The sequence below is a fragment of the Ranitomeya variabilis genome, chromosome 3 (assembly GCF_051348905.1).
Source record: "Ranitomeya variabilis isolate aRanVar5 chromosome 3, aRanVar5.hap1, whole genome shotgun sequence".
In the NCBI taxonomy this organism is placed as follows: domain Eukaryota; kingdom Metazoa; phylum Chordata; class Amphibia; order Anura; family Dendrobatidae; genus Ranitomeya; species Ranitomeya variabilis.
The window spans coordinates 444,598,098-444,886,455 of record NC_135234.1 but is presented as its reverse complement, the minus strand read 5'-3'; the positions used below and the strand labels follow the sequence as shown (position 1 = coordinate 444,886,455).

Sequence of the window (288,358 nt, the reverse complement as noted above, 5' to 3'; positions counted from 1 at the left end):
TAGCAAGTGAGTAAATCTACTATATAGAGGCGATCTGATCATCGCCTCCATGTAGAAGAGCCGATCGGGTTGTGGCAGCTTCTAGTCTCCCATGGAGACTATTGAAGCATGCCAAAAGTAAAAAAAATGTTTTTAAAAATATAAAAAAATATATAAAAGTTCAAATCACCCCCCCTTTCACCCCATTCAAAATAAAACAATAAAAATAAAATCAAACATACACATATTTGGTATCGTCATGTTCAGAATCGCCCGATCTATCAATGAAAAAAAAGGATTAACCTGATCGCTAAAAGGTGTGGCACAAAAAAAAGTCCAAACACAAGAATTACGTTTTTATGGTCGCCATGACATTGCATTAACATGCAATAATGGGTGATCAAAAGATCGTATCTGCACCAAAATGGTATAATTAAAAACGTCAGCTCGGCATGCAAAAAATAAGCACTCACCCAACCCAAAATCATGAAAATGGAGACCCTACAGGTATCGTAAAATTGCACATTTTTTAACAAACGTTGGAATTTTTTTTCACCACTTAGATAAAATAGAACCTAGACGTGTTTGGTGTCTATGTACTCATAATGACCTGGAGAATCATAATGGCAGGTCAGTTTTAGCATTTAGTGAACCTAGTAAAATAGTCAAACAAAAAACTTTGCAGATTGCAATTTTTTTTGCAATTTTACCACACTTGTAATTTTTTTCCTGTTTTCTAGCACACAACATGGTAAAACCAATAGTGTTATTCAAAAGTACAACTCACATTGCCATATTGACAAAAAAATAAAAAAGTTATGGCTCTGAGAAGAAGGTGAGCGAAAAACGCATAGCTGAAAAAAGTTCTGAGGTCTAAGGGGTTAAGGAATGTACTGTATCTATATGCGTGGTGAGAGCACCTTGAACCCCCAGGTACTCCACAGAAGTTTATAATATAGAGCTGTGAAAATAAAAAAAAATCACATTTTACCCACAAAAATTTACTTTAAGCCCCAACTGTTTTATTTTTCACAAGGGTAACAGGAGAAAATGGTCTCCAAAAATTGCTGTGCAGTTTCTCCTGGGAACGATGATACGCCATATATGCGGGAATACTACTATTTGGAGGCACGGCAGGTCTCGAAAGGGATGGCACACCAATTGATTTTTTGAACGCTAAAATGGCTGAGATTGAGAGCAGACACTATGTCGCATTTGGAGACCCCGTGATGTGCCTAAACAGTAGAATCCCCCCACAAGTGACCCCATTTTGGAAACGAGACCCCTTAAGGAATGTATGTAGATGTTTGATGAGCACCTTGAACCCCCAGATGCTTCATAAAAGTTTATAACGTAGAACGCATACTTTGATTAAATTGTCTGCGGGTGTCATGTTGTGTTTGGAGAGCCCCTGATGTGTCTAAACAGTGAACAAAAACACAAGTTACCCCATGTTGGAAACTAAACCTCTCAAGGATTTTATCCAGTGATATAGTGAGCATTTTGAACTCACAGGTACTACATAGAAGAATTTGATAACATTAGGTCATCCTATTGAAAATTTTCAGTTTTTTCACAAAAATGTTGTTTTCGCCCCAAATTTGTAATTTTCACAATAGATAATAGGAGAAAATGGACCTCATAATTTACTGTACAATTTGTCCCAAATGCGACAATATCCCATATGTGGTCAAAAACCTCTGGATGGGCACATGGCAAGACTAAGAAAGGAAAGAGCGCTATTTGCCTGGGATAGATTGTGAATGCCATTAGCATTTAAAGAACCCCTGACATGTGAAAACAGCAGAAACTTTTTTTTTTTAAACTGGACCCTTCAAGAAAATTATCTCGGAGTTTAGTGAGTATTTTGAACCCTTATGTGCCTCACAGAATTTTATAACATTGAGAAATGGAAATATGACATTTTAGTGGTAAAAATGTAATTTTTGTGTTAACTGCAAACTTTTCTTGTACACAAGGGTTAATAGTGGAAACTAGACCCCACAATTTGTTGCGCAATTTCTCCTGAATGTGATGTTGAGCCATATGTTGTCAGAAATTGCTGTTAGGCCACACATCAGGGCTGACAAGGAAGGAGTGCTATTTGGCTTTTGGAGCACAGATTTTGCTAGAATAGTTTGTGGGTGACATTTGCAGAGTCCTGAAGGTGCCACTACAGCAGAAAACCCCCAAAAGTGACCCCATTCTAGAAATTGCAACTCTCAATGAATTTATCTATGGCTGCAGTGACTATTTTGTAACATTCATGCCCGGCTTTTTTTCTGGAGAATTGCAAATCTGCCAGTCTACAGTACAGTGTAGTGCCCCATGTGTTGTAGCACCCCCATACATTGTACCCAGTTTGTGCTTCTGTCGATACCCGGAAAATAAATGCCTTTTCTGTGTTACAATATTGCCAAACATGTGGCTGCTTACTGTGGTTTAGGCGCAGTGGGGCTCATAAGAGTATTTGGATTTGGGAGGGCAGAACTTACTGGATTGTATTTATGGAGTGGGAGCCATGTCGCTTTTCCAGAGTCTTTGTTCTACCCATAATTTGGGAACCCCTTATAGTTCCAGTGACATATGAAGGAGATGAGGTCTAGCTTTGTGTCGGAAAAATTAGGGTTTTTATTGGTAACATTTTGGGGAACATAATATTTTTCTATTGCTTTCAGTATAAGGCTGGATCTTGTGTTCTACACTGAGCACTTACATCAGGGTTTCTGTATAAATCCCACAAAAATGTGATTCAGACAAATCCCCAACAGGACCACCCACCATAAGGCAGATGTTGACACTTTGGAGTCCGTTTGGCGTCTGCTCCGGTCGTATCCATCTTTTCAGGCATGCACAGATCTGTGCATTAAAAAGACACAGAAAATGCTGGGACACTACTGGAACACAGACCTGTCCAAAGTGACTCCATCTGCCTCATAAGTGAATGGTTCCATACGGGGTTTTGTATGAATCGTGGTTTTGGGGAATTTACAAAGACACCCAGATGTAAGCGCTCAGCGGAGAGCGCAGGATAAATGTGAGCAGAGCCTTATTCTGATTTTTGGGAGGTAGAATGAACAAATAGACAGCAGTACAAGAATAGTTCTTAGTTTTATTTTTGCATGGTTAACCATGCAGTATAAGTGGTAAGGCTAATTTATTATTCGGTGTAAATACAACGATACTAGATTTATATAGGTTTTTTTTGTTTTGTTGCTTTCACACAGTAAAAATGCTTTTTTTTATAAAAAAAAATAGTTTTTTTTGTTGCCATATTCTGAGAGCTGTAACATTTTAATTTTTTGGCAAACAGAGCTGTGTGAGGGCTTATTTTTTGTAGAACGAGTTGCAGATTTTTTTTGGTTCCATTTTGGGATACATAATATTTTTTGATCGCCTTTTATTCAGATTTTTCAGACACAAAATGAACAAAACCCAGCAATTCAGTTGTTTTTATTTTATTATTTTTTTGCGCCGTTCGCTGTGCGGTAAAAGTGATAAAACCGATTTGTTCGTCAGGTCAGTACAATTACAGCAATACCAGATTTGTATTTCTTTTTTATGTTTGGCTGCACAGACTAAAAAACGCCTTTTTTTTCTTTTTTTTTGGTTGCAAGCATTGCCATATTTTGAGAGCTATAAGTACCAGAGCAATACAAATATTCATTTTTATAAAATAAGCTATACATAACAGTAGTGAAGTTATGGGGATTAAAATGCTGCTTGACCTATTTGATTGACAGAAGAGTATAAAAGATTGCCAATTGGACATCTAAACATTCAGGTCTACTAATTCTAAGGGAACCTTTACTTATTTTGATAATAGTATGATTTGCTAACTTCTCACTCACAACCAGTGGCGTACCCCTAATGGTTTCAGGCCACGTGGCTACTATTGACCTCGTGGGACAGAGGGACCCGATGTAAGCGCCAGCACCTGGCCCCCCTCTGCCCATCATTGCAAGTTCAACTGTATCGGCATCCTGGATGACGATACAGTTGAAAGCAATTATGGCGGAGGGAAGCGCAGTGGTTACAATGACATCGCTACATGGCCCCGCTGTGGTAAGAGCTCTCTGTAAAGACAAGAGCAGCGGGGAATGAGGACAAGTGATTATTGGATTTCTTTTAAATCAATGAGTAAATTTTGGTGGCCATAATATTGTATAGAAACAAAAAAAGGAACAGCACAGTATAAATACTTATCTTTGGGTGCAAGGCCCCTAGACAATCTGTCCAATGATTATCCAAACTTCATAGAATTCCAAGAAAGAGGCAGCACTCCATTGTTTCAGAGGAAAAATGTGCAGGATTTTAATCAACCCACATGTCTGGGCGACGTTTTGGCTACAAATGAGCCTTTCTCAAGGCTTGAGAAAGGTTCATTTGTAGCCGAAACGTTGCCCAGACATGTGGGTTGATTAATATCCTGCACATTTTTCCACTGAAACAATGGAGTGCTGCCTCTTTCTTGGAATTCCATAATATTGTATAGATATCATATGTGCTGATGAGAACAATTATTTTTGTTCCGGTATAAACAATCCAATCACTCAATGAATATGCATTTTGCTTGTTTAGTATAATACACACCATAGTCCTCCATATTGTATAATGTACACCCCATAATCCTCCATATAGTATAATTTGCCCCACAGTCTGTTGTGATTCGGTTCGTGGGCTCCCCCGGTGGTCTCTTGTGGTACTGGTGTCCTGCAAGCTTTGCCTTTTCAGTTCACCTGTTCCTATCAGGATGTGGGAGTATCCTATTTAACCTTGCTCCTCAGTCATTCTAATGCTGGCCATCAATGTATCCAGAGTGATTCTGTTGCATGTTCCTGCTCCCAGTTTTCTGCTCAGCTAAGTTGGACACTTTAGTCCTTAAGTCTATTTTTGTATGTTTTGTCCAGTTTGCACTTATGTGAATCTCTGCAGCTGGAAGCTCTTGTTGGGCTGAAATTACCACTCCAGTGGCATGAGTTGTCACATGAGTTAAGGTAATTTCAGGAGTTTTGAAGGGTTTTGCAGCTGACCGCGAAGTCTTCTGTTGTATCTTTCTGCTATTTAGTTAGCGGGCCTCTCTGTGCTAAATCTGCTTTCATACTACGTGTGTCTTTTCATCTGCTCTCACCGTTATTATATGTGGGGGGCTGCTATCTCCTGTGGGGACATTCTCTGGAGGCAAGCCAGGACTGTGTTTTCTTCTACCAGGGGTAGTTAGTTCTCCGGCTGGCGCGCGGCATCTAGAGACAACGCAGGAATGCCCCCTGGCTACTTCTAGTGTGGTGTGTAGGTTTAGCATCGCGGTCAGCTCTAGTTTCCATCACCCGAGAGCTTGTCCGTTTATTCTATGCTTCTGATGTTTCCTTGCCATTGGAAACCATAACAGTATGGCCAGCCAAAATGTTTAATCTATAGGCTGAAGCAGGAGAGAAAAGGAACTGTGTGAAACTTTTTTTTTTTTTCCTTCCTCTGAAGTTGCACTCCAGCTCTAATTGCAGTCTCCTGTTTTCCTCTCCTCTTAACCCCTGAATGGCTCAGACTTTATCTGTTGAAATATGGATCCCCAGAGTCTGGCTACCAATTTGAATTATCTTGCCTCTAAAGTTCAGAATATACAAGATTTTTTGTTACATGCTCCTCGGTCTGAACCTAAAATTCCTATACCGGAGTTTTTTTCTGGAGATCGATCTTGTTTTCTAAATTTTAAATACAATTGTAAATTGTTTCTTTCGCTGAGATCTCATTCTGCTGGAGATCCTGCCCAGCAAGTAAAAATTGTTATTTCTTTACTGCGGGGTGACCCCCAAAATTGGGCATTTTCATTGGCACCAGGGGATCCTGCGTTGCTCAATGTGGATGCGTTTTTTCTGGCTTTGGGGTTGCTTTATGAGGAACCAAATTTGGAGATTCAGGCTGAGAAAGCCTTAATAGCCCTCTCTCAGGGGCAAGATGAAGCCGAAATATATTGCCAAAAATTTCGAAAATGGTCGGTGCTTACTCAGTGGAATGAGTGCGCTCTGGCGGCAATTTTCAGAGAAGGTCTCTCTGATGCTGTAAAAGACGTCATGGTGGGGTTTCCTGCGCCTACGGGTCTGAATGAGTCCATGACAATGGCAATTCAGATTGATCGGCGTTTACGGGAACGCAAGCCTGTGCACCAGTTGGCGGTGTCTTCTGAAGAGGCACCACAGAGTATGCAATGTGATAGCTTTCTGTCCAGAAGCGAACGACAGATTTATAGGCGCAAAAATCATTTGTGCTTCTATTGTGGAAATTCTACTCATGTTATATCAGCATGCTCTAAACGAACAAAGAAAGTTGATAAATCCTCTGCTATTGGCACTTTGCAGTCCAAGTTTATTTTGTCTGTAACTCTAATTTGTTCGTTATCTTCTATTGTTGCGGATGCGTATGTGGATTCTGGCGCCGCTTTGAGTCTGATGGATTGGTCCTTTGCCAGGCGCTGTGGGTTTGATCTAGAGCCTCTGGAAGTTCCTATACCTTTAAAGGGTATTGATTCTACACCATTGGCTAGTAATAAACCACAATACTGGACACAAGTGACTATGCGTATGACTCCAGACCATCAAGAGGTGATTCGCTTCCTTGTACTGTATAATCTACATGATGTGTTGGTGCTGGGGTTGCCATGGTTGCAAACTCATAACCCAGTCCTTGACTGGAAAACAATGTCTGTACTAAGCTGGGGATGTCAGGGAAATCATGGGGACACATCTTTGGTCTCCATTGCTTCATCTATTCCCTCTGAAATTCCTGAGTTTTTGTCTGATTATCGTGAGGTTTTTGAGGAATCTACTCTTAATTCTCTTCCTCCTCACAGAGATTGCGATTGCGCCATAGATTTGATCCCTGGCAGTAAATTTCCTAAGGGTCGTCTATTCAATCTGTCTGTACCTGAACATGCTGCCATGCGAGAGTATATTAGGGAGTCCTTGGAAAAGGGACATATTCGTCCTTCTTCGTCTCCTCTTGGAGCGGGGTTCTTTTTCGTAGCTAAAAGCGATGGTTCTTTGAGACCTTGTATTGATTATAGACTCTTGAATAAGATCACAGTCAAGTATCAGTATCCTTTGCCATTGCTGACAGATTTATTTGCTCGCATTGAGGGGGCGAAGTGGTTCTCTAAGATTGATCTTCGCGGTGCGTATAATTTGGTGCGAATTAAGCAGGGGGATGAGTGGAAAACCGCATTTAATACGCCCGAGGGCCATTTTGAGTATTTGGTGATGCCTTTTGGTCTGTCAAATGCCCCTTCGGTCTTTCAGTCTTTTATGCACAATATTTTCCGTGAATATCTGGATAAATTTATGATTGTGTATTTGGACGATATCTTGATTTTTTCGGATGACTGGGAATCTCATGTTCAACAAGTTAGGAGGGTTTTTCAGCTTTTGCGGACCAATTCTCTGTTTGTTAAAGGTTCAAAGTGTGTTTTGGGGGTTCAGAAGATTTCTTTTTTGGGGTACATTTTTTCCCCCTCTTCTATTGAGATGGATCCTGTGAAGGTTCGGGCTATTTGTGACTGGACGCAACCGACTTCTCTTAAGGGCCTTCAGAAATTTTTGGGCTTTGCTAACTTTTATCGTCGATTCATAACTGGTTTTTCTAGCGTTGTCAGGCCTTTGACTGATTTGACTAAAAAGGGTGCTGATGTTGCAGATTGGTCTCCTGCTGCTGTGGAGGCCTTTCGGGAGCTTAAGCGCCGTTTTTCTTCTGCTCCGGTGTTGTGCCAGCCTGATGTTTCTCTTCCTTTTCAGGTGGAAGTTGATGCTTCCGAGATCGGAGCGGGGGCGGTTTTGTCGCAGAAAAGTTCAGATTGTTCAGTGATGAGACCTTGTGCGTTCTTTTCTCGAAAATTTTCGCCCGCCGAGCGAAATTATGACGTTGGTAATCGGGAGCTTTTGGCGATGAAGTGGGCATTCGAGGAGTGGCGTCATTGGCTTGAGGGTGCTAAACATCAGGTGGTGGTCTTGACTGATCACAAAAATTTGATTTATCTTGAGTCGGCCAGACGTCTGAATCCTAGACAGGCGCGCTGGTCGTTGTTTTTCTCCCGGTTTAATTTTGTGGTTTCGTATCTGCCGGGTACTAAGAATGTGAAGGCGGATGCCCTTTCTAGGAGTTTTGAACCTGATTCCCCTGGTGATTCTAAACCTACGGGTATACTTAAGGATGGGGTGATATTGTCTGCTGTCTTCCCAGACCTGCGACGTGCTTTACAAGAGTTTCAGGCGGATCGGCCTGATCGTTGTCCGCCTGGTAGATTGTTTGTGCCGGATGAGTGGACCAATAGAGTCATCTCGGAAGTTCATTCTTCTGCGTTGGCAGGTCATCCGGGAATTTTTGGTACCAGAGATTTGGTGGCTAGGTCCTTCTGGTGGCCTTCCCTGTCTCGGGACGTGCGTACTTTTGTGCAGTCTTGCGATGTTTGTGCTCGGGCCAAGCCTTGTTGTTCTCGGGCTAGTGGGTTGTTGTTGCCCTTGCCTGTTCCTAAGAGGCCTTGGACACACATCTCTATGGATTTTATTTCTGATCTCCCTGTTTCTCAGAAGATGTCCGTCATTTGGGTGGTGTGTGACCGCTTTTCTAAGATGGTTCATTTGGTGCCCTTGCCCAAGCTGCCTTCCTCATCTGAGTTGGTGCCCCTGTTTTTTCAGAATGTGGTTCGGCTGCATGGTATTCCGGAGAATATCATTTCCGACAGGGGATCCCAGTTTGTGTCCAGATTTTGGCGGGCGTTTTGTGCCAGGATGGGCATTGATTTGTCTTTTTCGTCTGCATTTCATCCCCAGACAAATGGCCAGACGGAACGTACTAATCAGACCTTGGAGACTTATTTGAGGTGTTTCGTGTCTGCTGATCAGGATGACTGGGTCTCCTTTTTGCCGTTGGCTGAGTTTGCCCTTAATAATCGGGCCAGTTCTGCCACTTTGGTCTCCCCTTTCTTTTGCAATTCAGGGTTCCATCCTCGTTTTTCATCTGGTCAGGTGGAGTCTTCGGATTGTCCTGGAGTGGATACCATGGTGGATAGGTTGCATCGTATTTGGGGGCAGGTGGTGGACAATTTGGAGTTGTCCCAGGAGAAGACTCAACGTTTTGCTAATCGCCATCGTCGTGTTGGTCCTCGTCTTCGTGTTGGGGACTTGGTGTGGTTGTCCTCCCGTTTTGTCCCTATGAGGGTCTCTTCTCCTAAGTTTAAGCCTCGGTTCATCGGTCCTTATAAGATTTTGGAAATTCTTAACCCTGTGTCTTTTCGTTTGGACCTCCCAGCATCCTTTGCTATCCATAATGTCTTCCATCGGTCATTATTGCGGAGGTATGAGGTACCACTTGTGCCTTCTGTTGAGCCTCCTGCTCCTGTGCTGGTTGAGGGTGAATTGGAGTACGTGGTGGAGAAAATCTTGGACTCCCGTGTTTCCAGACGGAGACTTCAATATCTGGTGAAATGGAAGGGCTACGGTCAAGAGGATAATTCTTGGGTTACAGCTTCTGATGTTCATGCTTCTGATTTGGTCCGTGCCTTTCATAGGGCTCATCCAGATCGCCCTGGTGGTTCTTGTGAGGGTTCGGTGCCCCCTCCTTAAGGGGGGGGTACTGTTGTGATTCGGTTCGTGGGCTCCCCCGGTGGTCTCTTGTGGTACTGGTGTCCTGCAAGCTTTGCCTTTTCAGTTCACCTGTTCCTATCAGGATGTGGGAGTATCCTATTTAACCTTGCTCCTCAGTCATTCTAATGCTGGCCATCAATGTATCCAGAGTGATTCTGTTGCATGTTCCTGCTCCCAGTTTTCTGCTCAGCTAAGTTGGACACTTTAGTCCTTAAGTCTATTTTTGTATGTTTTGTCCAGTTTGCACTTATGTGAATCTCTGCAGCTGGAAGCTCTTGTTGGGCTGAAATTACCACTCCAGTGGCATGAGTTGTCACATGAGTTAAGGTAATTTCAGGATGGTGTTTTGAAGGGTTTTGCAGCTGACCGCGAAGTCCTCTGTTGTATCTTTCTGCTATCTAGTTAGCGGGCCTCTCTGTGCTAAATCTGCTTTCATACTACGTGTGTCTTTTCATCTGCTCTCACCGTTATTATATGTGGGGGGCTGCTATCTCCTGTGGGGACATTCTCTGGAGGCAAGCCAGGACTGTGTTTTCTTCTACCAGGGGTAGTTAGTTCTCCGGCTGGCGCGCGGCATCTAGAGACAACGCAGGAATGCCCCCTGGCTACTTCTAGTGTGGTGTGTAGGTTTAGCATCGCGGTCAGCTCTAGTTTCCATCACCCGAGAGCTTGTCCGTTTATTCTATGCTTCTGATGTTTCCTTGCCATTGGAAACCATAACAACAGTCTGCCATATAGCATAATGCACTCCCTATAGTCCTCCATATAGTATAATGTGCCTCACAGTCCTCCACTTAGTATAATGTGCACCATAGTCCTCCATATTGTATAATGTATATGCAGCACCCCAGGGTCCTGGTCGTTGCAGTAATGTCATTTTCCTCTATGGGAGTGATATTACGTTTGGAGGCAAAGAAGGACAACTGAATCCAGGTATCACAAACATGCAACACATTTCGCACTCCAGGCCACCAGGGGGAGCTCTGCTCCTATTTATTAGGGCACTCTTCACACTTAGGTAAAACTGGTTGCCTGGGGAGGAAGTTAGTTAGTTGCTGGCTGAGCTTCGCTCAGGTAGTTGGTCCCTGACAGGGGTGGGATCCTGTCAGAGATCGAGACAGAAGGACACGGAGCTGTGCATGCCCTGAGAGCTGCAGCTTCTAGAAAGAGACACTGAAGGAGAACTGTATTGTAGAGAGGGTGAAGAAGTCGTAACAAAGGAGTGGATACCAGGAGGGTAACAGCCCTACACAGGCTGCCCCCCCCTTTGAGGCGCAGGATCCCGGTAGCCAGAACACCGAGGGAGCAACGATCCTTTATGCCTTGCTCCAGAGACCGGCAGGACAGCTAATTTCACGTTACCTTCCGCCCCTATACCCAGGAGGCAAGGTGGCTTAGAGGCTGAGGCATGATAGAGTCCCTGTAAAACGCCTCAAGCCACCGGTCATACGGGTTTGTCCTATCCATCTGGGGGACAGAGAGAGAGACATAACAAAGTAAGGGACTACAACACTGCAGCGCTAGAGGAATTCTACTGATTTCTACCTGGACAAGGGGACTCTGGACTTGCCTCCAAACCAGCCGGACTCTGCCTGCCTTGTGATCTGGTGCTCTGGACTGTGGATGCTGAAGCCTTCATTAAAAGGTAAAGAGACTGCAACCTTGTGTCCAAGTTCTTCACTGCGCCTCTCACCATCCACCATCTACACACTGGGAAGCCCTGGTGACATACTTCACCTGTGGGAAGGTATACCATCTAGCTGCCATAACATCACCCCAGCGGACCCCTTAAAGCAGCGTCGGCCACCCTGACCGAATACCACAGGTGGCGTCACGAATAGTGTTGAGCATTCCGATGCTGCAAGTATCGGGTATCGGCCGATACTTGCTGTATCGGAATTCCGATACCGGGATTCCGATACTCTTGTGGTATCGGGTATCGGGTATCGCAACAACATTAATGTTAAAATGTGTAAAAGAGAGAATTAAAATAAAAAATATCGCTATACTCACCTGTCCGACGCAGCCGGGACTTCAGCGAGGGAACCGGCAGCGTTGTTTGTTTAAAATTCGCGCTATTACTTGGTTACGTGAATTCCCGGCTTGTGATTGGTCAGGTCGGCCACGTTGCCGGGACGCGGACCAATCACAGCAAGCCGTGACGAAATTACGTCACGGCTTGCTGTGATTGGTCCGCGTCCCGGCAATATGGCCGCCCTGACCAATCACAAGCCGTGACGTCACGGGAGGCTGGACACGCGCCCATTTTAAAATGAGCGCGTCCAGCCTCCCGGCTTGTGATTGGTTGACCGCGGCGCAACCAATCACAAGCCGTGACGTCACGGGAGGCTGGACACGCGCCCATTTTAAAATGAGCGCGTCCAGCCTCCCGGCTTGTGATTGGTTGACCGCGGCGCAACCAATCACAAGCCGTGACGTCACGGGAGGCTGGACACGCGCCCATTTTAAAATGAGCGCGTGTCCAGCCTCCCGTGACGTCACGGCTTGTGATTGGTCAGGGCGGCCATATTGCCGGGACGCGGACCAATCACAGCAAGCCGTGACGTAATTTCGTCACGGCTTGCTGTGATTGGTCCGCGTCCCGGCAACATGGCCGACCTGACCAATCACAAGCCGGGAATTCACGTAACCAAGTAATAGCGCGAATTTTAAACAAACAACGCTGCCGGTTCCCTCGCTGAAGTCCCGGCTGCGTCGGAGAGGTGAGTATAGCGATATTTTTTATTTTAATTCTTTCTTTTACACATTTATATGGTTCCCAGGGCCTGAAGGAGAGTTTCCTCTCCTTCAGACCCTGGGAACCATCAGGAATACCGTCCGATACATGAGTCCCATTGACTTGTATTGGTATCGGGTATCGGTATCGGATTGGATCCGATATTTTGCCGGTATCGGCCGATACTTTCCGATACCGATACTTTCAAGTATCGGACGGTATCGCTCAACACTAGTCACGAACATTTCCCCTTTAAAGACCTTTCCCTTTCACAACAGACCTCCCAGGGCCACAGACCAGGTCAGCCACCGTGACATCCCCCCATGAACAGCAGGAACCGGTACCGAGTACCCCACAGCCCCATGGGGAGCCCCATATACCCCTTAGTCCACCATTTAGTATAATGTGCCCCATAGTCCTCCATATAGTATAATGTGTCCCATAGCACTCCATATAGTATAATACACTCCCCTTAGTCCTCCTTATAGTAAAATACACTCCCCATAGTCCTCCATATAATATAAAACACTCCGCATAGTCCTCCACATAGTATAATACACTCCATATAGTTCTCCATACAGTGTAGCACACTCATCATAGTCCTCCATAGAGTATAATACACTCCTCATAGTCCTCTATATTGAATAATGCTCCCCCCATAGTCCTCCATGTAGTAGAATTCACTCTCCATAGTACAATGCACCCCATAGTTCTTCATATAGTATAATACATTCTCCATAGTCATCTATACAGTATGATGAAGATCCCATATAGTATAATACACTCGCTATAGTCCTTGATAGAGTATAATGCAGCCCTCATACAGCATAATGCAAACAATATAGAGTATAATGCAGGCATGCATATGCAGCGCCCCAGAGTCCTGGTCGTTGCAGTACTGTGGCTCCGCCACTATGGGGAGCCATGGTGCGTCCGATGGCACTGAAGGAGTTCATCTGATCAGGTATCACAGACACCAATACATTTCACAGCCGGGCCTCCGGGGGGAGCTAAGGGTGCTATTCATTAGGCCACTCCCCACCATAGTGGGTAAACCGGGGGTCAGGCAGGAAGTTAGATCAGAAAGCTGACTGGATTGGACGAAGCAACACCTAGTGGCAGAGGGTGTTGTGGAGGAAGAGACAGTAGGGTCTCTGTCAGGGGTGGGATCCTGGCAGAGGCTTGGCATTGGAAAGAACGTAACGGGTCCGCGCCAGCTCCGGGAAGCGGCGGGGCCCAAGAAAGGACTAGAAGCGAGATAGATTGTGCTGAGTGAGAAATGAGATCAAGCAATAGGAGAATTCCAGTAGGGGTCGTGCTGTAAGACCGGAGCAACACCCTACTGAGGCGCACTACCGGTGGCCGGAACGCCGAGGGAGTATTATAACATTCAGCTTCAAGCAATACTCTAAACAGCGGCAGGACAGTCAGTTTAAGGCGGGCTGTCTAACACATATCACCTATGAAGTCTTGGGAGGCAATTGCGGGAGAGGGGCGTCTCTAGGGTCCCGGAAGAACTCCAGGCCTACCCGACAAACGGGTGCCGTTCTAACTGTAACATCAGGAAGGGACGGACGATTAGAAGAACATCATTTAATCGAGTTGTGAGGGAACTTAAGAAACAGACACAACAGTTGTGGGGTACTTTCCGTAAGCACAGCAGGGAAGGACTACAACACATAGCGCTAAGAAGGAAGGCACCGATTTCCACCTGTGAAGTGAACTCTGGAGGTGCCATTGGACCGGCCGGACTTGCGCAGCCTGGTGAACCGTATCCTGGACTGAGGACTCAGAGATCTCCAGTAAAGAGGTAAAGAGACTGCAACCTGGTGTCCTCGTTATTTATCGCGACCTGCACCCCACAACTGCACCGTTACAACACGACTAATTGCACCGGACGTCCCCCACTGACAGACAGGGCCACGGACCGGGTCTAGCCACCGTGACAACCCCAAGACTGAGACCCAGAGGCCCGGCTCCGGGTACCCCTCGGCCCTGCGGCGGTGTGGGGGCGCTCCAAACTTGGCGTCACGAACAGGATCTACTTAAGCCTGAAGAATCAGGTCATGTGTGCCTTGGAACTGTGATTTGTTGTGCTTGGACTGTACTTTATTGCAACGACTGTGCTGCGCCATTTACCGCCAAAAGTTCCCGCCAAAATCCGCCGCCATTGCAGGGCTGAGGAGAGCGCAGGAAGGGAAGAGGGGCGTGAAGTGGGCGTAGGTGAGCTGGGGAGCGCGAACAGCAATGGCCGCCCAGTCTAAGTATTTCTTGATCCTGAGGACGTGCCCGTCAACAGCCGAGGTCCGCCTCCTGATTCTGGTTGGAGGGTGGAGACCATGGGGACGGGGCCGCCCACGGAAGAGACCGCGGGAAGAAGACGCTGGAGAAGAGACCAAGATGGCCACGCCAGAAGCCCCACGTGAGAAGGATCGGGCGCGGAGAGAGGTTGGACAGCCCAATGTAGTTCAGGGTACGCCGTCGCTGAGGGGACTGACCCTGGCAGGGCCAACGATGGGCCGACCTCCCCGGCCGCCGTCGGAAGAGAGCATGGCCGCGGCCGAGGCCCGGCAGATTGCCGCCCGCCTGGAGGCCGACGCCTGCATGATTGCTAGGCTGGGCCAGCCCACAGAGATCTGCCTGGTTCCAGTGCCCCCTGATTCTCCCAACCTGGCCGCAGCTGAAGGTGCGCCGCAGGCATCGGGCCTAAAGATCATGCCTGAGGCCGAACACCTGCGGCGCTTGATGGCTGCATGGCGAACCCGACCTCGGCCGGCCGTGCAGGTGGACCTGACCCCCACCGCGGAGGTTCCCTCATCCCACTGGGGGGTCGTGATTTCTTTTAACCCCCAATATGGACGTGGGGTTATCCAGGAAATCGGGGAGCCGCTACAAATCCACGTGGATCGGGAAGAGGTGGAGCCCTGCAGCGGAAGATTCCCCCGCGACCTGGAACCCGGTGACGCGGTGACCTACACCAGATGGAGGAGGGCTACGGGAGAGGCTGGCTGGGTAGCGCGGGGCGTGCAGCGATGTACTGCCTTCCAGGCTGCTGCCGGAACGACGGAGGAAGATGATCCCGTGGGGAAAGCAGCAGAGCCCGGCCCCGCGGAACCTCAAGAAGCCCGGTCTCGCTGTGCCCCGGAGGGACGTGTGCGTCTGCCAGTGAGAAGGGCCTCCCGGTGAGGGATTTTATCACTGCTGGGACCGGAACGGCGTCCTGGCTCACCAGTGCGATCTGTTGGCCTGGTGAGACCGGATAGGAGACCACCCCAGTAAGATTTTACTACATTTCTTTTACTGTAAATAGTTACTGTTTTATTGCTTGTATGTTGCTGCTAAACCCGTTCAGGGTAAACTCTTAAGGGGATCCTTCTATGGACCCGGGATCCCTATTGTTTGTTTTTGTTACCAAAAGTTTTGCACAAGTTTTAAAAACTGCTGAATCATGAACTGTGCATGATCCGAACTCTTTTGTATATAGTTTGCACCTTATTAAAGGTGCTCCCTACTGGTTTTACTTAAACAAGGACTCTTTGCGAAGATACCGCACTGGAACCTTTGATGAGTATGGACTGGTAGTTTGAGAAGATGTGCTACCTCATCGAGATTTGGTCCCCTCTTAAAGGGGATGTTCATTTGTTGCACGTAAATGGTGATATTGCTTTAAGACCGGTAGCAATAATGTCAATGGGAGAAAATGATGATAATATTTACATGTAAAAGTTATATGTATGCCATTAGTTAATTGTAAAGGAATGCTGATAATGTTCTCTGAAAGAAAAAGTAAAAAGAAGTAATGAGAAAGTTTAATGTTGTGGAAAGAAGATAGTTGATAATGTTGATAAGAAAAGGGGGGGGATAGAAGGTAAACCCTGCGTTCCCCATCGAAAGTTAGTAATGTGTTACTAAGGACAGAAAGTGAACCCGTAGGGGTTAGTGGGTGAGTCCTTATAGGAGCCAAGTAGAGCCGGCTCGGTGTTCTCAAACTGAAAGAAAAATTATGTTCTATACTGTGTATAGTAGTTGAAAGGCAGTAGGCCCTGGCTGAACGGGGCGGTCCTGTAACAGAAAGGAGAGGCAGTAGGTCTGGTGCCGATAGGACAGGCGGTCCTGCAGATCCAAAGTAGGAGAATGAAAAAGTTAAAATACCTTGTAATGTGATTATAGGAAGGTCTTTAGCGGATTAAGAGTGTATATCCTTAAAGGCAAAGTTAAATTATTGGTTAAAAATGTTTGCACTTAGTAGAATACCCGGTTGGGTAAGAAAAGTTAATTATAGCATGTTGCTATGATATTTTTGCCATGTTTGTAACGTTCAAGTGTCCTTACCTCCCATAAAGGGAAGCCTGTTCAAGTATACTTATTGTTATTGCACTCAACAAAATTGTATGTCTTTTTGCTAACTTGTATTGTTGTTTTCTTCCCAGTCCCGGAGTACTGTGTTTAACCAGGGGGGAGTGCAGCGCCCCAGAGTCCTGGTCGTTGCAGTACTGTGGCTCCGCCACTATGGGGAGCCATGGTGCGTCCGATAGCACTGAAGGAGTTCATCTGATCAGGTATCACAGACACCAATACATTTCACAGCCGGGCCTCCGGGGGGAGCTAAGGGTGCTATTCATTAGGCCACTCCCCACCATAGTGGGTAAACCGGGGGTCAGGCAGGAAGTTAGATCAGAAAGCTGACTGGATTGGATGAAGCAACACCTAGTGGCAGAGGGTGTTGTGGAGGAAGAGACAGTAGGGTCTCTGTCAGGGGTGGGATCCTGGCAGAGGCTTGGCATTGGAAAGAACGTAACGGGTCCGCGCCAGCTCCGGGAAGCGGCGGGGCCCAAGAAAGGACTAGAAGCGAGATAGATTGTGCTGAGTGAGAAACGAGATCAAGCAATAGGAGAATTCCAGTAGGGGTCGTGCTGTAAGACCGGAGCAACACCCTACTGAGGCGCACTACCGGTGGCCGGAACGCCGAGGGAGTATTATAACATTCAGCTTCAAGCAATACTCTAAACAGCGGCAGGACAGTCAGTTTAAGGCGGGCTGTCTAACACATATCACCTATGAAGTCTTGGGAGGCAATTGCGGGAGAGGGGCGTCTCTAGGGTCCCGGAAGAACTCCAGGCCTACCCGACAAACGGGTGCCGTTCTAACTGTAACATCAGGAAGGGACGGACGATTAGAAGAACATCATTTAATCGAGTTGTGAGGGAACTTAAGAAACAGACACAACAGTTGTGGGGTACTTTCCGTAAGCACAGCAGGGAAGGACTACAACACATAGCGCTAAGAAGGAAGGCACCGATTTCCACCTGTGAAGTGAACTCTGGAGGTGCCATTGGACCGGCCGGACTTGCGCAGCCTGGTGAACCGTATCCTGGACTGAGGACTCAGAGATCTCCAGTAAAGAGGTAAAGAGACTGCAACCTGGTGTCCTCGTTATTTATCGCGACCTGCACCCCACAACTGCACCGTTACAACACGACTAATTGCACCGGACGTCCCCCACTGACAGACAGGGCCACGGACCGGGTCTAGCCACCGTGACAACCCCAGGACTGAGACCCAGAGGCCCGGCTCCGGGTACCCCTCGGCCCTGCGGCAGTGTGGGGGCGCTCCACATATACTCTGCATGTATACTCTAAATGCATAGATAATACTCCCCCTCAGAGTATAATGCTGCCTCCTGCAGATTGTCTCAGCAGCTCCACTGTCCGGACCAGAGTGGTGTGCAATAAAGTGATATCATCACGCGTCCATTGCGTCAGAGGTGGGGGGAATGATGGGGGAGGGAGCGTCATTTGATGCGCTCTCCTCCATCATTGCTTTCAACTGTATCAGTATCTATGATGCCGATACAGTTGAATGCGGGGGGGGGGGCCCTGACTCACAGGAGCCATAGCGGCCACAAGGTGGGCCACTATTAGCGGCATGCCACTAGCTGGGGTCCCCTGGGGACCAGGGACTCTAGGCAGATGCCTAATCTGTCTGCCCCGACTGCCGGCTCTAGTTGTGGTGCTGGTCCTGGTCATACGGTACAGAGGCGAGGCACCAAAAAAAAAGAGATATCTTAGTCTTCCAGTTCTTTAGAGCTGGCATTTAGAAGTACACAGGCCCACTTGTGGTATGCTGAAGTGAAATGTGACTGTGCGATTGTGGGTTATGGCAGATATGACGGTTTATATCACAATAAAATAACTGTGTTTTGATGTACAGACTGTAGTAAAGTTCAGGCTCCAGGTTGACAATGAAGAAATGTTTGATCTGACCAGTGCTTCACTGACTACCTGACCATTAGAATGCATTGATGCACGAATTCAGTTTTGGTGAATTTAATAAAAATGTGAAGTCTACAATTGTAATCTATGGACTAAAAAAATAACAAAACAAGAGAATTCTTTATCGCCCTGAAACCTTGCCAGATCTGTGCACTAACATACATTTACAATATAGTCTATGTAAAGAATCAGATCATTTCCCCTCACAGTTGGTACCTTCTAGAGAAGAATTTCTTGTGCTTTTTAAAAAAATATTTAGAATTGAGAGTCCTCAGTGGTTGATACCTTTTAATGGCTAACTGAAAAGATGGTAACAAATTGCAAGCTTTCGAGACTACATACGTCTCTTCATCAGGCAAAGACTAAAACAAATTCTAAAGAATCACATATTTATGCACAACATAGTATAGAGAAAAAAAAAAGGGGGAAAAAAAACCATGGATAAGCCAGGTGACATGAAGCAGAATTACCATGGGTGATAAACAGTTACGTCCATAAATATTGGGCCAATTCTTAGATAAGGATTGTTTTATTGTCCTGTGATTAGGGTCTCTGTTGTGATGACCCCACATGGTCTGATGGGCATGGATATACCTGTGGCAATACATTTCTGTCTCCCAAATCATAACATTATGGACATGAAATTACTTGTACTAAAAGGTAACTTCAAATCGCAGAAAGACAGGAAAGTCTGGGAATATAAACTGATGACGACCTTTGACACTCTAACTGCAGGAATGAACGTGTCACATGGATTTATGTCTTTTTACATCAATTAAGGAACTTGCCCATCAGACCATGTGGGGTCATCACAACAGAGACCCTAATCACAGGACAATAAAACATTCCTTATCTAAGAATTGGCCCAATATTTATGGACGTAATTGTTTATCACCCATGGTAATTCTGCTTCATGTCACCTGGCTTATCCATGGTTTTTTTTCCCCTTTTTTTTTTTTTTTCTCTATACTATGTTGTGCATAAATATGTGATTCTTCAGAATTTGTTTTAGTCTTTGCCTGATGAAGAGACGCATGTAGTCTCGAAAGCTTGCAATTTGTTACCATCTTTTCAGTTAGCCATTAAAAGGTATCAACCACTGAGGACTCTCAATTCTAAATATTTTTCTATCTACTGGCTAACACGGTACCAAGATATATTTCTTTTGTGCTTTTTAAGCTTTTTAAAGAACTGAGCTGATTACTATGTACTATACTTGGAGATTTGCTGATCAAGAAAATTTTATATTGGATTTCCTTATTCTGGCTTTTTTTTAATCATCTGCAATTTTCTGTAAACAATTTATACTGCTCACATTATTGCTTTCATTTTGTATACTTTCTGTGGATATTTTATGAAGAGTATAAACTTGATTTCCTTCTCCTCTTTCCTCTTTTATACTTTATTAAGATAGCATCACTGAATGGTGCATGTTCTTTCTTACCAGATGCCATTGCTCAACTAAAACTTATACATTTTGTTATATCTGATGTAACTTATAAACGTGTTATCAACAACATGTATGTTCTTGATTATTGAGCATCAGTACCGTACTTTGGCTTCTTCTTTTAGGAATGAGATTTACACAAATAATAATTTGTCCCTAGAGTGGTGTCACCACTGCTTGGACAATGTAAAGGTTTGTAAAGACACTCCCCCAATTGGTAACACCCAGTTGACAATTTAAGTGTAAACCTCTAGGAGCATGTATAGAACAATGGCACAAAGCAGAATCCTAAGAAAATACACCTCAAAAATTGTTATATGTGGCAAATATGATTTTTCAATAAAACAGAGAAATGAAAGGTTCTCTTTAACGGAAATCTGAAAGTAAGATTTTACACTAATATGCACATGTAGCTCTTTCAAAAGAAAGTCAAGCAATACTTTAACATCACCAGTCTGTTCTTTTGTTATTGAGAAATCAGTGTTTAAATTATCATGCAAATAGTTATGGTCCATCTAAAGCCTCTGTCTGTCCAGCTCCTGCTTTACTGACAGTTTTGATAGCAGAGGTCTCAAACTTGGCCAGGCATTTGGGTCACACATACAAAAAAATTTAATTTGACAGGTCACATTCTTTGCGGTACGAGATGTCACTTTTAGTGATACTCTTTTTTATATAATTTTTTGATAATTTTTGAACATTTAGTAACACATAGTAATGTCCCAATCCTGGTCCCCACCTTGTAGCAATGTTCCCCATCCTGGTTCCGATCTTATAATAATGTTCCCCATCCTGGTCCCGATCTTATAATAATGTTCCCCATCCTGATGCCCATCTTGTATCAATGTCCCCATTCTGGTCCCCCACCTTTTAGCAATGTTCCCTATTCTGATCCCCATCTGCGTTGCTTACCATAGCGACGCAGCTGGCAAATACCATGCGCTAGCCTACCCAGATTCCTCCTTCTTAACAGCATTCAGTTCTGATGAAGCTCCCTAGCAGGACCGAAAATGTTTAACTACAATTAATGCACAATAAAAGGAACTTTATTCTCACAAAATACTACTTTCTGAGTGCCAATTTTGTTTGATATTCTGTCCTAAACTATGCTACAGGGCATACAGTGTGCAATTTCTTTGAAGAGAACTTGTCAGAAATTTGTAGCCCCACTAATCATTAATATGATTGTGTAGCCCTGTAAAAGATAAGCCAATCCATACCTCTATGACCCCAAAGCACAGCTCCAGCAGCGAGAAATCACATTTTAATGCTGTGTCTGGTAGAGCATTGTGGCATAACTATGCACTTCTAGCTTCTCAGCCTCATGCTGTATTTTCTACCTACAGTGCCTTGCGAAAGTATTCGGCCCCCTGGAACTTTTCAACCTTTTCCCACATATCATGCTTCAAACATAAAGATACCAAATGTACATTTTTGGTGAAGAATCAATAACAAGTGGAACACAATTGTGAAGTTGAACGAAAATTATTGGTTATTTTAAATATTTGTGGAAATTCAAAAACTGAAAGTGGGGAGTGCAATATTATTCGGCCCCTTTAACTTAATACTTTGTTGTGCCACCTTTTGCTGCGATTACAGCTCCAAGTCGCTTGGGGTATGTCTCTATCAGTTTTGTACATCGAGAGACTGAAATTCTGGCCCATTCTTCCTTGGCAAACAGCTCGAGCTCAGTGAGGTTTGATGGAGATTGTTTGTGAACAGCAGTTTTCAGCTATTTCCACAGATTCTCGATTGCATTGAGGTCTGGACTTTGACTTGGCCATTCTAACACCTGGATACGTTTATTTGTGAATCATTCCATTGTAGATTTTGGTTTATGTTTGGGATCATTGTCTTGTTGGAAGACAAATCTCTGTCCCAGTCTCAGGTCTTTTGCAGACTCCAACAGGTTTTCTTCAAGAATGGTCCTGTATTTGGCTCCATCCATCTTCCCATCAATTTTAACCATCTTCCCTGTCCCTGCTGAAGAAAAGCAGGCCCAAACCATGATGCTGCCACCACCATGTTTGACAGTGGGGATGGTGTGTTTAAGGTGATGAGCTGTGTTGCCTTTATGGCAAACATATCGTTTGGCATTGTTGCCAAAAAGTTCAGTTTTGGTTTCATCTGACCAGAGCACCTTCTTCCACATGTTTGGTGAGTCACCCAGGTGGCTTGTTGCAAACTTTAAATGACACTTTTTATGGATATCTTTGAGAAATCGCTTTCTTCTTGCTACTCTTCCATAAAGGCCAGATTTGTGCAGTGTACGACTGATTGTTGTCCTACGGACAGACTGTCCCACCTCAGCTGTAGATCTCTGCAGTTCATCCAGAGTGATCATGGGCCTCTTGGCTGCATCTCTGATCAGTAGTGTTGAGTAGGGTTGAGCGAAACGGGTCGATCATTTTCAAAAGTCGCCGACTTTTGGCTAAGTCGGCGTCTCATGAAACCCGATCCGACCCCTGTGCTTGTCGGCCATGCGGTACGCGACTTTCGCGCCAAAGTCGCGTTTCAATGACGCGAAAAGCGCCATTTCTCAGCCAATGAAGGTGAACGCAGAGTGTGGGCAGCGTGATGACATAGATCCTGGTCCCCACCATCTTAGAGAAGGGCATTGCAGTGATTGGCTTGCTGTCTGCGGCGTCACAGGGGCTATAAAGGGGCGTTCCCACCGACCGCCATCTTACTGCTGCTGATCTGAGCTTAGGGACAGGTTGCTGCCGCTTCGTCAGAAGCAGGGAGAGCGCTAGGCAGGGTCCACTAACCACCAAACCGCTTGTGCTGCAGCGATTTCCACTGTCCAACACCACCTTCGGTGTGCAGGGACTGTGGAAGCTATTTTTTTTTTTTTTTCCCCTCAGCGCTGTAGCTCATTGGGCTGCCCTAGAAGGCTCCGTGATAGCTGTATTGCTGTGTGTACGCCACTGTGGAAACCAACTGCTTTTTTCAAAGCACATATCCTCTTGTTCCTTCCTTTCTGCACAGCTATCTTTTTTGTTTGTCCACACTTTTTATTTAATTTGTGCATCAGTCCACTCCTATTGCTGCCTGCCATACCTGGCTTACATTACTGCAGGGAGATAGTAATTGTAGGACAGTTTTTTTTTTTGTTTTTTTTTTTTTGTGGGAGATTAAGATTGGCATTTCTGCTACAGTGCCATCCCTGTGTGTGCCATCTCTCACTGAGTGGGCCATAGAAAGCCTATTTATTTTTTCCGTGATTTGTGTTCTAAAATCTACCTCAACACAAAAACACTACATCAATCAGTGGGAGAAAAATATTGGCCTCAGTCAGGGCTTGTGTGCCACTGCTGTGTGTGCTATCTCTCATTCAGTGGGCTATAGCAAGCCTATTTTTTTTTTTTTTTTTTTTAATATTATTTGGTTTCTAAAGTCTCCCTGAAAAAAAAAAAAAAAACCTAAAAAAACAGTGGGAGAGTAATATTGCCCTTTCAGCTTGTGTGCCAGTCTTGACTCCTGGGTGTGCCACCTCTCTCCCTTTCATTCAGTGGGCCATAGAAAGCCTATTTATTTTTTCCGTGATTTGTGTTCTAAATTCTACCTCAACACAAAAACACTACATCAATCAGTGGGAGAAAAATATTGGCCTCAGTCAGGGCTTGTGTGCCACTGCTGTGTGTGCTATCTCTCATTCAGTGGGCTATAGCAAGCCTATTTTTTTTTTTTTTTTTTTTAATATTATTTGGTTTCTAAAGTCTCCCTGAAAAAAAAAAAAAAACCTAAAAAAACAGTGGGAGAGTAATATTGCCCTTTCAGCTTGTGTGCCAGTCTTGACTCCTGGGTGTGCCACCTCTCTCCCTTTCATTCAGTGGGCCATAGAAAGCCTATTTATTTATTTTTTTTAAATATTATTGGGTTTCTAAAGTCTCCCTTAAAAAACAAAAAATACATAAAAAAACAGTGGGAGAGTAATATTGCCCTTTCAGCTTGTGTGCCAGTCTTGACTCCTGGGTGTGCCACCTCTCTCCCTTTCATTCAGTGGGCCATAGAAAGCCTATTTATTTTTTCCGTGATTTGTGTTCTAAATTCTACCTCAACACAAAAACACTACATCAATCAGTGGGAGAAAAATATTGGCCTCAGTCAGGGCTTGTGTGCCACTGCTGTGTGTGCTATCTCTCATTCAGTGGGCTATAGCAAGCCTATTTTTTTTTTTTTTTTTTTTTTTTTATATTATTTGGTTTCTAAAGTCTCCCTGAAAAAAAAAAAAAAACCTAAAAAAACAGTGGGAGAGTAATATTGCCCTTTCAGCTTGTGTGCCAGTCTTGACTCCTGGGTGTGCCACCTCTCTCCCTTTCATTCAGTGGGCCATAGAAAGCCTATTTATTTATTTTTTTTAATATTATTGGGTTTCTAAAGTCTCCCTTAAAAAACAAAAAATACATAAAAAAACAGTGGGAGAGTAATATTGCCCTTTCAGCTTGTGTGCCAGTCTTGACTCCTGGGTGTGCCACCTCTCTCTCTCATTCAGTGGGCCATAGAAAGGCTATTTTTTTTTTGTTTTTTTTAATATTATTTGGTTTCTAAAGTCTCCCTGAAAAAAAAAAAAAAAACATACAAAAAACAGTGGGAGAGTAATATTGCCCTTTCAGCTTGTGTGCCAGTCTTGACTCCTGGGTGTGCCACCTCTCTCTCTCATTCAGTGGGCCATAGAAAGGCTATTTTTTGGGGGGGTTTTTTAATATTATTTGGTTTCTAAAGTCTCCCTGAAAAAAAAAAAAAAACATACAAAAAACAGTGGGAGAGTAATATTGCCCTTTCAGCTTGTGTGCCAGTCTTGACTCCTGGGTGTGCCACCTCTCTCCCTTTCATTCAGTGGGCCACAGAAAGCCTATTTATTTTTTTTTTTAAATATTATTGGGTTTCTAAAGTCTCCCTTAAAAAACAAAAAATACATAAAAAAACAGTGGGAGAGTAATATTGCCCTTTCAGCTTGTGTGCCAGTCTTGACTCCTGGGTGTGCCACCTCTCTCTCTCATTCAGTGGGCAATAGAAAGGCTATTTTTTTTTTGTTTTTTTTAATATTATTTGGTTTCTAAAGTCTCCCTGAAAAAAAAAAAAAAAAACATACAAAAAATAGTGGGAGAGTAATATTGCCCTTTCAGCTTGTGTGCCAGTCTTGACTCCTGGGTGTGCCACCTCTCTCCCTTTCATTCAGTGGGCCATAGAAAGCCTATTTATTTATTTTTTTAAATATTATTGGGTTTCTAAAGTCTCCCTGAAAAAAAAAAAAACATAAAAAAACAGTGGGAGAGTAATATTGCCCTTTCAGCTTGTGTGCCAGTCTTGACTCCTGGGTGTGCCACCTCTCTCTCTCTAATTGTGGGCCATAGAAAGCCTTTTTTTTTTTTTTTTTTTTTAATATTATTTGGTTTCTAAAGTCTCCCTGAAAAAAAAAAAAACATAAATTAGGTGGGAGATTAATATTGACATTAGTGCTTGAGTGACAGTCCTGCGTGTGTGTCATCTCTGTGATTTTGTGCCACAGAAAACAGAGTGTGTAACATTGTGCCTGATTTTCCTTGTGGTCTCACCAACCTGTTAAGGGATATTGAAATCATACTGAAGTTATAGCTCACCGTGTAAGTTGTTTGACAGCAACAAATAAAGTTACTTTGGTTAAGATTTTAAAACAATGAGGAAGTCTGGTGCAAGAGGTCGTCGTGGGCGTTCATTGTCAGCTGGTAATGATGGTAGTGGTAGTGGAGCATCAGGTGGTCGTGGGGATAAAAATATTCCACCTAAGTCTGGAGCTGTGGAGCCAGTTTCGTCGTCAGGCTACACAAGGCCTCGAACGCTCTCTTTTCTGGGAGTAGGAAAACCGCTTTTAAAGGCGGAGCAGCAACAGCAAGTTTTGGCTTACATTGCAGACTCAGCCTCTAGCTCTTTTGCCTCCTCTTCCGAAACTGGTAAATGTAAAAGCAGCGCGTCGCTTGTGGATGTTCACGGTCAGGGACAAGTCGCTTCCTTGTCCTCCTCAGCAAAAACTACAACAAGAGAGAAGGATGCAGCAGGCGACACAACGGGTCACTCCATGGAGCTCTTTACACATACCGTCCCTGGCTTAGAAAGTGAAACATTTAACAGGCCATGCCCATTACAAGTATATTCTGACATGGAGTGCACTGATGCACAGCCACAGCCAGAGTACTATGCTGCTCCTTTGACTCAGACCACCACATTGCCCTCTCAGGGTACAGATCCACAATCAGACCCTGATGAGACTATGTTGCCCCGCCACGAACGCTATACCACCGACCGACACAGTGACACAGACGAAGTTGCACACGAGCTCGAAGAGGAGGTAATAGATGACCCAGTTATTGACCCCGATTGGCAGCCATTGGGGGAACAGGGTGCAGGCGGCAGTAGTTCAGAAGCGGAGGTGGAGGAGGGGCCGCAGCAGGCATCAACATCGCAACAGGTTCCATCTGCCGGGCCCGTATCTGGCCCAAAACGCGTGTCAAAGCCAAAACCTGTTGGAGCACAGCGTTGCCATCCGGTTAAAGCTCAGTCTGCAATCCCTGAAAAGGGATCCGAGTCTAGGAAGAGTGCAGTCTGGCATTTTTTTAAACAACATCCAACTGATCAGCGCAAAGTCATCTGTCAAAAATGTTCAACTAGCTTAAGCAGAGGTCAGAATCTGAAAAGTCTAAATACTAGTTGCATGCATAGACACTTAACCACCATGCATTTTCAAGCCTGGACTAACTACCAAACGTCCCTCAAGGTTGTAGCACCCTCGGCCAATGAAGCTAGTCAGCAACGCAACATCCCTTCCGTCACTGTAAGGCCACCATTTTCCGCACCACCGGCAGTATCTGTGCAGGTTTCTTTGCCAGCCAAAAGCAGTCAGGGTCAGGGAATCACCAGTTTTGTAGGAGGAAATATTGCATCTAGGGCACCGGCGGAAACAATACCGTCTCCAACCGTCTCTCAGTCTGCCATGTACACCGGCACACCCGAAAGTTCCACGATCTCCAGCTCTCCAGTCCAGCTCACCCTACATGAGACTCTGGTTAGAAAAAGGAAGTACTTATCCTCGCATCCGCGTACACAGGGTTTTAACGCCCACATAGCTAGACTAATCTCGTTAGAGATGATGCCCTACCGGTTAGTTGAAAGCGAAGCTTTCAAAGCCCTGATGGAGTACGCTGAACCACGATACGAGCTACCCAGTCGACACTTTTTTTCCAGAAAAGCCATCCCAGCCCTGCACCAGCATGTTAAACAGCGCATCGTCCATGCACTCAGGCAATCTGTGAGTACAAAGGTGCACCTGACTACAGATGCATGGACCAGTAGGCATGGCCAGGGACGTTATGTGTCCATCACGGCACACTGGGTGAATGTGGTGGATGCAGGGTCCACAGGCGACATCAATTTAGGGACAGTTGTGCCTAGCCCACGGTCTAGGAAACAGTTGGCTGTAGGCGTTCGCACCCCCTCCTCCTCCTCCTCCTCGTCCTCCTGCAGAAGCTACAGCTCTTCCACAGAACGCAGTCTGCCAACCACTCCATCGGCAGATGACACTGTTGCACACCAGTTGTCCCATTATGGGCCAGCTACTGCCAAGCGTCAGCAGGCTGTATTGGCTATGAAGTGCTTGGGCGACAACAGACACACCGCGGAAGTTCTGTCCGAGTTCTTGCAACAAGAAACACAGTCGTGGCTGGGCACAGTAGATCTTGAGGCAGGCAAGGTAGTGAGTGATAACGGAAGGAATTTCATGGCTGCCATCTCCCTTTCCCAACTGAAACACATTCCTTGCCTGGCTCACACCTTAAACCTGGTGGTGCAGTGCTTATTGAAAACTTATCCTGGGTTCTCCGACCTGCTCCTCAAAGTGCGTGCACTTTGCTCACATATCCGACGTTCGCCTGTACACGCCAGCCGTATGCAGACCTATCAGCGGTCTTTGAACCTTCCCCAGCATCGCCTAATCATAGACGTTGCAACAAGGTGGAACTCAACACTGCACATGCTTCAGAGACTGTGCGAACAGAGGCGTGCTGTTATTTATTTGTGGGAGGATACACGGGCAGGCAGTAGGATGGCAGACATGGAGTTGTCAGGTGTGCAGTGGTCTAAGATACAAGACATGTGTCAAGTCCTTCAGTGTTTTGAGGAATGCACACGGCTGGTTAGTGCAGACAACGCCGTAATAAGCATGAGCATCCCCCTAATGCGTCTGCTGATGCAAAGTTTGACGCACATAAAGGAGCAGGCGTCTGCACCAGAGGAAGAGGAAAGCCTTGATGACAGTCAGCCATTGTCTGGTCAGGGCAGTGTACAGGACGAGGTAGCGGGCGAAGAGGAGGTGGAGGACGAGGAGGATGATGGGGATGAGTATATTTTTAATGCCGAACCTTTCCCGGGGGCACAGGAAATTGGTTGCGTGTCACGGCCGGGTTCTGGTTTTTTGAGGGACACAAGTGACGTAGATTTGCCTGCAACTGCCCCTCAACCAATCACAACCGGAGATTTGACAACTGGAACTTTGGCCCACATGGCGGATTATGCCTTACGTATCCTAAAAAGGGACACACGCATTACGAAAATGATGAACGATGACGATTACTGGTTGGCCTGCCTCCTTGATCCACGCTATAAAGGCAAATTGCAAAATATTATGCCACATGAGAACTTGGAACTAATATTAGCAACCAAACAATCAACTCTTGTTGACCGTTTGCTTCAGGCATTCCCAGCACACAGCGCACGTGATCGTTCTCACACGAGCTCCAGGGGGCAGCAGACTAGGAGTGTTAGGGGTGCACACATCAGAAGTGGCGTTGGACAGAGGGGTTTTCTGACCAGGTTGTGGAGTGATTTTGCTATGACCGCAGACAGGACAGGTACTGCTGCATCAATTGAAAGTGACAGGAGACAACATTTGTCCAGTATGGTTACTAACTATTTTTCTTCCCTTATCGATGTTCTCCCTCAACCGTCATTCCCATTTGATTACTGGGCCTCCAAATTAGACACCTGGCCAGAATTGGCAGAATATGCATTGCAGGAGCTTGCTTGCCCGGCAGCAAGTGTCCTATCAGAAAGAGTATTCAGTGCTGCAGGTTCAATATTAACCGAAAAAAGGACTCGTCTGGCTACCCAAAATGTTGACGATCTAACATTCATTAAAATGAACCACAACTGGATTTCGAAATCTTTTGCCCCACCTTGCCCGGCCGACACCTAGCTTTCCTATGAAAAGCTCTTGCCTGTGAATTACTTTTCTAATGTCTAATTTGCTGCAGCTGATTGTACAGCATACGACATGTTTACACCTCCCTAAATGGCAAAACTCCCCACACGGGGCCGTGGTATCGCGACTTGGCGCAAGCACCCGTGAGACTGCTGTTTGTCTGAAGAGGTGGGTGTGCTCGCTTTTGGTTGACGGCATTGCTACTGGGTCCCTCATAGTACAATGTAGTGTCTCTGGCGGTGGTGGTGCGCACCCAACGTCAGACACACCGTTGTAACATGAGGGGCCCTGGGGCGGTCCCGCCGGCCTCAAGAGAGTTCCCCCCTACCCCAGCTCAAAATGTGCTCTACCACGTCCAAAATTATGTCGCACAGCTCCACCAATCTTTAGTCTATTCGCTGACATCATTCAATGTCTGGCACTGACAATACAAATTTGTAGACATCTATGATGCAACTTAAAGTAGTCTGTGTCTGTGTCCTATATTGGCACCATTAAATAGTTACTGCCAAATTACTATGTCAGAAACTCAGTAGATGAGCCCACCCCTGTACCTAAGTATGCCACCTTTTTTTTTGTTTTGGTTGTTTTGCGAGACATTAACATCTATTTATATTTTGGGAGTACTGGGACAGACACTCCTTGCACTACTCCTCCACTCACCACCAAGCTGCCTGTGTATCCATGTAACCGCTGTAAAGCTGCCATGAGCCTATTGTTTGTTATTTTAGGCCTTTGATAGCCTGTCTGCGGTCCCTACTTTAAATACTCCTCCACTGACCACCAAGCTGCCTGCCCGTGTATCCATGTAACCGCTGTAAAACTGCCATAAGCCTATTGTTTGTTATTTTAGGCCTTTGATAGCCTGTCTGCGGTCCCTACTTTAAATACTCCTCCACTCACCACCAAGCTGCCTGCCCGTGTATCCATGTAACCGCTGTAAAACTGCCATGAGCCTATTGTTTGTTATTTTAGGCCTTTGATAGCCTGTCTGCGGCCCCTACTTGCAATACTCCTCCACTGACCACAATGCTGCCTGGAGTGCCTGCCTGTGTATCCATGTAACCGATGTAAAACTGCCATGACTGCCTACTGTTTGTTATTTTAGGCCTTTGGTAGCCTGTCTGCAGCCCCTACTTGCAATACTCCTCCACTGACCAGACCACTGCTGCCCGTGTACCCCTGGAACCAATTATAAAGTGCCTACAGCCAGCCCATTTTCTTATGTTAGGCCTTTGAAGCCTGTCTGCGGTCCCTACTTTAAATACTCCTCCACTGACCACCAAGCTGCCTGCCCGTGTATCCATGTAACCGCTGTAAAACTGCCATGAGCCTATTGTTTGTTATTTTAGGCCTTTGAAGCCTGTCTGCGGTCCCTCCTTCCACTAGTCCTCCACTGACCAGACCACTGCTGCCCGTGTACCCCTGGAACCAATTATAAAGTGCCTACAGCCAGCCCATTTTCTTATGTTAGGCCTTTGAAGCCTGTCTGCGGTCCCTACTTTAAATACTCCTCCACTCACCACCACCAAGCTGCCTGCCCGTGTATCCATGTAACCGCTGTAAAACTGCCATGAGCCTATTGTTTGTTATGTTAGGCCTTTGATAGCCTGTCTGCGGTCCCTACTTTAAATACTCCTCCACTCACCACCAAGCTGCCTGCCCGTGTATCCATGTAACCGCTGTAAAACTGCCATAAGCCTATTGTTTGTTATTTTAGGCCTTTGATAGCCTGTCTGCGGTCCCTACTTTAAGTACTCCTCCACTGACCAGACCACTGCTGCCCGTGTACCCCTGGAACCAATTATAAAGTGCCTACAGCCAGCCCATTTTCTTATGTTAGGCCTTTGAAGCCTGTCTGGGGTCCCTACTTTAAATACTCCTCCACTGACCACCAAGCTGCCTGCCCGTGTATCCATGTAACCGCTGTAAAACTGCCATGAGCCTATTGTTTGTTATTTTAGGCCTTTGAAGCCTGTCTGCGGTCCCTCCTTCCACTAGTCCTCCACTGACCAGACCACTGCTGCCCGTGTACCCCTGGAACCAATTATAAAGTGCCTACAGCCAGCCCATTTTCTTATGTTAGGCCTTTGAAGCCTGTCTGCGGTCCCTACTTTAAATACTCCTCCACTCACCACCAAGCTGCCTGCCCGTGTATCCATGTAACCGCTGTAAAACTGCCATGAGCCTATTGTTTGTTATTTTAGGCCTTTGAAGCCTGTCTGCGGTCCCTCCTTCCACTAGTCCTCCACTGACCAGACCACTGCTGCCCGTGTACCCCTGGAACCAATTATAAAGTGCCTACAGCCAGCCCATTTTCTTATGTTAGGCCTTTGAAGCCTGTCTGCGGTCCCTACTTTAAATACTCCTCCACTCACCACCACCAAGCTGCCTGCCCGTGTATCCATGTAACCACTGTAAAACTGCCATGAGCCTATTGTTTGTTATGTTAGGCCTTTGATAGCCTGTCTGCGGTCCCTACTTTAAATACTCCTCCACTCACCACCAAGCTGCCTGCCCGTGTATCCATGTAACCGCTGTAAAACTGCCATAAGCCTATTGTTTGTTATTTTAGGCCTTTGAAGCCTGTCTGCGGTCCCTCCTTCCACTAGTCCTCCACTGACCAGACCACTGCTGCCCGTGTACCCCTGGAACCAATTATAAAGTGCCTACAGCCAGCCCATTTTCTTATGTTAGGCCTTTGAAGCCTGTCTGCGGTCCCTACTTTAAATACTCCTCCACTCACCACCACCAAGCTGCCTGCCCGTGTATCCATGTAACCGCTGTAAAACTGCCATGAGCCTATTGTTTGTTATGTTAGGCCTTTGATAGCCTGTCTGCGGTCCCTACTTTAAATACTCCTCCACTCACCACCAAGCTGCCTGCCCGTGTATCCATGTAACCGATGTAAAACTGCCATGACTGCCTACTGTTTGTTATTTTAGGCCTTTGGTAGCCTGTCTGCAGCCCCTACTTGCAATACTCCTCCACTGACCAGACCACTGCTGCCCGTGTACCCCTGGAACCAATTATAAAGTGCCTACAGCCAGCCCATTTTCTTATGTTAGGCCTTTGAAGCCTGTCTGCGGTCCCTACTTTAAATACTCCTCCACTCACCACCAAGCTGCCTGCCCGTGTATCCATGTAACCGCTGTAAAACTGCCATGAGCCTATTGTTTGTTATTTTAGGCCTTTGAAGCCTGTCTGCGGTCCCTCCTTCCACTAGTCCTCCACTGACCAGACCACTGCTGCCCGTGTACCCCTGGAACCAATTATAAAGTGCCTACAGCCAGCCCATTTTCTTATGTTAGGCCTTTGAAGCCTGTCTGCGGTCCCTACTTTAAATACTCCTCCACTCACCACCAAGCTGCCTGCCCGTGTATCCATGTAACCGCTGTAAAACTGCCATGAGCCTATTGTTTGTTATTTTAGGCCTTTGAAGCCTGTCTGCGGTCCCTCCTTCCACTAGTCCTCCACTGACCAGACCACTGCTGCCCGTGTACCCCTGGAACCAATTATAAAGTGCCTACAGCCAGCCCATTTTCTTATGTTAGGCCTTTGAAGCCTGTCTGCGGTCCCTACTTTAAATACTCCTCCACTCACCACCACCAAGCTGCCTGCCCGTGTATCCATGTAACCGCTGTAAAACTGCCATGAGCCTATTGTTTGTTATGTTAGGCCTTTGATAGCCTGTCTGCGGTCCCTACTTTAAATACTCCTCCACTCACCACCAAGCTGCCTGCCCGTGTATCCATGTAACCGATGTAAAACTGCCATGACTGCCTACTGTTTGTTATTTTAGGCCTTTGGTAGCCTGTCTGCAGCCCCTACTTGCAATACTCCTCCACTGACCAGACCACTGCTGCCCGTGTACCCCTGGAACCAATTATAAAGTGCCTACAGCCAGCCCATTTTCTTATGTTAGGCCTTTGAAGCCTGTCTGCGGTCCCTACTTTAAATACTCCTCCACTCACCACCAAGCTGCCTGCCCGTGTATCCATGTAACCGCTGTAAAACTGCCATGAGCCTATTGTTTGTTATTTTAGGCCTTTGAAGCCTGTCTGCGGTCCCTCCTTCCACTAGTCCTCCACTGACCAGACCACTGCTGCCCGTGTACCCCTGGAACCAATTATAAAGTGCATACAGCCAGCCCATTTTCTTATGTTAGGCCTTTGAAGCCTGTCTGCGGTCCCTACTTTAAATACTCCTCCACTCACCACCAAGCTGCCTGCCCGTGTATCCATGTAACCGCTGTAAAACTGCCATGAGCCTATTGTTTGTTATTTTAGGCCTTTGAAGCCTGTCTGCGGTCCCTCCTTCCACTAGTCCTCCACTGACCAGACCACTGCTGCCCGTGTACCCCTGGAACCAATTATAAAGTGCCTACAGCCAGCCCATTTTCTTATGTTAGGCCTTTGAAGCCTGTCTGCGGTCCCTACTTTAAATACTCCTCCACTCACCACCACCAAGCTGCCTGCCCGTGTATCCATGTAACCGCTGTAAAACTGCCATGAGCCTATTGTTTGTTATGTTAGGCCTTTGATAGCCTGTCTGCGGTCCCTACTTTAAATACTCCTCCACTCACCACCAAGCTGCCTGCCCGTGTATCCATGTAACCGCTGTAAAACTGCCATAAGCCTATTGTTTGTTATTTTAGGCCTTTGAAGCCTGTCTGCGGTCCCTCCTTCCACTAGTCCTCCACTGACCAGACCACTGCTGCCCGTGTACCCCTGGAACCAATTATAAAGTGCCTACAGCCAGCCCATTTTCTTATGTTAGGCCTTTGAAGCCTGTCTGCGGTCCCTACTTTAAATACTCCTCCACTCACCACCACCAAGCTGCCTGCCCGTGTATCCATGTAACCGCTGTAAAACTGCCATGAGCCTATTGTTTGTTATGTTAGGCCTTTGATAGCCTGTCTGCGGTCCCTACTTTAAATACTCCTCCACTCACCACCAAGCTGCCTGCCCGTGTATCCATGTAACCGATGTAAAACTGCCATGACTGCCTACTGTTTGTTATTTTAGGCCTTTGGTAGCCTGTCTGCAGCCCCTACTTGCAATACTCCTCCACTGACCAGACCACTGCTGCCCGTGTACCCCTGGAACCAATTATAAAGTGCCTACAGCCAGCCCATTTTCTTATGTTAGGCCTTTGAAGCCTGTCTGCGGTCCCTACTTTAAATACTCCTCCACTCACCACCAAGCTGCCTGCCCGTGTATCCATGTAACCGCTGTAAAACTGCCATGAGCCTATTGTTTGTTATTTTAGGCCTTTGAAGCCTGTCTGCGGTCCCTCCTTCCACTAGTCCTCCACTGACCAGACCACTGCTGCCCGTGTACCCCTGGAACCAATTATAAAGTGCCTACAGCCAGCCCATTTTCTTATGTTAGGCCTTTGAAGCCTGTCTGCGGTCCCTACTTTAAATACTCCTCCACTCACCACCAAGCTGCCTGCCCGTGTATCCATGTAACCGCTGTAAAACTGCCATGAGCCTATTGTTTGTTATTTTAGGCCTTTGAAGCCTGTCTGCGGTCCCTCCTTCCACTAGTCCTCCACTGACCAGACCACTGCTGCCCGTGTACCCCTGGAACCAATTATAAAGTGCCTACAGCCAGCCCATTTTCTTATGTTAGGCCTTTGAAGCCTGTCTGCGGTCCCTACTTTAAATACTCCTCCACTCACCACCACCAAGCTGCCTGCCCGTGTATCCATGTAACCGCTGTAAAACTGCCATGAGCCTATTGTTTGTTATGTTAGGCCTTTGATAGCCTGTCTGCGGTCCCTACTTTAAATACTCCTCCACTCACCACCAAGCTGCCTGCCCGTGTATCCATGTAACCGCTGTAAAACTGCCATAAGCCTATTGTTTGTTATTTTAGGCCTTTGAAGCCTGTCTGCGGTCCCTCCTTCCACTAGTCCTCCACTGACCAGACCACTGCTGCCCGTGTACCCCTGGAACCAATTATAAAGTGCCTACAGCCAGCCCATTTTCTTATGTTAGGCCTTTGAAGCCTGTCTGCGGTCCCTACTTTAAATACTCCTCCACTCACCACCACCAAGCTGCCTGCCCGTGTATCCATGTAACCGCTGTAAAACTGCCATGAGCCTATTGTTTGTTATGTTAGGCCTTTGATAGCCTGTCTGCGGTCCCTACTTTAAATACTCCTCCACTCACCACCAAGCTGCCTGCCCGTGTATCCATGTAACCGATGTAAAACTGCCATGACTGCCTACTGTTTGTTATTTTAGGCCTTTGGTAGCCTGTCTGCAGCCCCTACTTGCAATACTCCTCCACTGACCAGACCACTGCTGCCCGTGTACCCCTGGAACCAATTATAAAGTGCCTACAGCCAGCCCATTTTCTTATGTTAGGCCTTTGAAGCCTGTCTGCGGTCCCTACTTTAAATACTCCTCCACTCACCACCAAGCTGCCTGCCCGTGTATCCATGTAACCGCTGTAAAACTGCCATGAGCCTATTGTTTGTTATTTTAGGCCTTTGAAGCCTGTCTGCGGTCCCTCCTTCCACTAGTCCTCCACTGACCAGACCACTGCTGCCCGTGTACCCCTGGAACCAATTATAAAGTGCCTACAGCCAGCCCATTTTCTTATGTTAGGCCTTTGAAGCCTGTCTGCGGTCCCTACTTTAAATACTCCTCCACTCACCACCACCAAGCTGCCTGCCCGTGTATCCATGTAACCGCTGTAAAACTGCCATGAGCCTATTGTTTGTTATGTTAGGCCTTTGATAGCCTGTCTGCGGTCCCTACTTTAAATACTCCTCCACTGACCAGACCACTGCTGCCCGTGTACCCCTGGAACCAATTATAAAGTGCCTACAGCCAGCCCATTTTCTTATGTTAGGCCTTTGAAGCCTGTCTGCGGTCCCTACTTTAAATACTCCTCCACTCACCACCACCAAGCTGCCTGCCCGTGTATCCATGTAACCGCTGTAAAACTGCCATGAGCCTATTGTTTGTTATTTTAGGCCTTTGATAGCCTGTCTGCGGCCCCTACTTGCAATACTCCTCCACTGACCACAATGCTGCCTGGAGTGCCTGCCTGTGTATCCATGTAACCGATGTAAAACTGCCATGACTGCCTACTGTTTGTTATTTTAGGCCTTTGATAGCCTGTCTGCAGCCCCTACTTGCAATACTCCTCCACTGACCACACCAATGCTGCCCGTGTACCCCTGGAACCTATTTAAAAATTCATAGAGCCTAGTTATATATTTTATTTACTATTAATAAGGCCGTGATGGACTACGCTGTACCACGCTACAAGCTAACCAGTCGACACTTCTTTTGCGCGAAAAGCCATCCCAACCCTCCACCAGCATGTAGAAGACCGCATTGTCCATGCACTCTGGCAATCTGTGAGTACAAAGGTGCACCTGACAACAGACGCATGGACATGTAGGCATGGCCACGGAAGATTACGTGTCCATTACGGCGCAATGGGTTAATGTGGTGGATGCATGGTCCACAGGGGACAGCCTACTAAGTCTGTCTGCAGTCCCTAATTCAAATTGTCCTCCACTGTCTAAATCGGAGCTTCCACCTTCTGGCTTTCGGCCTATAGTATCAGAAATTAAACTGCATTTGGCCTTCAACTTTGGTTAGGGCCTACTAACGGCTTCTGCCCCTCCCTGGTGTTGCCCTCAACTAAATAAAGCTGAGCTTCAACCTTCTGCTCCAAATTACCATTTTGAAAAATGCAATAGGCTTTTCCGGCCTACTAAAGGTGTCTGTCTGTGTGCCCCTGCCTGGTGTTGTCCTCAACTAAATAAAGCTGAGCTTCAACCTTCCGGCTCTCATTAAGTGGTTTTAAAAAAAAAAATGGTGGTTAGGGCCTACTAACGGCTTCTGCCCCTCCCTGGTGTTGTCCTCAACTAAATAAAGCTGAGCTTCAACCTTCCGGCTCTCATTAAGTGGTTTTTAAAAAAAAAATGGTGGTTAGGGCCTACTAACGGCTTCTGCCCCTCCCTGGTGTTGTCCTCAACTAAATAAAGCTGAGCTTCAACCTTCCGGCTCTCATTAAGTGGTTTTTAAAAAAAAAATGGTGGTTAGGGCCTACTAACGGCTTCTGCCCCTCCCTGGTGTTGTCCTCAACTAAATAAAGCTGAGCTTCAACCTTCCGGCTCTCATTAAGTGGTTTTTAAAAAAAAAATGGTGGTTAGGGCCTACTAACGGCTTCTGCCCCTCCCTGGTGTTGTCCTCAACTAAATAAAGCTGAGCTTCAACCTTCCGGCTCTCATTAAGTGGTTTTAAAAAAAAAAAATGGTGGTTAGGGCCTACTAACGGCTTCTGCCCCTCCCTGGTGTTGCCCTCAACTAAATAAAGCTGAGCTTCAACCTTCTGCTCCAAATTACCATTTTGAAAAATGCAATAGGCTTTTCCGGCCTACTAAAGGTGTCTGTCTGTGTGCCCCTGCCTGGTGTTGCCCTCAACTAAATAAAGCTGAGCTTCAACCTTCTGCTCCAAATTACCATTTTGAAAAATGCAATAGGCTTTTCCGGCCTACTAAAGGTGTCTGTCTGTGTGCCCCTGCCTGGTGTTGTCCTCAACTAAATAAAGCTGAGCTTCAACCTTCCGGCTCTCATTAAGTGGTTTTAAAAAAAAAATGGTGGTTAGGGCCTACTAACGGCTTCTGCCCCTCCCTGGTGTTGTCCTCAACTAAATAAAGCTGAGCTTCAACCTTCCGGCTCTCATTAAGTGGTTTTAAAAAAAAAAAATGGTGGTTAGGGCCTACTAACGGCTTCTGCCCCTCCCTGGTGTTGCCCTCAACTAAATAAAGCTGAGCTTCAACCTTCTGCTCCAAATTACCATTTTGAAAAATGCAATAGGCTTTTCTGGCCTACTAAAGGTGTCTGTCTGTGTGCCCCTGCCTGGTGTTGCCCTCAACTAAATAAAGCTGAGCTTCAACCTTCTGCTCCAAATTACCATTTTGAAAAATGCAATAGGCTTTTCCGGCCTACTAAAGGTGTCTGTCTGTGTGCCCCTGCCTGGTGTTGTCCTCAACTAAATAAAGCTGAGCTTCAACCTTCCGGCTCTCATTAAGTGGTTTTAAAAAAAAAATGGTGGTTAGGGCCTACTAACGGCTTCTGCCCCTCCCTGGTGTTGTCCTCAACTAAATAAAGCTGAGCTTCAACCTTCCGGCTCTCATTAAGTGGTTTTAAAAAAAAAAATGGTGGTTAGGGCCTACTAACGGCTTCTGCCCCTCCCTGGTGTTGTCCTCAACTAAATAAAGCTGAGCTTCAACCTTCCGGCTCTCATTAAGTGGTTTTTTAAAAAAAAATGGTGGTTAGGGCCTACTAACGGCTTCTGCCCCTCCCTGGTGTTGTCCTCAACTAAATAAAGCTGAGCTTCAACCTTCCGGCTCTCATTAAGTGGTTTTAAAAAAAAAAAATGGTGGTTAGGGCCTACTAACGGCTTCTGCCCCTCCCAGGTGTTGCCCTCAACTAAATAAAGCTGAGCTTCAACCTTCTGCTCCAAATTACCATTTTGAAAAATGCAATAGGCTTTTCCGGCCTACTAAAGGTGTCTGTCTGTGTGCCCCTGCCTGGTGTTGTCCTCAACTAAATAAAGCTGAGCTTCAACCTTCTGCTCCAAATTACCATTTTGAAAAATGCAATAGGCTTTTCCGGCCTACTAAAGGTGTCTGTCTGTGTGCCCCTGCCTGGTGTTGTCCTCAACTAAATAAAGCTGAGCTTCAACCTTCCGGCTCTCATTAAGTGGTTTTAAAAAAAAAATGGTGGTTAGGGCCTACTAACGGCTTCTGCCCCTCCCTGGTGTTGTCCTCAACTAAATAAAGCTGAGCTTCAACCTTCCGGCTCTCATTAAGTGGTTTTAAAAAAAAAAAATGGTGGTTAGGGCCTACTAACGGCTTCTGCCCCTCCCTGGTGTTGCCCTCAACTAAATAAAGCTGAGCTTCAACCTTCTGCTCCAAATTACCATTTTGAAAAATGCAATAGGCTTTTCCGGCCTACTAAAGGTGTCTGTCTGTGTGCCCCTGCCTGGTGTTGTCCTCAACTAAATAAAGCTGAGCTTCAACCTTCCGGCTCTCATTAAGTGGTTTTAAAAAAAAAATGGTGGTTAGGGCCTACTAACGGCTTCTGCCCCTCCCTGGTGTTGTCCTCAACTAAATAAAGCTGAGCTTCAACCTTCCGGCTCTCATTAAGTGGTTTTAAAAAAAAAAATGGTGGTTAGGGCCTACTAACGGCTTCTGCCCCTCCCTGGTGTTGCCCTCAACTAAATAAAGCTGAGCTTCAACCTTCTGCTCCAAATTACCATTTTGAAAAATGCAATAGGCTTTTCTGGCCTACTAAAGGTGTCTGTCTGTGTGCCCCTGCCTGGTGTTGCCCTCAACTAAATAAAGCTGAGCTTCAACCTTCTGCTCCAAATTACCATTTTGAAAAATGCAATAGGCTTTTCCGGCCTACTAAAGGTGTCTGTCTGTGTGCCCCTGCCTGGTGTTGTCCTCAACTAAATAAAGCTGAGCTTCAACCTTCCGGCTCTCATTAAGTGGTTTTAAAAAAAAAATGGTGGTTAGGGCCTACTAACGGCTTCTGCCCCTCCCTGGTGTTGTCCTCAACTAAATAAAGCTGAGCTTCAACCTTCCGGCTCTCATTAAGTGGTTTTAAAAAAAAAAATGGTGGTTAGGGCCTACTAACGGCTTCTGCCCCTCCCTGGTGTTGTCCTCAACTAAATAAAGCTGAGCTTCAACCTTCCGGCTCTCATTAAGTGGTTTTTTAAAAAAAAATGGTGGTTAGGGCCTACTAACGGCTTCTGCCCCTCCCTGGTGTTGTCCTCAACTAAATAAAGCTGAGCTTCAACCTTCCGGCTCTCATTAAGTGGTTTTAAAAAAAAAAAATGGTGGTTAGGGCCTACTAACGGCTTCTGCCCCTCCCTGGTGTTGCCCTCAACTAAATAAAGCTGAGCTTCAACCTTCTGCTCCAAATTACCATTTTGAAAAATGCAATAGGCTTTTCCGGCCTACTAAAGGTGTCTGTCTGTGTGCCCCTGCCTGGTGTTGTCCTCAACTAAATAAAGCTGAGCTTCAACCTTCTGCTCCAAATTACCATTTTGAAAAATGCAATAGGCTTTTCCGGCCTACTAAAGGTGTCTGTCTGTGTGCCCCTGCCTGGTGTTGTCCTCAACTAAATAAAGCTGAGCTTCAACCTTCCGGCTCTCATTAAGTGGTTTTAAAAAAAAAATGGTGGTTAGGGCCTACTAACGGCTTCTGCCCCTCCCTGGTGTTGTCCTCAACTAAATAAAGCTGAGCTTCAACCTTCCGGCTCTCATTAAGTGGTTTTAAAAAAAAAAAATGGTGGTTAGGGCCTACTAACGGCTTCTGCCCCTCCCTGGTGTTGCCCTCAACTAAATAAAGCTGAGCTTCAACCTTCTGCTCCAAATTACCATTTTGAAAAATGCAATAGGCTTTTCTGGCCTACTAAAGGTGTCTGTCTGTGTGCCCCTGCCTGGTGTTGCCCTCAACTAAATAAAGCTGAGCTTCAACCTTCTGCTCCAAATTACCATTTTGAAAAATGCAATAGGCTTTTCTGGCCTACTAAAGGTGTCTGTCTGTGTGCCCCTGCCTGGTGTTGTCCTCAACTAAATAAAGCTGAGCTTCAACCTTCCGGCTCTCATTAAGTGGTTTTAAAAAAAAAAATGGTGGTTAGGGCCTACTAACGGCTTCTGCCCCTCCCTGGTGTTGCCCTCAACTAAATAAAGCTGAGCTTCAACCTTCTGCTCCAAATTACCATTTTAAAAAATGCAATAGGCTTTTCCGGCCTACTAAAGGTGTCTGCCCCTCCCTGGTGTTGTCCTCAACTGAACAAAGCTGAGCTTCCACATTCTGGCTTTCGCCCTATACTATCAGATATTAAACTGCATTTGGCCTACTAGTGTGGTTAGGCCCTTGAAACAGTGTCTGCTGCTCTTGGGTTTGCTACTCCACTGAACAAAGCAATGCCGCCTGTTTAGTCCTGTTACCAATTTTGAACTGCATGTAGCCTACTTTATTCTTTGGCCCTATATCTGTTTCCTCCTCATCCTGCCCATTGCCCAGCCACTGCTAAATGAGTCTGCTGGTACATTGACCTAGACCACTACATTCCCCTTGTACTCTACACAGCCAGAATCTGTCCCTGATGAAAGTAAGGTTCCCCTTCCCGCATGTTATACCACCTTACACAGGGACAAAGAGGAAGGTGCAGATGAAAGTGCAGGTTCCTTCATCAGGTGGGGGGGCATACTCGTTGGCGACGTCACTTGCACAGGGCCCCTCAGAGTACGCAAAAGTGTCGCTGCTGGTGGGAGGCGCCCCCGCCATGCAAACACACCGCCGTACTTTGAGGGGCCCTGTGCCAGTGGCAATGCGAACGAGTGGGCCCCCCCCTGCTTGCTCAGGATCACAGCACTTGCAACTTTTAAATACTTACCTTTCCCTGCAACACCGCCGTGACGTAGTCCGCATTTCCTGGGCCCACGAAAAACTTGAGCCAGCCCTACTCCCCCCACAACTTTCCCCCAATTCCCTATGCCCAACTATTATTATACAGTTAATTAAGATTGGCAAGCTTCAGAAACAAGAATGGATGTTTTTGGCATTAAAATGGGCACTGTAGGTGTTTTCCTGGCCTCCACTCACTGCCGACTATGCTTCCCCATTGACTTGCATTGGGTTTCGTGTTTCGGTCGATCCCCGACTTTTAGCGATAATCGGCCGACTGCACTCGACTCGACTCTGGACAAAATCGGGTTTCCCAAAACCCTACTCGATCTTAAAAAAATGAAAGTCGCTCAACCCTAGTGTTGAGCGATACCTTCCGATATTTGAAAGTATCGGTATCGGATTGGATCGGCCGATATCCAAAAAATATCGGATATCGCCGATACCGATACCCGATACCAATACAAGTCAATGGGACACAAATATCGGAAGTGATCCTGGATGGTTCCCAGGGTCTGAAGGAGAGGAAACTCTCATTCAGGCCCTGGGATCCATATTCATGTAAAAAATAAAGAATAAAAATAAAAAATATGGATATACTCACCCTCGGACGGCCCCTGGCTGTCACCGCTGCAAGCGTCTGCCTCCGTTCCTAAGAATGCAGAGTGAAGGACCTTCGATGACGTCGCGGCTTGTGATTGGTCGCGTGACCGCTCATGTGACCGCTCACGCGATCAATCACAAGCCACGACGTCATCGCAGGTCCTGCACTCACTGCATTCTTAGGAACGGAGGCTGCCGGTTGCACGGCTGAGGTCCGGGTCCGTCGGAGGGGTGAGTATATCCATATTTTTTATTTTTATTCTTTATTTTTTACATGAATATGGATCCCAGGGCCTGAAGGAGAGTCTCCTCTCCTCCAGACCCTGGGAACCATACGCACCACACATGCCTGGGAACTTATAGGAACTTCCGATTCCGATTTCCGATATCACAAAAATATCGGAACTCGGTATTGGAATTCAGATACAGCGAATATCGGCCGATACCCGATATTTGCAGTATCGGAATGCTCAACACTACTGATCAGTCTTCTCCTTGTTTGAGATGAAAGTTTAGAGGGACGGCTGGGTGTTGTTAGATTTGCAGTGGTATGATACTTCTTCCATTTCAATATGACCGCTTGCACAGTGCTCTTTGCGATGTTTAAAGTTTTGGAAATCATTTTGTATCCAAATCCGGCTTTAAACTTTTTTTTTCTCTTTTCTCTGCTCTATGTAGAATCAGGAAGTATTTTGTCCCTGCATTTATCATTCCCCTCTTCAACTCATGACCAAGCTGCTCCACTCCTCCCCTATGCCATTGACATTTGCAGTGACTGATGTGTCATACATAGTGTTGAGCATTCCGATACCGCAAGTATCGGGTATCGGCCGATACTTGCGGGTATCGGAATTCCGATACCGAGATCCGATACTTTTGTGGTATCGGGTATCGGTATCGAAACAACATTAATGTGTAAAATAAAGAATTAAAATAAAAAATATTGCTATACTCACCTCTCCGACGCAGCCTGGACCTCACCGAGGGAACCGGCAGCGTTCTTTACTTAAAATGCGCGCTTTTCCTTCCTTCCGTGACGTCACGGCTTCTGATTGGTCGCGTGCTGCCCATGTGGCCGCGACGCGACCAATCACAGCAAGCAGTGACGTAATTTTCAGGTCCTTCTAGGCATTCAGTATTTTAAAATTACGTTCGGCTTTGTGATTGGTCGCGTCGCGGTCACATGGGCGACGCGACCAATCACAAGCCGTGACGTCACGGGAGGCAGGAAACGCGCGCATTTTTAAAATTACGTCACGGCTTGTGATTGGTTGCGTGCCGCCCATGTGACCGCGACGCGACCAATCACAAAGCCGGAACGTAATTTTAAAATACTGAATGCCTAGAAGGACCTGAAAATTACGTCACGGCTTGCTGTGATTGGTCACGTCGCGGCCACATGGGCGGCACGCGACCAATCACAAGCCGTGACGTCACGGAAGGAAGGAAAAGCGCGCATTTTAAGCAAAGAACGCTGCCGGTTCCCTCGGTGAGGTCCAGGCTGCGTCGGAGAGGTGAGTATAGCAATATTTTTTATTTTAATTCTTTATTTTACACATTAATATGGTTCCCAGGGCCTGAAGGAGAGTTTCCTCTCCTTCAGACCCTGGTAACCATCAGGGATACCGTCCGATACTTGAGTGCCATTGACTTGTATTGGTATTGGGTATCGGTATCGGATTAGATCCGATACTTTGCCGGTATCGGCCGATACTTTCCGATACCGATACTTTCAAGTATCGGACGGTATCGCTCAACACTAGTCATACAGGAACAATTGACCTCCTGTTTCTACATAGCACTTATAAAGATTTAACCAGCCAGTTTTTAATAATCACGTGATGTCACAGACCTAATGGAAAAGAGAAGAATTAGCTGGATAGAAGGGCAAAATGAGTAATTGTAAATATATAGTGGCACATAGTATGATGATTGCAATATATTAAGAGGATATACAGTTTGATGGGAATGCTTTTTTGAATAGGATTAGGGAGATGTCATAATTGAGCCATGCCGGGCAACTTACAAGACTATACGTGGAGCACAACAGAGGGCAGCGGACCGAGGTGAATAAGGCAAAGCTTGGGATACCCTGGACAGGTGTGTGAGAACAAAACAGGTGACATGTGTCTGGAAAGATGTGGGCTCAGCGCCGGAGTCCACATCAAAGGGAGAACATGTGCAGTACATGTACGGTTCATGTCATGAAGGGTGATTCTCATATGTGATCTACCACAGGTGAGTCAAAATGTGTTTCCATACTAATTTAATGTAAAGGGTGCCAATACCAGTGTCACAGCAAGCTTTAGGTTTTTCTATTTTTCCCTCTCCTTGTTTTTCTTTAAAATTATTGTTTATTATTTGATTTTTTGTATTTAACACGCGTGGTCTATACAAAAAAACTGTTTCACTTGATTCATTTTTTTCAGGAGATACTAATCAATGGGCTGTTAGTTGCCTCAAAATAGTGAGCCCCTGTGGGTGTGATAACATAATTTGCAAGAGCCGGCCTCATCGCCAGCTCATGCAAATCTAGCACATGCGTGCCGCTCATTGGTAGTGTCAATGCGTCCCTGAAGCCGGATGTACGCTTCCCCGCTTCAGAGGCACACTGCACATGACCAGAAGCCATCTTCTGAACTTCTGGATGCCGTGCGCATTTCTGAAACTGGGAAGCCTACACCTGGCTTCAGAGGCACATTGATGCGGCCGAAATTAGTGGAGCATGTGTGCTAGATTTGCATGGGTTGGTGATGAGGCTGGCTCGTGCAAATTATGTTATCACGCCCACAGGGACGTGATAACATGGAAAGAGGGCTGACTAGTCTGGGGCAACTAACACCCAATCGACTAGCCAAAGCCCTCATTATTATAGGAAACAGGGACAATATAAATGCTTTTTTAAAACATTATTTAACTGAATAACGTTATACAGTGCTGGTTAGGCAGGGAGGTTAGTCATACACAATGAATGCTGCTGAGCTGGAAGGAATGGGGGACCTGACAGGTTCCTTTAATTCCACTACATAACATTGATTTAACAATGCATAACATAAAGTACAAAACAAGAACAAATAAACATGGATACACTACCATTCAAAAATTTTGTGTCACTTGGAAATTTCCTTATTTTTCAAAGAAAAACAGTTTTTTCCAATGAAGCTAACATTAAATGATTCAGAAATACACTCTATACATTGTTACTGTGGTAAATGACTATTCTAGCTGCAAATGTCTGGTTTGTAATGCAATATCTTCATAGGTGTATAGGGGCCCATTTCCAACAACCATCACTCCAGTGTTCTTATGGTACCTTGTATTTGCTAACTGTGTAAGAAGGCTAATGGATGGTTAGAATACCCTTGAAAACCCTTGTGCAAGTATTTTAGCACAGCTGACAACAGTTTGGCTGATTAGAGAACCTATAAACCAGACCTTCCTTTGAGCTAGTTGAGAATCTGGAAAACTACATTTGTTGGTTCCATTAAACTCTCAAAATGGCCAGAAAAAAAAGAACTTTAATGTGAAACTCGACAGTCTATTCTTGTTCTTAGAAATAAAGGCTCTTCCATGCGAGAACGTGTGTACTACTCTCTTCAGAGGAGAGCACAAACAGGCTCTAACCAGAGTAGAAAGAGAAGTGGGAGGCCCCGCTGCACAACTGTGCAACAAGACAAGTACATCATAGTCTGTAGTTTGAGAAATCGACGCCTCATAGATCCTCAACTGGCAGCTTAATTAAATAGTACACGCAAAATGCCAGTGTCAATGTCTACAGTGAAGAGGCAACTCCGGGATGCTGGACTTCAGGGCAGAGTGGCAAATAAAAAGCCATATCTGAGACTGGCTAATAAAAGGAAAAGATTAATATGGGCAAAAGAACACAGACATTGGACAGAGGAAGATTGGAAAAAAGTGTTATGGACAGAGGAATCGAAGTTTGAGGTGTTTGGATCACACAGAAGAACATTTGTGAGATGAAGAACAACTGAAAAGATACTGGAAGAGTGTCTGACGCCATCTGTCAAGCATCGAGGAGGTAATATGATGGTCTGGGGTTGCTTTGGCGCTGGTAAAGTGGGAGATTTGTTCAAGGTGAAAGGGATATTGAATACGGAAGGCTATCATTCCATTTTGCAACGCCATGCCGAACCCTGTGGACAGCGCTTGAATGGAGCCAATTTCATCCTACAGCAGGACAATGACCCAAAGCACACCTCCAAACTGTGCAAGAACTATTTAGGGAAGAAGCAGGCAGCTGGTATTCTATCGGTAATGGAGTGGCCAGCGCAGTCACCAGATCTCAACCCCATTGAGCTGTTGTGGGAGCAGCTTGACCGTATGGTAAGCAAAAGGTGCCCATCAAGCCAAACTAACATGTGGGAGGGGCTCCTGGAAGTATGGGGTGAAATTTCTCCAGATTATCTCAGCAAAATAACTGCTAGAATGCCAAAGGTCTGCAATGCTGTAATTGCTGCAAAGGGAGCATTCTTTGACGAAAGCAAAGTTTGAAGGAGAAAATTATGATCTACGGAAAAGTGCAAAGGAAGCATGAGTTGAGGATAAACGCTGCTACTATGACATTGAGGTGGCAATAGGGTTACTTTAGGCTGTAAGTTTTTCTGATGTAATGGGTTGCATTTCAAGGTTTGAAAGTTGAGAAAAAGTCTGACCAATTAAGGGTATCGAGATTCAGGAGGCTGGCGAATCACTGGAGAAATCTTGGAGATAGTTGTGTTAGGAGCAGAAAGAAAATAACAAAGACAGCGGTCTTGTGAGAAGTGGAGATTACATGTGGAGAGGTTGTGGGTGGGAAATTAGGTAAGAGACCTAAACCTCTCCTGGCATATCCATTAGTGTAAATTCCTTGTAATGTGACAATTATCTTTCCTAATTTTATCTACATGCTTTTACTCTTAAATGTGCTGTTCCTCTCTCTTCCCACCTACAAATTTGTTGTTCATATATCTCTAAACACACTGACACTGTCCCATCAGTTCTGACAGTACTAAACTGAGTGGAGACAAACCCTTTCGATAAAAAGCAACTAGCCAGACACAACTGGTATATTATGTTATATGTTAACTCAGACCTAGCTGCACGCTAGACAGAATGCACATGAAAGAACACTTCCAAGAATTTCTGCCACTGTCGTTTACCACCACTGCCCAAAATCTGGCGGTTGAGTCCATTTAACGTGTCAAATGGCCTCTTGGTGACGGTTTAGGAGTCAGGTGGAAGTTGTGTACAAGTTAAGGTGGACTCATTTTAACTAATAGAGGAGATAAAACCCTCATGATGGTGAACAGGCTCGGCTTTGGTGGCCAGCCTCAAGGACGTTGTAATGGTATCATCAATCTGGGGCGGGCACAGTGGTTAGGCACAGAAGTGAGGATAATAGGGTCATTGGTGCCCTTAAAGTTTACTGGCTATGCTTGAATAGCAAGCCAGTGCGTGCCACCTGTAATGATCCTAGTGGCAAGGATCGCAGGTCGGACTAGCTAAGTAACTGAACAGACTACTAGCTCTGGGGAAGTGGTAACTAGATTGACCGCAACCTGATCCTATCCGCAAACAACTATAGGCAGCTGTGGAACGTTACCTAAAAAATCCTAGACGTCTCGTCACGGCCTGAGAAACTGACTATTCCTGGAGGGAAAGTAAGTCCTCACTTGCCTCAGTGGAAGACCCCAAAGATATAGAATAGCCCCCCACAAATATTAATGGTGAGTTAAGGGGAAAGCACAAATGCAGAGATGAAATCAGATTTAGCAAATGAGGCCTGCTAATACTAGATAGCAGAAAATAGGAAGGAAACTGTGCGGTCAATAAAAAACCCTATTTAAAATATCCACGCAGAGATTGCTCGAGCCCCCGCACCAACTAACGGTGCGGGAGAAGCAACTCCATACCCCAGAGCTTACCAGCAAAAAGAAATCACATGTTAGCAAGCTGGACTAGACTCATCATACACAGAAATCATATTGCAGGCAGATGAGCAAAAAATATTCAAACAGAACTTAGCTTATCCTGAAGAGGCAGAAAACGAGATAATCAGGAGTAATCAGAATAGCACTGAATACATTGACAGCCGGCAACAAGTGGAAGTGAAGCAGAGCTAAATAGGAGCCTCCCTGGTGAATAACGAGGCAGCTGATCCAGCAGACCCGCAGGATAATAAACCAAACCACCAGGGGGAGCCAAAAAACCAAAGTCACACAATACCATCTCTGACCACAAGAGGGAGCCTGAAAAAGGAGTTCACAACAGCCACCCTTTTTATGGCTGTCTGTCCTGATGCTATATGTTAGACAGCTGAGAATATCACAGTACTTGCAAATCCCTATGTATAGTACTAGCACTTCACCTGACTCCTACTGTGGTTGTTTTAATCCTGTGATTTAAATAAAGCTGTGGTCATTTTGACAGCCAAAATAATGTGTTTTGTGTATTTATTCTAGTGCCTAGGTTTACTGTAGTTATGGTTGTTTTAACCCCTTAATGGCCGTCAATACATCTTTTAACTGACCTGAGATATAAGAGAATATAATCCCCATACAGGTGACAATCCAGCAGCTGTCGGCTGTACACTATAGCTGACAACTTGCTGCATCAGCCACGGTCAGTGTTGTCACCGTCCTTATCTGTTTAACCCCTTAGATGCTTCTGTCAATTATGACTACATCATATAAATGATTAAAAGAGTGTGGGGGCTTCCTCTTTATCCCCATTGGCACCCTGAGATCATGATTGTGTGGTCCTGATGTTTGTGAAATATAGCAAAAAGAATTGCGGCCGCACTCACAGATCTTCTTTGCAGATCACTTTATTGAAAAACCATCTTCACGGCACAGGGGTGTATTTACAAGGTATTGTGAGAGCTGAACGACGGCCGTTTGGCACCGACCAGGGTTCAATGGAACCCGTTGAAGCACCTGGTCGGTGCGAAACGGCCGTCGTTCAGCTCTCACAATACCTTGTAAATACACCCCCGTGCCGTGAAGATGGTTTTTCAATAAAGTGATCTGCAAAGAAGATCAGTGAGTGCGGCCACAATTCTTTTTGCTATATTTCTATGACAGCACTGCTTTCTGGCCTTAGCACCCGAGATCTTAGGCGGACTTGCTATGACTGTTTAACCCTAGAGCTCACAATACGGGAATTTGGTGGTGCAGGTTGCTGGTCTCTTGAATTGTCCTGATGTTTGTAATGGCAATTCACGAGCAAATAGTCTGCCAGCTACACTGACCTGTTCAAAAGTCAGCGACATTTAGGTGGTAAAAATCTACTTTTTCATTCATATCATGCCACTTTGTATTAATTCCTGAAAAGCACCTGAAGGGTTAATAAACTCCCTGACAGCAGTTTTCAATATGTTGTGGGGGGCTGTTTTTAAAATAGTATCACTTTTGAGGGTTTTCCAATACATAGGATCCCTAAAGTCACTTCAAACCTGGAGAGGTCCCTAAAAAAAATAATTTTGGAAATTTCCATGAAAAATTTATTTTTAAACCTCCTAAAATGCTAACAAAATAAAACAACATATTAGAAATGGTGCTGATATAAAGCAGACATGAGGTAAATGTTGTTTATTAATGGCTTGCTATGATATGACTATGTGAATTAAAGGGATAATCATTCAAAGTTTGAAAATTGCTAATTTTTTTTACAAATAAACACAAAACATATCAACCTTAAATTACCATTATCATAAAGTATAATGTGTGACGAAAAAGCAGTCTCAAAATCACTCAAATTTGTCAAAGCGTTCCAGAGTTATTACCACATAAAGTGACACTGGTCAGATTCCAAAAATTTGGCCTCGTCACTAAGGGGTTAAGATGGTGGGGATCCGTCCCATATCCAAAAGTCATGCACATGAAAAAACTCTTCCAAGAATTTCTGCCAAGGTCGTTTACCACCACTGCCCAAAATCTAGAAGACGACTAAGATGCATACACTGTGCCTTACTATAAACGGAAGTGTGAGATTAAATATTGGATTCAAAATGTAATACAGTAAATCCGATGTCAAGCACTTAAGCCTCAACATCTGTATTTTTATATTGAACATGACAGAACTAACACCCTTTTTATATATGTTCACTTGAGTATTATCAGCAAGGGAAAACCTGAAGTGACAGTGGAAAAGATACAAATAGATTTGAAAAGTATTTCTTATGTCAAATATAGTCTCCTTATAAATTTGATCTTTTGTTAATGCATTTTTCTTCCTTCAGTTTTTCAGACTCATATTCTCATCTATGCAATTCATCTAGAAATCATTCCAGAAACTTGTACCATTTGCTTTAATTTTGATTCATCTCAAGGATCTCAGGTAATACCAAAGAGAAATCCTACAAGAATATTGTAATCATACCTTACAATGCTTCCCAGACATTTTAATGCTTTGTATTCATGAAATGTATTAGTTGAGGTCAAGCCATGAAAAAAAAACAGTGCACGTGTACTACAGAGTTTATTTTGGCAATGATTTCCTGTATTCCCCTAGTGCTCTAAGGAACACATTTCAGTCTAAATATGAAATGATCAGGTTGCACATTCAAAGTTTGTTCTGTGCATACGGCATCACTGTCTGGTGCTTGTCATGTAGCAGAAAAGATGACCTCTTCATTGCCTAATCACATCATATATTTATATAAACATACATGCGCACATATCCTCTCTGTTTTCCTCATGTGATCAAAAAAGCAAGCGGTAATCATACATATACAGTTCTAGGAAAAATTAAGCGATCACTGCAAAATTTTCAGTTTGTCTGATTTTTCTCTTTATAGGTATATTTTTGAGTAAAATGTAAATTGCTCTTTTTTATTCTATAAACTACTGACGACATGTCTTCGAATTTTCAAGCAATAAATTTTGTATTTATTTTCAGAAAAAGAGAAATGGTCAAAATAACAAAAGATGCAGTGCTTGCAGACCTCAAATAATGCTAAGAAAGCAAGTTCATAGTCATTTAGAAACAACAATCATAATGTTTTAACTCAGGAAGAGTTCAGATATCAATATTTTGTGGAATAACCATGATTTTTAATCACCGCATTCATGCGTCTTGGCATGCTTTCCACCAGTCTTTCACACTGCTTTTGGATGACCTTATGCCACTCCTGGTACAAAAATGTAAGCAGTTCTTTGTTTGATGGCTTGTTGTGAATATCCATCTTCCTCTTGATTACATTCCAGAGGTATTCAATGGGTTTCAGTTCTGGAGATTAAGCTGACCATGAGAGGGATTTGATGTGGTGGTCCTTCATCCACACATTGATTTACCTAGCTGTGTGGCATGGCACATTGGAGACCTGGAGTGGCGTACAAGTCACAGCGTCTTGCACCCACTGTGAAATTTGGTGGAGGATCAGTGATGATTTGGGATGCTTTAGCGAGGCTGGAATTGGACAGGTTAATCTTTGCGAAGGACGTATGAATTAAGCCGCATACAAGGTTATCTTGGAAAAACAGTTGATTCCTTCTGCTCAGGCAATGTTCCCCAACTCTGAGGACTGGTTTTTCCAGAAGGACAATGTGCCATGCTGGAAATACCAGTCCTCAGAGTTGGGGAACATTGCCTGAGCAGAAGAAATCAACTGTTTTCTCTTCGCCACGACAGCACCCACTTGAGAGAGGGGATCCGCCCCTAGGAACAGGAAACCCTATGGAGAGATAAAAGGGGCGGTCCCCCTCGCTCCCACAGTTGGTTTCCTGTTCTTAAGGGAACTCGTGGAGAAGAGGATACCTGGCCTGGACGCCGCTTGCGCGGTTTACCTTAGAGGACGGCAGGGGCTCCAGTGCTGGAAGCAGCGTCGGGGGTCCTGGTTCAGCTCCCCCCTCTTCTGGCAGGCACCATGAGGCCAGGTTCGGGGAGTTGCCTGCCTCATGGAGAAGGACGCTTCAGCTGGCCTGCGGAGGCTAAACGCACCCAGGTAAGCACGACGCCGCTCTCGGCGGGCGTACGTGCGAGTGTGGAGCCCGATGTCTGTTCCCCCGGAAGTGAAACAAAAGCTTCCGGGGTGAGTGAAGGAGAGAGATGGCGCCGGCAAGCAGGAAGGTTTAGGCACATCAGGGGCTCTCCAAACGTGACAGGGCGCCTGGCAATTGTTCCAGCACATTTTGCATTTAAAAAGCCAGATGCTCCTTCCCTTCCGAGCTCTGCCGTGTGGCCAAGCAGTGGTTTTCTCCATCATATGGGGTATCAGCATGCTCAGGAGAAATTGCATAATCAATTTTGGGGTTCATTTTTTCCTGTTACCCTTGTAAAAATAAAAAATTGGATCTGAAGTCAATTTTTTGTGAAACAAAGTTAAATGTTAATTTTTTTTTCAAAAAATTCTTGTGAAGCACCTAAAGGGTTAGTAAACTTCTTGAGGGGGTGCAGTTTTTAGAATGGTGTAACTTTTGGGTATTTTATATCATATAGACCCATCAAAGTGACTTCAAATGTGATGTGATCCCTAAAATCAATGGTTTTGTAAATTTTGCTGGAAAAATGAAAAATTGCTTGTCATATTTATTTTTAACCCTTATAACTTCCTATAAAAAAACAATAGGTTCCAAAATTGTGCTGATGTAAAGTAGATTTGTGAAAAATGCTATTAACTATTTTGTGTGACTTATCTGTGTGATTTAAGGGCATGAAAATTCAAATTTGGAAAACTGCAAAATTTTCACCAAATTTCCATTTTTTTCCCAAATAAATGCAAGTCATATGGAAGAAATGTTACCACTATCATGAAGTATAATATGTTAGCATTCCAGAGTTATTACCACAAAAAGTGATATTGGTCAGAATTGTAAAATTTCACATGGTCATGAAGGTGAAAACAAGCTCAGTGGTGATGGGCAGGGGCGTAACTACCGCGGTCGCAGCGGTCGCCATTGCGACCGGGCCCCGCAGGTCAGGGGCCCCGGGCCGGCAGGTCTGAGCAGGGCCAGGCTGGCCATCGGGCACTTCTGGCAAATGCCAGAAGAGCCGATGCCAGTAGTTGGCCGCTGCACTGTTCCTCCCCCGGAACCCCCCCCCAGTGCCGCCGCCGCCGCCGCCGCCGCCGCATTTAACTATACCGGCGTCTATGACACCGGTATAGTTCAATGCAATGATGGGAGGAGAGAGCGTCACCTGACGCTTCCTCTCCCATCATTCCCCGCTCTGCCTCTGACAGTACACTGCGGGTGCGCGATGACGTCATGTCATCGCGCACCTGCAGTGTCCTGGGCAGACTTCAGCCGCCAGGAGCAGCGCGGGCAAAAGGAAAGGTGAGGAGAGTTTTTTTTTTTTTTTTCTTTTTAACCGGACTGTGGGGCCATTATCGGGGGGGGGGGGGGGGGATGAGATGAGATGTGGGCTGTGCTCTATATATCCCTGTGCGGGCTCTGCTGTATATACCCCTGTGGGGACTCTGCTGTATATATCCCTGTGCGGGCTCTGCTGTATATATCCCTGTGCGGGCTCTGCTGTATATACCACTGTGCGGGCTCTGCTGTATATACCACTGTGCGGGCTCTGCTGTATATACCACTGTGCGGGCTCTGCTGTATATACCACTGTGCGGGCTGTGCTCTATATACCACTGTGCGGGCTGTGCTCTATATACCACTGTGCGGGCTGTGCTCTATATACCACTGCGGGCTGTGCTCTATATACCACTGTGCGGGCTGTGCTGTATATACCACTGTGCGGGCTCTGCTGTATATACCACTGTGCGGGCTGTGCTGTATATACCACTGTGCGGGCTGTGCTGTATATACCACTGTGCGGGCTGTGCTGTATATACCACTGTGCGGGCTGTGCTGTATACACCACTGTGCGGGCTGTGCTGTATATACCACTGTGCGGGCTGTGCTGTATATACCACTGTGCGGGCTGTGCTGTATATACCACTGTGCGGGCTCTGCTGTATATACCACTGTGCGGGCTGTGCTGTATATACCACTGTGCGGGCTGTGCTGTATATACCACTGTGCGGGCTGTGCTGTATATACCACTGTGCGGGCTGTGCTGTATATACCACTGTGCGGGCTCTGCTGTATATACCACTGTGCGGGCTGTGCTGTATATACCACTGTGCGGGCTGTGCTGTATATACCACTGTGCGGCCTGTGCTGGATATACCACTGTGCAGGCTGTGCTGTATATACCACTGTGCGGGCTCTGCTGTATATACCACTGTGCGGGCTGTGCTGGATATACCACTGTGAGGGCTGTGCTGTATATACCCCCTGTGCTGGCTGTGCTGTATATACCCCTGTGCGGGCTGTGCTGTATATACCCCTGTGCGGGCTGTGCTGTATATACCCCTGTGCGGGCTGTGCTGTATATACCACTGTGCGGGCTGTGCTGGATATACCACTGTGCGGTCTGTGCTGGATATACCACTGTGCGGTCTGTGCTGGATATACCACTGTGAGGGCTGTGCTGGATATACCACTGTGCGGTCTGTGCTGGATATACCACTGTGCGGTCTGTGCTGGATATACCACTGTGCGGTCTGTGCTGGATATACCACTGTGCGGGCTGTGCTGGATATACCACTGTGCGGGCTGTGCTGGATATACCACTGTGCGGGCTGTGCTGGATATACCACTGTGCGGGCTGTGCTGTATATACCCCTGTGCGGGCTGTGCTGTATATACCCCTGTGCGGGCTGTGCTGTATATACCACTGTGCGGGCTGTGCTGGATATACCACTGTGCGGTCTGTGCTGGATATACCACTGTGCGGTCTGTGCTGGATATACCACTGTGCGGTCTGTGCTGGATATACCACTGTGCGGGCTGTGCTGGATATGCCACTGTGCGGGCTGTGCTGGATATACCACTGTGTGGGCTGTGCTGGCACCCAACACCATGTTGCAGTGCAGGAGATTCCTGCAACAGTCCGAGGCGTATCTAGGGGAAGCGGGGCGGGGGAAGGTGGGGGGGTTGTGGGGGCGGGGGAAGGTGGGGGGGGTAGGGGGGGGTAGGGGGTGGGGTAGGGGGCGGGGGAAGGTGGGGGGGGTAGGGGGGGTAGGGGGGGTAGGGGGGGGCCCCATTTGGAAGTTCGCACCGGGGCCCATAACTTTGTAGTTACGCCACTGGTGATGGGGTTAAATAAAACAGGTTACCCCCTCATGCCTGAATGTCATCCCATTGATTGAAAACACCAGACTATAATTTCACCTTCAAATTATCTGTTAATCCTAAAGGTTCACTTACTATTGCCATTAAGGACACAGACATGTATATTGGTTACCACTCAGTACATAGTGAGCGGTAGATGTAAGCAACCATTGGCACTCTGACTGACAGCCATCTTTTCAGTGCATCGGTACAGAGCCAGCTGTCAGTTAAAGCGCCAGGGCATGCTTACTGTCTCTGCTCATTGTGTACCCAGCAATGACTAAAGATGCACCAGCATGCCTGTATGACTGAAAGCTGGTGCCCCACCTTAAGATGAATAATGTTAGGCCGGGATTACACATGCGCGAGTTACGGCCGAGTCTCGCAGCTCTGGCGCCGGCACTCCATAGCGGAGCGTGCAGCTCCATGTATTGCTGTACGGCTGCACGCTCCGCTCCGGAGTGCTGGCGCCAGAGCTGGGTTTTCACTTGCGAGACTCGGACGTATCTCGCGTATGTGTGATCCTGGTCTTAACATTCTCCCGCTAGCTTCACTTACAGTAAAGAGGTTGGGTACCTTTCTAACAATATTAAGCTGCAAATTAAGCCCATATATGTAGGTTAATAACATTATCCACCATGATAGGTTCTCTTTAATCAGTAAGGTACTGTGCAGTGCCCCAGAGTCCTGGTCGTTGCAGTACTGATGCTCCGCCGCTAAGGGGGGCTATGGTACGTCTGATGGCACTGAAGGAGTTCTTCTGACCAGGTATCACAGTCACCAATACGCTTCACAGTCTGGCCTCCAGGGGGAGCTAAGGGTGCTATGTATTAGGCCACTCCTCACAATCTGGTAAAACTGGGGGTTGTGTAGCGCCCCCACTGCCGCAGGGCCGAGGGGTACCCGGTACCGGGCCTGTGAGTCTCTGCTCTGGGGTTGTCACGGTGGCTAGGCCCGGTCCGTGACCCTGCTGAGGGGCGTACAGTAATAGATGTGGATGGTGGTGGTGGTGCGGTGCAGTAAATAACGAGGACACCAGGTTGCAGTCTCTTTACCTCTTTACTGAAGATCTCTGGGTCCTCAATCCGGAATACGGTTAACCAGGCTGCGCAAGTCCGGCCGGTCCAATGGCACCTCCAGAGTTCTCTTTGCAGGTGGAAATCTGTGCCTTCCTGCTAGCGCTATGTGTTGTGGTCCTTCCCTGCTGTGCTTACGGAAAGTCCCCACAACTGTTGTGTCTGTTTCTTAAGTTCCCTCACAACTCGATTAGATGATGTTCTGCTAATCTTCCGTCCCTCCCTGATGTTACGGTTAGGACGGCACCCGTATGACGGGTAGGCTCGGAGCTCTTCCGGGACCCTAGAGTCGCCCCTCTCCACAAGTTGCCCCCTATGTCTTCGTAGGTGATTTAGGTGAGACAGCCCGCCTATGACTGACTGTCCTGCCGTTGGTTTGAAGTATTGCTTGAAGCTAGATTTATAAATACTTCCTCGGCGTTCCGGCCGCCGGTTGTGCGCCTCAGTAGAATGTTGCCTCGGTCTCACAGCACGACTCCTACTGGTATTCTCCTTGTTGCTTTGATCTCGTTTCTCACTCAGCACAATCTATCTCGCTTCTAATCCTTCCTTGGGCACCGCCGCTATGCTGAGCAGGCACGGTCCCGTGACGTTCTCTCAAGTTGCCAGGCCTCTGTCAGGATCCCACCCCTGACAGGGGCCCTACCGAATCTTCCCCCACAACACCCTCTGCCACAGGGTGTTGCCTGGTTCCAACCCAGTCAGCTTTCTCCCTAACTTCCTGCCTGACCCCCAGTTTTACCAGTATGTGAGGAGTGGCCTAATGAATAGAACCCTTAGCTCCCCCTGGAGGCCCGGCTGTGAAATGTATTGGTGTCTGTGATACCTGGTCAGATGAACTGCTTCAGTGCCATCAGATGTACCATAGCTCCCCTTAGTGGCGGAGCCACAGTACTGCAACGACCAGGACTCTGGGGCGCTGCACTCCCCCCCGGTTAAATCCAGTACTCCTGGACTGGGAAGAAAACAACAATACAGGTTAGCAAAAAGACATACAATTTTGAAAATGCAATAACAATAAGTAAGCTTGAACAGAGCTTCCCTTTATGGGAGGTGAGGACACTTGAATGTTACAAACATGGTTAAACATTATAAATTACAGGCTATAAACAACTCCTGTTACCCAACCGGGTATTCTACTCAGTGCAAACTTTTGAATAATAAGTTAACATTGTCCTTAAGGACGTACACTTCCTATCCACTAAAGACTTTACTTATAAAACATTATGAAACTGACTTCTTCTTCAAGGGCGTACAGACTAAACCCACTAAAGAATTATTCTGAACATTATATTAATTATAGTGCTTTGGAACAAAGCACTATACTGTTATTCCACCGTGGATAACTTCTTCTTATTCTTATTCTTATTATTATTCAGTCCGCACGTAATGCGGCCCGAACCGCTTCACTCACAGACTCCAGTGAGGTGTCATTTCGAAGCCAGCGTCCCCAAGAGGTGTGCTAAGTATTTTTCGTGTCGATCGGATTTGTAGTTTTGGCGCAATTTGCGTTTGAAAATGTTTTTTCCCCTCATTGAAATGCATTTCAATAGGGAAATTTTCCCATAGGTTATAATGGCCGGGTTTCTGAGGCAATTTGAAATGTACCTGCCACCTGCCACCTGGCTGATTAGCTCATTGATATGCGCAGTCAGGCCCAGTTACTATGCCAACGCCTGCGAACTGTACATGACCACACCAGCACAGTTTTGCCAGATAATATCAGCTCTTAAAGTGATAGCACAGCACAATTTCAAAGCACTATCTGTAGTGTTATTATAATTATTGCCCCGCTCACCAAATCGGACCCAGAGTGGCGCCGCCCGCCAAATCGGACCCAGAGTGGCGCCGCCCGCCAAATCGGACCCGGAGTGGCGCCGCCCGCCAAATCGGACCCGGAGCGGCGCCGCCCGCCAAATCGGACCCAGAGTGACCTCAACCCTGAGGGGCTACAACTACCAAACCAGCGCCTGAGGGGCACCCAAGTGTGAAAGTCTTGCAGGGGCAGCCCGGGCACCATTCCAAAGCACTATCTGTAGTTCCTTCAGGAAATACCCATCTAGTTAACTCTTTCTCTTTCATTCGCCTTCGTTAAATCTGCAGGACCGCCTGTCCTAACTGCTCCAGGCCTGCTGCCTCTCCTTTCTTTACAGGACCGCCCCTTTCAGCCCGGGCCTACTGCCTTTTCAACTACTATACACAGTATAGAACATATCATTTTTCTTTTAGGTCAAGATCACTGAGCCATCTCTGTATGGCTCCTGGGAGGACTCACTAACTAACCCCTACGGGTTCACTTTCTGTCCTCATTCTTCTATCAACATTATCAAACATTTTCTATTAAATAAAGCATTACACTTCCTTCATTACTTTCTTACTGACATGTATGCAGGACGCTATGTCTACCCCTACGGGTCTGCTGCATCTTTCTTCTAGCTTTCACCTATGCAGGACTTTATGTCTACCCCTACGGGTCTACTGCACCTTTCCAATAATTACTTTATTTCAGAGCACATTATCAACATTTCTTATAATTGTCTAGCTGACTACATATAACTCACTATATCAAAACATTATCATTACTCGTTTAAGGCAACATTATGCGTTAAGTATGACAAGTCAACATTCCCTTTAAGAGGGAACCAAGTCTCTTTGAGGTAGTGCAACTTCTCAAGTTGCAAGTCCGTTTTCCACAGAAACTCTTGGACGGTTTCCAGGAGCGGTTTCTTCACAAAATGTCTTTGATAACCCAGTAGGGAGCACCTTTAAGAAGGTGCAAACTATATACAAGGAGTTTGTATCATGCATTGTTCATGATCCAGCAGTTCTTTGTAAACTTGGGTAAACAAGGAGCAAAAGGAAAATAAAAACAGAAATAAAAGCAATAGGGATCCCGGGTAAACTAAGGGATCCCTTTAAGAATAACCCAGGTCGGGTATTAGTAGCAAAAAGCAGGGAAACAAACAGTTAACTATGTACAGTTTCAGGTTTCCGAGGTTTAGTTGAACGGCTTCCAGGGCTGCACCTGGCACTTAACCCTTCTTGGCCTGGGAAAGGTGAGGTCCAGGGTTACACCCAGTGCTGGGCAAACGCCGTTAATCTGTCTTGCATGTACGGTTAAATCGGGCGCAGCGATGGAGGTCTGCGCAGCTTGAGTAGGGGCATTTGCTGCAGCAGAGGTAGCGGCTGCTGCAAGATCAGTCACTGGAACGGAGTCAGCAGCTGTGGCACTAGCAGTCACTGGAGTGATGTCGGTCGTCAGGGCAGGGTCGTCTTTCATACCTGCTTCAGATGTGGTCCCTCCGGTGCCGGTCTGCTCTGCCTCCACTGGGGTCTGGAACGCTGGCTGCAGGGCCTCGTGCTGCGACGTTGTCATCTCTGCTTGCAGCATCTTGCTTTCCGGCAGGGCCTTGCGTTCTGGCTTCGGAGCGCTGGAACTTCTTTCTTGCTCCGGACCAGACGAGGCTGCCGACAGATGTCTGGTGAGGCTCCCGATGATGGTCTTCTTCCACCCAGCCTCAGTGCTCAGCTGCGTCTGCAGGAGTTGGTGGGTCAGCTCGTCCGCTCCGATCTGCAGGAGGTCAGCGTCAGCTGCGGAGGTCTGGCTGCGGTGCCTCTCCGGGTAGCTGGGGGAGTCCTCGGCTCCGACCCCACGCTCCGGCTCCAGGCGGCTGGCCATGGTGTCCTCCAAGTCGTTGACTTCTTCTTCCTGGTCCTTTTCCCGCTCTCTCCTTCGTGGGCGGTTTCGCTTTCTTTGTCTCTGCCCACCATTGAGGATCAGGAGGCTGCTGACGGACACGTCCTCAAGGGGCCGAAATATTTAGACTGGGCGGCCATTGTCTTTCACGCTCTTCAGCTTGTTCACGCCCACTTCCACGCCCTTCTTCTTCTCCTGCGCTCCTCTTAGCGCTGTAATGGCGGCGGTTTTGGCGGGAACTTCTGGCGGCAAGTGGCAATCCACAGTCATTGCAATAAGTCACAGTCCAAATATAATAAATCACAGTTCCAAGGCACACATGACCTGATTCTTCAGGCTTAAGTAGATCCTGTTCGTGACGCCAAGTTGTAGCGCCCCCACTGCCGCAGGGCCGAGGGGTACCCAGTACTGGGCCTGTGAGTCTTTGCTCTGGGGTTGTCACGGTGGCTAGGCCCGGTCCGTGACCCTGCTGAGGGGCGTACAGTAATAGATGTGGATGGTGGTGGTGGTGCGGTGCAGTAAATAACGAGGACACCAGGTTGCAGTCTCTTTACCTCTTTACTGAAGATCTCTGGGTCCTCAATCCGGAATACGGTTAACCAGGCTGCGCAAGTCCGGCCGGTCCAATGGCACCTCCAGAGTTCTCTTTGCAGGTGGAAATCTGTGCCTTCCTACTAGCGCTATGTGTTGTGGTCCTTCCCTGCTGTGCTTACGGAAAGTCCCCACAACTGTTGTGACTGTTTCTTAAGTTCCCTCACAACTCGATTAGATGATGTTCTGCTAATCTTCCGTCCCTCCCTGATGTTACGGTTAGGACGGCACCCGTATGACGGGTAGGCTCGGAGCTCTTCCGGGACCCTAGAGTCGCCCCTCTCCACAAGTTGCCCCCTATGTCTTCGTAGGTGATTTAGGTGAGACAGCCCGCCTATGACTGACTGTCCTGCCATTGGTTTGAAGTATTGCTTGAAGCTAGATTTATAAATACTTCCTCGGCGTTCCGGCCGCCGGTTGTGCGCCTCAGTAGAATGTTGCCTCGGTCTCACAGCACGACTCCTACTGGTATTCTCCTTGTTGCTTTGATCTCGTTTCTCACTCAGCACAATCTATCTCGCTTCTAATCCTTCCTTGGGCACCGCCGCTATGCTGAGCAGGCACGGTCCTGTGACGTTCTCTCAAGTTGCCAGGCCTCTGTCAGGATCCCACCCCTGACAGGGGCCCTACCGAATCTTCCCCCACAACACCCTCTGCCACAGGGTGTTGCCTGGTTCCAACCCAGTCAGCTTTCTCCCTAACTTCCTGCCTGACCCCCAGTTTTACCAGTATGTGAGGAGTGGCCTAATGAATAGAACCCTTAGCTCCCCCTGGAGGCCCGGCTGTGAAATGTATTGGTGTCTGTGATACCTGGTCAGATGAACTGCTTCAGTGCCATCAGATGTACCATAGCTCCCCTTAGTGGCGGAGCCACAGTACTGCAACGACCAGGACTCTGGGGCGCTGCAGTTGGATAGGAAGTTAGACAGAAAGCTGACTGGGGATCGAACAGGCAGCACCCTGTGGAAGAGGGTGTTGCGGGGAGAGCCTCGGAGGGGTCCCTGTCAGGGGTGGGATCCTGACAGAGGCCTAGCGAACAGAGAGAACGTTACGGGACCGCGCCTGCACTTGATCGCGGCGGTACCCCAAGAAAGGACAAGAAGCGAGGTATATTGTGCTGAGTGAGAAACGAGATCACGCAACTAGGAGAAATACCAGTAGGAGTCGTGCTGTAAGACGAGGCAACATCCTACTGAGGCGCGTAGCCGGTGGCCGGAACGCCGAGGAAGTACTAAGCTCCAAGCAAATACTTCAAACCTACAGCAGGACAGTCAGCTATAGGCGGGCTGTCTCACACATATCACCTATGAAGACACAGGGGGCAACAATAGGAGAAGGGCATCACTAGGGTCCAGGAAGAGCTCCGAGCCTACCCGTCATACGGGTGCGTCCTAGCCATATCATCTGGGGGACGAAGAAGAACATCATCATCGAGTTGTGAGGGAACACGAGAAACAGACACAACAGTTGTGGAGACTATCCCGTAAGCACAGCAGGGGAGAACCGCAACACACAAGCGCTAGAAGGTAGGCACAGATTTCCACCTGCAAAGGGATCTCTGGAGGTGCCATCGGACCGGCCAGACTTGCGCAGCCTGGTTAACCGTATTCCGGACTGAGGACCCTGAAGCCTTCAGTAAAGAGGTAAAGAGACTGCAACCTGGTGTCCTCGTTATTTACTGCGACCGGCACTGCACCGCACTACCACCACCATCCACACCTATTATTGGGCGCCCCTCAGCAGGGTCACGGACCGGGTCTAGCCACCGTGACAATCCCAGAGCAGAGACTCAGAGGCCCGGTACCGGGTACCCCTCGGCCCTGCGGCAGTGGGGGCGCTGCAACTGTATCTGACTTCAGAAGGAGGTCTACTCCATTACTTTGTCTGCAACACAACAAAGACAAAAAAATGATAATTCGGGTATTAGAACAGGCATCAATGGAATATCCATAGTTGTAAACCAAAACTTGTCTGACATTTATGGACTATATCCTCTGCCTATAGCATAAAATGCAAGTAACTATTTTAGACTTTACTGCAAGATTTCTACTAGTCTGTTTTTGGAGTTGGGAGAAATCCATCTGACTGACAAATGTGCCAGAAAGTGTTTCTTCTTTATTTATTTTACTCATTTCTAGGGTTAGTATTCCTTTAACCCCTTCAAGACGCAGCGCTTTTACGTTTTGCGTTTTCATTTTTCGCTTCCCTCCTTCCCAGAGCCATAACTTTTTTATTTTTCCGTCAATATGGCCATGTAAGGGCTTATTTTTTGCGAGACGGGTTGTACAATTGAACGACACCATTGGTTTTACCATGTCTTGTACTAGAAAACAGGAAAACAATTCCAAGTGTGGTGAAATTGCAAAAAAAGTGCAATCCCACTGCCACTTTGATTCTCCAGGTTATTTAGAGTTCATAGACATCGAACATGTCTAGGTTATTTTTTATCTAAGTAGTGAAAAAAAATTCCAAACTTTGCTAAAAAAAAAAAAATTGCGCCATTTTCCGATACCCATAGCGTTTCCATTTTTCTGGATCTCAGGTCAGGTGAGGGCTTATTTTTTGCATGCCGAGCTGACATTTTTTAATTATACCATTTTTGTGCAGATATGTTCTTTTGATCGCCCGTTAATGCATTTAAATGCAATGTCGCGGCGACCAAAAAAACGTAATTCTGCCGTTTTGAATTTTTTTCTCGCTATGCCATTTAGCGATCAGGTAATCCTTTTTTTTATTGATAAATCGGGCCATTCTGAATGCAGCGATACCAAATATGTGTAGGTTTGATTTTTTTTTAATTGTTTTATTTTGAATGGGGCGAAAGGGGGGTGATTTAAATTTTTACATTTTTTTTATTTTTTTCATATTTTTAAAAACTTTTTTTAAAACTTTTGCCATGCTTCAATAGCCTCCATGGGAGGCTAGAAGCAGGCACAGCCTGATCGGCTCAGCTACATAGCACCGATCATCAGATCGCTGCTATGTAGCTGAATTACAGGCTTTCTGTGAGCACTGACCACAGGGTGTCGCTCACAGCAAGCCGGCATCAACAGCCATAGAGGTCTCAAGGAGACCGATTATGTGACGGGGTCGGCGATGCGAGCATATCCGTCCGCCCGGCCGGAAGCAGTAGTTAAATGCCGCTGTCAGCATTTGACAGCGGCATTTAACTAGTTAATAGCGGCAGGTGGATCGCGATTCCACCTGTCGCTATTGCGCGCACATGTCAGCTGTACAAAACAGCTGACATGTCATGACTTTGATGTAGGCTTAGCGCCGGAGCCCACATCAAAGGGGGAGACACGACATGCGCTGTACTACTACGGCTCATGTCGTGAAGGGGTTAACATCTCAGTGCTGCTTCGCACATATAACAAGTAGAAGATGGAAGGCAACTATATAAAAATGATTGACATGATAAAAATTATAGTCTACATCTGAAGACAACAGTCTATGATCTATTTTAAGATCCGCTTCCAGGAAACGTATCTGCAGAGTACTCATCATCCAGTGTAATTTCAGAGCGTAGAGAATGTTTTTTCAATATAAAAAAAATGAATACACAGTGCAGAGCTCAAATAGTTAGTGAGGCCTTCTTCACATATCCATTTTTTTTGTCCGTATGCTGTCCATTTTTTATGGACTGCATATATGGACACACGCACACCCATTGTATTCAATGGTGATGTGCACATGTCAGGCTTTTAACACAGACCGTGTGTCCATGTGAAAAATCTGCAGACATGTCCCTTTTTTCACACACCAAGGATGAAATGTGTGGCACACTCGTGCACACTGATGACACTGTCGTTGGCCATCAGTGTGATATGTAGCAAAATAAATTCCAGCGGCATGCTCCGGCGCCTGGGAAAAGCAGTACAGTTATCGCTGTTCCCAGGTGCTGAATTAAACTCATCTGCTGCCTATGACAGGTGGTAACCTAAATGATGTCACCGCCGGTCTCCTGCAGCCACATTCACACGCTCAGCTCAGTCGCATCACTGTCGCATCAGTAACGTGACAGCTCTTCAAACCATCCGGATCGCTGTGGGACATGGGCATTAATGGATTATCGGCAAAAAGGTGAGTATAATTTAGCTTTTTTATTTTTTGGGGGGGTAAATAAATGGGTAAAATAGGTTCAGGGAGTGTTTATTTCAGTTAAAGGACTTTACTTTGTGTGTTTACTTTAATTAAAGGATTTTACTCTGTGTTTTTATTAAATGTGACTATGGGTTTAGTAATGTGGGTGTCTTATGGATGCATCTCCATTACTAACCCCTGGGTTTGATGTTAGTGAATGTAAAACAGCTGACATCAACCCCACAACTGTTACCCCGTTTTCCATTATGCCAAGGCAATTGGGAAGAGCAGAGGCTAAGTGACAGATTTGGTACATCTAATGGATGCACCATTTCTGGGGAGGTTAATGTTCTTAGTGTGGGAGCAAGCCAATATTCATAGCCCTGTAATAGTATGCAGGTACTGAGTATGTCACCATGGAAGAGACAGACCAACAGTTGAGGGGCTTAATAACAGGAATCAGGTTCTCCTCGCAGAGAGGAAGCAATGGAATATGTTGTGAACTCTATTTTTAGGCTCCCTCTAGTGGTCACAAGCGGTACTGTGTAGTGTTGTTTTTCTGCAGGTTGGCTGTATCAGCTGGTTCGTTATCCTGGTTGGTTTCCTATTTAGCTCACCTGCATACTCAGTTCCTTGCCTGCTATCAATGTATTCAGTGCTCTTCAGATTCCTTGTGATTACCTTGCTCCCAGCCTCTCCAAGACAAGCTAAGTTTTTGTCCGTTCATTTTTTGATTATCAGCATTCATCATGTTTCTTGTCCAGCTTGCTAAGATGTGATCTCCTCGCTTGCTGGTTGCTCTAGGGGACTGAGTTTCTCCCCCCACACCGTTAGTTGGTGCGGGGGTTCTTGAAATCTCAGTGTGGATATTTTGTAAGGGTTTTTACTGACCGCACAGACCCCTTTACTATTTTCTGCTATCTAGTATTAGTGGGCCTCATTTGCTGAATCTGCTTTCACCCCTGTGTATGTGCCTTCCTCTTTCCTCACCGTTATTATTTGTTGGGGGCTTCTATATCTTTGGGGATTATTTCTCTGGAGGCAAGAGAGGTCTTTCTTTCTCTCTAGGGGTAGTTAGTTCCTCAGGCTGGCTCAAGACGTCTAGGATTTTTAGGCACGTTCACCGGCTACTTCTAGTGTGTTTGGATAGGTTCAGATTTGCGGTCAGTCCAGTTTGCCACCTCCCTAGAGCTTGTCCTATGTTTGTTACTTAGCTGGAGTATTCGTGATCCTCAACCACTAAGGATCATAACAGGAATATAACTAGCAATAAAACAGTGCAAAAATATAGGAGTCAAACAGTGTAACAGAAGTAAGCTGGATTTCTTGAGAAAAGAACACTTATTAGTCTGATGAGGACTTGCTTGAAGGGTCATCTTCTCCAACGTAGGCACCGAGAAACAGTGGCACTTGTCGTCCCTCTGTTGTCCGTGGGCTGAGTAGTCTCTAAGAGCCGCTGCCTGGGGTTTCAGGAGTTAATGTGATATGCACAGGCTCTGAGTCTTTAGCTTTTACAGCACAGCCTATCCCGGGAAAACGATGGTCAGTCTATTATTAAGTCTCTCACCAGGAATCAGGGGCTCTGCACTGTTAAGTCTCTCACCAGGAATCAGGAGCTCTGCACTGATACCGTGGGTACCGGGGTCACAGTCTCTGTACTGATACCGCGGGTACCAGGGGGTCGCAGTCTCTACATGGGCCAATGTCTCTACACGGGTCTCAAAGCGCCCCTCTTCAGTCACAGCAGAGTCCGCTTTCATGTACTCACAAGATGCAGTCTTTCTGGGCAATCTCTCTGTATTTGTCTTCTGACCGGGAGCTCTCTCTCCTGGAGCGCAACTGCACACTGCTCTGACCGCTGCTCACGCTGCTCATGCTGCTCTGTTCCTTGCGCGCGTGCCTTTCCCGCTCTCTGCCCGGCTTCCTTCCTGTCCCAGTCTCTAAGTCTGCCCCCTGGGGAACCTGTTGCACAGCTCAATGGTTCCAGGCATAGAGCCGAGAAGGTAACCACCCCCAGACTCTTCTTGTGCTTCACTTCCTTTCAGCCCCTTCCTAGACTATTTACCCCTTAAGCCCCTTAAGCCCCAGAGCTTTTTTCAGTTTAGCGTTTTCATTTTTCGCTCCCCTCCTTCCCAGAGCCATAACTTTTTTATTTTTCTGTCAATGTGGCCATGTTAGGGCTTATTTTTTGAGGGACAAGTTGTAATTTTGTACAACACCATTGGTTTTACAATGTCGTGTACTAGAAAACGGGAAAAAAGTTCCAAGTGAGGTGAAATTGCAAAAAAAGTGCAATCTCACCCTTGTTTTTTTATTGGATTTTTTGCTAGGTTCACTAAATGCTAAAACTGACCTGCCATTATGAATCTCCAGGTCATTATGAGTTCATAGACACCAAACATGTCTAAGTTATTTTTTATCTAAGTGGTGAAAAAAAATTCCAAACTTTGCTGAAAAAAAAAATTGCTCAATTTTCCGAGACCCGTAGCATCTCCATTTTTCTGGATCTCGATAAGCCGAGACCCCTAATTGTGCCGCAAAAAACTGGGAAAACTTAATGACTCAAGTATAAGCCTAAGGTGGAAAATGCAGCAGCTACTGGTAAATATCAAAAATAAAAATAGATACCAATAAAAGTAAAATTAATTGAGACATCAGTAGGTTAAGTGTTTCTGAATATCCATATTGAATCAGGAGCCCAATATAATGCTCCATACAGTTTATGATGGGCCCCATAAGATGCTCCATATTAAAATATGCCCCATATAATGCTGCACAAATGTTGATTATGGCCCCATAAGATGCTCCCTACAGACATTTGCCCCATACAGTGCTGCACAAATGCTGATTATGGCCCCATAAGAAGCTCCATAGAAACATTTTCCCCGTATAATGCTCCACAAATGCTGATTATGGTCCCATAAGATGCTCCATACAGATATTTGCCCCCATATAATGCTGCACATGGCCACATACAGATATTTGCCCCATATAATGCTGCACATGGCCCCATAAGATGCTCCATACAGATATTTGCCCCATATAATGCTGCACATGGCCCCATACAGATTTTGCCCCATATAATTCTGCACATGGCCCCATAAGATGCTCCATGTAGACATTTGCCCCATATAATGCTGCACATGGCCCCATAAGATGCTCCATACAGACATTTGCCCCATATGCTGTTGCTGTGATTAAAAAAAAAATGACATACTCACCTCTCAGGCCCCCGGCACTTGCTATATTCACCTGCTCCTCGTTCCACCGTCGGCGCTGCTCCGTCTTCCCCGTCCTCTGCACTGACTGTTCAGGCAGAGGGCTGCGCGCACACTAATCGTGTCACCGCGCCCTCTGACCTGAGCGTCACTGCAAAGGACGGGGAAGATAGAGCGGCGCCGACGGTGGAATGGGGAGCAGGTGAATTGTTATGATCTGGTGGCCTAAGAGCAGCATGAGACGTACTCTGGAGAAGGTGGTACCTGTACTGACCGCAGACCCTGAACTTAACACCGCAACTAGAAGTAGCCGTGGAATGTACCTATCACTCCCTAGACATCTCGACACAGCCGGAGGACTAATTACCCCTAGAGATAGAAAAGGGAAAACTATCTTGCCTCAGAGAAAATTCCCAAAGAATAGCCAGCCCCCCACAAATATTGACTGTGAGAGGAGAGGGAAAAAAACATACACAGACTGAAATCAGAATTTAGCAAAGGAGGCCACTTCTAGCTAAATAGAAAGGATAGGACAGAGTACTATGTGGTCAGTATTAAAACACTAGAAAATATCCACCACAGAAAATACAAAAATCTCCACAGCTAACTAAAGATATGGAGGGTATATCTGCATCTCCAGAGATACCAGCTTGGCTAAACAAATCCTTATTCAGACCAAGCTGGACAAGACAAAAACATGGAAAAGAACTGAACAATAAGGCCACAGCATGTGGACAGCAAAAATCAAGGCCAGAACTTATCTTTGTTGAAAGGAACAGCAAAGCAGGAGAGAGCAGGCAAGGATGTGAATCCTCCAGGAACAATGGACAACTGGCACTGACTAAAGGGTCAAGCAAGGCTAAATAGCCCAGTCAGGATTGCAAAAACTTGACACACCTGATGAATGCTGCGATCCAGAGACAGCAGCACTACCACTTATAACCACCGGAGGGAGCCCAAGAGCAGAATTCACAACAGTACCCCCCCTTGAGGAGGGGTCACCGAACCCTCACCAGAGCCCCCAGGCCGATCCGGACGAGCCAAATGAAAGGCACGAACCAAATCCTCAGCATGAACATCGGAGGCAACAACCCAAGAATTATCCTCCTGGCCATAACCCTTCCATTTGACAAGATACTGAAGCTTCCGCCTCGAAAAACGAGAATCCAAAATCTTCTCAACCACATACTCCAACTCCCCATCAATCAACACCGGGGCAGGAGGATCAACAGAGGGAACAACGGGCACCACATATTTCCGCAACAAAGATCTATGAAAAACATTATGGATGGAAAAAGAGGCTGGAAGGGCCAAATTAAAAGACACTGGATTGATAATCTCAGAAATCCTATAAGGGCCAATAAACCGAGGCTTAAACTTAGGGGAAGAAACCTTCATAGGAACATGACGGGAAGACAACCAGACCAAATCCCAACCCAAAGCCGGGAACCAACACACCGACGACGGTTAGCAAAACGCTGAGCCCCCTCCTGAGACAACACCAAATTGTCAACAACATGAGCCCAAATTTCCTGCAACCTGTCAACCACAGAGTCCACCCCAGGACAATCAGAAGGCTCAACCTGCCCCGAAGAAAAACGAGGATCAAAACCAGAGTTACAAAAGAAGGGTGAAACCAAGGTAGCAGAACTAGCCTGATTATTAAGGGCAAACTCGGCCAATGGCAAGAAAGCCACCCAATCATCCTGATCAGCAGACACAAAGCATCTCAAATAAGTTTCCAAAGTCTGATTAGTTCGCTCGGTTTGGCCATTTGTCTGAGGATGAAACGCGGAAGAAAAAGACAAATCAATGCCCAGCCTAGCACAAAAGGCCCGCCAAAACCTAGAAACAAACTGGGAACCTCTATCGGACACAATATTCTCTGGAATGCCATGCAAACAAACCACATGCTGAAAAAACAACGGAACCAAATCAGAAGAGGAAGGCAACTTAGGCAAACGTACCAAATGAACCATCTTAGAAAACCGGTCACAAACCACCCAGATAACCGACATCCTCTGGGAAACCGGAAGATCCAAAATAAAATCCATAGAAATATGCGTCCAAGGCCTCTCAGGAACCGGCAAAGGCAAAAGCAACCCACTAGCGCGGGAACAGCAAGGCTTGGCCCGCGCACAAGTCCCACAGGACGGCACAAAAGAACGCACATCCCGTGACAAAGAAGGCCACCAAAAAGACCTACCAACCAAATCTCTGGTACCAAAAATCCCAGGATGACCAGCCAACACAGAACAATGAACCTCCGAAATCACTTTACTAGTCCATCTGTCAGGAACAAACAGTTTCCCCACTGGACAGCGGTCAGGTTTATGAGCCTGAAATTCCTGAAGAACCCGTCGTAAATCAGGGGAGATGGCAGAAAGAATCACCCCTTCCTTTAGAATGCCGACCGGCTCAAGGACCCCAGGAGAATCAGGCAAAAAGCTCCTAGAGAGAGCATCAGCCTTAACATTCTTAGAACCCGGAAGATACGAGACCACAAAATCAAAACAGGAGAAAAACAGGGACCATCGGGCCTGTCTAGGATTCAGCCGTTTGGAAGACTCGAGGTAAATCAGATTCTTATGATCGGTCAAGACCACAATATGGTGCTTGGCCCCCTCAAGCCAATGTCACCACTCCTCAAATGCCCACTTCATAGCCAACAACTCACGATTGCCGACATCATAATTGTGTTCCGCAGGCGAAAACTTTCGAGAAAAGAAGGCACACGGTTTCATCAAGGAACCATCAGAATTCCTCTGAGACAAAACGGCCCCTGCCCCAATCTCAGAAGCGTCAACCTCAACCTGAAAAGGAACAGAAACATCCAGCTGACGCAACACAGGGGCAGAAGTAAATCGGCGTTTAAGCTCCTGAAAGGCAGAAACAGCCGCAGAGGGCCAATTCGTCACATCAGTGCCTTTCTTCGTCAAATCGGTCAGGGGTTTAACCACACTGGAGAAGTTGGCAATGAAACGGCGATAAAAATTAGCAAAGCCCAAAAATTTCTGAATGGCCTGAACCTTAACCGGATCCATTTCTATAGATGAGGGAGAAAAAATGAAGCCCAAAAAAGAAATCTTCTGTACTCCAAAGAGGCACTTAAACCCCTTCACAAACAAAGCATTATCATGAAGGATCTGAAATACCATCCTGACTTGTTTCACATGAGACTCCCAATTATCTGAAAAAATCAAAATATCATCCAAATATACAATCATGAATTTATCAAGATAATTCCGAAATATATCATGCATGAAGGACTGAAACACAGATGGAGCATTAGAGAGTCCGAATGGCATCACAAGGTATTCAAAATGACCTTCGGGCGTATTAAACGCAGTTTTCCATTCGTCACCCTGCTTAATACGAACAAGATTATATGCCCCTCGAAGGTCAATCTTAGTAAACCAAATAGCCCCCTTAATCCTAGCAAACAGATCAGAAAGCAAAGGCAAAGGGTATTGGAATTTGACCGTGATCTTATTCAAGAGGCGATAATCAATACAGGGTCTCAAGGAGCCATCTTTTTTGGCAACAAAAAAAAAACCTGCTTCCAATGGTGAAGAAGATGGCCGAATATGCCCCTTCTCCAAGGACTCCTTAACATAGCTCAGCATGGCGGTATGTTCTGGCACAGACAGGTTGAAAAGTCGGCCCTTAGGGACCTTACAGCCTGGAATCAAGTCAATAGCACAATCACAGTCCCTATGCGGTGGAAGGGAACTGGACTTGGGCTCATTGAATACATCCTGGAAATCTGACAAAAACTCAGGAATTTCAGAAGAGGAGGGAGGAGGCAATTGACATCAAAGGAACGTCACCATGAACCCCCTGACGACCCCAACTAGTCACAGACATAGATTTCCAATCTAACACCGGATTATGCACCTGTAACCATGGGAAACCCAGCACAATAGCATAATGCAAATTATGCAACACCAGAAAACGACAATCTTCCTGATGGGCTGGCGCCATGCACATGGTCAGCTGTGTCCAAAACTGAGGTTTATTTTTAGCCAACGGTGTAGCATCAATGCCCCTCAAAGGAATAGGACTCTGCAAAGGCTGCAAGGGGAAACCACAACGTCTGGCAAATTCTAAGTCCATTAAGTTTAGAGCGGCGCCTGAATCCACAAATGCCATGACAGAAAATGACGATAATGAGCAGATCAGGGTCACAGATAACAGAAATTTAGGTTGTACAGTACTGATGGTAACAGAACTAGCGATTCTCTTGGTATGCTTAGGGCAATCAGAAATAACATGAGCAGAATCGCCGCAGTAAAAACACAACCTATTCTGACGTCTGAATCCTTGTCGTTCAGCTCTAGACACAATCCTATCACACTGCATAGGCTCAGGACTCCGCTCGGAAGACAATGCCATAGTGTGCACAACTCTGCGCTCGCGCAAGCGCCGATCAATCTGAATGGCCAGAGACATAGAATCACTCAGACCAGCAGGCGTGGGGAACCCCACCATAACATCTTTAACGGATTCAGAAAGACCCTTTCTGAAAATTGCCGCCAAGGCATCCTCATTCCATTTAGTCAGTACAGACCATTTTCTAAATTTCTGGCAATATGATTCTGCCGCTTCTTGACCCTGACACAGGGCCAACAAGGTCTTCTCAGCATGATCCACTGAATTAGGTTCGTCATACAATAACCCAAGCACCTGAAAAAAGGTGTCTACATTAAGCAACGCCAGATTCCCAGGTTCCAGGGCAAATGCCCAATCCTGGGGGTCACCACGCAGCAGAGATATAACAATTTTAACCTGCTGGATGGGATCACCAGAGGAATGGGGTTTCAGGGCAAAAAACAGTTTACAGTTATTTTTAAAGCTCAAACATTTGGACCTGTCCCCAAGAAACAAATCAGGAGTTGGAATTCTAGGCTCTAAAACCGGAGTCTGAACGATATAATCGGAAATACCCTGTACTCTAGCAGCAAGTTGATCCACACGAGAAGCCAATCCCTGAACATCCATACCAGCGCCGAACTCCTGAGCCACCCAGAGGTAAAGAGGGAAGAGAAAAAAAAAAAAGCACAACAGACTACAGAAAAAAAAATGGCTCAGCACTTTCCTTCCCTTCTTTTGAGATGCGGTTAACTCATTGTTGGCCAGTTGTACTGTTATGATCTGGTGGCCTAAGAGCAGCATGAGACGTACTCTGGAGAAGGTGGTACCTGTACTGACCGCAGACCCTGAACCTAACACCGCAACTAGAAGTAGCCGTGGAATGTACCTAGCGCTCCCTAGACATCTCGACACAGCCGGAGGACTAATTACCCCTAGAGATAGAAAAGGGAAAACTATCTTGCCTCAGAGAAAATTCCCAAAGGATAGGCAGCCCCCCACAAATATTGACTGTGAGAGGAGAGGGAAAAAACATACACAGACTGAAATGAGAATTTAGCAAAGGAGGCCACTTCTAGCTAAATAGAAAGGATAGGACAGAGTACTATGTGGTCAGTATAAAAACACTAGAAAATATCCACCACAGAAAATACAAAAACTCCACAGCTAACTAAAGATATGGAGGGTATATCTGCATCTCCAGAGATACCAGCTTGGCTAAACAAATCCTTATACAGACCAAGCTGGACAAGACAAAACATAGAAAAAACTGAACAATAAGGCCACAGCATGTGGACAGCAAAATCAAGGCCAGAACTTATCTTTGATGAAATGAACTGCAAGCAGAAGAGACCAGGCAGGGATGTGAATCCTCCAGGAACAATGGGCAACTGGCACTGACTAAAGGGTGAAGCAAGACTAAATAGCCCAGTCAAAATTGTAAAAAGTGAACACACCTGACAAATGCTGCGATTCAGAGACAGCAGCGCTACCACTTACAACCACCGGAGGGAGCCCAAGAGCAGAATTCACAACAGGTAGTACCCTTTGTAGCGCAGGTTACCATCTCCTGTTACTCTTCTCTGCTCATTATCATTGAACCCTTGCCAAAACGACGAGATGAAGGTGGGGTAGGTAGTATCACCATGTATTCTTTCTTCCTCCATCTGCACCTGGTCCACATGCAAAGCTTCGTTTTTAATTGTGAGCAGAGAGCATTTGAGTAGACACAGAAGCGGGATGGTTACGCTGAGTATGGTGTCATCTCCGATCACCATCTTGATTGATTCTTCAAAGTTTTGGCAAACCGCAGACATCCATGCCCACTCATCGGTTCTTATGTGCAGAGGCTGACCAGAATACTGACAGGCATGTTGTATCTGGTATTCAACTAATGACCTCTTCTGCTCACAAAGCCTTGCCAACATATGTAATGTTGAGTTCCAGTGCGTGATCAGGTCGCAAACCAGTAGGTGAAGTGGCACTTGAAAGTGCTGCTGCATCACTACCAGAAAATGGGAGCACATGTGGTGTATCTTCACAAGTAGCTAAGGCAAATCTGGGTAGGTTTTCAGAAAGCACTGAACCAATGATTTGAGCATGTGGGCCAGGCATGATTTGGGTGCCAGCTTGCCAAAATTCAGAGCTGCGACCAGGTTACAGCCTTTAACACACACAATCATGCCTGGTTGTAGCCACAGATCTGTTTGATCTGTTAGACCTTTCAACAACTCTGCAGTGGTGTGCTTTTTTTGTCACCTAAACAAATTAGCTTCAGCAGAGACTGTTGCCGCTTCATCGAGGCAGTGCTGCAATGCTTCCAGCTTGTGACCGAAATGGACAATAATTCGGAGATGGCCTCAACAAAGTTCACTCAGTGTGCTGTCAGGGAAACGTAGTGTCTCTGGCCACAAGTACTTGTCCACGTCTCGGTGGTTAAGTGGACCTTCTCAGTAACTGCGTTGGCCAGGGCACAGGTGATGTTTTGGGACATGTGCTTGTGTAAGAAAGGGACAGCACAACAGGAGACATAGTGACGGCTGCGGCCCGAGTACCAAAGTAACCCACAGCGTATACAAGCCTAAACAGCAACATTTCCAGGGCAAGCAGTCTAGAAATGTGCCCGTTTAGTGTTTGAACCTGTGTGTGGGTGGCTGCATATTTCCGATTGTGTTCCAAGACCTGGGGTAGGGACAGCTGAATGCTGTGCTGGAACAAGAAAGTGGCCGTGGTTCCTGATGGTGGATGCAAATGTGCAGGGACAGGTGCAGCGTCGGAGCACAGGGGATTGGCAAGCACGTAGCACAGGGGAAGAGGCAGTGATGTCATCCACAGACATTAATCGTGGATCCAGGCGTTTGGCCCATGTGGCACCCCAGGAGTCTGGTTACCACGATGGCATTGCTTTCCTCACGGGGGGTGATGTCATGCCTGGAAGCAAGGAGGATCCCCTAATCAGGTAATACTGACATGCAACACCGTCCGGACTCCAAACCAGAAGGGGGAGCTCTAAACCCGGTTTCAGGGATGCTTCCCTATAAAAATTCTGGCCTGAGGGCGGGGTTAGGCAGTCTGTTGGTTAGACTGTGCAGGTACAGTGAGAGGAGAAGAGGCAAAGGAGAGGACCCTAGGGTCTGGAGCTGCGACTGGGCTCATCCCAGAAGAAAGCGCCAAGAGACCGGACATCGGAGTCCGTGGTGGTGTGGGAATTGCATGCCTAGCCACTGAAACCGGAGGGCGGGAGATTGCAAGTCTCCTGTCCCATCTAACACCTGCAGTAACCACAGCAAGTCAGGAGCATGGGACTGCCAGTGAGAAGACAATGCCCATGAAAGGTTCAGGCTGCCAGCCATGCAGGTTTGAAGTACAGACTGTGAGAGGACTTGTGCAGAGCTTCAGGCAGCAAGGGTCAGAGTATATAGTGCAGAAGGAAGGCCTCGGAACCCACCTGGCTAGGTGGATCCCAAGCTGTTTCCAGGCTGCCTGGACCCCAACACCACCTGCTACCTGTACCCTGGACTGTACCTGCATTTCATCAGTAAAATGTAAAGGAAACTGCTATCCCTGTGTCCTTCAATTATTTCCTGCACCCCACCGTCAATCATCCTTTTTACCAACTGTATCGGTAGCCCTGGGGACTAAGCTCTACCTCTGGGGAGCTATACCAACTCTGCTGCAACTCCATCAGCCCCAGTGGACCCCTTTAAGCAGCGCCGACCATCCCTGGCCGAATACCACAGGTGGCGTCACGAATAATCCTTTATAGACTTTATTCTTCACTTTCATTCACCCCCTTTTGCTGGATGCCCAGGGCCACGGACTGGGTCACTGCCACTGTGACCACCCCTTTAAATACCGAGGAACCCGGCCCGAGCACCCTACGGTTCTAGCGGGCGCTCAGATGCTTGGATGACATTTGCCTGATCATGCGGTTGGCGGTCAGGCTGGTAATGGTCAGGCCCCTACTGATCTTGGTACGGCACAGGTTGCAAATGACCGTTTTCTTGTCATCCGTACTTTCTGTAAAAAAAACGCAAGACTGGGGAACCCCTAACACTTGGCCTGGGTACTTGGCTCGTGTGGGTTCTCTGGGGAACAGTTACCCGCCTTCTCACTCTGGCCTCCCTACTGACTCTGCCAGCCTGTTGTGGTGCAGCGGATTCCTCCATTTCTGCTCTGCGGTGCTCACAATGCATGGCACCTTCCAAGGTTGGGTCAGTGACTTCATAGTCCACCACCTCATCTACCACTTTTGAACTCTGGTCCTCTTCCTGACTTGTTGACTTAACAACATCACCTGTTGGCAACTGTGTCTCATCCGTCGTCTTATACTAACCGTAACTCCTCATGTGCCTCATGAAAACAGCCAGAATCAATAAATGGAAAATTAAAGAGCTCCTTGGAGTGTCCAAGTGTGGGATCACTTATCTGCTGGGACTCGCCATGATGGGAGGAAGAAGGATCAGGATGAGTATTATGTGCTCCAGACTCTTGGCTAGTGAGACTGGGCCATGTGGAAGACAGGGTTGTGCTGGGAAATGTACTGGAAGCATTATGTGTCATCTAACCAACCACATATTTGCACTGTTCTGGCTTCAAGAATGGAGTCCCACGCCCCCCCTGGAAAGTGGGACAGGAAGCTAGTTTTAGTGGATAAGTATGTTTGTTGTGCTCCTGCAGCAGGCACAGTTTCACCTGGCCCACGGCCTCGGCCTTTGTGGGCACCATCAGCAGCACGTCCACTTTCTCATCCCTTACCACACACATTGCGCATATTTAATTAGGTATGCAGCTAAGAGAAGGTATTAATAAGGACTAGAATAGAATAGATGTAGCCCTGATAAGGAATTTTGGCTTTAGATTTCTGCAGCAAGAACTGTAAGATTATAAACCCTGACTATAGTCCTGTAATGCACTACTATCACTTCTCCAACTTCTGTCCCTATACTAAATAACACTAACAGCGGTATTTATATTGAATAGAACAGATGGAGCCCTGAAAAGGACTATTTGGTTATAGGTTTCAGCAGGAGGGACTGTAAGGCAATATAAACCCTATACTAAACTATTGGCTTGTAATGCAAACATTATCTTCTCCAGCAGCTATCCCTACTCTTTTTCCATGGTACAATGTGGCAAGCATTGTGTCACCGGGTCTTATATAGACCCGATAATATGATGCAGCCGGCCAGTCACAGTAATGCCAGTAGCTAAAATGGCTACAGCATTACTGTGTTTGGCAGGAAACCTCTATATGTTTAGAGGCTGAAAAACAGCTGCTAAACATGTGGGGTGGGGACTCGAGCGTGGCGCTCGAGCACCAGGGATACTCGATCGAGTGCCGAGCATGCCTGAGCATCAATAGTAAAATTTAATTCTTATTTACTAAGATCTAATCAGTTGACTTATGATACATTCATAGGAATCCATGTGCATAGCCATCCAAATTGACTGAGAAAAGAGAATATATCAATGGTCAAGATTACTAAATATGATAAATCTAGCTCATTTTACTCCAACCTCTTTCTTGGAGCCTGTAGTATATAGAGAACCTCATAGGTAGAATGCATTCTCACTCAAGCTTCATACTTCTACTCCATCACTAAAAAACACTGTGATTCTGTCACTTTTCTCTGATGTAACTAATATGGCATCTCCTTTGGCTAGGGAAGATACCCTGTCTCCTCTGCCAGCGAAATAGGAAGCTCGGGATGTGCCGTGTCTTGAGCTGTTCTCCAAGATAATGAAGCTCCTATTGTTCCACAGCATTAGAGCTCAAGTGAAAAACATCCTGGAATGTACCCAAGTTACGGAAAGAAAAATGTAATTTAACAAAAAAACGAAAACTAGAGAAAACTAAAGTATTTCATGGCACAAAACAAAGAGTGCTGGGGTGATGTTCTTCAAGCTTAGGAGTAATCCCCTTATCAGCAGGATGTCAACTGCTTGAGATACATTTGGTGCTATCATAAGGTGTTAAATTGTACTGTAATGTAAAGGAAACAAGCAAGTACAAACACAATGGGATAAAATTGTATGAATAGGCGCACACATCCCATGATGTAGAAATCTGATTGATTTATTAGAGATATCACTAGCATTCCAAGCGTAAATAAAGGCCCCGTCTCACATAGCGAGATCGCTAGCGAGATCGCTGCTGAGTCACAAGTTTTGTGACGCAACAGCGACCTCCATAGCGATCTCGCTATGTGTGACACGTACCAGCGATCAGGCCCCTGCTGCGAGATCGCTGGTCGTGTCGGAATGGCCTGGACCTTTTTTTGGTCGTTGAGGCCCCGCTGACATTGCTGAATCGGTGTGTGTGACACCGATCCAGCGATGTCTTCACTGGTAACCAGGGTAAACATCGGGTTACTAAGCGCAGGGCCGCGCTTAGTAACCCGATGTTTACCCTGGTTACCAGCGTAAATGTAAAAAAAAAAAAACAGTACATACTCGCCTTTCGGTGTCCAGGTCCCTTGCCGTCTGCTTCCTGCTCTCACTGAGATCCGGCCGTACAGTGAGAAGTGAGAGCACAGCAGTGACGTCACCGCTGCGCTCTGCTCTCAGTGTACGGCCGGCAGTCAGTGAGAGCAGGAAGCAGACGGCAAGGGACCTGGACACCGAAAGGCGAGTATGTACTGTTTGTTTTTTTTGGTAACCAGGGTAAACATCGGGTTACTAAGCGCGGCCCTGCGCTTAGTAACCCGATGTTTACCCTGGTTACCCGGGTGCTGCAGGGGGACTTCGGCATCGTTGAAGACAGTTTCAACGATGCCGAAGTCGTTCCCCTGATCGTTGGTCGCTGGGGAGAGCGGTCTGTGTGACAGCTCCCCAGCGACCACACAGCGACTTACCAACGATCACGGCCAGGTCATATCGCTGGTCGTGATCGCTGGTAAATCGCTTAGTGAGACGGGGCCTTAAATGGGGTGTGTGGTGACATTATCCTATGATGTGTCATGAAGCTTGTCTCATTCTGACTATTTAACACATCTAGGTTAGCTTGTGTATGACCACCTTCATTCATTAGTGTGTGTATATAGGCTCACCTTAATTACCTAAGGAGATGACATAAATAAAGCACACATAATAATAATTAAAATAGAAATATAAAAATAACCAACAAATGCAGTGTTACTGCAGATGTGGTGCCAGATATTTCTTATACTGAATATTACACAAATGAAACCTTAGTGAATACAAAGCATATTTTAATTATTCCTGTATTTTCTTACAGTTATTATCACTTGCATGAAAAGTTGGGTGACAGTCCTTACACCTAATATGTTATTATAAATAAATAAAAAAACAGAAAAAATATTAAATGAATTAAATCGATAAAATAACCACCATTAAAAAAAGGATACTCCAAAATGCAGCTATATACAAAAGAACACAAGGAGTACAAAAATACCCATATAAAATATATTAATATTTTATTATTTATTTGTAAATAATCAAATTAAAAAAATTGCTATAAAAATTTAAAAAATGGACCACAGTAATCGCAGTGAAGAACAAAGACAAAAGTCTGACACTAATATAAATGTATACGGACCGGGAATACAGAGACCATAATACACTCCATGATGCAATATTATACTATAGATGTATCTATATAGCAGCAGGGGCTGACTGGCCCAGGTGGCAAAGAGGCAAATGCCCCCCGGGCCGCTCCCCCAGCTGCTGTTCAGGGCCGGCTGCCTGGTGGTGGCTACAGCCACACAGCAAATTGTGCGCAGCCATGTCTGCTGTACTGTGACGCGGCTGGCAGCAGACACAACCGCATCACAGTCAGCGCACACGTCTGCGTTGGGGCCAGGAGCTATGCTTGGCTGTCACCTTGATGGCTGCGCAGCTACTGCTCCCTTCATGTTCTCTATACTTCCAGGTTAGGTGTTGGGCATGCGCGATGGCATCCTCAGGCAGGCGCCGACATGACCCGGATGCTAGAAGCAGAGAGACACTGCAGGGGAGCGACTGGTGAGGTAAGTATGAAGAACTTTTTTGTTTTCTTTATAAAATAAATTTAATGGTGGGTAACTGCAAGTTATGAAGTGGGAGGTGTAAGGAGACTGCACATGATGGAATTTGGGGGTTAAAGGAGACTGCACATGATGGAGTGAGGGGGTAAGTGGGGCTGCACATGATGAAGGTTGAGTGGGGCTGTACATGATGGAGTGGGGCTGCACATGATAGTTTAGTGGATAAAGGAGACTGCACATGTTGAAGTGGGGAGAGTGGGGCTTTATGATGGAATGGGGCTGCATATGATAATGTGGGGGTAAGGGGGATTGTGCATGATGAAGGAGGAGTGGGGCTGCACATGAAGTGGGGGGTAAGGGGGACTGCACATGATGAAGTGGGGGGTAAGGGGGACTGCACATGATGAAGTGGGGGTTAAAGGGGACTGCACATGATGAAGTGGGGGGTAATGAGGACTGCACATGAAGTGGGGGGTAATGGGGACTGCACATGATAAAGTGGAGTATAATATGGACTGCACATGAAGTGGGGGGTAAGGGTGACTGCACATGATGAAGTGGGAGAACGGGACTGCAGGACTGCACATGATGAAGGGGCACTGCAGATGAAGTGAAGGGGTGATAGGGGACTGCAAAGAATGAAGTAAGGGGACTTCAAATTAAAGTGGGGGGACTGCAAAATGATAAATTCAGTGTGAGGGACAGGGGACAGCAATTTAATTGAAGGTGGGGGTGGGGAGAGCAAATGATCAATTGAAGAGGGGGTGGGGAGATCAAATGATGATCTAGGGGAAGAACAAATAATTAATTTTAAGGGTGGGGGAGTAAATGATGTATTGAATGTGGGGTAGAGCAGTTGATAATGAATAGAGGGTGAGAGAGAAAGACATGACAATGAATTGGGGCAGGAGGGGCATGTAACTATAATGAATCGGAGTTAGGGTTAGAGTGGTAGGTACATAGTGGAGGGGGTTGAGGATGAAGTGACTGGTAATGAATTGGGGGAAAGAGTACAGGTGCTAATTAATTTATATATTAAATGGGGAAAGTGGCTATTTATAGTTAGTGGGTGCACAGTGGTGGATTATAATTTATATTTGGAATGGTCGGTTAATAATAATAATTATAATAATTTTATTTCTATAATGCCAACACTTTACATTTTAGAGGGGACTTGTACAGACAATGGACATTAAGCATAACAATAAACACATAGATCAACAGATACCAAAAGGAATGAGGGCCCTGCTCGCAAGCTTACAATCTATGAGGTTGCATAATAACCAATTATATATTGTTTGTGGGTGCACCTCTGTATTCAGATGTCTAGTGTACACCATGTTCCAAATTATTATGCAAATTGGATTTAAGTGTCATAAAGATTTAATAGTTTTGTTTTTCAAATAAACTCGTGGATGGTATTGTGTCTCAGGGCTCAATGGATCACTAAAATCAATGTTAAACACATGTGATCATTAGTTTTCCAGGTGATTCTAATTAAAGGAAAACTACTTAAAAATGATGTTCCACATTATTAAGCAGACCACAGGTTTCAAGCAATATGGGAAATAAAAAGGATCTCTCTGCTGCTGAAAAGCATTAAATAGTGCAATGCCTTGGTTAAGGTATGAAAACATTAGATATTTCACGAAAACTTAAGAGTGATCATCATACTGTGAAGAGATTTGTGACTGAAACAGAGCACAGACAGAGTTCATGCAGATAATGGCATAATGAGGAAGGTTTCTGCCAGACAAATTCATTGGATAAAGAGAGCAGCTGCCAAAATACCATTACAAAGCAGCAAACAGTTATTTGAAGCTGCTGGTGCCTCTGGAGTCCCTCGAACCTCAAGGTGTAGGATCCTTCAAAGGCTTGCTGTGGTGCATAATCCTACTATTCGGCCACCCCTAAACAGTGTTCACAAGCAGAAATGGTTGCAGTGGGCCAAGACACACATGAAGACTGATTTCCAAACAGTCTTGTTTACTGATGAGTGTCGAGCAACCCTGGGTGGTCCAGATGGATGGAGTAGTGGATGGTTGGTGGATGGCCACCATGTCCCAACAAGGCTGCAATGTCAGCAAGGAGATGGAGGAGTCATGTTTTGGGCCAGAATCATGGGGAAACAGCTGGTAGGGCCCTTTAAGGTTCCTGAAGGTGTGAAAATGACCTCGGCAAAGTATATAAGTTTCTGACTGGCAACTTTCTTCCATGGTATAAAAATCAGAATTGTGCCTTCAGGAGCAAAATCATTTTCATGCATGTCAATGCACCATCTCATGCTGCAAATAATATCTCTGAGTCATTGGCTGCTATGGGCATAAAAGGAGATAAACTCATGGTATTGCCACCATCTTCTCCTGACCTCAACCCTATACAGAACCTTTGGAGTATCATCAAGCAAAAGATCTATGAGGGTGGGAGGCAGTTCACATCAAAACAGCAGCTCTGGGAGGCTATTCCAACTTCATGCAAAGAAATACAAGCAGAAACTCTCCAAATACTCACAAGTTCAATGGAGGCGAGAATTGTGAAGGTGATAACAAAGAAGGGTTCCTATGGTAACATGTGACTTGGCCTGTTAGGATGTTTTGGCGTTAAATAGCTTTTTTGTTCAGTGAATGTGACCTCCTAATGCTGCAAATTCCACAAATGAGCATTTTCAGTTCTTTAAAACAGATCAAATGTTTACAAATTCTACTGTGCCTAATAATTTGGAACAGTGCATTTTGAGTTTTTATTCATTTTGGAGATTATACTGTTATCATTGGGAGGTTTTTTCAATAAAATTCGATGTATAATCTAACGGGTGATGACTTTTATTAGACTGACTGTCATTTGCACTGACCATTTAGGAAAATCCGAGAAAAATATAATTTGCATAATAATTTGGAACATGGTGTAGAAGAAAGGGAAAAAGTGGGGAATGTGGTCTGGAGGCCGTGCTCTAGGTAACTATGTTATTTTATGCAGAGACGAGTCCTGTCTGGAAGAAGTGACGGCAGTCTGTGCTGGATGAAAATGAAAAGCAAAGATGAAGGACTTCAGCTAGAGACGTCACTAGTGAGTCAGTGTATTACCTGTACACTGATACTATACACTGTATACTATATACAAAGCTCCTGTGTATAATATCACTGGCAGTGGTGATCACTGTATTACCTGTACACTGACACCTTATACAGATCTCCTGTGTATAATGTCACCAGTGATCACTGTAGTATCTTTACACTGACCGTAAATACAGAGTTCCTGTATACAATGGCACTTAGTATTGTGCTTTTTTAAAATTAATGATCAGTATTGTAGTATACAAGTAGTAAAAGGTGTACACTCCCTGACAGAAGTAATGTCGCTTATCCATGTTATGTAAATAAAAGCTTATAACCTGATGTTAAATTCATCCATTGGTTGTATAAATTATTCTTTTGAAAGCTGAAACCTTCCAAAATGTGGTTTAGGTTAAGAAAATAAATTGACATCAATGCAGAAATATTGATTAGTTAATGAACACAGAATGGTCAGATTTTAGCAAGACAAAAGTTTTGTCGCCTGGTCATATAATGCACCCAATCCTAGCTTACATCCTCACCTGTGCTCAGTAAATGATCGGTTATTTAGTGTATGTGTATAAAAAGAAACCCCGCTCCCGAGACCTTCAATTGAACTGCAACTTAAGCTCTGACAACATGCCAAAAATCCACCCTGCGACCAAAGCCTGGATTATCAAGAGGCTGAAGACCAGATCCACTGCAGAGGTGGCGGGCACCTTTAATGTGTCTCAGCGTCAAGTACAAAGAATTAAAAAAAAGATTTGAAGAGACTGGAGATGTGTTTGACTAGCCCAGGTCCGGCAGACCCCACAAGACAACTGCTCAGGAGGAACGTTTGTTGGTTAGAAAATCCAAAGCAAGCCCCTCTTCCACAGCAGCAGAGCTCCAACAGGTCTGGTCACCTCAAGTCCCTGTGTCAACTAGAACAGTTTCTAGGATTCTGTCTCAAAATGGCCTCATGGTCGAATCAGTGCCCAGAAGCCAGCACTAAACAAAAGGCAAATAAAAAACCGTGTGGCATCTGCAAACTCCCACAGCCTGCTAAATAGATGGACAGTGGAAAAGTGGCAGAAGGTGGATTTCTCTTCAGTAGAATTACACCACAGCTGCCACAAACACTGCAGGAGACCTACTGGAGCCCGTATGGATCCAAAATACACCCAGAAGACAGTTAAATTTGGTGGTGGAAAGATCATGGTCTGGGGTTGCATTCAGTATGGGGGTGTGCGAAACATTTGCAAGGTGGAAGGCAATATCAATAGCCTAAAATATCAAGAAGTATTAGCTACCTCTTATATTCCAAATCATAAAAGAGGTCATTCTGCAGCAAGATGGTGCTCCATCTCATACATCCATCTCTACAACAAAGTTCCTCCAGGCAAAAAAGATCAAGGTGCTCAAGGACTGGCCAGCCCAGTCACCAGACATGAACATCATTGAGCATGTTTGGGGTAGGATGAAAGAGGAAGCTTGGAAGACAAAACCAAAGAATCTAGAGGAGCACCACAACTTCATTCACCAATGTTATGCAACATATATTTGTATTTTAAGTTAATTATTTGTCTGTGGGCAACAAAAATTTTGTCTTGCCAAAATCTGACGATTCTGTGTCCATTAACTGATCAATATTTCTGCTTTAATAACAATTTATTTTCTTAACCTAAACCACATTTTGGAGGGTTTCAGCTTTCAAAAGAATAACTTATACAACCAATGGATGAATTTAACGTCAGGTTATAAGCTTTTATTTAGATAACATGAATAAGCGACATAACTTCTGTCAGGGAGTGTATGGTGGCATCATTGGTCTTTGTATAGAGTGTAGTTTCATGTAGAGGTAATGGTGATATAATATTATGTATTCTCTGTGTAGTGGTGATAGTACTAGGCATTGTGTAGCTGTATTGTTGTGTGTATGTTTGTAAGTAAGCTCCGTTATGGCACAATATCTAAGCAGTAAGCTTGGTTCTGGTACTCTATCAATGTAGTAATCTAGATTATGAATTATAAGCTGGGTGTACTTATCCAAAAATGTTTGATATATATTAGCGACTGGATAAAAATTAACCTTTATTAAATATTGTTAAAAGCCCAATATGGCACACTAAAATGGACAAGACAAAAACCAAAGTGATTGGTGCCCTATTACCTTAACAGAAAAAGGGGAAACAACACACAACAATTAACAAACAAACCAACACTAATAGTGTTGAAATGGCTTCCAATCTATATTCTATAGTCGTGGCTATTATTTCCATGAGCTAGCTGCCACCAAGCTCATAAAATACAGAAGTTACTGCAGTATGTTGGACATCTATCCGCGGGTCTTTGATATTAGTGTCCACCTGTCTACACACTATATATGCAGTACTCAACCTTCAAAATCTGTTTAAATGGCCTTTCATTCACAGTAATACATTGTATTTGGTATATTTCCATATAAGACCCACCTTATTACCATTCACAAATATATACTAGAAAAGTGCCATATATTAGATTGGAGCTTTGTCAGTTATGGATTGGCTGCATCAATACCCAACCTATAAAATTGCCAAATCCTCATAGTTACCCATCCATAAGTCTATGGGATACATGTATTTCTCACTTAAATTTCTATGAGTGTTCCCAGATGGGTTGACTTTTTTGGCAACCTAAAGGGTTAGTGTGGATGAGATGTTATATAAGCATTGCTGGGATGTATGCGTTATCCTAAATATATTATTCCCATATATATGGGTGGATCTCACCGCATCTTCATCATCTCCAGCTTTTCATCTATCACCATCCACCTCGTGTCCACCCTGGTGTATGGGTATCGTGCTCTACAAAGCGTCTCCCAAAGGGGGTGGACACGAGGTGGATGGTGATAGATGAAAAGCTGGAGATGATGAAGATGCGGTGAGATCCACCCATATATATGGGAATAATATATTTAGGATAACGCATACATCCCAGCAATGCTTATATAACATCTCATCCACACTAACCCTTTAGGTTGCCAAAAAAGTCAACCCATCTGGGAACACTCATAGAAATTTAAGTGAGAAATACATGTATCCCATAGACTTATGGATGGGTAACTATGAGGATTTGGCAATTTTATAGGTTGGGTATTGATGCAGCCAATCCATAACTGACAAAGCTCCAATCTAATATATGGCACTTTTCTAGTATATATTTGTGAATGGTAATAAGGTGGGTCTTATATGGAAATATACCAAATACAATGTATTACTGTGATTGAAAGGCCATTTAAACGGATTTGGAAGGTTGAGTACTGCATATATAGTGTGTAGACAGGTGGACACTAATATCAAAGACCCGCGGATAGATGTCCAACATACTGCAGTAACTTCTGTATTTTATGAGCTTGGTGGCAGCTAGCTCATGGAAATAATAGCCACGACTATAGAATATAGATTGGAAGCCATTTCAACACTATTAGTGTTGGTTTGTTTGTTAATTGTTGTGTGTTGTTTCCCCTTTTTCTGTTAAGGTAATAGGGCACCAATCACTTTGGTTTTTGTCTTGTCCATTTTAGTGTGCCATATTGGGCTTTTAACAATATTTAATAAAGGTTAATTTTTATCCAGTCGCTAATATATAATCTAGATTATGGTACTGTATTTATGTCGTAATCTCAGTTCTGCTCCAGTTTCTATGTAGCAGACTTGGTTCCATGTAGTAGACATATTAAGCTCGGTTCTGCTCCCTTATCTCTGTAGTAAGCTCGGTTCTGCTCCCATATCTCTGCAGTAAGCTCGGTTCTGCTCCCATATCTCTGTAGTAAGCTCGGTTCTGCTCCCTTATCTCTCTAGTAAGCTCGGTTCTGCTCCCTTAACTCTGTAGTATGCTAGGTTCTGCTCCCATATCTCTGTAGTAAGTTTGGTTCTGCTCCCATATCTCTGTAGTAAGCTTGATTCTGTTCCCATATCTCTGCAGTAAAGTCGGTTCTGCTCCCATTTCTCTGCACTAAGCTCGGTTCTGCTCCCATATCTCTGTAGTAAGCTTGGTTCTGCTCCCATATCTTTGCAGTAAGCTCGGTTCTGCTCCCATATCTCTGTAGCAAGCTCGGTTCTGTTCCCCTATCTCTGTAGTAAGCTTGGTCCTGCTCCCTTATCTCTGTAGTAAGCTCGTTTCTGCTGCCATATCTCTGTAGTAAGCCCTGTGTCATGCTCGCGCCCAGACTGGTTGGCGCGGGCGTGCGGGGGGAGTGGCCCCACTGGACCACAGACCAAACCTCCCTGGAAGGGGCGTAACTAAGTAGCTTCCTAGGTGTTCGCTGGAGCCTCTGATGGTGAGGTCAGACTTGTGCAATAGGAAGCTACCAGGTACCACTCCAGGGTGGAGTCTGGTTGTGGCTGCTGATCCCACTGGGGAACGGAACATAGACAAGCAAGCGGGCACGGCTGGCACATAGGCAGGCAGACGGGTACAACAGGAACATGGTCAGGCAGGCGGGCACGGCTGGCTCTCTGGTAGGCAGGCGGGCACGGCTGGCTCTCTGGCAGGACTGGTGGACAAGACTGGTACACTGGAAGAACCGGTAGGGACCGGTCTGCAGGCAGGTATGTAGAACGGGTAAGAACCTGTTCAGACACGAGGACCTAGGAATAAGTAGATAAAGACCGCAAGAGCGGATGCAGAGCGAAAGCACAGGAGCTAGAGCCAAGAACAGAAATGCAGGAGGCGGAACCAAGAGCTGGAGGCGGAGCCAAGTGAAAAACCGCAGGAGGCGGAGCCAAGTGCAGACAGGCAGGAGGCGGAGCCAAGAGCTGGCAGCAGAGCCAAGTGCAGGAGAAGTAGAACCGCAAAGAGCGGAGCCAGGTAGAACCGCAAGGAGCGGAGCCAGGTAGAACCGCAAGGAGCGGAGCCAGGTAGAACCGCAAGGAGCGGAGCCAGGTAGAACCGCAAGGAGCGGAGCCAGGTAGAACCGCAAGGAGCGGAGCCAGGTAGAACCGCAAGGAGCGGAGCCAGGTAGAACCGCAAGGAGCGGAGCCAGGTAGAACCGCAAGGGGCGGAGAGGAGCTGCGGGAGAGGTCTCTGCAGCAAAGCTGAGCAGAGCCACAAGGAATGTGGAGAGAAGCTGCAGCAAGGGATAACTGCAACAGCAGAAGAAAAGCTGAGTAGAAAGGAGCAGAAACGCAGAAGTGAGGAGCAGAGGTAAAGTCACAAAGGTTCAGAGCAGGCAGAGCTGCAAGAGTGCTGAGTGTAAGCAGACTGAGAATACAAGGAAAGACAACAGGGAAGGAAGCCAAAGACTAGGAGACAGAGATAAGACTAAGTGCAGACAAGGCAATGGAACAAGACACAAGGACAAAGACACTGGGACCAGGATATACTGCCTCCTGGTGGGCGGACAACAAGACCAAGGAAATAACACAGAGAATCCTCCAGAGAGGGAGTAACTCAGAGCAAGGCCAGGCAAACTCAGAAGCAAGACACTAACTGAGCTAACACATTGCACAGGCCCAGAACACTGGGTGAAGCTGCACTATATACTGGAGGCCTCTTGGTAATTGGTCAGGAACAGATTGGACAGATGCACCTGATTGCTATAAGAACCAGAGAGTTCAGGCGCCGCCCCTCTATACACAGAACCATGAAGCATGCAGAGAGCAGAGACACAGAACATGGAGCTGGCAAGAAACAGAAACCACATCATGACCTGGAGCAGTGGGTAAGATAGTGTGAGAGATGCGAGGCCATGACGTGATGCCAGCAGAGTTGTTACACCCTGTTCTGCTCCCATATCTCTGCAGTAAGCTCGATTCTGCTCCCATATCTCTGAATCTAGTAAGTTTGGTTCTGCCCCCATATCTCTATAGTAAGCTCTGTTCTGCTCCCATATCTCTGTAGTAAGCTCTGTTCTCACATATCTCTGTAGTAAGCTCCGTTCTGTTCCCATATCTCTGGAGTAAACTCGATTCTGCTCCTATATCTATGCAGCAAGCTCCATTCAGTTCCCATATCTGTGTACCAGCCTGTTTTTAAAGCCTGTTATCTCTGCTACTTTAATGCAGTGGCCAGATATAAGCAGGGAAAAGGAGGGCCACCGCAACTCGAGGGCCACTGCCTTGTGATTGCCCCCCAGGCTGAAAATTGCCAGCCAGCCCCTGTATAGCAGCACTAGCACAATACTAGGAAAATAAGATAAATATAATACTATGGGTTTAATTAGGATAAAAAACGTATTGCTATCACATCTGTGACACCATAAACACCCAAAATATATATGTTATATAAATCTAGCACTGAAAAGACGATCTCACCCAAATCAGTCCTTAGAAATAGTCAGACCAAGCAGCTAAAAAGTGTTTGCCCCTTTCATGATTTCCTATTTGTTTGCATGTTTGTCACACTTAAATGTTTCAGGTTACCAAACAAATTTAATTAGACAAAGATAGCACTAGTAATCACAAATTGCAGTTTTTAAATGAAGGTCTTTATTATTAACCCCTTTACCCCCAAGGGTGGTTTGCACATTAATGACCAGGCCAATTTTTACAATTCTGACCACTGTCCCTTTATGAGCTTATAACTCTGGAACGCTTCAACGAATCCCTGGTATTCTGACAATGTTTTCTCGAGACATATTGTACTTCATGATAGTGGTAAAATTTCTTTGATATTACCTGCGTTTATTTGTGAAAAAAATGGAAATTTGGCAAAAATTTAGAAAATTTCGCAATTTTCCAAATTTGAATGTTTATGCAATTAAATCACAGAGATATGTCACACAAAATACTTAATAAGTAACATTTGCCACATGTCTACTTTATATCAGCACAATTTTGGAAACAAATTTTTTTTTGTTAGGGAGTTATAAGGGTTAAAAGTTGACCAACAATTTCTCATTTTTACAACGCCATTTTTTTTTAGGGACCACATCTCATTTGAAGTCATTTTGAGGGGTCTATATGATAGAAAATAACCAAGTGTGACACCATTCTAAAAACTGCACCCCTCAAGGTGCTCAAAACCACATTCAAGAAGTTTATTAACCCTTCAGGTGTTTCACAGGAATTTTTTGGAATGTTTAAATAAAAATGAACATTTAACTTTTTTTCACAAAAAATTTACTTCAGCTCCAATTTGTTTTATTTTACCAAGGGTAACAGGAGAAAATGGACCCCAAAAGTTGTTGTACAATTTGTCCTGAGTACGCCGATACCAAATATGTGGGGGTAAACCACTGTTTGGGCGCATGGCAGAACTCGGAAGCGAAGGAGCGCCATTTGACTTTTCAATGCAAAATTGACTGGAATTGAGATGGGATGCCATGTTGCGTTTGGAGAGCCCCTGATGTGCCTAAACATTGAAACCCCCCCACAAGTGACACCATTTTGGAAAGTAGACCCCCCTAAGGAACTTATCTAGATGTGTGGTGAGCACTTTGACCCATTAAGTGATTCACAGAAGTTTATAATGCAGAGCCGTAAAAATAAAAAAATCATATTTTTTCACAAAAGTGATATTTTTGCCCCCAATTTTTTATTTTCCCAAGGGTAAGAGAAGAAATTGGACCCCAAAAGTTATTGTACAATTTGTCCTGAGTACGCTGATACCCCATATGTGGAAGTAAACCACTGTTTGGGCGCATGGGAGAGCTCGGAAGGGAAGGAGCGCCATTTGACTTTTCAATGCAAAATTGACAGGAATTGAGATGGGACGCCATGTTGCGTTTGGAGAGCCACTGATGTGCCTAAACATTGAAACCCCTCACAAGTGACACCATTTTGGAAAGTAGACCCCCAAGGAACTCATCTAGATGTGTTGTGAGAGCTTTGAACCCCCAAGTGTTTCACTACAGTTTATAACGCAGAGCCGTGAAAATAAAAATTCTTTTTTGTTCCACAAAAGTTATATTTTAGCCCCCAGTTTTGTATTTTTCCAAGGGTAACAGTTGAAATTGGACCCCAAAAGTTGTTGTCCAATTTGTCCTGAGTACGCTGATACCGCATATGTGGGGGGAACTGTAGCACCCCCACTGCCGCAGGGCCGAGGGGTACCCGGTACCGGGCCTCTGAGTCTCTGCTCTGGGGTTGTCACGGTGGCTAGGCCCAGTCCGTGACCCTGCCGAGGGGCGTACAGTGATAGATATGATGGATGATGGTAGTGGTGGTGGTGCGGTGCAATAAATAATGAGGACACCAGGTTGCAATCTCTTTACCTCTTTACTGAAGATCTCTGGGTCCTCAGTCCGGAATCCGGATAACCAGGCTGCGCAAGCCCGGCCGGTCCAATGGCACCTCCAGAGTTCTCTTTACAGGTGGAAATCTGTGCCTTCCTTCTAGCGCTATGTGTTGCGGTCCTTCCCTGCTGTGCTTACGGAAAGTCCCCACAACTGTTGTGTCTGTTTCTTAAGTTCCCTCACAACTCGATTAGATGATGTTCTGCTAATCCTCCGTCCCTCCCTGATGTTACGGTTGGGACGGCACCCGTTTGACGGGTAGGCTCGGAGCTCTTCCGGGACCCTAGAGTCGCCCCTCTCCACAAGTTGCCCCCCAAGACTGCATAGGTGATTTAGGTGAGACAGCCCGCCTGAGACTGACTGTCCTGCCGTAGGTTTGAAGTATTGCCTGAAGCTGTATATAGAAATACTTCCTTCGGCGTTCCGGCCACCGGTTGTTTGCGCCTCAGTAGGATGTTGCCTCGGTCTTACAGCACGACCCCTACTGGTATTCTCCTTGTTGCTTTGATCTCGTTTCTCAGCACAATCTATCTCGCTTCTAGTCCTTCCTTGGGCACCGCCGCTATACTGAGCAGGCACGGTCCCGTTACGTTCTCTCAGTTTGCCAAGCCTCTGTCAGGATCCCACCCCTAACAGAGACCCTACCGAATCTTCTCCTGCAACACCCTCTGCCACAAGGTGTTGCCTGGCTCCAACCCAGTCAGCTTTCTGTCTAACTTCCTGCCTGACCCCCAGTTTTACCAGTGTTGTGGAGAGTGGCCTAGTAAATAGAACCCTTAGCTCCCCCTGGAGGCCCGGCGGTGAAATGTATTGGTGTCTGTGATACCTGCTCAGATGAACTCCTTCAGTGCCATCAGACGTACCATAGCTCCCCTTAGTGGCGGAGCCACAGTACTGCAACGACCAGGACTCTGGGGCGCTGCAGAACCACCGTTTGAGCGCATGGCAGAGCTCGGAAGGGAAGGAGCGTCATTTGGAATGCAGACTTAGATGGATTGGTCTGCAGGCGTCACATTGCGTTTGCAAAGCCCCTAATGTACCTAAATAGTAGAAACCCCCCACAAGTGACCCCATATTGGAAACTAGACCCCCCAAGGAACTTTTCTAGATGTGTTGTGAGAACTTTGAACCCCCAAGTGTTTCACTACAGTTTATAACGCAGAGCCGTGAAAATAAAAAATCTTTTTTTTTTCCACAAAAATTATTTTTTAGCCCCCAGTTTTGTATTTTCCCAAGGGTAACAGGAGAAATTGTACCCCAAAAGTTGCTGTCCAATATGTCCTGAGTACGCTTATACCCCATATGTTGGGGTAAACCCCTGTTTGGGCGCACGGGAGAGCTCGGAAGGGAAGAAGCACTGTTTTACTTTTTCAACGCAGAATTGGCTGGAATTGAGATCAGACGCCATGTCACGTTTGGAGAGCCCCTGATGTGCCTAAACAGTGGAAACCCCCCAATTATAACTGAAACCCTAATCCAAACACATCCCTAACCCTAATCCCAACGGTAACCCTAACCACACCCCTAACCCTGACACACCCCTAACTCTAATCCCAACCCTATTCCCAATCGTAAATGTAATCCAAACCCTAACCCTAACTTTAGCCCCAACCCTAACTGTAACCTTAACCCTAGCCCCAACCCTAACCCTAGCCCTAACCCTAGCCCTAACCCTAGACCTAGCCCTAACCCTAGCCCTAACCCTAGCCCTAACCCTAACCCTAGCCCTAACCCTAGCCCTAGCCCTAGCCCTAACCCTAATCCTAATGGGAAAGTAGAAATAAATACATTTTTTTAATTTTTTTATTTTTCTCTAACTAAGGGGGTGATGAAGGGGGTTTGATTTACTTTTATAGCGGTTTTTTTAGTGGATTTTTATGATTGGCAGCCGTCACACACCGAAAGACGCTTTTTATTGCAAAAAATATTTTTTGCATTACCACATTTTGAGAGCTATAATTTTTCCATATTTTGGTCCACAGAGTCATGTGAGGTCTTGTTTTTTGCAGGATGAGTTGACATTTTTATTGGTAACATTTTCGGGCACGTGACATTTTTTGATCGCTTTTTATTCCGATTTTTGTGAGGCAGAATGACCAAAAAGCTTTTCATAAATTTCTTTTGGGGGAGGCGTTTATATCATTCCGCGTTTGGTAAAATGGATAAAGCAGTTTTATTCCTCAGGTCAGTAAGATTACAGCGATACCTCATTTATTTTTTTTTATGTTTTGGCGCTTTTATACGATAAAAACTATTTTATAGAAAAAATAATTATTTTTGCATTGCTTTATTCTGAGGACTATAACTTTTTTATTTTTTTCTTGATGATGCTGTATGGCGGCTCGTTTTTTGCGGGACAAGATGACGTTTTCAGTGGTACTATGATTATTTATATCCGTCTTTTTGATCGTGTGTTATTCCACTTTTTGTTTGGCGGTATGATAATAAAGCGTTTTTTGCCTCTTTTTTTTTTGTGGTGTTTACTGAAGGAGTTAACTAGTGGGACAGTGTTATAGGTCGGGTCGTTACGGACGCGGCGATACTAAATATGTGTACTTTTATTGTTTTGGTTTTTTATTTAGCTAAAGAAATGTATTTATAGGAACAATATATTTTTTGGGGGGGGGAATTTTTTTGGGGAATTTTTTTAAATTTTTTTACACATGTGAATATTTTTTTTACACTATAACATTGCCCCGGGGGGGCATCATGTTATAGTGTAAGATCGCTGATCTGACAGTTTGCACAGCTCCTCCAGGCTTCCCGGTGCCTTTTCTGAGTAGGCACTGTGAAGCCACCTCCCTGCAGGACCCGGATGCCGCAGCCATTTTGGATCCGGGCCTGCTGCAGGGAGGAGGAGGTAAGAGACCCTCGGAGCAACGCGATCACATCGCGTTGCTGCGGGGGTCTCAGGGAAGCCCGAAGGGAGCCCCCTCCCTGCGCGATGCTTCCCTATACCGCCGGAACACTGCGGTCATGTTTGATCACAGTGTGCCGGAGGTTAATGTGCCGGAGGCGGTCCGTGACCGCTCCTGGCACATAGTGCCGGATGTCAGCTGCGATAGTCAGCTGACACCTGGCCGCGATCGGCCGCGCTCCCCCCGTGAGCGCGGCCGATCGCATATGACGTACTATCCCGTTGGTGGTCATACAGGCCCACCCCACCTCGACGGGATAGTATGTCCAATGTCAGAAAGGGGTTAAGGGAAAAAGAAATCCAAACCTACAGAGCCCTGTGTGAAAAAGTAAATTCCCCCTCACCCCCCTTAAAACATAAATTAACTGTGGTTTCTCACAGCTGAGTTCAAATTCGCTAGCCACACCCAGGGTTCATTACTGACACACCTGCTTGCAATCATGAAATCACTTAAATAGGACCTGCCTGACAAAGTGAAGTAGACCCAACCAGTTAATAGGTTTAGGGGCAATCACTTTTTCACATGGGGCCCTGTAGGTTTGTATTTCTTTTTACCTTTATAATAAAGACCTCCATTTAAAAACTGCATTTTGTAATTTTGTTATCTTTGTCTAATATTTAAATTTGTTTGGTGATCTGAAACATTTAAGTGCAACAGAATGGAAAATCAGGAAGGGGGCAAACACTTTTTCACACAACTGTATATATACAGTGGGGGAAATAAGTATTTGATCCCTAACTGATTTTGTACGTTTTCCCACTGACAAAGACATGAACAGTCTATAATTTTAAAGGTAGGTGAATTTTAACATTGAGAGATAGAATATCAAAAATAAAATCCAGAAAATCACATTGTATAAATTATATAAGTTTATTTGCATTTTACAGTGAAAAATATGTATTTGATGCTCTACCAACCATTAAGAGTTCTGGCTCCTACAGACCAGTTAGATGCTCCTAAGCAACTTGTTACCTGCATTAAGGACAGCTGTCTTACATAGTCACCTTTGTAAAAGACTCCTGTCCACAGACTAATCAGTCAGACTCTAACCTCTACAACATGGGCAAGACCAAAGAGCTTTATAAGCATGTCAGGGACAATATTATAGTTCTGCACAAAGCTGGAATGGGCTACAAAACCATAAGTAAGAAGCTGGGTGAGGAGACAACTGTTGATGCAATAGTAAGAAAATGGAAGAAATACAAAATGACAGTCAATTGACATCGATCTGGGGCACCATGCAAATTCTCACCTCGTGGGTTATCCTTGATCATGAGAAAGATGAGATATCAGCCTAAAACTACAAGGTGTGGAACTTGTTAATGATCTCAAGGCAGCTGGGACCACAGTCACTAAGAAAACCATTAGTAACACATTACGCCGTCAAGGTTTAAAATCCTGCAGTGCCCGCAAGGTCCCCTGCTCAAGAAAGCACATGTGCAGGCCTGTCTGAAGTTTACCATTGAACACCTGGATGATTCTGTGAGTGATTGGGAGAAGGTGCTGTGGTCAGATGAGACAAAAATTGAGATCTTTGGCACAAACTCAACTCGCCGTGTTTGGAGGAAGATAAATGCTGCCTATGTCCCAAAGAATACTGTCCCCACTGTCAAGCATGGAGGTGGAAACATTATGTTTTGGGGGTGTTTCTCAGCTAAGGGCACAGGACTACTTCACCGCATCAATGGGAGAATGGATGGAGCCATGTACCGTAAAATCCTGAGTGACAACCTCCTTCCCTCAACCAGGACATTAAAAATGGCTCGTGGCTAGGTCTTCCAGCAAGACAATGACCCAAAACATACAGCCAAGGCAAAAAAGGAGTGTCTCAAAAAGAAGCACATTAAGGTCATGGAGTGGTCTAGTCTCAGACCTTAATCCCATAGAAAAATTATGGAGGGAGTTGAAGTTCCGAGTTACCAAGTGACAGCCTCAAAACCGTAATGATTTAGAGATGATCTGCAAAGAGGAGTGGACTAAAATACCTCCTGACATGTGCGCAAAACTCATCATCAGCTACAAAAAACATCTGACTGCCAGGGTTTTGCCACCAAGCATTAAGTCTTGTTTGCCAGAGGGATCAAATACTTATTTCTCACTGCAAAATGCAAATAAATTGATATAATTTATACAATGTGATTTTCTGGATTATATTTTTGATATTCTATCTCTCAATGTTAAAATTAACCTACCCTTAAAATTATAGGCTGTTCATGTCTTTGTCAGGGGACAAACTTACAAAATCAGCAAGGGATCAAATACTTATTGCCCCCACTGTGTGTGTGTGTGTGTGTGTGTATATATATATATATATATATATATATATATATATATATATATGTATGTATATATATATATATATACGGTATATATATATATATATATATATATATATATATATATATATATATATATATATATACAGAGAGAGAGATTTTTTAAAAACACTAAGTTCATATTACCCCCCTTTCTTCAGAATATAAATAAATTAAAAAAAAAAAATAAGCATACTTCATGGGCAAAACTGAACTGTAATATAATTAACTCTAATATTCTAATAAAATATTAGAATATTTATCCCATATAGTGAACAAAAAAGGAAAAAAGATGCCAGAATCACTGTTTTTTGTTGAGATCAGAAAGTGGTATGGACCCCACTAGGGGATGATTGTGATTGGAATCCATGCATATGACCCCTGGGTCAGCCACCAGTATATTTCATTCTGTAGGGAGAGGGGCAGAAGCAGCTGCCGCTCACCTGTAAGCACTTGTTTCCCGGTGGATCTATGCACCAGGCAAATGGCAATAAGGAGGAAAATAGTGAGGCTGAGTACACGGATAGTTAGCAATCTATATGCAATCTATATAGAATATTCACATTATACAGGACCCGTAATGTATATTATGACTGTGAAATGTACAGCGATGCTTGGTATGAGTAGTGGACAGAGGTGAGAACTTTCGGCAGGGATAATCGCATGCGCTTGCATAGGTAAGCACAACAGTGTGTGGACGGCTAATTACATCTGCATTAATGAAGCCCTGCACACACTTAATGAAGAGTACACAGCTTTACTTTCCAGCGCAAATGTATTTCGATTAGTTCCTTATAATTCACTTAGTAGTAGGAACAAGTCACAAGGAGTTACAGGACAAATATATATCTTTGTACTGTATTAGTCAGTAGATAGAAAAATATTACAATTTGAGAGTCCTCAGTGTCTGATACCTTTTAGGAAAAAAAACACAACATATGATTTGTATTAGCTGGACTTCAGAAATATTTAAGATATTCCGTAGGGAAAGCATTCAACTTTCTTAGCAGAATGATTTGTAAAGTGTTGGAAAGGAAATTCCTAGATTTACGTCTATAAGATACAGTGCCATGTAAAAGTTTGGGCACCCCTAGTCCATATTACTATTAATGTGAACTATTAAACAAGTTGAAGATGAAATGACCTCTAAAAGGCCTAAAGTTAAAGATGACACATTTCCGTTGTATTTTAGGCAATATATACTGTGTATATTCATATATTTTACATTTTAAAAATTACAAAAAGGAAAATGGGTTGATGCTAAAGTTTGGGCACCTTGCATGGTTAGCACCTATATCAACACGTATTCCAGTAACAATTATGAACTGGAAAAATGAAGAGATCTATCAAAATATGGAAACATCAATCTTTAGCGTTAATACTAAAATCAGTAACACGAAATAGGAAATGCCTCAATAAAAGGGAAGTGTAAAAAATCCTAGCTGATATACAATATGCACCCTTTACTATTGGGGCAAAAAATAGGTAATCAAAAAGATTACATACAAGGGATTGGTAATGCTTTAAACATGCATAATAATGCTAATGATGACATTGACCATGTATATTTGGAAGTTACCTGCTTCACAGAGGTCGTGACAGAGTATTAAGTACTAAGCGGTGTTTACTTACTGGTTACAGAGTTAGGGTAGAACAGTGACAAAAGGATTAGAGTCCCCACGTTTCGCCACTTGCTTCTTCCAGGGGCGTACAGTGCTTGAAAAAGGTTCTCAAATGAAACAAAACGTTGCAGAACCCCCATGGGCTATTAAACCACAGTTTTTCTAATTCTTCATTGGAGTGCTGCTTTCTGGGGGGGGGGGGTTTAGCTTTTCTTAGATAGATGTACAGACAGACTGGATTGATATGTGATAAGATAGATAAGATAGACAGATAGAAAGAGGGATTTCTCACAAAATTAGAATATTATCAAAAAGTTAATTTATTTCAGTTCTTCAATACAAAAAGTGATACTCATATAGAGTCATTACAAACAGAGTGATCTATTTCAAGTGTTTATTTCTGTTAATGTTGATGATTATGGCTTACAGCCAATGAAAACACAAAAGTCATTATCTCAGTAAATTAGAATAATTAACGAAAAACACCTACAAAGGCTTCCTAAGTGTTTAAAAAAAGGTCCCTTAGTCTGTGTCAGTAGCTCCACAATCATGGGGAAGACTGCTGACTTGACAGATGTCCAGAAGGCAGTCATTGACAAACTCCACAAGGAGGGTAAGCCACAAAAGGTCATTGCTAAAGCTGGCTGTTCAGAGTGCTGTATCCAAGCATGTTACTGGAAAGTTCAGTGGACGGAAAAAGTGTGGGAGAAAAAGGTGCACAAGCAACCGGGATAACTGCAGCCTTGAAAGGATTGTTAAGAAAAGGCCATTCAAAAATTTGGGGGAGATTCACAAGGAGTGGACTGCTGCTGGAGTCATTGCTTCAAGAGCCACCACACACAGACATATCCAGGACATGGGCTACAAGTGTCGCATTCCTTGTGTCAAGCCACTCATGGCCAATAGACAACACCAGAAGCATCTTACCTGGGCCAAGGAAAAAAAGACTTCCGGACCATGTATATACTTGAGAGGTGAGTTTGATCCCCAGATTAGGGCTAGTTGTACTTGTGTTGTGAATTAGACTTTTTTGGCTCCCTCTTGTGGTCACTAGTGATATGACTCTGGGATTGTCTATCCTCAGTTTGGCACCCACCTGGGTCGTTAGTCCAGGGGTGTTGCTATATGAACTTCCTGAATTCTCAGTCTGGTGCTTGGCATCGTTGTAATCAGTCCTTTCTGTTTGCTCCTGTCTGCTGGTCCGGGTTCTTGCTAAATTAAGCTAAGTCCTGCTTCCTTGTCTTTTGGTTATTTGCATTTCTCTTATTTTTTGTCCAGCTTGTACTAAATGTGATTCCTGATTTTGCTGGAAGCTCTAGGGGGCTGGTATTCTCCCCCCGGGCCGTTAGACGGTTCGGGGGTTCTTGAATATCCAGCGTGGAAATTTTGATAGGGTTTTTGCTGACCGTATAAGTCATCTTACTATATTCTGCTATTAGTCAGTGGGCCTCTCTTTGCTAAATACCTAGTTCATTCTTACGTTTGTCTTTTCTTCTTACCTCACCGTTATTATTTGTTGGGGGCTTGTATCCAACTTTTGGGGTCTTTTCTCTGGAGGCAAGAAAGGTCTATCTTTTCCCTTCTAGGGTTAGTTAGTTCTCCGGCTGGCGCGAGACGTCTAGAACCAACGTAGGCACGTTCCCCGGCTGCTGCTATTTGTGGTGCTAGGATTAGATATACGGTCAGCCCAGTTACCACTGCCCTATGAGCTGGTTTTTTGTGTTTGCAGACTTAGTATTTATTTCTGAGACCCTCTGCCATTGGGGTCATAACAACTTGTGGACCATGTATATACCTGAGAGGTGAGTTTGATCCCCAGATTAGGCTAGCTGTACTTGTGGACCATCTATATACCTGGGAGGTGATTTTGACCCCCAGATTAGGGCTAGCTGTACTTGTGGACCATGTATATACCTGCGAGGTGAGTTTTATCACCAGATTATGGCTAGCTGTACTTGTGGACCATGTATATACCAGAGAGATGAGTTTGTTCCTCAGATTAGGGCTAGCTGTACTTGTGGACCATGCATATACCTGCGAGGTGAGTTTGATCACCAGATTAGGGCTAGCTGTACTTGTGGACCATCTATATACCTGGGAGGTGATTTTGACCCCCAGATTAGGGCTAGCTGTACTTGTGGACCATGTATATACCAGAGAGATGAGTTTGTTCCCCAGATTAGGGCTAGCTGTACTTGTTGACCATGTATATACCAGAGAGATGAGTTTGATCCCCAGATTAGGGCTAGTTGTACTTGTGGACCATCTATATACCTGAGAGATGAGTTTGACCCCCAGATTATGGCTAGATGTACTTGTAGACCATGTATGTACCTGGGAGGTGAGTTTGATCTCCAGATTAGGGCTAGATGTACTTGTAGACCATGTATGTACCTGGGAGGTGAGTTTGATCACCGCAGCTGCTGATAAGAGCAATATATTAGCCAACAACTAAGGGATGCCAGATGGACCAGCAGGTGGCGCTGTGGATCACGCAGGAGAGCAGCCTACTGGACCGACGCACATTAGAATCAGGTGTCTGTCGGCTTATTTCTCTCCTCCAGGACGGTGTAAAAGGGGGCGGGGCCAGCTAGCCCAGAGTGCCCTCTCCCCCGCCCGCCCGCCCGCACCTCGCTGCAGTACAGCAGGGTAGTGGAGGGGGAGCGCGCTCCAGCCCGAGCTGTCAAGTGTCACCCACGGCAGCGCTCACCGGGGGCTGCGAGCCTGAAGCCTGCAGGGCTACTCTCACTCACCGGCGCTTTGTCTCATTCACTGCCGAGGAGCCAGGAACGGCAACGTGACGCTCTTCCATTCAGCTGCCCGGAATCACTGGCGGAGCTCCGGGCAGCAGCTCATGATGTGCCTGGAGAGTGATGGAGCGGGCACGGGGGGCAGCAGCCAGGACTGCATCCCGGGGGCAGAGGACGGGGGTGTGGAGACCCTCTCTGGGAGGATGAATCCGGTCACTAGCCCTCTGGATAGGAAATCCGCAGAGATGGAGAGCCCCGGGAGCCTGCCCGAGAAGCCCCTCAACATGAGGCGTGCCAGGGTGGCAGCAGCTGGGATCCTGAGCGTGGGCAACGTGCTCAACTACCTGGACAGGTACACTGTGGCAGGTAAGACCCGAGTAATATGCGGGGCACCCTGTAATGATAGAGGGGACGTGTGGGTACCCCGGGAGGGCACTGCCATGAGTGCCATTCACCAACCCATGTGTGCCCAGCCATGTATACACACTGTGTGTGTGTGTGTGTGTGTGTGTGTGTGTGTGTGTGTGTGTGTGTGTGTGTGTGTGTGTGTGTATATATATATATAGCATGATATCTAATTAAATGTATATGCAGTAGAGATCTAGTTGATCCCTCTAGTGGATCCACTGCCTATAATGCTCTTCCAGCAGTATACCATGCACACTGTCATCTAAGGTCACTTGCTTTGCATCTGTGGAGCAGTAAGGCATTCAACAATTGGGATGCTTCAAGGTCACATCTACCTTTTTTTTCCCAGAACATACTTCCATGTTGCATTTATCATTTTGGTTCCTGTAATGATCATTTTATGGCAGACGCTCATTGCCCTGTACAGGAAACCTCGGCTTTGGTAGTCCTATAAGCAGCAGTCACACTGTGGGCATGGAGATCGTTTCCAGTCACTGCTTCATTAGTGTCATCATCTTCTAAATGAAGATTGGATTTGCAGCATTGCAGTGCAATCTAGACATTGAGGGCCACCAAGCATGGCAGTAGGGCTACAAAGAATTATCCAATACTTCCAGGACCCAGTGCAGCATCCTGGTGCTACATGCTTTCTGGTCCTGCCTAGTATGGGCAGGATAAGGGCAGGTAAATGTTATCTGGGTGATGCACACATCAATTTTTGATCATGAATACCAATTGCAAATTAGGATGTAAAATTCCTATTTCCATTTCTCCATGCATGGAATATGATGGCCTTAGCATGTGAGGAACCACAAGAACATGAGTAGAAGACTACGTGTGTCAGATGAATTCAATTTTGGTTGGTAGGCTTATGAAGAACCTGAAGTGCTCATAAAAAATCCAACCTCATGTAAACCCTGATAAAGCCCTACCTCATCCCAAGAGGATACGGGTGTAGGTGGGAAAATAAACCACTAGGTTGTAATAGCAGATTGTGTTTTGAAGGCTTCATTTGCTCTCCAGCTATGGGATGAGCTTCCAAGTGGAGAAATGTTACATTGTACGTGCCCTAAATCGTGTTTCTTAGCCTTGGATATGTTCTCCTTTTTGTAATATCCTCATTCAAGTGGGTAGATGTGCACATTCCCAAGTCATTATCGGATTGAAAATCAAGCAATAAAACCAATGCACAGTATTGATTGCATGTTGATGTTAATTTCAAGGAAAGAGGTGGACATCTATTTTGCAAGGTGCTTGTATAAATAATGTAGGTCACACTTCTACTTAAATTGATATTGTTGCACTTATTCATACACATAAAATAGGTGACATTTATGTTTCCGTTTTGCTTTTCTGTAAATGTCTACTTTCAGATCTATTATTTTTGCAGACGCAGTAGTAATGGCTTCCACTGTTGTTTCTATTGACAGGTCATTCCATCATAATCAGTGACGTTTCCATTGTGATTGGCTTTGCTGCTGTATTGTTAGAAAAAAGATTAAAATAATGTGTGTGTATAATATATATATATTTACAGTTACATTGTAACGGCTTTGCGTTCTCATTCAGCTAAACTGACCCGATTTTTCTCTCATGTCAGCTGTACGTGGATTATTTTTCTAAAAAAAAAAGTTTTCAGGTGCCCATAGGCTTGTGACATCTAAGCTTTTACCATTTTGATAAACAGAACAGTTGAAAGAAGCTTAACTAAAATAAAGATAATAACAAATCTAAATGTTTCTATCATCCCTTGAATATGACATTTCTTGATTTTATGGTGGTCTGAACTTTAGCCTATAGTTCTAAAGAATGTCCTAAAGAATTTCCATCTTAATGTATGCAGCACATGCCAGCGAGGAATCTACTATTAAGGCAGGAGTCTGATATATTTAGGATAATTCCCTAACCATTCATTGACAAGAACTCTGCCTACGCACATTAATAGGCAGAGAGCTGCCCATCAGTGTTTGGGACGCTCTGGCACTAGTGCTTTGCTCAGGCTCTGGCACTCGCGCTTTGCTTGGGCTCTGGCACTCGCGCTTTGCTTGGGCTCTGGCACTCGCGCTTTGCTTGGGCTCTGGCACTCGCGCTTTGCTTGGGCTCTGGCACTCACGCTTTGATTGGGCTCTGGCACTCACGCTTTGCTCGGGCTCTGGCACTCACGCTTTGCTCGGGCTCTGGCACTCGCGCTTTGCTCGGGCTCTGGCACTCTCGCTTTGCTCTGGCTCTGGCACTCGCGCTTTGCTCGGGCTCAGTTGCACCGTCCTTAGTCATTTCTCACTGAAATCCGTATCCTTGGTAGCTTGATGGTGTGCCTAGAAACTGGCTACTGGCACCTATTGAGCAATAACTGGTGGATCACCATCAAACTAGTTCATTGATTAGTCCAGTTTATGGTTTCTAAGAATTATAATAATATATACAGTATATAATTGTTATGGGGAAAAAGCTTGGAGAAACACTATTCTTATAGGTATCTAGAGTAGAAAGCTTCTTCTCCACATATCATAGTTCTAGTAAGTGTAATAAATTGATTGCATTTGTTGCCCAAAACATGGGAATGAATCAAGCCTAATAAATCACTTGATATTTAGATATCACATATCAAATGTTGGGTAATGTTCTGCATGTGCTTAGCGCTCTACAAATTCCATTATAACTACCTCATATTTTATCATTGTTAAAAGATTGATATATAGATGGCTCAGAATTTGCTGATTAGAAGTAAATGTCTGAATATGTAATGTATTTTAGTAACAGATTGCCAATATTAACTGATAAACTGTAAGTGTGGCCAGACTAAACACAACAGTTTGAAGAAAGATTTATTCTTAATTTATATAAAAGTAGGATTGTTTAGGGTCCGGCTGCGGAGACTCTGAATGATCCAGAGAATGTCTACTGGCAATATGTCTCCTCTTAAGTAAGAGATACAATTCATACATTGCTCCAGTCACACAAGGGGCTTTGGGACCCCCCATTCTATGATCAGTGATACTTTTATCATACATCCTGTGGATAGCTGATTATGTTTGTGGCACACCTTTAACTCTAGAATGAGATTGTATAGAAATAGTATGTGGATTGTTCAGCTTCAACTTCACTGTCACAAATGGCCACTTGTCAAAGAGACAGCAAAGTAAGAAATGTAAAGGATAAATGATCATATAAATGCAAAGATTATTAATTGGTGATTATAAAGAATGAGCTCGTCATTAGTAGAATATCCCCAATCCACGTGACATTGTCTGATCTGTAGAAAATAGAAAAGATTCCACATTTTTTGATAGTTGTGGTCCAATAATACTTCACTGGCATTTCCTAAACCAACAATAGACCTCATCTTCTCAGCGGTATCATTACATTATGGCTTTTATTGGTTTCCACAGAAACAAAAGGCTCCTGGTTCTCTCTAAAACATTAACCTTGCCCCATTCCCTTAGGGCACCATTGACTCCATGACTTTACACCTAAAAATCCATGACTTCCTATAAATGCAGTGCAAATTCAGTAAGTGGATGAGAAGGCTGCTAATATACCTCTGATATCTAGTATCTCATCTATGTACTATTGTGTATGAATAGGTGTCTATGTGATTACTTAGCATTTTAATGAAGAAGTGTATTAGGCGATGCAGGTTCCCCGTGCAGGCTGCGAGGTATTTACCATAATCTGTCTACTGGTAATACATATGTTCTTCTCGTCACAGATGTCGTCTGTCTGGGGGATGTCCAGTGTAACCTACGCTTGTCTCCTCACTAAAGCCTACACTTAGTATGGCTGCATGTAGTGTGATTGGGGGCCCCTTTTATTAGGCTCAATATGGGGCATTGGTAAATAGAAAGTGTAGTAATTACGGTAGTTACGTTAGAACGGATCCAGCAGCAATCCGTTATAAAAAAAAAAAAATGTTTTTTTTCCATCTAATAAAAAATGCTTTCAACTGCATTTAAATCGAAGACTATGGAAAACAGATCTGTGAAATTGCCTGCCATATTTCTCTCACATGAAAGTGATCCAGTAAGCAAAAAAAAAAAGCTAATGTTCAAAAAAAAAAAAGAAAAATGGATGAATATGGGATCCGTTTAATGAATTAAAAAAAAAAAAGAAAAAAGCAAAGCCAGTTGAAATCAGTTTGTTACAACGGATCCAGCACAGTAATTCATTAACAAATGATTACTGGACATGTGAACATGGCCTTAGCTGTTTGTGGATAGAATGTCAGTAAATAAATTATAAGTATGGCTATGCTACCTACCGTCCTGTTTAAACAAAGATGTGGCCATATTGTTTTGGATGCTTTTGTTAATAAGCTTTGCAGCACAGGCTTTTGCCATCATATCCCGATTCCAAGACTTCTCCCGTGCTGCACCAATGCTCTGGAATGCTCTACCCCAAGATATTAGAACCATCCACAATTTGCATAGTTTTAGGTGCTCCCTCAAAACACATTTGTTCAGAGCGGCCTACCACGTTCCCTAATCAAACTCATTTTATGTGTGTGTGTGTGTGTGTGTAGCCCATTCGCTATCTCCATCTACCCCCCACTCCCTGAAGATGGCTGGACCATCATTGTAAATACATCATTGTAAATACACACCTGTACTTTGTATCTCCCCACCTTTACTGTAGATTGTAAGCTCTCACGAGCAGGGTCGTCGTATTTTGTTTTATTCTGCTTTATTACTGTATTGTTAACATTGTTACCTATGACTGTTGTGTTTGAAACTGTTAAACTGTAAAGCGCTGCGGAATATGTTGGCGCTATATAAATAAAGATTATTATTATTATTATATAGTTAAGACATCCCGTCAGCCATCACTCTTAAAAGGTTTGGTGGAAGACATTGCTCCAGTAGTAGAGGAAACTTCAATCTGCGCGAGAAAACATTTGACTGCGCGGGCGCGATATCTCTCAGCCATCTGTGTCATCCACGTCAAGGACTGCCTGCAGCAGCTGAGGAGAGGACAGACCCTATTAGCATACATCGCTGGAGATATATAAAAGTTTTTTTATGGGCGATACATGGGGAGTCAGGGGGTTACATAAGTATTTAGGGAATGCATAGCTGACACTGAATAAAATGATATTTTTAGCTGGTAGGATAGAAAAATGATGACAGGTTCCCTTAAGTCCTTTTTGTTCTTAAGCCACCTAATGTTTTGTGAGCTATACCACATCAATTTTTCAAAACTACTGTATTTTGACCAGTTAACAAGCACCTCACACAGTTGATGCCCCAATGTTGAGCTACCATTACATACCGTATTTTTCGGACTATAAGACGCACTTTTTTTTCCAAAAAAAACTTTTTTGGGGAAATGGTGTATCTTATAGTCGGCATATACTTACAAATAGTGTGGCGGCAGCAGGAGTCTGGCGGTCCTGGTGCCACGTTACAGGGCGACAATCATACTCCCTTACCAGGCTCGAGCGCCAAAGAGACGTGCCGCTCCAGCCTGGGATGGAATTTCCCGGAGGCCACCACATTATAACAATGGATTTGCAGGAGCCTCCGGGCTTTCACAAAATGCCGGCGGAGCCCCCCACACCACCATTTTCCTTCTGAAAATTTGGGGTGCATTTTTAATCCGAAAAATACGGTAATATATTGGTGGTATGTATTATATAAAATAAAAGTCTACACATTAGGTTTTGCAAAATGCGCTTGTAGAAACGCTATACATTTGAGCAGGTAGGAAGGGAACATGCATCACAGGAAAGGAATGTCTTCTAAGTGTGTGCGGAATGTCTCCGGAATGTTTTAATCACCTGTGACACTCCTGCATATATCTCCTATCATCCCATGTGAGCTTGTGCTAAGACCCAGACGGTTGAGGAAGTAATTATACCCGTTTTTAATAATTACAGGAGGCTGCTGGCAGATTATATTGCAATGATTTGCCTAAATATTGAGACCTAAACACCCTGCGTCAGAGGTGACTGGCGGCAGCTCACATGTATATATTCAGTAACAGGCAGGACGGCATTCCATATGGTGCGCAGGACAAGGCCAGCGGCATGGCCACCCAGCGTACTTGTCAGTGACGGTGTCAGCCAGCCAGGGAGGTGTACGCTGTAAATCTCATTAACACCCAGTAATCTGATTACACGGAGTATGAGATCAGCTGATCAATGATTTCATTCATCATGTCGGGGTCTGTAAAAGTTATGTGCAGATATAGCAGAGCTAAGCTTGTTGCGTAGGTTGGTATTTCTTTTCTCATGTATAAGAACTAATCGCTTGTGCTAAATCTCAGCTGCACATCTATATACTTCTTAAGAATGAACGTGCAAGTCATAAAATACAGTAAGAAGATGTAAACAGGATTTCTAGAGTTTAAATTCCTTATTCTTGGTAGGTTTATGGGAATTAATAAATTGGGACGACCAATTAATTAAGCCCTACTAAAAACCAGTTACTTATTGAAACCTATTTACTCTGATCCTACGCAATCAGATTGTGATCGACTTCAAACTGAAGAACTTGGCACACAAATCCGATGAACCATGCGGTATCATTTATTCAGTTTCATGCAATCAAAAACAAGTTATGGTTTGGTCATAAACTCCAACCTTCTTCAGAAATAATGGATAATAAAGAGCTGGAAAATAAACCATAAAGAAGTGTACGTATAAGTAAATGCAAAGGATAAGGTAGCGCAGTGCGATAAACATGATCTATGTAATGGAGTGCCATGCTGCCATTGTTACTGTGTGTACACAATAGAGAAAATTGAATACCGGGAAGTCAATTATACCAGAGGTAAGTGGACTGTAATGAAGTCACAACGGAAGCAAAACAGTATAATAAAGATTATGAAATAGCACTAATCCAAGTCTATTGAAAATGGTGCATTGACCGTGGGATTAAGTCAGCACCACCACGATCATGGCTAGTGTTCAATAAGATGTGGATATATAGTAGAATTACTCCTAAAATATGGGAGGGGTAGCAATTCACAGGGTCTAATGGTCTAAATACAAGTAGTTTGGAGGGGAAGTTTAGAGATGTCACATGCATAAGAGAGAAATGTGCAATGAGGGAGGTTGTGGCCAATTATACAACAGCCTTTATCAAGCTTGTTTTCCTAAGACAAAATAGACCAAATCTGATTTAACTGAATCCGAAAAGTCAAAGATTGTTAAAAGAACACAGAATAACTGTTCAAACCAAGTACCTGCCCTTGTTGCACCATGGTGTGGACAAACATTTAAGTGCACCTTCCCACTGACTTGGTCTCCATCTACCTACTCCATTTTGTGGCTCTGTGACGGGAGAGCTGGAGAGGGGGGAAAGATTGAGGGGAAAACCAAGCCACGGTGCACAAAGCACCTGTACGTTGCCAGCACAAAATGAGTGTTCAAAGTCCCTTTTAAAAAGTCTTACTGAGGGATGCACCACTCTCGAAATTGCTAATATTTTGAGGTGTGGTCAAAGAACCATCTAAAGTTTTGTTGCAAATGGACAACACGACGGGAAAAAAGCCTGTGAGAAAATAAAGGCTCATGTTAGCTGCCAAAGATTTAAGAAGAATCAAACATGAAGCGACAAAGGAATCCATATTTTTCAAAAGTTTTATGGACCAATGAGATGAGTGACTCTTGATAACTCTTGTAAACGAGAAAGACAGCACTGCGGTATGATATGCACACAAGTAGTATAATCACATAATAGAAAAAAAACGTTATTAGCACACAATATAAATGAAAACATAAGTAAAACCATGTAGGTCCGACCACTCAAGCCCATACTGTATATACAATATTTGCACATCCCCAGTGTATACTATTTGTTCAGATAAGTTGGAACCATGTTCAATTCACAGATAGTTTTCAGGACTATGAGCTCAATCATTGAATCAGTCATGCATTCATGGCTATATTAGAAATATTTTTAATGTTTCTGGACGTCCTTCTTATTAAAATTTAAGTAGTTTATGATAGAATTGTTTATTACTGCAAATCCTTGAAATATCAGTGTGTCTCTGTTTTTTGTGTTCAGCACAACCTTGTATTATAGGTGTGCAAACAGCAACAGAAAATGCAAAGAAAAAATCTGAATTTCTCCCATATTTATTTGTCTAACTATCAGTATTGAGATACAATTGGCGTGACCCTAATTTTTATGGATTTTATGTATTCAATAATCTGTCTTCGGCTAAGTCAGGTAGCTAACCTTAGGCAGTTTCCCCAGTGTTAAAGGGGTTGTCCAGCCCAAAAATCTGCATAAGTAGGCTTTAATATGAGTTTTATCAATAATATGGTTCAATTATACCAAATGCCCCGATTATCAAGTATCCACTCTGGCCCCAGGCTTTTTGTGCTTGTCGTCGTCGACCTCCTCCTTTTCCTTGTTCCAACTCCTCGTCCTCCCTTATTGTCCTCCTTTATTGTCCTCATCCTTGTTCCAACTCCACGTCCTCCCTTATTGTCCTTGTTACTCCTCTTCCTCGTCCTCCCTTATTGTCCTCGTCCTTGTTCCTCCCTTACTGTTGGCTGGCTACAACTCGCTAACATTCTGGAAGTTCTATAGACATAAGCTCTACGACAGATCCTGATGTTTTGTTCAACCTTGGTTAAAAAACTGTAGCCATTGGCTGTATGCACTGCTATCCTGTCCTAATACCGTCATTAATACCTGTGTTGATTTTAGTGCAGGCGCTCAGTAGGATTCTTGGCCTGTTATATAGAGCATGTGAATCCGCTTATGGTTCTCACACTACGTCTGGTCCTGTTTGTTGCCAGTTTGCTTTCATAAATGATGACTCTTAAACAAAATGGGATAACGTGCACTGTTAACCAGTTGAAATACTGGACTTTCTGAGTTACAAAAAAATTGCAGCAGAAATCCTTTCATCAGCATTGGGCTATTTCTCTCTACTGTAAAACAAGCCAAGTTTTACACATCTGGGGCTTGTTTCAAAAGCTGATTTTTTATTTTTTTCTCTTAAAATGAATTTCTGGCTCATTCCACAGATTGTATGAGCAAGCCATTGATATAAATTGAGTTGAGCTAAAGGGTAGTAAAACTGAATACTTGATGTAGGAAAATAGCTATTATTTTCCGCCAGTGTTTATAGTGATCAATTCCATTGATATGTCGTATGTATTGACTGCTGAGCCAAGTAACACACAGCGTGTTCCTGATTTCCCATACTTACATATGCTTTAGTTCAGGAGGGCTGAGATCAACAGCAGAAATGTGTCTTGGATCAGATTAGCTCTTTTCAAAGTTTATTTTGGGGTTCAGGCGAAAATTGAGATTCCGGAAATGAATACAGTGGTTGGGTCTACATAGAAAGACTGGTGTCTGGTACTGTTTTCTCAGCACTAATGAATACTGTGGGATGGGTAAAAACTTGACATTTTACTGGAATGTACACAAATGGAAGATAGACCCCCTGCTCTAAATGGAAACCTTATCCTATGGTCATGTTATCACCTGCAGAAACACTCATTCTTTTTCTGCATGCTTTCCGTAGGTGTCCGCAACAATAAAGACATTTGGCTGCTCTAGTTATTGCATTTTTATGCACCTTTTTTTATGAATTTTTGGTGCAGACCTTTTTTTTTTTTTCCGTGCAGAAATTCTGATTTAAGTACTTAATGATACAATTGCATTCTTACATGTTTTTCAGGCTCCCCATGGAATCCTATAGGGGGAAAAACGCACAGTTCCGCACCTTGGGTGTGAATTTTCATGAAATCATAACTTTCTTTAAATGGGTAAAATTAGCGGATTTACTGCGTTTAGAAAAAAAATCAGCATAAAAATCTCATCACTAACACTAAGAATATGTCCTATCAGTAATTGCGGTAATAGTTACAATGTCAGTAGTTTAAAAAAAAGTGACCAACATTGTCAATAAAATGCTATGGAATATGTTGTCGCTATATGAGCAATGGAAAATAAGTATAAACATACAGTATGTCCTTCATGTTTACGATACACTTAAGATTAAAGTCGGAGTGAAGGATAGGCCATGTTGAATTACAATTCTCTAGCCTTTTGAAGGCTCCAATGTCTGACCATAGTTTACTATTGAAAATACATGTATGTTGTGCATGTGTAGGGGGAAGTCAGGAGACATTGTCAGTCAAACAACCATATAATTAAAGAAGTCCTTCTGTTAAGGATTTGCTTCTTTAACTAAACAACACTTATCTTCCATAGAAAATTCTTCGTAATATTCTTGGTCCTTAAATGCGATATTGAACTGTTACAATGGCTCATGGGACAGATGATCTGTTCAATCCAAGACAAGCCTTTTCAACAGTAACCCACTTCTTAGATGGCAGATTATATAACTGTACTTGGGGAATATTTGTAATTATCCCACCTGTTCTAATAACGTAAAATGATGGTCTACATTCATAGTAACACATCTGTTTGTTTGTTTTTTGCCGGGTGGGATTCTTTTTGTTTCACGCAAGTTCCCACCATCATAATACTGATGTAGAGAATATAGTAAAAAAGGAGCCTGTCCTGGCTATAATAGATTGGTTAGGCTGCTAAGTGCTGTATGCCTCTTTAATAACATCCATGCAAGTAAAGATATTGTCCATAAACGCTGTTCGTGCCTAATGAATATACTACTACGGTCTGTAATGGTGACATTTTCTGTGATCAAAAGGCTTGATCTTCTAATTGCAGCTGTAATGCACGTTGCTAGTGGTCTTTTACTTCATAAAGTCTGCCCAGTCGGCTAATAAGATGGCTATTGTTAGCGGAAAAGATTAAACAAAATCCCAGGATTGCCGTGATAATGTAATCACAAGAATACAGTGACTGCTCTATCAGACCATCGTATAGTGAGAGCTCTGTTTTCATTCATTATGGCTCTTCACTTCAGATCAGCAAGTAGTGTATGGGAAAACAAATGGCGACATTCGTGTCTAGAATGAATGGGGGGTTTATGTCCCTTTTTTATCAGTGATATTGTATTTTATTTTATTTCCAAGCTCCAAAAATATCTCATTTCATCTGTAACACTTGCATTACTATGAATAGGAAATGTGTAACTCCAGGATTGTAGAGTAATTGACTCTTGACTGGGAACAAGGGTGGACAAATTGCTAGACTTTAGAAGCCAGTTAGACCCTCCAGGCGCCAGTTTCTTTTTTTTTTTTTTTAAATCACCCAGCATTAGGAGTGCCAATAGACATCAATAGAAAAAGACCCAATGAGTTAGCTGCAAATTTCTAGTTGCTTTATGTAATCCCGTTGGCCAAAAATAAAATGAGAAATTTAACAGGAACCTGTCACCATGTGGAATGCCATCCAATCTGCAGGTACCATGTTTTAGAGCAGGGGAAAATAAGTCGCTTTCTGTATAGTTATGTGAGAAGATTCAGTAGAACCTGTTTTATCAGTAAGGGCTCCTTCTCACTTGCGAGAAATACGTCCGAGTCTCGCATGTTAAAACCAAGCTCTGGCGCCGGCACTCAAGAGCGGAGCGTGCGGCTGCATAGCAATACATGGAGCTGCACGCTCCGCTCTGGAGTGCCGGCGCCAGAGCAGGGTTTTAACATGCGAGACTCGGACGTATTTCTCGCAAGTGAGAAGGAGCCCTTAATCTTCTGCTCTTTCTGGGCTGTGTTGTTGAGTGGGAGATCTTATCAGTGACATCTATGTCTGTGCACTTTTACGAAGAAGCTGGCAGCCAATGATTGGTCCACTAGATGGTCCTAAAATTCCAGAGAGAGCAGAGGATTAACATATTTATGACCTATGACATATAGGTACGTCATAGGTCATGTCCCTCCCTTTTGATGCGGGCTTCAGCACTGATCCCGGAATTTTTTTTTTTTTCAGGCACATGAGTTAATTTGTTCAGCTGTCATGTGCCCCTAACAGCGTAATAGAATCGCAATCGACCTGGGGCTGTTTACATGTTAAATGCTGCTGTCCATCTCTAACAGCGCCATTTAATTCCTGCTTACTGAAAGTGTCACAAAACCTGCCCATTGGCACCCTTGTCACATGATCACAGGGCGCCGATGAGTTGGCATGACAGAAGACCCCCATGCCTGTCATTGCAGATCTCCTATGGATATAATTTCTGCTACACATAGCGGGGCTAATGTTATGTGTAGCACAAACAATCAGATGAAAGCAGCTTCAAGTCTCCCAAGAACTATTGAAGCAAGAAAACGTGTAAAGGAAAAAAAAAAAGGTTTAAAAATATATAAAAGTTCAAATTGCCCCCCTTTGCCCCATTCAAAATAAAATAATTAAAAAAAAATACATGTTCAGTATCACTGCGTTCAAAAACACCCGATCTATCAAAATATAAACTAATTTAATCCAATCGGTAAATGGCTTAACAAGACAAAAAAAATCAAAATGCCAGAATTACAATTTTTTTTTTGGGGTTGCTGCAACATTGCAATAAAACTTTGGAATTTTTTTTCCCCACTTAAATGAAAAAAGAACCCATACATATTTATTTGTGAACTTGTAATGACCTGGAGAATCATAGTGGCAGGTCAGTTTTACCATTTAGTGAACATGGTAAAAAATAGCATAATTTTTTTGCAATTTCACCACACTTGGAACTTTTTTCCCATTTTCTAGTACACGATATGGTAGAACCAATGGTGGTGGTAAAAAAAACAAAAAAAAAAAAACTAGACTTTACATGGCCATTTTGATGGAAAAATAAGTTATGGCTCTGGGAAGAAGGGAAGCAAAAAACCACAACGCAAAAAAAAACCCGGAAAATTCCCAAGGTCGTGAAGGGTTCAAAACACAGGTATAGCTTACAATTTACTGTAGTCTTTGCTCACAAAACTATATACTGCTCTATAACATGGTGCCTTCAGATATTTTCAGGGTGATGCATTCCCTTTAAAGTAATTTTTCTGATAAATTAAATTGATTTGCATGGGTCATAGTTAATCGTTTTGTCACACAAGCTGCTCCAATTTCTTCAACTGCACCTTTATTGTATTGGAACTGAAAAATTACACATGGTCTTCTATTGCTGAATAGACTAAACATTCGTGGTTACAATCAAACGTCGCACTAGCTTGCACCTGTATCAGTTTGGGATCTTTTATTCTAAAATCTAATAGTCAACTAATAGTCAACTATTTTTTTTTTTTTTAATTTTAATTTTGTTTGCTCTTTTGTGTGGTGACAGTGAATTATCCAATATTCTAAAAGTCCCTTTAAAGAGAAGTAGCTTTTTAACCCCGGGTGAATGATGAGTGGTTTGCAAACTTGTACTTGATCTAATGGAAAAATCTGCTGCAAACATTGCATTCAGTACTCGGATTTTCCGTGCGTTTTTGATGCATTTCTTTCCCATTCAGTTGAATGGGTGAAAAATGCTGCAAAAACGCTCAAAGAATTGACATTCTGCAGATTTGGAACTACTTCAGTTTGGAAAAATTAAGCAATGTGTGCTTGAGATTACAGAAATCTCCTTTACTTTGCTGGTGCAATAAAATGCTGCATTTTTTTGCAGCAAAAATAGCAACAAAAACGCAATGTGTGAACATTCTTAGATCCTTATTGCGGATGGGTAGTAAACTCCACCTTTGCTATGCGAGCCTTCTAGCCACACACCAGTGAAGTGTGGTCATAAATAGCTCAGCAATAAGAAAATGTCAGTGTTTTACCTCAGTATTTGTAGCCAAAATCAGGAGTGGGACAATCAGAGGAAAAGTATAATAGAAACACGTCACCACTTCTGTATTTATCACCCAATAATAACGGACCAAATGCTGAGCGTGTGAACGTGGCCTTAGTTTAACAATATTTCTTATTTGTTTCCCCCCCATACACATTTGATTCATTTTGTAACCAAGCTTGCATTTGGTCTCCGTAGGGAGAGTCAAGTAAGCCGGTTGCCAGACACTCTTGGTTCTGGCTCCTCTTCCTTGAGGGGGAAAAAAAAATAAATAATCGGCCATTTTGAAAACTGATTCTTTTTTATTTATTTTTATAACCACCATCTGGGGAGAGTTGGAAGGACCTACTATACATTATACGGTGGGCTGGTCAATCCGAAATTCTTAGGTTCAATCAAGCTGTATCTGTTTTTGTATGGGCAGTGGCTCGGACTCTACTGCAATTCTTTATCCTGCAGTACTTGCAGACCAATCGCTCAGTTTGTGCGTTTCTCTAAGGGTATGTGCACCCGTTGCGGATTCTCTGCGGATCCGCAGCGTTTTTTGAGGTGCAGAAACGCTGCAGATCCGCAATTGATTTACAGTACAATGTAAATCAATGAGAAAAAAAAAATGCTGTGCACACTTTGCGGAAAATCCGCTGCGGGAACGCTGCGGTTTAAAAGAAGTAGCATGTCACTTCTTTTTTGTGAATCTGCAGCGTTTTTGTACCCATTCCATTATAGAAAACCGCAGGGGTAAAAAACGCAGCAAATCCGCAAGAAAACCGCAGCAAAAACGCACATAAAACGCTGCGGAATCGCACAAAAAAACGCAGGTGCGTTTTCTGCCAGGAGAGACAGAATCCGCACCAGAAATTCCTAAGCCTAATCCGCAACGTGTGCACATAGCCTAAGGGGTAAAAGTCACTGACTGTAGTTTTCTGAAATTCTTGTAATAGTCACACCACTTTTCCCAACAAAGAAAAACATTTAAGTTTGCGGAACAAAAGTTGCCATAAAACGCTAGCCATATTGGCCAGTGGTAACTGAGGATGACTTTCTTCATGCTGCATTAGTTAACAGTTTTTGGGTGTTAATATTTACCCATTGAAATGTGTAGAATTCCAACATATACACTACAGTGCTGGACTGTACAATTTCCTTTACAGCCGTTCTGCATTTTTTTTACTTGTGGTGTATCAAATATCTAGGAATATGGTTACCACATGTCCCTTTTTGGATATAAAAAACATAACAAACCTGCTGTAGGTGGCTTCTCCGCACTCCTATTTTACAGCTCATGCCTTTCATCCACATGGCGGCTTTCAGAAAAAATAAAAATAATCAAAATAAATTAATTTTAAAATGTATTCTAGTGTAATAGTAATAAGATTATTGTTCTTACAATATACAAATGCTGACATCATTACTAAATTGCTGCGGAATATGTATACGTTCAGTTGCTAGTTAGTTATCCTGATTAAACCTGGCAGTGCCACGCTTCTATGCTGTCCGCAGGTACAGTGTGTACAAGGTATCCATTTTTTAATGTTCTATAAGGATATACTGGCAATTATCTTCCTATAATGGTTTCCTATGTTTCGGACAGTATAAGTGCAGTGATGTCCCAATCTCCAGTTCATAGCTGCTTGTATGGCCCAGTGAATGGTTTCATAGTTTAGCCATCTATCCCATTAAAACACCAGCCATTCGTTGGGGATTACTGTAATAGGATTTCATACAGCTGGAGAGCAGAGAAAAGTAGCATTGTACTATGATGGGGAAGAAGTGTAAGGGGAAAAAGAAAGCCAGTTATCTTAATTAAGTTCCTTAAATGTTCTAAAATATAACATTATTAAGTGTTCTCGTTTATAAAGTCTGCATTTATATGTGGTTTTAATATTTGAGCTTCCATAATTTTAAAGAGTAGCCATCATTTTAAATATTCATGTTCTAAATCAATAGCACACTTGAAAATAAGAAACTGTAATGTATTTTATCAGAGAGATCTGGTTTGTTTTTGTTTTTCTTTCCCTCTGCTGGAACTGATCATTTATTTTCAAAATTCTCAATCCATGGGTAAAATCTGTAAAATCTGTATTCAGTGAAGACAGACTTTCCCATCACTAAAATTCTATGTAAAAGGGAGGGAAGAGGACGGAGGAACTAAAGGCAGAACTCCTCATCTCATTTCCTAACTCGGTGAAGACAGATTTTATCCAGAAATTGAAAATTTGGAAAATGAATGATCAATCTAGAAGGATTGAAAAAAGCTTATTTTGCTCATAAGTTATATTACAAAGTTTTTTATTGTCGCCTGAACTATTGCTTTACAAAATTAAATATTAAACATCAGTTTCATTTTTAAGTGTAACTTAAGGGGAAAATACCGCAGAATTAAAGAAACCTTTCCATGGAATTTTTTTATTGACTAAACTTATGGAAGTGTATATGTAGTGTTGTGTAGGTGCATTAATATACTCACCGATCCCTGATTTCCCCGGTGTAAAGCACAGCTCCGGTCGTCTTTTGGGTCACATGACTCGGAGGTTCCAACTCTCCAGATCACGCTGTGGTTTACGTGTGAGCTGGAAGTTGCATTTACAAAATCAACGAAGTTTTAAAAATATATAAATATATAAAATGCTTTTTGGGCATGACTACCAAAGCAAAAGAGTGAAAAGCCAGAGCACAAACTATAGAAGGCAATCATGGTGAATTAAAAATCAATCTTAATGGTATTGTCCAGGACTTTTATATTGATGGCTTATCTTCAGAATGGGTCATCAAATTTTTTTTTTATTGATGGTTGTGGGAAACCCAGTACTCCTGCCAATCAGTTTTTCCCTAGCGCAGCCAGCAGCTGAATGTGCTAAGTTGCGGAGCTGCAAAGTTCTGTCAAAAGAATAGTGGCCACAACTAGGTACTGGACATCTGCTCCATATTCAAATCAATAGTGGCTGGATGTGCAGTACCCAGTCGCCTCTTCTATACAGTTGACTGAGCTGTGCAACTCCACAACTCGGCTCATCTGGCCGGCACTGGGAACAACTGATTGGCGGGAGTGCTGGCTGTTGCTTCCCCACCTATCAGATACTAATGACCTATCCTAACAATAGGCCATCGATAGAAAAGTCCCAGACAATCCCTTTAAAAGAGCTTTCCATAAATGTATAGTAAATTCTGGACCTACCATTGGGACCCTGATGCGTGCCACTGTAAGTGAAGAAGTGGTCTACATGGGCATTCATTTGTATGTGAATTTCGACCACTGCTGCTAACAGTGGCACGGGTCAGCGCTTTTATTTTTTTTAAGTGCTTCCAGGTCTCATTAGTGGATATTGCAGATAAGCCATAAATGTACAAGATAGAAATACCACTTTAATTCTTGATTGAAATATGTACTATACTATATATATATATATATATATATATATATATATATATATATATATATATATATATATATATACGGTGTGTATGTATATATGTATATATATATATATATATATATATATATATATATATATATATATATATATAATTGGGATTGTACTTTGCCTTTGGACCCATGCTTACAGTATATTAAAACCTCATGCCAGACTAAAAAAATATGCAAGTTGACGTCTTCATTCACTTCTTTAATTGAAGGGAGGAGTAGTAAAAGTATTTTTAGATAGTTTAAAAAGGAACTAGGATGTGTTAAAATTGCTATGCAGCCTGACTTGTCCATCTTCTTTGCTTTTCTAGTGCAGTATAGGTAATTGCATACATATGACAAATCTAAAGGGGAAGGATTTTTTTTACACTTTATTTTTCTTTGAAATTGAGTGAAAAGCTGGAGATGCCATTAACCAAGGACTTTCTCGCTTTACAGGCTTCTAATTACTGCAAATTCTATACTGTACACAGTTACAACATATTACATAACAAAACCCAACTGCCAAATCAGACAGAATAGTTGGAAACCTCCAAATTACTTTCTTTATATCTGCAAGTATTTTAGAAACCAGAAATCTTCCCATAATGTATAAATACTTTTAACTACAATGTGGAAAATTGTAATCTGTATCTTCTGCAATATTCTGTATAATACATTGTTACATCTTGGTATATTCCGATAATTAGTGCATTATTCATGGTCGGTGCCTTGGGGCAGCACAGTTCTTTTTCGGTATTGGCTCTTGCAGTGTCCACTTTGGGGCTTGATGAATTGTGTAGTAAAATATAGGTGCAGAATTTCAGTATGTGGTATACATTTTTTAAATGCCTTTGTCATGACACAGGGTTCACTTTTTATCTTTTTGCTAACCCTTGAAAAAAATGTAACTTTATCACAGTGTCAAGTTTGCCTCACCCTAAAGCAGACCTATATTGCACTATGATATCCTTGCGTTAAGATAGTGCTAAGAATATGTAGGCCTTCCAACTGAAAACTGCAATGGCTGACTAGTATCCAGGGCCGGACTGGCCATCCGACAAATCTGGCAAATGCCAGATGGGCTGTTAACAATACTGATGTCCTCAGGACGCCAGTACTGTTAACAGCTGTGGGGTAGCATTCGGCCTCCATCTTCCTGCTCACTTTCTTCAGCATGACACACACTGCTTCTGGCATGCGGCCTGCACCATGCAGAGGACGTCGAGGTAAACTGCTGGAGTAAGGTTTCTGGCGTAGCTAATGCTACCACTCATCATGAATGTGATTAGTGGTGGTAACCACTACCCTTTTCTGCCTTAGCTTTGACAAAGTGGTCGAGGCTAAGCAAAAATGGCGCACAGCCTTGAATTGCAACAAAACTTTGGGACTTTTCAAATCTCTGTATGCCAGAATTCTGGTGTGAAAGTTTTGATTAATTGGGCCATGAATGTGTATTGGATATTTGACCAATATTTTACATTAAACATAACCTTTTAATTGAAGTTTATGGAACATTATGAATTCCAATTCACTTTTTGCAAGAATACTCATTGAATAACTTTTGATGATCCGAATTCATGTAGGTTGACCATTAATTATTTCATCATTGACTATGGTATTGTAATGATAAGTTCTGATCAGTACTATATTGGAAGTTATGAAGATTGGTGTCAAATCTGTCTATAGTTGTCCAGTCCTCTTCACAGTTGTAAGGTCCTCTTCACGCTGCCATATAGCCATCTAAGAACACTAGACAGTGACACATGAAGTTTCTACATTGTACAAATTTTTCTGCCATGTGCATAACTGTGTTGTCTACTGTCCCCTGTTGTGAATTCCGCTCTTGGGCTCCCTCCGGTGGTTGTAAGTAGCACTTTTGTGAATTCTGCTCTTGGGCTCCCTCCTGTGGTTTTGAGTGGTATAGCTGCTTCTTGGATTTAGCATCAGCAGCTGCTTCCACTGATCGTCTTTCTGGCTCGGCTATTTTAGTCTGGCCTTATCCCTCAATCAATGCCAGTTGTCAATTGTTCCTGCTTGGAGTCACTGCTCTTTTGGATTTCCCTGACACTCTGACCAGTTCTGCAAAGATAAGTCCTTGCTTGTCCTTTTGCAGTCCACTTGTGGTGGACTTTATTGTTCAGCACACTCTATGTTTTGCTTATTTGTCCAGCTTATCAGTATGGATCTATTCAGCTAAGCTGGAAGCTCTGGGCAGCAGATTTTGCCCTCCACACCTTTAGTCAGGTGTGGAGATTTTTGCATGTCTCTGCGGTGGACTTTTTCTAGTTTTTATTACTGACCGCAGTGTTCTTTCCTGTACTATCTATCTAGCTAGAAGTGGCCTCCTTTGCTAAATCTTGTTATATACTACGTATGTCATTTCCTTCTCCTCTCACAGTCATTATTTGTGGGGGGCTGTCCTATCCTTTGGGGATTTTCTCTGAGGCAAGATAGCTTTCCTGTTTCTACCTTTAGGGGTAGCTAGTTCTCCGGCTGTGACGAGGTGTCCAGGGAGTGACAGGAACATCCCACGGCTACTGCTAGTGTTGTGTTAAGATCAGGAACTGCGGTCTGTATAGTTACCACCTGCTCAGAGCTAGTCGCATGTCGCTCCTAAATCACCAGTCCATAACAGTCCCCATAATTTTATTTTGACAAAGGCTACAGTAGCTTGCAAAAGTATTCACACCCCTTGGCATTTTTTTCGGGTTTTTCTACTTCACAACCTGGATTTCACTTTTTTTTTGAGGCTTTGCATCAGTTGATGTAAAGAACATGCCTACAACTGAACATTTAGTTCTCTTTTTGTGAAGCAAACATCAAATAGGACAAAATAACTGAAAACTTCAGTGTGGGTAATTATTTGTCCCCCCTAAAGTCAGTACTTTGTAGAGCCTCCTTTTGCGGCAGTTACAGCTGCAAGTTTCTTTGGATAAGTCTCTCTGAGCTTTCCACATCTTGCCATGGGGATTTTTGCCAATTCCTCAATGCAAAACTGCTCCATCTCTTTCCAGTTTGCTGTTTGCCAGAGGAAACCATTTATCTTCAATTCTGGCCACAGATTCTCAACTGGAGTAAGGTCTGGACTTTGACAAGTCCACTCCAAAACATTTACAGGTTTTCCCTTAAACCACTCGAGTGTTGCTTTAGCAGTATGCTTTGCGTCATTGTCTTGTTGGAAGGTGACCCTCCGTCCCAGCCTCAAATCACTGACAGACTGAAACAGGATTTGCTCAAGAATATCCTGTGTTTTGCACCATCCATCTGCCTCTCGACTCAGACCATTTTGACTTTTCCTGCTGCCGAAAAACATCCTCACAGCATGATGCTGCCACCACTGTGGGCAGGGTGTTCTTGGGGTGTTGAGCTGTTAGTTTAGCGCCAGACATAGCATTTACCTTTTGTGGCCAAAAAGGTAAATTTTGGTCTCCACAGCACCTTCCCCCATACATTTTTGGAGTCTCCCATATGTGTTTTGGCAAACTCAAAATGAGCCTTACAATTTTTGAGTATAAGTAAAAGCTTTTTTTTCTGCCCATTCTTCCATAAAGGCCACCTCCTATAGAGTGTACGACTTATTAGGTCATATGGACAGATACTCCAGCCTCTACTTGGGAACCCTCCAGCTACTTCAGGGTTACATTTGGTCCCTGTGCTGCCTCTCTGATTAATGCCCTCCTTTCCCATTATGAGAGTTTTGGTGGACGGCCCTCTCTTGGCAGGCTTGTTGTGGTACTATGTTCTTTCCATTTGATAATGGATTTGAGGATTGGGGGATTATCAGAGATTGGGATTTTTTTTTATAACCCAACCCTGACTTGAACAGCTTTGTCCCTGACTTATAGGTGTATCTCACAAAATTAGAATATCCTCAAAAAGTTAATTTATTTCAGTTCTTCAATAGAAAAACTGAAACTCGTATATTATAGTCATTACAAACAGTGATCTATTTCAAGTGTTTATTTCTGTTATTGTTGATGATTATGGCTTACAGCCACTGAAAACCCAAAAGTCAATATCTCAGTAAATTAGAATACTTTATAACACTAGCTTGAAAAAGTGATTTTAACATCCGAAATGTTGGCCTACTGAAATGTATGTTCAGTAAATGCACTCAATACTTGGTCGGGGCTCCTTTTGCATCAAGTACTGCATCAATGCGGCATGGAGGCGATCAGTCTGTGGCACTGCTTAGGTGTTATGGAAGCCCAGGTTGCTTTGATAGCAGTCTTCAGCTCTTCTGCATTGTTGGGTCTGGTGTCTCTCATCTTCTTCTTGACAATACCCCATAGATTCTCTATGGGGTTAAGGTCAGATGAGTTTGCTGGCCAATCAAGCACAGTGATACTGTTGTTTTTAAACCAAGAATTGATACATTTGGCAGTGTGTACAGGTGCCAAGTCCTGCTGGAGGATGAAATGTCCATCTCCAAAAAGCTTGTCGGCAGAGGGAAGCATGAAGTGCTCTAAAATTTCCTGGTAGACGGCTGCGCTTACTTTGGTCTTGATAAAACACAGTGGACCTACACCTTCAGATGACATGGCTCCCCAAACCATCACTGATTTGTGGATACTTCACACTAGACCTTGGAAGTCAAGGTTCCAGAGTCTGGAGGAAGAGTGGAGAGGAACACAATCCAATCTGCTTGAGGTCTAGTGTGAAGTTGCTGTGCACCCAAATGCAACATTTTTGTTGCATTTCTTAGATTTAAATGCCCCTTATAAGTAATCACGAGGTATCTGTCAGTGGCTTACTCCTGTCCAATGAAAACACATGCACACTTGTGAGTATAGGGAGTCAAAAGGGTTAGTTGTCAGCCCAATAGCAGCTGAAGGTGAATGGTCACCTTAAATGTTTGTAGGAAATATCTTAAGAAACATTCTTGTTTGCTGAGGAAATATTTGTACTCTGATGGTAAACTAACAATATTGAGAGATCTTGATGTTCACACATCTTTTAATTTGTCTCTTTAAACAAATCACTTATCTAGGAAGGTGTCAGACATGGACTTTTCATCAAACACTTGAGACTGACATTCTTCCCTTGACCTCAGGCAAGTCCTTTTGTTTATCTTCGTCCCACCCTTCCCATGTTTAACATAACATTATATGTGCCTTGAGGTATTAGGAAATGATGTAGTAATACAGATGAACGCTGCTTCCAAGCTTTTGATGAAGTGTGCAAAAGTATACTCTGCAGATCCCTGGAGCGCTAATCAATGGAAATATTGTACAATCACAATATTATAGTCTGGCTGACTTTCAGCATCAGATTACTATGTGTGTGTAAAAAGAAAAAAATTAATGTAAAAAAGAAGAATTTCTTTTCTGGATATTTTAAACTACTGGGCTTTGAAGAAAAATGAAAAAAGAAGAAAGAGAAAAGCAAAGCTTTGGCAGGGATACATCTGCTGGATTTTCCTTTTATCTGTAGTGTAAACTTTCATATGAATCCCTATTAATTGGGATTTACCCCTACTTGCTCTCTATAAGGGCCTGTAAGTGGCCTGTGCATGCCTTCTGCTTGTAGCCATGCAGTTTTGTCTGTACTAAGTATCACTGCCTCAGTAAAAATTACAAGGCCTTTACAAGTCATGGGAGCCCAGTAAGCATCACTGCGCTCTCATAGCTCCTGTAGGATCCGTCATGTTCATACATCACTGTTTGTAATGCAGCCATTGTGAGCGTGCAGTACTGAAAGTATCAATGTGTGGCATTCAATACAACCTGGGTAAAGCCGAGTTCTCACCTGTCAATCTTCTGTTTCCATTAAAGTAATTCTCATATAGTGCCAACATATTCCGCAATGCTTTACAATTGAGTAAATAACATGCAGGTTGTAAAGGCTCATTCAGATTTTTTTTTTTTTCATGTAGAAGAAAAACTGTCCCAGTGATTTTGTTCAGTTTCCTCCAGTTTGGTCCAAGTTGTGTGTTTTATGTTATTTTACCGGTATTTTTTTTTTCTCTACCTTCGCCTGTCTAGTAGTTCATGAAAAATTGACAGCGCTCGGATGGTATTGTCGATTTTGATGCCACACTTGGATCAATATTGAACATGTTGCTGAGATTTTGTGCTGACCACTTGGCTCACAAAAAAAAAGTGACATGAACATACTATAGACTGTATTCAGTACAAGTGCTGCCGGTGAAAAACATGGATAGAACTTGTATGCCAAAAAAAAGGATGTCTGAATAACCCCTTAAAAATAGAGAAATGGTTGCATGCAATATCTTTTGTCCAGCCCCAAATTTATGAACCATATCCATTAGTATAGAAGACTGAGGCTAGCTTCCCATCACATTTTCGTATTCCCTTTTGAGACATATGATCCACACTTCCAAAATATTGGCCGATGTCTGCCAGTTCCATTTCTCATGTATACTATAGTATATATTTTCTTCATATATAGGTGCTTCTCACAAAATTAGAATATCATCAAAAAGTTAATTTATTTCAGTTCTTCAATACAAAAAGTGAAACTCATATATTATATAGAGTCATTACAAACAGTGATCTATTTCACGTGTTTATTTCTGTTAATGTTGATGATTATGGTTTACAACCAATGAAAACCCAAAAGTCATTATCTCTGTAAATTAGAATACTTTATAACATCAGCTTGACAAAAGATTTTAAAATGTTGACATACTGGAATGTATGTTCAGTAAACGCACTCAATACTTGGTCGTCGCTCCTTTTGCATCAATTACTCCATCAATGAGGCGTAGCATGGAGGCGATCAGCCTGTGGCACTGCTGAGGTGTTATGGAAGCCCAGGTTGCTTTGATAGCACCCTTCAACTCGTCTGCATTGTCTAGTGTCTCATTTTCCTCTTGACAATACCCCATAGATTCTCTATGGAGTTAAGGTCAGGCGCGTTTGCTGGCCAATCAAGCACAGTGATACTGTTGTTTTAAACCAGGTATTGGTATTTTCGGTAGTGGGGACAGGTGCCAAGTCCTGCTGGAGAATGAAATTGCCATCTCCAAAAAGCTTGTCAGCAGAGGGAAGCATGAAGTGCTCTAAAATTTCCTGCGCTACTCCAGCCGATGACATGGCTCCCCAAACCATCGCTGATTGTGGAAACTTCACACTAGACTTCAAGCAGATTGGATTTTCTGTCTCTGCACTCTTCCTCCAGACTCTGGGACCTTGATTTCCATGTGAAATGCAAAATTTACTTTCCTTGTGGAGTATGTCAATGACTGCCTAAGGGTATGTGTCCACATTCGGGATTGCATCAGGATTTGGTCAGGATTTTACTCAGGTAAAATCCTGACCAAATCTGCACCTGAGGTCACTGGCAGGTCACCTGCGTTGTTCATGCGTTGTTTGAGCATTGTAAGGACATGCTGCGTTCTGAAAAGACGCGCCGCATGTCCGTTTCCGCGGGTCTGACTCTTTTAATGCATAGTGGAGACGGGATTTCATGAAATCCCCTCCACTATGCTGTAACATCTGGACACTGCATGTTTGATGTTGCGGCTCTACGCAGCGTTAAACATACAGCGTTTCCTGAACGTGGAAACATACCCTTATAGACATCTGTCAAGTCAGCAGTCTTCCCCATGATTGTGGAGCCTACTGAAACAGACTAAGGTACCATTTTAAACACTTATAGAAGCCTTTGCAGGTGTTTTTTGTTAATTTTTCTAATTTACTGATGATGACTTTTGGGTTTTCATTGGCTGTAAGCCATAATCATCAGCATTAACTGAAATAAGCACTTGAAATAGATCACTCAATAATGACTCTATGTAATATATGATTTTTACTTTTTGTATTGAAGAACTGAAATAAATTAACTTTTTGATATTCTAATTTTGTGAGAAGCACCTGTAGTTGGATTGAAAACCATAGTTGATGGCACTATTTAATTCAGTCAATGGTTTACAGGCTAAATCTTATGCCGAAAATTGCTAATAAGCATGACGTGAACTTGGCATTAACAGAACTGTTCTATATTATGTCTGTATTCAGCATAAGAGGAGGAACAGCGAAACGCAGCATAAATTCTGAGTAAATGTACCCTGAACTAGGGAAATCCACATGGGTGTAACGCAATTTTGCAATATATCGGTGGAATGACTGTGATACATCAGAAGTGACTGACTATTTATAGGCTAATTACTGGGCAAGGCTTTCTAATAGATTTTTAATTATTTATTAGGAATATTTTTTATTAGCAGTAATAGCACTATGGCAATTATAGCAGAAATGCTTTCGCACCTCCACAATTCCTCTAAAGAAAAACTACAACCACCAAAATAAATGCAATGACAACTTTAAAAAGATGGCATAATTGAAGAACAGCTTCAGAATAACTTTGCGGTTTTCCTTTCTCTCTCCTGGTAATTTAGATTCCTCTGTGATTGCTGGTTTGTTTGTAGATCTGTAACACATAGTAATTTGCCCGTGGAAACGTTAGCTGTGGGACGATCTTTGTGCTTGACTTTGTTTAACTCTCTCAATGTGACCAAGATATTTAGCAGTCTTTATATTGTAAAGCATATTGCTAAGGTCAATTGCCGAAAGCAATGAAAAAATCTCTGCAAAAATTGCTTGCTATAGCGCAAAAACTACAGCGACAAACTAAATTAAGTAAGATGTTGAATTCCCCCTCCCTGAAAAGCTGTTCTTTATCATGCAGAACAGATCATATATCCTACCAAAGCAGCTTTTTCATAAAGCAGAGTATATATTCTACTGGTGAATACAATATTTTTCCACCAGCGGCATTACACACACATTTTCGGAAGCATTTGTGCTGGAATATATGCAGTGCTATTGTGGCAGGGGTAGCACACAGCTCTTCTAAATGTTATACCATAGGGATCATCATTAGGAGGGTTGTTATACTCTATTATTTTATATTTAGAGCCCCATTGATTCCATGGTGCTGTACAGGAGAAGGGATTACATACAAATATGCGGTAAATTACAGTAACAGACTGGTACAGAGGGGAGAGGGCCCTGCCCTTTTGGGCTTACTCTACATTCATTTTTTACAGTGTGAGGCTATGTTCGCACAGAGGTTTGAGACATTCCTAAACAAGTTTTTAAGGCTGAAACTGCTTCTTGAAGAGGGTTTGAAGACTTTTTTTAACAGTTGTTTCCTAAAGTCTCTTTTGCAGCCTTTTGATTGGACAGTGCATAGTTTAGAACAGATTATAACAGGGTTCTGTTATAAACTCGTCCCTGGTCCAGACTCTGCTCCCTTCACCTTGGTCCGCTGCTCACTGTTGTGCTCCACTTTGAGTTTTTTCAGGTTGCCCGACGCATCATTTCCCTAGGTTATCCTAGACTTTAGTGTGTTAGTTTCTTCCTGTGAACACTGTGTTAACCTGCTTCTGTTCCTGCTGCAATCATCTTTCTACTCCCAAGACTGCTGAGGGTGTCTCGTCCTCGTTTCCCACATCTCATCCTGCCAGCTGCACCAATTCTCTGGTCTCTTATACCCTCCTGGACGAGGGGCTTATTGGGTCCTTGTGACAGGTTGAGCCAGAACAGATCCACTTCAAAGAAGTGACAATCTTTTTTTTTTTTCCCCACCAGGCATTTTTCAAAACCTTATCAGGAAAGAGAACAATCGAAACACATTTTATGAACTGCAAAATAAATTTCTGATAGAAATGAATAGGAAGAATTTTCTTCAATCTGAACAAAGGCAAATAGCTTCTTCTTCATAGAGGAAGAAGACAGGAAATCTCGTGCTACTTATTGCAAGTAGCAATCCTAAAAGTTGACATTGACCCTTTTTTAAAGGGCCTTTCCACTTGACTTGGGATAAGAAGGTAAACCAGAAACGCCATTTGATGACTCATGTTCTGGTTTGGCTGGGTGAGAGGCCTCAGACAGTAAGGGTATGTGCACACGTTGCGGATTTGCCTGCGGATTTTTCCGCTCAGTTTTTGAGAAATCCACAGGTAAAACGCACTGCGTTTTACCTGCGGATTACCCATGGATTTGCAGCTTTTTTTGAGCGGATTTGACCTGCGTTTTAACAGCTGCAGATTCCTATTGAGGACATGCTGCGGAAAATAAACCACAGCGTTTCCGCGTGGTATTTTCCGCAGCTTGGGCACTGTGGATTTGGTTTTCCATAGGTTTATATGGTACTGTAAACCTGATGGGAAAACTGCTGAAAATCCGCAACGTGTGCACATACCCTAAGTCTAAAGGTACCTTCACACTAAACAACTTTCCAACGAGAACGACAACGATCCGTGACGTTGCAGCGTCCTGGATAGCGATCTCGCTGAGTTTGACACGCAGCAGCGATCTGGATCCCGCTGTGATATCGCTAGTCGGAGCTAGAAGTCCAGAACTTTATTTGGTCGCTAGATCGGCGTGTATCGTCATGTTTGACAGCAAAAGCAATGATGTCAGCAATGTTTTTACATGGATCGTGAACGAAAAGTGAGTCGCGTTTACGTCACAGGATCGCTCCTGCATCGTTCTGGAGCTGCTGTGTTTGACGTCTCTACAGCGACCTAACAGCGACGCTCCAGCGATCTAGTTTAGGTCGGATCGTTGTCTATATCACTGGAGCGTCGCTTAGTGTAACGGTACCTTAATGGGATAAAGTTTTTCCTTGTAGAGATTGTGGACTTATGCAATGCCCCCTTGGGAATTTAAAAATGCAAATGGACTCTTCAAAGAGAAAGAGGACAGGAACTTTAGTATCACCTATTGGAGGTAGCAATCCTAAACCTCAATATTAGCCCTTTTTAAAGGGCCTTGCCATCCGACTTTGGGTAAGAAGCAAAGCAATGGTTGATTATTGAGTTTTAAGATTGCTACTCCAATAGTTCGTACTAGACTCTGTCCTCTTCCTCTCTACAAAGGCTGTTTGGATATTTAAATTCCTAGAAAAGCATTACATGACCTGTAAGTCTCCCTATGCCAACTTTGCATTCACCCTTTTGATCAGGGGTGGGGAATCTTTTTTTTTTTTTCTGCCAAGGGCCATTTGGATATTTATACCATCCTTCGGGGGCCATACAAACTCCGCCCACATAGTACATCCTGACTCTGGCACTGGTTTCAGGACATAATCTTTCATTGCATGCCCTTCAGTATTCAGTAGTGAACACTGCATGTGTGTGCTAACAGAAAGTAATGAGCTGGTGGCAATCAAGATACACCTCCCTGCCCAAGAATGCAGTCCCTGAGAATCTGCCCGGGGGCCTGAGAAAAGGTCATCGAGGGCCGTAAATAGCCCTGGGGTCTGAGGTTCCCCAAACCTGCTTTAGATCCACCAACATAGCCTTATAGGTATATTTTTCAGGAAAATGTGAACACGCAATTTCTTTATTGATATTGTTTAACCAAAGCATGAAACTTGCTTGTATTTCAGAGAGAAGTAGTGCTCTCATACAGCATTTTCTTTAACAATTTAATGACCGCATTTGCTTTCATTGAGATGTCTGAGTATGATATATTGGTAGAGACTTGGTGTTCTTGTATGATTTCCTTTTAACATATTTTGATTAACAAAATTGGAAGACTCCTTTCTGAGTCCAGTAATAATAGTTTTTCTTCCTCGTGTCACTCGCTGACCGTGCTAACCAATAAGTTCATGTTAGGCCTCTTTTATGTCTCCGTCATAGCTTCTCCCACTCCGCTTCTCTAAGTAAGAAATGTGTGTTGTCTAGTCTGAAGATAATCGATGGAATACTTTCTTCCTTGATATGACCTATGGCCCCGTCTTGGAAGAAGTGATGTTTTATTGCAGGACACATGGAAAGAAATACATGGCGCTACATTCCTTCCCGCACCTGCACTTTTATAACTACTGGTATTTATTCAATGGCGTTAACTAGACATAATATTTTTGCTTGGTAAAGACACTTCGTCTTGTGATCCTTGTCATTAAGTTATGTCATATTTTTACGTACAGTAGAAGTTTCCGTGCCATAAAGATGAAAGGCAGCATGACACTGAGAACTGGACAAAGAGGTATTATTGCTATATGTGGCGATGCAGTCTGCAGCTGGGAATATCCACATCTCCTCTGTACATATGATCCAGCTGTATATGCCGCTGAGAGCAACGTCTGTTAATGGGGGTCACACAAGTGTCATTACTATTCCAAAACCATTCCCTATAACTTTCCACCCAAAGGTCTGCACATTAGAGCTCATTACAGTGACTAATAGACATGTAGAATACCAGGCAGTTCACAAGTATTCCTCTTTACCCATAAACTATATATTCTTATTAACTTATAAAGAAATGTGATTATTACAAATAACTTCAGAAGTGCAGACCACAGTTAGCACGGCTGTTATGGTTCTCAATGGCAAGAGAACATAGCCCAGCAAACATAAGAACTAGCTCTTGGAAGGATGGAAACTAAACTGACCATGAACTAAACCTGCCGCACAACTAACAGTAGCCGGGTAGCGTAGCCTGCGTTTTATCCCTAGACGCCCAGCGCCGGCCGGAGGACTAACTAATCCTGGCAGAGGAAAATATAGTCCTGGCTCACCTCTAGAGAAATTTCCCCGAAAGGCAGACAGAGGCCCCCCACAAATATTGGCGGTGATTTTAGATGAAATGACAAACGTAGTATGAAAATAGGTTTAGCAAAATTGAGGTCCGCTTACTGGATAGCAGGAAGACAGAAAGGGCACTTTCATGGTCAGCTGAAAACCCTATCAAAACGCCATCCTGAAATTACTTTAAGACTCTAGTATTAACTCATAACATCAGAGTGGCAATTTCAGATCACAAGAGCTTTCCAGACACAGAAACGAAACAACAGCTGTGAACTGGAACAAAATGCAAAAACAAACAAGGACTAAAGTCCAACTTAGCTGGGAGTTGTCTAGCAGCAGGAACATGCACAGAAAGGCTTCTGATTACAATGTTGACCGGCATGGAAGTGACAGAGGAGCAAGGCTAAATAGCGACTCCCACATCCTGATGGAAACAGGTGAACAGAGAGGATGATGCACACCATTTCAATTCCACCAGTGGCCACCGGGGGAGCCCAAAATCCAATTTCACAACACACGGCTCTTTAAGATCATATAACGCGTAGAAATCTGAAAGTTTAATGATTGATGGACTGCATAATTGATTAATAGGAAATTCCTGTACTCTATTATGTGCAGGCACTTGGGGACGAGGCCCCAGTGAACGAGACTTATAAGTTGTCCGGTCGCCAGCCAAAAGTGAACGTATAGTTTGTGGCTGATGCTGACTTTAAAGTGCGCTATTAGCAAAATTCTTATTAATGACCTCTGAATCAAAGATGTCATGTGTATTACATAAATGGAGGCCATTGTTTTGGAAGTTCACACAGATTTTAGGTGTCGCCATAAGCCGTTAAAGGGGTGTTCCCATCACCAATATGCATTCCAAATATATAGTTGGTGTAATAATATTGGCAAAAAAATCAAATTAGAAATTCAGTATAATTCTCCTGATAAGTGATATGACTTACCTCGTGTGCAGGGCATTGCAGTGACTTGGGTATCCATGGTTATGACCACTAACTCACTATATCGGTGGTCGTAACTAGTGATGAGCGCAAGTGCTCGTTACTCGAGTTTTCTTTGACTGCTTGGGTTGGGTATGCAGAGTATCACGAGTGCTCAAGTGACATGTTGGAGTCCCCGCAGCCACATGTTTTGCGGCCATTAGACAGCCACAAGACATGACTCCCCCTGACGAAGGCACGTTGCCGAAATGCGCGTAGGGGCTGTGGCACCATCTTCTGAGCTCTGGTAAGGCATTATGTATCCTCCCTTGATTGTGTAATACTTCCTATGTTGCTGCCTACTTAATATACTTAGTTCTGTTTAGTGGTTACTGGCGCACGCCATGGTGGCTTGATATAGTGGCTGATAATAAGATGTAATGATTGTGTGCTTGCAGTCCCACTTAGTACTATCATAGTGAAAGCAACATATTTGGTTATTTATATTGCACTCCTATTTTTCTGCCATAATACCTGCTCAGCAGTGGTGTCACTTATATTCTTTTGGCTCACAGTTTGAACATATCTGTGGCTACCAGTTTTAGATTTTTGTATGTTTCATAAGGATTATATCCTTCCTCATTTTTCTAATAAAGATTGTTATAATACTTGTTCTATGTACGCATTTCTTTTTATATGATCTCATGTATATAGCGTTGAACGTATGTTTATTACCAGTTATTTTGGACGCTGTACTTTTTCCAATAGTGTTCTGATCACAGTGTTGGTGTGTCCCTATAGCTGGGGGTAATTATTTGATTCTCAGCCACAAGACATGCAGTATGAGATATATAGTCAATGACATTATCTATAAAAAAAAGGGGACCAAAGCTGACCAATGGGCGGACACCCAAAAAGGTCCTGATAGTACCCCAAAAAAAAGGACAAATCACAGGACAAACTGCAATGAATTCATAGAAGCATAGAAAAAAGCACCCAGGCAGTATTGTAGTCCAAAATATCAAAATTGTTTATTATAATCAGTAAAATTAACAACAACAGGTAGAGGGTGAACATAAAGGAGATATGCACACAGTGTAGCACAATGTGCCCACACGGAGCAACCGACGGTACATGGGGTGAATCAAAATATAATGAAATACATGGGGAGATTCCATATCATAAAACTAACATAAAACCACAAGGCTAATATACATGTAAGAGCAAAGCCCCACTCCCGTAGTAGAGTGTATTATCCCGTTCATGTTATATATCATAAGGAAGCATAGCAGAGTGGGAGGGAACAGATCCCCAGGCTTACCGATAGTATGTACACCGCCACTGCACCGTCGACCGCTCACCCCGACGCACGTTTCGGTATGAAACCTTCCTCAGGGGGCGTGCCGTGGTTAATTGTGTACAGCTTTTTATAGCACATACCGTTGCCGGTGGACCGGAAGTGAGATATCACTAGACCGGAAGTGACGTGGTTGCTATGGTGACAAGATACTCAGGTATTTGCAGTTCAGCAAAGGAGAAGCGCCGTCTCCTAGGATACTGAACCGCTAGGCCCACTCAGCGCCTATTGGTTAGCTGACGCCGGCACACGTGGGGCCCCACGCGACCGGACGCCAGACCCACCACAGAACGCAGAGTCCAGAGGCCAGCCACGATCGCACACCAAATACAAAACCAAGCCAGCCACAACATACAAATGAGCAATAAATATAGGGCTCAGCATCAAATAGCCACATTAGATGAACACTAAATATTGCTCAATGTAACCGATGGCAGCCAAAAAAGTCCGGACCCAATCGGCAACGAATAACCACTGGACTGAATGGGGAACATGAGAATAAACGAAAAATAGACAAAAATAAGGGATAAATAAATAAACAAACACGTGCGTACCGGTGTCATGGCAACACTCGTCATTATTATTCCAACAGTATATAATATATAATGTATAATGTAATACAGTGCTATACAGCCATAACAGTATATAGATATATGAATACAGCAGTATAAATAATAATATGTACCAGATATATCAAATATACAAAGGAAAGACACATAAGTATTTCTTTAGTTATATTCAGTTCATTATTCATGTCATTTCCTTGCAGATAAACAATCCATAATGGACGAATTAATAGCTGTACAGATATAATGTCCAAACCGATGATCGGACGAGGCACTGTGTCCACTGTAGGTGATAAAGATAGTGTCATACTGAACATGACAATCCAGAAGCACATGGTATACTATAAAGAATAAAGAACATTAAAAACAATTAAAAACAGTACACTGCAGCATAATACAGGTGGCAGCAGCGGGGCGATCACAGAAATGGGGCAAAAGAAAGGTTCTCATTAAGTCCATGAGGATGGACGGTCCCAAGAGTCCAAATCCAGCGCGACTCCATCATACCCAGACGTTTGGACAACTGACCTCCCCGGATATTAATACGAAGGGCATCAATCCCACGTACTCGTAATAATGACCCGTCACAGTCATGAAAGGTCTTAAAATGACGGGGTAGCGTCTTAAGGGTGGAAGTGTCCTCCTGTGTGGATGCCGCCTGAATACCCAAGACATGCTCCCTAACACGGACCTTCAGTTGGCGTGTAGTCAAACCAACGTATATCAAGCCACATGGGCATGATGCATAGTAGACTACATATCTTGTAGTACATGTAATACGTTGTTTGATATTAAAGCTTTTTCTGCCACTTGAGTCCGTGAAGGAAGCACATCGATCAATATTAGGGCAGGCGACACACCTACCACAGGGGACACAACCACCCCTACCGGGACGGTCATCCAAGAAAGTGGATGGACGTGACCCAACATAATGGCTTTTAGTTAGGAAGTCTCTGAGATTCCTGGAACGACGGAAAGTAATAAATGGCCTAGCTGGAAGAAATTTACTAATTATGGGATCAACAGTCAGGATCGGCCAAGCTTTTTCCAGTGCAGCCCTCACTTTCTCAGCTTGTGAGCTAAACGAGGTAATGAATCTGACTTCATTACCCTGACGTCCACTTTTAGTTTTAGTCCCATAAAGCAAATTCTGGCGCGGGGTATATTTTGCCCTATGATATGCTCTTTTTATCACTCTATTGCTATATCCCCGTGACTTAAAGCGTTCCCTCAATTCCCGGGACCTCTTTTCAAAGTCCGATTCGGTCGAACAGATGCGGCGCAGCCGCAAGAACTGTCCGACCGGAATCGACCTAACCATATGGGATGGATGGCTGGAAGAGGCATGGAGGAGTGAATTAGTAGCGGTGGTTTTCCTAAAGATGTCTGTCTGTGCCATCCCTGCAGAGTCTCTAGAAATAGTGACATCCAAGAAGTCAATTGTATCTGTACTCCACACAAAAGTCAGATGGATATTACGGTCATTACTATTAAGTGTAGAAATGAATTGCGCAAGGTCAGTGGGTGTGCCCTGCCAGACGAAGAAGATGTCGTCGATGTACCGCGTCCAAAGTGGGACGCGGTCCATCAACCCCTGTTCGTCGGACAGGAAGAGAATCCAAGAATCCCAAATCCTGAAATACAATAGAGATTTTAGGGATTATCAAACGAAGCGAGTGTATCTTTGGAGGAGTAAAATTAACCAGGGTCTCCGCAGGACTTCATCTACGGTTTCCATATCATCTACCAGTGAGAAGTCGGTTATTTCCTCTGCTTCTGAAGGAGCAGTAGGTAATTTGGAAGGGACTAGATTCCGTGACCACTCGTTCCATCCTTACAAAAGATCGGCTGTGACATCATCTCATTCCAGTAACAGGGATAATAAGGTGATTAATTTAAGCAATCATCGTTTGTCGGATATTGACCTCCAGCTTCTTGGGAAGGGTCTGTCCTTTTCTCCCTCATCTAAATTTGATATTTTCACAACAGTGAAAGATTTAAATCTTTTTGCAAGGTCATTGCTATTTAAGCGACATTTCTATAATAATGATTTACAACTTTTATTCCCCACAGAGGAGGAACAAGATGCGCTAAGGATCTTGGAGGAATTGGCGGTAGAGCATTTACATGAAGGAGGTAAGGTTCCTCCCTCTATACGGCCTCGGTCAAGGAAGTTTCCCCCCCTGTCTTCATGTGCCAACATAGACCTCTTTGTTAAGGTGGCTACGGAGGAGTTTAACAAAATCCCAGGGTTTATCCCTAGGGACAATCTGTCACGGGAGGAGAGAGCTAGGCTTGGGGCTCTTCAGAGGCTACCGGACGTTATTGTTAAGCCAGCGGACAAAGGTGGTAACGTCGTTCTGTGGCCAACAGCCATGTATGAGAGGGAGGCATTTCGGCAGTTAAATAATACAACTTGTTATAAAAAACTGACCTATAACCCCCTCTCTGCATATTGTGCTCAGTTAGATACCATCATCAAACGGGCCTTACAGAGCGACGTTATCACCAAGGACCTGGCCTCCGCCATGGTGGTGTCTGAACCCACCATAGCCACGCTTTATCTCCTCCCAAAAATACATAAAAATACCACGTCGCCACCGGGGAGGCCTATAATTTCAGGGAGGGGAAACTTCCTTGAGAATATCAATAGATGGATTGATTTCCACCTCCAGTCCTTGGTCATCAACCTGCCTTCCTTTCTTAAAGATACAGGGGAGTTGTTGCGCAAGGTCGATGGGTTGTGTCTTGGGGGTGATACTCTATTGGTTTCAGCTGATGTAGAGTCCCTTTATACTAATATCAAACATTCTGATGGTATTTTTGCAGTTCGTTATTTTCTTGGCATGTCCACATTATCTGGTGGCCTAAGGGACCTACTGCTGGAGCTACTAGAGTTCACCCTCACTCACAATTTTTTTGTGTTTAAGGGGTCGTTCTACCTACAGCTCCAGGGGACGGCTATGGGGGCCTCTTTTGCGCCCTCTTATGCCTGTCTTTTCCTGGGGCTGTGGGAGAGGGACCTCTTCCTGTCCGACGAACAGGGGTTGATGGACCGCGTCCCACTTTGGACGCGGTACATCGACGACATCTTCTTCGTCTGGCAGGGCACACCCACTGACCTTGCGCAATTCATTTCTACACTTAATAGTAATGACCGTAATATCCATCTGACTTTTGTGTGGAGTACAGATACAATTGACTTCTTGGATGTCACTATTTCTAGAGACTCTGCAGGGATGGCACAGACAGACATCTTTAGGAAAACCACCGCTACTAATTCACTCCTCCATGCCTCTTCCAGCCATCCATCCCATATGGTTAGGTCGATTCCGGTCGGACAGTTCTTGCGGCTGCGCCGCATCTGTTCGACCGAATCGGACTTTGAAAAGAGGTCCCGGGAATTGAGGGAACGCTTTAAGTCACGGGGATATAGCAATAGAGTGATAAAAAGAGCATATCATAGGGCAAAATATACCCCGCGCCAGAATTTGCTTTATGTGACTAAAACTAAAAGTGGACGTCAGGGTAATGAAGTCAGATTCATTACCTCGTTTAGCTCACAAGCTGAGAAAGTGAGGGCTGCACTGGAAAAAGCTTGGCCGATCCTGACTGTTGATCCCATAATTAGTAAATTTCTTCCAGCTAGGCCATTTATTACTTTCCGTCGTTCCAGGAATCTCAGAGACTTCCTAACTAAAAGCCATTATGTTGGGTCACGTCCATCCACTTTCTTGGATGACCGTCCCGGTAGGGGTGGTTGTGTCCCCTGTGGTAGGTGTGTCGCCTGCCCTAATATTGATCGATGTGCTTCCTTCACGGACTCAAGTGGCAGAAAAAGCTTTAATATCAAACAACGTATTACATGTACTACAAGATATGTAGTCTACTATGCATCATGCCCATGTGGCTTGATATACGTTGGTTTGACTACACGCCAACTGAAGGTCCGTGTTAGGGAGCATGTCTTGGGTATTCAGGCGGCATCCACACAGGAGGACACTTCCACCCTTAAGACGCTACCCCGTCATTTTAAGACCTTTCATGACTGTGACGGGTCATTATTACGAGTACGTGGGATTGATGCCCTTCGTATTAATATCCGGGGAGGTCAGTTGTCCAAACGTCTGGGTATGATGGAGTCGCGCTGGATTTGGACTCTTGGGACCGTCCATCCTCATGGACTTAATGAGAACCTTTCTTTTGCCCCATTTCTGTGATCGCCCCGCTGCTGCCACCTGTATTATGCTGCAGTGTACTGTTTTTAATTGTTTTTAATGTTCTTTATTCTTTATAGTATACCATGTGCTTCTGGATTGTCATGTTCAGTATGACACTATCTTTATCACCTACAGTGGACACAGTGCCTCGTCCGATCATCGGTTTGGACATTATATCTGTACAGCTATTAATTCGTCCATTATGGATTGTTTATCTGCAAGGAAATGACATGAATAATGAACTGAATATAACTAAAGAAATACTTATGTGTCTTTCCTTTGTATATTTGATATATCTGGTACATATTATTATTTATACTGCTGTATTCATATATCTATATACTGTTATGGCTGTATAGCACTGTATTACATTATACATTATATATTATATACTGTTGGAATAATAATGACGAGTGTTGCCATGACACCGGTACGCACGTGTTTGTTTATTTATTTATCCCTTATTTTTGTCTATTTTTCGTTTATTCTCATGTTCCCCATTCAGTCCAGTGGTTATTCGTTGCCGATTGGGTCCGGACTTTTTTGGCTGCCATCGGTTACATTGAGCAATATTTAGTGTTCATCTAATGTGGCTATTTGATGCTGAGCCCTATATTTATTGCTCATTTGTATGTTGTGGCTGGCTTGGTTTTGTATTTGGTGTGCGATCGTGGCTGGCCTCTGGACTCTGCGTTCTGTGGTGGGTCTGGCGTCCGGTCGCGTGGGGCCCCACGTGTGCCGGCGTCAGCTAACCAATAGGCGCTGAGTGGGCCTAGCGGTTCAGTATCCTAGGAGACGGCGCTTCTCCTTTGCTGAACTGCAAATACCTGAGTATCTTGTCACCATAGCAACCACGTCACTTCCGGTCTAGTGATATCTCACTTCCGGTCCACCGGCAACGGTATGTGCTATAAAAAGCTGTACACAATTAACCACGGCACGCCCCCTGAGGAAGGTTTCATACCGAAACGTGCGTCGGGGTGAGCGGTCGACGGTGCAGTGGCGGTGTACATACTATCGGTAAGCCTGGGGATCTGTTCCCTCCCACTCTGCTATGCTTCCTTATGATATATAACATGAACGGGATAATACACTCTACTACGGGAGTGGGGCTTTGCTCTTACATGTATATTAGCCTTGTGGTTTTATGTTAGTTTTATGATATGGAATCTCCCCATGTATTTCATTATATTTTGATTCACCCCATGTACCGTCGGTTGCTCCGTGTGGGCACATTGTGCTACACTGTGTGCATATCTCCTTTATGTTCACCCTCTACCTGTTGTTGTTAATTTTACTGATTATAATAAACAATTTTGATATTTTGGACTACAATACTGCCTGGGTGCTTTTTTCTATGCTTCTATGAAGACATGCAGGAATTGCCAGACAAAGAGCTGCGACAATTGCGACTACAGAGACTCCAACATATCACTCGAGCACCCGCGATGCTCTGTGCTTACCCGAGCACCCAAGGAAAACTTGCGCTCATCACTAGTCGTAAGCATTGATACCCAAGCTCCTGCAATCCCATGCACATTGGGTAAGCAACATAACTAATAAGAACTCCTACAAAATTTCTAATTGGAGGTATTAGCTAATATTTTATTATTACACCCACTACATATTCGGATAGAACCTTGGACATGAGAATACCACTTTAATTCCCTTGTAAATCGGCTACCAGGCCCCTAGTTCTTTTACTTATGCTGTGATAAGATAATGACCCTCTACCCTGGGACTGATTAGTAGCTATATATTACACATGTATAGTCTTCCTACCTGGTGCCCTCCATGTGGCTCTCTCCTGCCTCCTGTGTTCAGATTGGTGTTACCTTCCTATTTCTCCCAAGATGGCCAACACAGTGGCACGGGGAATACAGTGGTAAGTCTAAACCACTTCTCCTCTGCCTTCCCGGTGCTGTTGGATAGGAAGGGCAGAGGAGGCGAGGTGTGGTTTAGAGGTGACGCTGCACTCCTTAGGGTACCGTCACACTCTGCAACTTTCCAACGATCACGACCAGCGATACGACCTGGCCGTGTGGTTGGAAAGTCCTTGTGTGGTCGCTGGAGAGCTGTCACACAGACAGCTCTCCAGCGACCAACGATGCCGAAGTCCCCGGGTAACCAGGGTAAACATCGGGTTACTAAGCGCAGGGCTGCGCTTAGTAACCCGATGTTTACCCTGGTTACCAGTGTAAATGTAAAAAAAAACAAACGCTACATACTTACATTGCCGTGTCTGTCGCGTCCCTCGCCTTCAGCTTCCCTGCACTGTGTAAGCGCCGGCCCTAAAGCACAGCGGTGACGTCACCGCTGTGCTTTGCTTTACGGCCGGCACTGACACATTCAGTGCAGGAAGCTCTGAGCAGCAGCGCGGACGCCGGGGGACGTGACAGACATCAGATGGTGAGTATGTAGTGTTTTTACTTTTACAATGGTAACCAGGGTAAATATTGGGTTACTAAGCGCGGCCCTGCGCTTAGTAACCTGATATTTACCCTGGTTACCACTGTAAAACATTGCTGGCATCGTTGCTTTTGCTGTCAAACACGACGATACACGCCGATCTGACGACCAAATAAAGTTCTGGACTTTAAGCTCCGACCAGCGATATCACAGCGGGATCCAGATCGCTGCTGCGTGTCAAACACAACGATATCGCTAGCCAGGACGCTGCAACGTCACGGATCGTCGTCGTTCTCGTTGCAAAGTCGTTTAGTGTGAAGGTACCTTTAGTCAATCTGTTCAGAGGGGGCAGCGGGAGGCGACCTGGGGTCACCAGGTAGGGTGACTATACATGAAAAATGTACAGTCAGTTTTAATTTTCCTGGTGGCGGGTTTACAATTCAGTGAGTGCCAAATAGCCCACTGATTTATGTAAGACGAAAGCCCATCTAGGAAAGGTTTGCCCTGTAGGAGATTCCCTGTGTACAATCTTTTTTTTTTTTTCTTTAAATCTGCTAATGTGACATTGTGTACTTTCTCCTTCACTTCCTTTTGGTGTTTGCTGAGAACATTATATATCGTGAATTACAGCCCAATAATTAGAAACCTTTTTTTTTTTTTTTTTATGGCGACCTCACATGTGGGTAATGCTGCTAGCGTCTTTGTAGTCTGGGAGAAACAGTTTAAAATATCTGTGTGTGTATATATAGCTCCTACCCTGTGCAAGCCACCCATGTATTACAACATCTTATGTCCAAAATATAGTGAAAAGCATTACATGGCTCTGGGGGTATAGCAACAAAAAAAATGTGGCTCCTTGAATTTTTGTTTTTCATAAAATGTCTAGTTGTAAAATGCAAGGATTTGATCTTACTGTGAGACTTGCAAGTGATGTTTGCGGTATTTTAACAATTACATATTTATTTCCATTTACACGAGTAAGCCCCATGAGCAAAAACCCCATTTCAATGATATTAATAATAACATGGTAAAGGCTATGTGTACATGGTCAGTATTTGAAGCTGATTAAGAAACTGATGGATCATTATTGAACAGAAAGGTGGCTGTAGTGGTCACTGATATTTATTTTGAAATGTCAAAAAAGTATTTTGTACATTGAGTTATTTGGTTATTATTCTCACTTTAACAGATGAAAATAAACAATTAAGATGGGAACATTCTACGTTATTTTTTTGATAATATTCATAATAATTCGACACCCAGTTGCACAATAATTCTGCACACACAGATATTCGTAAAAGAACAAATCCTCACTTTTACCTTGAAAAATTTTCAGGTTTATTAACCCTTTGGGTTGACCTACAGCACTGTAGTTATTTAATAATAACAAGTTTACCTTTTTTTTTTTTTTAATTCATCCATTAATACATTATATGTGTATTTTTTTTAACAGTAGGTTTATATGGTCACATTAAGGTTTAAGTATTAAGCTAGTTCTTTCATTGTGCCTTAAAAAATAACTAGGTAGCCGGTATATACATCTGTTTCCACTGTTGGTGCATATGCTCGGGATGGATGCCGAGGTATATGTCCACCATAGGGACCCATTGTATATTCTCCCCTTATATGCGTGGGTTTCCTCCGGGTTCTCTGGCTTCCTCTCACACTCCAAAAACATGCAGATAGGGAATCTAGATTGTGAACCCCAATGGGCACAGTGCCGATAATGTCTGTAAAGTGCTGTGGAATTAATGGCGCTGTATAAGAAAATAAATATAAACCATAAATTGTAAAGAAGAAAAAATTGTATATCTATGGTGTACATTTTTTATTTGCAGTTATTTGCACAGACTTATATGCTTTCCTATACAGTAAAACAAACTGTATGACGATATATGCCTGCCAGACAGAGGTCAAAAGAACACACTTTTGGCCTCTGGTGAATGGGGGACTATGTCAGTGTTAAAGTAAAAGTCAATAAATTCTGCTGTATACTGTAGGCATGTATGCTCTTGGCCACATTTTCTGAGACGTCTCTTCATTTTTCTATATGCTTATATAGCACATGGAGGGCTGCTATATACACTACTTATGTCTTGTTGTCATTGGCTGTATACCTCTACAATGTGGAAATTGCATTCTGACAATGTTACTGCGGGCAGAAAAAAAAGGCCATTCTAGATGACTGATAGTTCACATATGCTTCATCTTAAATTACCCAATTTCTGTCTGTCGGCACTTATTACTCAGCGTGAGGGGCTCTACTAGGGCAGACACCTTTTGAAATAAATCTCAAACATAACTATTATGAGGACTGGTCAATTGACAAGTGATTTTATATTCAGAATGGTAATTCTTTATAATATGTTTTTAATGGTAATGTGAGCTTAGTTAGCTTTTATATGGAATGATCAGCAGCCCAAGCATTTTAACCCTCCTTTTTAGGGTACAGTCACACTGCCGTATATTCTTTCATGTGAGAGAATCTGGCCGACTTATGCTAATGGAACTTTATTAGATTGATCCGATTCTCTCTCATGAGACAATCGTATCAAAGGCGCAGAGAAGATGGAGACCTTAATTTCTCCATCTTCTCCATTGTCTGTCCACATGCATCAGACTGCACTCAGATGTCATAATTTCCCCATTAGCACCATTTCTTCCTCTGGTCACTAAATTGTTCATGTAAATGGCAAGCGGAGTCACAAAATTGTCTGCAAGTGAATGAACAAAAGATCTGTAAGTTGGAAAATCATCTGAAAAAACTAAAATGAAAGGTTTATACCTTGTCCGATGTTTGCATTTTGCACTTCGCTTAATGTTATAACCATTATATTTTATGAAAAATGGATATGAGCCCATATAACAAGAACACATGTTTATATAGTTTCTGCAGGGGCTTTGGTTTTAGGTTTTCTTCTTTTCGGAACAGGTTGTAATGAAAGTTAACCCTCATGGATAAAGGCAAATAGAAAGGGATTACATATACGAATCTATGTCCTTTGAGAAACTGAATATATGTTTTCCTTTTTTGTATTATTTCCCTCCCAAGCCCCAGGGTATGCTGAAGTAAATCACTTCCTGACTCATGTTCCAAAGACCCTTTACATTCTTACCTCATGGTAGAAATCTAATTCCATGTCTGTTGTATGAGCGCCAGGAGAGCAGTGACTACCATTGATCAGTGGCCTGTTCTGCTATGTGTAAGTCATACTTCAAGAATGTCATGCCTTTCAGAAGACAAGTTGGTTCTTAGAATTCATTTAATAAACACGTTTTTCCATTCAGGGATGCTTCAAAAGTAATCTTCATCTGGAGTTATACTGTAGCGTGACACGGCTTGTGCCATAGACGGAGTATAAGGGCCTTCAAGCACACAGGTGTCGAGATGGTGAAACCATTGGTAATAGTAGATCTACATATCTGTATTACCTGGCTGAAAAATTTGTGACAAAGGCCCAGCGGTGTAGTGTGGGTTTTGGTGCCTTGAGTGGCAAATTATTAGGTGTAACAAAAAAACGTCAAAACGGGGAAAAAATGTAGCCGTGACATTGGTAGCCTCTGTGCACATGGAATTGCTAGCCACTGTGCTCTGGATCTCTGGGTGAGCATCAATTTAAACTGTATTAGCATAAGCATGATGCCAATACAGATCGATCTTGTGGTAGGTAGGCTTCTGATCTTCAGGACATCAGGTGACACAACACCCTCACTTCGATGCACTGCATGTGCCATCCCACTCTGTATGCTGGGGACAAGAGTGCTCAATTGCTCAGATTAGGTGAGGGTTTTGGTTTTTTTTTGAGGTGGTTGACACAACCTTGGTATTTGTATTTTTTTTAGGTGGCACTCAAGGCATTATTTGCTTTAAGGGAGCAATTAGGGGGCATTATTATTGGTTAAATTGGTTGTTTGTTCTAAAACAATAAGGCTTGTGAACCAGGGCTGTGGAGTTGGAGCCCATTTTGGTGGTCGGTGTCATGAAAATTAAGGAGTCTGAGTTGGAGGTTTGTCTTACCGACTCCACAGCACTGTTGTGAACCCTTGCATAGCGCACGCTGTTCTCCGGTGCCAGCATCGGGAACGACGGTCATGAGACCGAAATTATGCGATCTACATACTCCCAGCCAGCATTGAGCATGCTGGGAATAGTCTAATTGGATTCTGGCCAGGAGTATGCATATCGCATACTTGCTGTCACATGACCGTCACTCCTGGCAATATCCCTAGAGAATCCTAACAGTGGGCAGTGAGTGCTATGTGAGGTTTCTTAAGTCTGCAGGCACATAAGAGTGTTGTTTTAGAATGAACAGTCCCTTTAAGGGTAGCAATAATTGCTTTCCCCAGGCACTGATAACCCATGCTGCACCACTGCAAAGGATAAGACCTGTTTTTACATCTAAATTCTTGTCTATACACATGGGTCCCAATTCATTAAGGTTTGTGTACAAAATGCCAATCTTATTGAGGGGTGTGCAGGAATAAGATGCTCCGAATTCATTAAGGCCATGTGCACACGTTGCGGATTCTGCTGCGGTTTTTTCCGCTGCGGATTTGGAAAATCCGCAGTGCAAAACCGCTGCGGTTTTCACTGCGGATTTTCCTGCGGTTTCTTCTGTGGATTCCTCTGCGGGTTTTCAACAGCACTTTCCTATTGGTGCATGTTGAAAACCGCTGCGGAATCCGCAGAAAGAAGTGACATGCTCCTTTTTTTCCGCAGCAAATCCGCGCGGCTTTTTCCGCAATTTTCCGCTTCGTGGGCACAGCGGTTTTTGTTTTCCATAGGGTAACATTGTACTGTACCCTGCATGGAAAACTGCTGCGGATCCGCAGCAAAAACCGCAACGTGTGCACGTAGCCTAAGTGCACCTTAACCAAAAATATTACTCCTGTCAGAGACTGGAGTAACGTTTCTGAATTAAGAAATTCCCCAAATTTTAAAGACCTGGGCTGGCGTAGTCACACCTCTCTTGCTCCTCTGACATGAAAATGTCAAAAGTTGAAGAAAAATTATGCAACTTTGCATTGTGCAAGTGTTTTCTGATGTAAACACTTTGAAGAATCAGGGCCATAGATCTATTATTTAATAAAGAGGTTATTAATTTCGGGCAACTCCTTTGCTTTAAATATGTGCCCATATAGACTGTACAGTATACCATGTACACAGTGACTAAGTAGTAAAGGTCCCAGCTATTTCCCTTTGCAAATATGTCCTGAGCACAGTTTGTCTTTTTGATCGGGGTCACACTTGCGTGTGCAATGCGAGAAACTCGCACGAGTCTCTCGCATCAATACCCGTCCTGCCGCCGGCATTCGGGACCTTAGCGTGCGGCTGCATGTATTTCTATGTATCTGAACGCTCCGGTCCCGAGTGCCGGTGGCGGTGCTGGGTATTGATGCTAGAGACTCGTGTGTGTGTGTGTGTGTGTGTGTGTGTGTGTGTGTGTGTGTGTTAAAAACTAGATAATATAGAGAAAGTGTTTCTTTACATACTGTATATCCAGACTAAAGATGCTTTAATAGGGAATAAAGTACATGTTCTATGCAAATTGGGGACTGCTGGGTTTTGCATGATGTTCCGTAGTTCCTTTTGGCATCATCTTATCATAAAGAGGTTGAACTAGAGAACATGCAAATAATTTATTTTAGGCCACATCATTGGATAAAAAAAAATTAAACTAAATGTATCCAAATATGAGTTATACAAATTGCTTAGAATACTGTCCAGATCCATCTCTTAACAAATGCTGAACATTGGAGAATAACTACGTGTGCTGTAAAAACCGTGTATAGCACTGATCTCTTCATTCAGACATTATTGCCTAGTCATAAGCATGCAATGAAAAACAGGAGATGTTTGGAATATGCAGTAATCGGTGTAACATGTCGTAAAATATAGGCAGTCCGACAGTGAGACCGCATCGTTGTATCGGTTTCTGCACAGTAAATCACAGACTGACTCTCTCTAATTTAACAGTGATGCTTCCATAATGTCACTTGATGTATGACATGCAGCTGTGAAGATTACTTATGTGACATGTCAGTGGAGCACATACATACTGGGAAGAAATTTTACAGCTCTTGTCCCGGAAAAGTAAAAATAATTATCTGTGTTTTTATACAACTCAGTCAAGCTGCGAGACCTATATTCTGCTACTGGCAAAATGCTTTCATATTGGCTTGTCGTGCCTAATACTATCCGTGCAAAGCATGTTTAGGACGGTTCTCTAACAATACTACATGATCAACTTCATGGTCGGCTTGTTGTGATGGCCAATGATGTTGTCACAATTTGTAACCTTGTTCTCCAAGAGATTCCTCCTCCAAAAGATTTAATTATGAAGGAAACTGTAGACGACACTTGTGACATATTATACTGAGAAAACATGTAATGCTATAAAATAGGATCTTGTCACTTTAATGGAGGATTGTGCACCATGGTGTCTGGCCAACGTAGCTTTCTTGTGAATTAAACAGGTAAATAATCCACATTATAGTTTACAACAGAAGCAGACCTATCATTGGTGCAACATGTGCAGTCTCACAGGGGCCCAAGAGGTGACAGGGCCAATTTCCACGTCCAGGTGGAATTGTGCATTATGATGAGCTCTTGGACTGCAAAGGGCCCACATATTGGTGAGGCACAGAAACTCTTTTCTGTCTGTCTGCTAGTTGTTTAGAAAGGGTTAAACCATGAGGCAAAAAGTATAACTACTATTTATGACAGTTTCTTGGGACTACACAATGCATATACCTATTACGCAGGCTTGGAATGGCCCACCAGAGTACAGGAGAATCCTCTGATGGGCCCATATGCAAGACTGGGCCACCACCCTCTTATAGGAGTAGTGCTTGGTACAATATACTTGAATCACTATGTACAGACAAAGGCAGCATATTATTCATATAACAATCTACCCAGTTCATGGTTACAGTGGGGGAAATAAGTATTTGATCCCTCGCTGATTTTGTAAGTTTGCCCACTGACAGACGTGAACAGCCTATGCCACCGTCCATAGAAAGGGGCAAGGAAGAGGGAGGTGCAACTGCAGGTTCCCAAGAAGTAATGTAGTACAATAATATTCGGGAATTGACAATATATAGATAATCCTAAAACTAATATGTAAGTTCTCGTTTGTATGTTGTGATGCATATTCCTCTATATTTAAGCCGCTCCTTACATCACTCTAGGGTCGCGGAACTGAAGATCTCATTTTCAATACTAATTTTAGTTATTAATTAGGCCATTATGTGCTATTAAATTGCTCAACAGGGAAAAGCTTAAAAAAAAAAACCTTGTCCAACTTAAACACGTCCAGAAACATCACATTTTACAGAGTTTGTAGAGTCCTTGGTACCAGCTGAGATCATTTTATCAGCCTAACAGCTGGTGCTACATACCTAATGTTAACCCTCCCATGCTAATTATAATTTACGCCTATGAAGTAGGTGTCAGACACTGGATGTTGTTTTTCTTGACAGTAGTTAGATCAGTTGATATATCCCAACCCAGCATCCTAAGGAGAGGGTTGTGGCATTTGTCCCTCTTCCCTCCTTAAGATGTATGCACCATTCATGAACAATGAGTGGGAGTGATAGCTGACCAGCTTAAAGGTACCTTCACACTAAACAACTTTACAACGAGAACGACAACGATCCGTGACGTTGCAGCGTCCTGGATAGCGATCTCGTTGTGTTTGACACGCAGCAGCGATCTGGATCCCGCTGTGATATCGCTGGTCGGAGCTAGAAGTCCAGAACTTTATTTGGTCGTCAGATCGGCGTGTATCGTCGTGTTTGACAGCAAAAGCAACGATGTCAGCAATGTTAAACATGGAGCTAACGACCTGTGAGAACGATAAGTGAGTCACCGCTACGTCACAGGATCGCTCCTGCATCGTTGTGGAGCTGCTGTGTTTGACATCTCTACAGCGACCTAAACAGCGACGCTGCAGCGATTGGCTCGTTGTCTATATCGCTGCAGCGTCGCTGGGTGTGACGGTACCTTAAGACTGCAAAGTGTTGAAGACCGGGCTGTCACCTCACCAGGATTTTCAGGGCCCCATACTGGCAAAAAAAGACCCCCTCCCCCCCAGGCTCCATCAGAGCTCAGAGTCAACCCCTCGAACCTTTCATAGTCCCACCGCCCTCTCTTGGAAAAACTCCCACCATTTCTGCACCACGTACTCTCCAATCACACATTAACAGTTCCTATCTAACACCATATCATATGCATAGCAGCTTTTGTTTTGGCCAAAAAAAAATTTAAGCCGCCACCACGACAAGGTAGACTCTTTTGGCAGGGCCCTAATCTACTCTGACCTTTTAAACTTATTTGTTAAAATATCCTGCACTCTTTTTTTATTTATATTTTGATTTTATTTTTCTTTAGGGGAATGAACAATTCATTCCCTTAAAGAATGAGAATTGTTTTAATACAATTGTTTTAAAATGAACAATAATACCACACACGGGACAAATAGTGCCAGACCATGACCAGACTACATATTACCATCACATAATGACCGAATACTTCAACAATACTGATCATTCACAAAAAAAAACACAATACTAATACTACCATAAGTGCCTCCATTCACAGGAGTTCTGTACATAGTGGCAGTGCACTGGTAATGCAGTGATCACAAGTAATGCACCCAGGAGTTCTGTATATAGCATTTAGTATGCAGGTAATACAGTGTTAACCAGTGACATAATATACACTCACACTATATACAGAGCTCCTGGGTATAATCAGTGTACAAGTAATGCCGTGATCACCAGTGAAATTATACACCGGAGCTCTGTACATAGTATAGTACAAAGACATACTGATAGGGAATTTAGATTGTGAGCTCTGTCAGGGGACAGAGATGATAATGTGTGCAAACTGTAAAGCGCTGCGGAATATGATAGCGCTATATAAAAAAAATAAAGATTATTAGTGTCAGTATACAGGTAACACACTGACTCACCAGTGACATCTCTAGTTGAAGTTCTTCATCTTTGCTTTTCATCCAGCACAGACCGCCATTACTTTCAGCCAGAACTTGTCTGCAGAAAATAAGTTACCTAGAGCATATTCCCCATTTTTCCCCCAACTTCTACACTGTCAGATGAAGAAAAAAAGCGACAATGTCACCCTGCACAGTAAGAGGACCCATTCTCTCCCACTCTGAAAACAGTGTCCTCAAAAATAAAATGCATCATAGCAGTAATAATATCCCTTAAAGGGAACCTGTCACCCCCCCCCCAGGCGTTTTTAACTAAAAGAGCCACTAAAAGAGCTGCCCGTCCTCTGCGCTCATGTGCAGTCTAGCTGACTGCACCTGTGCGGTCGCCCTGCCTGTAAATCCCAGCCCCGCAGTGAAAATAAATCAGAAGACACTGCGGGGCTGGGATTCACAGGCAGGGCGGCCGCACAGGCGCAGTCAGCTAGACTGCATATGAGGACAGACGGGCAGCGCTCACTGCGCCTGCCCAAGGCAGGAGAAAAGAGCGCAGGCGCCGGCTCATTTCAAAACAGCGGCGAGGAGGCGGCGCCCGGCGCCAAGAAGATTTGAGTGACGGCTGTGCGGCGTCTGAAGCAGGGGGGAAACGCCGGCCTCCTTGACTGAAGACAAGGTTTTTAGGACAAATTACAAAACTGATTATTTCGGCAGTTACAGCAACCAGAACTAAAAGAGCCACCTTGTCAGAATGCAGCATTACTGCTGCACAAGGTGGCTCTTTTAGTTAAAAACGCCTGGGGGGGGTGACAGGTTCCCTTTAGTTAGCCTTTACAGTAATAATGTTCCACATCTTGCTCCCATATGTACTCCGTTTCTGGCTCCATGCGTGTCTCCGTTTCTGGCCCCGTGCGTGTCTCCGTTTCTGGGCCCGTGCATGTCTCCGTCTTGCCCCAATAGTGTGGCTTTCCAAAACAAAATGTTTCTCCTTACTTGGCCAAGGTTCAGCGGCGTTTTCTCCTGATTTATCTGTGGCGTGGATGTGCCAGCATATGGCAGTGATGTCATACGTCGGGGATGTGCATGCTGACGTCAGCTGCTGGCCTGTAATTTGCTGGTGGCTGTTAACTGTTGCCCTACGGGAAGCTTTCCCACAAGACAATATAGATTTTAACTGAGCGTGCATACTCGGATGCACGTTGAGTTACTGAACCAGCTGAATTTTGCCTCTGGGGCCCGGTGAGCAGAAGAGTAATGCTCTGCTATTGGAGGAGTCTGATGATCTGGTCACATGGTCCTCCACCAGCAGCCATTTTATGGACAGAAGTGCCAATCTGTTTTTGAGGAAAGCTGCAATAATGAGAGAAAATGGCCGACCCTTTTAACAGCAAGGCGGTCTGTCAGTTCAGGCCAATCATGACCGTGCTGGAAATATTACATAAATACATGTACAAAAAGTAGTAGGGAATGAGAGTAGGTAGACAGTACCCTTTTTTTTCTCATCTTCTTAAATGGTAATAATACTTTAGTTATATCCAAAATCGCATAAATTGCATGACAGGTATAAACTTTTCAAGCCAATTTAAAAAAATTAACCACTTATTTAGAAAAATATACTGTATAGGTTTTGGAAATGAGAAAAAATGTTTTGCAGGACCCTGATCCAACAACGTATGTGCTAGAATTTAATTGTGCTGGGCCTGCTAACCAGAAGAGGCGTTGGGGATGCCGGCAGGTGGGAGGAGGATCACAAGGTACTGGTCCAGCGACGTTGAGGTTGCAGATAGGATCAGGATTGCTAGGCTCTGGTTCAGCAAAGTGGAGGATGCCAGCAGGTAGGAGGAGGAGGATCGACAAGCTGTGGTCCTGAGACGTGGCATATGCTGGCAGTTGGAAGAAGGATCACCACGATCTAGTCCAGAGACTAGCAATATGACTGCGGGATCAGGGTCCTGTGAATCTTTTTGCTTATCTCTAACAGATGTCAATATCGGTAGAGTGTAATACAGGCTACAGTGAAACAAGCTTTTTCTGAACTGAATTTTATATGCCAAGAGCAATAAAATTCAACCCATCACTCTCCTATGTGTGTGAAGCCCTGTCATATTCTTGTAGTAATGCTGACCAGAGAAGCATGACTAATATTACCTATAGGCAGAAGACGAACATGTGTGTACACGGCTTTAGGCTTTTAAGTAGCAACTTACTAGATGAGAGAAAATGTTTTCTCCCTATTGTTTGTGGCCTTGTATGGTGAATTAAATCCATTACTATACACCCCCTGCATAATTAATAATCCGTGCACACTGCAGACGCATGCCCAGCGCTGAATTTCTGCACAATGTTGATTTAGCACCTATATGCTTGGCACATTTCTGCACCCGGAAGAGGCAGGATGTCGCTTGAGTACCTTGCGGACGGTGTGCGCCCCAGAATCTTGTAGATACTGAACACAGGAGATTCTCCAGGCTCAGCTGCAGTGCTGGGCTCTCCCGAGACCCTGCAATGAACCAAACGGAGCTCTCCTTAAGTGGCGTCCCCTGATTTATTCACCGGATGAATAATTCATGAAGCCTGTGTGCCACGAGTTTTCATTTTCGATCAATAGACTTGAAGAGATAAGCATACATGTTTATGGGAGGAGAAGCGCTGTGGATAATGGCACAAGATCAGGATTAGTAGATCTGAAATAACGCAGTGGTCATGGACGGCCCGCCTTTATGGGTCTTTTTCCTGCCAAAATTGTCAATCTAATGAAAGGAGATTAAAGGAAATTGTGTTAGATGTATAAAGATAAGAATGAGTGTCTTGAGTATTGATGCATTGCGGCCACCCTACTAGCTGTTAGCATTACAGATACAGTACCAAGATCATGTGTAGTAATTTTTATTACATTTACACTCATGTTTCCAATTTTTTTTGTATTACTGAAAAGGTGAATTTATGGGTAAATATGATTTTTTGTTGGAATCTGCACATAACTGTCCCAAATCTCCAGAACCGATAAATTGGCATGTAGCAGCACTCAACAGTGGCTTTGTGCACACCTTTTTAATGTGATGCTTCACAAACAAGCAATAAGTGTTCCCCCAATATAGGGATATTATTAGAATTGGTATATTTGCATCCCAAATCAATGTAATAAATTATATGGGTCCGTAGGGAATCTGAACATCTCTGAAGGTTAACAGCTAGTCATTACAGGATGGAATAGCAGCCTGCTGGAGACGCAGGTGAACCCTATAGATACCTCTAATGTAGGAGTATTTTCCTGGCTTAAATGCTAAGGATAGGGCTCTGAGGATGCAGGGTGTACTAAGCTTCAGTCATACCAGTGAATTATATGTTGATATATTTTTTTTTTCCCCCAAACCAGCAGATTGGTTCAATGCAAAAGATTTATGCCTAATTACAATTTTTTTTTAATTTCAATTCAGTCTTCTATGAATTTTCCAGAAATCACTTTACATTGATCACTTAGAGGTATGTTACTATAGTATTACACACATTTTTACATTCTCCGTTTAATACCCTGTATAAATAGTTATCGATTTCATTGGATAATGACTATGTTCCACAATTCCATTTTAGCTTCTTGTTTGTGCAGTTACCGTAGTTTGGTTTTGTCTGCGGTCACGGAGTTCATTTTGGAACAATCTTTACTAAATTCAGTTTATCAATTCCCAGCTGCATTTGAAAAAGCCTTGGGCATAAGTAGAGGAAAGCTTGTGGTGTGGTGTGGTCACAACACTAGGAAGCTGGTAGGATGAAGTCGCCATTGCGGTTACTAAAATTACATTGGAAATGTAAGGCTGCATACAGCATCTGCAGTGTTAGTGCCACCAGTGCTGAAAAAAAGACTTGTCCTCTAACCTTTCTGATTGTTACAGCACCTTCCTTTTACACCTTCTCATTCTTACTACAAGATTCATTCACTATAGTGCGGTATTATAAAAGTTGCTAAAGTTTAGATTATTCTGCTTACCGTATATACAGTACATTAAATTGTTGTGAGCACAGTTAGACACACAGAAATGAATAACAGCAAAAATATACGGTACATGGAATTGCATTTCCCCAGCGTTGAAATAACTTTGTTTTTTATCATTTTTTGCTTAACCCCTTCATGACCAGAGGTATTTCAGTTTTTGCGTTTTCCTTTATTGGTCCCCTTCTTCCCAGAGCCATAACTTTTTTTTTTTTTATTCTTTTTTTTGGTCAATATGGCCATGAGGGCTTGTTTTTTTTGTGGGACAAGTTGTACTTTTGAAAGACATTATTGTTCCACAGTTGTTTTGAGGTTTTTTTTTGCCATGTTCACTAAATGCTAAAACTGCCATGCCATTTTGATTCCCCAGGTCATAACTAGGGTTGAGCGAAATGGGTCGTTCATTTTCATAAGTCACCGACTTTTGGTAAAGTCGGCGTCTCATGAAACCCGACCCGATCCCTGTGTGGGGTCGGCCATGCGGTACGCGATCTTGGTGCCAAAGTCGCGTTTCGTATGACGCGTTTAGCGCCATTTTTTCAGCCAATGAAGGAGCGTGGGCAGAGTGATGACATAGGGGTTAGGGCGTGTACGCCCATCATCATTTTATCGCTTGTGCGCAGTAGCGATGTGGAATGTGTAAAACGAAATTTTCAGTGCTGGGACGGAGGAGAGAGAGAGAGAGAGAGAGAGATCGCAAAACATGACTCGGCCCTAAAAGAGTCAAGGTCGCTCAACCCTAGTCATAACGAGTTCATAGAGACCAAACATGTCTAGGTTCTTCTTAATAAAATAAAAAAAAGATCCATTTTCCGAGTGAGGGCTTAATTTTTGTGCGCTAAGCCGACATTTTTATTGATACCATTTTGGTGCGACATTTTTATTGATACCATTTTGGTGTAGATACGATCCTTTGATCGCCCGTTATTGCATTTTATAATCTAATATATTCCAATACTTGCTCTCCACATTCCCCCGCTGTTCCTGTCTCTCCAGCCCGCTCAGCAGCTCACTACCCTGCACAGCATCCGTCAGAGGCAGACACACTCCTCCATCATTGCTTTCAACTATATCGGCATCTATGATACTGATATAGATGAATGCGGGAGGAGTGGGCGCTGCCGTCGGGACCCCCGACTCACGGGCTCAATAGCAGCAGCGTTCTGTGCCTCTATTAACAGTACGCCACTGGCTGGGGGACTCCTAGGGGAGCTGTCCGTCATCTTACAGCAAATACTTAAGACATTCAACGCATAACAAACATAAATATGATATAGTCCTAATTTGGGGAGACATAGCGATCGCTTAGGTTTCCGGCTACCAACTCGCTTGCGATTTTTAATTTTAATTTTATTTTTTATTTTAACAGATTCCAAAATATTCCCTGTTCATGGATATACCCATGGGTTGTGTCAAGCTTATGTTATTACGATTACATTAAAGTATTGTTTTTCATTAGAGCATGTGGGCTCCCTACAGCTAAAGGGGTTTTGGAGGTTTTGAGGCCCTTTTCTCATCTTTTGGTTTAGCACCTAGGTGCTAGCAAAAAGGCAGATGGAAAACACATGCTCCGCCATTTGGTTGTCTAGATTTGATAGCTATGTGCTAATTAATCTATATGCTTGCAAAGGTTGATCTCCCGGGGGATAGCTAGTTTCAATTACCTGTTCACATGGGGGCTGACAGTGTCAAATGACCTTAGTCTCTGATATAATTCACAGCTCTATTTATAACACTAAGGCATACAGGGCAGCAGGTTTATAGTTTAATGTCCTGCTGATAAAAGTGATTTTTTTTTTCAAAACTACTTTAGCAGCCCAGTAAGTGACAAATCTCTGCAATCGGGGTCTCTGATTCTACTTTATGTGGTCCTCAGATTAGGAGGCAAAAAACTGTTGCAGATTCGCTTTTATAACAATATTTTGGCCAATCATCTTTTTAATGAGTGCAGATCCATCATGCTGGTGGCTCTCACTTCCACCCCACCAAGACTACATTGATTTATTATGGGGCCCATTGGTTCTGTTGAGGTCTCCGTCATTTTGACACAAAAAATAGCACTGCGGTTAGCATAATTTTTATCAAGCCATGAAATTTGCCATGGAGACTTGTGATAGAATGACGCACTTATGAACAGGTATTAGTAGCAGAATAATTCTGCATAAATTCTTTAGTAAGATGATTTGAAATATCATTCTATTCTTGTGACGTTTAAAGCACTACTTCAGCGCCCTTTTTTTTTTCCTATTTAAGCGCTAGAGTGGTGCTGCCAATCTAAGCTCCCTGACCCTAGTCTTATACTTACAAGCCACTGTCTTCAGCTGTTCCTGGCACCGCACCGATCCAGCACCTCCATCTCGTGACTGCAACTTCTGACTGACTGGAAGTCAGAGGTCACAAGCTCTCGGCGTAAGTCTGAAGAGCCTCGTTCTGTCTCTCATAGAATTACATTGAGTTGTGACCTGCCTATTGCCCAGCAAACACTGGAGGGATCCAGCAGATCACAAACTGCTGGGGGCCAATAAAAGATGAAGACGGCGGCTTGTAAGTATAGTACAAGGGTCGGGGAACTTGAATTACTGGCACCACTCCAGTTTTTTTTTTTTTTTTTTAAATATTGCAGAGCTGGAGTGGTGCTTTAAAGGGTGTCTTGAAGTATTAAGTAGTACTGCGGTTTACGGAGACAATTTATTGCATTAACTGTACCCATCTGCTGATGGAATACATAGACTAGTATGCCTTTTACTGCAGAAGATGCGTGTAAGGGAGACCCACCTTTTTACTGTAGGTGCTCAGTTAAGTTCTTCTATACCGGAGATGAGTAATGTACTGTAAACTTTTAGATTTACTTAAATCATTCCAAGAGACCATTTGTTTGATACATATGTACAAAACCATCCAAAAGCATTACGCAGGAGAAAACTTTTTATAACCACAAAAAAAGAAGCAAAAGCATCACTATTGTAATATATGCAGGAGGTACAAGCCACAAGGATTGAAGTCATATGGTCCCACTTTTTTTTGGATATTGAAAATTGTCCATTTTGTTCATATGTGCTGCAAGGTTTCAGGTCCAATTGGAGCCTATTTCACGCTTGAGAAAGGCTCTGTCTGGAGTTGAAAGCCATAAAGTGGGTGAATAAGAAGGACACCTTTTCAATATTTGGCTGCAAATGATTTATGCTGAATGTGACCTTCTCAACGAAGTTTTGCCACTCTTTTATGGCCACTGTAGTATTCCCGCCATAGAGATAAGCTTTTGGGGCTTTATCTGCAATAAACCTTATGTTCTTTCTTTGAATTTTTAATGGAAACTCCGATCCAGAATTCCACTTCAATGCTACGTATCTGAAGATATTCAGCAGTGTTCTCCACCCTAGTCATTTGATAAGATGTCGAGTGTCCTCTGATGAAACGCACTAAACTACAGCAGCATTGGAAAGACAACCCTACACAATGAAGCTACAAGTGTCAGGAGGAAATGGTACATGGTTCTGTAGTGTCATGATAGAAAGTGAAGGCCTCCAGCATAATCTGGTTCAATGGACTTAATTCAGTTAGTGTTTTTATTCTGAAAAGTAAATGTGTTTATACATAGCAAAGTAGATCTACCACTGTGTAATGAATACATCTTGTGAAATGTTAACAGTCTGCATCATGTGTAATTATAACCACTCCCGGATACAATTAATAATTTATTCCACAGAGCTGTATTTCCAGAACTGCCAAATGACAAATCCATGGCTGGGCTATTCTGGTGACTATTATTTATGAAGGCTATTACAGTGACACACTCACCAATTATCATAGGATGATCAGGGTGTCTTCATCTTCATTCAAAGTTCATGAAATGGAGCTAATCTGGGAGTTCATTCTAGTAGCACAGAACAAGCCATCATCAAATAGGTTTACCTGCTTTGTAACAAGGCTATAAATTATAGGGAGTTTGTACGGCACCAGGGATTCCATTTATAGAAGGCTAGATGCCAACTAATGCGCAAACGTTGGTGATATCTAAGGTGGCATTTAGTACTCCTAGGACTTTAGAGATAGTAACTATTCAATGCAATACTTTTTCACTACTAAAGGGTAGACAATAAGGACGATATCAGAAATCAGCCCTTACCTCATCTTTATATTATAGACACCTTATTTTTGGTGATCAATTTGATATTTGGGAACAGTGAACAGAGACCTGAACAAGACCTGGAGCTATGGAAAACTGTTTGGAACAGGTCATATGCCAGTACCGGGACTGGTAGACTGTTTTGTCACTTGCTGTTACTCAATGGCTCACAATAAAGGTACAACCCAAATTTTGAGTTTTAAAGTTTGACTATAAATATGCCCTCCGAAATGTCTACGCAGTACTTATGCCACTATAATGGTGGTGGGCACAATATCTTTTTGTAGTGCCTTCTATGGGTTCGTATATATTATTTTTATACTATTATGTTTACAGCCATATAATAGAACCTTACACAATTACCTTTAGATATTGTTAATTGGTACCTAATTCTCAACGTTATGAATGTTTTATGGCATAGAATAAAATCTAGCTTATGATGAGGACATTGGGATCTCTTGGGGGACGTTTTCTTAACTTTCATCCTCAACAGTAAAATTACGTTCTGGAATGAATGAATGAATGAATGAATGAATGAAACTTTTGGACTCTTACCAACTTATCTTAATTAGGTCATGAAGATGAGGCAGGGTTTATATTTATAAGTGACATGTAAACTATGTGAGAACGCTTATGTAATACCCTATAAAAGCCTCTGTAGTATAACCAATGACTAACTGTGTAACAAGCATCATATAATGCTAAGGTGTGGCTTGAAATGTATATGTACGGTGACATTGAATGTGGGGCCAATGTGCTTTAGAAAAGTTTCCTCCTAGAAGGGCGTGCTATTATATTTTGTCCTGTGCTTTACACCCAAGTCTTATTTAAATATCTGCTAAGTGCCACTTCTAATTAGTCTGAGAAGTTTCTGCAAACTCAGTCATTCTGGTTTTACAGTGACAGGAGGAAATAATTGCATTTTAGTAATGGAGCTTTCTTAATCTGTAGGAATGTGATTAGATTAAAGTGACCAATAAATCATATTATTTCCTTGGAACTTCTCACAACTTTCATACAAGTGAATAAATAGAGCACATAATATATAATATATATTCGGGAGTAAATGTAGATCTGCATAATAGACCGAGAGGGTGGAGAAGCCAGAGTACTCTTACTAATATATCATGCATTAGTTATTCACAATTTTCGATGATAAAAATTCATGACCTGTCTATAGTTCTAAAACGTCATTTTAAATACCAGCCGATAACTGGTACGAGGAACATTGTATAGTCCCTGGAGACCCGAGGTTGAGGGCCGCCATGGTCCATGCCCTGCCCCAGAAGCACTTGTGGGATGATGTAAATCAATAGGGCTGACCTCAGATCACTAAGTGATGCCATTGACTGTCATCCTGTGGCTGTAATGGTGGTGAAATATTGGTATTATTTATGGCATGTTGACATAAATAGGAAGGAGCATAAAGTGAAGTATTTTAGTGTTTAGAACTTCTTGCCTGTTGTGACACAAAAATAGCATTCTGTTGTCCCGATCATTGGGTTTGTCAAAATGACATATATAATTTTACTACTTCAGATGGAGAGACTGTGAGAGATATTATCACACAAAGCTAAAATCTTATTTTCCTTTAGAGACTAAACTGGTTTAATATGAGTCACAAGCTGTAGAAAAGCAAGAAAAGAGTAAAACGGGCCACATAGGAGTGAGAAATTAGCATTCAGATGATGTCAGGATCCAAGGAGGAAAGAGAGATGACAGCCCGATGACTATTGCAGCAGCTTTGTCGCTTGTCTCTATGGGAAGAATACAGCGAAAAGGAGGAGCAGTGTACAGCTAGTATCAGTTTCATCATGCTTTCATCTTGGATATAAAGCTTCTTCCTTTCGTAGGAACACCTGGACACCCTATGGGAATTTATATGAAAAATGCATTTTGTTCAGTGGTGTTAAGGTGGAGCCTAGTCTCAGACAAATATACTTTTAGGAAATAAAACAATGGGGATAAAAGCAGATCTCAGTATGTGAACTGATGACCTGACTTTACTGTGTTCTCTGCATTAACCCCTCCTTAAGGTACCGTCACACTCAGCGACGCTGCGGCGATATAGACAACGAGCCGACCTAAACTAGATCGCTGCAGCGTCGCTGTTTAGGTCGCTGTAGAGACGTCAAACACAGCAACTCCAGAACGATGCAGGAGCGATCCAGTGACGTAACGGCGACTCACTTCTCGTTCTCGCTGGTTGTTAGCTCCATGTCAAACAGCCGGAGTGTACCGACTGGCTAGAAGGAGACACTGCGACGCCCCCTATGCTCATTGCTGGCGTCGTTGCTTTTGATGTCAAACATGACGATACACGCCGACCTGGCGACGAAATAAAGTTCTGGACTTCTAGCTCCGACCAGCGATGGCACAGCGGGATCCAGATCGCTGCTGCGTGTCAAACACAACGAGATCGCTATCCAGGACGCTGCAACGTCACGGATTGTTGTCGTTCTCTTTGCAAAGTTGCTGAGTGTGACAGTACCTTTACTTAGGTATTTAGATAGCATCTCAATTGCTTTCATTACATATACTTTAGGTGAAATGCTCTCTATAACAATTGTGTTGTCGATGCAAAAATTCAATGACGGTTAAGATCCTAGGAAATCTTAGTACATGAGGAAAACTCCTAACTTACTGTGGTTTTTTTTTAAGCTCGGTTTGTGAGAAATGCTTTTAATATCGTTTTGCGATTATATGATGAAAAAACAAATGTAATTGCTCCCTCCTCCACTTCCCATTTATAAAGGGTAGTGTCAGAAAAGGCGTCAGATTAAAGAATGTGTAAGGCCGGTCTATAAAGATGGGGTTTTCAATACTGAATACTGGAAGTAAATCTGATGGTCCGGGGCATCGCATTCCAGAGAAGTGGTGCAGCACAAGACAAATTATGAAGACTGGTGTAGGAAATTTGGATTATGCATTTCACTATTTTATTTTTTAGTCAAGATATTTTAAATGGATACTCTTAGTAGTACAGTACCTTCTATGAATGACTACGTCACAGTCTGAAACGTATAGGAAAGTCACAAATTGCACTTTAATAGAGGAAATTAAGGATTTAATCCGGCACACCCATTCTGGTAAAATATGTAGATACTTTATTAAAACGAAAACATATAAAAAGAAGCCACCACGTTTTTGGCGCAAAAGTTGCGTCCTTAGTCATAGGATGTCACATCCCATGATTAAGGGCATGACTTTTGTGCCAGAAACGCATCAGATTTCTAGTAATATGTTTTAGTTTTAATAAAGTGTCTACATATTTTACGAGAATGGGTGTGCCGGATTAACTCCTTCGTTTCCTCTACTGTGGCTGTCTTCACCAGCTGGATGGGCATCCTCTGGAGTGATTTCCACAACCCCAGTGCAATCTTCAATGGTCACATCTGCAGCTCCCTATTCTCCTTCTATCCATGGCATTTTGATGTTTGAGGATGTCATCTTTTTTTCATCTTTTTGGAATAAAGTTCATTATTGTAATTCAAATCACGGCTGAAAGATTTTCTTACTTGATGTCAGAGTACTTTCTATATTTATTCTTCATATCACCTATAGTTACAACATTATTACGGTATGTTAACAACCTGAAAGACACATGCAAAAGATCTATGAGAATTAAGTTAAAGACAATTATTTTAGAGGTAAAACATGGGTGCTCTGATCTTCTGTTAACCGAACGTTACTTGCCCAAGTTAATTGTGAAGGATGTTCCATCAACGAAGCACGTTGAGTGAACAGTTTGCTACACCAATTTTTTCTTATCAGGTTTTCCTTCATGTAGTCCTAATGATGAGCAAACTGGGCAGCTGTCAGATATGATAAACATATCACAGGAAGGGCTCAATCCAAAAAATGTTCCTAGTGATCGTGTAATGTGTCCTATCTTTCTTAAGCAGAAGGTACACCATTTCCAGGAAAATATTGGTTTCATGAGAAAATATCTTCTATGTAGGTGTTAGCGAGAGTTTCCCTATGTGGTAATATAGATGGCTATAATTTGGTAATGACAATCAGAAATATCCTCCTTTCCCAAGACAATAAATATAAAGCTCTCCTTTTTATACAATGTGAGTGAAGCTCTTGCTTTCATTAGTCAATGCAGTCTTACAGCATATGGTCTGCTTAATGTACTTACTGCATAACAAAGGCAAAGTAGAAAGCAACAAGGTAAGCTGAGGATACAAAACCACTTAAGGAGAGTAGCAAAATCGTATTCCCATTTTTTGTTGCACTTGAATAACCCATATATCAACCCATTTCAAACCAAGCGTGCACTTGTCCTGGGGAAATGGGCCACTGGATGATGGCAGGAAAGTGCTCTCTGTAATTATAAGCTTTCTGTTTCTTAGCTTTGTACTACTTTTTACATTGTCATCCATATTGAGCATGTAGAATTTCTTTTTAAGAATGTCTTTGCTTATGACTTTTTTGATTAGCCTCTACAATTTTAGTTTTACAATTATGGAAGAGTTGAAATTTTGCTGCGTGAATGCTGGAATCTAATTTCTGCAAATGTATTTAAAAGAATTGTTTTTTTCAGAATATTACAAATCCCCCATATTGTTTATTATCTATTAACAGGGGTTCTCCTGGACATTCAGCAACACTTTGGAGTCAAGGACAGTGGTGCTGGCTTACTGCAAACTGGTAAGTGTCCATTTTCAGTGTACTTGTATATAGAGTTATGAATAACGCTTAGGTTGTGCAGTTTTGGGGCTCGGCTTCTGGTCATGCGCAGTTTGCCTCTGAAGTCGGGAAGCGTACACCCGGCTGCAGAGACACTGCCAAAATGAGTGGCGCACAAGCGCTAGATTTGCATGAGCGGCAATGAGGCAGTGTCGTGCAAATTATGTTATCACACCCACAGGCGTGTGATAACCTGGGAAGAGGGTTGACTAGTATGGGGCAACTAATGCCCCATCGACTAGTCAAAGCCCTCATTAGCATAGCAAATGGGAAATTATAAATACTTTTTTTTTTAAAGTATTTAACTGAATAATGTTATACAGGGCTGGTTAGGCAGGGAGTTTACTCACACATAGGTGAATGCTGCTGGGTGGGAGGGCATGGGGGACCTGGCAGGTTACCTTTAAGCATATATGCCAAGTGCTGCTGTATAGCGCCTCTGTTCTTTTAAATATGGCATATAAAAGAGCAGGCCCCATTACTCAAAAATTGAGTGATTCTACTTTCCCATGTCTCAATTTAAAACCTAAGAAAGATGTAGGTACAGTATTATCCCAAACAATTTTATGGGTGCTATTTTAGCAATTTGTATAACACATTTACAATAATGTATTTATCGATCTCCCTCACTAGATTATATATAAAACAATATTCTTCAGCCTTATCTAGTATTTTAATGTCTAAATTAACAAGGCATCTGTCATTTAATGATTCTATAGCTCCTATTTAGAGACTATGAACCTAGCCACCATAGCAAACTGACCTGTCAAATATACTGAAACTCCAGTTGACATGGAATTTCTCCGTAGAATGTCTTAGGTTTAACTAGTTAAATATTACACATTCTAAACATACTTCATCTATTGTAAGCACAAAAATATTGTGTATCTGGTATCTAGAATATTGTCTCTCACAATTGAAGTGTACCTACAATAAAAATTCCATAATAATAATCTTTATATAGCGCCAACATATTCCGCAGAGCTTTACAGTTTAACAGTTTCAAACACAACAGTCATAAGTAAATAATAGAATAGGTCATTTTCTGGTGACTCATTCCCTTTCAATATTTTTTTACTGATGATTAAAGTCCAAGTAATAAAATGAGTTGTAGTGGGGAGGTGGGATTGCAGCATGCAGAGAGTTAACACACTATTGACAAGCCTCATGTCATGGCCTCAAAATCCTCAGCACCCAAGACTCCAAAAAAAGTTAAGTAATGATCACCTCTGCAGGGGCAGCTGTGGGGTTAATAATTTTTCTCCCTTTAGCTTGAGATGCTTTAGTCCAAACAGAATGAAAAGCCTAAACATTCTGCACCCTCTGCAGACCCCTGGGATCCATATTGCAGAAACGACACATCTGGTCGGCAGTGGCCGCAGGAATGCATGTTACTGTATACAGTAGAAATAGTCTTCTTCGCTGGGGACATAATGAATATGTAAGGTTTTTAGCGGTTTTCCAGCCTTATTGGTTTGCATCACAGTCAGATTCTTCAGCTGGGGAAAATCAGTTTAGTCAGTGTTGAAATATGTATCTTTGCTGCCCCTTAGTTAAGTGACTCTCCTGGGAGATTCTGTCTGAAAAGCTGGATTACTGAAGACAAAACATAGCGATAATGTGTCACCCCTGGTGTTACATTCTGTTAGTGCTATTAAAGTGCAGATAAAGTTTTTGATTTTTTTTTTTTAATAGTAAATTTATGTAGTTGTTTACACTGCTATTTAAAAGGGTTTTCTATGATTTTTATATTGATAACTTGCCTTTTAGGCTAGGTAATTAATATCTCATTGAGACTGACACTTTGATTTATCAAGTAATTTAAGGGGCCACAGGACACCAGCAAATGTCCCTGATACCATGGTACAGTCCCGAATTTGGAGAGCTGTCCATCTTTCTTGGAAGGTTGGCAGTATAAATACCCTATTCCAATACCACTTTATTAGTTAAAAGAACCCACAATTGGTTCACACCAAAGTGACAAAAAACAGACACAAATAAAAAAAAAGTGCTCAAAAAATCCGTTTAAAACATTGGGGTGATCTAGATGTCCCTGGTATATTGCCTAAGCTCAACCTACCGAACCGCGGGGGTTGGCACCCTAAAGGGGAGCGTTATGACGCCCCCGCTCCACGATGGCTAACCCTAGGGACCCTGGTACACCATACCGCCACTAGAGGATCCCTCTACCCAGTGTCTAGAGGGACCACTAACAATAGACATAGATCAATCCTATGCTGTAGAAGACCCTAGACCCCAACATATTAAAAACATATATACTGAACATATGCAGCAGACTAGTGGCCCAACTGGTGAAAAAGTTAATTTGCAGATACAAGACTCGATGTTGATGGAATAATCATATATACATCAAGTTTGCTATTGAAATGGTTTAAACACACCGACCATCTGAACCTGTTCTTGATACTCTATAACAGCCGTAGATCACTGAGACGTTATCATATCATGATAAATTTATTGGCACATCAGGGTCAACCCTGGAGACATTAATCCATACGCCCCTTGTCCATATTGATTCATTTAGCCAGTCAAATTATAACGTCTCAACATCACCAAATGTCATATAGACCTCCCAAATAGATTGTATCGATCTATGAAGCAAGAAAATGGTCAATGACCATATCAGATGGAGAAATATTGATACTCATCTTATTTTCACCTGCCACCTGCCCTGTAGGTATTAACACCTCAAAGCGTTTCGCCTTATTAGGCTCATCAGGAGGCCCGAATCCTGGATATCATGTGTCCCGATATGGTGTACTGACTAAGCCATGATAGAAAACTCTTCTTTTAAAACTACCGCCATAGACAGAACGCCCACCAATGGTGATTCACCCGACGTCAATAAAAAAATAATTACACAAGCCATTTCCAAGAGAATACATCGAACGCTTACTGATGCCTTCATTCACAGAGTATGCCTTGATCACACACAGTATGATGTCCCAACAGTATATTCTCACACCTAACAAAGACCCCAAAGTACATTACCCCACAAACAGTGTGGAAGGGCTGCAGTACATTTTCCCCCATATACAGTATGGTACCCAACAGTACATTCCCCCCACACACAGTATGGAACTGCTGCAGTACATTTTCCCCATATACAGTATAGTACCCAACAGTACAGGGAAAATGTACTGCAGCAGTTCCATACTGTGTGTGGGGGAATGTACTGTGGGGTACCATACTGTATATGGGGGAAAATGTACTGCAGCAGTTCCATACTGTGTGTGGGGGAATGTACTGTTGGGTACCATACTGTATATGGGGGAAAATGTACTGCAGCAGTTCCATACTGTGTGTGGGGGAATGTACTGTTGGGCACCATACTGTATATGGGAGAAATGTACTGCAGCGGTTCCATACTGTGTGTGGGGGAATGTACTGTTGGGCGCCATACTGTATATGGGGGAAAATGTACTGCAGCAGTTCCACACTGTATGTGGGGTAATGTACTTTGGGGTCTTTGTTAGGTGTGAGAATATACTGTTGGGACATCATACTATGTGTGAGGGAAATGTACTGCCATGGGGCATCATATTGTGTATGGAGGGGAATGCATTGTGTGGATGCATACAATATATATATGGGAAATGTATTGCAAAGGTTCCATACTGTGTGTGGTAGAATGTACTGTGAGGGCAATATACTGTGGGTGGTGGAATCTATTGTGGGGGCATCATACTGTTAGTGGGGGAATGTACTGTGAGGGCTAAAAGTGTTTTGTAGGGGCATCATACTGTGTAGGGGAATGTACTGGCATCATACTGTGTGGGGGAATGTATTATATGTGGGGAATATTTTGTGTGTAGGGAAATGTACTGCCCAGGGCATCATACTGTGTGCTGCTGGCATGTAGGGGACCACAAAAGTAGAATTATACTGTGTGGAAACACTAATGGGCCTTACTGGGTACAATATTTCTGTGTGATGACATATAAAGGACTGGCTAAGGTTAGGGAAGTGGCTTGGCATAGAAATTGCCGCAGTGTGCTATGGGCATATGTCCCTCCTTTCTGTCTTTGGAAGACGGGAGGTATACACTTGAACTAACAATGTTCTGTACATTGTATAGTGGTTATGAATGGTACTACAGCTCTTTCCTATTCAAGTGAAGTATGCTAACTTGAATAATATGGTCTGGAATAGGCTTTACATCATATTTATATTTCCACACAGCTTAACCGAAACCAGAGTCCTTTATGAAATCCATACATATGATATTACAGTGGTCTCAACATTCTAAGAAATGTGTTTTATAATCAGTGGCCACTTGTGGGGAACATTAGACTACGTGTTTGCCTTATAAATAATATATCATATCTATGAATGAAGGCATCAGTAAGCTTTCAGCAGGCCAAGTCCATGGAATATAAGCCGATGTATTCTTTTGTAAATGGCTTGTGTAATTATTTTTTTATTGAATCAGTCACATCGAGCTTTTAAGTGTAATTATGTAGGAGAGAAAATGATCAGAGAATTCATGATTTGCAGAATATTGAACTGAGGCTTAAGAATGCACACTCAGGTCCTTGGAGACTTGGCAGTAGCTAAATAATCTGCATTTGCAGGGTATTTGCTGTATGTTTCCAAGCTCCTGGCCATTTAAGTAACTAAGGGCAATATAATGATAGGTCTAATAAATAACATTGATATAGTATATCATAACTATTACTTCACCAGAAGCAACATACACTCCCTGACAGAAGTTGTGTCACTTATCCATGTTATGTAAATAAAAGCTTATAACCTGACGTTAAATTCATCCATTGGTTGTATAAATTATTCTTTTGAAAGCTGAAACCCTCTGAAATGTTGTTTAGGTTAAGAAAATAAATTGGCATCAATGCAGAAATATTGATCAGTTAATGGCCACAGAATTTTCAGATTTTGGCAAGACAAAAGTTTTGTCGCCCACAGAAAGTAATGTGATATTCAAACAAATAATTAACTTAAAATACAAATATATGTTGCATAACATTCGTGAATGAAGCTGTGGTGCTATTAGAGTCATATTTAATATTTTGTGTGACTTCCATGAGCTTGAGGGACTGCATCCTTGCGGTTCCACAATGATTCATACAATTTATTAATGAAGACATCAGGAATAGCAAAGAATGCAGTCTTACATGCCTCCCAGAGTTCATCTAGATTCTTTGGGGTACGATGAAAGCTTGGAAGACGAAACCAAACATGCTCATTGATGTTCATGTCTTGTGACTGGGCTGGTCAGTCCTTGAGCACCTTGATCTTTTTTGCCTGGAGGAACTTAGTTGTAGAGATGGATGTATGAGATGGAGCACCATCCTGCTGCAGAATTTGACCCCTTTTATGATTTGGAATATAAGAGGTAGCTAATACTTCTTGATATTTTAGGCTATTGATATTGCCTTCCACCTTGCAAAATTTTCGCACCCCCCCCCATACTGAATGTAACCCCAGACTATGATCTTTCCGCCACCAAATTTAACTGTTTTCTGGGTGTATTTTGGATCAATATGGGCTCCAGTAGGTCTCCTGCAGTATTTGCGGCGGCTGTGGTGTAATTCTACTGAAGATTCATCAGAGAAATCCACCTTCTGCCACTTTTCCAGCGTCCATCTGTTTAGCAGGCTGTGGGACTTTGCAAATGCCACACAGTTTTTTATTTGCCTTTTGTTTAGTGCTGGCTTCTGGGCACTGATTCGACCATGGAGGCCATTTCGAGACAGAATCCTACAAACTGTTGTAGTTGACACAGGGACTTGACGTGACCAGGCCGATTGGAGCTCTGCTGCAGTGGAAGAGGGGCTTGCTTTAGATTTTCTAACCAACAAACGTTCCTCCTGAGCAGTTGTCTTGCGGGGTCTGCCAGACCTGGGCTTGTCAAACACATCTCCAGTCTCTTCAATTTTTTTTTAATTCTTTGTACTTGACGCTGAGACACATTAAAGGTGCCAGCCACCTCTGCAGTGGATCTGGTCTTCAGCTTCTTGATAATCCAGGCTTTGGTCGCAGGGTGGATTTTTGGCATGTTGTCAGAGCTCAAGTTGTAGTTCAAGTGAAGGTCTGGGGTGCTGGGTTTCTTTTTATACACACACACTAATTAACCGATAATTTACTGAGCACAGGTGAGGATGTAAACTAGGATTAGGTGTATTATATGACCAGGCGACACAACTTTTGTCTTGTCAAAATCTGACCATTCTGTGTCCATTAACTGATCAATATTCCTGCATTGATGCCAATTAATTTTCTTAACCTAAACCACATTTCGGAGGGTTTCAGCTTTCAAAAGAATAATTTATACAACCAATGGATGATTTTAACATCGGGTTATAAGCTTTTATTTACATAACATGGATAAGCGACATAACTTCTGTCAGTGAGTGTATAAGAATAGTTGCTTAAAATGTATTGTAATGATCACAAAAAATGGCAAAAGCTGGTAATATGATGACCCCCCCCCCCCACAACAAATAATTCTTTATATTCCCTGCTATAAGGACACTACTACTTCAGTCACCCTTCTAGTCTTTGTAGCGATTACAGTATTTGCCTTCTACACAACTAATCACTGCAAACAATCACAGGAGACACTGGATCACTGAGGCCTTGGATTTGCGCAGCAATTCGTGTGTAGATGGCCTGTCTTTGCTACAGGCATATATTCAAAGACTGGAAGGGACCAGGGATTGGCTGAATGTAGACCCCTCTGAGGCAACAAATGATTGGCTGCAGTGTTCTTGTGTGTCTCATGAGACCAATAATTGTCTACAGTTGTCACTTGGGTAGACAGCATGTTGTCATTGCAGCCATCTAAACAGACTGAAGAGAAACTGCAAAGCAGAGGGACTGCAGTGGTGCCGGGATACAATGGGTGGGTGAAGGTTCTTTGCTATTTTCTCACTTTTATCTTAGAAAAACCCTTTAAAGCAATCTTGTCGGAAGGATCTTACCAAGTAAACTACAGGCATTGTTAGGGTACCGTTACACAAAACGATTTACCAAGGATCACGACCAGCTATACGACCTGGCCGTGATCATTGGTAAGTTGTTGTGTGGTCGCTGGAGAGCTGTCACACAGACAGCTCTCCAGCGACCAACGATGCCGAAGTCCCCGGGTAACCAGGGTAAACATCGGGTTACTAAGCGCAGGGCCGCGCTTAGTAACCCGATGTTTACCCTGGTTACCATCGTAAATGTAAAAACAAACAGTACATACTCACATTCCGGTGTCCGTCAGGTCCCTCGCCGTCCGCTTCCCGCACTGACTGAGTGCCGGCCGTGAAGTGAAAGCAGAGCACAGCGGTGACGTCACCGGAATGTGAGTATGTACTGTTTGTTTTTTTTACATTTACGATGGTAACCAGGGTAAACATCGGGTTACTAAGCGCGGCCCTGTGCTTAGTAACCCGATGTTTACCCTGGTTACAAGCGAACACATCGCTGGATCGGTGTCACACACACCGATCCAGCGATGACAGCGGGAGATCCAGCGACGAAATAAAGTTCCAAATGATCTGCTACGACGTACGATTCTCAGCGGGGTCCCTGATCGCTGCTGCGTGTCAGACACAGCGATATCGTATGGATATCGCTGGAACGTCACGGATCGTGCCGTCATAGCGACAAAAGTGCCACTGTGAGACGGTACCCTTAGGTTGGCAGTGTTATACTGATTAGAATGACAGGCCGCCCCGAGGCACAAATGTCTTCCTCATCATAAAGCACCAAGATATGACTCTGCCTACAGTCCCGCCCTGGATCACGAGCATCTCATTAAGGCTAGGTTCACATTCCGTTAGGGCAATCCGTTAAGCGCATAGTGCTAGCGGATTGCGCTAACGCAATGTTTGTTTAGGGTCCGCTTTCGGCGTCCCCGCTAGCACAGATCCCCGATCTGCACTAGCGAGGAACGGACCTCGGACGCACCTCGGACGCTGCAAGCAGCTTCCGAGGTCCGTCACAAAAGAACGGCACATCGCTAGCGCGTGCCAAAAATGGCATGCGCTAGCGATGCGCTACAGCCAAAAATCACATTGCTGTCAATGGGTGCGCTAACGGACCCGTTGCATGGCGTTAATTGCGACATTTTCGCCGTGCAACGCAGTCCGTTAACGTTAACCCATTAACGCAATGTGAACCTAGCCTAACTTAAAACTTCTCACACTGATTACACAAGAACCACAAGATTGATTTCTTCACCCCAGGTATCATTTTAATCAGTGCAACAATGTAAATCTGACAATGCCTGTAGTTTACTTAGCAAAATCCTGTGGACAGGTTCACTTTAAGGAAAATGTTTGGCAATGATATCACAAAAGTCAGATAAAGCTGGCCATATGAGAATTATTGACCAAATCATTTGAATTCTAATAGTTCTCTACATTGTTTACCAATAAAACCGTATTCTCATTGTGGAGTGTTATGCCATAGTACTAGAAAATGTCAGAATTTACTTTTTGCAAATATACATGAATAAAATAATGACTAAAGAGTTTCCATCTGGCATTAGCTACAATACATTCATGCATTTATTGGGTAGTACATTTCCTGCACTTTATTGTCCATATAGAGATGTTAAAATATATCCTTTTTTGTTAGCCAGAAGCTAAAAACACAAGACTAAACCTTAATCAAAGATGTCACTTTTATATTTAATTTCAGCAATTCTGCCTGCAACATATCCAGTTTTTAGTATATCAGACTTTGGAATATTAGATAAAAGCTGTGTGTATCTTACAAATTGCTTTTGAAATTCATTTGACTTTACAAAATTGCAGCAAAATTGGTATACCACATTGTCAGAAATGATGACATCTATTTACAATAGCATTCTGTATCTTACATTGCAAACGAAAAACCTATAATAACTTTCCAGAGATGAAGGATTACAGGCTTCTTTACAAGGAATACTATTACTGCATGAGGAATGCTTTATGTATATGCAGGAAGAAATGTATGGAATATAAAATTGCCTGCCATGATTGCTGATTTGTATGTCATCCATGTTTTTCAGTCCTTCATTTATCTGTACCTTTAACCAAAATCTAAAAAGTACTCTAGTGAATTTTTGCTTATTACAGTTATATCCGCTTATTTGAATGTCATCATATCGATATGTTTATTAAATCTGTAAACATTGACTTTATACGTTTCACATGGAGCCCACTCAGCCTCGATAGTAAAGGGGTGGCCTACCTTTGGAAACACTTATTCCTTAATTGCATGTGTTTTGGGCTTCAAATTATTTTTGTAATTGGGTTTCATAGAGAATTTTGCACCATTTGTCTCCTATTGCCTCTCTGTTGTGCTGGGTTCAGGATGGGTTCACTGAGAATTTATTAGGGTGCTCATTCTGACAGTCCAATAGGAGAGGTTGTAACTCTTTTATGTGTATGTTGACAGCCCATTTAAGTTGAATCTGACAGATAGTTTTAGCCCTATAATCCTGGACCACCATCTGTTTCTTTCAATTCTTCTTGTTTCTAAAGATGTCCTTGGAACCCCCAAAGTTTAATGCCCCTGGCCACCATATGCAAGCTATCTAGTTAAAAAGTTTAAGGATAGCATGCATTATATGCAAATTACCTGGTTGCAGTCAGAGGTGTAGACTGTCAAGACAAGTCAAGATGGCTGCACCCTAATCCTACTCACTCTTGCTTAAATGAAGACGGTGTACATCATTCCAAGCTCTGTCCTCAGGGACTTCAATCCCGACAAATTGGGTAGGATTAAGGTGCAGTTAGCTTGACTTTACTCAGGAGTGTCTCCACCTCCTTGACTGCAAACAGGTTATTGGCATACAATGCATGTCATCCTTTATATTTTTCATCAAAATATTATGTCATCTGCTTGGACCATTATGGACTCCCGGAAAAAGTACAGTAGTGAAACACTGAAGGTGGCTTTTATTTATTTATTTTTTAAATTCCCTTTACCATTTCCAAACATTGTTTTCGCAATACAACCATGTATAGGAAATAAAAGCATGTCAAATATGTCACAAATACCTGAATCACTGTGACAGATCTCGTTTCTTAGAGGGGTTGATAAAAGGAGTGGGAGGATTTTGTTCTGTACAGGATGTTGTGACGAACCCGCAGCTTGTTGTCAGCCTGCGAGACATCACTATTACATCAGAGGGTTCACGTGATACGGTCTCCTCACTTGCACCAATGTGAGGTTCTGCACCCCCTGGGGACACAAAAGGTCAGATTGGCACAGTTTTACACATACACCCCCTCCCCCTTTCTACACGAGCCCAGGGAGGCACGGTGAGTGAGAGGATGTCGCCAACAGTCACTGACGTGACACCACATTCGCTCACAGCCCTGAGAGGCCAGTTTCACTAGCACCAGTGAAACAGAACCACATCAGCCCAGTAGGACTGCCATCAGTTCCTCGTTAGATATAAGCCGAGAACACAGACTTGTGGATTTGTGGATCGATATAAAAGAGCAGCCCAAGGTAAATTATATATTTAATCGCCTTAAGGGCCCAAAAGACCATACACTATACACAGTGGTTAAACATATACAATGGTCAAATATGCAAATACAGGTGATAGTACAAAGGTTATAAGCAGATGTATCATGTCATATACCGGCTTGATGTTCATCCGTTGGATGCTGAGCCAGATGGGTGCATGCATTGCCAGGTAATTCAGTTCCTTCCAACACATTACACAACGTGCACCCCATTCCTTATTGCCCTACCCTTTGTGTTTGAAGCTAAAACTCCCAAAACCTATGAAGGATCATAACTTCCCAACGGAAGGTCCTAAAGCAGTGGTTCTGGCACCATCAGATCAACAAACTCTGCTTTGCTACCTGGCTTCTACTAGCCGTTCGTCATACCTCCCCACTCTAGGTGTGCTGGAACAGATTGAGACCTTGGAAGACTTTCGGACCATTCCAGAGATCGTGAAAATGTAGCCAGTATATGGCTAGGACATATGATAACTCCATATTCCCCTTCCTTAAATCTCCTTAAGAAATTCCCCTTTGACTGGACAAAGCAGTTGCATAGCGTGGGCTCCGCAGGAGGTCATCTTTTATAAGCTTGAATACTAGCTGGTGTGGCTGGACCACCTGCTGAGCCAGATGTCCTGTTACAGCTACACATGCTGAAGGAGGATTGTAAGCTGCCAGTAAACCCCCTTATATTCTTCACAGAAGCCATATGGAAATATTCTACTATAGACTTGCTGTTAAAGGGATTGCCCGGTCCAAACCGATAAGTCTGCAGTCACTCTGTGTGACTGGTGAATACCCCCAGCGCATGCACTGTGTGCTGCAGGGATTTGCCAGTTTCTGAGCCAGGGGCTGGAGTATGTATGAGTTATACATACTCCCAGTTAGTGGGCATAGTCTCGCTTTCCATACACTTTGTATGGAGTGAGGCTGCGCCTTCTAATCAGTCATATCATTAGATGGGTGCGTGCTCGCCCTATACAAGAGTATGAAGCGAGGCTATGCCCACTGACCAGGAGTATATGCATGCACTGGGGGAGATTCATGATTCTGCAGTCACACAGAGTGACTGCAGACTTATCGGTTTGGACTGGACAACCACTTTTAAAGGAGTTATCCACTACTAGGACAACCCCTTCTTTATCTAAATATTTGGCCCCGATGAAATAAGAAGGCCTATACTCCCCTTCTGTTCCAGCGCTGTTTGCGCTATTGTCCCCTGGGCTACCTTGTAGTTGTTGTGACATGTGAGCCTGGTGCTCAATCAGCGCAGCCATAACTGTCCCCACCTTCATACAAATTAAACATGAAGAGAAAGGCAGCTGATCTGAATGTAAGTCCGCAAGGACAGGGTCTTTCTCCCTTCTGTACCAGTCTGTCACTGTAAACTTGTTTACTGTAAACAATATCTATAACTCTGTATGTAACCCCTTTCTCATGTACAGCACCATGGAATTAATGGTGCTATATAAATAAATAATAATAATAATAATAATGTTCAATTCATATGAAGGAGGAGACAGTAACCCAGCACTGATTGGGTGCCAAGCTCATGTGTCACAACAATCGCACGAGAGCCCTGGGACCACGAGTGCCGACACCTCTAGAACTTTATTTTATTTACTTTATATACCGGTGTTACCAATCATTGTAATTGTGCCTGTAATGAGAATGAGACTGCTAAAAAAAAATAATCTGTACAGAACAGGAATTATGAATTTACTATAAGTACAGAGGCCTTTTTAATATACATAGTGATATGATTTTTTTTAATGTACTTAACAAAAAATTGGTTATTTTCTGATGACACATACCCATTAATTAGTTACTAGGAAACACTTGACTGATTGACTTGATTCAATCATCTCCAGTTCTTGCCAAGAAAAGACATCTGCTGACATGCCACCTCTTCTTAATCTACTTGCAATTACTTAAACAGCAAAATGTACAGAATAGTCATGTCCTTTTAAGCTATTACAAAATCTGTCTGCTTTTAAGTCAAATACGAGTACATAGCATTTAACATTGGTTATGTATATGTTACATGCAATGACTGCAGCTTGACAATGCTATTTTCATTCATTGCTCACGGGATTTAAATGCCCTCCTAGAAGCAGTGTTGGGGCTGGGGTCAGGATAGGTCAGTATGACGTTGTAGTCCGTCAGAAACCATTAGCCATCTTCCTATGTTATGCTGCTTTGCTCTAGTTTCTGTGCATTTCTGGCTTCTCATTAAGTGCTCTCCACATCATTTGCTGTGATATTCAGGTTGCGTTGTTCCAGGCCTTTAGTCACTCTGTGGAATGCCCATAGGAGCTCATGTATGATGGAAGCTGACAAGACGTGATATAATTTACAAGATTATTCAGACCTCTTGGGTGTCTCCTGCCACTCATTCATGTACAGTATTATTTAGCTGCTCAGGTTGAGCTATATTTGTAGCAGTAAGAAAAGGTTTGTATGATGAGACTAGTAAAGTGTCCTTAGCTAATCATTGGCTGCGATCCTTAGATTGAGATGTTTTCTTGACTCCTCAATGAAGCTCCCTGTGGAGACCTTCAGATTTCGAGTTGTTGTGAAGTTGTTGGCAATATGATCAGTAGCAATGGAAAAATAAATGCGAAAGGTTAGAGCTTGACATTAAAGCTGTTTATATGATTCATTATTAAGAGCATTTGGTTGCACGCAACATGTCAAACCCTTCACATTGAATATACCTTCCAATTGTATTTATGTGCACTTCCCAACAGTGATCTGAATGAACGCTGCTACTTTAGGATTACGTTTACAAGTAAGCAGCCCACAGGGTGAGAGAGAAAATATGTATACATAAATATATCATATCTCATCCTTTGGGCGGCCTACTCATACATACATACATACATACATACATACATACATGCAGTGTGGGTGTATGTATAAAGTATATGTGAGTGGCTTTTTTTGTGGAATTTATCCATGCAAAAAAGCTTGTGAATTTATTGGCCCATGTGAACAGGTGGCAGTGTTTCGGCTCAAGACCAAGTGAACCTCTTTCCTCCTGTTCACGAGGGCCAATAAATACGCCAGATTTTTTTTGGCATGGAATTTTCTATTGAGTAGTGTCCACTTTTTTGCTTTTTTCTGTTTCATAGGTTGGTGGGTTACAACCCATGTGCTGGCACTTATACATGCAACTATGTTTGTGCTACCCCAGTTTTTTACTATATGTGTGTAAGGTGTAGACTTGTAGACATTTCAATATATTAATGTTTTTATTGGAAATGTTAATATTGACCACATCTATTTTTAGTATTAATTTCTAACTTAATGGCAATTTTTACATTTGCTGATGAGATGTAAATAAAGAGATCTTACGTTCTTTTCAGAATTGGGAGCTGGAAATGGCCACAAGGCGATGGCATGTTAAACATTTATATTTTAAAAACGGCAAATTGGATACATCTTTTTCCTTTCTTACAGTATAATTACATGGATAGGAACTTTAACCTGTCATTTTACACCCCATCATGCCTAATAATGACTCGTTTTAGTTCTTTGGCTCACTACAAGGGCCCATTGTATGTCTGTATAGGATGTGGTGTTAATAAATCGTCCACTGTTGGCTGTGATAGTACTCCGTTCATGACGTTCTTGTCAGACAGGCTAATATAATAGGATGACACTAATGAAAAATGAGAAAGCGCTTATATAGGTTGATGGTGAATTTATGATGAGGGAGTTTTTTCTGCAGTGTGACATGGAAAACAGCCTGGATTTCGATGTCCTTCCTGGAATAAAGTGTCGTTCTTTAAGCCAAAGAAGTAATATATTGCCACAACTGAGAAATTATTTGTTAGTAGGTCTCCGAGGCTTGGGGAAAATCAGCACCTGGGACAGCAGATTTGTGACTGGCTTCAGCACCACTATAAGAACTCGCTGATCTGCCGTGACGATAAGCATCGAGACTTGTAGAACCAGAAATGCAACAAAAAAGGCCTGAAAGGAATGGGTTGCTTTTTACTAAGGACTAATGTTATCAGAAGGAAACGACACCCGCTGATTGTAGGCTTCTATAGCTTTTAATGGGTGCTTCTATTATGTGACAGGTGTATGTACGGTGATCCTGTCTTTGCCATTTGAACTTTGTAGGATGAAAACTGCTCGCTTATTGTACGAATTATGACAATATGCTTTAACTTTCTAAATCATTTAAAGGAACTTTTTATATAATGGCCTCTTGTAAAATAATCAGTAACTTGGTCTACAGCAAAGGTTCAGACATGTAGCCATTTCTGTGGGTAGAAATATCAGCAGTTCTAATTTCAGAATTAAGAAAAGGGTGTGATGTGATGTGACTGTCATGTCATTGCAACATAGTCTCGCGTATGGTCACCACTTTTCAACAAATTGTGCTCCCTTATGACAACCTACACATCAATGCCAACAGATCATGTGCCTGTTATCATGCAATAGTTTCATAAATCATCCAGATTTCTTTGAGAGCATGTCTTACAAAGGCCTTTTTAAAAAAAAAATAAAAAAAAAATAGATGTACATTATTAACAAAATAGATTAAAAAATCACCTGTATTCTATGTTTCCTTCCACGCCAGACTGATCACTAATCCGTCTCACCCCTCCTTCACTGTAGCCAGGGGAGAAAGGGGTTAAAAAGGGAAAATAGGGTGGGGAGGCGATTGTAACCCTAATTTACCTTTTCTATTACTACGTGGGACTTGCTGAGTGATCCATCATTTTGCCGTGTTTGTGTTTTGATGAACACCTTAACAATAAGCCTGAAAGCTATTGGGAACCTGAGTCCCAGTGTTCACTACCCATTGGGCTCTATGGCCAAGCCCTTATTACTCTTTAGTTTAACCCCTACTTCCCATAAATACTGTTTTGTCCCCACAGCTCTCTGGATGGGTGTGACCTCCCAGCATTATTATCAGCCATCTGCAGCATTGTAACCAGCAGATTAGTGACCACCAGCAGAACGAGGGTGTGACAGCAAGTAGCTTCCTGCTTAACGTGACATTACACTATCTGATCAGCTTGGTCATGGTTGTCATTGATCTAGGTGCCTATCTGTTGTAATGTATGAAAACTGAACTGGAATTGACAGAAATAATTGTAAAATTTGTCTTTCACTGTGTTGTTTTCTCCTCCTAAATTTCCCACCATCTATTTTTATAACATTTCCAATGAATAATTATGTAAGTGGGTTTTTTCCTTTCATGTAAAGTATGTCAGGATTAAATGCGTCCTCTGGTGTGTGCGAGTGCCCAGCAATCCCCATCGCAGCCATTGTACGCTGCTGACTCATCTGGTCAGTGCATCCTTTCAGGATATCCTCAGTGTGTCTGGGGACTATGTGTAGAAAGAACTGAGCTTCGGGGAGGGAGAAGTTCACAAAGTTCACAGGCAATATTTTTTTGTCTGATACGTATCCTCGAACACACCCAAGCTCTGATTCAGCAGCTTTACCTGGATTTTAGCTGGAGAATAATTGTGCTCATCACATATTTTTTTTAAACGTCCTAATAATGTGATATTTGTGATCATGAAACCTTTTTAAATCTGTGAATTTGGGAGAAAAATAATAGTGGGTGTGTGTGTTTTTTTTTTTTTTTTTTTTTTTTAAGATGTGGGCAAAATCCCAGAAACTAAATTAAAGAAAACTTTTACCAATGGGTAATTCTAAATTTTGCCACTCAGCTGTCTGCCATTGAAGATGGCTACAGTCCTCATCGGTATCACAGAATGTATTTGGCCTTTTGCACACATCCATGCTTAAACACGTACCTGAAAATCCATGTGACTGTTTTTACCATCAATCTGATTCATTTTTGCTATCAGTGTGGCCATCTGTGTTTTTCCGGTATGGATAAGAAATAAATGACAAGATAAACCTTGTAAGTAATAAGGGTGAGACGTAATGTGTTACCATGTGGAGACATGGGCATCAAACTTTGCCATATGTTACAATAACATTCCCATCTAAAAAATGACATCTAATGTTATTACTATTAACTAGAGATGAGCGAACATGAACCTAAAAGTTTTAGGTTCGTACCGGACCGTTAGTGTCCGGTGTTAAACGCCCAGAAGTTGAAAGAGATCCAAAGTTCGGGTATCCATTGTTTTCAATGGGGTTCTGGTTCAAGTTTGGGTACAGTTCTGATACCCGAACTGAACTTTAGACTAAAGTTTGGGTGTGTACCAAAGGCCGAACTTCCATGGATCCGCTCATCGCTACTGTTTTACTTACATTTTGGAGATTATCAATATTTTCCATCTGAATTATTTAGTGACTGTTAGAGAGATCGTGGCATGGAAATTTTCCTTAATTCTATTCATTACTGTAAATACAGTTGAGAAGTATTTACATAGATGTATCTGAATAACGCGGTACCACAATATAATTGTTTATTGTACATCGTATCTCATTTTTTAAAGTCCTGAGCTATGCCTCAAAGGGGTTGTTCAGTCTTCTGATAAGTCTGCAGTCACTGCAAATTTCTGAGTTCTGACAGTGCGTGGTGCGTACGCTGTCCGGATTCACCAGTATTTTCAGTGAAAGCATATGGTCACATGACCACAAATAAACAATTTGCATACATGTGGTGAAATACCGACTATACGTGCTTGGCCTCACCCAACTCACTCGTATTGAGAGAGGCCGGTCACGTTTAGTTGGAATCTGGCCGGAGTTATGCAAACTTTTGAGTCTTGACAGTGTGTGGTGCATACGCTGTAAAGATTAACCAGCATTGTCGGCGAGAGTGGGCAGTCATGTGACTACAAGTATGCAATGCGCATGTATGCGGTCAAGTGCCTAATATAAGTGTTTGGCCTCTCTCAATTCGCTTGTATTTTGGTCGTAAATATGCACATTTCATACTTGCGGTGACTTTACCTCCCGCTCTTGCCGGCAGTCCCTGTAAATCTTGACAACATGCGCTCCACATATTGTCAGGATTCAGAAGTCTGCAGCCATATAGTAACTGCAGACTTGTGTCAAGTCTGGACAGCCCCTTTTAAAATAGCTTGTCAATGTATACTGCACAGAAAGTACATGCATTCAAAACAAATTTACATCACGTTGTGGACAATTGTCTTCTGCTAAAACAGGACCGGTATAATTTTTACAGAGACCAGAACAATATGTGCATGGATGTATTTCCTTGCTGGGATAATACTACAGATTTCATTAATTCTGAACTCCTATAATTGACTAAAATTGAATAGTTTCAATTGATGATAATGATAATCTTTGTCATTGTATCCTGACATGCGGTAATTAGTGTCAACAGACAGCTTTATTGTGGTTGTTGCACCGCCGCATATTATACCAATCAATGATATAAAGGAATCATTGACAACTTTTGTATAATTACTCAGTCGTTAGAAAGAAAAAAAAATTTGGACATTTCCGAAAATGATAAGCCCAGCATAAGAATAATACCAAAACATTAACGTTGAAAGATTTGTATGAATCACAAACTAGTCACTTGTTTCAGTTAAACATAGTCACTATCTGATAGCCACAAAATGGGATTTTGTCTGTTCCTACGCCAGAGAGGAACGCTGTTAATATTTACTGCCTTGGTTGAGAATTTAATGAGAATAGCTAACACATATATTACTTGCCCATGAGCGCTGAAAGGAGTTGTGGCATGCGAGCTGTTAAAATACACATTAATCTATCAGGCTGGTTTGCCTCCGAAGAAGTCTCAATTTGCCTTTGACCTCTGAGACTTCATGAAAATTCTTCCCAGCAGGTGGAAAGCTTTGTGTGAAGTGTTTCAGACTTTGGTTACAAGATTAGATCGTTGTCTCATGATTACCTTGGAGAGGTGCTGTAATTGAAAGTCTTTTAAGAACATCCCACCAGACTTTCATTGAGATAGACTTGATACGGTGAAGAGGAGATAGAATCAAGCTGGCCAAATCTCAATCTGTTTGCAACTTCTCAAGTTCTCTCTACCGGGTCTATGTCATCTTGACAATTGAATGTTTAGAAAAGGTTTCCCCAGACCTTTATTGGTGATCAAGGTTGTCCACATGGATGACTCCAATCAGGAAAGATCTATCTAAATATTTTTCATAGGGGATTTACCTGAAAGAAGGTTGCATCCTTTTTTGCAATACTGTTTTGATGACTTTGAGTATGTGCACATGTCCAGTAGTGATCAGTTACGATGGATCCAGCAGGACACACAGCTTTTAAGTCCATCATTAAATAACTGATCTGTGATGCATTTTTTTTTCTTACATTGAAGTCTGTGGAAAATGGATCCATTAATTAGCCATCCCTTTTTCTTTCATTTGTAACATCCATTTTTTTTGCTTACTGGATGCAGTAGGCAGGGCCTGTTTTAGACAAACTGGGGCCCTGACCAAATGTGGGGCCCCAAATGCTCACATATTGCTCCATCACACAGAAATATTGCGCGGAGTTCAGACCGCTAAACGATCGTGATCAACAATATTAAAGTTGTTCAACGCTTGTTTCCCGGCCTCTTTATAATGGACGAGGAAGAATGATGGGCACAGAACGATCAATAAGTAGATCAATCTGTCTCCATACAGTATCATGTTATAAGCAGCATATCTGCAGTTTACACCGAGCGATGTGCCGAGAACAATGATTTCTGTTCTGGCATAAGCAATCCAATCACTTGATGAATAGGTAGCATTTTTCTTGTTTAGTATATTACTCCCCATAGTCCTCCACATAAAACTATATGGCGTGCATTATACTATGTGCTCCATATAGTATAATTTGCCCCATAGTCCTCCATATAGTATGTGCCCCATAGCCTTCCATATACTTTAATACACTCCCCATGGTCCGCCATATACTTTAATACACTCCCCATGGTCCGCCATATACTTTAATGTACTCTACATGGTCCACTGTATACATTAATACACTCTACATTGTCCGCCATATACTAGAATACACTCCCCATAGTCCTCCATATAGTATAATGCATTCTCCATGGTCCTTGATGGAGTACAATGTGTCCCCCCCACACAGTATAGTGCAGCTCCCAACCCCCCACACACAAACACAGAATTATGCAGCCTCCACACCCACAGCATAATGCAGCTCCAAACACCCCCCCTCCGCCACACACACACACACACGCAGCCTCCACCTACAGACACACACACACACACAGTATAATGTAGCCCTCCACACAGTATAATTCAGCTGCACATGCACAGTATAATGCAGACACACACAATACTTGCCTCTCACAATTCCCCTGCTGCTCTGGCTTCTGCAGAGCATCTCATTAGCTCCATTGCTGGCACAGCATGGCGCATGATGAAGTGACATCATCGCGCGCCTACTGAGTCCGAAGCTGAAGGGAAATGATGGGAGAGGGAGCGTATCTGACACTCTCTCCTCCAACACTGCTTTCTTTCTTTCAACTGTCCACATCAATAAGTTGAATACGCAATGCAGGGAGGGGCGGCGCCCTGCCCCTCTTAGGCTACTTTCACACTAGCATTGTACGACGCTCGTCGCAATGCGACGTTGCGACGTACTGATGCAAACTGTGAGTAAAACACAACGGGGGCAGCGGATGCAGTTTTACAACGCATCCGCTGCCCCATTGTGATGTCCGGGGAGGCGGAGTTCCGGCCGCGCATGCATGCGCATGCGCAATGCGTCGCTAATGCAAGTCTATGGAGAAAAAACGCATCCTGCAAGCAATTTTGCAGGGTGCGTTTTTTCCCAAAACTACGCATTGCGACGTGCGTCGTACGACGCTAGTGTGAAAGTAGCCTTACGGACACCATAGCGGCCGACCTGGCATGCCGCTATTGGTAGCACGCTGGGGGGGCCCCTGGGAGAGCAGGGGCACTATACAAATGCCTAGTCTGCCTGCCCCTAACATCAGTCTTGGCAGTAGGCAAAAAAACAGATCCTTTACAAATGAAAGAAAAACTGATTGCCAATTATGTGATTTGTTTTCCATAGACTTCAGTATTATCTGATCTCTGCTGGATGCTTTTTTTTCCTATATAAAACGGACTAAAAGTTATGTCTGCACAACTTTTTTGCCAACGGATTGCTGGTGGATCCGTTCTAATGGATCACTACTGGACATGTGAACATAGCCTAAGAGTCATATGCACATAGCATGTGTAAGGGTATGTTTCCACAGGCCATTATCGGCAGCGCTTTGGACACAGCTCTGTCCAAAGCGCTGCCTACTTTTGTACGCACGGTGATTCCGCATGTGTTCATTGAACCATGCGGAATCGCCGCATTCTATACATTGAACGGTGATATTTATCTTGCGGAGACTGAGCGTCTCCACAAGATAAATTGACATGCTGTGGTCTAGAAAGACGCACCGCATGTGCAGTTACACAGAGAAGCCGGAGGCATCCCTGCACGCATAGTGGAGATGGGATTTCATAAAATCCCATCCACTGTGCTGTAACATCTGGGCACTGCGGATTGGAGGTTGCGGCTGTACACAGCGTCCAATCCACAGCGAATACTGACCGTGGAAACATGCCCTTACTCTGAAATGCTGAGGCGTTTTCACAGAGAACATACGGTAATTTGAAAAACCAGCCAGGGACTAGGTATCTCGGCTGATTAATGAGAGGCAGGTCTCTGGCGGCTTCCATACTGCCCTACTCCCCTAGATTGACAGATCTCTACCTTTTGGTATGTGCAACTTAAGGTACCGTCACATTAAGCGACGCTGCAGCGATAGCGACAGCGATGCCGATCGCTGCAGCGTCGCTGTTTGGTCGCTGGAGAGCTGTCACACAGACCGCTCTCCAGCGACCAACGATGCCGAGGTCCCCGGGTAACCAGGGTAAACATCGGGTTACTAAGCGCAGGGCCGCGCTTAGTAACCCGATGTTTACCCTGGTTACCAGCGTAAAAGTTAAAAAAACAAACAGCACATACTCACCAGCGCGTCCCCCAGCCTCTGCTTCCTGACACTGACTGAGCTCCGGCCCTAACAGCACAGCGGTGACATCACCGCTGTGCTTTCACTTTCAGTTTAGGGCCGGCGCTCAGTCAGTGTAAGGAAGCAGAGGCTGGGGGACGCGCTGGTGAGTATGTGCTGTTTGTTTTTTTAACTTTTACGCTGGTAACCAGGGTAAACATCGGGTTACTAAGCGCGGCCCTGCGCTTAGTAACCCGATGTTTACCCTGGTTACCAGTGTAAAATATCGCTGGTATCCTTGCTTTTGCTGTCAAACACGGCGATACACGGCGACCTAGCGACCAAATAAAGTGCAGACCTTCTAGCAGCGACCAGCAATTTCACAGCGGGATCCAGATCGCTGCTGCGTGTCAAATACAGCGATATCGCTATCCAGGTCGCTGCAACGTCACGGATCGCTGGCGATATCGCCTAGTGTGACGGTACCTTTAAGGTACCTTCACACGAAGCGACGCTGCAGCGATAGCGACAACGATGTCGATCGCTGCAGCGTCGCTGTTTGGTCGCTGGAGAGCTGTCACACAGACCGCTCTCCAGCGATCAACTATGCCGAGGTCCCCTGGTAACCAGGGTAAACATCGGGTAACTAAGCGCAGGGCCGCGCTTAGTAACCCGATGTTTACCCTGGTTACCAGCGTAAAATCTAAAAAAAACAAACAGCACATACTTACATTCACGTCCCCCTGCGTCCACTTCCTGACTGACTGAGCGCCGTACAGTGAGAGCAGAGCGGTGACGTCACCGCTGTGCTGCTTTCACTTTCACTTTGCGGCGCTGAGTCAGAGGAGGAAGCAGACTGCAGGGGACGCAATGTGAGTATGTGCTGTTTGTTTTTTTTACATTTTACGCTAGTAACCAGGGTAAACATCGGGTAACTAAGCGCGGCCCTGCGCTTAGTAACCCGATGTTTACCCTGGTTACCAGTGTAAAATATCGCTGGTATCGTTGCTTTTGCTTTCAAACACAACGATACACAGCGATCGGACGACCAAATAAAGTTCTGGACTTTATTCAGCGACCAGCGACATCACAGCAGGATCCTGATCGCTGCTGCGTGTCAAACGAAACGATATCGCTAGCGAGGACGCTGCAACGTCACGGATTGCTAGCGATATCGTTATAATGTCGTTTCGTGTGAAGGTACCTTTAGTGAAAGGAATCTTTATGGAGAGAAGCAGCCAGGAACCTGCCTAGGGCTAGTCAGATAAGACATTTAGTCCCCGGCTGGCTATTCTTTTTATTTTTTATTTTTTTTCAATACATGGCTACAGTAACGCAACCAGTGTTTTGCTTTTTTTATTATTTTTTTTTTTTTAAAGATCTATCTTGAAGTACAGAATTATTTTTTTTTGGGAGGTGGGGGGTGAGTATAACAGATGTTATGTACGGCAGCATGGTGTTGTGGGAACCACGTACTATTTTCTCTATAATCCAGATCCATAGACAGACTCAAACAGTTGTAATAGGTGTGTTACAACAGTATGCTCTGTTTCAGACAGAAGAGAATACAAAAAAGTCTGACAATTTTTATTACCCCACACTATTTGTATTTGTATTCACTCCTCAAGTACATCAGTATATATGCTCTTCTGCTATATAAACATTTGGTGCCAGTGAAATTCATTTCTGTAGACTGTAACAAATCTTATCATAGTTTCAGTGTTGAGTGCGGGCTGTCAAAACAGAGAATATTGTACTTTTCACCTTTCCGGAGTGGATTTCTTTCTCACTATCTCTGACAAAACTTACCAAAACATTAGCACATGTTAATTATAAGCAGTTGTACTTGCTTTTTGAGTTTTCGTTGACTGTTGCTTCTATTCAGCTAACCTATCCAGAGGAATCTTGAGATAATCATCTAGGAAGTTGGGGTTTCGTAGGAAACCTACAGAATGTAGAGATTTCCTATAAGGTAAGTCATAGGGGAAGACACACTTCAGTCATCTTGAAAAAGTTGTTAAAATACAGCCTACTGTTCAATTTTTATATCGGTGTGTCTAGAAAGAAAATCTAGTTAAATTCCCAATATAGCCATATATAACACATTACATTGTACTGCTGAGGTGAACACTGGATCTGGGTCCCATAAATCTTTTTGGCCAACTGTAAGGTCTCATGCCGATGTCCGTGGATCTCTGTCCAATTACGGACCGCAATTCACAGACTGGCCACAGGTCTCCCGACCAGATTGTGACAATTTGTATTTTCTATGAGGTTGTCATGCTTGTCAGGAGAACCCCCCATGGCCAGTCCGTGCATTGCAGTCTGTAATCGTTCTGAGGACCTGCAGCAATTCCTTGCATTGTAGTTTATGATCAAACTTAGATCCACGGCCATGTGCATGAGCTCCAAGTTCTCGCTCCCTTTCTCGTGCTCTCTCTCTCTTGTACATCCTTTATGCTTTTTTGCGCTCTTGCGCAGTTGTTCAGAAGGCTGATAGAGCTCATGCGTCCATTATGTTCTTCATTACAGTTTAGTATAGATTCAGCAGGTTGAGACATTCTTTACTTTCCGGTGAGGCCTTTTAAATTCTAAATATGCATTTATCTACTGCTATGTGTTTTTACGTCCATGCCCCAATGTCTTAACACCTTACACTTAAATTTTTGTTTAACTACCTGTTTTTCCTATTTCATAATAACATGTGCATGTCAAAAGAGCAACTGCTCCTCTAGACAGTTTGGCTATGTGCGCACGTTCAGTATTTACTTGCAGAAATTTCTGCAAGGTTTTTGCATTTCTTCACAGGAAAAACACTGCAGAAAAAAAGTGCGTTTTTGCCAATAAATATATTTAAAAAAACTTTTGTGATGTAATTTCTTTGTTCAACACCACCTTTTCATGCTGATGCAGTGTGGCATCAGGGTAATGGGATTAGGGCAGTAGCTGTCATTGACACTTTGCTCTAGGCTAAAAAGGTGTCAGCCCGACACCCTCATTACTAAGCTGATAAGTAAACACACACACACACACACACACACACACAAAGGTACACACATTGTCACCAGCCTATGTAGCAGCGTTAACAAAACGAACATACACAGGCTGTAACCAAACAACTGTTAATTTTAAAGAAAAAAAATGAAAACCAAAATTGCTTGGGCTCCCGCTTAATTTTAATAACCAGCAGAGGGAAAGCCAATGGCTGTGGGCTGATGTTAATATTCTGGGATGGAGCCAATAGCCATAAAGGTTCCCAGGCTATTAGTGATGAGCGAGTGTACTCGTTGCTTGGGTTTTCCTGAGCATGCTCGGGTGACCTCCGAGTATTTGTTAGTGTTCGCAGATTTAGTTTTCATCACGGCAGCTGAATGATTTACAGCTATTAGCCATGCTGAGTACATTTGGGGGTTGCCTGGTTGCTAGGGAATCCCCACATGTAATCAAGCTGGCTAATAGCTGTAAATCATGCTGCTGAGGCAAATTAAACTTAATCTCCGAGCAGTCATAAATACTCAGAGACCACCCGAGAGTGCTCGGGAAAACCCGAGCAACGAGTACACTCGCTCATCACTACAGGCTATGAATATCAGCTCACAGCTGTTTGCTTAGCCTCTACTGGCTAGTTTACAGGGGGACCCCAGAAAAAATTGACATAGGGTCCCCTTATAAAATCTGCTGTACGGGGACTGCCATGTTCTGCCGTGAGAACTCCGGTGACTTCTCTCATGGCAGCTCAGTGATACACTGACAGTAGGTAATCACTCTCGTAGTGTATCGTCCGGGTAGAGCGGCCACATCTTCCGATGTGACTGTTCTACACGTGAGATCGCTGTGGGACACTCGGGATTACATGGACAGGTGAGTATGTGGTGCTTTATTTATTTATTTTTTTTTCTAGGAAACGAGGGCATCGGGGATTTGGTGTTAGGTGAGTATAATGGGTTTTTATTTTTATTAGAATATGTATGTAATTATTTTACTTTTTTTTTTTTTCAACTGAGAGCACAGGTAAAGGCAGAGGAGACTACGTCTCCCATCAGCAGCACCTGCTGTCACGGTTATCAGTGACAGCAGACGTAGCCCGATGGGAGTAGTAGTCTCATTAGCCTGCGCCTGCTGACCTGTGGAGAGCATTTTACCGCAGGTCACCGATGCAGGTCACCGATGCAGGTCACAGCTGCGGGGTCACGCTGACATCAGACAGCATGATACCGCAGCACTCTGACCGACAGTCTGCAGTAGCGCTACCGAGGGTTGCAGTCACAGTTGTGGGATCACGCTAACATATGACAGCATAACCCCGCAGCGATCTGACCGACTGTCTTGGCGGTGGTGGTCTTACCGGCGGTAGCGTTACCGTGGGTCGCAGTCACAGCTGAAGAATCACGCTGACTTGTGACAGCATGACCCTGAAGCGTTATGACAGACTGTCTTACCAGCAGTAGAGATACCGCCTATAAGAACCACCGTGGCAGTGTTTCCCACGCTGTCACACAGATGACAGCGTGTGAAACACCATAGGAAGCTGGTAAAAGCAAAACAAATACGCAAACATTTTTATACCTGTGTTTTTGCTGCGGATTTGACTGACTAATTTGAAGTCAATGGGGAAAAGGCTGCAAAACGCATAAAGAATTGACATGTTGCAGAAAAAAACACACTGCAAATACTTAAGGAAATTTACTGATCATGTTCACAACACTTCAGGATTGTCATTGAATTAGCTTGCATAAGGATTCCATAGTGTTCTTGGCCCATTTCCACGCCGAAAAAACGCTCTGTGTGCACATAGCCTAATACTGTTTTAATTACCGTATATATTCGAGTATAAGCCGAGAATTTCAGCCCATTTTTTTAGGCTGAAATTGCCCCTCTTGGCTTATACTCGAGTCATACCCAGAGGTTGGCAGGGGAGGGGGAGCGGCAGCTGTCTAATAATACTCACCTGCTACTGGCGCGGTCCCTGCACATCCTTGGTTCCCGGGCGCCGGCAGCTTCTTCCTGTAGTGAGCGGTCACATGGTACCGCTCATTACAGTAATGAATATGGACCCGACTCCACTCCCATAGGGGTGGAGCAGCAAATTCATTACTGTAATGAGCGGTACCATGTGACCGCTCACTACAGGAAGAAGTTGCCGTGGAACAGACGTGCAGGGACCGCACCGGGAGCATCTTATGGGGCCATGTGCAGCATTATATGGGGCAAATATCTCTATAAAGCATCTTATGGGGCCATAATCAGCATTTGTGGAGCATTATATGGGGCAAATGTGTCTATGGAGCATCTTATGGGGCAATAATGAGCATTTGTGGAGCATTATATGGGGAAAATGTCTGTATGGAGCATCTTATGGGGCCATAATCAACATTTGTGCAGCATTGTATGGGGCATATTTTAATATGGAGCATCTTATGGGGCCCATCATATACTGTATGGAGAATTATATGGGGCGTATTTTGTATGGAGCATCTTATGGGGCCCATCATGAACTGTATGGAGCATTATATGGGGCTCCTGATTCAATATGGATATTCAAAACACTTAAACTACTGATGTCTCAATTAATTTTACTTTTATTGGTATCTATTTTTATTTTTGAAATTTACCAGTAGCTGCTGCATTTTCCACCCTAGGCTTATACTCGAGTCATTAAGTTTTCCCAGTTTTTTGTGGCAAAATTAGGGGTCTCGGCTTATACTTAGGTCTGCTTATACTTGAGTATATACGGTATGTACTACAGGATGATTACTTTTGTTGCGCAAGTTAAATTCCTTGTTTTCTTTCAGATAATGCTGTGCACCACACAGGTGCAACATTGCAAACTAACATAATTTCAGGATATTGTTTGATCAGTGTTTTTTTTTAAAGTTTTTACAGATTTCAGACTACATACCATCTAATCGGTCAACATTTTGGAGACTTGAATAGGCAGCTTTTTATCCCGTGCACTCCAAATCATTCTTTTCATTCATATTAGTTGTAAAAAAGGTATTCTCATCTCCAAGATCCTATCCCAATATGTAGTATGTGTAATAATATTAAGCAATACTACAATTAGAAATGTAGTATAGTTTTTTCTGATTAACTATGTCACTTACCCCATGTGTAGGGCATTGCAGTAGCTTAGATATCCATGGTTATGGCCACTGACAACTTGCTGTCACTGAGTGGCCGTAACCATGGATATCTAAGCTACTGTAATGCCCTGCACATGGGGTAAGTCACATAGTTAATCAGAAAAACTATACTACATTTCTAATTGAAGGTATTTGATAATATCATCATTACACCTACTACGTATTGTGATAGAATGTTGGAGAAGGAAATACACCTTGAGACAAATTCTTCAAAACAAAAATAACATAATATACAGATGTAAGTTTCCACAGCTCCATTTTCAGCTTGTTTGACAAAGCACTTCTGGGTCAGCAAGTGGCCAGTTCTGTGTGTGAAGTGGGCTGAGAGATTGGCTCATTCCAATAGCTAAGCCAACCCCCTTCTCTTTCAATTCTTTGTATATGGGCAAACAAAGCAAAAAATCTGCTCACCCTCCTAGTAGTCGGCCATCATGAGCTTGGCAGGTGCCCAGGGTCATGCAGGAGAGTCAGTCCCATAGATGGTATCCAAAAATAGTAGAGGATCCAGCAATTATGGCTGTATAATTAAAAATAGTATTTATTTTAAAAAATAATATACTTTAAATACTGTGTATTCTATATGGTATAGCTACATTGGAACCCGAGTATTTCTCATATTCTTAGTTCTGGTCAAGAAATGAGTACCCTGTTGATCTACATGTTACAACTTTATTACCTGGCAGCTAAAATACATAAGAGACAAGTATATCTTATGGCTAATGAGATTTAGGAATATATAATCTGCACTCTTTAACAATAATTATAATTTGCTTGCCATACACCTTCATGACTTCATTTTCATTCATTATCAATTCATTAGATACATTTTCAAGTTTTAATCCTGAGATTCCCGTCACTTGTCAGAAAGGTGTCTATTAATACAATATGGTAAACTAATTAAGTTTTATATGTATCGTACATATACTTATATGCAGAAGATTGTTCTTCAGCTGATTTAAAATGGGGCAATTTTTATATATATATTTAATATTTGGTATTTTTCATGACTTCAGTGCTGATAGTATTTGTATTCCTGCCAAAATTATATTGCATAAGGATAAGACTTTTATTTATCTACAAAAACCTCAATCATTTGTCACTGTAACGACCCTGACCATTTTAGTGCGTTGGTGTTTTTGCTGTTTTCTGTTGACTCCTCCAGTAACTATGGCTATATATAAGTGCAGTGCTCATCTATCACTAACTGAAACTTTTCTTTGGCAGTTTTCATCTGTAGCTTCATGGTGGCAGCTCCAATATTTGGTTACTTAGGAGACCGCTTCAACAGAAAAGTGATCCTGAGCTGTGGGATCTTCTTCTGGTCAGCCATCACCTTCTCAAGTTCCTTCATCTCCAAACAGGTAGGATATGCATGGACTGAACTTTGAGATGGTAAAAGGGCATTTAGTCATCAGGAATGAAAGGGTCAATCTACTGTAGTAATGTCTTATGTTATTACAACCCTCCATCAGAGAACTCCGCGTATCGTACCAACATATGGTTTATATCACATCATCAAAATATTGTCATGCAGGAATGTACAGATTATGTATTTGGTTATTAGCTGTACGGAAAGGTCATATGCTTCACAGACTGGGCTCTATAAAGAGATGTTAACAAATAAAGAGGTTTTACATATAGCCATATTTCATTGCTGTCATTTTCATCTTTTATTCCATTTTTTTTCTTCTTAAAAATCACAGGATTCATACACTAATATTAATTTAGGGTTTAACACCATAAAATAATGCTACCAGAAGCTTACGCTCACTTTTAGAAATCTGAACATTGTTTTTGAAGTGTGTTCCCTTTTCTCCAAGAAAAAAACCCACTCCTATTCAAAATGCAAAAAAAGTTAATCCCATGCATAATTGGTAAAGGTAACTGTGTTTTTTATTTATGATCCTTTTGACACTAATAAGAACCACGTGAAAGAGACATTGTACAACCAGTGTGTGTGTAGAAATGTTACTTTATTTTTCGCGGTCAGTAGTGTGTCTTTATAGTGATCCAGTAGTTTGTTTTTAAGCACAGTATATGATAAAAGTGTAATTTATTATATGAATTACTATCACATGTATATAGGACGACTATTTCCAGAACCAAGGTCGTTCACTGGTTTGTAGCTCACTAGTTTGGCAAAGCTGTGGTGGGTGTAGGGGTAGCAGATGCATCTGAGCTTTGGTGCTAGAGAAACCCAAAAGCCCCTCTTCCACGAAAGACTTTAGTAGTATAAATATGACACTGTAGGTAAGAACCTTGTTATAAATTTCATATTGGGGCCCAAGAGCTTTAAAGGGGTTATCCCATGGATAGAGTACATTTTACTAAATAGATCTTGGTATTATAATATGTTTCACAATTGGACGTTTTAATAAGATGTTCCTGTCCTGAGATAATCTTATAAATGTGCCCCAGCTATGTACTGTGTAATGACTGTGTCTGACCATGCAAAGCTGCTCTAGTTCATAGTCTGCACATGCCCAGCTCCTGTTCGGGTGGGAAGGAGGGGGGGAGATAAATAACTTATGTATAGTATACAGACAGCAGGGGCTCACAGTTGCTGCTTTCTGAGGCAACACAGTTCTCTGCCTGGGGTTCCTGCAATGTCTTCAGCCCTCTGAGCTCTTCATGAATTAAGTTTGTGAGGTAGGAGCTCCAGTGGCCACTGGGCTTGTATGTCACTGACTTCATTTATTAGGATCTCACAGGACTAGTGACCTGGCAGAAACACTGACTCCTGTGATAAAACAAATAGGCAAATGTTACCTCCAGAAAGTAGAAGCTATGAGCCCCCTGCTGTGTCATCTGTATTCTCACTTATTATAAGTGACTTATGCTTTCCCTCTGGACAGGGGCTTTGGTATGTGCAGATGATGAACTGGAGCAGTTCTACTTGGTCAGACAGGGCCATTACACAATACATAGCAGCGGCATATTTAGAAGATTATCTCATCACAGGAACACTTTTAAAACCTCCAAGTGTTCAAGTTATTATTCCAAGATCTTTTAATTAAAATGTAAGGTACTTTGTTCATGGGAAGATAGATTGTAAATGTGAGCTGTTCGTCCTATTGGGGCCAGCTTAACAGAGTTATCCTAAAACTACCGCCATGTAAAGGCTCATATGGGGTATTTTAAAGCTATTTGAACATCTAGTTAGGCCACATTCTTAGACACTAATAAAAATGTATTAGCTCAGCTGAAAAGGTAACACTGCAGGTATTGACACTACTAGGCCGGGATCAGGTGCTGTGGTAGTACATGTTCCTGGTAATTACTCTTCTTTGTTATTCCAGAATCCTCTGTTATATGGCACTGGCTCAGACTTTGTTACAACCTGTCATTCTCTCTTCTGTAGTAATTATGACATAACCACTCCAGAGAATTACAAGGCAACATGAGGGTGAAATGTGAGAGGTGTCACATTCCTACAGAGATTAACTGGAACACGGAGAGTCCCCGCCATTCTAAAGCTTTCTTTTTCATTTTAATATTTGCATTCCAGTAGCACATGTTTTGTCACACCCTCCTCTGATGTTTCCTGCATGAATACATCCATAGTCCTTTGTTTTAGTTTCCATAAGCTCTTAGCAGGCAGTGTACAGTATGTGATCACACTGGTTACAAGACCAAGGTTAAAAAGCACCTTAGCCGAGCACAATGCACAGAAGTTAGTAGGTGTACAGGGATTAAAAATGATCTCTCAACAATGGCATATATGGTATTTTTTTCTTATTTAGGGCTGAATCCACCAATTAAGAGGGTAGAGGTTTTGATCCAAACCTTAGGCCTGCAGTATGCATCAGTATGCATACATAAATGTCAGCTGTACCCAATAATTTTGGAAGGACCAGTCTACCATCTATGGGGATGTCCCAACTTTCCCCAACTACAGAGGTCAGGGAAACATGAACGTTCGATTTCAACATGTCCTATATGTTGTTCTTCTAGGAAACAAGCCATTGCCAGAGGTGTTGGAGAGCGCCTAATACCCCTCTTGCTATTGTCAACACATGCATATTCAGCCGAATCAAGCCAATATGCATATAATGGGGTATTGGGAAAAATAACTGTTCTCCAATCATGCATTCAGCCCTACATATTAAAGAGATGGCCACCGTACTTGTAGATGTCTTAATCCTAGAGTTTATCATATTTCTGGGTTACCCTTTTACACGGGCCAATATTGCATTGCATTGTGAAAACATGTCTGCTTATCATAACTATTATGCAGGGCTTAAAGTCCTCATTGGTCTTCAGCGCATTGCTTTGTGAAAATAAGGATTGCTGCTGAGAACATGCAAACTGCATGGGGGTGAAGAATCACAGGGTCATTCATCCCCATACACGCTACACATTAAGATGACTCGCGCAAGTAAATGGAAGCATAATAACCTATGAATAATCTGTTGATCAGCACTTGTTACGGTCAGATTATTTGCCTATGTATTAATGTTTAACAAGACTATCAGTCCTTACTGGAGTGTTTAATGATAACCATATAGATTACTATGTACTAGGAACTTTTGTTCTGTTTGGTTGGATTGTAGGGTCTTACAATAGCTTGTTCCAAAGTACTCTATCAATCTTCTACAGAATTTACTTTATCTTCATTGTAGTACCAAAAACGTTAGACCTTTCCTATGCAATAGAACAAACCTATCTCCGCAGTGAAGCATTTAGTGGGGAAGATTTTTTTTTGGATCCACTGATATCAGATGTTCTGGCCAGGAGAAGCCCCTTCTGCTACCTCAGTGCACTGTTCATATGCTATTCCTAATAAGCTCCATGCACACTTCACCTTTGGTTCATAGTCATAAAATGGTAGAGTTGGAAGGGACCTCCAGCCTCATCGTGTCCAACCCCTTGCTCAAAGCAGGATTCACTAAATCATCCCAGACAGATGTCTGTCCAGCCTCTGCTTTACGACTTCCATTGAAGGAGAACTCGCCACCTCTCGTGGCAGCCTGTTCCACTCATTGATCACTTGGTTCAGGCAAGTGTTCCTAATAGAGAGGGCAGTAAGCTGCGGTGGCTTATCTTCCCTTGAGTAGGCCAAACAAATGTTTCCTGAACATGTCGTTATGCGGTCTGCCGATCCCTTCAAAGTCTGATGTGAGTGTCCTCTTTAAGGTTATGATATACTGAACAAGAAGACAGATCTTCTCACAGGCTGAAATCTCATGTCTAAGGGCACCTCTCACTCAAAGCTTCTCGACCATACTACATCTGGACCTCTTTCCCTATAAATTCTAGTCACTGGTAGTTTTATTTTGGATGGAAACCTATTGAACAATCTTAAAATAGACTCCCCACAACCAGAAACTGCTCTGAACACAAGGATCGCATATCATCATCATCATCTCATTTTCCATTCATTGTGAATATCCTCCGGTTTTATTTGTCTAAATGTCCCACTTTATTATCCTCAATGAAGCAAGTTTTTTTGTGAATTACATTAGCTGAAATAAGCACTTTTTCTCACTGTGTTAATTTACAGAATCTACTGTGTGAGAATCACATTAATACCAGGGACTAGCACCAAAATGAAAACAAACTTATTGCCTGAGCTAGAAGAGCTCGGCTATTTCATTAGTCCATTTCCCACGTGTACTGTATATTCTTGTTTTATTGGGTCCCCTGATTATATCCACTATTATTATTCCATTCTAAGTATTCCTGGCCCAGCCTCCGAATTTAATAATTTTATCCAACTGTGTAGTCCTTTCAATAAAATTCCCAGGAACACCTTTCTAATTTGGTAGATATATCTACGTTCTATATCCTGCCCAATCATCACAAGCCTAAATACTTGTTGAAAATATAAGTTTAACATTTTTTTTATGTTGGTAATGTCTTATCCACCTACAAAGCTGGTGGAATTGTGCTCCAAAGGGCCCATATATTGTTTTTTCCCAGGTGCCCATTTCTCTCTGTGGCTGCCATAACCGGTTGTGTATGGATAAGGGCTTGTGTATACTGGAGCCTGCACAGTGTGCACAGCGTCTGTATGAAGCAATTTGGACCCCATGCTCTGTTGTACAGGCACCTTCAGAAGCAACACTGTACGGTAAAAAATGGAGCATATGCCTGGCTGGCTACTTTTGGTAGCGGCCAGCTGATCACTAGCTATGCCTTTTGAACGCCTCATACATATGCACACTCTGCTTGGCTGATCATGCATGTTATAACAGGGAGAGATGAGTAAATTGCTGGTTGGGGCTTACTTCCCTGCAGCACAAAGCATAGGAAATCCAATTGCCCGATCATTCATTGGGAAAGTCTGCACATCCCGATACACATTAGATGGCTGGCGCTGGGTTCAGCGGATGTTATTTTATAGACTGCATGAGCAACTTCTCTTTACAATGCTCCATAGTATTTCCTAAGAAATAATAAAAAAACAAATTAAGATATTTTTTTTTCTACTTATGGCATGATCCAGCATTTACAATTATTTTGTCATTATTCTTTTTTTTTCAAGATCTGGGTAGGTTGCACTCCATAGCTTATTATATAGGTTACAATAGGTTCTAGGATCCATAGGAACTACTAGAATGCAACGGATAAAGGTAGAAACTGTACACCAAAAGGCACTGAAATACTTCAAATGTGATTATTAGTGATGAGCGAACGTGCTTGGATAAGTTATCTGAGCATTGTCGTGTGATAACGGCGTGACTTCGGCGTGCTTAAAAAATATGTTCGAGTCCCCGCTGCTGCGTGTCTCGCGGCTATTCGACGGCAACACAAACAGGGATTGTCTGTTTGTTAGGCAATCCCAGCATTTACTGCGGCTGTCGAATAACCGCAAGAAATGCAGCTGCGGGGACTCGAGCGACTTAAAAAAAAGATGCAATTTCTCCATAAAACTGGAGAAGCTTCGATGATGAATCGGGCCTATGTGTTATTCCAGTTTTATGTTTTTCTGTAATTGTGTGTATTTATATAAGGGTACAACTTTTAAAGGAAGTTGTGGATATGATTGGGAAATATGAGGCCCTTTGAAGAACTGAGCTCTCTAATATCTACTTACACTTCTTTATTCACATAGCTTAAGGCATAACGCATTCCATGTCTGTCCTGGTTCCACAGCTCTCACAGGCTGGAAGAGGATTGTACAATGATAGAACCATAATCCTGATGTAAAGGGTCTAAGGCTGGAATGTCAAACTCAAATACACAGAGGGACAAAATTGAAAGCTTGGACATAGTCGCAGGCCAACCTTGATATTTGTTAAGGGAAAACTTCAATAGTTTTTTTTTTTTTAATCAAATATAACAAACTTTCGCCTGGAAAAAACTTAAAGGGGTTGTCCCACAAACAAAGTACATTTTAATTAAGAGCTCTTAGAATAAAATATTGACATATCATATGTTATGTAAGAGCAGTACAAAGCTTATGGCCCAATCACCTAATTTAAGTATGTAATAAAGGATAAAAAACCTTGAATATTACAGAAAGCATGATTAAAAAAAGTGCCCCTAAACACAGTATGATACCCCCACAGTTAATTCCTCCACACGCACGGTATGATGACCCTACTGTACCCCCCTCACTCAATTCCCCCCCAGCAAAGAATGGTGACCACGACAAAGTATGACTCTCCAACTGTAATCCCAACACAGCCCTCCATACAGTATAACAGGGCCCTGCATTGCCTTCCATACAGTATAATGGCCACAAAAATGCTCCATAGAGTATAATGGCCCCACATAGTGCTCCATAGAGTATAATGGATCCCACATAAAAAAAAGTAAATACTCACCTCTTCCCATTCCCCCACTGCTCTTGGCTCTCCATGGTGTCTTCAGATCCTCTGCAAACCTTGGTACAGGGGGTGCTTTGTAATGATGTAAATGCGCCCGCTTCGCTGAGATGTCAGACGCAGAGAGAGAATGATAAAGGGAGCATCAGGTGGTGCTCCTTCCTCCATCATTGCTTTCAACGGTATCAGCATTTAGGATGCTGATATAGTTGAAAATGTGATGTCAGGCGGGTGACCTGCCCGGCATTGTGGGCCAAATATACTCGGGGACCTGACCAGCATCACGGGCCAAATATGCTCACCCTACGGGCCAGATTTTGCCCGTGAGCCAGAGTTTGACATGTAGTCTAAAGCATGCATTGTTTTCCACTTTCCCCTAGTGGATAAAGCATCTTCATGTTGTATTCAGACACCTTCAGATATCTCTTTGGGCATGAAGACAAATATTGGCATGCAATCCCACAGCGGTGTTACCTATTCTCATGCAGACTGCGTAAATAATACACAAAGTGCATAGCCTGAAGGACAGAGACCTACTACAAAGAAATGCCATGATGTTTTATCAATGTGTAATGACCTAGGTCTCCACCACAAAGGCCGATGGGCTTTCTTGACCTGTGTATGTCTAATTTTCCTGGTTACAGTCACATGAATGCTTGACTTAAAGGGGTATTTCAATTTCACTAAATAGTTATTCTCTGTATGATGAAAAGTATCAATTCTGAATTAATTTTTCACATTTTAAAAATCTGCTGTGTAACTCTCACAATGACCAGGACTGATTTGATATCCACTAGAAGTAGGTTCCTATTGAGCAATCTTGAAACCTGTAAGGAATTGGTACGGAAAGTATGTTGGAAATTTCTTTAACGTTTCCTCATACTATGAACATTTATTCTTCTAAAACTGGAATATCTTTTTAGGACTAATTAGCAGCTCTAATCTTATTAAAGGGGACCTGTCAGTGTACTCCATCTTTGCTGTGCGGAGAGAAGTCATCCGGCGGCAGTACCAGATAAGTCTCGTATTTCCCCATGGTCCCCAGCCAGATCTCTAAACTGATATTTCTAAAATGCTGGAGTATTTCAGGGAAAACTGAACCTGGCTGCAATGGTGCAGACAGACTGATTCGTATTGATCACTTTTTGGGCAGCATTAGTGGGCTAACAGGTTCCCTTTAAAAAGTAAAATACTTCCGTATATATAGAGCTCAATGGAACAGGCCACAATTTTGTTTCTCAGATTAATGAGCTATCAGAAACTAAAAATCTCTGCCTGCTTCTATATGATATGGGAAGCAAATATGAGTGCATTAGAGGGCTCATGTACCTCATATTACACCCAAACTTCAAATGCTGATGATCACTAAAGGCATCTGTATAATCCCTATAACAGCACCATTATGGCCATGCCTCTACTGTAACATGCAAAATTGTGAGGACAGATTCTCTGTAATGAAAACGTTTAAAATGCCACCTACCTTTTGTATCATCCTACAATCTAATATATAAAGCTGAATGTGTGTGTGTGTGTATGTATGTATGTATGTATGTATGTCCGGGATTGGCATCTGAACCGTAGCAGCTACAGCCACAAAATTTTGCACAGTCACACGTCTGGACCCCGAGAGCGTCATAGGCTATGTTGTGAGGTGAAATTTTAACCCCGCGCTTTCCAATTCACCAAACAATTTTGCCCCTATCTACATAATGGGGAAAAAGTGAAAGGAAAAGTGTTGGAGGCGTCGCAGCTACAGGCACAAAATTTTGCACAGTCACACGTCTGGACCCTGAGAGCGTCAAAGCTATATTGTGAGGTGAAATTTTAACCCCGCGCTTTCCAAGTCACCAAACAATTTTGCCCCTATCTACATAATGGGGAAAAAATGAAAGGAAAAGTGTTGGAGGCAAATTAACAGCTGCCAGATGTGAACAAGGGGGACTTAAAGAATGACAGCGATGGCACCAAAGAGTATATACTGTACAGTTGCTAAGGTGGGGCCCCAACATGGGATAATCACACCACCACGGGGATATGAACACACACACAAAATGCGCCACACACTACCACGTGCTCGAACACATATACCACCCTCAGTGCACATTTCACCACACATACACCAACCTCGCCACATAAAAGTAGAAACACAAAAGTCGCCGCTCAAAACTCGCCACGCGCAAAACTCTCCACATGCAAAACTCGCCACACGTGCAAAACTCGCCACACGCAAAACTTGCACACGCAGAAAAATTGCCACACGCAGAAAAATTGCCACATGCACAAAAGTTGCAACACATGCAAAAGTTGCCTCACACAAAACTTGCACATACTCAAAAGGCACCACACATAAAACTCGCCACGCGCAAAACTCGCCATGCGCAAAACTTGCTGCACACAACTTGCTACACTAACCTGTCACATGCAACTCGACACACAAAAAGTTGCTACACGCATGTCGCCACACAAAACTCATCTCACAAAAGTCCCTACATGCATGTCGCCACACGCAACTCAACACACACAACTTGACACACGAAACTCGCCCTAAAACACACACAAGTCTGGTATCCTTCAAAAATAAAAATCTGATTAATAAGCAGACAAACTACAAGAGCAACAAATGTACCATATAGGAATCCGGCAGCTGTCAGTCACATGACCAGTCTATTATGTGTATGTGTGAGCTAATATATACTGCCAGGGGGTGGGCTTACTGTTGGCTGGGGATTTATCAGGCTGCCATTTTAGCTTACAAATACTGAGGTAAAAATACTGACCAAATAACGTGTGAACGAGGGCTAATACAGGAGGAGATGGCATACAGCTATATACTATATACAGGAGATGACACACAGGTATATACTATTTACAGGGGAGATGACACACAGGTATATACTATATACAGGAGGAGATGACACACAGATATATACTATATACAGGAGAGATGACACACAGGTATATACTATATAGAGGAGGAGATGACATACAGGTACATACTACATACAGGAGGAGATGACATACAGGTATATACTATATACAGGAGGAGATGACACACAGGTATATACTATATACAGGAGCAGATTACCTACAGGTATATAGTATATACAGGAGGAGATGACACAGGTATATGCTATGTATAGGAGGAGATGACATACAGGTATATACTATATCCAGGAGATGACACACAGATATATACTATATATAGGTGAGATGACACACAGGTATATACTATATACAGGAGATTACATACAGGTATATCTAATATATAAAGCTGAATGTGTGTATGTATGTATGTGTGTATGTCCGGGATTGGCATCTGTACCGTCGCAGCTACAGCCACAAAATTTTGCACAGTCACACGTCTGGACCCCGAGAGCGTCATAGGCTATGTTGTGAGGTGAAATTTTAACCCCGCGCGTTCCAATTCACCAAACAATTTTGCTCCTATCTACATAATGGGGAAAAAGTGAAGGGAAAAGTGTTGGAGGAAAATTGACAGCTGCCAGATGTGAACAATGAGGACTTAAAGAATGAGAGCGATGGCGACAAAGAGTATATACCGTACAGTTGCTAAGGTGGGGCCCCGACATGGGATACTCACCACACACGGGGATATGAACACAAACACAAAATGCGCCACACACTACCACGTGCTTGAACACATATACCACCCTCAGCACACATTTCACCACACACACACACCAACCTCGCCACATAAAAGTCGAAACACAAAAGTCACCACTCAAAACTCGCTACATGCAAAACTCGCCATATGCAAAACTAGGCTCACGCAAAACTCGCCACACGTGCAAAACTCACCTCATGGAAAACTCACCTCATGCAAAACTTGCACACACAGAAAAATTGCCACATGTACAAAAGTTGCACCACATGCAAAAGTTGCCTCACACAAAACTTGCACATACTCAAAATGCACCACACATAAAACTCGCCACGCGCAAAACTCGCCATGCACAAATCTTGCTGCACACAACTTGCTACACTAACCTGTCACATGCAACTCAACACACAAAATGTTGCTACACGCATGTCGCCACACAAAACTCATCTCACAAAAGTCGCTACATGCATGTCGCCACACGCAACTCAACACACACAACTTGACACATAAAACTCGCCCTAAAACACACACAAGTCTGGTATTGTCCTTCAAAAATAAAAATCTGATTAATAAGCAAACTACAAGAGCAACAAATGTACCATATAGGAAATACGGCAGCTGTCAGTCACATGACCTGTCTATTATGTGTATGTGTGAGCTAATATATACTGCCAGGGGGGAGGGCTTCCTGTTGGCTGGGGATTTATCAGGCTGCCAATAGCAACCAATCACAGCTCAGCTTCTATTTTGCTACAGTTAATTAACCTGAGCTCTGATTGGTTAATATAGGCAACAAAGACATTCTCAGTATAACAAAGCTAATATATGTTGTGAAATGCTTCTATTTGCTTAGTTTTTGCCTTTTAATAATTACATTTCTATCTATTTGTTTTGTGGTTTTTGTGTGCAGAATAAATTTTTGTTAACACATTCTATTTTGCTAACAGCAGTCATTAACCCGGGCGAAGCCGGGTAGTACAGCTAGTATAAATATATAGAGCATTTATGTCCCCAACTGCTTATACCAAGCACCGCTAACAATTCACGTACCCGTTCATTTATATAGTCTAAATTCTCATGTTGATAGTTTAAAAACCTCCATATTATATGGATTTGTTACATTACTATGTAGCTAAATTCTCCATTTTCTTTCATTTCATCTTTAATACGAACTACGGCTAATCGTTGTACCTATGCATCTGCTGGTGAAGGCAAATTTACCGTAAGAGGAACCATGCAGATCAAAAGCACAGACCAAACAAAGCCGTGTAATGATTTTGCCTTGTTTATTGGGATTGTCTGGCTGATAATAGGACCCCCGCCAGGAGATGCCCACCCTGCTTCTTCTTTTTTATACTTGTGTATTCCCATGACATACCCCCTTACCAGTTTCTTTGGCAACCAAAGAAAATTGCTTATGCATTAACACTTTCCAGGCCACAGGGAATCCGTACGGACATGTGCGATGTTATGTAGTAAACTAAAACAATGTGTTTTTATAGTAATCTGAGCCTAAATGTCTTCTTTTTCAGTATTTCTGGCTGCTTGTACTCTCTAGAGGACTTGTAGGTATTGGGGAGGCCAGCTACTCCACCATCGCTCCCACCATCATCGGAGATCTGTTTACCAAGAACACCCGCACGCTGATGCTGTCTGTCTTCTACTTTGCTATTCCTCTTGGCAGGTAATTGCTGCTACATGGCACATACGGTGCTGTATATGAGGAGCGCTCACCAGGGACTGCTCTTAGTCAGCACAACCGATACGACTATTTATAGTGATGACACTCCGGTGCAGCCACTTTCCATAAGGAGAACACATTGTACATGTCACTGCTGGGTGGTTTTCTTTCCACATTAACCTATTGTTCTGGGTTTTTTTTAAGTATGTGAAATAAGCAGTGGAATGAAAAGAATGAACATTAAATGGTTAAGTCAATTCTAAACACATTGGACTTTGCTTCCCTTTAAATTTGTGTAAAAAAAAAAAAACCCAGATGCCAAAAACAAGCGATATATGGTATATAGAATGCCCAGAAATATTATTTTAAAAATTCTACGTTTTGCCGTTTTTTTTTTTTTTGGTTTTTTTTTAGTCCTTAGGTTTTCCCTGTGTAAAAATAACCATATCAGTGTTACTTGCCCTCTGCCACTTCAGCGCTGCTTGTGTAATTTTGCCCCTGGTATTGGGTGACACAGCTATAGCGGGGATGCCATGTTTACAGCACAAAACTGCCGCAGTAATTACTGGACTCATTGATGCTGTGTTGTCTGCTCAGGCACGACCGCTGTATCGAAATCGTGTCTTCAAATGGGGTGTAGTGCACTGCTGTGCACATTTACATCTGAACTTGAAGGGTCATTCTAAAAAAAAAGTTATTCCCTGTCCAGCGATCCATAGATCGGGGCTTTGGAATCCAAGAACTAGGGTCTGCAGCACCGTCCTGAAAGGATTAGAGATGCACATGCTCCACTCCATTCATTGCCTACGGGACTGTTGAGTTCAGTGCTTAGCAGTTTCTGGCAGTCCCATAGACAGTGAATGGTGCTGAGGTTCGAGCATGCCCATCTCTACAACATTCAAGAACCCCATTCTAGGGAATCTAGAGCACCAACCTCAGGATTGCTGGGGGTCCCAGTGCTCACACTCCCCGGAAGCAGCAAGACCTAGTTTCTTCTTTCCCTTTGCCGTGTAGATTGTAAGCCCATGAGGACAAGTTCCTCTCCCCATCAGTCGATTTGTTTGCTTAATGTTATATATATGTAATCCTTTTTCACACGTACAACACCCAGGAATTAATGGCGCTTTATAAATAAATAATAATTAACTTGTGTTTTTTTTGTGAATAACTCTTCCAAGCGAAGTACTGATGTAGAGCAATAACAGGCCCTGGCGTGTATGTAACAATAAGACAATGAGATTATATAACCGTGACATGAAGATACAGCATATGTGTATAAGAAGCAGTTTGGAATATAAACATTTTTTCTGTTTAGATTTCCCCAAATGCTGTTTAAAGTTATATAAAAGTAATTTAACCATAAAATCATTCGCACATCGTAAGTGTTGTCCACTACTCTGACAATCCCTTCTGACTCCCTATGTTTCCCCCCAGTAAAAGAATTACACCTACACTTCTATCCAATGCTGGTGTCGGCACTTTCTCTCCTGGGGATGATGTGATATTATGTCACTCAATCCCTGTGGCCAATCAGCACTAGCTGTTGCTCTCTCACTTCTGAATGTATGTGATACGTCCAAAGGCCGGGAGAGTGAAGCCAGCGCTGCTTGGCCTCAGGGATCCAGTGACATAATGTCACATGATCCCCGGGAGAGTCGGTGCCGACACCACTCGAATGGCGCCAGCACCGGAGGGGAGTATAGGGGTTATTATTTTACAAGGGGGAAACATGGGGTTTCTCTGAATAGTGGGCATCCCCCTTAAGGCTATGTTCACATGCAGGGTTTTTACACCATTAGAAAGCAATGAGAGAGTACAGATTTTGCTACATTTTTGGTGAATAAAATGGACTTTATTAAACATGTATTGTAGGCAAGTAGAAAATCTATATATTAACATAGGTTACAGTGTACTGGAATATCACTTGCCCCGGACTTGCATGGAAGGCCCCCAGGATGTCTGACTTTCGCACTCTAAGGGTATGTGTCAACATTCAGGATTGCATCAGGATTTGGTCAGGATTTTCCATCAGTATTTGTAAGACAAAACCAGGAGTGGGTGATAAATGCAGAAGTGGTGCATATGTTTCTATTATACTTTTCCTCTATTTGTTCCACTCCTGGTTTTGGCTTACAAATACTGATGAAAAATCCTGACCAAATCCTGATGCAATCCTGAACGTGGACACATACCCTTTGGCCCCAGACTGGGTGGCAGCTAGGTTCCTGTTGGCCATTTCCTATAATAAAGTGGCACCCTGAGATAATTTCCTCACAAATAACGCAGTACATTAGTAGTCTACCACTTGTCACCATAAATACCTGCCAAATAAATGTGTTTTCAAGTCGTTTTTTCTGGCATTGCAAACTAAAAATGCATATTGGCTTTTTACATAAATGGTTAACTATTAAGAAATACCGTAATTCAAGGATTTTTTTTATATAGGCTGAAAATAGTAAATCTATACAAAGCTGCTTCACATATTCATGTAGTCTGTATATTTATTATTAAAGGGTTGCCCACTTTTTTTTCTTGTATTGAATGTGTAGGACACGTTTGTGGCACTTACTAAGAATTACAGGTGTTCCTTCTGTACTTGTCAGTGCAGCCTTCCACATAGCTCTCCTGACCATACAATGGCTGCTGGTGGTGGAGAGTCATGTGACCAGACCGGTCTCCTCCAATAGAAAAACACTGCACATGGTAGGATGTTTTTTTTAATTGGAGGAGGCTACTGGGCAGGTCTAGTCACATGTCCATCCTTTAGCAGCCATTTTGAAAACTGGTACAGTCTTTGAGGAAGTCTATGCTACAAACAAAGGAGAAGAACGTATAATAGTTATATATTATTGGCAACAAAATAATATCCTTAACACTTTCCTTAAAATATGATTAAATTACACAACTCATTTAAGTTCTTCATTGTTTAAAGTCTTGGTATACATTCATTTTGTAGATTTTCTAATTCTGCCTTTCTCCCTACAGTGGATTAGGATACATCACTGGTTCAAGTGTCAAGCAGGTGGCAGGGGACTGGCGCTGGGCACTGCGGGTAAAGTATTAGCATTAGTTTGTTTCAATCAGATATTGTATTAATTATGAAAGATAAATTAATATGCATTTACTGTCCAAAACAGTAGTGGGACATCTTCTACTGCGGCCTTTGGACGTTTCTCAGTCTTAGGAAACCAACAAATTGGCTTGTAGACTTGTATATGGAGGGAAGGATGAATTAGTTTAGCATAATATTTAGTTGTATTCCTTGATTCTTACTCCTATTTTCACGTACAGTAAAAAATATGGCTGACTACAGAAAAACGTCTAGTAATTTCCCAAATTCTCTATTTTATTGTTAAGTGTTCATCCCTTATCACGAAAACAGAATAATCCCAAAAAACTTTATATCTAGAAGCCAATACTAGATATAAAGAAAAAAATAGAAAAGCAGCAGCAAGCAGTAGGTGAAAAATAGGTGCCAGACCTTCCAGGCATAGACCGATCCTCGATATAGTATATAAAAAAGATGAAGCACAACTTTTTTAGAAATAATACGGTGGTTTAACAGCCCATAGGGGATTCTATGATGTTTCAGCCCAAGGTGTGAGCGTTTCTCAAGCCTAGAAGACAATACTAATTTTATTTTTTTATTTTATTTTATCCCTTATGTTTTTTTTTCTATTTTCACATCCTCGGTATCAAAACTGAACGCACCATCTACTATTTCTATGTAGACTTCTACAGAATAGTAGAACAGATGTACATACTACATGGTGGGGCAGGGAGATTCCCTAGACAGAAACAATATAGATTTGTAAGCAATTCCATTTTTTTTTTTAAAAATAAATATATAATATAATTAAAATATTCATTTTTTTTTTTTTTTTGTTAGCTTTGTGTGTTTAGACCAAACAGCGTTTGTTGCTCTGTTAGAAGTGACTGCAAGTGATAAAAGCTGACATGTTATATAATAGGCAAATCATTGCCTATCAAGCTCTGAACATCTAATTCAGACGTGTAGATATAAAGCTGACAATGCTGAAGAATCCTTTGTCTGACTGACAGAATAACTACACAGTGCTCATCCACATTCACCTGCTGCTTTCTTTAAAGAACCAGTCCCATTATGTTTTTTTTCCATTCCTTGTGTCTGTGTATGTACATGTAATGTAGTGTGAGTGTAGTAATATACTCACCTACCGCTGCTGTCTCTGGTGTCCAGAGCCGTTCTGCTCCTCTTCTCAGTGATGTCATCGCTCTTAAGCTCTCCGGGTCTGGCTGCGCTCTGTGACCTGGAAGTGGCTTCTACAATGTAAGCCTATGAAGCGCCAGAACAAGACTCCATCGATTTACACTGTAAAAGACTTCTGGCATACTGAGCCGGTTGGTCACAATTGTGGTGACATAACTGAGAAGAGGAGCAGAATGGCTCTGGACACCATTGGTTTTACCATGTCTTGTACTAGAAAACAGGAAAAAAATTCTAAGTGTGGTGAAATTGCAAAAAAAGTGCAATCCCACACTTGTTTTTTGTTTGGCTTTTTTGCTAGGTTCACTAAATGCTAAAACTGACCTGAGGCTATAGTGCTTACCAAATAAGCTGCAGAAGGAACCCGGCTTCCTGGATCGCTCCGGCTGATCAGCTGTTCGGCTCCACAGCTGCATGTGTCGCGGCTGTGTGACAGTCACAACACATGCATGGAGAACCTGTTTGTTGGGCTCTCCATTCATGTGTCACACAGCCGCGAAACATGCAGCTGCAGAGCCAAACAGATCAGCCGGTGCGATCCAGGAAGCCGGGTTCCCTCTGCAGCTTATTTGTTAAGCGCTATAGCTTGCCAAGTAAGCCCTGACCCGATCAAATTCGCTCATCTCTAGTTTTAATCACTTTCACCAAGAAATATACCCATGGTTAGCTCCAGCACAACTCACTCGTAGCTGCCTTTAATTCAGCTTGTAAGACCCAAAGTGGAGTATGAAAGCAACCTTTTCCCACCCTACCTCTTTTGGTCTCTCCTAAATTCTGGACCCAGAATACACTTAAACCAACTACTCCGTAAACTAGTGTTACTGTTGCACACTTCTCGGGATTTACATCACTGAGGCCAGCCACCTTGGTGACACATACAGTACAGACCAAAAGTTTGGACACACCTTCTCATTTAAAGATTTTTCTGTATTTTCATGACTATGAAAATTGTACATTCACACTGAAGGCATCAAAACTATGAATTAACACATGTGGAATTATATACTTAACAAAAAAGTGTAAAACAACTGAATGCCCTGTCACTGTTGATGCCCTGTTACAATAACTAATCTTGCTTTCTTCCAACTTTTGCCATAGCGAGAAAGTTGAGACCGACCAGTACACATTAGATAATAAGCTGGTACAGTGAAAATCTGTGCATTTAGTTAACATTGAACTAATTGTAAGGCTACCTTTTGGCTTTGTTCACTCTTCAGGAATTCCAATATTTTTTATGTCACCAATAGCATAGCTTCAGTAGTGTTCTTGCTGTCAAAAATGATGGAACACAGATGGAAATTAGACCACACTTTTAGTCAATATTCAGTATTTGAGTACACATCAGAGCTGTTATGGTTCCAATATGAGTAGAAATCATCATATTAGTGTGACCCAAGAACAAATCTAATCCTCTCGTTGTGCTAGGGTAAATTCTCAAAACTGAATGCCCTAATATACTTGTAAAGAGGGATAAGAATCCTGATCAATGAATATTAAAGCAGGCCCTTCACAGTGAAATCCGGAGAGCTTAGTGCTTAGCTAGAAAGCCGATCCATGCAGTTGCATTATTAGTTATCTGCTCCTAATCAGTAGCAGTATCTTAACGATTCATTCCCAACTTTACACCACGTTTTGCAGTCTAGGATTATAACAAAGTCTCTTTCCTGTTTTAAGGGAAAAAAATAACAACAAAGCTGGTTTCCATAGCTTTAGCACTGACCCCATATACTTCACACTTCCTTTCTTTTTCATCTAAGTGCAAGCATTGCTTGTTTGATCATAAATCTGGTTTTAAGGCTTAAAACAGGAAGCATTGCTTCTTCACCTCTGACTCTCTCGCTCTAAAACATTGGCATATCCAGTCAGTAACTAGGGAATTGTAGCTATAATAAAGGTATATTTCTGTCCTTACCGAACAGCCAAAAATAGAGGACATTTATTTCCAGTTTCTTATTGTTTAATATTTTGGGTGCGTTCCTTTACAAATTTATATATACGGTAATTAAGGAAGAGGTGCGGCTTGGATATACTAAGCTTCATTATAAAAGATATTTGGCTGTTATATCAAATGTGTACAACAATAATTACTTCTACACAAATGCTTTTGTAGTGTGTCACAGGGCAATACCATTGAACATTTTTTACTAATTAAATGGTACAAGTGTAACGTATAAAAAGAAGGCAAATCCATAGTTACACATGTCATATGTTTCAAGGCACGTAAGAATAGTCCACTGAAAAGGCGGGGAACTATGCACAGACCATGGACCATACCCTGATGACACCATTTAAATGAGTTTTATGTAATAATAGAAATGCTGAGAGCAGGAAATGTGTTCAGATAAATAAAATAACCATTACTATTCGATTAGCTGTCACTTCAATGTCGCTGGTTTCTGACTGTGCTGCAGCAGTGGCATCGAGTCCATCATTTGTGATCTTTCATGCTAGCATCACCGCTGATGGGACCAGTGATTGGCTGCAGTGGTCACATGAAAGATGGACATCACAAGCATGACGCAGGACACAGGGTTTGAATAGAAGAGTAAAGATAACTTTACTATTAGAACACATTTTCTTCTCTTAGTCTCTTTTTTTTTTTTTTTATCCAAAATACGTGATTTTGTAATCTTTTCTACTACTGGTTTATTAGAACATCACGATGTAGTATATTTCTCCTGAAGGCAGCAGACTGAAGCCTAGATGCTTGAGGCATCGTCACTGAGGCTCATTAGGATTAAATAAATGCTAAGTACCGAGGCTTAGAGAACACATACTAATGACTCTGATCACAACCTTCCAGCAGTGTCTCCTATTTAATATAATTCTCTAATCTAATGACATTGAATGTCTTTTTTTGTTGTAGTTTAATATCAAGTGTGAAGTTTATTTATATATTAATTAATATATTTAATGTCGTCAGGTCTCCCCAGTGCTTGGTATGATAACTGGAACGCTAATACTGATATTCGTACCAGCGGCTAAGAGAGGACACACAGAACAACTAAAGGCACGGAGTTCTTGGTTCCGAGATATGAAAGCTCTGGTCAAGAAGTAAGTAACATGAAGATCTAACTGCCATAAAGGGAAAACCAAGATTGCATGAATGCCACGATCAGTGCCACACTTCATCTGTACAACACTACTGTATATATGCTTTCCCAAGACAGAATATCCATCTGCAACTAACTCACTTGTTCAATGGTGTGTGCTTTAAGGAGAACCTGTCAGCACAATTTTGTAATGTAAAGTCATGGTTATTATAGTTCTGTAATACTCATTAGATTGATACCTTTGGTGATTAAATCCATTTGGTTGTTCTCTAATCACCATTTGAAGTTTTCTGCTGATTATATTTTGGTGCACGGGGGCCGGACTGTACCCTGGGTCCTCTCCGCCCTGTCTGATTCTCCAGCCCATCTACCTTCCTCCGGTCTGTGAATGACAGGTCACTGCTGAGATTTCAGACAGAGGAGGCAGATCATTCACAGACCAGAGGCAGGCGGAGGGGCCAGGAAATCACAGACCGTGAGGAGAAGACCCTGGATATAGGCCGGCCCCTGTGGACCGAAATCTAATTAGCAGAAAACTTCACATGGTGATTACAGAAGAACCACAAAGCGGATTAATTTACTTTGCATTAAATGTCAAGTTACAGTACTCTGCATCAAGATACGGTTAGTATGATGTGTGCTAGACTGAGTGCACTACATGTGTGTTTATGCGTCATGATTGCAGAGTTGGAAGAGAAAGATCCAGCGAGGAAGGAGCTTGAAATCTTGAGTATAAAACTTAGCATTTATTATGCACGTAAAAAAAACCAAAACCTGAATTACATTGACAGTGGTGCATCCCAAGGTTATAAGACCTACACATTTCGACTCCATGTTTTACTCCACATCTTAGACCATGAGTAAGACGTGGAGTTGAAATGTGTAGGTCTTATAACCTTGGGATGCACCACTGTCAATGGCCTTGAGTTTTTTTTTTTAAAGTGCATAATAAATACTCGAGATTTCAAGCTCCTTCCTCGCTGGATCTTTCTCTTCCTCTTCCAAATGTCTATGCTATGCGAGGTGATAGAAGCTCAGAAGCTCCTCACGTCCATCCAGGTGAGCGGACTTTGTCTACACAATTTGCTATGATTGCGGAATGTTATTCTACTCTTAGACTTTCTTTTGGAAGAGCACATGATAAGGGCGATATTTCTGACAATTGTACAAATATTTATTTTATGGGATATTATTGTTAACAAATACACGATTTACTTTCCTATAAAAACCTTGAAATTTGCTTGCAAGTATGTCGTATCTTTACACATATTGGGTATATGTTTTCTTACAAGACAGTGATCACATTTGCACAGACATGACAATGAGAAATCAAGTTCTCTTGTGCACAGACTAGAACACAGAGGCCGCACAACATTATTATATAATATGATGAAATTCCAAAAAACTGGCAGAAACCTCATTAAATACAGAAAAAGAAGCTAAACCAATTTTCGGTCACTTCTGGCCTGCTGGCCTGCCTGTATTTCAAGCACTTAATTTGTGCATTTTCTATTCATTTTACCAGTCGCAGTTATGTCTTCTCGTCATTGGCAACATCTACAGTGTCATTTGCCACTGGAGCTCTCGGTATGTGGATCCCCCTCTATCTGTATAGAGCTCAGGTCGTACAGAAAACAGTGGAGCCGTGTAACTTTGGACCCTGCAGCACCAAAGACAGGTATTTTATCAATTTGTAGGACACTTCTCAAGGCTATATTCCCGTGATGAGTGCATGGTGAGTTTTTCATGTGGCAAATTTTTTGCACCAATTATGTTCCACGCGTTTTTAAGTGCATGTTTTTAATGCCATCTTTGAATCCTTGGAATATCATGTCACTTAAATAGCACGTATTACACTTAAGTGCATTTCCACAGCCTAAAAGCACTAAAGACGAGTATGCATTTTTTGCATTTGGATTTTCTACATGCAAGTGTATGAAGAAAATCCGCACATAACACGCGGCGTATTTGCAAGAAAAATTTACATTTTGCAAATTTGAAACACACCGCAGTTCACTTTGTACAGCATAATAATGAAGCACAATGGGCACAAAATTTTTATAAATCCCATCCACTTTGCTGGAGCTGTCAGACATTGCGTTTTTTTTATACAGTGTCAAAATCTCACCAAAAACTTATTATGGGAACTTAACCTAGAGGTACTAAGTAGAGTTGAGCGAATATGTTCGTGTTCCCTCTTATTCGGCAAGCTATAGCGCTTACCGAATAAGCTGCAGAGGGAACCCGGCTTCCTGGATCGCAACAGCCGATCAGCTGATCGGTGCCGCTGCTGCATGTGTCACGGCTGTGACACTGACACAGCTGACACATGCAGCTGCGGCACCAATGAGCTGATCAGCTGGCGCGATCTAGGAAGCCGGGTTCCCTCTGCAGCTTATTCGGTAAGCGCTATAGCTTGCCGAATAAGAGGGAACCCGAACATATTCGCTCAACTCTAGTACGAAGGTTCTGCATTTATTTACAACTGTTATCCACTTACGTATTTCTGGAATACTTCTGTAATATTTCTCTTTTCTCTGCAATAAGTACTCTCATTATTATAGAATATCTGAAACCTCCTATGTTAAAGCATAAAGCCGCATACAAGTGTGGCACTTGGCAGGAGGACTGCAGGGTGCCTCTTGAGTACAATGGACATCATGAATGAATGGATATTGATTTACTTTACATGACTATTTCCCATGGATTAATTTTTTATTAGGGACTACTGGCCACTAGGATACACCTTAAGATCAGGGATGTTCAATAACTTTTTTTAGAATTTCTTAATATTAAACTTCCCACTGTTGAAAAGAGAAGCCCTGTAACTAGGAGACGCTTATAGTTTTGATACTACTATACCACTTGTCCATATAACAAGCCTTTCTATCTCTTTTTAACAGTTTGATTTTTGGAGCAATCACCTGCATCACCGGCTTTCTCGGAGTGATAACAGGGGCGGGAGCTACTAAATGGTGTCGGTTGAAAACTCAACGTGCTGACCCACTTGTCTGTGCCGTGGGCATGCTGGGATCGGCGATCTTCATTTGCTTAGTCTTCGTTGCTGCCAAGAGCAGCATCGTAGCTGCATATGTAAGTCACTTTACTAAGGAAATCTTTTCTCCTGTGCCTTTCTGTGGTTCTAAATAATTCCTGCCCAGTGAGGCTGAAACAAGCCTTCTGTGCCGCTCAGCTGGTATCCAGACTGCACATGATCTGAAATTGTTATACTCCTGTTAAAGAACTATTGCCACCCACTCAGTCACTATTGCTTCTGGCGTACCCCTCCTTCCTGAGGCAGATAGTGTATTCTTATATTCTTACATGCGATATTCGGAATTCCAGTTCTAGAGTACTGTGTGATAAAATAGCATTAATTCTTTTTTTTTTATTCAAGTTTTTATCTAAATTTACAAGGTTTAATTTTGACTAGCAGCCATGTTAGTGCTGCATTTGTGTGACATACATTATTTTTTGAAATTTTATAGTTTTCATATCTACACTATACATTTTTTATAATTTATACATTTTATATTTGTATTCATTTTACTATCATTTAGCAGTTGCTTATATTTTTATACTGCTCTAGTTAATGGCCAAATTCTTTAAGTTAAAGTAGCCGGAGGGTTGTGGAGTCGGTAAGCCAAACTTCCCACTCCAACTCCTCAATTTCCCTTACTTCTGCTCCCTCATACATGGCTCATGCTAGAGTGATAAATTTACTGTAGTAAAAAGGTACCATCAGGCTTTCATCATCATTGATACAATAGTCAAGCTATTTAACTTGCCTTAATCCTGTTTTCCTGTTCACTCTATCAGTTCTGAGATAAGTGCAGGCATTCCTTCCCAGTGCCTTTTTCCTTTGATCTGTAGAGGAGGAGCTTTACTACTGAGCATGAACATAAAGTGCAGCACAGATTCATCTCAACTAAAAACAGAGATCCTGAGATCAGGAACAGAACAGACATTTATAGGACATTTCATAACTTTCCCAAATTATTATGAAAATTATAGTACATACTGCATTGAACTACTGTACCCAATGTAGTATATATTTTAGGAGTCTGAGTCAGTTCATGCTATGCCAACTCCAAGTAAACCAAAATTGACAGACTCCGACTTCATGACTTTGACTCCACAATACTGGGTGGCAGGACATTTTTTTTTTAATCAATCAACCTAGTAGTATGGCAGTATTGGTCATAGCACGACAATGAAACTCATTCAAGCTTTGAAGCTAAATGCAAATTAGCCTGAAAGTGTATGAGTGGCACCTATATTACCATATCACTAGTTTGATTAGTGAAATTCTTCTGATTGGTTCATTTTAGAGTGGAAACCTTTTTTTTTACAGATTGTATTAAAGGGGCTTTTATCATTGCTGTGTCTGAGGAGGACTACAGGGCAATTACTGAATAATTGGAATGCCATGGCTTTACTTAAGTTAGCACCCTGCTTTGCCAATGCATGGCAAATGAAAACTGGCATAGATTTTCAATAAAAAACATCCTGGTTTGTCTCCAAGCAGCAATACTTTTTCAACCTGCTTTTGATTTGTGGGTCCATATTATGAGAAGTTGTCCAAACCTGACAAACTCTTTAAACTTTGGTAATCCATACATATGTGGTGGAACAGTCACTACAGCAATATATTACCGCACAATGTATGACATATGCTAAAGCTCAAAGACCGCTAAATAGTCATTACGGAAACCTACATATGGGTTTTCAAGATGATACAATAATTTCACCTATATGTTAGAACTCTCTAACCAAGCTCGAATGATAAACCGCCTGTTCCTGGTGATTTTAGACACCATTCAGCATCTAGTGTATTCTAAAAATGTAGCTGGAATTCACAAGGCTTTTAACACCACGGCATACTTGCCAATGCAGGTTTATTTTCCCCAGAAAACGTAATAGTGTAAAATTGGAACAGTAAATGCATTGTACATGTACACGTGATTTTTACGTAGCTGTTATTCTAGGGAAAAAGAGGACAGCAATGATTTTATGTTAGCAATAGATCTCTATATTTTGGAGGGAAGCGTGAAAATGTTTGTATGGGGGACACTTAAAAAGCACTAACTTTGATTTGTGACAGCTCGGCAGGTCAGTTTAGGAAAATAAAATCACTGCAGAATTACTCAGAGGAACAAGAATTCATGATTAAGGCAGAAATGTAGGTATCCAGCTAGTTATAAAACACAAACCTGGTAATAATTCAGCAAGCCCCCAGAAAAGAAATGGACACCTATGCTGGAAATCTATTGTTGATACATATTATCATACCCATTATACTTGAAAAGGCAAAAGGTCATCAAGTTCATCCTGCCTTGGGCTGAGCTGTTTGGTCCAGAGGAAGACAAAGCAAAACCCCTTGAATGTAGCTAGTTGTGGAATTTAGGTCCCACATAGCAGTCAAATATTTCCCTACATCAGTTCTACATCAATCACCTCCTTATTTATTCTCCCCCTCAATACCATTAGTTATAACTAAAGGTCTGGACCTCATTAAATTCTTTAATCAAACATTGGTAGAGCACTCTGGAATTTGGCGCCACTTACAGTAAAGAACCCTTTCCTCTTTCTTAAGCTGCCTTTCCTTTACATGTAAATTAGTCTTTATAAGAGTAGGGCTTACTGATTTTGCCACATATACTAGTCATTAGCAAACACAGCAAGCTTAATTCCCTCTCCCTGATCCTTACTTTGGGTGGGACAGTTCTGTTAAATACCTCTAAAAAAGAGAAAAAAAAGTAGGTTCTGTCATACTAATAGACTCCCTTTAAAGGGTGTTTGTTTGACCGCACCTATTTCCAGTTTTGGAGAAAGCTATAATCAGGAATAAATGAATATAATATATAACTGTTAGCATTGCTTATTGTAGAAGAGCCAGTGAGCAGCTAAGGCAGAATGGAGTAGACTCATTCAGCACACAACCATAATGCGCTTCAAAGACTAGAAACACAATAGGACCAGAGCAAGAATACAAATAGTGAGGAGAACAAAACAATAACTGGAAAGACGGTCTTACTAAATGCACAGGCGGTGGGATGGGTGGCTTTGTATTATTCTCATTAACCATGTGAATGCGAGACTATAGTACATCAAAAGCACTCTTTCCTTGTATCCATATAATCTACAAACCTCGATAATGTCACAATACACCAACAGCAGGGTGAAAGGACTAATCTAAGGTTATATCGCTATTCTTACTTGCAAAGTTGACTTCATATAACTCCTCAAATATATTTATAAAATATAGTTGTACTAATAGATACTGAAATTATGTATTTACCCCAAGCTCCTTTCTTGAAGGAAAAACGTTGCGCTGTACATACTGTCCGATCTGTGGACAGCATTAAGCATGTTATAGAGAAGTCAAAACAGAGCAAACTGATATATGGATTCGTTAAAAATGATTCAGTAGATCCTGTATTTTATTTATTGAAGTCCCTGGTGTTTCTATGTATAGGAGTCCAGAGGTCGGTCCTATTCAGTGATTGACAGTTATCTCTGCATACACAGTCATACAGAGAAGACTGTCAATCACTGGTAGGTCCGCCCTCTAGACTCATGCTTACAAACCAGGGATCTCAGTGCAGAAATTGCAAGGTTTACTGAACATTTTTGCCACAAAAAAAGCATATCAATCTGATCAGCTCCTGCTGCTGTACTATATTTTGCCATCAGATATTTTGCCACCAATTTTAATATGACCAATTCCCTTTAACATTAGACTTATCTTAATAGGTAAGAATACCTATACCAGCTGTTCAAAATCTAAGTAGAAATTGCAATGAACAAACTAATAGTGACAGACAGGTTTAGAGGCGTGAGGACACTGCCCTTGTGGCCTTACATTCCACAGCATAATGGGGAAGGAGACAGTAGGTTCGGCGGTTTCAGCACCTCTGGTGTTGGTAAGACGGCAGCTCTGATAATGATGAGGTGGCAACAGGGTTATTGCAGCCTGTAAACTGTTCTGAAGAGATGAGTTTTCAAGTTCTGCTTCAAAGTTCCAAATGTAGGGATTTTTGGATCTGTTGGGACACAGAATTCTAGAGGACGGGTTATACCCTCGAGACGTCTTGCAGTCAATTGGGTGAGGAACGTATGAGTGTGGAAGAGAGAAGCATATCTTGGGAGGACCAGAGATTACATAGTAGGAGATTAGTTCAGAGATATATGGGGGGACAGTTTATGGACAGCTTTGTAAGTCAATGGGAGCCAATAAAGGGATTTGCAGAGGGGAGTAGCGAGGAGAGAGGTGGATTAGTGGAGCAGCAGAGTTAAGGACAGATTAGAGGTGTGAGAATATTAGCAGGAAAGCCACAGAAGAGGATATTGCAGTAGTCGAGGCAAGAGATGATGAGGACATACACTATTATTTTACTAGATTGATGGTTGAGGAAAGGATAGGTTCTGGAAATATTTTTGAGTTGGAGGCGGCAAGACGTGGCAAGAACTTGAAAGTATGGTTTGAAGGACAAGGCAGAGTCGAGGGTTTCACATAGGCAGTGAACTTTAGGTACTGGGGAAACCTTGATGTCATTTATTGTGATAGACAGATCAGATGGGGAAGATAGGAGAGCTGGAGGAAAGCTGATGAGTTCAGTTTTGTCAATGTTGAGTTTCAGGAAGTGAGGGGTGAAGGAGGATAGAGCTAAAATACACTCTGGGATTCTGGACAGCAGAGAGGTGATGTCTGGGCCAGAGAAGTAGATCTCAGGGTCATCAGCATATAGATCGTACTTGAAGCCATGAGACTTTGAGTTGTCATTGGCCAAAGGTATAGATGGAGAAGAGTAAGAGAGAGCGGATGGGATGAAGAAGTAGTATAGGAGTGGGAGACGCTAAATGTGCAGTTAGGTATGAGGAGATCCAGGAGAGGGCAAGGGTAAGAGAGAGTGGTTGATTGTTGAGGACAGAGGACAGATCTAGAAGGAAGTGTATAGTGAAATGTCTGTTAGCTTTGGCAGTAAGTCGTTTGTAAATTTGGTTAGGGCAGTTTCGGTGGAATAGTGGGGTGGAAGGGGGATTTAAGGTTGTAAAGGAGTAGGTAAGATGAGAGGTGGGAGGAAAGTACAGTGTGGACATGCCTTTTGAGGAGTTTGTGGCGAACGGGAGCAGCGATATGGGACGATAGCTGGATATACAGGCTATATACAGTGCAACATTTCAATGTCTGGGAGGAGATACAGGTATAAAACAAAAAAAACTCCCTAATCTCTGTATCTATGGAAAAAGAAATCTTAATATGACCATTGAGTGAAGAGTATTGTGTTCTTAATTGGTGTAATTCAATATTTGTAAGCCAAGTACCTACTACTCAAATTCTCCCCAAGGGTATTGTCGTACACTATGTTGCATCTATCATAGTGTCAGCAAGAGGACACAAAGTGTTTGCCCTCTTGGATACCACTGGTTAAGATCCTCATCTGGTGTATCTCTATAAACGCTAACAGAAATATTAAACCGCATTCTTGAATGCCTTTATACTCCTTTAAATAGATTTCCATGAACGAACGTTTAACTGACAGCTATCATGCAATCTCTCCCAAATCCCCCACACATGGGAATGCTCTGCTCCTGTGTCCTCTGAGAGAGCCGCTGCCAGACTTCCATGGTAGCAAATTATCTGCAGGAAGAACAAAGGGATCGAACATTAAATGTTAGCAGACCGGGTCTCTCTGCTCCAATATCTGTCGGGTGAGAGTCTGGAGTCACCCGTACAAATTAGTTTGTCAATATCGATTTCTTCGGATGACTTTAGCCTAATGTGTATGTTGGCCAAGCCAATATACCGTAAATGACAAATTTCATAAATTTCTTTTCAGGTGTTTATGTTCTCATGCGTTCAGAGCATACAAAATTCTTTTAGAGATGAAGTGATTGTGAGAATTGTCAGAATTGCATCACATTTCTTTAAATTAATGGAGTATATTTCATTTCAACAGATTTGTATATTTGCTGGGGAGACTTTACTGTTCTCTAACTGGGCCATCACTGCTGATATGCTAATGGTAAGTATAAATATCTCTAGATTTTGTTTTAATAGGTTTGTCTACCTGTCAATTGTTATATCAATTGCCATCAATTTATTTACATAGAACCTGGTCTTACAAATTATACTGGTATTTTTAATATTCTTCAGTGATTCTGACCTATTTCTTCCGTGGTTCTGCCAGCTAGAAAATATGTTCTATGATGCAATATAATTAGCAGCAGAGATAATTTCTAATATTAAGTTGTGTAAAATTGAATTGTTATGGTAAGAAACAAATTTCTTTACTGTGAGTCTAACACTCTGATAGACTGGATGACCCTACACATTTTGGTCACAAGTTAGACATTTTTTCCATTTCATGTGAAAAAAAATAACTTTCACCTTCTGATATATGTTCTGTTGTGAATAAAATATGGCTATCCTAGTCTGAACTACTTTTGAATCTGGATTATATATGAATGACATAAATGGCTTATTAGATTCTCCTAAAAATATTACTTTAACTTCCGTTCTTCAATGCTTTTTACGTGGTTCTAGTGCTTTAATGTGTCCATTAACTATGCATTCCTTGAGATACTTTATGCAAAAAAAAGTTCTAAATATAATCTAATAGTAATAGATGAATAGTTCTAGTGAGAAGTTCTTTGACCTCAAAAGCTTTCATTGCGATTGTGCCTTAAAATTTCTATCCATTATAACATTAGTGTTATTACTAAAGCATGAACTGTCTACTTTTTTTTTTTTTGCTTGCAATATACATTTTTATTCCAAAGTAAAATATTCAATGGTTTAATAGTCATTCATAGTGATTAATTTACCTTAATTGTACTCATGTTAAACACATTGCAAAGAATTTTAGATATTGTATTTAAGCAAGACTACCTGAGAGAATACGAGCCCTGCCTGATGCATTATACGGTGGGCAAAATAAGTATTTGATACACTGACTATTTTTAAAGTTTTCCAACTTAAAAACAATGGAGAGGGCTGTAATTTTTATCGTAGGTACACTTCAACTGTGGGAGACAAAATCTGCATGAAATAAGTATTTGACCACCTACCAACAAGTAAGAATTCCGGCTCTCACAGACCTGTTAGTTTTTCTTTACGAAGCCCTCTACTCTGCACTTGTTACCTGTATAAAAGACACCTGTCCACACTCAAATCAATCACACTCCAACCTGTCCACCACGGACAACACCAAAGAGCTGTCTAAGGACACCAGGGACAAAATTGTAGACCCGCACAAGACTGAGATAGATGACAGGACAATAGGCAAGCAGCTTGGTGAAAAGGAAACAACTGTTGGCACAATTATTAGAAAATGGAAGAAACACAAAATGACTGTCAGTCTTCCTTGGTCTGGTGCTCCATACAGGGTAAGGGGGGTAAGGGGTAAGGTTGATTCTGAGAAATATCAGGAATCGGCCAAGAACTACATGGGAGGACCTGGTCAATGACCTGAAGAGAGCTGGGAACAGTCTTAAACATTACCGTTAGTAACACACTAGGTCATCATAGATTCAAATCCTGCAGGGCACGTAAGGTCCCTCTCCTCATGCCAGAGCACGTGGTCAGGCCTTGCTGAAGTTCACCAATAACCATCTGGATTATCCATAGGAGGCATGGGACAAGGTCATGTGGTCAGATGAGACCAAAATAGAACTTTTTGGTATCCACTCTACTCACCATGTTTGGAGGAAGAAGGAGTACAACCCCAACCGTGAAGCATGGTGGGGAAACATCATACTTTGGGGTGCACTATGTTGAAGGGAGGATGGATGTGGTCATGTATTGCGAGATTTTAGCCAACAACCTCATTCCCTCAGTAAAAACATTGAAGATGGGTTGTGGCTGGGTCTTCCATCATGACAATGACCTGAAATACACAGCCAGGGCAACTACAGTATGGAATGGCTCCATATGAAGCATTTCAAGGTCCTGGAGTGGCCTATCCAGTCTCCAGACCTGTACCCAATGGAAAATCTTTGGAGGGAGCTGAAACTCAATGTTACCCAGCGACAGCCCTGAAGCCTGAAAGATCTGGAGAAGATCTGTATGGAGCAGTGGGGCAAAATCCCTGCTGCAATGTGTAAACTTGGTCAAGAACTACATGAAACATTTGACCTCAGTAATTGCAAACAAAGGTTTCTGTGCCAAATATTCGGTTCTGCTTTTCTATTGTATCAAATACTTATTTCATGCAATAAGATGCAAATTAATTATGTAAAAATCATACAATATGATTTTTCTGGATACATTTTTTTTTTTTTTTTTACGATTCGGTCTCACAGTTGAAGATTACCTACCATAAAAGTTACCTTCATTGTAAGTAGGAAAACTTGCAAAATCGGCATTGTATCAAATACTTATTTTCCCCACTGTATCTGCAGTGGTCATTAAGAAAAAGGGAACAATCCCTCTGTGTTTGGCAAAGTATGGTATCATCGTCTTAAGAAAGCACTAACATTATCCTAATACTATAAGTACTGGTGTAATTAGATGCCTTGGACATTGTACACAAGTCATACCATCCCACCAAACTGTAATCATACTGTGTGGGTGCTTGAAGTGTGACACATTGAATGAAATCACATATAGAAAAGCTCATTGTAGTGCATATGGTGGCACCCATACTCAGAATTTCCTGGCAGATGAGCCCATAATCTCCTTATGTGTTGTCATGCATGTGAAATCCTCTCTCATTAAACAAGCGTTACTTAAAGCTCCCCAATTTGTAAAATAGGTTTTCCATTTTCCTTGCTCGTTGAGTCACAGCTCTCATCTAGATGATTCCTGGGCTATTGTTTCAATGACCCAGCTTTCGAAGTGGAATGTCCTACTCTATGTTTACGTTCTTGTAAAGGAATGAAATAATCTTGACCATCGTCTACTGTAGGAATTTCCTATTGAACCTATTCAAGTAAACACAAGGCTGCAGCCATGGAAGTTTTATTTTAAACAGGAAGCTTCTTGAATACTGTGTTCTTGTTTGATATGTCAAGATACCTTCAATCATCCAGCAACATTCTATTGTTTCCTCCAACAAAATGGAGTATAAAGAGCATACCGATCAATAAATAAAATGTTCACATTAAACGGTTGTTGCTCTGCCATCTCTGTAGGATCAAAAACCTCCTTATCCGTGAATAAAGAGAAAAACAATGGTGCTAGCTGCATTCTGAATTCTCCATTAATAGACCTTGTGGTCTCATTTTGTTACATGATATAGTGCCTGATGGTTGTTATACCTAACCAGAAATAAATGTCCGTAGAAAATATTCTTTGAAAACCGTGTATTCTTTCATTACATAGTACCCACATCTCTGAATGGAAGCGCTTTATGCAGTGTATTTATATTCTTTGTAGGGGGTCTTACTCTTGTTTGTCTTATTTTGTACAGTATGTGGTTATTCCAACCCGCCGTGCCACAGCCGTAGCTTTGCAGAGCTTCACATCACATCTTCTTGGAGACGCTGGGAGTCCATACCTTATTGGTTTTGTAAGTAGATGATTGTGATCAGATCAGTGTGAATGTAGTAGTATGTTAAAAAATTTATAGCCGTATAGTTTTGCATACTTGTGTTGAACTACAGTTGTTCAGTTTATATGTAGCAAAATTGAGACTTTATATAAAATATTCCTCCAGTTTATTAAAACCTGCGACTTAATGATGTGATGACTAGCTCATCTTTGAATCCTATTAGTGAGGTTTTCTTGGCTCAAGACAAATTTCTGTAGTCAGTCTGTGACTTTACGTTGCCGAATCATGACAGTGTGCAATGTGCACGCTATCAAAATGCCTCTGTAATTCCAATTTGAATGGGCAGTTAGGGGGCTGCAAGTATGCGATTTCCATAGTTGTGGTCACAAGCCAACTCAATCATCTGCTTCACTTAGTGCTTAATTGAAACTCCCTTTAATGAAAAAGAAAATTGTTAATACTCTTAATGTATCTTATAAGCTGTGTAGGATCATGGAGTATATCATGAGTGCAAGAATTTACATTGTAAGGGTCCGCTTACATCTGAGTATAAACCCGACAAGTGCAATGTTAGAAAAACTCGGATTGCACTCGCCATAATGTTATTCTAATAGACAGTGCTCATCTGCGAGTTTTTCTAGAGTTGGCATGGGAAAAAATTTGCAGCATGCTGCGTATGGCTGCGTAAAACGGCTGAGACTCGCCAATGAAAGTCAATGGGTGCAAGAAAAAATTGCACAATTAGATTTGTATGCACCGGAAACCCGACATTTTATCAACTGAGTACAGAAAATTTACCGCGTGAGCCGTCAGAATAGAATAGATACAGTGGGTACAGAAAGTATTCAGACGCCTTTAAATTTTTCTCTTTATTTCATTGCAGCCATTTGGTAAATTCAAAAAAGTTCTGTTTTTTTTTCAGTCAAGATGGGGTGCAGAGTGTACATTAATGAGAAAAAAATGATGTAGAAATTTTTGCATATTTATTAAAAAAGAAAAACTGAAATATCACATGGTCATAAGTATTCAGACCCTTTGCTCAGACACTCATATTTAAGTCACATGCTGTCCATTTCATTGCGATCCTCCTTGAGATGGTTCTACTCCTTCATTGGAGTCCAGCTGTGTTTAGTTAAACTGATAGGACTTGATTTGCAAAGGCAAACACCTGTCTATATAAGGGTACCGTTACACAAAACGATTTACCAACGATCACGACCAGCGATACGACCTGGCCGTGATCGTTGGTAAGTCGTTGTGTGGTCGCTGGGGAGCTGTCACACAGACAGCTCTCCAGCGACCAACGATGCCGAAGTCCCCGGGTAACCAGGGTAAACATCGGGTTACTAAGCGCAGGGCCGCGCTTAGTAACCCGATGTTTACCCTGTTTACCATCGTAAATGTAAAAAAAAAAAACCGTACATACTCACATTCCGGTGTCCGTCAGGTCCCTCGCCGTCTGCTTCCCGCACTGACTGAGTGCCGGCCGTAAAGTGAAAGCAGAGCACAGCGGTGACGTCACCGCTGTGCTGTGCTTTTACTTTCCGGCCGGCAGTCAGTCAGTGCGGGAAGCAGACGGCTAGGGACCTGACGGACACCGGAATGTGAGTATGTACGGTTTTTTTTTTTTTACATTTACGATGGTAACCAGGGTAAACATCGGGTTACTAAGCGCGACCCTGCGCTTAGTAACCCGATGTTTACCCTGGTTACCCGGGGACTTCGTTATCGTTGGTCGCTGGAGAGCTGTCTGTGCGACAGCTCCCCAGCGACCACACAACGACTTACCAACGATCACGGCCAGGTCGTATCGCTGGTCGTGATCGTTGGTAAATCGTTTTGTGTAATGGTACCCTTATATAGACAGGTGTTTGTAACCCGATGTTTACCCTGGTTACAAGCGAACGCATCGCTGGATCGGTGTCACACACACCGATCCAGCGATGACAGCGGGAGATCCAGCGACGAAATAAAGTTCCAAACGATCTGCTACGACATACGATTCTCAGCACGGTCCCTGATCGCTGCTGCGTGTCAGACACAGCGATATCGTATGGATATCGCTGAAACGTCACGGATCGTACCGTCGTAGCGACAAAAGTGCCACTGTGAGACGGTACCCTAAGACCTCACAGCTCACAGTGCATGTCAGACCAAATAAGAATCATGAGGTCAAAAGGAACTGGCCAAGGAGCTCAGAGTCAGAATTGTGGCAAGGCACATATCTGGCCAAGGTTACAAAAGAATTTCTGCAGTACTCAAGGTTCCGAAGAGCACAGTGGCCTCCATTATCCTTAAATGGCCATCCAGCCAAACTGAGCAATCATGGGAGAAGAGCCTTGGTGAGAGAGGTAAAGAAGAACCCCCAAGATCACCGTGGCTGAGCTCCAGAGATGCAGTAGGGAGATGTGAGAAAGTTCCACAAAGTTAACTATCACTGCAGCCCTCCACCAGTTGGGCCTTTATGGCAGAGTTGCCCGACTGAAGCCTCTCCTCAGTGCAAGACATATGAAAGCCCGCATAGAGTTTGCTAAAAAACAAGTGAAGGACTCCAAGACTATGATAAATAAGAGTCTCTGGTCTGATGAGACGAAGATAGACATTTTTGGTGATAATTCAATGCAGTATGTGTGGAGAGAACCAGGAACTGCTCATCGCCTGCCCAATACAATCCCAAGAGTGGAACGTGGTGGCAGCATCCTGCTAAGGGGGTGTTTTACAGCTGCAGGGACAGGACGACTGGTTGCCATTGAAGGAAAAACATGAATGCGGCCAAGTACAGAGATACCCTGGATGAAACCCTCTTCCAGAGTGCTCTGGACCTCAGACTTGTCCGAAAGTTCACCTTCCAACAAGACAATGACCCTAAGCACACTGCTAAAATAACAAAGGAGTGGCTTCAGAACAACTCTATGACCATTCTTGACTAGCCCAGCCAGAGCCCCGGCTTAGACCCAATTGAGCATCTCTGGAGAGACCTGAAAATGGCTGTCCACCAACGTTCACCATCCAACCTGACGGAACTGGAGAGGATCTGCAAGGAAGAATGTCAGAGGATCCCCAAATCCAGGTGTGAAAAACTTGTTGCATCATTCCCAAGAAGACTCATGGCTCTACTAGCTCAAAAAGGTGATTCTACTAAATACTGAGCAACGGGTCTGAATACTTATGACCATGTGATATTTCAGTTTTTCTTTTTTAGTAAATATGCAAAAATTTCTATATTTGTTTTTTTTTTCAGTCAAGATGAGGTGCAGAGTGTACATTAATGAGAAAAAAATGAACTTTTTGGAATTGACCAAATGCCTGCAATGAAACAGAGTGAAAAATTTAAAGAAGTCTGAATACTTTCCTTACCCACTGTTTATAGATAGAATAAAAGAAAAAAATGGCTTAGAGTCCCTCCTATTTTTAATAACCAGCAAAGGCTAGACAAACAGCTATGGGTTGATATTAGTAGCCAGAGAAGGGGCCATAGATATTGACCGACCCCCTTCCAGACTAATAACATCAGCCCTCAGCCACTCCAGAAATGGAGCATCCATTAGATTTAGATGCGTAACCTCGGCTCTTCCCACTTGACCTGGTGCTGTAGGCAAGGGGGGTAATAGTATTGGGGTTGATGTCGGCTTTGTAATGTCAGCTGACATCAAGCCCAGGGGTAAGCAATGGTGAGGCATCTATAAGACACCTCCATTACTAACCCTGTCAGTTTAAGTAAAAAAACACACACACAAAGCAAAGGCTTTAATTTGAACAAAATACTCCCCAACCTTCTTTAACCAATTTATTAATATCCAGAGAAAAAAAAATAAAAACAAGAAATCCTCACCTGTCTGCCGATCATCCATATGTCCTGCGGCGAGCCCAACTCCTCTACATCTGGATGCATGGCTTAGCAATGACTTAAAATGCAACCTCTTAGCCATGCATACAGGAGACACTGAGCTGAGGGTGAGAACGTAGCTTCAATGCCAAGCGCAGATATGAGTAAGGTGACTGGAGATCAGAGCCGATGAACTCTGGTCACCTTACTGACAACATCACTCGCACCATGAGGGGAGACAATCAATTGGACTTCTTATGATATGGAAATGACTTATTGTAATGAAGTCCTAACACTTTCTATAATGGAAAAACCCTATTTCAGTAAATGGATGGGTAAACCATGGATGAACTAAAAACGCAGTGACCAAAGATGTCAATTAAGTTTTAGCATACAGAGATTGAACTTTCCTTACAGTTGCAAAGTCCAGTTTTTTAAATGACCTTTTTGGTGAAATCCTATCTGGGTATGAGAATAATTTAACTGAAGCTGCTTAAAAATGCACCTCTACAAGAATAACATTAAATTTAATGTCAGAATAAAACACAAAACATTAAAGGGAATCTGTCACCCCAAAAATGGCCTATAAACTAAGGCCACCTGCATCAGGGGCTTATCTACAGCATACAGTATATTATACTCACCCAGGGGCGGTCCCGCTGCGGTCCGGTCCGATGGGCGTCGCGGTCTGGGTCCGGCACCTCCCATCTTCATACGATCGCGTTCACTTCTTGTCTTCTTGCCACGGCTCCTGCACAGGCATACTTTGTCTGCCCTGTTGAGGGCAGAGTAAAGTACTGCAGTGCGCAGGTGCCGGGAAAGGTTCTTATCTTTCAGGATACATCGGGGGCTTATCTACAGCATTACAGAATGCTGTAGATAAGCCCCTGATGCCGGTGGCCTTAGTTTATAGGTCATTTTTAGGGTGACAGATTCCCTTTAAAGGGGTTGTCTTATCAGAACTCTTTAGCTGATTTTGCAGAGGGAGACCGGTCCCATCCAGGCTAGCATATGAATATTACATGGAAGGTTATGTGTCATTCAGTTGATAGGTAGTCTTAATAATAAAAGAAAGTCTCAAGTCTACTAGAACAGGAGTTTCTCATACAGATGCCCTCTCTATAATGCCAACATGCAAAAATAGGACATGGACAGTGGCTGTCTTCACGAGACAACATCTTTACTCAACCAGAAAACCGAGGAGGCCCAAAAGACAATAACATTTAAAATTCTCACATGGTGGGCATCATCTGTATCAAATGGAATGTGGTCATATGATGGTAAATATAGACAGTTGGCAATGACTGGCTGATTTTTGAGGACCACAGCTAGCTCATGGGCTCATATTCTTATATATAGACATTTGTAGGTGAACAAGTTGGGTCGATTTACTACTTGTCATTGGTGAGGAAGTTATAAATGTGCTTCAGTTATCAGGCTAATGATACCAGTGTGTACATATAGGGAAAGTGTGGAATGGCTCCACACGTTGGGATATTTCTGAATGCTGTGCACATACCGTGGTGCTTCATAAAATGAAGATGGCAGATGAGCTTTAACTGGAATAAGTCTACAATGTCTACAATGCTGAGGCTGAACTGTTCCCTAAGAGCTCATCTGGCTCAGCATGCACATCACGTTTTCAGGACTGCAAGGCCATTTCGCAGTTGCAGTTTCATACATTATTCTAATTGCTTTACTTCCAGCCCTCTGTGTGAAGGTTTTATGGCAATACAATGCTTTATTGAAAGCATCAGCAATTTGTAAACTAACTTGAGAGAAAATTCCATTTCACAACTATTTACACAATGCTCTCTTTACATAACGGACCTAGATGTAATGGATTTTGAGGATCAGCCCCAGAAGGATCATGGAACCCAATGATTACCCTTATAATTTAACTATTTGATGTACACTTCATAAAGCAAGACCACATACAGGTGCTTCTCACAAAATTAGAATATCATCAAAAAGTTAATTTATTTCAGTTCTGCACTACAAGAAGTGAAACTCGTATATTATATAGTCATTACAATCAGAGTGATCTATTTCAAGTGTTTATTTCTGTTAATGTTGATTATGGCTTACAGCCAATGAAAACCCAAAAGTCATTATCTCAGTAAATTAGAATAATTAACAAAAACACCTACAAAGGCTCCCTAAGCTTTTTAAAAGGTCCCTTAGTCTGTTTCGGTAGGCTCCACAATCATGGGGAAGACTGCTGACTTGACAGATATCCAGAAGGCAGTCAATGACACACTCCACAAGGAAGGTAAGCCGCAAAAGGTCATTACTAAAGAATCTGGCTGTTCAAAGAGTGCTGTATCCAAGCATATTAATGGAAAGTTGAGTGGAATGAAAAAGTGTGGTAGAAAAAGGTGCACAAGCAACCGGGATAACCGCAGCCTTGAAAGGATTGTTAAGAAAAGGCATTCAAAAATTTGATAGAGATTCACAAGGAATGGACTGCTGCTAGAGTCATTGCTTCAAGATCCACCACACACAATCGTATTCAGGACATGGGCTACAAGTGTTGCATTCCTTGTGTCAAGCCACTCATGACCAATAGACAATGCAAGAAGCATCTTACCTGGGCCAAAGAGAAAAAGAGCTGGACTGTTGCTCAGTGGTCCAAGGTGTTATTCTCAGATGAAAGTAAATTTTGCATTTCATTTGGAAATCAAGGTCCCAGAGTCTGAAGGAAGAGTGGGAAGAGTGGAGAGGCCACAATCCAAGCTGCTTGAAGTGTAGTGTGAAGTTTCCACAATCAGTGATGGTTTGGGAAGCCATGTCATCTGCTGGAGTAGGTCCACTATGTTTTATCAAGACCAAAGTCAGTGCAGCGGTCTACCAGTAAATTTAAGAGCACTTCATGCTTCCCTCTGCCGACAAGCTTTTTGGAAATGGAAATTTCATTCTCCAGCATGACTTGACACCTGTCCGCACTCCCAAAAGTACCAATACCTGGTATTGGTTTAAAAGCATCAATATCACTGAGCTTGATTGGCCAGCAAACTCGCCTTTCCTTAACCCCATAGGTATTGTCAAGAGGAAGAAGGGACACCAGACCGGAGGAGCTGAAGGCTGCTATCAAAGCAACCTGGGCTTCCATAACACCTCAAGAGTGCCACAGGCTGATCACCTCCATGCCAACGCCGCATTGATGCAGTAATTGATGCGAAAGGAGCCCCGACCAAATATTGAATGCATTTACTGAATATTCATTTCAGTAGGCCAACATTTTGGATTTTAAAATCATTTTTCAAGCTGGTGTTATAAAGTATTCTAATTTACTGAGATAATGATTTTTGCGGTTTCATTGGTTGTAAGCCATAACCATCAACATTGACAGAAATAAACACTTTAAATAGATCAATCTGTAATGACTTTATATAATATGACTTTCACTTTTTGGATTGAAGAACTGAAATAAATTAACTTTTTGATGAAATTCCAGACAAAGAAAAAATGATCCACACCACCGCAACACTTTGTGCTTGGCTTTTTTTTTTTTTTTTTAAATATCCAGTGTGCTTATGGCTGCCCAAATCAGACTCCTGGGTGCTCACTCATAGAAAAAAACAATGCAAATGTCCAAGCAGCAAAAGAGAAAAGAGTTTCACTTACCGTCCTTAAGGCCATGTGCACACGTTCAGTATTTTTCGCGTTTTTTTCGCGTTTTTTCGCTATAAAAACGTGATAAAAACGCGAAAAAAACGCTTACATATGCCTCCTATTATTTTAAGTGTATTCCGCATTTTTTGTGCAAATGTAGCCTTTTTTTCCGCGAAAAAATCGCATCGCGGAAAAAAAAGCAACATGTTCATTAAAATGCGGAATTGCAGGGGATTCCGCACACCTAGGGGTCCATTGATCTGCTTACTTCCCGCACGGGGCTGTGCACACCATGCGGGAAGTAAGCAGATTATGTGCGGTTGGTACCCAGGGTGGAGGAGAGGAGACTCTCCTCCACGCACTGGGCACCATATAAGTGGTCAAAAAATAAGAATTAAAATAAAAAACAGTCCTATACTCACCCTCGATGTCTTCCCGCCTCCACTGCACGCTGCCGTTCGGTTCCTGTAGCTGGTGTGCGGCGAAAGACCTGCCGATGACGTCACTGTCCTGTGATTGGTCGTGAGCGGTCATGTGACCGCTCACGTGACCGTGACGTCACGGAAGGTCCTGTGCGCACAGACCAGCTATAGGAAGAGGAGCCGGACGCCGGTGAGGAGATGTCTGGGTGAGTATAAGCATTTTTTTATTTTTTTTATTATTTTTAAACATTCTATCTTTTACTATAGATGCTGCATAAGCTGCATCTATAGTAAAAAGTTGGTCACACTTGTCAAACGCTATGTTTGACAAGTGTGACCAACCTGTCAGTCAGTTTTCCAAGCGATGCTACAGATCGCTTGGAAAACTTTAGCATTCTGCAAGCTAATTACGCTTGCAGAATGCTAAAAAAACGCGGAAAAAACGGAAAAAAAAACCGCAAAAAAAAAAATGCGGATTTCTTGCAGAAAATTTCCGGTTTTCTTCAGGAAATTTCTGCAAGAAATCCTGAACGTGTGCACATACTCTAAAAGTCACTTTATTTCAGCAGTAGAACAAAGTAGTTGGTGGAACAAAGAGCTGGATGACGATCATTTTGCGCACAGGTGCTTCAACCATGCTTGTGTGCAAAACGATCGTCGTCCAGCTATTTGTTCCACTGACTACTCTCCTGACCTGGATGTTTTAAAACTGCCAAAATAAAGTGAATTTTAAGGATGATGAGTGCCACTCTTTTTTTCTCTTTTGCTGCATTAACTTTTTGATGATATTCAAATTTTGTGAGAAGCACCTGTAGGTTGAGGTCTTGTGGATAGCACCCAATTAAGAAAAAATTATAATTTTCTTTGAACCTTTATGTTGGATGCTATTCCCTTGGCAACTATCCATGGTTTCACCATTCAGAATCTTATGGCATCTGGCAAAATGATATCCTTTTGTTACTTGCATATTGTCACATCTCTCTGTGGAGGTACAGAATTTTACTTCTAGAGTAAAGAACATCCTATGTACCTATTTAACCCCAGCCACGTTACATTAATTCTTCAGCGGTGGTCCTTGGTCACTGAAGTTTTATTTCAATATGATTCATTTTGTATTTGCAGCGCATAATGAAATAGATTTAGGAAAAATAATATAATTGTTAATATTTGGAACATCTCCAAAAATACCACCGGATGACCTTGGAATCGGTGACGTTCTACCCATGATCCAGGATATCCTGCTCTGTATACTGAAGTCCTCAAAATGTTTTCTGCGCCCTATTATGATATAAAATACACAATGTCCGTGTTAATAGGTTATTTATTTTTTTACCGTTGATTTTTTTTATTTTTTATAGCCTCACATTCCTTACTGGAAATATGTCCACACCTCGCAAATGACCCTCGTACGATGAAAACTGGCACTTTGTTTCCAGGCATTATTGCACAATGGCTGTTTAGCTAAACCTAGTTTTCCTCTGTAGTCCCCAGTGCCCAGGTCATTAGGCAGCTAGGCTAAAGTGGATTTCCTCTGTTGTAGAGGCAAATTGTTCTATTTCATCAGTTTGGAGGAGGCTGTTTACATGTCTATTGTTTTTACTTCCCAGATCTCAGACCTGATCCAGGAGAATACCAATAAGTCTCAACTGTGGGAGTTCCTGAGTCTAGGTTATGCACTAATGCTCTGCCCGTTTGTGGTTGTTTTGGGTGGAATGTTTTTTCTGGCTACAGCACTTTACTTTTTGGAAGATCGAGCCAAAGCTGAGCAACAGTAAGTAGAATTTGTACTGATTTCTAGTAAATCTATTGGTTGTTTACGGGAACCAATGAAAACAAGTTGGCTCAATCACATTTCAGACTGTAAAATCCAAATCTGTGTTCTTAAGACAGTTTGTCATGGTCTTGCTTAATCATGCAAAGTTATGTGATCCAAGTACTTAAAGCATACCTCCAGCCTTCAGAAGAAAAAGGATTATAGTGAACGACTCTACAGTATAATCGTTTTCTAAATCCCTCTAGAGGTTTTTGCTGTCTACCAGCAGCATGGACCACTCAGAGTCGATGTTATAAGCTGCACTAAACTAGGCAATGTCTTGGTCTTCATTCTTAGCTGCTGCCTTCAGTGTGAAAAGGAGATCCTAGAACTATTGATCCCGCACTGAAGACCGTAGCCTAGGATCAGGATGCTGCATAATTTAGTGCAAGCCGCAGCACAGAGTTCGGACAATTCTGTGCTCCAGGAAAGAATGGTTTAGAAAAACTATATACTACAGAGTTCTACACCATAATACTTTTTCTTTTGAAGCTGGAGGTACGCTTTAATGTGAAAGAATGTATCTCTAATGGGGTGAATTTTGGGGGTTCTTATAAATGCTTGCCAATTCACCAATAATGAAGCAAGCATCAGACATGCTATGTGACTTAGATTCACTACATTGGGAAACTACTATAGAATGAAAACGAATGTTTTAAAAGCCAAACTTGTTTTCTGTGGTCATTAATTGACTGCATGGCTTATAACTAATCTCTGTTCGCATCACTGAACACATTCTAACCTCATATATGTACATATGGTAACTGTTACTGTTTTATAAACTGCCTATGTCACATTGTTAGGAAGGGACTAATAGAATTAGCAAACCCTTAATTAAAGGGTGAGTGAATCACTTAATAGTCTTGAAGGTGTCCCTAAACGAGCTCCAATTGCCTGTATACAAGTTGATCTTTACTCATTTATGTCCCCATGCACATGGGGCAACCAAACTGTATGGAGACAGAAGGACTGTTAGTACAATTGTACTGTCCTCTTGCAGCATGCATGTAGTTATCAGCATGTCTACTGTTTACATAGGACTATGTACTGCCAACAACAGTGGTATCTATGCTGGCATACATGGTCAATCAGAGAATCATTTTGCTTGTTAATGAGTTGCTTGGTGCCATGCTTACCAATGCGAATGATCGAGAACACAAAATTATATACAGTATACTGGAGAAAGAAATAGCGCAAATAGGGTCCTAGCCACATAAAAATCAAGATAAATGTGTTAGATTGTGCTAACCTGGTTGAAGTCGCTTTTAGATAGTTCTTGACAGCTGCTGCAGGTCCACGGGTTACGATGTAACCATAGGAGATCTGGTTCAGAAGGAATATTTGTGGGGATTCTCTTCGCTGCTGTATTGATAAAAAAAAGGTTTTTTTACTCAGCGCATTTCAAAGTTACATGAACTTCTTCTTCACATGTGGTCCTTCATTTTTCATGAAGAAGTTCATGTAACTTCGAAAAGCGTAAATTAAAAAAACACTATTTTATTTATTAAACTTTATTTTGGATTAACATCTTTTCAATAATACAGCAGTGCAGAGGATCCCCACGAATATTCCTTCTGAATGACTGAGAACAAGCATTCTATGTGTATGGACCTCCAACTGTTGTCGGGCACTCTTGGGAAGAACACAGTCGGGCCATGAAATTCAATATGTCCAATCATTCTTTACCCTGACATTTGTTGTGGGAAAGTCTGGAGGCATCCAATATTGGATAATCATCTGGTACTGCCGAAATTTGCTGTTTTGCTCAACATTAATCTACTGTGTATGGTCAGCTTAAAAGACTTGGCAAAACTGACTGAACTCAAGTCATTCTCAATCCACAGAAAGTGGAATTATTGCCCAATCACTGTGCACAATATCAAACACCTTTAGCCATCAGAAATTCTAGATAGGAAGTTCTTGTACCGGACTCTAGAATCTCTGCAACCTTTCTTTAGTGCCCTGACAATATAGTACAATACATGCTTACTGTTACGGTAACACTGGTTTCTACTGGCAGGTTTTCGAAATTATTTTAGTTTGTGATATTCTGTAGCATCTGCTATCTTTGACTATTGACTGTATAGATGTGTAACTGTAACAAGCTTTGTTGCAAGGATAACTAATTTCAGTTAGTACACAAAGTAGAAATAGATATCCCAATAGTCCACGGTACTTCAACTTAATGGACAGAAAAATACATTATGTATAGTATAGACCAACAGCGAGTAGCTCTCACATCCGAGAGAATCGGGCTGATTATTCAAATAACACTCTGCTCAGAGTTTGATCAAAGTGTCCGCATAGGGTGATCTTCTGTTATGTGAGTGAGTAGGAGCACACTGTTAGGAAAAGATGGAGACCAAGATTTCTCCATCTTCTCCATTGTGCCAGTGCACAAAAATCATTGACTTGCATGGCACGGCCCCATAGACTAACATTGGCCCAAGTGTGATCCGATGTTGTCTCGGCTCCCACTCGGATCGATAATACAGCCGTCTATATATTTATATACTCTCGTCATTGCAATTTCAATGCCCAGGAAGATGGAAAAGTCCACGGAATTTTGGAATAATAATATGCAAATAATGTATAAATAAAAACAAAATTTTAAAAACCTCTCCATTAACCCATTATTGAGTTAGCGCCGAATTACGCTCACTTACACGCCTTAGCATGATATAAGCGAGGTTATTAATGGTTGTTTGAGGAATGTTTCACCAGTCCTACTCCCAGGATTGTGATGTGGGGTGGCATAACGTACAGTAGCCAGACCCCTCTAATGTTTATTCCAGGTACAATAACCTCTTGACGTTACATTCATTTGGTGGTAAAACCAGTGGTATGACCACTTATCCAAATTGTCCTAGGAGCCATTTTTCAACATGCCAATACCGTGAAACATGTTCCTTGTGCTCCTGTAAGCAGCCTGCATGGCTTATATGTCCTAACACGGCATGCAGTGTCTCTGGTCTTGTCTCCCATTGAGTATATTTGAGACTTCAGTAGTTGGCAATTGCAAAGGATCTTGATGATTTTCCTTCTAGAGTGAATTCAGAGTGGCAGAACATTCCTCAGACAACCAATTGGAGAGGTGGTGGGGGAGAGGTATGAAAGATACCGTTCACTCTGACATTGAAAAGGGACTATAAATTTGTCATGTATAGTCACGTTATCTGGCGTCCTCTCCTGAGACAAGTCTTCCTGCATCCACTATGGCCACCGCAGTAGCATACAGAGCAGTGGTAAGTCTGTTATACCTCTACAGCAAAGGGAGGGCAGGGGAGACTGTGTTCAAATTTACCACTATGCTGCCCATTTCACAAAAGCGGCCAACTTGGATGTAGGAGCCCTGGAACACTGGTTTTGGTTTAGGAGGCAAACAGAGGCCACCAGATAGAGACTATCCATGACATATGTATAGCTGCTTTTTGCTCCCATGGTGGAGAGTTGCTTTAATCCAGGTCCCAAGTTGAAGCTGCAGAATTTTCTATTACTTTTTGAAGCTTTGAATACATTTGAAGTCATTATATTCCATGTAATTTACGCAGTAACAAGTGCACATGTCTGTCTCCACGTAACATATTTAATACCTTTGTCTGCTCTCTTCTTGCACAAGCTTTGTCCATCTGTAAAGCTTCTGAAGGGACTGGTTGCTGGGATAGGTAACGCTGTATTGTGTGAGGCCAGGTGTACTATGCTTTGACCATAGACAGCTGTATCCTGAGGTTTCACTATGGTGCCCAGCTTCTGCCCGGATGACATTACAGCAGACAAACAAAAGCATTGACAAAGATTTCAATGTTTCTTTGTCTGGCGAGGGTTTGTGCGATGGTGACTCTGCTTAAAATAGTTTATCTCCGTTTAAAAAGAGTGCGTTTTCTTCCCACTAGTGAGCCGTGTTCAGATCCATCAGTTGGCAGCTGTAGTGACTCAGAAGAAGCTTCCATCTTGTAGCTTTTAGGTTGGTCTCATTTTTTTTTCTTTCGTTTTAGCATTCCCATTTTCTGTTTTGTTTGATCTAATTTGAGGCTTTGGTGAAATTATTCTTTTCTCTTCTTGTTAATTTTCTTTTGACATTCTTGCATTATTTTACGAGTAACTGTCCTGATCCCAGCCAGAGCACTTAGATTGATTATATAAATTTGTGCAGAATTTATTTTTCAGTGCTTTAATCTTTAATATCTGGATAAGTCATGCATTGAAATTACATAGAGAAGCCAAGTTCTGAATAGCTGATTAAGGAGAGAGGAATCTTTACAATGCAAGACTTGTCTGATAGTTCTGATTATTAAGCACAATTCTATGTTATTTAGTTATGATTTACGGTATATTTGTACGCCCTGTTGATTGCACTGCCCAGATTCATCATATCAGTTTCTCTAGTTTTCTGGAGTAATTTATTTATATTTTTTTCAGTTTCTTTAGTATTTGTACCTTATTCTCTCTACATTTTGCGTAATTTTATAGGCCGTCTTTCTTTTAGTAATGTCTAATTTTTCTCAACAAGAAATGCGACTTTTACAAAAATGTCACTGGAGGAGTTTTCAATTTGACCACTTTTTAGAGAAACATGACACTTTTTAAAGGTTTTACGACTTTTTTTTAATCCTGAGTAGTGGATAAAAATGTTTAAAGCACCACTCCAGCGTTTTTATTTTATTTTAGTGCTGGAGTGGTGCTAGTACTCTAAGGTCTCTACACCAAGTATTATACTTCCCAGCTTCTATCTTCAGCTCTTCCAGCGCCGCTACGATACCGCATCTTGTGATCGCAACTTCTGACTGTCCGGAAGTCAAAGGTAACAGTCACAAGCTCTCAATATAAGTCTATGAGAGTCTTGTTCTGTCTTCATTCTGGCTCTCATAGACTTACACTGAGTTGTGACTTCCAGCAAACACAGTAGCGATCCGGCAAGTAACAAACTGCTGGAGACCAGACAGGAGCAACAGAAGGAGATTACAGCAACTAAGCTCAAGATTAGGGTCAAAGAAGTTGGATTAGTAGCACCACTCCAGTGATGCACTAAAAAAATCGCTGGAGTGGTGCTTTAAAGACAAAAATAGTGGCGTTTTTGATTTTGTACCAAAATCACAAACCGTACGCGCCATTTTCAAGAATTCGGTGCAGTATTCCATCAGCGAATACAACAAGACAAAAAATGAAAATAACTGCAACTAATTGCATATGATAACTTGAGCTCAGGATTGCCAACCATCCAGATATTCTATAACAGTCCTTAAAAACTGGTCACTTTTTTTGTCCTGTCCATAATTTTTTTTTTTTAAGGTGTCCGTGCTTTTTTTGAGACTGAATAAACTTGTACAGAATATTTTTACTGTACTTCTCATCAATTTACAGCTCACAGTGGATGCGGCTGATGTCTATATATCAGTATAATGGGCTGTAGACAAATATCCCTTATAATGTTAATTACTTATTGTGGTTTTCCAATGTGTCTGTAAAAAATATTGTCTGTCCTTGATTTTTTAACAAGCTGTCCAGACAAAAAATGAAAAGTCACCTTGGCAACCCTAGTACATATCCAACAAGAAGAGTTGATTGATAGTGATCCAGCGCTACTAATGTTATCCTAATGGAATACACCGTAAATAATGCATAATATATACCAATTTCATTACCTATTTCCACATACACCTTTTAAGATTTATCTTAAAGCACCACTGCGGCATTATTTTTGATTTAATCACTGGAGTCCAGTCACTGATGCATGTTCACTGCCCCTAGTAATATACTTACCAGCCGCCGTCTTCTGCTGTCCCAGGCGCCGTCTCTGTCCCATTCTGCCATCTTGTGACTGCAACGTCTGGCTGATCAGAAGTCTGAGGTAACCGTTAGAAGCTCTCAATGTAAGTACTTGAGTCTTTTTCTGGTTCTCAAAGAGTTACATTGAGAAGTGATTTGCGGTTCGCCTAGCAGACAACTGGAGTGGCGCCAAGAACACAAGAAGATGGCGGCTGGTAAGTATTTTATTATAGGCACGAAATATGTATTAGTGATGATACTCCAGCGGTGAAGTAAAAGAAAAAACGCCGGAGTGGTGCTTTGAGTATTGTATGGCCTGCTGCATTGTATAAAACATCAGTCCGTTAATTTGACCCATGGCTGCCGCCTCATGTTTTTTAACTTCTAGTTTTCAATTATAGAAACCAATGGTGAATTAAAAAAATCTAAACACACATCACTTAGCACAGATCATTGTGAGTAAGTATGTGGGAAACACAAGCACCATGTTCTCGGTAATGTTAGCAGGTCCATAACATCCTGTACAGAGCAAAAAGTACTGGACTGTCTGGTCTACCCTTCTTCCACACACAATGATTCTTTGTTCTGGAGCTGGATATGGTCTCTACCGCTGCTGGTTTACTACGGTGAGCGAGCAGCCTGAATTACAGGTTTGTCAGAGGGATGTTAGAGTTGATGTGCTGACATAACATGCGCTTGTAGCATGCATATTATTATTATTGCACAGTATCTGTTATGCTTTTCTTTTTTTAATAGCTCTACAGATATGCCCAAATGTGATCCTTTATAATGGATCAAGTATTAAAAATAAAATGAAAAACGGACATGTAAAAAGCTGAATGCAATCTGATACCAATCTGAGCTCAAAGTTTCCGTTTTTGATGGAATCCTGTAACTGAGCGTTTTATATCTGTTTTTGTACTTCCCAAACAGATCATAAATATAGATAACTGACATGTGAACATAGTCCAAGGGCTCATTCCGATGTCCGTTTTTCTCGTACGAGTGCGATCTGTGTTTTTCACTGATGACACTTTTTCATATTATGATCCGTGGTGTAGTTTACATTTCTGATTTGTCCGCACAAAAGCACCAAGACAGGTTTGATATTGATCTGATTCTCGGATGAAAATTGCCAATGCAAGTCAATGGGCCAGTGAAAAAAAATTGGGCAGGACTTGCATCCCATCTGTTTGCGGTTTGATTTTTCACAGGCTATTTGATAGGAGAGAAGCTTGCGTAACTTTTTTTTTTTTTAAACGCTTACTCTTGTGTTTTCTTAATTTCTGGGAAGGCCATGTATAAAACATGTCACCTGTATAAGGTATAGAAAACCCACGACACTCAGCACAGAATAACTGTTCAAAGTACAGGCGCTTGGTGCATTATTGTGGAGCCAAACATTTAAGTCTACCTTTTCACCTGCTTATTTTACATCTATCTCTGCTATTCTCTGCCTCTATCAAGCTAGAGCTGTCAATCAATGAAGAGATGACACATAGGTAGGGAGGTGTAGGTAACGGTTTGGCCTGCCATGGAGCACCGAGCGCCTGTACTAGGTTTAAACAGTCATTTTGTGCTGACAGTCAAAATAAGCAATTCTTCTTTTTATACATGACACTTAACATATGTGTGCTCCCTTCCCATAATCTGGCCCGGCTACTATTTCAAGTCTCACCTAGTGTCAAATGGGTGACATGAAACAGTCATTGTGCCCGATCTTAGGAAGGTAACCCTCTCCTAGACCACACTTTAAGTGTCATGTATGCGAATAAAGAAGCATTGCTTCAATAAGGGTGAGTGCCATGGTTTTTCTATATACTGTATTGTATAGAAGTTATCTACTTGACTTTGCTGGACTGTTTTCTTATACCATTGGGTACCATCAGGATGTTCTGTTTTCTGCATGGACAGAATGTAGTGGTATTGGCTGTCGATTTGTGACTGGTGTAGCCCTGATCCATCTTGGACGTGCACATAACACAAGGTGTAGGCTAGTTCCTTGCAGTGGCTAGAGTATCCCCATTGCATGAGGTAACACTGCCTCGGTATGTCCACAGCCTGCACTTCTGGCCTGATTGGCCCTTTAGGCTTTTCATTTGCCCACACGGTCACGACACCGCTAGGGAACTTAGTCATTTAATTCCGTATCTTTATGATAAGTAGAGGGTTTTACTACTAATACACTGTAATTTTCAGAACTCCGGCTGGCAGACATAATTTTATTGTAAGGGAACCCTTCATCCAAAAATAAGCACTTCCATTTTTATGGCCGCATTGAATAGGCGGATGAAAAGTTAAAATAAACCACTCTCGCCGTCACAAAATCTCAGCAAAGATTAGGAATTTCTAAAATAGAATAAAACTATTCCTTACAATTTATTTGCCAAGCATGGGTTTGAGAATAGTGTCTTCCTCTGTCAGGATGAGGGGGTAGAGCGCTGTTCCTTCCTCTCCCTCTTTGTGCTTGATTCCCACAGGAATGTGAGACATCAGTAATGTCATGAAAGAACCCTCTCTAGGTTTAGGACATGGGCACTGTCTGGGGGTGGACACATGGGGACACAACTTTTTTTGGATAAATTGGGTTGTGAACAATTGCTGCAGCCTCTGGCTTCCTCTTCTGACTGATAAACCTAGATTGCTCGGATATGCGTGAAACCTTGGTACAACAATCAATGGAGATGAAGAACAAATGGGGAACTACACAAGGACTATAGTATGTTCTTGCATACACATTGATTGAATGTTACATGAGATATACAGACAATGCTGGTTTATGCAGGTAGCAATCTGGACCAATCACAAGAATTGCATTCCTTTACTAGGATATAAGCATGGCTTCTTATAGTTAGTACTAGAGGTGGTGTATTAAGTCGTTAGTAAATTTGGGTTGTTACTGAGCGACCATACAACAGGACGTGACATTCTAGGTGATGGATAGATGGCTTTAAACTGGAATCTGGAATTTAAAATGAATCTTATTAATCCAAGGCCATTCATAGGCTCTATACACTGATAGCAGAAAATATAGGGACAAATAAAGTAATGACTAGGATACAAGGTTGTATAAAATACAGGCACTTTGAAGAGTTTCCTAAATTACCAGCTTCCAAGTACTTGATCCAGTTGGCTAAAACACACTAGATGTGCTGCTGGAGTAAACGGATTCTTCAACAATAAGATTTTTTTTTTCACAACACATTTCTACGCCGTGCTGGTGTCTTTATCAAGTAAAAAAAGGCATTTTTTACTTGATAAAGGTGCCAATATAACATTGAAACATGTGAATAAAAAAAAAACTGGATCCAATACTTCCTGGAGGATTTATCCACCCGCCACACCAAGCTGGAGGAGTTATCCACCTGCCACGGGGCAACAGCAGCTGTTTTTTCTTCATGCCTACATACGAGTTGTGCCTGTTATAACTCCACCAGGTGAGCGTTAGTCAAGCACTTAAAGGGCTTTTCCAATCTGAAACGACAAGTCTGCAGTCACTCTTTGTAGACTTGTGAACCTTAACATAGCATGGAATGCACACTGTTGGGATTCTCCGGTGTCGGCGCTGGATACGGCAATCACGTGACCTAAGTATGTGATATAAATACTCCCGGACAGAATCTGAGTAGACTGTTTCTGGCATGCTCAATGCAAATGTATTACGCATGGCCAGAAACGGTCTATTTGGATTTCAAGATGGCCGGCAGTATACATAGGGTTTACTGGGGGTCACATGACTGCCATTCCCAGCGCTGACACAGGAGAACCCTAACAGTCCGCTATGTGAGGGGATAGACACATAGTGACGCATAGAGTGACTGCAGACTTGTCGTTTTAGACCGGACAATCTCTTTAGCCACTACCCCCCCATAGGGTATCACCCTATTTTGCTCTCTGTTCCTGACATCCAGATTTCTTCCACTTTCAAGTATAAGCAGAACTGTGACAATTATGCCAGCACGGTACATAACCCACACAGTGAAATGTCTGTGAATCATGGTACACGATCAGCTAGCGCAAGGGAATATTATCCAGTCGGGTTCATGACATTAATGTTGCATTTGGCTACGGTGATTAAAATGTAATTTGACAGAAACTCCATTATTAATTTAGGCTTCTTACATTTAGGCGGCTGCCTACCAGTCAGAGCCCTGTAATATGTAGCTCAGAATGAAAGGTCTTCATGTGCATATAATGACGGGAATGCCAAAATATGTGTGTAGAGAAAGGCATTGTTACAGCCACACCTTGTTATATGGCAAAAATAGAAAAATAACATTTTAATGGGAAGCAATTATCAGTTTAGCGCCTGCTATAATAACTTTCAGAGGATATCCATGAATAGCAGCAGTAATGAGGCATACCCCAGAAAAATACATTTTAACCACCTCTGCACCCTACTTATGGAATGTTTGATGGACATTTATTTGGCCGGAACCTCATTCTTGCCCATCCTGTTAATATATGATGAGTCCTCAAAAAAATACAAATTGAACACATAAAGCTGAGCTGGCAGTTTTCATGCTCATGGCGGCCCGGTATTTTCTAGATCCTGAAATCCCTGACATTTCACGTTTTGTCCTTTTGTCATTCTTTTAAAAGTGACATTTGTTGTTTGTCCTTTATTTAGGGTGAGTCAACTCATGATGCCGCCAGCCTCTGGGAAAGTCTGATAAGGTACCGTCATCCCTGGCATATGGGACACTATGACATATTCATAGACCTAGCAGACAATATATTGGGCCGTGTACTGTTCTCTTCATATGGCCTAGTCTATACTTTTTTATGTTGGCATTTTTATAGCTGTTAGTCATTTCTATAGGATGTGGCTGCAATAAATTGAGCCTTAATTAGAGAATTTTGTCACTGGGGTTCTACTAGCTGCAGCGACCCTGTCTACTCTGGAATTCCTTCCGCTTCCGGACCCTTAGAGAAGGCGATTATACATATTTATACACAGATTATAGGAAACGATTTATTAAGACATTGTAACCATAGATCTGTGTCCTGCAGAAAAGCAGTGGTGGATATTTAATTATTGTGTACACAAGCTACCAGCTTGTCATGTCCCATTTAACGCTGTTGCTGGCACTCAGTTGTTGTCCTGGATTTAACGCCCTAGGGGGCACATCTTCTCTCACCTGGGTACCTTTCATAGGCTATGCTCTAAAGCAATCAATAGTGCCCCCTGCTGTGTCTGCCTCATTACTTCTAAAAGAAACCTAAAAGTCTCTAATTGTGAAGATGTGCTTGCATTCACTTTGATCAGCTCATTGCCTCCTCATAGAGGGGGGTCTCATGCTGGGGTTTACAAAGACCTCTGCCAGTTAGGTCTTCAGTTTGCCTTTCTGTGTAGACTGGACTTTATTTTGCTTATATATGATGTGATATGTTCCTTGGGTTATATAGGAACTCCATAGAAAAAGTGTAAATACATTTTCTATCATTTCTTAATATATACAGATAATTTCCTATACATGCAAGAAACACCAGCAAAAATCATAAATAATATAATGCTGTGAATAATATTAAATAAAGTGAAGGTAAAGAAATTAACTGAAATGGTTAACGGGGTGCGGAATAAGTGAAATTGTGCAAGTTAGGGTCTTTCTTCAGCTGCTCATACACAAGATAAATGGTATAAATTTTGGCAGGACTGGCTGGAAATTTAATGTACACAGGACCACCTGACAGATGTAGCAGTACAGAAGGATTGGGCCTGTTGAATTTCAACATGTCTGATCCTTTGTTTCTTCAAAAGATCTGCAGTGAGTGGAGTCTGGCAGTGGCTTACTTCCCTCTCTCACCATTGAGAACGTCATACGCTCGTGTGTCTATAGTGGAGTCTGGTGAAGGAACTGTGGGTCTTATGCTGAATTCTTTGACTGTTTTCAAGATACTTTAGACCTTGGATACCTTTCAAGTGACTAATACTCCCATAGGAGACGAGGTGACATGCCACAGCAACATTCAGAGTCTAAAGTACATAGAGCAATGTAGATTATGAATGTTGACTCGCATCGTAATGGCTGCCACCTTTGTCAATAACGTCATCATATTTGCTAAATGTTGGGCTGGTCATATGCAATAGATAACGGTCTGCCAACACCTGTCGCTTTAGCCATAAACCTGTCTGTTGAGCAGCGTGTACATGATTATTAGATTAGGAAGAGAGTGATTGAGAAAAACAATTGATTGAACATGTCAAATCCAATATGCCCCATCCTTTTTTTTTTTCCTCCTGACATGTTCCACCAGGAACTGTTTGGGTGCCCTAAACAGATTTATCTTAATTGGGTTAAAATGACCTTCCTATAATGTATATGGCCAGCTTTATATAAATGTGCACCATTTTTCATTGGTTAATGCGGTCAGTAATTGCTAAGGCTAGTCTCTTTACAATAGTATTACTATATATGCTCAGTGCAATAATTCTCTCATTACAGGTCGATACCAAGAGTAGAAAACAACAGCTCCTGGGCATGAACTTTTCTCTTTAAAGAAAAAAAAATGTCCTTGAAGACAGAAGACCACACCCAACAACTTTATCCTGAAATTGTGAGAACTGCTCGTCACCTTAAGTTTTCTGGAAGGCCAAGCGAGAGTCAATTTCTCTACTCTATGAAGGAGGTTGTGCAAGTGATTGTGAATATGTGAAGTGACTGCCTCTCATGGGCAGAAAATATAGGCCCGGCAAGGTAAAGGCGATGCCCAAAATGGCACCAACCTGACCCTGCTTCAGCTTACCACCAATGGTCACTGAGGCAGGTGAAAAGGTGGGGAAGGAACATATCTGTTACCTTGCCAAAAAAAAGTTTATGAAAGAAGCAAGGATAGAAGTGTAATTAATTATTTGAAGGATTTTTTTTTTCCCACAAAATGATCATGTAAATTAGTGTACATATATTTTCTAAATTGTATATAGGTATATAAAGTTCTATAAATGTATATATTTTACATATATTCTTTATTTAAACGTTAGGCTCCATACAGGCTGATTTCTACAGATAATGGATATTTATTCTTTGAAGGTTTTTTTTTTTTGTTCTCCATAGCTTTAATATGTAAGCGGTGAATACTCTTCTTTCAAAGTGCAGATCAATGGAATGAAATTGCCGTGTCTAGAACTAATGAAGGAATTGAGAAGCTATTTTTGGTTTGCACTTTTTGTATATTACCTGAAAAGGTGATCAGTATTAGAATCTATGTGAAACGTCTGGAAGAGCTTACTTAATAATGTGCGCCCAGGGCACGGATCTGGATCGAGAGATTGGGGTCTCTAAATCCAATAATAAAATTGACTGTATAGGGGTGCTCTTGAAAAATGGAGTTGGGAAAAATGACAGTGTTACAACATATTGGTGCTATTAGCAACACGTTATTAAGTACGCTGCTCAGTAAAGCAAAGTATTATTTATTATTGAAGTATATTGATATCAAATGTGTATTTTCTGGAGAGTATATTGGGGCTCTTAATGAGATAATGAAGATTTCTGCCCCTGTTTGGGGCATAGAATAGGACTACCTGCCCTAGTCAAGAAGACGGAATACATGTCATAATAAACTCTCTATTATTTTGGTCCTTGGACCGCTCTGTATGAATGTCTGTAGACATCGTGTACCCATTCTTTTGGTGTTGTATGGATAGCTGCATGCATACATTCTTTAAATTGGTGGTCTCTAACCTGTGGCATTCCACCTATTGCTATACTACAATTCCCAGACGGAGGTTGTAGATGGCAGTGGATGCTGGAAGTTGGCCTTTTGCGAGAGACATTAGGAACTTTGCTTTAAAGGGTTTGACCAGGATTGGGACTAAAGTATGCAGTTACTCTATGTAATTACAGAATCGAGACAGCATGCAGTGCACGTGCACTTACAATTTCCCGGCACGAGACGGCGGTTATATGTATGCGATTTGCATACTTGTGGTCTAGTGTCAACACTATTATCTTCTCTCAATAGAAGAAATTTGAGAAGTCACATGGATGAGTCTTGATGGCACTTGACTGTGACATGAAGTCGCGTGAATGGCTACTCGCGTCAGGAATACAGGGGAATTGTTAGTGACAGACTGCAAACTTTTATCCTAATCCGGAACAACCCTTTTAGTGGACGTAAATGGCTGTTTTTGACCATTCCCAAACCTAAATCTATAGAAATTGATCACCAAGATTGCAGCATCAGGACCAAATCGACATTGATCACTTCCTACATCTAATGAAGGAGGTCTCCACCTTTGAAACCAATATCCGTCCATGTAGACATCGGAGTTGTACTGTTGGTCATGTGCCCAACATGATGGTTCATGGCCAAATTCCAAACTTAGTAGTTGCACAAATTTCAGAACGTGCTTGGTGTGGAATAGGGTCTGCAATAGCATTTGGTACACAATATTGAATAGTATATTAGGTGTTTCACTCATTGGGACCAGTTCAGTTGCTTAGTATGCGCCCCCTGCAACCTTCACTGTATGCACAATGAATTTTTTGTTAAATCTTTGTGATTAAAAATCACATACCCGCAGAGAACAAGATTGTTTTAATTGAAATAAGGCTAGAGATGAATTAACCAAGGAAAGAATAGTGAATAGTTGGTGCTGCTCACTGTACTTTTGAGTCATGATGGCTTTCAAAGTCTAAAGGTACCTTCACACGAAGCGACGCTGCAGCGATAGCGACAACGATGCCGATCGCTGCAGCGTCGCTGTTTGATCGCTGGAGAGCTGTCACACAGACCGCTCTCCAGCGACCAACGATGCCGAGGTCCCCGGGTAACCAGGGTAAACATCGGGTTGCTAAGCGCAGGGCCGCGCTTAGTAACCCGATGTTTACCCTGGTTACCAGCGTAAAAGTAAAAAAAACAAACAGTACATGCTCACCTGCGCGTCCCCCAGCGTCTGCTTCCTGACACTGACTGAGCTCCGGCCCTAACAGCACAGCGGTGACGTCACCGCTGTGCTTTCACTTTCACTTTAGGGCCGGCGCTCAGTAAGTGTCAGGAAGCAGACGCTGGGGGACGCGCAGGTGAGCATGTACTGTTTGTTTTTTTTACTTTTACGCTGGTAACCAGGGTAAACATCGGGTTACTAAGCGCGGCCCTGCGCTTGGTAACCCGATGTTTACCCTGGTTACCAGTGTAAAACATCGCTGGTATCGTTGCTTTTGCTTTCAAACACAACGATACACAGCGATCGGACGACCAAATAAAGTTCTGGACTTTATTCAGCGACCAGCGACATCACAGCAGGATCCTGATCGCTGCTGCGTGTCAAACGAAACGATATCGCTAGCCAGGACGCTGCAACGTCACGGATCGCTAGCGATGTCGTTTCGTGTGAAGGTACCTAGATCATAGTGGATTTGAAACCGTGTAATACAGGCAATGGGGGGTTCATTTCCGTATGTGTTAGAATACATCAGAATCCACCTACACTGCAAAGACCGGGCCAAAGCAAGCTATGTGCACCCAATTTTAATGCAGAAGTGAGTATGAAGCTTTGGCCGGTGTATGAGCTGTATAAAATGTTGACACTGCAGTCTCAGACTCCACACCTGGCATAGGAATATCTTAAGGCCCCGTCTCACTAAGCGATTTACCAACGATCACGACCAGCGATACGACCTGGCCGTGATCGTTGGTAAGTCGCTGTGTGGTCGCTGGGGAGCTGTCACACAGACCGCTCTCCCCAGCGACCAACGATCAGGGGAACGACTTCGGCATCGTTGAAACTGTCTTCAACGATGCCGAAGTCCCCCTGCACCACCCGGGTAACCAGGGTAAACATCGGGTTACTAAGCGCAGGGCCGCGCTTAGTAACCCGATGTTTACCCTGGTTACCAAAAAAAACAAACAGTACATACTCGCCTTTCGGTGTCCCTTGCCGTCTGCTTCCTGCTCTCACTGAGCCGCCGTACACTGAGAGCAGAGCGCAGCGGTGACGTCACTGCTGTGCTCTCACTTCTCACTGTACGGCCGGCAGTCAGTGAGAGCAGGAAGCAGACGGCAAGGGACACCGAAAGGCGAGTATGTACTGTTTGTTTTTTTTGGTAACCAGGGTAAACATCGGATTACTAAGCGCGGCCCTGCGCTTAGTAACCCGATGTTTACCCTGGTTACCAGTGAAGACATCGCTGGATCGGTGTCACACACACCGATTCAGCGATGTCAGCGGGGCCTCAACGACCAAAAAAAGGTCCAGGCCATTCTGACACGACCAGCGATCTCGCAGCAGGGGCCTGATCGCTGGTACGTGTCACACATAGCGAGATCGCTATGGAGGTCGCTGTTGCGTCACAAAACTTGTGACTCAGCAGCGATCTCGCTAGCGATCTCGCTATGTGAGACGGGGCCTTTAACTTGCTGAGCTACATGAAATCACCCTCTGGCTAAACATCAGTTAAGGCCCCGTCTCCCTTAGCGACGCTAAAGCGATCCCGACAAAGATACGACCTGTCAGGGATCGTTGCTGCGTCGCTATGTGGTCGCTGGTGAGATGTCAAACAGTGAGATCTTCCAACGATCGCTGCTGCGATCTCACTGTTTGACATCTCACCAGCGACCTGTAGCGACCTGTACAACGATGTCACATGGGAGCTATTATGACGATTCAGTGTCTGAGTCGTCAACGAGGTCGTTGGTAAGGTGTCAAACACAGCGATGTGTGCTACCCAGCGGGACCTCAACGATCAAAAAAAGGTCCAGGCCATTCCGACACGACCAGCGATCTCACAGCAGGGGCCTGGTTGCTGCTACGTGTCACACATAGCGAGATCGCTACTGAGGTCGCTGTTGCGTCACAAAATTTGTGACTCAGCAGCGATCTCGCTAGCGATCTCGCTTAGTGAGACGGGGGCTTTAGTTCTGGAGCTGGGTTTTCTGAGGCAATTTCCATTGTAGTGTAACGCCCATGAGCAAAAAAGCATTCAGGCCTTCTCTTCCAACCCAGCTCTACACCTGCAGGCTGCGTGTGTTTTGAATAGGGAGACACCTCTAGGAGCAGCTAATGTTTCTTGGGACCAAAAGGATCAGACATAGAAATTAAAAGAAACTCTGCCAGCAAGCTAAGTAAGGGTGCTCGGTGCACAAAGGCATGGCCATTCAAGTGCATCTTCCCACCTGCTTGTTTTCCATCTATCTCAACCCTTCCCTGACTGTATGAAGCCAGAGCTCTCAATCAAACATGGGTTGAGGAGATGGAAGGTAACGCAGGTGCTAAGGTGCACTTGAATGTTTGGCCATGCCTTTGAGCACAGAGCGCCTATACTTTATCAGCACTTATTGACTGTTCAAACGAAGTTCATTTGACATGCCTAAATCCTTATTTCCTCTGTCATCATCTGTTAGGATATAGTTGGCTGGTCTCGCTGCAGTAGATGAGCTCAGTGAACATTAATCTAACCTGTCTCTTCACTTTGTTCCCATTGCAGTTACCTTGTGCTCAGATATTGAATATAATAAGAATCTTGATGAGCCCCAAGCACCATTCTGCAAGTGCAATATGGAGCTAAAATTTGTAAATCCACAAGTTGTAGTGCTGTGGCACATGTATAAATACAAATTGCTGCAATTTGCAGGATGTTGCTGTAAACTTTTGCATGCCCAGCCAGTATAGAAAAACAAATGCATATATTTGTACAGATATCCTGCCTTATACACTGCTAAAAAAAATAAAATAAAGGGAACTCTAAAATCCCACATCCTAGATATCACTGAATGAATTATCAGTTGCAAATCTTTATTCATTACATAGTGGAATGTGTTGAAAATAAAACCTAAAAAATTATCAATGTAAATGAAAGTTAATATCCAATGGAGATATGATTTGGTATGATACTCAAAATCAAAGTGGAAAATCAAATTACAGGCTGATCCAACTTCAGTGGAAATGCCTAAATACAATGAAAGAATGCTCAGTAGTGTGTGGCCTCCATGTACCTGTATGATCTCCCTACAATGCCTGAGCATTCTCCGGATGAGGCCCGCGGATGTTCTCCTGTGAGATTTTCTCCCAGACATGGATTAAATCATCAGTCAACTCCTGGACAGTCTGTGGTGCAACGTGGTGTTGATGGATGGAACAAGACATGATGTCCCAGATGTGCTCAATTTGGATTTAGGTCTGGGGAATGGGCAGGCCAGTCCATAGCATGAAAGCCTTTATCTTGCAGGAACTGCTGACACATTTCAGCCACATGAGGCCTAGCATTGTCATGCATCAGAAGAAACCCAGGGCTCACTGCACCTGTATATGGTCTCACAATGTGTCTGATGATCTCATCCTGGTACCTCTGGCTAGCACATGGAGGGCTGTGCGGCTCTCCAAAGAAACACCTCCCCACACCATTACTGACCTACTGCCAAACCGGTCATGCTGGAGGATGATGTAAGCAGCAGAACTCCTCCAGGCTTTCACGTCGGTCACATGTGCTCAGTTTCAACCTGCTCTCATCCGTGAAGAGCACAGGGCGCCAGTGTCAAATCTGGCATTTCCCATAGAACACCAAGATTGGCAATCGCCCTACACTATGTTGGGCTGTAAACGCTACATCCACTTGTGGACGTCAGGCCCACATATCTCCCTCATGGAGTCTGTTTCAGATAGTTTGAGCAGACACATGGATAGTGGTCGCCTGCTGGAGGTCATTTTGCGGGGTTCTGGCAATGCTCCTCCTGTTCCTCCTTGCACACAGGAGGCGGTAGCAGTCCTGCTGGGTTGTTGCCCTCCTAGGGCCCCTTCCACATCTCCTGGTATCAGCATCATGCTCTGGACATTGTGCTGTCAGACACAGCTACCCTTCTTGCCACAGCTTGAATTGTTGTGCCATCCTGGATGAGCTGCACTACCTGAGCAACTTCTGTGGGTTGTAGGTACTACTTCATGCTACTGTACATCTAAGTGTGAGAGCAATGACAAAATGCAAAAGTGACCAAAACACCCAAAAAGGATTGGAACAGATAAATAGTCTATGATCACCCCCTGCAGAACTACTTCTTTATAGAGGTTGTCTTGCTAATTGCTCATCATTTCTACCTGTTGTCTGTTCCATTTGCACAAGAGCAGGAGAAATTGCTGCACAATCGGTGTTGCGCCATAATTGGACAGGTTGATTTGATTTGGTGATTGATTTGGAGTTACATTGTGTTGTTTAAGTGTTCCCTTTATTTTTTTGAGCAGTGTATGTTTGTTTATGTTTTAAATTGTAAAACATGGCAGCTCTTCATACAAATATTTGTGCAGGATGCAAATTGAAGACAAAATGAAAAAAATAACGTTACTCCGAGCAACCAATTAGATTCCAGCTCATCATTATCAGTTACTTTGAAAAATAAAGCAGCAGCCTGATGATGGGCTATCAATGGTAGCCATAGCAACTACTCTGCATTTCACTCACTAGTCTTGATAAATCTCCCCTCACGTTGTACATTTCCTGCAGCCAGTTACCTAGCAACATGACAATTCACAAAGATGACCCCTTCATACATGCCTCGTACTATGTGTTCTGGTTAAACTAATTTTTAATGGCAATACCTTCTGCTCAATTGTGGCAGAAATTGTGTAGATTGAAAAGTTGCATCTAAAATTGCGCCAAATTTCCATAACAATTTGCAACACTGGTTTACTTATTCCAGAAAAAGAAATCAGAAAAAGACTCTTAGGTGAAGGTAAAAAAAAAGGGAAATAAGACATTTAGGGTTTTTATCACATTATTGCCATTGCAGTGTGCTGAAAGAGGACGTTTCAATTGATTTATTACTTTAAACCAAGTACCTCCTCCAATTGGCACTGCTTCTAGAACATGTTTTGTCTTCTGTGGCCCTCCATTCCACAGTTATGCCACCTGGTATCAAAGGTTTCTCTTCAACCAACTGGGTGTGTACCCCAGAACCTCTGTCAGCTTGGCTGTGTTTGATTGCCTTCTTGTTTACTCCCACCTAGAAGTTCGAGCCAGTTGTTAAAGAAAATGCTCATAGCATTATTACTGGAATGGGGTCATACCTGTGAAATGGAGGGGCACAGAAGAAAAACTTCCAAACACGGTGAAGCAGAACCCATTTGAGAAGGTACTTGGTTTAAGAAAAAAAAAAAAGAACAAAAGTATCGGACAGGTTAAAAATTTCCCAAAACTTTCCTTCTTAAATTTAAGTAGGTGACTATGATTGTTTCAGCCTGCATGTGAGGACGTATAATGTAGAACTACAGATCTCAATCATCTCTTCTATTAATGCTTTATAATGAGAGTTGAGTGAATTTCTTCGGGTCCCCGCTTATTCGGCAAGCTCTGGTGCTTACCAAATAAGCTGCAGAGGGAACCCGGATACATGGAGCACACCGGCTGATCGGTGCAGCAGCTGCATGTGTCATGGCTGTGTCACTGTCACAGCAAATGCATAGGGAGCCCAACACACAGGCTGTCCATGCATGTGCCTTGACACATGCAGCTGCGGCGCCGATCAGCCGGCACGCTCCATGTATCCAGGTTCCCTCTGCAGCCTATTCGGTGAGCGCTATAGCTTGCCGAATAAGCGGGGACCCGAAGAAATTTGCTCAACTCTATTTATAATCATGCACATATGCTGCATGTCTTTAGTACCAAAAACTAAACACTCAAAGCCATGGCTTTACAGTGGTACTTGTTGGAAGACCACAGAACAGCTCACCATTATTCAGAGAAAACCAACAGAATGTAATATTTCTGACCACATTGTGTTGGCATTAGGTAGGATGATGGTTTTATTGCAAGGTCACTGAGGACCACTCGTCTAAATGGTAATGTTGAGCTTTACTGTCTATTTCTTTGCACAATCCTTTTGTTGCTATTATGACAAATGTTTTAATCACTATGTATGTGCTATTCTCTATGTATTTTGTTACGTTAATTATTTTGTAACAAGTGGACTGCATATAACCTTTGCTATCAGCTGCCTACCATCCACATCTGCCTCCTACTAATTTGTTTACTGCACAATAATGAAGGTTTTGTCAGACATCTTGATGGGTTTTGAACATTTTGGAAAACGCTGTTTTGCTACTAACCCTTTTGCTACTGTAAGGTGCTGCTGGTCCCTACCGTAGTAAGAGTTTTACCAGCACTTATAAACCACATACACGTGGTGCTTTCTTGTCATACAAGAACCAAAGTAAAATAGTTTTCTGATTTATTTCAGGGAAAAAGAACTATTTTATTTTTAAAAAATTGTAAACCTCAGAGTATAAGAGAAAGCCAAATATATACATTTATGTAAATGATATTCAAAATAAACTATTTAAGGCAACGTTCTCTCGTTTCTTTTTTTTACTGCTTTACCAAGATTAAAGTCTTTTCTGAATTGTAAATATATCTTATGGCCACCCTATTTCGAGCTAGTACTTTCTAATTCTCCTTTTCTATACTTGTCCTTTTGGGTTTCAGCTGGCAAGATTGTGTGGTCATGAGTAAAGAAAAATGGAAATTCCACAGCTTCAAAATGTGCGTTTAAGATATGTCAGCTATGCCACTGGTTGCATTACAAATATTTGGTCAAAAACTTTTAAATGCAATTTGCATATTTTCCATCAGCGATTTTTTATATATATATATATATATATATATATATATATATATATATATATATATATATTCAATAAAGTTAAAAAAAAAAAAAAAAGAAAAACAGCATGCAATCATAAGGCACTAACCATGCCCAGAAATATCCAGAGAAACAAACTATTGTTTAGAAATATCAATCATAATGTACTGATTACTCAAGTCGTGAGGGTTATACATGACACAAAAAGCACCAATCGAGCATTAAAAGAAAAAACCCAGGTTAAAGAAATACATAGCCAAATTTGCTAAAGGCAATTGTAACAGTCCAGAAATAAATGTAAGCAAAGCAGATAAAAAGCAGCAAAGAACAGTACAAAGAGAAGAAGGGGACTTGGTTTGTAAGGAAGGTACGGGTAGCACGAAAGTGTTCCCGGATGAGACCCAAAAGATACAGTTCAGTTCTCCCCCATAAATGCCAAAATAGTTATCCTATGGTCTGAATTCCATACAATAAAACCAGGTTTGGTAGAAACTATCAGAAGAGTTATTAATCATGGAAGTGAGTTCTTCCATTAACATCACCTCATTTACTTTGCTAAACCAGAAAGAAATTGTTGGAATAGTGTCTGTCTTCCACAGAAGGGAAATGCTCACTCTTGCAGTCACTATTAGAAGATGTCTGATAGAGGTGAGAGATTTTCCAAGTTTGGGTCCCCATTGATGTCTACATCAGGTACACATTTGGTACCTGAACAGAAGTTTGAACTAAAGTTCAGTTGAACCCGAAGTTCCACGGGTCCACACATACCTAATATCTTAATATTTAATACTTGTAGATTTTTAAGGGAATGTTGGCGATTGAGAAGTAAGAGAGCCAAATCCAGGTCTGAAATGAGATTTGTGATTTCACATACCACATTTCTCCATGAAAGAGAGATGCCCCCAGGACCAAAAAATGTATACTAAATCACCCTCCTCCTCATCTCCAACACGAAGGACTTGCCTCCGTAAAGAGTGCAGGTGACTCAGGATGCAATACCACCTAGAGAGTATTGTTTTATACCCCATCAGCAATATGTTAACCATGTGTGCTTAGGGCCAAAAATGGCTATGGTAACAATACCTATAAATTTAGTGTACTGAAAGTGCACACCGGGAAAACAAAATGGTACACAGTCTAAGGCAATGTCTAAAAGATTGGTACAGGTCACCTAGAGAACACCCCTCTTCATTAAAGGGATTGTCCTCTACAAACACAATCCCTTCTCATTCGCCATGTTTAGACCTGCTAAAATAAAAACATACACCCGCTTCCTGTGCGAGCGCCATTCCAGTGGTGTCGGCACTTACACACATGAGGTTCTGTCACGTGAGCCCTGAGACCAAATCTGCGCTAGCTTCACTATCCCTGCCTTCGGACAAATAAAACATAACATGAATACGTTGTCCTAGTTGTAGATAAACCCTTTATAGGGGATTTTCTGAGATTACAATATCTGATACCAAGTGGGTCTGACAGCCAATTAATGTTGTCTCTTTATTGGTTACATTCTTCAGTAGCTTGCAAAATTCAAATATTAAAAAAAAACTCCCGAAATAAATATTTTTTCCAATAAATACATTTATGTAAATAAATAAAAAAAAGTACGTAAATTTGGTATTGCCGCGTCCGTAACGACCGGCTCTATAAACTGTCCCTCTAGTTAACCCCTTTAGTGAACACTGTAAAAAAAAAAAAAAAGTAAGAACGAGGCAAAAAACAATACTTTATCATCATACTGCCAAACAAAAAGCGCAATAAAATGCGATCAAAAAGACGGATGTAAATAAAAATGGTACCGCTGAAAACGACATCCGCTACAGCTCTATCAGCACAAAAAGTGATGCAAAAATGATTTTTTTCTATAAAATAGTTTTTGTGTAAAAGCGCCAAAACATAAAAATATAAATGAGGTATCTCTGTAATCGTACTGACCTGAAGAATAAAGTGGTCTTACCAATTTTACCACATGCGGAACGGTAAAAAATAAAAACAAAAAGCAATTCCCGAATTACTGGTTTTTGGTCATTCTGTCTCCAAAAATCAGAATAGACAGCGATCAAAAAATGTAATGTGCCCGAAAATGGTACAAATAAAAACGTCAGCTCGTCCAGCAAAAAACAGGCCCTCACATGACTGTGGGCTGAAATATGAAAAAATTATAGCTCTCAAAATGTGCTGATGCAAAAACTAGTTTTCGCAATAAAAAGTGTCTTTCAGTGTGTGACAGCAGCTAAACATAAAAACCAAATATAAATCTGTAATCGCACCGACCCGAAGAATAAAGTCACCTAATCACTTATACCGGACGAGGAACGGCGTAAAAAAAATAAATAAAACCAAATCTTCACATGCTGTTGATTTTTTTTTTTTTTTCATTCTGCCTCCCAAAGATCGCCGTAAGGCTTGGCGCACATTTATCCTGTGCTGAGCGCTTATACTTGGGTGTAAATTCCCTATAATGAGGCAGATGAGGCACTGTGGACACCATAGGACCTGTGATCCGGCGGTGTCCGTCTTTTTAGGATTGCATAAAAGTGCAGTCGGCCAGTTTTGTGCACTTCTGAAAAGGACAGACTGATTCCAGAGTAACTCTGGTGCCTCAATATAGTGAATGGAACCCTCGGGGGTTTCATCGGTCACATCACTCGGAGATTTAGATGGAAACCCCAAAGTAAGTGCTCAGCGTAGAGCACCAGATGTGATCCCAAATGTTATGTAAAATGTTCCCAATTAAAGCTGCAACTCGGATCTGTCATCTGTTAACGGAAATATAGGGGGCATCCACATTACAGGTAGTAGTACAAAGGCTCTGGAAAAGCAAAATGGCTACTCTCTCCCCAAAAGAAATTCAGCAAATTCTCCGCTCCCAAATCTAAATGTCCATTTTCTACTTTTGCCCTTGTGAAAATACTAAATTTATAGCTAAAAAAAGATTTTTGTGGGGAGAAATTTTATTTTTTATTTTTTTTATTTTCACGGCTTAACATTATAGTCTTCTCTGAAGCACCTGGGGGCTCAGGATGCTCAATACATATATTAGATAAGATCCCAAAAGGGTCTAGTTTCCAAAATGGTGTCATTTGTGTGGGGTTTCTACTATTTAGGCACATCAGGGGCTCTTCAAAGGCAACATGGCGACCGCTAATTATTCCATCAAATTTTGCATTTAAAAAGTCAAATGGTGCTCCTTCCTTTCCAAGCCCTGTCGTACGCCCAAACAGTAGTATTCCCCCACATATTGGGTATCGGTTTACTCAGGAGAATTGAACAACAAATTATATTTATCTTTCTTGTATTTAGTGAATAAAATAAAAAATTAAAGGTCACATTGACCAACTAAGCATATTTAGAACTTGGCATATCAGTGCTTTAGGAAGCAGAATACATGTTACTTAATAGGCAGGCCCCTTTAGTATGCTACATCTACACTCACTTTAAATGTAGAGTTGCAGCTGGCATCCGCTAGTCACAATCTCTGGACAGCAGATGGCTGGCACACAGTGAACAGCATGCATTTTCTCAATGCAGCTAAAAAGTATGCAAAACTGCTCCCACCATGACATCCAGCGCTAAACATGTTCTTTCTAGAAGTCAGAGCCCTCCCCGGTGGCATTTCCTAGCTGTCAATTGTGTATCTACATTAAAAGACAAGTCATGTAAGCAAACCTTATAGCACACACTATGGAAAAATCACAGTAATTCACATATTCATTAGTTATTCTACGAACATTTCCTAGAACCGCTTCATTTTGCTATGTTCATGCATAACGGGCAGCACGGTGGCTCAGTGGTTAGCACTGCAGCCCTTGCAGCGCTGGGGTCCTGGGTTCAAATCCCACCAAGGACAACATCTGCAAGGAGTTAGTATGTTCTCCCCGTGCTTGTGTGGGTTTCCTCCGGGCAATCCGGTTTCCTCCTACACTCCAAAGACAGTGATAGGGAATTTAGATTGTGAGCCCCATCTGGGACAGCGATGATAATGTGTGCAAACTGTAAAGCGCTGCGGAATATGTTAGCACTATATAAAAATAAAGATTATTATAACGAATGCACCTTTAGGGCTCATGTCTGCGGTAACTCCATTTGCAGAGAGCCATACAGTTTACAGGTCCATTTAGTCCACATGCAAAACGTATGCATTGGCAGATGCCACATATGTGAAGTTGGGGGGACATGGGAACATCGAAAAAACATGGACGCACAGTAACCACTGACACAAATTTCACATAGTCATGTTATTGTCACTTACTATACAACAACAAAAATGTACGGCCAAAAACTACATCTCTGTGCTGGCACAAAAAGGAAACGCGCTTTTGTTACCTTAATGTCAATTTTTTTTTTCTTTTTCATTGAAGGCTTCAATTTAAAATCTACCTATAAATATCACAACATAATTACACATTGTCCAGACTGGTAATTATAGACAAATTGGTCAAGTCTTTAATTATCGCTAGCTGATCAGCCTTATTTTTATGGCACACACTGTTTTATACCATGACGGCAGTGTAGACCTGAAGTGAACCAGAAAAGCATTGCTTGCAGATGGAAGAATGGAATAAAAGAAATACCTCCAACATGAACGCAAGAATTAGGATGAGAAAAGTCACCACAGGATTCTAACAATTGGCAACCTTCCATTATATAGTTAGAGAAGTTTCTATGGCACTATATGTACCTGAATATATTCAGAGATTCAAAAACTGATACATTAGAGAAGAATGTAGAGTTATTAAAAATTGCAGATAAATCTCCTTAAAGGGGTTGTCCCATGAACAAAAGTTCATTTAAATCAATACATCTTGGAATAATAAGTTCCACAATTGGAGGTGTTTAAATAAAATGTTCCTGTGCTGAGATAATCTTATAAATGTGCCCCTGCTGTGTACTGTGTAATGGCTGTGTCTGACCGTACAGGAACATGGTCTGATCATACCACAGCTCCTGGGCAGGGGAGGAAGCAAAAGAGAGAATACAGACATCACGGGATCACAGCGGATTCTGTTTGTGAGGTAAAACATTTCCCTGCCTGATTGTAAACAAAAAGAATCAGCTGTGATCCCTGCTGTCCTGCCTGGATCCTCTCTTACGTCCATCCCTGCCCAGGAGCTGTGGTATGATCAGACCATGCCCCTGTACTGTCAGACACAGCCATTACACCGTACACAGCAGGGGCACAGTTATAAGTTTATCTCAGCACAGGAACATTTTATTTACACACATCCAATTGCAGATATTATTCCAAGATCTATTGATTAAAATTAGCTTTTGTTCATGGGAAAACCCCTTTAACCCTTCAATTTGAGCATCGATTGTTTGACACAATCCACGAGTGTAAAGGTTTCTTCCCGCAGTGCAAACATTTTTTTATGTGGACTTCCTGCAGTGAAATCCATAGGTAGATACACTTTTTTTTGCTGTGCACGTCATATTTGCATGTTTTCAAGGGTGATAACATTGATACCATCAGTCCGAAGAATGTAAACTTAGGCCTCAAACACATATGTGAATTATGGACCACTGAATATCTGTGATTTTCATGGATAAAACATCCCCATTAAAGACTGCGGTACTATTCGCATGTCTATGTATTTTTGGCTACCTTTAAAAAAAAAAAAAAAAAAAAATCACAGAGACCAGTCCATTTTGAGCATGAGTCATGGATCCAGATTACTGATACAAGTCTATGGTTATATGAAAATCATGGACAAAATCAATGTGCAATCCATATGCTACCCGTTTTTTTACGCTGTGATGGTTAAGAGACTTTTTTTTTTTTAATCATCAATGGTAAAAACTAGAGTTGAGCGATTTTTACTTTTTTAGGATCGAGTCGGGTTTCGCGAAACCCAACTTTGTCAAAAGTTGGGTCGGGTGAAATCGGCCGATTATTGCGAAAAGTCGGGGATCCGACTGAAACACGAAACCCAATGCAAGTCAATGGGGAAGCAAAGTCGGCAGTGAGTGGAGGACAGGAAAACACCTACAGTGCCCATTTTAATGCCAAAAACATCAATTCTTGTTACTTAAGCTTGTCAATCATAATTTGCCTTAAAATAATAGTTAGGCATTGAAAATTGGGGGTCATTTGGCTAAAATTGTGGGGGGGGTAGGGCTGGCTCAAGTTTTCCATGGGCCCAGGAAATGCGGACTACATCACGGCGGTGGAGCAGGGAGAGGTAAGTATTTCAACTTTGCAAGTGCTGTGATCCTGAGCAAGCAGGGGGCACACTCGTTCGCATTGGCACTGGCACAGGGCCCCTCAAAGTACGGCGGTGTGTTGGATGGCGGGGGTGCCTCCCACCGGCAGAGACACTTTTGCGTACTATGAGGGGCCCTGTGCCAGTGACGTCCCCAACGAGTATGCCCCCCCACCTGATGAAGGAACCTGCACTTTCATCTGCACCTTCCTCTTTGTCCCCGTGTAAGGTGGTATAGTATGCGGGAAGGGGAACCTGACTTTCAGCAGGGTCAGATTCTGGCTGTGTAGAGTACAAGGGGAATGTAGTGGTCTGGGTCAATGTACCAGCAGACTCATCTAGCAGTGGCTGGGCAATAGGCAGGATGAGAAGGAAACACAGTAGGCCCAAATAATAAAGTAGGCTAAATGCAGTTCAAATGTGGTAACAGGACTAAACAGGCGGCATTGCTTTGTTCAGTGGAAGACAACTGTAATGAGTGGCAGGCACAGTTAGTAGGGCCAAATAATAAAATGGGCCAAATGCAGTTCAAAATTGGTAACAGGAGTAAACAGGTGGCACTGCTTTGTTCAGTGGAGGAGAACAACAAGCAGCGGCAGACACCGTTAGTAGGCCCAACCAAACAAGTAGGCCAAATGCAGTTTAATATTCGAAACAGGATGAAAATTGCGGGTCACCTTTTTCAGTGGAGGAGAACCACAAGCAGCGGCAGACACCGTTAGTAGGCCCAACCAAACAAGTAGGCCAAATGCAGTTAAATATCTGATATAGGCTGAAAGCCTGAAAATTGAAGCTCAGCTTTGTTCAGTGGAGGAGAAAAGCAAGGAGCAGCAGACACCGTTAGTAGGTCCAACCAAACAAGTAGGCCAAATGCAGTTTCATATTGTAAATATAGGCCGAATGCCTGAAGATTGAAGCTCAGCTTTGTTCAGTGGAGGAGAAAAGCAAGGAGCGGCAGACACCGTTAGTAGGGCCCAACCAAACTAGTAGGCCAAATGCAGTTTCATATTGTAAATATAGGCCGAAAGCCTGAAGATTGAAGCTCAGCTTTGTTCAGTGAAGGAGAAAAGCAAGGAACGGCAGACACCGTTAGTAGGGCCCAACCAAACTAGTAGGCCAAATGCAGTTTCATATTGTAAATATAGGCCGAAAGCCTGAAGATTGAAGCTCAGCTTTGTTCAGTGGAGGACAGCTGTATTGAGTGGCGCAGACAGACACATGTAGTAGGCCTAAAATTAAAAAGTAGGCTCAATGCAGTTTAAAATAGGTTACAGGGGTACACAGGCAGCATTGGTTTGGTCAGCGGAGGACGATTGCAAGGAGTGGCGCAGACTTACTAGGCCTAAAATAAAAAAGTAGGCTCTATGCAGTTTAAAATAGGTTACAGGGGTACACAGGCATCATTGGTTAGGTCAGCGGAGGACGATTGCAAGGAGTGGAGCAGACTTACTAGGCCTAAAATAAAAAGTAGGCTCTATGCAGTTTAAAATAGGTTACAGGGGTACACAGGCAGCATTGGTTTGGTCAGCGGAGGACGATTGCAAGGAGTGGTGCAGACTTACTAGGCCTAAAATAAAAAAGTAGGCTCTATGCAGTTTAAAATAGGTTACAGGGGTACACAGGCAGCATTGGTTAGGTCAGCGGAGGACAATTGCAAGGAGTGGAGGAGACTTACTAGGCCTAAAATAAAAAAGTAGGCTCTATGCAGTTTAAAATAGGTTACAGGGGTACACAGGCAGCATTGGTTTGGTCAGCGGAGGACGATTGCAAGGAGTTGTGCAGACAGACTTAGTAGGCCTAAAATAAAAAAGTAGGCTCAATCCAGTTCTATACTGGTAACAGGAGTAAACTGGCGGCTCTTGTTTGTTCGGTGGAGGACAACTGGAAGAAGTGGCTGACACAGTAAGTTGGCCAAAATAGTAAAGTGGCCTAAATGTCTGCAAAAAAAATGTTCCTAAATAAACCGGTGGCAAAGTTAGGTACAGGGGTGGGTTCCTCTGCTGAGTAGCAGACAGTGGTAGTTCGCGCACAGTATTCACAGGTCTAAATGGAGGGCAGGTATATTTTTACTATCATCTATCATTTCAACAAATTTATATTGGCAGTGCCATTGAAGGATTTAACAGCACAGACTAAACAGTGGTGGAGCAGTGAGAGGTAAGTTTTGCAAGTGGTAGAGCACTGTTTGAGCTGGGGGGGAACACTCTCTCATGGGTGGCGGTACTGGCCCAGGGCCCCTCATATTACGACGGTGTGTCTGACGTTGGGTGTGCACCACCACCGCCAGAGACACTTCATTGTACTATGAGGGACCCTGTGCCACTGCCATCGGCCAAAAGTGGGCACACCCACCTGTCCAGGCAAACGGCACTCGCACGGGTGCTTGCGCCAAGTGGTGACCACGGCCCCGTGGGGGGAGTCAGCCCATTTAGGGAGGTGTAAAAATGGCCTATGGTGGACATTCAGCAGCTGCAAATGGAGGAATTGGAGCAGTCAGTAAGAGGAGGCCAAAAGCAAGGCCTTTTTACAGGAAAGCTACGTGTCAGCAGTGGAAGGTGGGGCAAAATATTTAGAAATCCATGATTGGTTCATTTTAATGAAGGTTAGATCATCAACATTTTGGGTAGCCAGACAAGTCCTTTTTTCGGTCAGTATTGAACCAGCAGCACTGAATACTCTTCCTGATAGCACACTAGCAGCTGGGCAAGTGAACTCCTGTAATGCATATTCTGCCAATTCAGGCCAGGTGTCTATTTTAGATGCCCAGTAATCAAAGGGGAATGACGTGTGAGGGAGAACATCGATAAGGGAGGAAAAGTAGTTCGTAACCATACTGGACAAATGTTTCCTCCTGTCACTTTGAATTGATGCAGCAGTACCTGTCGTGTCTGCGGCCATTGCAAAATCACTCCACAACCTGGTCATAAAACCCCTCTGTCCAATGCCACTTCTGATTTGTGCACCTCTAACACCTCTGCCATGTTGCCTCCTGCAGCTCGTGTGAGAACCATCACCGCCGCTGTGTGCTGGGAATGCCTGAACCAAACGGTCTACAAGAGTTGCTTGTTTGGTAGCCAATATTTGCTCAAGGTTCTCATGTGGCATGATATTTTGCAATTTCCCTTTATAGCGTGAATCCAGGAGGCAGGCCAACCAGTAATCGTCATCGGTCATCATTTTGATAATGCGGGGGTCCCTTTTTAGGATACGCAAAACATAATCAGCCATGTGGGCCAATGTTCCAGGTGTTAAATCACTGCTTGTGCTGGGTTGAGGAGCACTTTCTGGCAAATCAACATCACTTGTCTCCCGCAAAAACCCTGTACCTGACCTTGCAACAACACCAGTTTCTATTGCCCCCTGAGAAGCTTCCTCCTCCCATAAATATTCATCCCCATCATCCTCCTACTCCTCTTCGTCCGCCACCTCGTCCAGGAGAGTTCCCCGAGCAGACAATGGCTGACTGTCATGAAGGCTTCCCTCATCCTTGGCTGCAGACACCTGCTCCTTAATGGGCGTCAAACTTTGCATCAGCAGACGCATTAGTGGGATGCTCATGCTTATGATGGCGTCGTCTGCACTTACCAGCCGTGTGCATTCCTCAAAACACTGAAGGACTTGACAGAGGTCTTGTAGCTTCGACCACTGCACACCTGACAACTCCATGTCTGCCATCCAACTGCCTGCCCATGTATGTGTATCCTCCCACAAATACATTACAGCACGCCTCTGTTCGCACAGCCTCTGAAGCATGTGCAGTGTGGAGTTCCACCTTGCTGCAACGTCGATTATTAGGCGGTGCTGGGGAAGCTTCAACGATCGCTGATGGTTCTGCATACGGCTGGAGTGTACGGGCGACCGGCAGATGTGCGAGCAAAGTTTTTGCACCTTCAGGAGCAGGGCTGGTAACCCCAGATAACTTTTCAGGAAGCACTGCACCACCAGGTTCAAGGTGTGTGCCAGGCAAGGTATGTGTTTCAGTTCCGAAAGGGCTATGGCAGCCATAAAATTCCTTCCGTTATCACTGACTACCTTGCCTGCCTCAAGATGTACACTGCCCAGCCATGAATGAGTTTCTTGCTGCAAGAACTCAGCCAGAACTTCCGCGGTGTGTCTGTTGTCGCCCAAACACTTCATATCCAACACAGCCTGCTGACGCTTACCACTAGCTGTTCCATAATGGGACACCTCGTGTGCAACACTGGCAGCTGCGGATGGAGTGGTCATACGACTGCGCTCTGTGGACGAGCTTTCACTTCTGCTGGAGGAGGAGGGGTGGCGAACGCCTACAGCTAACTGTTTCCTAGACCGTGGGCTAGGCAGAACTGTCCCACTATGGCTGTCCCCTGTGGACCCTGCATCCACCACATTAACCCAGTGTGCCGTGATGGACACATAACGTCCCTGGCCATGCCTACTGGTCCATGCATCTGTTGTGAGGTGCACCTTTCTACTGACTGATTGCCTGAGTGCATGGACAATGCGGTCTTTGACATGCTGGTGGAGGGCTGGGATGGCTTTTCTCGCAAAGAAGTGTCGACTGGGTAGGTCATAGCGTGGTACTGCGTAGGCCATCAGGGCTTTGAAAGCTTCGCTTTCAACCTTCCGGTAGGGCATCATCTCTAACGAGATTAGTCTAGCAATGTGGGCGTTCAAACCCTGTGTACGCGGATGAGAGGATGAGTATTTCCTTTTCCTAACGAGAGTCTCTTGTAGGGTGAGCTGGACTGGAGAGCTGCATATGGTGGAACTAGCGGGGGTGGTGGTGGACATGGCAGATTGAGAGAGGGTTGGTGAGGGTATTCTTGCTGTTGGCCTACATACAGTGTTTCCTACCAACAACCTGGTGATTCCCTGACTGCTTTGGCCTTGCGACGATACCTCCACATTTGCTGCAGGTGGTGTCCTAAACGGTGGGCTTACAGTGAGGGAAGCAATGTAGCATTGCTGACTAGCTTCATTCTGAGCGGGTGCACCTACGTTACGGGACGTTTGGTAGTTAGTCCAGGCTTGCAAGTGCATGCTGGTTAAATGTCTACGCATGCACGTTGTATTTAAATTTTTGACATTCTGCCCTCTGCTAAAGGTCCTTGAGCATTTCTTACAGATAACTTTGTACTGATCATTCGGATCTTGGTTAAAAAATTGCCAGACTGCACTCTTCCTACTATCGAATACCTTTTCAGGCATTGCACGCTGTGCTACTTTCACCGGATGGCCACGCTGTCCTAAAACTGTTTTTGGTTTTGACACACGGTTTTGGCCAGATACGGGCCTGCCAGATGAAAGCTGTTGCGATGCTGATGCCTGCTGCGGCTCATACTCCTCCGCTTCAGAACTACTGCCAGCGGCACCCTGCTCCCCCAATGGCTGCCAATCGGGGTCAACAACTGGGTCATCTATCACCTCTTCTTCAATGTCCTGTGCACCTTCCTCTGTGTCACCGTGTAAGGTGCTCTAGCGTTCGGGACGGGGCACCATAGTCATCAGGGTCAGGTTCTGGCTCAGTACACTGCGAGGGCAATGTTGTGATCTGAGTCAATGGAACAGCATAATAATCTAGCTGTGGCTGTGCATCTGTGCACTCCATGTCCGATTCATCTTGTAATGGCCTGTTAACAATTTCTTTTTCTAACCCAGGCACGGTATGTGTAAAGAGCTCCATGGAGTAACCTGTTGTGTCGCCTGATGCATCCTTCACTATTGTTCTGGGTGAAGGACACAAGGAAGCGACTTGTTCCTGACCGGGAGCATCCACTGACGACTCGCTGCTTTTAAATTTTGAACTTTCCGAAGAGGAGGCGAAAGAGCTAGAGGCTGAGTCAGCAAGGAAAGCCAAAACTTTTTCCTGCTGCTCCAGGTTTAAAAGTGGTTTTCCTACTCCCAGAAAAGGGAGCGTTCGAGGCCTTGTGTAGCCAGACGATGACGCTGGCTCAACAACTCGAGCCTTAGGTACTATTTTGCTTTTCCCACTACCACCAGATGCTCCACCACCATCATTACCAGCTGGCAATGACCGCCCACGGCCACGACCTCTTCCACCAGACTTCCTCATTCTTGGGAAAATGTAACCAAACTAACAACCGTTATATGGTACTGTAAAACAAGGTAGAAGGTGTATGTAAACTTGTGAATTTAAATCTCCCTTTCTATATGTGTGGGAGACAGCTGCAAAAATCATGCCCACTGTATTACACTACACAGTGTACGTGGCAGAAAGTGGCTGGCAGATATACGCCAAACAGAACGGACGCAGATGCACTTAGTGGCAATATAAATCTCCCTTTTTATGTGTGGGACACTGCTGCAAAAATCAGGCCCACTGTATTACACTACACAGTATAAGTGGCAGAAAGTGGCTGGCAGATATACGCCAAACAGAACTGACGCAGATGCACTTAGTGGCAATATTAATCTCCCTTTTTATGTGTGGGACACTGCTGCAAAAAAAAAAAACAGGCCCTCTGTATTACACTACACAGTATAAGTGGCAGAAAGTGGCTGGCAGATATACGCCAAACAGAACTGACGCAGATGCACTTAGTGGCAATATAAATCTCCCTTTTTATGTGTGGGAGACTGCTGCAAATAAAAAACAGGCCCACTGTATTACACTACAGTACACAGTATAAGTGGCAGAAAGTGGCTGGCAGATATACGCCAAACAGAACTGACGCAGATGCACTTAGTGGCAATATAAATCTCCCTTTTTATGTGTGGGACACTGCTGCAAATAAAAATCAGGCCCACTGTATTACACTACACAGTATAAGTGGCAGAAAGTGGCTGGGAGATATATGCCAAACAGAACTGACGCATATGCACTTAGTGGCAATATAAATCTCTCTTTTTATGTGTGGGACACTGCTGCAAAATTCAGGCCCACTGTATTACACTACACAGTATAAGTGGCAGAAAGTGGGTGGCAGATATATATATATATAAAAAAGGGACTGTACTACAATAACAATCTCCCTACAATGATCTCAGGACAAGTATGGCAGCCAGCAATAAAAAGGACTGCTGCACACAAATATGTGGACAAATAAACAATAGAACTGCGCAGAAAGGATCAACAGGACTTTTGCTTTTAAAAAAAGCAGTTGGTTTGCACAGCGGCGTACAAACAGCAATGCAGCTATCAGGGAGCCTTATAAGCTACAGAGCTGATGCACAGAAATCTAGCCTCCACTGTCCCTGCAAAGAAAAGGTGGTGTTGGACAGTGGAAATCGCTACAGCACAAGCGGTTTGGGGGTTAATATTTCCTCCCTAACAATATCCCTGCTTCTGACGAAGCTGCAGCAACCTCTCCCTATGCTCAGATCGGCAGAAGTAAGATGGCGGTCGGCGTGCACACCCCTTTATAGCACCTGTGACGCCGCAGAAAGCTAGCCAATCACTGTCATGCCCTTCTCTAAGATTTTGGGGACTGAGACCTATGTCATCACGCTGCCCACACTCTGCGTCCACCTTCATTGGCTGAGAAATGGCGCTGAAAAAACGTGACTTTGACGCAAAGATCGCCGACAGCATGGCCGATCCCACACTGGGATTGGGTCGGGTTTCACGAAACCCGACTTTGCCGAAAGTCGGCGATTTTTGAAAATGTCTGATCCGTTTCGCTCAACCCTAGTAAAAACTAACACTAATAAAACTCGAATAAAAAAAAATATCACAGATGAACAATAGTCCATGTTTTTACGTACAAGAAAAGTCATCTGAATGGAGTCTAATGGTTCTCTGCAGTAGGCCCATGAGCTTTATTAAAATGTCATTGTTAGGCCATGTTCACACGTTCAGTATTTGATCAGTATTTTACATGAGTATTTGTAAGCCAAAATCAGGAAAGGAACAGTCAGAGAAAAAGTATAATAGAAACACGCCACCTCTTCTGTATTTATCACCCACTCCTGGTTTTGGCTTATAAAGACCGATGTAAAATATTGATCAAATACGGAGTGTGGAATTACTGTAAAGCACAGTAAATTACTGTAAAATCCAGCGAGTTTACACCCAATGGGAATGTACCCTAATAGACTATGGCATTTGTTTGTTTTCTTTTTGGAAGCTACACTGTAGTTTAAATATGATTGCCAAAGAATGAGTTGCCGCATGTTTATATAGCATGCTTAGAGCAGTCAATAAATACACAGATCCACGCCAGGACAATCTAGTCATATGAACAGGATTCTTTAAATAATTATATAGTATTTATATAGATTTCTTTAGGATATGGCTACACTGCAACTTTGCACACAAAAAGCTGCATGATAAAACTTTGCAATATGGCAATTGTTGTGAATTCCGTTCTCGAACTCCCTCCTGTGGTCATGAATGGTACTTCGGTGAGTTCTGTCCGTGGACTCCCTCTGGTGGCTGTGAGTGGAGCTGCTGGTTCTGAGATTCCTTCTCCAGCTGCCCTCGTTTAGGGCTAGGCTGGATTCTCTATTTAACTCCACTCAGATCGTTACTCCATGCCAGCTGCAATGTTCTAGTACTGGTTCAGATCTCTCCTGGATCTTTCTGAGGACCTGTCTACTTCAGCAGAAGCTAAGTTCCTGCATGTTCATTTGTTACATATGGTTTTCCTTGCTAAGTTCTAGTCCAGCTTGCTATCATGAAACTGCCTGGCTAGCTGGAAGCTCTGGGGGTGCAGAGTGGCACCACCACTGTTATGATCCGGTGGTAGGATCTCAAAACTGACCTGACACATATGACCAGAATATAGGACAAGTTCTGGGGAGGTGGAAGCTATACTGACCGCAATTCTGATCCTATCCACACACACTAAAGGCAGCCGTGGAGCGTTCCTAAAATCCTAGACGCCACGTTCACAGCCTGAGAAACTGACTACCCCTAGAGAGAAAGCAAAGACCTCACTTGCCTCAGAGAAATAACCACAAAGTTTTAGTCAGCCCCCCACAAATAATAACGGTGAGTTAAGGGGAAAAGACAAACGTAGAAATGAAATAGGTTTAGCAAATGAGGCCCGCTAACACTAGATAGACTGAAAATAGATAGGAGTCTGTGCGGTCACTACAAAAGCTATCAAAAATAAACCACGCAGAGAATACAAGAACCCCCACACCGACTCACGATGTGAGGGGCGCACTCTGCACCCCAGAACTAACCAGCAAGCAAAAAATCACATATAAGCAAGCTGGACTGAACTCCTCATATACAGAGAAACGTTTTCAAGGAAATAATGAGCAAAATGAACAAACAAACTTAACTTCTCCAGCAGGAGACTGGTCACAAGGAATATTCAGGAGCTCTCAGAAACAGGACTGAATACACCGACAGCAGGCAACAAATGAAGGGCCAGGTGAATTAAATAGGCCCAGCATAGCAGGAAATGAAGCAGCTGAGCCCAGCCATATCGCTAAAGGCCACCAGAGGGAGCCCCAGAACAAACTCACAGTACCGCTCATGACCACAGGAGGGAGCCCGAGAACGGAATTCACAACACACCACACCGTGAGTCGGTGCGGGGGTATTTTTTGCACACTCTGCGTGGTTTTTGTAGCTTTTTGTGTTGACCGCAAAGATCCCTTTTCTATCCTCAATCTGTTTACTTAGACTGGCCTCTCTTTGCTAAAACCTATTTCATCCTGTGTTTGTGATTTCCTCTTAATTCACAGTCAATACTTGTGGGGGGCTGCTTTTACCTTTGGGGAAATTTCTCTGAGGCAAGTGAGGCTTTGTTTCCTTTCTTTAGGGGTAGTTAGCTCTTAGGCTGTGAAGAGGCGTCTAGGCAGAGTCAGGCACGCTCCACGGCTATTTCTAGTTGTGTTGATAGGAGTAGGGTTTGCGGTCAGCAGAGTTCCCATTTCCCCAGAGCCCGTCCCGATTCCGTGTTTAACTATCAGGTCATTCCTGGTGCACCTAACCACCAGGTCCATAACAGGCAATGCTATATCCACCACTGGATATAGCAATGTACTGCCTCCTACTACAAATCCTCTCTACTTTTGGTGTCAAAAATACCTTACCAGCATATTTAGCGTTTCCTACTCCCATACTACCTCTTCATCTCTCCCCCTCTCTCTGTTGGTGTCCCTCAAGGCTCTGTCTTAGGACTCCTTCTCTTCTCAATCTATACCCTTGGCCTGGGACAACTCATAAAGTCCTATGGCTTCCAGTACCATCTATATGCTAATGACACTCAGATCTACCTCTCTGGCCCAGATGTCACCTCTCTGCTCTCCTGAATCCCAGAGTGTCTATCAGCCATATCCTCCTTCTCCTCTCGCTTCCTCAAACTCAATGTGGACACATCTGAACTAATTATCTTTCCTCCATCTCACACACCTTTCCTACCTGATCTATCACAATAAATGAATGCATACTTTCCCCTGTCCCGGTAATCCGCTGCCTCTGAGTAACCCTTGACTCTGCCCTGTCCTTTAAAACGCACATCCAAGCTATCACCACCTCCAGCTCAAAAATGTTTCCAGAATCCGTCCTTTCCTCAACCCTCACTTTACCAAAATGCTTGTGCATGCCCTAATCATCTCCCGCCTCGACTACTGCAACATCCTCCACTGTGCTGTGGCCTATCTTCTAACACTCTCGCACACCTCCAGTCCATCCTTAACTCTGCTGCCTGACTAATTAATCTCCCTCCTCGCTACACTCCTGCTTCCCTTCTCTGCAAATCCCTTCACTGGCTCCCAATTTCCCAGTGTATCCAGTTTCAACTACTAACACTGACCTACAAAGCCATCCATAACCTTTCTCCTTCATTATTTTTTGGCCAATCTCTCAATATCTTCCCTCACTTAATCTCCGGTCTTCCTAAGACCTCCTTCTCTCCTCCATGCTTAATCGCCCCTCACTCAATCGCCTCCAAGACTTCTCCCGAATATCCCCCATCATCTAGAATTCTGTGCCCCAACACATCTGGTTATCCACCACATTTGGATCCTTCAAACGGAACCTGAAAACCCATCTCTTCAAAGAAGCTTACAACCTATAATGACCACACGGCCACCTCAAAACCATCGGAGCTACTGCAACCCCTGACCTACTGTCTCCTTCCCCACATTCCTGCAGAATGTGAGTCCGCAAGGGCAGGGTCCTCTTTCTTCTATATCAGTCTGTCATTGTTAGTTTTGTTTACTGTAAGTGATATTTGTATTTCACTTTTGTAGTTCCCCTCGGGGGCGTGGCTGATCGCATTGGACGTACTATTTCGTCCATGGGTATTAAGTCCCAGGTCTCATGGACGGAATAGTATGTCCAGTGCCAGAAAGGGGTTAAAATTGTCAATAGATCATAATGAAGTCAACAGGATCTAAAAGCAAACTCATGTGTGAAAGAGGACGCTTGATGTCTTCTTTTAGAGAAAAAAAAGTTCTGCATTTTGAATTCGAATGAGTCTGAACTTTCATAAAACCAGGAGATACAGTAAGTCATTACCAGAAGTATTTGGCTGCTGCTTACCTCTCTTACTCTATGGCAATACACAGGCACTCTTGAACACTGGATTTCCTCCTGGAGGCAAGAGACTACAGCTACAACCTGTAACACTAAATATTAGTAAAACTTACCAGTTCTAAGTCTTGTCTGTTGAGAGTATCCGAGAAGAACTAGAGGAAATTAAATGGTAGAAACCTCTTGGCAATCACTTTTGCCCTCCCTATAATCTTGTCCTCTCCCATAGAATCTGAACTCTGAGTTGGCCTTATTAAAAACAGTCTCTAGATAATAATTTACATTTAAAGTGACTTATTTGGGTAATCAGACTTGTACACTCAGTGATCAAATTATCTCTGTCAGCTTCTCCCCCATATTTCTCCCCCAAAAAATCATAGTTTTACAAAACAATAATTTTACATATACACAGGAATATAGATTGAATATTGATAAAAAAATAATCAGATAGACAAAATCCCTCACAAAAATAAAACAAAACTAACATAAAGATATATATGGATGATTTTTTTACTTTATGTGGTCTTTAGCTACCTTATAGTTGCAAATAATTCTATAGCTTAAAGATCGAAAAGGAGGAGGGAAATTTCATCAGCACATTCCCACCAGATAGCAAAATATATTATTTTATTTACATAGTAACATAGTTATTAAGGTTGAAGGAAGACTTTAAGTCCATCTAGTTCAACCCATAGCCTAACCTAACATGCCCTAACATGTTGATCCAGAGGAAGGCAAGAAAAACCCATGTGGCAAAGAGTAAGCTCCACCTTGGGGAAAAAAATTCCTTCCCGACTCCACATACGGCAATCAGAATAGTTCCCTGGATCAACAACCTATCAAGGAATCTAGTGTATATACCCTGTAACATTATACTTTTCCAGAAAGGTATCCAGTCCCCTCTTAAATTTAAGTAATGAATCACTCATTACAACATCATACGGCAGAGAGTTCCATAGTCTCACTGCTCTTACAGTAAAGAATCCGCGTCTGTTATTATGCTTAAACCTTCTTTCCTCCAGACGTAGAGGATGCCCCCTTGTCTCTGTCTCAGGTCTTTGTACTATCCCCTCATATATTTATACATTAACATAAGATCACCCCTTAGCCTTCGTTTTTCCAAACTAAATAGCCCCAAGTGTAATAATCTATCTTGGTATTGCAGACCCCCCAGTCCTCTAATAACCTTGGTCGCTCTTCTCTGCACCTGCTCTAGTTCAGCTATGTCTTTCTTACACCCTGGAGACCAGAGCTGTACACAGTATTCTAAGTGTGGTCGAACTAGTGACTTGTATAGAGGTAAAATTGTGTTCTTCTCATGAGCATCTATGCATCTTTTAATGCATCCCATTATTTTATTTGCCTTTGTAGCAGCTGCCTGACACTGGCCACTAAATGTGAGTTTGTCATCCACCCATACTCCCAGGTCTTTTTTATTGACGGTTTTGCCCAGAGTTTTAGAATTAAGCACATAGTTACACATCTTATTACTTCTACCCAAGTGCATGACCTTACATTTATCCCCATTAAAGCTCATTTGCCATTTATCAGTCCAAGCTTCTAGTTTACATAAATCATCCTGTAATATAAAATTGTCCTCCTCTGTATTGATTACCCTGCAGAGTTTAGTGTCATCTGCAAAATATTGAAATTCTGCTCTGTATGCCCCCTACAAGGTCATTAATAAATATGTTAAAAAGAAGAGGGCCCAATACTGACCCCTGTGGTACCCCACTGCTAACCCACTTATACATATTTTCCCCTATCCCCATTATTCTCATTTTATGTATCAACCTTTTGTGTGGCACCGTATCAAAAGCTTTTGAAAAGTCCATATACACTACGTCCACTGCGTTCCCTTGGTCCAGTCTGAAACTTATCTCTTCATAGAAATTGATCAGATTTGTCTGACATGAACGGTCCCTAGTAAACCCATGTTGATACTGGGTCATGAGGTTATTCCTCCTCAGATACTCCAGTATAGCATCCCTTAGAATGCCCTCCAGGATTTTACCCACAGTAGAGCTTAAGTTTACTGGCCTATAATTTCCGAGTTCAGTTTTTGTCCCCTTTTTGAATATTGGCACCATATTTGCTATACGCCAGTCCTGTGGTACAAACCCTGTTATTATGGACTCTTTAAAGATTAAAAATAATGGTCTATCGATGATTGTACTTAATTCCTGCAGTACCTGGGGGGTGTATCCCATCCGGGCCCGGATATTTGTCAATTTTAGTGATTTTTAGACACCGGCGTACTTCCTGCTGGGTTAAGCAGGTGACATTTAATGGGGAATTTTTGTTATCACTGATCATATTGTCTGCCATGGAATTTTTTTGTGTAAATACTGATGAAAAAAAGTCATTAAGCATATTGGCTTTTTTCCTCATCCTCATCCACCATTTCACCCACACTATTTTTAAGGGGGCCAACACTATCATTTTTTAGTTTCTTACTATTTACGTAGTTATAACACAAGAGGGAAAGTTCTATTAAGAAGAAACCCAAATAGAGTGTTGTACGAAAATATATAAATTTATTTAAACACTAAAATACAAATAGTATGGCAAGGTATAGCTGACCAAGCAGGGTGGGGGAGGTACCTATTCACCACATGGTAACAAAGTAACAAATAATGGCATCTGCATAAACAATAAACAACGAATCAATATATATATATATATATATATATATATATATATATATATATATATATATATATATATATATTTCCATATACTGTATAGTCTTGTTTTTATAGTAAATTGTTAGTGTTGGTTTTAACATTTGTTTCTTTATCTGTATTCTTATAGTGCTTATGATTATCTTGCCCAGTTTCGATTTATGAACTATGAATAGCGCCGTTTGATGGTGGACCTCATTTGGTGTTTACTCACCTTTTTATTTTATGGACACATCAAGATTCCGGAGGATCAACATAATTGGAAAAAAGAAAATGAGATGATATTTTCTAACATTATTATACTTGTAATAATTTCCTTTTCAGATATTTGTATTAATATTGTCATTGTCACAGTACATATGGTTAATAAGGCTTTTATGCCCGTTACTTTATTAATATTTATTTCACTACACATTATCCCACTTTATGTTGTCTTTGACCGTAAAATATAAATTATGGTTATATTAACTTCACTGAGACACATCTTTGTTATCCTCTCACTTATCTTTATCTCCTTTATTATTTCACTGAAGTTGTACTGGCCCTTCTTTATGTAGTTATTCTTCTTTCGTCCACCATGCTTATTGCAGGTCCACACAGTCTTTTCTTGCTGTCACTTTAGCTATTTTTGCCATGCACATGATCTGGATTTCATTTACGCACGCACTACACTGTGCTGGCTAGTGCCCATGCTTGGGATCGCTGCATCAGGACCTTCCAGACGCACCCACTGTGTCCGCATGTGATCGCCGTCGCTAAGCAACAGTTGATCGCCTGCGTTCCACAGGCGCTGCACAAAGTGTCCTCAATGATGCAGCGACACCCGCGCATGCACCGATTCATAGCCGGCGCTTCCTTTTCTATTGGCCATACAGCACTATTTAAGCGACACATACATGACTTAAGCCACGCCTCCTGACGAAGATCGGCGAAACGCGCGTTGAGGCGGCAGGCTGGGGTTTTGGTCTCACACCACATATAGGTAATATGAATACTCTTATTGAATAGCTTACAGCGCAATCTCACAGTGTATTTTCCTTTGCTTAGCACCTTTTGCATCTTGCACTATTGCACTTTATGCTTATGGATTATTCTTGGATTTACTAGGCTAATTTTTATGCCGTTTTATACCTGTGCTGTTCAATATATTTGTATATATAGTATATAATTTTGGCATATGCATTTATTATATGTGTAAATTTTTACCTTGATTCGGTGTTTATTCAGATGCCATTATTTGTTACCATGTGGTGAATAGCTACCTCCCCCACCCTGCTTGGTCAGCTTTACCTTGCCATACTATTTGTATTTTAGTGTTTAAATAAATTTATATATTTTAGTACAACACTCTATTTGGGTTTCTTCTTAATAGAACTTTCCCTCTTGTGTTATATATATATGATTGGAGTTGAAGAATTATGGTAGAATAATTGGTGGAATTTTGTGTTTCTATTTACATAGTTAGAAGTATTTTTTGGGATTATTTTTACTCTCTCTGGCAATGAGTCTCTCTGTCTCAATTTTTGCTGCCTTAATTTGCTTTTTACAGAACTTATTTAATTTTCTGTATTTATTTAATGCCTCATCACTACCTACTTCCTTTATTTCTCTAAATGCTTTCTTTTTGTCACTTATTGCACCCCTTACAGCTCTATTTAGCCATATTGGTTTCCTCCTATTTCTAGTATGTTTATTCCCATACGGTATATACTGTGCACAGGTCCTATCCAGGATGCTAATAAGCGTCTCCAATTTTCTTTGTGTATTTTTATGTCTCAGAATATCGTCCCAGTTAATTGCACCAAGATCATCTCTCACCAGTTGGAAATTTGCCCTCCTGAAGTTTAGTGTCCTTGTCACCCCTCTACTACACATCTTATTAAAGGATACATGAAAACTTATTATTTTGTGATCACTATTCCCCAAGTGACCCCCAACCCTAAGGCTATGTGCACACGTTACGAATTAGGCTTAGGAATTTCTGGTGCGGATTCTGCCACTCCTGGCGCACCTGCGTTTTTTTGTGCGGTTCCGCAGCGTTTTTTTGTGCGTTTTTGCTGTGGTTTTCTTGCGGATTTGCTGCGTTTTTTACCTCTGCGGTTTTCTATAATGGAGTGGGTACAAAAATGCTGCAGATTCACAAAAAAGAAATGACATGCTACTTCTTTTAAACCGCAGCATTTCCGCAGCGGATTTTCCGCAAAGTGTGCACAGCATGTTTTTTTTTTCTCATTGATTTACATTGTACTGTAAATCAATTGCGGATCTGCAGCGTTTCTGCACTGCAAAAAACGCTGCGGATCCGCAGAGAATCCGCAACGTGTGCACATACCTTATTTAAGCAATTTTAAAAAAGGTCAAAAGAGACTTTGAAGCCTGACATGTTTCTGATGTACGACAACACACTTACTCATAAGACTTAGGTACAGACACCATGAAAAATGGCAACAACTGACCCACTGTAGAAATTTGCTAATAGCAAAGCAGCAGTCATCCATTGGGCCATGCATGAGGTATCAGGGTCTGAGGCAGCATTTACAGATTTGAAGTTTCAGTGATGACCTAGTGGTTAAGGGAGTGATGTAAGCCCACTGTACTGTGCTGTAAGGTCTGACATCTCGTTCAACAGTTTTTTTTTTCCAGCCACACTCAGATGGCACAGACATCACTTTCTATTGGTATAAAAATGTAACGAAAGTTAAGGTACCTTCACAGTAAGCGACGCTGCAGCGATATCGACAACGATGCCGATCGCTGCAGCGTCGCTGTGTGGTCGCTGGAGAGCTGTCACACAGACAGCTCTCCAGCGACCAACTATGCAGAAGTTCCCGGGTAACCAGGGTAAACATCGGGTTACTAAGCGCAGGGCCGTGCTTAGTAACCCGATGTTTACCCTGGTTACCAGTGTAAATGTAAAAAAAACCAAACAGTACATACTTACATTCCGGTGTCCGTAACGTCCCCCGGCGTCTGCTTCCTGCACTGAGTGCCGGCCGTAAGGCACAGCACAGCGGTGACGTCACCGCTGTGCTCTGCTTTTACTTTACGGCCGGCACTCACAGTCAGTGCGGGAAGCAGACGGCGGGGGACGTGTGACAGACATCAGAAGGTAGTATGTACTGTTTGGTTTTTTTACTTTTACAATGGTAACCAGGGTAAACATCGGGATACTGCGCTTAGTAACCCGATATTTACCCTGGTTACCATTGTAAAACATCGCTGGCATCGTTGCTTTTGGTGTCAAACACGACGATACACGCCGATCTGAAGACCAAATAAAGTTCTGGACTTTCAGCAACGACCAGCGATATCACAGCAGGATCCTGATCGCTGCTGCGTGTCAAACACAACGATATCGCTTATCCAGGACGCTGCAACGTCACGGATCGTTATCGTTATCGCTGCAAAGTCGTGTAGTGTGAAGGTACCTTAACACATGTAGTTGACTGATCAATTGACCCACAGTAAACATTTTTTTTAATGGCACAGAAGTAGTCAGCCATGGCCCATGCATGCGGTATCAGGGTCTGGCCCAGCTGGGAACTGAAGTTTCAATGAAGACCTGGTAGTTAAGGAGCAGTGTAAGTCTCTTTGCTGTGAGCCCTGATACCTAATGCAACAGCTCCATTGTTTTCTCAGCCACATTCAGATGGCACAAACCTTAGTTTCATGGAGTATTACTGGTAAAAAAATGTAAGGATTGTAACACAGGTAGTTGAATGAAAGTAAGTGCAGGCCTGCCTGCCTGGGAGCCCTGCTTCTACAGGCAACACACATGAAGGAGACCCAACTTGGAGTCTCCACATTTCAAAAAAATATTGCCACACACCACTAAAGTGGCAACAATTTCCACAGAATAGAAACAGTATAACAGGCCTCTGACACTCCTTCCACTACAGGCAGCCCACCAGATGGAGACCTAACTTTGAGTTTACACATTTTAAAAAATGTTTGCCACAAACCACTAAAGTGGAATCAATTTCCACAGAGTAGAAACATTATAATAAGCTTCCACTGAGTTGATCAGGGGTCAAAAGAGCAAGGAGATTACTTAATGTTATGGTTTTAAAACATGTTCAAGCTTTGGGCGGGTGATGGTGAGACATAGACAGTTAGAAGGGGACAATAGGGACATACTGAGGAGTGATGGAATTCATTTGAATGAGATAGGTATGGATATATTATTATCAGGTTTGCAAGATGGTTGGAAAGAGCACTATTAATTTTGGGAGGAGTTGGTCAGAATTCTCATCTCGATTCTCGTTCATGCTCAATAAGTTTTTATTCGCAAGACCCACTGTATTTCAGTGGTTGGCTTTTGGTTTTTTTTTTTTTTGTTGGTTTAAAGCATAAAATGAGCATGGACGAGGAAGGATTCTGTGTTTTGTTTTTCTAGTTAACTAAAAGCTGTGGCCAACCCACATAACCCATAACCCATCAATGGTGTAGAGTGTTTTTCTTATACAAAGAAGGACTGTGCGTCCGAAACGCGCGTCGGGGTGCACATAATCTAGCCGCTGGCAGCCTGGGAATAGTCCCCTGATGAATTGTAAGTAATTGGCATATCTACTGTGATTGCACAGAGCACTTTACTAATATTTTGCACTATATGCCCCTGAGGTGGTAATCAGTTATTGCACATAGCACCTTTTTATATTTTTTATCATGTTGTTTTGAGATATTAATGCATCCGATTTGGTTGATTGCACGCACACATTTTATATATATATATATATATATATATATATATATATATATATATATATATATAAATATAGATGGATGAATAAAAAATATATCTATATATATAGAGATATATTTTTTATTCATCCATCTATATTTTTTATTTTTGCTTCTGGATAATATATGCTATAGATTGCCCCTTATCTGGATATAATTTGGCTTGCCCTACTATATGCGGCGTAATTTGTGCACATTTGTATTGTATTATATTTATAATATTTTTTAGTATATATTTTTTAATGCTTGTCACTATTGTTACCAAATAAAAATTAATTTTGTTATAACTATTCCCTGTCACTTTCTCATTGGTCCAACTTTGTGTTTGGAGCAATTTCGTTCCTTTTAGTGGTTTTACACTATAATCTTGGCACATGTGGTGACCTATTGATCACAATTTCTGGATATTAATTTTAATTTTAATAATTTTCTATCTAGGTATCATTACTGTGTCTGTTACCAATATGTTATACAGTATAATGCACCCCATAGTCATCCACACAGTATAATGCATCCCATAGTCCATACAGTATAATGCACCCCATAGTCCATACAGTATAATGCACCCTATAGTCCATACAGCATAATGCACCCCATCGTCCATACAGTATGGTGCACCCCATGGTCCTACATTTGGAATCATGCACCCCATAGTCCATACAATATAATTCAACCTATAGTCCTAAAAGCAATGTCAGAATTCCTTTTTTTTATTTTTACAATTTCTCCTCGCTTGGAATTGTTTTAAGTTTTCCTGTACACTATGTGGTGAAATGAATGGTGTCATTCAAAAGTGCAACTTGTCCTCCACAACACAAGCCCTCATATGGCTATGTGGACAGAAAAATAAAAAAGTTGTGAGTTTGGGAAAAATGGAGGAAGAACAAAGACGCAAAAATGAAAATTGACCTTGCTGCTAATGGGGTTAAATAATGACTTTACAGGGAGCAAGAAAGCAGATGACAATTATTCTCTTACTCCATACACAATGGACGATCTAGTGAACATGTTACACCTCACACTTCTCTCATCACGACTTTAGTGTCATCATTATTACATGCGGCTTTCACTGCTGCCATTTCCCAATCATCAGTTAATAAATGGAATAACATGACAACTTCCTCAAATAACACTAATTGGAATAAACAGGAAAACTACAATTATAGATATAAAAGTTATACACTGTATCTCCTTATTCATTATTAGAATGCGCTTTCCCTTTAAATTTTGCGCCGCGTGCCTCAACCGTCAACCAATAGCATCGCAGGATTTGAACTCAAAGAAAGAAAAAAACTGTCAGTTGGTGCCAGTCTGCGATAGCTCTATTAGAGATAAGACAGGCTCCTTATTGATTCCCAGAAGCGACACTTTTTGGATTTATACCCGGATCGTTACCTGCTGATTGGGAGACAACCGCCACCGGCCGCTCTACAGAGGTGAGAATCATTGTGTGATGAGTAAACTGCCGATTTATGTCATTCCAGATACTGACAGTTGGGATCTATACTGAAAGCAATCACATATACAAGCGCAAATGATTTCACCATAAATCCCAGATACAGATAACGGGGTGATTATGGATAAACGGGATAACATTTGGTGACTTTGAATAAATATTTAAAATGTGGATAATGATGTGTAAATATTAATCTGAAAAACACGGGGCCACATATTTCTCCTATGACCGATTATATATTTTTGGTTTTTTAAAGCACCACTGCAGCGGGTTTTTTACTGCACCGCGGGAGTGGTGCTTTTTATGTAATTCTCCTGGCCCCTGTCTTACAGTCACCTGCCGCCCCTTCATCCTTTTCCAGTGTTGCTCCTATCAGTCTCCGGTGAATTGTGACCGGCCATCAGCTCCAGTGATTCATGGAGCGGCGCAGACGTCACTTTTCAATACCTCTCTATAAGAGCCTCGTTCTGGCTCTCATAGATTTACCTTAAACTCTTGTTACGTAACTTCTCACTTGCGGCTAGTCAGAAGTTACGGGCACAAGATGGTACCAAGTATAAGAATGTGGGCAGGGGGCTTACATTAAAAGTGCCACTCCAGCAGTACAAACAAAACAAAATGCTGGAGTGGTGCTTTAAGTAGAAAATAGGGTTTGTTTTCTTAGCTACAGCGCCACTTCTGTCAATGGGTCATGTTGGGTATTACAACTCAGCACCAATCAAGTCAATAAAGCTGCAATACTGCAACCCATGTAATGCAGGCTGTGGTAGCTTGGTTTTGGGTTACACATTAGGATAGTATTACCCCACTAGAGATCCTATAGACAGAGCCATGCTCTGCATATTCAGGTTTTTCCTTTTTCTGTATGTTTCCAGGAAGAAGAGTAGAGATGGCCATGAGGAAGCGGAAGAGAGAACTGATCGCCCAGTATGAAGAGGAGTGGTAAGTAGATGAGGTTACATCACTGCAGTCATCACAATCCATACACTTACAGCGGCAAATCCATAGTGACCATTACACATCATCACTACACATATTTATACCATTTACAGCACAAAACTAATGTCAGATCCCCATGAGGAGAACACCCATCAGGATGTAAGTGAATTATGTGTAGCCATAGTGCGACCATGTGCTTGAGGCCTAATACTATATTATCTACCTCTTCTACCATAGTGCACTGTCTGCCACCCAGGAAGAAGCCAAGAGGAGGAAGACAGAAGATGACATCCCCCAGCCAGAAGAGCGGGCAGCTTTCGCCGCACTCCTTGGTAAGACTCATTGCACATTACAAGGTTTCCATATGTAAAGTATTAGATTATATGACATGTATTTTTATATTAATCTATTTTATGTGTATAATGGTAGAGAAACATGTAGGGAAGTGTTCTCCCTCAGCCTCCTATAATTATACCTAGTATGATGCAGCAGACAGGAGCGGTCACTATGTGGTGGTGAACAGTGTTGTGGCTTTGGTTTCACCTCAATAGTGATGGCATATCTTTAGAACAATTCTTCAGTATCTGATCAGTGGGTGTTGGGCGCCAAATCTCCACCAATCTAATATTGATGAGCTATCCTGAGGATAATCCATCATTAATGAAGAGCTCTACAACCCCAATAATTTAACATTAATAGCAATAAAAAGGTTTTCATTACAAAGTTCATAGTGAAATAATTCTATTTTCTCATTTTTGTAGAAGAAGAATACATCAGACGTTTTCTAGCCAGGGACAGCTGTCTTAAGATTTCGGACAAGGTATTATTGTAGTGAAGGATAAGAAATCACCCAGATTTGAGAAGATCCATCATAGGGAAATAAAGGGCTTATTCTTATGTAATAGTGGCCAGATATTACCAAACAGAGGAATATACAGCTATATATGTTCTGTATTATATATGCCCTCTACCTCTGCTTCTCATCCCTCTAGTATCTCCTCGCTATGGTCGTCACTTACTTCAGGAGAGCAGGACTACGATCTTCAGAATATGGAATCTTCTTCTTTCCAGCTCTGTGAGTCTCTTTTATTATTACACATTTATGTCTATAAATAACTTTATTTTATTGTAAAACCAAAATATTTTTTCTACCACTCATATAAATACACGATAATTGTATTTGTTGCTATATTTCTGTATTTTCTTCTGAAGTGGATTCTAATTTATTTGGATTCATTTTTCGTCCATCCAGGTTTTTAGCCAACCAGTTTGAAGAGGATGTGCCATATCAACGGAAGATCTACCGCTGGGCCCTCGGATGGACATGGAGCATGAAGAAGGACCGACTTCTACAGTTCCGCAATGTTCTTCTCACCAGGATGGAATTTCGGGCTTGGGTGGATCGGGCCACCTGTGATCTGGTTAGCAATATAAACAATAATAATATAAAGCTGATCTGTAAATAGATATCACAATATAAACAGTATACATAAATAAATCCCTTAGACCTGATGGGGTGGTTGTACTTACTTTGAAAAGCCATGTCAAAATGGTCTTGTAATCCTTATGTTAGGTAGAGCATTTTATGAATGCAGCCATAGCTGGACTCATGAAATGCTTGTTTTAATGTCAAGGAAGAAAACTTTAATAAGTAATTATGCAGTCATTCTGCCATGGTTTTTCAGTCATCACATCAATATCATCAGGTCTAAAATATATGTAAATTGAATTATGATTAATGGTGATATATTCCCTTTAAACTCTGATTATAATCACGTATTTCATTCTAGATCATGGCACAAGACCCTGACCACTGGGCATGGAAGAGAGACAGGAATATCCATCACAGCTGGGCAATTCGTTGGTTCAGGAGGAATAATGCCCTACCCTGCTCTCTCTGTAACATCGTTCCATGCAAGAAGGAGGAAGATGCGAATATCTAATGCCTGGAAGAGGAGCTGCTGGACCCACAAGGAGATGAACATGGCTGGAAGAGGAACATAGCTACTGGACCTGGAAGGAGAAGAACATGGCTGGAAGAGGAACATAGCTGCTGGACCTGGAAGGAGAAGAACATAGCTGGAAGGGAATCTTAGCTGCTGGTCCTATAAGAAGAACAGCTAGAAGACGTGACAGATGAAGAAGTGGAGACAGGAGAGAAGTATTCTTAAAGGGAAGCTGTCACCCCCAAGGCATTTTTAACTAAAAGAGCCACCTTGTGCAGCACTAATGCTGCATTCTGTCAAGGTGGCTCTTTTAGTTGGGGTTCCTTTCAATGCTGTAATATCCGTTTTTATAATTTGTCCCTCATACCTGTAGTTTGTCCGGGGGAATGTCTTTTTCCCCCTGGACACAAACGCCTCCCAGCCATCACTCAATAATCCGTGCACCGGGGCCGCCTCCACTTCCTTCATTAACGTCCCTGGCGCCTGCGCTGTAAGTTCCTATCGTGTGATGGGAGTCGAAGGGCAGCGCAAACTGCGCATGCCCGAAAAAATTCTTACAGCTCAGGCGCCAGGGACATTAATGGAGGAACTATATGTATGAGGGACAAATTATAAAAACAGATATTGAAGCCTTGAAAGGGACCCCAATTAAAAGAGCCACCTTGACAGAATGCAGCATTAGTGCTGCACAAGGTGGCTCTTTTAGTCAAAAATGCCTGGGGGGGTGACAGGTTCCCTTTAATAGTCACACACAGAACATGCACATCCCACTGTACACAGACAACATACATACATACACACACAGACACCCTTCTTGAAAAGTATAATGTTACTGGTTATATATATTAGATTCCTTGATAAGGCGTTGATCCAGGGAACTAGTCTGATTGCCGTATGTGGAGTCGGGAAGGAATTTTTTCCCCAATATGGAGCTTACTCTTTGCCACATGGGGTTTTTTGCCTTCCTCTGGATCAACATGTTAGGGCATGTTAGGTTAGGCTATTTTTTCACAGTTGTTATATTTTATAGTGGTAACCTCTCTTAGTATGCCCGGAGGAAGGGCAGTACAGCAGCCATGGTTTCCCTACAGGTTTCCACCACTGGGGGTTTTTCCTGTCCTGAGTGTTGCTGTACGCTCTTTGTGAGTGATGGGAGGTAACCAGCACATATAAAGCATATAATAAACTTCACACTATTTAAACTTTCAATGATGTGTCTGAGTCTTTATTTTATACTTTCATGTGTGGAAAGGACCACCATCAGATCATTATTGCCCCTACTGTTTTATGGGACCTGGTGTTTTCTGCTGTTTTCTTTGCGAAGATCTTCTATGTCTTTAAGAAAGTCTGATGCTTGTTCTGGTGCTGAAAATGTTTTGGGATTGGGGTTTTTGGCTTTGGGATATCAGTTCAGGTGCTCCGACTCTGAGGCTTGGCCACATCTCTTTATTTCTACCCACATTTCAGGTAATCTGCCTCTAGCATACCATTCCCTTCTTTACTTTTTGGCACTTTTTTGTCATACGTAGCTTCGACTTTCCGGCACATTAGCAGCCTTGTGCTGCACTATCTGGATATATGACTTTCTTGGTGTCCTTTTAGAGATTATTTCCTTATGGATTTTTTCACATGCATATGGCACTATGTTGGTGTAGTTTTGTTTTATACTGGCCTCGTCCTCTTTACTTACCAATATAATTCCTATCCTTGTTTTGCATATTTGGCTTTTGGCTAACGTATTTATATTAATTGTTGGGTTACTTACCCCATATACTATATTATATTTTCCTATGTATAACCGCCATTTATTGCACTACATACAAAGGTATTGGTTAATGTATTAACACTAATATGTCGGATTCTGTACCTTACTGATTCCCCCATTGTTTGTCCTGGTGGTAATTTCCCCTTTTTACCTTTAATTTCATTTATTATTTCTGTTTATACTTGTTTTAATATTTAATAATAAAATTTACCTTTTTATATCTATGTTCTCACCTCACTTCTTTTCTCCTATGGTATTCCATGGTAGAATATGTTGTTTTTATGCTGAAAATGTTTGTATTCTTCCTCCAGGTGAAAACACTTTAAGATTCGCTGGGAATTGTAATGAGAAGTGGATTTTTTTCTTTACTAGATCAGTGCATATGTCCACTAAAGGCGAAACTTTTCTTTGTCACTTCCACCGAGTAGTCACTGAAAATTAACACTCTATGTCCATTTAGCACTGGGGTGGAGAGGATTTTCTGTACCTTTGTAAGATGTCCGCTTTGTCTGCATAGTTCAGGTATTTCACAATACCAGACCTGGGCTTATAAGCAGAAGAGGTGGTGGTGGTGGTGGTGAGCTACTCTGTGAGCGTCACTTTCAATTGTGTATTAATGCCCAGAGCTTTTGGTAGGTCTAGTGTGCATATAATTGTAAGCTGGCTACGGGTAATAGATTCTGGTAAACCAATAATCCTAAGATTGATTCTCCGGGATCTATTCTCCAGATCATCAAATGCAGTAAGATCGCATCTTTAATATGCATTTAATTACTTTATTTGCTGATACAAATTTATTCAGATAAAAATACAATTCTCTCTCAAAATTGCATCAGCCCGCCTGTGCAGTAGCTTCTATCGAATCGCTGGTAGATGCTACTGCGCTACTGCCTGCTGAATGTGAATTTTTTTTTTTCAAAGCATATTATAGTCGTTGTGTAAAATAGGGGGTGACCTGACATAACCCATCAGTATGAATAGCTAAGAAGAGCACCACATAAAGACCTCCACCACAGACCACCCTGGAGCACGAGAATCTCATTAACTGAAAACTGAAAATAAAGATTAAACAACAACCACAAGACGTATTTCATCAACCCAGTTATCATTCGGATCAATAGTATGATACCAACCTGACACTGTCTGTAGGCTCCTCAGCACAATCCTGCTGACAGGTTCCCTTTAAACATTTCTTGAAATATCCAAGACTCTTTTTAAATATATTTTTATTTATTTTTCTTTAAGGGAATGTGTGACATACATTATTTTAAATGACCAATAATACCACACCATGGCAGGACCACATATTACCACTGCATAGTGACCAAATAATACCATATACAGGGACAAATACCATCACATCATGACCATACCAAATATTACCACCACATAATAACCGAGTACTACAATACTGATCATTAATTAAAAAAATTACTGACATTACTGTAAGTGCCATTATACACAGGAGATCTGTATATATAGTGTCAGTGTACAGATAATACAGTGATCACTAGTGACATTATGCACAAGAGCTGTGTATATAGTGTCAGTGGGCAGGTAATACAGTGATCACTAGTGACATTATGCACAGTAGCTCTGTATATAGTGTCATTGTACAGGTTATACGTTGATCACTGATGACATTATATACAGGTGCTCTGTACATAGTATACAGTGTATAGTGTAAGTGTACAGGTAGTACACTGACTCATCGGTGATGTCTCTAGTTGAAGTCCTTCATCTTCACTTTTCTACTTCATTCTGCATAGACCGTCATCACTTCCTGCCAGGACTTATCTTTGCAGAAAGTAACACAGTTATCTAGAGCACCGCTTCCAGAGCACACTCCCCATCTTCAACACCTCACAGTTGAATATAGATGTGCACCCACCATTAATATAAAATTAGTTATTATGCAACCCACCATTCCAAATATAAATTGTAATCCACCAATGTACCTCCACTAACTATAAATAGCCACTTCCCCATCCAATAAATATATAAATTAATTAGCAACTGATCTCTTTCCCCAATTCAATGCCAGTCACACGCCTGCATCCTCAATTCATCATTATTTGCGTTCCCTCATCTAAATATATCATGATTCATGTTCACCTTTCCACACCCTCAATTCATCATCATTTGCTCCCCTTCAAGCCCATTTACTTAATTTTATTTAACCCCTTTCTGACATCGGACGTACTATCTCGTCGAGGTGGGGTGGGCCCGTATGACCACCGATGGGATAGTACGTCCAGCGCGATCGGCCGCGCTTATGCGGGGAGCATGGCCGATCGCGGCCGGATGTCATCTGACTATCGCAGCTGACATCCGGCACTATGTGCCAGGAGTGGTCACGGACCGCCCCCGGCACATTAACCTCCGGCACACCACGATCAAACATGATCGCAGTGTTCCGGCGGTATAGGGAAGCATCGCGCAGGGAGGGGGCTCCCTGCGTGCTTCCCTGAGACCCCCGGAGCAACGCGATGTGATCGCGTTGCTCCGAGGGGCTCTTACCTCCTCCTCCCTGCAGCAGGCCCGGATCCAAAATGGCTGCGGCATCCGGGTCCTGCAGGGAGGTGGCTTCACAGCGCCTAATCAGAGCAGGCGCCGTTAAAGCGCAACAGCGCGAAACGGCTGTCGTCCTTCTGTTCCACGTTCTCCCTTTGTACCTGCACATGTTTTGATTAAAGGACTGTTGCATTTAGGACCGGTGAGTGCGCTTCTATTTTTTCTTCGTTTTGGAATATAAATAACCATGGTACCACTGAAAACGTCATCTTGTCCTGCAAAAAACGAGCTGCCATACAGCGTCATCAAAGAAAAAGTAAAAAAGTTATAGTCCTCAGAATAAAGCGATGCAAAAATAATTATTTTTTCTATAAAATAGTTTTTATCGTATAAAAGCGCCGAAACATAAAAAAAATGACCCGAAGAATAAAACTGCTTTATCCATTTTATCAAACGCAGAACGGTATAAACGCCTCCCCCAAAAGAAATTCATGAGTAGCTGGTTTTTGGTCATTCTGCCTCACAAAAATCAGAATAAAAAGCGATCAAAAAATGTCACGTGCCCGAAAATGTTACCAATAAAAACGTCAACTCGTCCCGCAAAAAAACAAGACCTTACATGACTCTGTGGACCAAAATATGGAAAAATTATAGCTCTCAAAATGTGGAAACGCAAAAAATATTTTTTGCAATAAAAAGCGTCTTTCAGT

At 42.7% G+C, this 288,358-nt stretch overlaps 2 protein-coding genes across 4 annotated transcripts; both read left to right on the top strand.

The window, feature by feature from the left end:
- The first annotated feature begins 101,236 nt into the window (after window positions 1-101,236).
- On the top strand, window positions 101,237-245,991 carry SPNS2 (SPNS lysolipid transporter 2, sphingosine-1-phosphate). Of its 3 annotated transcripts, XR_013223906.1 has the most exons (14): window positions 101,237-101,716; window positions 162,438-162,503; window positions 191,306-191,442; window positions 203,008-203,159; window positions 206,142-206,208; window positions 210,326-210,456; window positions 211,981-212,133; window positions 213,359-213,548; window positions 219,419-219,484; window positions 222,872-222,970; window positions 232,423-232,586; window positions 236,522-236,592; window positions 243,025-243,071; window positions 244,841-244,928. XR_013223906.1 is itself a non-coding variant. In XM_077296484.1 (13 exons), exons 1-12 carry the CDS (start codon window positions 101,455-101,457, stop codon window positions 243,065-243,067), a joined length of 1,530 nt encoding a protein of 509 aa, XP_077152599.1. In that variant the 5' UTR covers window positions 101,237-101,454; the 3' UTR covers window positions 243,068-243,071; window positions 244,841-245,991. The 3 variants fall into 3 exon arrangements, 2 of the variants coding, with proteins under 2 accessions (XP_077152599.1, XP_077152600.1); XM_077296484.1 differs by lacking the exon at window positions 236,522-236,592 and having other exon boundaries at window positions 244,841-245,991; XM_077296485.1 differs by lacking the exons at window positions 236,522-236,592; window positions 243,025-243,071 and having other exon boundaries at window positions 244,841-245,543.
- Window positions 245,992-280,341: 34,350 nt separating this feature from the next.
- Window positions 280,342-283,604, top strand: LOC143818299 (speedy protein 1-B-like). The gene is made up of 7 exons (XM_077299648.1): window positions 280,342-280,464; window positions 281,360-281,426; window positions 281,661-281,755; window positions 282,185-282,243; window positions 282,416-282,498; window positions 282,676-282,844; window positions 283,214-283,604. The coding sequence occupies exons 2-7, from the start codon at window positions 281,374-281,376 to the stop codon at window positions 283,364-283,366; spliced, it is 612 nt and encodes a 203-aa protein (XP_077155763.1). The 5' UTR covers window positions 280,342-280,464; window positions 281,360-281,373; the 3' UTR covers window positions 283,367-283,604.
- Window positions 283,605-288,358: the final 4,754 nt, after the last annotated feature.

What these genes read in the sequence shown, in the direction of transcription:
- SPNS2 (XM_077296484.1), top strand. Translation starts at nt 101,455, where the DNA reads ATGATGTGCCTGGAGAGTGATGGAGCGGGCACGGGGGGCAGCAGCCAG. An exon ending in GGACAGGTACACTGTGGCAG is followed by an intron (nt 101,717 to 162,437) that starts GTAAGACCCGAG and finishes ATCTATTAACAG; the next exon opens with GGGTTCTCCTGGACATTCAG. An exon ending in TTTGCTATTCCTCTTGGCAG is followed by an intron (nt 203,160 to 206,141) that starts GTAATTGCTGCT and finishes TTCTCCCTACAG; the next exon opens with TGGATTAGGATACATCACTG.
- LOC143818299 (XM_077299648.1), top strand. Translation starts at nt 281,374, where the DNA reads ATGGCCATGAGGAAGCGGAAGAGAGAACTGATCGCCCAGTATGAAGAG. An exon ending in ATCTTCTTCTTTCCAGCTCT is followed by an intron (nt 282,499 to 282,675) that starts GTGAGTCTCTTT and finishes TCGTCCATCCAG; the next exon opens with GTTTTTAGCCAACCAGTTTG. An exon ending in ATCGGGCCACCTGTGATCTG is followed by an intron (nt 282,845 to 283,213) that starts GTTAGCAATATA and finishes ATTTCATTCTAG; the next exon opens with ATCATGGCACAAGACCCTGA.